Below are 234917 nucleotides of genomic sequence, written 5' to 3'. Positions count from 1 at the left end.
GGTGCATCGCTTTAAAATTCAAGATTCTAGATTGTTTATTTCAGTGCATGAGTATAGAAGAGAACGAACATTGTTACTCCAGATCCGATCAACGTAAAAAACACAATAACTATAAATATGAAAGAAATCCAATAAAACAAAATATATAAATATTGATTATAGTCACAGGAGATTGGTTTATATGCATAGAGTGATTGTATGTGCATAAAGTGATGCTTGGTGCAGGAGTATCTGTACATAATGTCAGGAAGTAATAAAGTGACTTGGAAAGAGGAACTCTTCTGGGTGGCAGCGGGGCGGATGAAACAGTGGGGCAGTGGCTATCAGTGTAGTTATGAGGTGTAGAGTGTAAACGTAAAATGGTAGCACATGGGGAGGAGGGTGAAAGGTGCTGAAGGGTCATAGAGAGGAGTGGCGGATACAGATATAGAGGTGGTGGGATGGGCTAATGGGTGGAGGTGTTGATCAGCCTGATGGCTTGGGAGATGTTTTTGAGTCTAGTGGTTCTGGCATGGGTGCGGCGTCACCTCTTCCCCGATGGGTGAGGGACAAACAGTCCACGAGCAGAGAGTGGGAACCTTCATGATATCATTGGCCTTTTTTTCTGGCACCTTTCTGTATGTACGTCCTTGATGGTGGGTAGACTGGTGCCGGTGATGCATTGGGCCGTTTTAATTACCCGTTGTAGAGCCCTTCCTGTTCGCAGTTGTTTGCATCAATAACTGCAATTGCACTGGTCAGTCTGACTAAAAATACATGCATCTGCATGATTACATTTTTTTCATCTGATGCGTGTAAAATTGGTGTTAGGACCTTACCTGATTAAGAGTAAAGGCAGCAGGCTGCCCTGGAGGTTCTGTTGGACAGATAAACAACAGGAAAGCAAAGGGTTAAGAAAATCCTTGGTTTAAATCCAAGGTCTTTTACAGTTTTGAGGTTGGGAAATGTTGTATGACTTGTGTGTAGCCATATAAACCCTGTAGTGCATAGCCTTGTGCACATCAGATTTCAAATTGAAAGCCTATTGGATGAGAGCATATGGCCAGGTTAATCTAACCTTCTTCTTTGAGCAAAGAGGGAGGAGCCTAATAGGACAGCAATCATGAGAAACTAATACGCAGGTTCGATCGTTAACATACTAACAGGCAGAAAATACAACTCGGGGTTGAAAGTCCTTATACGAAGGGAGAGTGTGGGGGTGGGTAGTGTGCTCGTAGGCAAAATGGTTGGTTGCAGGACAGACTCGGGGAATAGGAGGATCGATACTCTGTGATCAATTGTAATTTTTGTAATGTTCATCGGTATCGAGTGTCACATAAACTTCAAGTATTGTAGTTGTGTACCATCCAAACGTGTCACATGAGAGGCGGCAGTGCTATCGATGCATTTGAATGTAATAGAACAGTACGAAATCAGTGATAGTGAACGTACAAAATGAAAAGTTATTGAAGTTTATTCCTGTAACTATTTTTACCATGAATAAAGTTTATTTTGTTAAAAAAGTGTTACACAAGCCATTATTTTAATGAATATTCTTCGAAATATTCAAACACTTTGGAATGGAGATAGAACTTTTGCTTTGATGTGATACGATTCACGAGTAAACACATTAGCAATTAACATAATACTCCAGAAATCGCTTTGTTGTTGTGTTGAAGCCATTGAACCACCAGCTAATGCCTCGTTAAGTGGAGGATGAGTTTAACCTGGCACTCATGTTTAATCAAAACTGAGCCAAAGGAATGAGGGATTCCCCTGCTCAGTTGCAGGACTTGTGTCGTTGGTCGTGACATGGAGAGTGGACGCGGTCAACCATCCGGTTAACTCATAAAACAAAGTCCATAGACAGGTTATCCGATAGCAATCTACCAGCAATTGACTTCCCCTTTAACTGAGGTGCTAGGGGCTAGTTGCAGTGATTGGTATTAAGAATGAACCAGAAGCAATTATGGAAATACTACCATGAAATTGTAGGCTATGCAGTTTTATTCTCTCTGCCATTCAGTATAACGCCTGATCTTTTAGCAACCTCCATTTTCCCATTTGAATCTTCTGCTACCCTTTGCCTTCTATCATTCCCAGTGACTAAGCATCCAACTACCTCTGATAAAGAGAATTCAAAAGATTTACAGCTCATTGGGTATAGAAATTTCTCATTTTGTTCCTTACCTCCTTTTCCTCTGACCACAAGCCTCCAATTTTGTGCCATCCACTGAGAAACAACTACTTCATGTCCACCCTATTAGTTTCCACCCTGTCAATCATTCTCAGAATCATATACGTTTCAATTGGATTAGTTCCCCCCCAGTATTTGTGTGTCCACGTTGCTCAAGATTTCCAGTATGTTGAAGTGAGGTATTGAGAGGAGTTATCAGGATTAACAAGATAGATAGATAGATAGAGATAGATAGATAGATACTTTGAGGCTATTGCCTCAAGCTGTAGGATTCAGGAGCAGAATGATCGAAGGATCAGCCACTTAAAATGAAGATGAAGAGAATTAGTTTTATGCAGAGGATTACGAATCTTTATGATTCTTTGCCCTCCACAGGACTATGGACGCTCCATTGCTAAGTATGGTGGTGAACACCAGATTTTTTGACATTAAGAGAATCAAGGGGCTTTGAAATCAGATAGGAAGGTGGTATCAAGGTTACAATCACCTGTGGAAATGCACGCTGAGCCTATTTCTGCTTCTGTCTTTTACTTGTGAAAAATATCTTTTAAAGACAAATGAAAAACATTCTCAATCCATGTTGGGTCTTATAACTACAATTTCAATTTATATAATGCTTTTACTGAAGAGCTAACTGAACTATGCACTCTGTAAACAGCCTACAGTTTGACCAGTTAGTGATTCTCAGAAGCTTATAAGATGAAGCCCTTTACCAGAACTTATAGAAACTGATTTGAAGGCGCAGCACCATCCTGTCAGACTTGCCATTCTTCAAATGAAAGATTAAACTGAACATCTATTTGCCTGTTCCAGTGGGTGAGATATATGTTAAAAATCACACAATGCTTGAATAACGGTGGTCAAACTGTTAGTTGAGCTACTCGAGGGACCTTGCTTATGCCAAAATGGTTATTCCCTTTCCCCACAAAGAAACATTCTCTTTCAAAGTCTTTCAATATTATTTGATATGCGATGAAGGATCATTTTAATGCTATATGTTCTTTATATTTAGAGGCATTAAAACTGCACTTACATGGTTTTTTTATCGGTGAGATTGGATTGGCAAGCTCTCAGATAATCACTGTGACTTCGCAAAGCAGCCGTGGTTTTGACTTATATCAGAAATATCAGGCCAGCAATTAAGAAGGGACTGTCAGTCCTTATATTTCCCTTTCTTTTGCCTTCTCTCTACATATGGGATATGCACACTGGGTATACGTTTTAACGTTATGAGCAAACATTGGTGACATTAAAGCAAGAATAAGTCTGATCTGGAGTATTGGTGTAATGCCAGTGAGGGTGAATTACTTCAAAACTATAATCCGGAACTGTTGCAAAATCTGCACGATCTATTAACACATCAATTTCAAAATAACCCCTGAACATCCTTGGATTGTCAAGGCTGTTATTTGGGTAGATTATTATGTGGAACGTGTACCCACGCTGCTCTACAGGATAACTGGTAAAATAAACTAACTCTACAGCTCAAACCCTGACCGTTCAGCCCATCAGGTCAATGCTGGGTGCTGCTGCTGATGTTCCACAACAGCTCTCCTCTTCACAACCACACTTTATAAAACTGCATCTCGGGGAGGGACGAGAAAGTAATGTAATAAACAAATTATCCCCGGCTGAGAGGAAAATTCAATGCATTACTCTTCAAATTTGGGATGCGGAAGATTATCCTGCGCTGCAACACTAGTGCCCTTGCTTAAGTTACTTTTGTGTCTGACGTGGGTATGGTTGTTGTTTTAAAAGTTGTTTTCCAGTTAAAGGGATGTTTGTGAGGTGCAACGTGCCCGCAGGTCGCGGCCGAGACCGAACCGAGCCGCTCCCCCTCCACCTCCCCGACCCATCGGTGTGGGCGGGAGGCGGAGTCTCTCCAATTACAGGAGGAGGGGGCGGGACCAACGGATCACCCCACCGGCCGGCTTTCAAATACCCGGATGGGCGGGAGCCGGCTCCCATTTGGAGCACCAGCCATCAACATGAGCGGGTCGTGCGCTGTCCTGCTGCTGTTTCTTCTCCCTCTCGGCTCTTCCCTCCAGCTACCGGCTCTGTCAGGTGAGCGTTCTGGGAGGCTGGGCAAGCTCACGTATGGGTCCGGATGGCGGGGCTGAGGGGTGATGACCGAGCCTGGTGGCGTGGGGATGGGGTGATGACAGGGGTGAGCTCGGTACCACCGGCTAGGCTAAGGTGGGGGGAATCAGTCGGTGGGTGGAGGAGAGGGGTGGCTCGATGAGGAGCAGGGGGAAGCGACAGAGAGCCCGTGGATAAGTGAATAATCTCCTCGCATGACGAACCCCGCCACCCTGCCGGCGGCCGCCGCTGGACCCCCGTTACTGGGGTGGGATCAGGGGCTCTCGGCAATTCCCCATGAATGGAAAGCGAAGGGTATTCCTCCCCCAGCTCTGATTGGCCAGTGGGCGGGCTTTCAATATCGCCTGTTCGTTCGGCGGCCAATCAGACCGCCGGTTGCCGGGGCTGGCCCTTTGGAGAAGGAGCGGTGATCCGCGCGGCGAACTCTGGGAATTGTAGGCATGAGCGGTTCACTTAGATCCGACTCGGCGATGAGCTGAAGGTTAAATTTAAACTAAGTTTTAATTCCTTTCACTCGATGTCGAGTGGGCAGGATTCCTGTGTAAGGTGTCCAGATTTTATCCGACTGGAGGCGAACTCTGCTAAAGCATCCTCGGGGGTTTTGACAGGGTGGACTTGGGCGGATGCTTCTTCGTGTGGCAAAGAGTTAGTTACTCGAGATGGAGGGTTATTGGTTATCGCTAAATTTAAATCGCTAATTTATCGCTAAATTAGGTTAGCGGTGAGGGTTTTGACACGGTCACTTTTTGATCATAATTCAAAAGACTGTTTCTTGCTCTTCTAAGGTCAAAAGGTGGTCCTTTTGAGGCAGGAGTGTATAGTTCATTGATATGCAACGACTTGAAAGGTTGCAGTGTTGGCGGTATCACAGCTTATTAGAAGAACTTGCTGCTAAGTGATTTGCCCTTAGTTTGTATGTCCTTTCGCTATTCTTGCAGGGTGAGTTGTTGAAATCTTGCTGTGTTTAGGTTGAAGGGTGAGAAGTAGTTTTGCGGAGCCTTATTCATGAACTAAATTTAATGATCAGTAAACTTAGTGCTTTCCCACAGTAGTATTGTACTTGTGCGTACAACCTTGGCTAAATTCCACGTAGAGGTTTTTTATTAAACTAATAGGAACTCCTCGATCCTTGTGTGGTGATAGGTAGATGGCTTCTGAAGTTCCTGTGTTATTCCCTAGTTCTGGAAAAGGGGGAAACCAAATTTGGGGAAGTAAAGAATGTCTCATTGCATATAGAATGTAGACGAGAGGCTGGGGAGCTCTTAAGTTTCAAATTCCTTGGTTGAGTAGTGGGATAAAGTCTCATTTACTTTGCTCTGGATCTGCGGAAGTGCGAACAACAACTCATTTTTTGCTCGTGGAATTTAAAGGAAGTGATTCATTTTGCAGCTTTGAACCTGGGAGTGGAGGGTGGTAGTGAATAGTTGATCCAGCACAATGCTTTGCTAATACGGTCTGACTGGTTTCCCAGACAAAAAGGGGGTGACAATACATCTATGCTTCTTAAAGTGGACGAAGTGTGGGGAAATGGAAATAAATGTTGAGGGATGACAAATCGATTGGTAATCGCCTATTTTATATCGTCATTGCCCCCATCCTACCTGGCATTCAAAAAGAAGCATTAAACTTTGGAATAATTGTCTTTATTCGTAATGAGATTCAGACAAGAAAGTCCAGTACCCATTTTCCCCTCATAGCCTGTTCTCTTGCAGTTTCGCATTAAGTCAGTCCGACCCTCCCCTTGGGGTCACAGGGATAATTAACCTGGCAGCTAGCATGTTTTTGGGATGCAGGAGGACACACGGTCACAGGAAAACCGTGAACATCCAGTATCCGGGGTCGGATTTGAATGAAGTTGCGAGAACGGAAACCTGTGGCACCATTGTGTTTTCCGAGATTTGATTCCTCCGTCTCCATAGATTCCTGCCTTGTATTTGCCTTGGATTGTGGACCCGCCTTGGTTCCACGCATTACAATTGGAAGCGTTTGAATCTACTGAGCCACTCCTTTCTAAAAGCATATGAAAATAGCCTGTGCAAAGCGGCCTCTGATTGGCTGCCTCACATGGTACGATCAGGCTATCTTGTTGACTAAGTTACCGTCGATAGTTTCGGCTGCCTTTTGAGTATTGATGAGATGGCAACAAAAAAGCTTGTTATCCCCTGCGTATACAAACTGAGTAACAAGTCCTCTGAGAAATGAGTCTTAATAATTTAAGATTAAAATAATTCTCAGCAGGCAGGCTTTTAAAATCCTTGGCAACTGAATGTAATAATGATGAAGTTACAGGTATGTATCTGGTGCTGCAAATTAGACTTTTAGCGCAAGACTGCAGCGAGCATGCTAGGCATTGAATAAAAGTTCAGCTGTAAAGGAGTGAAAGCTCTGAGGCAGTGCTTACTTGTACTGAATTGGACTTGACTAGCTGTTTTTTTTAAAAGAGTTTGCAATTTTAACATTGGATTATTTTGAGGCAAAGTGCCAAGCTCTTTGTAGAATGACGAGTGTCTTTGCGCTAATTGCCTTTTTTCATAATGGGGAGTGGCTGAAGGTGGAGTTCGTCCTTTGTAGTCTTCAGAAAGCATTCTGTTCCGGGAGAGTGTAGCTACACACTTCAGTAGGTCTTCCGTAGAACTACAGAAAGACTTGCTGAAGGCTGCGGAATTCAATTTGGAAAGAGATTAAGGGTTTAGGGCTGGGTGTTTGGAGGTTAGTTTAAATATAGATGGAAGTGTATTGAATGTCTCGTTAGATCCTTTAATGTTAAAGGATTCACTCTGTAGATTTAGGCTGATAATTTTTAACAGCCGCTCTTTGATATCAAACTTTAAAATAATTAATTGGACCATTATTATAAGCTAGTGGCCAGTCTGTTGCTACATTAATTTCATATTTTCAAATGAATTGGGTGGCACAATTCCGTTTTGTTAAACTTCTTCAGATTAACAGTATTAAAGGAAATTCCCATGCTGACAAGCTGTTTCCAATCGAATACCCAAACACTTAGCGGAAGATCTTCTTGTAGCTAGAAACCTCTAGAATGCAGGAAAAAATGGGACAGAATGATTTAGAAAATCATTCAACTGACTGTGTCAAATATTTAGATGTAGCTCCAAGATTGCGTAAAAGGTTTATGGAAAGCGGAGGTTTTTTTTTGTGTGAATCACTCTTTAAGTGACTAATTTGTGAAAGTTTCATTCATAGTCCATGCTTGCAGTCTGTGTGCATAGTAAGGTGCGTCTTATCTCTGTTTGGTCTAATGGTGTACTTCATATTGTTGCCACATCTTCATGTTGTAAAACATAATCTCATGGACACACACCTTTAATTTTTCTGTAAATCTATTTTCTATCTCAGTATTTTAAATGTTTAAATTAAATATTTTAAATGATCTATGTTCCAACAAAACTGATTTTGTTTCATTTCAGTCTTAATTCCCTAGCTTGATGTGCACTGCAGACTAAAATCTTTCTGGGTAAATCCCTGATGTATGACTCCTAATTACTAAAGGATCTGTAGTGAGTGATCTATATTTATTTGTGTAAATTTGTATTGGCCGTTTCTTGACCCGACCCTCCACTGAGGGTCTGGTGTGTGGGTACTGGGCAGAAATTGACACAATTCTGAGTCGGTAGTAAAGTAAATAAAACTTGTAGGTGACTGTGGTCATTGTTGGGAATCTTCCTTTCTGTGGAAACTACCCATATGGAAAAGGAAGTCTTGTGTTGCTGTTGCTGTTTTTTAAACTTGATGCTTCCCACTTGCAGGAATAAAGGGAAAGCTAAAGGCTAGACAATGGGAGCCATCTTTCCTTTTGATTTTGATTATTACTTGTAGTACAGTAACTTTAAGCATCTTGTTAACGTGCCATAGGTAGTCACTTCCTGGAGTAGTGTGGGTGTGGCCAGGAAATGTGTAGAAGCCAACAAGCCAATAGTGTATAATGAGGCAGTCAGCCCACTTTTCAATAGCAAATGGGTGTTGTGAACCAGAGATGATTGTACTCATCTGGGTGAGTCACTGTCAGTAAAGTTTCTTTGTACTAGAGAACCCACAGTCAGAATTTCTGCTTAAAGTTTTCCTCAAGGGGAAAGACTGTTGATGAACTTTTGAATTAAATGGTGACATCCACACCACCCCAGATGCAGGGTGGAACTTTTAAGCTGATTTCATTAATCTTCCTGCACATGTAGCTCCAAGATTGCGTAAAAGGTTTATGGAAAGCGGAGGTTTTGACAGGTTGAAATACTGCTAAATAGGCTAAGAGGTGCTTGTTAATTGGTAACTTAGTCCTGGGAAAAAGTAGTTGGGGCTCAAATTTAATTAAGAAAAATGGGATGTATGAATACTGAATCTTCTGAATAGTTCATGTACTGTGGTGTTTGAGAATTTCCTTTGGTAGTTTAATTGCACAACCTAGTGGCAAGGTTGTACAGAAAGAAGCTCACCTTGAGTTTGTGATCAACCTCAAGGTGAGTTTGTGCTACTTGTGTGTTAAACTTATGACAATGCATGGATGGTGTTGTGATCAATCTGAATTTTTGGAGTTAGAAGAAATGTTGGTGCAGAATTAAAAATTCTATCCCTTGTGGCTGCAGTGTTCATTAAATTGTGACAGATATTTTATCTTAGTGCCATTTTTGTTTTCCTAGTATCCCTGTATCAACGTCTATTGATTATAGATAGATAGATACTTTATTCATCCCCATGGGGAAATTCCAACTTTTTTCCAATGTCCCATACACTTGTTGTAGCAAAACTAATTACATACAATACTTAACTCAGTAAAAAATATGATATGCATCTAAATCACTATCTCAAAAGCATTAATAATAGCTTTTAAAAAGTTCTTAAGTCCTGGCGGTAGAATTGTAAAGCCTAATGGCATTGGGGAGTATTGACCTCTTCATCCTGTCTGAGGAGCATTGCATCGATAGTAACCTGTCGCTGAAACTGCTTCTCTGTCTCTGGATGGTGCTATGTAGAGGATGTTCAGAGTTATCCATAATTGACCATAGCCTACTCAGCGCCCTTCGCTCAGCTACCGATGTTAAACTCTCCAGTACTTTGCCCACGACAGAGCCCGCCTTCCTTACCAGCTTATTAAGACGTGAGGCGTCCTTCTTCTTAATGCTTCCTCCCCAACACGCCACCACAAAGAAGAGGGCGCTCTCCACAACTGACCTATAGAACATCTTCAGCATCTCACCACAGACATTGAATGACGCCAACCTTCTTAGGAAGTACAGTCGACTCTGTGCCTTCCTGCACAAGGCATCTGTGTTGGCAGTCCAGTCTAGCTTCTCGTCTAACTGTACTCCCAGATACTTGTAGGTCTTAACCTGCTCCACACATTCTCCATTAATGATCACTGGCTCCATATGAGGACTAGATCTCCTAAAGTCCACCACCATCTCCTTGGTCTTGGTGATATTGAGATCAAGATATGATCTTGAGTGTACTTGATGACTGACATTCTTCAGTCCTCTACCCAAGAGAATTCCAAAGGTTCACAGTCTAGCTGAAGAGATTTCATTTGAGGCTTGATTATCCCTGTACTCATTATGGTTTAGATGCCCAGGTAGGAGAAGCAATCCCTGCATTTATCTGTTTTTTTTACAGAAGTTGTATGTGACAGGATCATTCCTTATTCATTTAGTCTGGGTATAAACCTGACCTTGCAACAAGCCCACGACAGCTGGAATGATCTGGTTACCCGCTTGTGAATTAAATGTCCTGCGGAGGACAGCATTGATGATTAACCCTAAAAGAATCAATGGGATAGCTTATAGGCATGTGAGAGAATCCGTTGCAGTGCTGGAGAGGAATGAGATGTGGAGCAACTGGCTTCTTTCTCTGACACAATTAGTATATTTTCTCCTAAATTTGGAACCTGTCCTCCGCTTGGTGGGAAGGTTGAGAACTAGTGGATTTAGTCGAAGAGCAGCTTCAGAAACACCAGGAACTCCTCACTGCATCAACAGACACCATTGCTGTGTAGGTAGTAGCCTCAGTGTCAGTTCCGGTCTTGGATCTCTGCACATTCTGCTTGTGATCAGTGCTGGTTTCATCCCACATCAATGTGAGCTTGTAGGTTAATTGGACTCTAAATGGTAGGTGAGTGATGGGAAGATGAGTGAAGAGGATGGTAGTCAGAGGAATGAGGTTAGTACAAACAGGTGTTAGACATGGACGTGGTGTGCTGATTCCATGTTGTGTATCTCTGGCAGTAATTGAACTCTTGACAAATCTGACCAACTAGTTCATGACCAAAGGGGCCTGAATCTCACTAACTTATTTTAATGGTAAGAGGCCAGGATCCATTAGTCGGATGTTTTCAGCCTGATTGTTACACTGTAGGTGTAAAGTTTGCTGCAGAGATTTCACTGATCGCTATCAGTTGGATACTCGAGCTGCTAACTGTTTACACAAGTAATTTTCCTTAAATTTCCCTCCTGCCTGATGGCTTTGAGAATTGAAAGGGCAACTTAAAGATGTACCTATTAGGACTAAATCATCTTAAGCACGCAGCTTCACAGAGCCATATACTGCTGAAAATTCCCCATGCAGTGTGTGTGCCCAGCTGCAGGGGGCAGTGATGGGAAGCAAAAAACTGCAAATGTAGAAGCTTTATGCATATTGCCCAGTTTGATACTGGTTCATTCAGATTGGTGACCGTATTCATTGAGCTCACTCAACAACCAGCAGTTCCATTGACCAGCACGTGCCCCTTGCTGCTATGTAGCTGGACAACATCAGGCTCAGTGCTATTGTATATCCGCTGAGAAACCTGAACCAGGACTAGCAGCCAGAGAATAGCTGCCCAGTAGACATTCTGGGAAATTGGGGTGCTGTGTGGAATGGAGTGTGTAGGCTAGAAGTTAATTTCCATTCCAACTCCATTTTTTAAAAAAAAAAAACAACTGCCTCTACTACAGCTGTGCCTTTGTGCAAGGAAACATGGACCCAGCAATGTAGGTAGAAATGTGACATAATGCAGGAAGTGGGAGAAGAATCTGTGGTATCTTGCATATAGAACTTCAGAGAACATCTGGGGGAAGAGGGTATTGGATCCAATCTGATTTTGCCAGAGTGTTTTCCTTTTGCTACTTATCCAGTTTCTTGAACTTTCTCATTGCAATAAAACCAAAAATAGGTAACCTTTGGTTTGTTTCAGGTACTGGATTTTGTGGTAGAAACGACTTCAAGTGCGGTGATGGGCATTGTATTCGGGCACGGTGGCTCTGTGATGGGCAGTCCGACTGTGAAGATGGTTCTGATGAGTCGCTGGAGACGTGTAGTACGTAGAAATTTATTTTTGTTCCTTTTAGTGGCAATTGTACTCTATAGGGTTATTTTCCAATATCCCTGCTAAATAGGCTAACCCAGGGTATTAATATGACAGGAAAAGCCTCATCTGGATGCAATGAAAGCTACTCGGGGGAAAACTGCAGGTGTATATAGAAAAATCCAGAGGAGATTAAAAAAAACTAGGATAGAGGGGAAAAAAGCTGGGCAAAGTGAAACAGTGGCTGTATAAAATGAAAGCAACTGTGCGCATGGGGGGGGAAAGCAATAGGCTGAAGGGAGAATCACAAGCTAGCCGCAGGGACGTCTGTCCAGAGTAAATAGAGGACGCGTGCTACAGCTCCCAAAGGTATAATGATCAGTAAGGATGTCAGAGGTTATGAGGAAAAGGCAGGAGAATGGAGTTGGGAGGTAGCATGGCCTAATTCTGCTCCTGTGCCTTATGGTGTTACTAATTCCTATGCTGTTTGCTCTGCATCTCAATGTAATCAGTCATGCCTGACTAATGGTCCCTTTTGGAGCATGGTGTGCTGAATCTTCTCAGTTTATTAAACAAGTTAAGCATTTTATGAATCTGAATTGTGATGGTGTAGGAATTATTGTGGAGGGGAGGAGTGGAAGGAATGGTTACTTGATGTGCTTTTGCAATCCATATTTAAATCCTACAAAGTGGATCTTTGGGGTGACTTGCTTAAATGGGTCAAATGCTTCAGTATGAATTAATTTAAAAGATGAAACAATTATGCAACATAAGGTTCTGCAGACTCTGGAAATGTTGAGCAACATACACAAAACAGTAGAGGAACTCAGCAAATTGATATTCATGCCATCAGATTGCAGGCTACCCGATTCTGTAGATCATTAACAACTTTCAAAGATATGGAAATACTTTCTGTTACAGAGAATAAAACCTGTGATGCTGTTGAATTCAGCTGTGGTGGCCGTGTTAACAAGTGTATCCCAGCATCCTGGCGCTGCGACTCTCAGTCTGATTGTGAGAATGGGTCCGACGAGGAGAATTGCCGTAAGTGATCTGAAGGATCTCTGCTCATTTGCAACCATTCACGAGCGTAAAGCGTGCCTTACAATTACTTGCCATCCTGTTCAACAGCTGCCCGTGTCTGCAAAGACAATGAGTTCCAGTGCCGCAATGGAAACTGCATCTCTACAAAGTTTACCTGTGACGAGGAGGATGACTGTGATGATGGTAGCGATGAGCTGGGATGCCCAGAACGGACCTGTTCACCAGAAATGTTCCACTGTGGTAACCACGTGTGCATCCCCTTGCTCTGGGCTTGCGATAATGAGCCCGATTGCCCCGATGAGTCAGATGAATCGCCACAGAATTGTGGGAAATCCACTGCAGCTTCACAGCCCAATCCCTGCTCCAGTCTTGAGTTCCACTGTGTTAACAGTGGGGAGTGCATCCATGTGAAGTGGCGCTGTGACGGCAACACGGACTGCAGGGATAAGTCCGATGAGGATGACTGTGGTGAGTGTTTACAGTGCTGTTCAGTGTTAACCTATGGCTAGAATGGTCTTTGAGTGCAGGGTTTCTTGCCTCAATGATGCATCTTATAAGAGCTCTTTATCCAAGAAAGGATAGGCAGGCACTGGAGGAGGTTCTGTGAATAAAAGGGTTAATATAAGGACAGTTTGGCTGTGGGATTGTACTTGATGGAGTTTAGAAGAATGAGGGGGAGATCTCATGGGAAGTGTTAGATAGTGGATGTGGAGAGGATGTTTCCAATAGTCAGAGGAGTCTAGGACCAGAGAGTACAATCTCAGAATAGATGTCCCTTTAGACCAGAGATGATGGATTTCTTTAGCCAGTGAGTAGTGAATCTGGGGAATTCATTGCCACAATTGCTATGGAGGCCAATTAATTGGGTATGGTTAAAGTGGATGTTGATAGATTAGTAATATTTTGGGGAAAATGGGAGGTGTAGTATTTTATAAATGTGCAAATGAAAGCTTGTGTATTTGCATACTGATCCCAGATATCTGTGGGGGGGGGGGGTGCTGCTATATTTGCCGGACAGAGGGATAGTAAAAAATCTCAGCAGTTGTTGAGCTAGGTGGCCTCGCTCTAAAATTATTGATGTTATAAGCATTGCCAAATTGTGATACTAACAGATCGTTTACAAATAAATCTAGTGTCTTCACTCGTATCTATTTTTCTTTAAGCTCTGACAACTTGCAAGCCTGATGAGTTTCAGTGTAATGATGGGGTTTGCATTCATGGAAGCCTACAGTGTAATAAGGAGGTTGACTGCCACGACCAGAGTGATGAATATGGCTGTGTAAATGGTATGTTATTTCCACTGGGTGTTGCTTCCTAAGTTTTTGAATGAAATATTTGTCTACAGATTCTATGTTTGTGTACGGTAGGCATAGAGGGGCATGCGTCAAATGCAGGAAATTGGGTGTGCACAGTGGATGATGGCATGGAGTTGTCAGGCTGAATGGTCTGTATCTGTCTGTATTATTTAGGCTTTATAACTACATTCAGTTGAACAGAGCTTTTTTCCCTCCTACCCAATATTAATATGGTAGTATCTACTTTCGAAGCAAAATGCTGCTGTGCTTTGAGATTTAATGGATCTGTTGCAAGGCTTGGAATCCCACATTATCTAGGCTGAATGTTTCAGGTCAACATGAAGATCCTGGTTTAGGATTTGGGCATCTCTAAATTGGGAGTTGGAGCAAAGCAACTTGGTACAGATCCAGTAGAGATTATTTTCCTTCCCTTTTTCTTCATTTACCCCCACCACCACCAATAGTGCGGGAGTCTAGGATCAGAGGGCACAGGCTCAGAATAGAAGGATGTCCCTTTAGAACAGATGAGGATTTTCCTTAGCCGGATGGTGGTGATCTGTGGGATTCGTTGCCATGAATGACTGGAAAGTAAGTCATTGGGTATATTTAAAGCAGTGGTTGATAGATACTTGATTAGTGAGCAGTGTCAAATCTTGCAGGAAGAAGGCAGGAAAATGGTGTTAAGAGATAATAAATCAGCCATATGGAGCAGACTAGATGGGCCAAATGTCCTGATTCTCCAATGTTTTATGATCATTTCCCCTTATCAATTTTGTCTCAGAAGATTTGTTCCCCTTAAGTTTGGTAGTCGCTGCCAGCTGTTGCTGAATATTAGCATGCTATTGAACAGACTTTATTAGCATTAAACTGCAGACTTGCAATAAAAATGAATACCCTGGACTTATACATTCCCTGCTTTAGTTTTAAGCCTCCCTACTAGCTGGCTGAATCTTCAAACATGGCTACTGCTGAAATTATCGAAATGTCATCCTATTTGTTCTATTCAAAATAAATGCCCAATTTTGTAACTTAGCTAATATTACTTCAATCTGTTTTACAACTGACCAATTTGAAAATGCAAAGTATTGATTCCTTTTTAAACAATCCTGTTTTCACAGTAACTAGGTGCGATGGCCCCCACAAATTTAAATGTAGGAGCGGAGAGTGTATCCTAATGGACAAAGTTTGTGACAAACAACGTGACTGCCGAGATTGGTCAGATGAGCCCCTGAAAGAGTGTGGTACGTCAGTTTAAATGTTAAGAACCTTTTCTGGGTTATGTTTAGAGAGGGGAAAAAAGAAATCTTTTTGACTGTGTCTAGCTGGGCCAATATTAATTGAACTGCAGTTTTTCTGCTACTGTCAACTTGTATTCACAGGATCCAGTTTTATTGGGGCTCACGGTGGTGAGAGGTGGTTTCTTAAATCAGTGTGTCTCCAAGACTTTTTGCACAGTACAGTATAAGGATGGATTAAAGAAGCCACTTCTCAACTGGGATGTATCTGAATAGGACAAAGATGATCTGTTAAATCAGAGTTAATGCTTTGGTTTCGCCATTCTGAACACTAGGTGAGAATGAATGTCTGAAAGAAAATGGCGGATGTTCACACATCTGTAAAGATCTGAAGATTGGCTTTGAGTGTCTCTGTCGACCTGGATTCAGGCTGGTTGATAATACAAAATGTGAAGGTATGGGTTGCCTCTTGCCCAGCTCCTAATATTTTTCTATTCTTTAGTACCAAAGTATTGTTCAAACGGAACAAATTATTTTGACATCTTGTGAAATTTCAGATATTGATGAGTGTGAGAACCCAGATACGTGCAGTCAGATTTGCATCAACTTGGATGGTGGATTCAAGTGCGAGTGTAATGAAGGCTATCATATGGATCCGGTAACCAGGCAGTGCAAGGCTATTGGTAAGACCCACAGAGAATCAGCTGTGTTTTCTGTTCCCTTTCATTTTGGGTTTCTTTGGCTTGAAACATCCCTCCATAGATGCTGCCTGACTTTGAGTTCTTCCAGCATTTTGTTGCTCTTTGCTTTGGATGCTTTGAAGTTAAATCTTTTTTCCCTAATGCACTGCTGGCTGGATTGGTTATGACTAACAGTGAGGTGTTGATTGGATACATGATGCAACACTTACTGCTATACTAGTGCTGAAGCTGCTTTCTTCCTAACTTCTGCCATGTTGCTTGTTGCCAAAACTCAGACCAGAAGCCTGACGGTCTACTTTTCAGGTCTATGGCGTTAAAATTCACTTAAGCTCACTCAGTCTGTATGTGTGCATTCATTAAGGTCACAACTTGGTATATTGCACTGGAGAGTGATGTGCTCTTGTTGATATGACTTGAGTTTTAATTTTAATCAATGTACTTGTAGGAACTAGCTAAATCTAAAGTCTCCCCATGTTGAATTTCGTTTTAGGGACTGTTGCTTACTTGTTCTTCGCTAGCCGGCACGAGGTTAGAAAACTGACTCTTGACAGGAGTGAATACACACAATTGATCCCCAGTCTGAAACATGTTGTAGCACTGGACATGGAGGTGGCTGCAAACAAAATCTACTGGGCTGATCTGGATCAGAAGAAAATCTTCAGGTGAGATTCTGAGGGGCTTGGGAAACCAGAGCATTATCACTTGTGGCATAGGGGTCAGTTATGATGGCAGTATGATCCTGATCAATAATTGGACTCTGGATGAGAGATTAGGTTTGCAATATGTTCAATTTCCTAAAATCCAGTTTGTTACAGTTGATGCCATTTTTTGTTGCATCTGGGGCATCGGAAATTTGAAGTTTCTTTCTGAGAGTGAATGGGCTTCCTCTGAGTACTCTAGTTTTCTTCCACAGTCCAAAGACCTACCTGTTAGTAGGTTAATTGGCCGTTGTAAATTGTCCTGTGATCTTGCTAGGGTAGTTTCTGGGCAGTGTGGCTTGTTGGGCCAGAAGGGCTTCCTATTGTAGATGCAGCCTTTTTGAGGCATCACCTTTAGAAGATCCTTAATGGTGGGGAGGCTAGTGCCCATGATGGGGCTGGCAGTTTATAAACCTCTACATCTTTTTCTGATTACATGCAGTGGCCCCTCCATACCAGATGATGTAGCTGGTCAGAATGTTCTCCACTGTACATCCACATTTTCTGGAGTACAGGATCTCCTAAAACTTCTAGTGAAATATAGCTACTAGTGTGCCCTCTTCATAATTGCATCAACATGTTGTGCCCAGGATGGATCTTCAGAGCTGTTGACACTCAAACCTCAAGCTGCTCTCCCTTCCACTGCTGATCCCTCTTCAAACATCTAATAATAGATATAGCCACAGATTTGTGCCTCATTTTGGTCTTCAGTCTCCAGACCTAGCACTAACCTCCAATAACTTTCTCCTCTTACTCCAGTGCTCGAATGGACAAAGCTGAGAACTCTTCTCATCATTCTACAGTGATTGCGACAGAGATTAAGGCACCAGATGGTCTGGCTGTAGACTGGATTCATCAGAACATCTATTGGACAGATAGCCTTGCAAGCACAGTCTCAGTCGCTAATACGGCTGGAACAAAGAGAAAAGTCCTCTTCAGAGAAGAAGTGTCAAAGCCCAGGGCCATTGTGGTGGATCCAGTTCAGGGGTACGTACAGCTTCAGAAGCTAAATTAAGAGTGAATTTTTATACAAACTGCTTATTGGTTAGAACTTCATTCTATCTTTAAATTTTCCAACTATGGCTAAACCATTGTTCCTAGAGAAAATCTGGAAACTGGTTACGTGATTATCTTTGAGGTGGAGGGGAAAACTAATGGGCAAATAAAGGGGGAGGGTGCTATCTTGATGGTTTTCCAAAAAAAAAGCTAAGGAAAATAGAAGCTTGCAAAAGTGCAGAGGTTGAAAATATAAGATGAAGATGGTGCCAGTAATACTCAGCAGATTGGGCAGCATTTGTGAAAACTGGAATAGAAAATATTTGTTGTTTTTCATCCTGCTTCCCAATTCTGACAATCTTCTGAAATATTGACTTGCTGCTTTCTGCACATACTGCTTAAAGGAGTATCTTCTGCATTTAGACATCTTGGGTTGATCATAGGGTCTGTTAAGGAATCGGTAACTTTTTCATTGATTTGCATTGTTATCCTAATTGATTCTTCACCTACTCTACAGCTTCCTATACTGGAGTGACTGGGGAAATCCTGCCAAGATTGAGAAAGGTGGTTTGAATGGCGTGGATCGCATGTTGTTAGTCAGCGAGGGAATTGAATGGCCAAATGGGATCACCCTGGGTGAGTGTTTATCTTAATTTACCATTTTTCTTTTAAACATGTGGAGAGGGTTCAGAGGAGGTTCACGAGAATGATCCCAGGAATGGCATCAAAAGTTACAGGGGAACGGGCTCAGTTCTGCACTGCAGTATCCCCTGAAACACTTACATTTTCTTCAAGAGCATTGCTTCAGGGTTTGCATGAGACTGTTCCAAATCAAGTACATTGGCACAGTGCATTACAATGTTATTTTTGTTCCAGATTTGGTGAATCAGCGACTATATTGGGTAGACTCCAAACTGCATACTTTGTCCAGTATTGGTGTTGCCGGAGAGAACAGGAAGACCTTAATCATCTCAGAAGACAAGCTGGCTCATCCCTTCTCTATCACACTGTTCGAGGTGAGCGGCTGAAGCATAGTACTCGAATGTAGATGAGATATTAATTCCAGAAAAATTAATGGATTGAGTATTCAGTCCAGATTAAAGAGAAAAGTGTACTTAATAAAAATGTTGCTCTTGGTTGTGGCTGATTTTTGCCCAGGGAAACTGCTGTAAATTGATCCAACACATTTCTTGTTGAAAAAAACATCAAGGAGTTATAAATTATATTGAAAAATATCAGAAATTCCCTTGGAGTCTTATTATACATTTCATTATAGATTTTCCCTTGAGCTGGTTGGCTTCACTAATGTTTTTTTTTATTAAAAGGATAAGGTGTTCTGGACTGATCTGGAACAAGATGCTATTTTCAGTGCCAACAGGCTTACTGGAGGTGACATTCTGACAGTCATTGAGAACATCGATGTTCCCCAAGATATTGTCCTCTATCACCATCTTCGGCAGCCCAAAGGTTAGTTATGAGTAAAGGGCGTTTTAATTTTTGAAACAAACCAGGACTGCAGTTCTTTGGATGCCCATAGTTCTCAACTGAAACTGATACTGGCTTAATGACCAAAGCCATCAAAAATCTTTAACCAAAGGTGGTTATAATGCCCTATTCCAGCACTGCTTTATCTTGTCTCCAGGTTACAAGGCAACTCCACCATTCCCATGTGTTTGAATTGTGGAGGCCATGTCATTTGGTATATTTAAAGTTGGAGGTTGATAAGTTCATAATTGGTGAGTGTCAAAGATTAAGGGGAGAAGGCAGAAGAATGGGGTTGAGAGGGATAACAAAATAGCTATGATAGAATGGCAGCAGAGATTCGGTGAGCCATACAGCCTAATTCTGCTCATCTGTCTTGTGTTTGGAGCTGGAATGTGTGGTGTCATTTGTGGGCTTCCCCAGCACACCCTCAGTTGCGTTGGTTGTTAATGCAAACGGTGCATTTCATTGCATCAACATGCATGTGACAGATCTTGAATCTTGTATGTTATCTGTCTATAGATGCATTTTTTACCCTCTTTTAGTTGTTGCATTTGAAGAAACTTTCAACAGTTCTGTCCCTAAGCTGTGGGAATGTTATCAGAACTTTTTTGACCAATCATTTGGTTATTTTCCCTATCTTGTGTGTGACTAATGTTCTTTTCTGCTTTAGTCTGTTACATTATAAAGATGACAAACAATTCTTTCATGTAATCACTATCTATCTTTCTGCCAGGTGTTAATTGGTGTGAGCAGAATGGCCAGGTAAATGGTGGATGTGAACATCTCTGCCTTCCAGCACCTCAGATCACTGCTCATTCTCCCAAATACACGTGTGTTTGTCCTGATGGCATGCAACTGGGGCCAGATATGAGGAGCTGTGTAAAAGGTTTTTGCTCTTTTACCTTTATTGGGTCTTTTGTAGTTTGATCAGAGACACTGATTTCAGTTTGTATTATAACTGCTTGCATTTGGAACACTTAAGTTTGCTTGAGTGGCAAAGGGGAGGGGAATGTTCCCAACATGGGAGAAGTGGAGAATGAAAATCAGTCTATTAGAGGGCTGACCAAACTTTTTGTGGGTAAAAGTCTACTGATGGCCAATATGAGGTGTGTAATTTTAAGGTGATGTAGGGATGTCAGAGTTGCCCTTTTAGAGTGGTGGTGCCATATACATCAGAGACATTTGGAAGATTCTTAGATAGGCACGGGATGATAGAAAATGGAGGGCTCTGTAGGAATGAAAGGTTAGATCTTAGTATGTTAAAGTTGCCTAAACATGAGCTTTAGGGCCTGATCTGTGTAATGAAGCAGAAGAGAATCCTAGCCATACTTTGGAAGGAAAGCCTGATTAGTGGAGTGGTAGATTGCATGTTAAAGGTGTAATTGAAAGTGTGATGTTACCCGAGGAATGAGTCATTTACAATATCAGTACGTTGTACCTTCACTTTAAACAGATCATCCCAATATGTACATTCTGACCATGACTTTTTTATTTAGCTGTCGCTACACCTACTGTCAAGTCGACTGTGGCCGAAACATGGAGTCATAGTAATAAGGCAGTCCAGACCACCAGCCCCACCACAATCAAGAATGTGATCCACAGCTCCAAAGCTCCTCGGCCTACAATGGCTCATGCTGCTCCCTCCTCACTTCCCACTCTGCACGAACTGCTCACCATCTCGCATAAAGGTGAACTCTTGACTACTTTGGAATCAATTTTGCCTTTTTATAAAGTTATCATTTCAGGCTACTTATCTTCCCCCCACTTGTCTCCAGCAGAGCAAAGCAGGGTTAAGGCTGCTGCGGCTGCCACAGATCACAAAGGAACCAACGCGTTGTGGATTGTTCTACCTCTGGGTAAGTTCAGTCCAGACAAGTTGAGGACATTTAAGTTTTAGCTTTAATGTTTTAAACAAGAGTTTGTGGAAATCCAAAGAAACACACAAAATGGTGGAGGAATTTAGCAGCTCAGGCTGTATCTGTGGAGAGGAACAAAGTCAACATATCAGGACTGGGTCTTGAAGGGTCTCAGCCCAAAATGTCAACTCTTTATTCCTCTGGTTGCTGACTACCTCCAGCACTTCGTGTGTTGCTCAAACATTTACTTGTAAATTCCAACTGATTGGCCTTGGATCTATAGTAGCTCTTGCCATTGTAATTTGATGCCTGTTTTTAAACACATTGAACATCAGGATTTTGAGTTAAGCGAATGAGGTGACTGGTGTTCCACCAGAAATCTCTGCAGACAGCTAGTATGTAACTTATCATCTGCCCTTTCAGTTGTGACCATGCACTAAAATGATCTTTCCCTCTTCATTTCCTCAGCAATCCTGGCACTGCTCAGTACTGCTGTATACTTCATATGGAAAAACTGGAAATTGAAGAACACTAACAGCATCAACTTTGATAATCCTGTCTACCAGAAGACCACTGAAGATGATGAAGTCCACATCAGCCGAAACCAGGTCGGCTACACATATCCCACGGTGAGAAACTAATATTTCCTTTGTAACCTGAAAAGGGTTGCAGTCTGTGTGATTAGGTTTTGAATTACCCTTTTGTTATTAATGCAAAACTAAAGAAAAGCCTTTGTTTTGCAGAGAGCAGTTGTAAGCTTGGAAGACTATGGTGCTTGATACAAAGAGCCTACTGCAAAGTGCCTCACTGGAGCAGTGCTGGTTATGGGCCTGGAATGTTCAGCCCATCTTGCACAGCACTCTTATTTCCTTACTGCTCCACCCAAACTCAGCCGAATCACTCCATAGATGTCCTTTTTATCCTTTGCAATCAATGTGCCATTTACTGTGGATATTTTAAATCGTGGTTTTCTAAACCTCGCCTCCCAGTTTCAGATATTACTTGACCTCCTGACTGCAAGAAACTTTCTTTTGGGACTCAACGAGATGCTTGTTGAAGGCAACAACTGTCTAATACAATCAAAGATTAAACCCTGATCAATGTTGGGTTAGTCTGAATGTACAGAAGGGATTTAAATATGAAGTATGTTACAGATACTGTACATAACAGTGCAAGATTTGCCATACCTTATTGTAAATAACATTTATGTACAGCAAAGTCTAGTGAGAGTGAGCTGAAATTATACTTCAACATTAATCTGGAGCTGGCCCATGGTTTGTGGAACTTGCTGTTTCAGTTTGCTGCTGCTAAAATGGCTATGGATTTTGTAATTAAATACAGTACAAATTGATTCAGACTTGAACATGTATCATAATGTGCTCCTTGAGTACATCCATACAATTCCCTCCCAAGTCTGTGTGCAATTCTACATTGACCAGAAATGAGTTGTGATTTTCCTAAACCAATGCACAACTCAAGTCCTTGTTCATCGGCAGCAATGGGACACAGCGAGTTCCCACCACAACTGCAGCCATCCCTCCCTTTTATAGTGTTGGTGCCAGCCCACAAGATTGAACCCAGCTTGCTCTTTTATTTGTAAATAGCTGTAAATTGTACAGATATTTTGCAGAAGGAAATGTTTAATAATTTGCAGTGTTGATGTATGTCTAATCTATTTATTTATTTGTCTTCTGGAGCCATTACTGTAAAGCCTCAGACTCCATGCAGCTCCAGCATTACAATATGGACCTGCAGCAATCGCAGCAGGACTAGGGGCACCGAATTCCATTTATGCATTGGGCTGGGTTACAATCAGTGCACAATTCCATTTGATCCTGATTTGAAATGTAAATGTTTACAATGGCTGCTTTCTGACAGCACATTTTGCTAAATGGGTTTGTCTTTCTACTTGTTAAATTTACACTTACAGAATGTATATTTATTTACAAAATAAAAATGTTTTTAAAAAAAATAGATTCTAAAGCAGAGCACATTCCACTGAACAGCTGCTGGGTGTCTTAATGCTGTCAGTATCTTGATCCTGTTGTGGGAGGAGCAATGATCAACTTGCAGCAAAATTGGATGTGTTTTCATTGGCATAGGATCGTGCATAAAGCTCTTGCTGTAACTGGCCAAGTCGTGATGTCCTGCCATGTACCAGTCAGTGTTGTGCTTCTGCTCTGAATGTGACTCACTACCTTACTCTTTACCAAACCTGGTAGAGTGGCTGGGTGCTTGTAACAACATCACAGTGACCACTTGTCAATAAGGTACCTCAATACCCACAGACTTGGGGCAAGTGTCTTGCCCTGGGTACTGATGTAGGTGTCAAGATGTCAAGTGGTTCAATAACTAATAAGGTGTACTGGTTAATCTTTTAAAGTAACATTGTCGATAATCTGTTTAATGCCTTGCTACCTCTGCTGCACTGGTGTTTCAGTAAATGTGAGTTTGTTTTGAGATTTAACCAACAAGCCATTTTTAAACGAGTTCATGGATATTCCAATCCTAAGCTGCTAGAGTCAATATTACTGCAGTCCATTCAATTTAAGTTTCTCCACCATAACATTTATCAGTGTGACTGAATCTAGCCTTGTGTCATACATCCCCTATGAATGTTCGGCTCTTGTCTGTCTAAACCACATGGATGTACATTTACTTTCTTCCATTGATTTTTCCAGCAATCAGCTAAATAAAATTTATTTCAAAGCCTGTGAATTTTGTAGTTGTGATTTGCTTTAGTTGTTAAATGTTTAAACTTATTTGAAAAGTATTAATCATCTTTTGAAGATTGAAACGTTTACATCTGCATTTCTGATGCTTACACTCGGTGGCTACTTTAGGTGTATAAGTGTACTAATAATCAGCCAACTCAATGATGATAGCTTGTAGAAATGGTCAAGTAGTTTTGTGATTCAGAGCAAACATCAGAATAAGGAAGAAATGTGATCTAAGTGACTTTGACTATGGAATGATTGTTGCTGCCATATAGGATGGTTTGAATACTGCTGTTTTCCTGGCACGAGAAACACAAAATAAATCCAGTGAGTTACAGTTCAGTGGGCAAAAACAGCTTGCTGAAGAAAAGTCAGATGAATGCCCAGACTGGTTTTAGCTGATGAGGTGACAGTAACAAAAAAAAAACAGGGAAAAGCATTCTGAACACACAACACAGACCACTGAAGTGGATGCCTGCAGGAGCTGAAGACCACACCAGGTACCTCTCCTGTATCTAATAAAGCGGCCACTGAGTATACTTCCATTTCCATATTTCCACTTGTTAATAGTGCTGTGTAGATTAGTATCTTCATGTTAGGCTATGGTTGCCCATGAGGTTACACTCCTGGACACAATATCCAGCTTAAGTGACCAGGTCTGCTTGCACCCAGTCCCCAGGTTATGATAGGGTTCCATTTCTGAGAACTGTTAACGATCTGGATGTTTTCACAAATCTGAAGTAAATAAGCATGTGGGAGTATTGCTAAACGGCTGTGACAGGAGAATAAGCCTTGTGAGTGTTCAGTTCTCCAGTGTCTGTTTGGCTCACCCTGCATAAATGCCCTGCACTCACCTGGCAGAAAAAGGCAGATCAGTCCTGCTGGTCTTGCAAGTGCCTGGTCATGTGTGAGCTGTCTTCAAGTTGTATTCATAACCTGGGGAGGGTCTGAACTTGATGTCAATGAGTGATCTATGTGATCCTTAAATTTGATATTCAGAGTAAACCAAGATCTAACATTATCCTGAAGGATTTTAACTAATGTTTTAAGTAGTTTTTAGATAGTGGCTCTGGATGCCTACCTAATTCAATAAAACTAAAAGGTCTTTGTAATATGAGAGCTTTTATTCTCAAGGTTATTTCCTGCTGGGTGTTTTACACCAGTCCTCAGTGATTAGCTGCAGACAATAGCTTTGCACGAGATGCACCAGTATATAAAAAATTAAATATTGAGTTTGTAGTTTTAATTCCATCTGTCCCTCACCTCCAACCCTCTGACTCAATACAGGAGCCCCTCAGGGCTGCATACTGAGTCCCCTCCTCTACTCCCTGTGTCTCATACCCATGACTATCGCTGCTCACAGCAAATTAAATTTGCTGACGGTACTACATCGGATTGGCCTTATCTCAAACAACAAGGTGGCATACAGAGAAGAAGTCTTCTCTCTGACACAGTGGTGTCAAGAAAAAGTCTCTCTCGATGTTGCAAAACCAAAGGAGTTGGCTGCAGTTTACAGGAGGAATGGAGACGGACATACACAACAGCTGTGTGGTGAAAAAGGCACAATAGTGCTTCTTACCTCAGACGGTTGAGGAAGTTTGGTATGGGCCCCCAAATCCAAGAACTTTCTACAGGGGCACAATTGAGAGCATCCTGACTGGCTGCATCACTGCCTGGTATGGGAACTCTACCTCCCCTAATCTCAGAGTGGTTTGGACAGCCCAGCACATCTGTAGTTGTGAGCTTTCCGTGATTCAAGACATTTACAAGGACAGGTGTGTAAAAAGGATCACTGGGGATCCAAGCCATCGGTACCGAGGCATAAAAGCCAGCACCAACAGGCTGTTTATTCCACCAGGCCATCAGACTGATGAACTCACACTCTATAATATTATAAATTACTATGATTGCAGATTGCACATTCAGATGAAGATGTAACGTAAAGATTTTTACTCCATGTATGTGAAGGGTGTAAGAAATAGTCAATTCAATTCAGAGAAGTGATATTTTGGAAAAATCTACACTGAGCATACTGTGCAGGATAACATGAATGCTAGTCATTTAAAACCTCATTTCTGCTAATTCCCATCACTCATTTTGATGACACTTTTCCAATGTGCTTTTTTTTTTGTTTTGCTTTTTTTTGTTCTGTAGTGTGGAAGGGTAGAGCCTTTCTAAGAAAGCTAGAATTTAAAAGCTCCGTTGAGTATACTTTTTCATTTAATGTGATCATCACCAATCTTGTGCTAGCTCTCTACAAAATCACCATATCCCTTGGTACACAATAAATATCCACAAGTCAATGTGATGAAGTGCCTGAAGCCTAAGATTTGCAGCAACTCACAGCACCTTTTGTGGAAACACAGAAACATAGAAAACCTACAGCACAATACAGGCCCTTCGGCCCACATTACTGTGCCAAACATGTACTTGCTTTAGAAATTACCTAGTGTTGCCCATATCCCTCTATTTTCCTAAGCTCCATGAACCTATCCAGGAGTCCCTGAAAAGACCCTATCATATCCGTCTGTATTCTGTCATAATATTTGACCTACCAAAATGAACACCTCACACTTAACTGGGTTGAACTCCATCTGTCACTTCTCAGCCCAGTTTTACATCCTATCAATGTCCCGCTGTAACCTCTGACAGGCCTCCACAACACCTCCAACCTTTGTGTCATTAGCAAATTTACTAACCCATCTCTCCACTTCCTCATCCAGGTCATTTATGAAAATCACAAAGAGTAGGGATACAAAGTACAAATCCCTGAGGCACACCACTGGTCACCGACCTCCATGCAGAATATGATCCATCTATCTTTGCTTTCTGTGTGCAAGTCAATTCTGGATCCTTTGGTCCCATCTTCAAAAAATTCAATCAGGCTTGTAAAACACAACCTGCCTTTGACAAAGCCATGCTGACTATTCCAAATCATATTATGCCTCTCCAAATGTTCATAAATCCTGCCTCTCAGAATCTTTTCCATCAACTTACCAACCACTGAAGTAAGACCCACTGGTCTATAATTTCCTGGGCTATCTCTATTCCCTTTCTTGAATAAGGGAACAACATCTGCAACCCTCCAATCCTCTGGACTCCGTTCTAAATGGCCTACCCCTTATTCTTAAACTGTACCTATGCAGTACTCCATGCAAGTATCCCCGAACATTTGCCACATTTCTTCCATACATTTCCCTGAGACATCTGTTCCCAATTTATGCCTCCAAGTTCTTGCCTGATAGCCGCATAATTCCCTTTACCCCAATTAAATGCTTTCTTAACTTGTCTGTTTCTATACCTCTCCAATGCTATGGTAAAGGAGATAGAATTGTGATCACTATCTCCAAAATGCTCTCCCACTGAGAGACCTGACACCTGACCAGGTTCATTTCCCAATACCAGATCAAGTACAGCCTCTCCTCTTGTAGGCTTATCTACATATTGTGTCAAGAAACCTTCCTGAACACACCTAACAAACTCCACCCCATCTAAACCCCTTGCTCTAGGGAGATGCTAATCAATATTTGGGAAATTAAAATCTCCCACCACAACAACCCTGTTATTATTACTCTTTTCCAGAATCTGTCTCCCTATCTGCTCCTCGATGTCCCTGTTACTATTGGATGGTCTATAAAAACAGCCAATAGAGTTATTGACCCCTTCCTGTTCCTAACTTCCACCCACAGAGACTCCGTAGACAATCCCTCCATGACTTCCTCCTTTTCTGCAGCCGCGACACTATCTCTGATCAACCTCTTTTGTCTCCCTCCTTACCTTTCTGAAACATCTAAAGCCTGGCACTCAAAGTAACCATTCCTGCTCCTGCACCATCCAAGTCTCTGTAATGGCCACACATCATAGCTCCAAGTACTTTAAGCTCATACCTTAAGCTCATCCGCTTTGTTCATAATATTCCTTGCATTAAAATAGGCACATCTTAGACCACTGGTTTGAGCGCGTCCCTTCTCTATCACCTGCCTATCCTCCCTCTCGCACTATCTCCAAGCTTTCTCTATTTGTGAGCCATTTGATCGCTCTGGGGCTGGAGTTTAGAAGAATGAGGATGAAGCCTACTGAAAGGTCTGAATAGAGCGGGCACGGATGGGTTGTTTTTTTATAGTGGTAGGGTATAGGACCCAAGGGTACAGCTTCAGAATAGAATGATGTCTCTTTACAACAGAGATGAGGAATTTCTTCAGGCAGAGGGTGGTGAATCTGTGAAATTCATTGCCACAGACGGTTGTGGAGGCCTAGTCATTGGGTATATTTAAGGCAGAGGTTGATTAGTTCTTGGTTACTAAGGGCATCAAATGTTACAAGGAGAAGGCAGGTGAATGGGGTTTAAAGGAAAAATAAATTACCCATGGTTAAATACTGAGCAAGCTCGATGGGCCTAATTCTTTTTTTTTTACAATAGGTGCAGAAGTAGACCATTCGGCCCTTTGAGCCTGCACCGCCATTTTGAGATCATGGCTGATCAATTCCTATCAATACCTGGTTCCTGCCTTGTCCCCATATCCCTTGAATCCCTTATCCATAAGATACCTATCTAGCTCCTTCTTGAAAGCATCCAGAGAATTGGCCTCCACTACCTTCCGAGGCAGTGCATTCCAGACCCCCACAACTCTGGGAGAAGAAGTTTTTCCTTAACTCTGTCCTAAATGACCTACCCCTTATTCTCAAACCATGCCCTCTGGTACTGGACTCTCCCAGCATCTGGAACATATTTCCTGCCTCTATCTTGTCCAATCCCTTAATGATCTTATATGTTTCAATCAGATCCCCTCTCAATCTCCTTAATTCCAGCGTGTACAAGCCCAGTCTCTCTAACCTCTCTGCGTAAGACAGTCCAGACATCCCAGGAATTAACCTCGTGAATCTACGCTGCACTTCCTCTACAGCCAGGATGTCCTTCCTTAACCCTGGAGACCAAAACTGTACACAATACTCCAGGTGTGGTCTCACCAGGGCTCTGTACAAATGCAAGAGGATTTCCTTGCTCTTGTACTCAATTCCCTTTGTAATAAAGGCCAACATTCCATTAGCCTTCTTCACTGCCTGCTGCACTTGCTCATTCACCTTCAGTGACTGATGAACAAGGACTCCGAGATCTCTTTGTATTACTCCCTTACTCAACTCTACACCATTCAGATAATAATCTGCCTTCCTGTTCTTACTTCCAAAGTGGATAACCTCACACTTATTCACATTAAACGCCATCTGCCAAGTATCTGCCCACTCACCCAGCCTATCCAAGTCACCCTGAATTCTCCTAACATCCTCATCACATGTCACACTGCCACCCAGCTTAGTATCATCAGCAAATTTGCTGATGTTATTTTCAATGCCTTCATCCAAATCGTTAACGTAAATTGTAAACAGCTGTGGTCCCAATACCGAGCCCTGTGGCACCCCACTAGTCACCACCTGCCATTCCGAGAAACACCCATTCACCGCTACCCTTTGCTTTCTATCTGCCAACCAGTTTTCTATCCATGTCAATGCCTTCCCCCCGATGCCCTGAGCTTTGATTTTACCCACCAATCTTCTATGTGGGACCTTATCAATTGCCTTCTGAAAATCAAGGTACACTACATCCACTGGATCTCCCCCGTCTAACTTCCTGGTTACATCCTCGAAAAACTCCAATAGATTAGTCAAGCATGATTTACCCTTGGTAAATCCATGCTGGCTCGGCCCAATCCTATCACTGCTATCTAGATATGCCACTATTTCATCCTTAATAATGGACTCTAGCATTTTTCCCACCACCGACGTCAGGCTGACAGGTCGATAGTTCTCTGTTTTCTCCCTCCCTCCTTTCTTAAAAAGTGGGATAACATTAGCCATTCTCCAATCCTCAGGAACTGATCCTGAATCTAAGGAACATTGGAAAATGATTACCAATGCATCCGCAATTTCCAGGGCCACCTCCTTTAGTACCCTAGGGTGCAGACCATCTGGACCTGGGGATTTGTCAGCCTTCAGTCCCATCAGTCTTCTCATCACCATTTCCTTCCGAATGTCAATCTGTTTCATTTCCTCTGTTACCCTATGTCCTTGGCCCATCCATACATCTGGGAGATTGCTTGTGTCTTCCTTAGTGAAAACAGATCTAAAGTACTCATTAAATTCTTCTGCCATTTCTCTGTTTCCCATAACAATTTCACCCAATTCATTCTTCAAGGGCCCAACATTGTTCTTAACTATCTTCTTTCTCTTCACATACCTAAAAAAGCTTTTGCTATCTTCCTTTATATTCCTGGCTAGCTTGCGTTCGTACCTCATTTTTTCTCCCCGTATTGTCTTTTTAATTAAGTTCTGTTGTTCCTTAAAAACTTCCCAATCATCTGTCCTCCCACTCACCTTAGCTCTGTCATATTTCCTTTTTTTTAATGCTATGCAGGCTCTGACTTCCTTTGTCAACCACTGAGGCCCCTTTCTCCCCTTTGAATCCTTCCTTCTCCGGGGGATGAACTGATTTTGCACCTTGTGCATTATTCCCAAGAATACCTGCCATTGCTGTTCCACTGTCTTTTCTGCTAGGCTATCCCTCCAGTCAACTTTGGCCAGCTCCTCTCTCATGGCTCCATAGTTTCCCCTGTTCATCTGCAACACTGACACCTCCGAGCTGCCCTTATCCTTCTCAAATTGCAGATAAAAGCTTATCATATTGTGATCACTACCTCCTAATGGCTCCTTTACTGCGAGATCGCTTATCAAATCCTGTTCATTACATAACATTAAATCCAGAATAGTCTTGCTCTTGGTCGGCTCTCGTACAAGCTGTTCCAAGAATGCATCCCTTAGGCACTCTATAAACTCCCTATCCTGGGGTCCAGTACCAACCTGATTCTCCCAGTTCACCTGCATGTTGAAATCCCCCATAACTACTGCGACTGGCCGAAGCCCAATTCTCTACCTATGTCTCAAAGAATATGGTCTAAACCAGCAACAAGTCAGTGGAGTGACGAACACTTTTAGCATGCTGATCTCCGTCAGTCTGCGCATTTGGTATAGATGTTGGGATGCTTAATTACATTTCTGTACAACATTGGAGAGGCAGAGTTTTGAATATTGTATTCTGTTTTGGTGGCCCTGCTGAGGAAAGGTACCGTTAAGCTAGAAAGTGCAGGGGAAATCACCAGGATTCAAGGGACTGACTGAGAGAGGTTGAGTAGGTGGGACATTTTTTATTTGGAGCGTAGGAGAATGAGGGGCGATCTTATAGAGTTGTATAAGATCATGAGGGTCATAGATAGGGTGAATATGGAGTTTTTTCCCCAATGCTGGAGAATCAGGAACAAGAGGATATTGGTTTAAGGTGAGAGGGGAGAAGTTTGATAGGAACTTGAGGGGTAACTCTTTCATTCAGAGGGTGGTCTTTATGTGGAATGACCTGCCACAGCAAGTGGTTGAGACAGGTACAATAACATTTAAGATTCACTTGCACAGGTACATGGACATGAAAAGATTAGAGGGATATGGGTTAAGCACAGGCAAACCAGACTAGCAAAGATGGGCATATTGATCAACAGGGATCAATAGGGAAGAAGGGCTGTGTGACTTGCTCCTAAATTGGGGTAAGGCTTATTTTAAGATAAATTAAACAAGAATTTGGGAAGATTGTATTGTGGAGGCTATTAGTAGATACAGGATTGTCTGACAAGTAAGGGGCTTTAAAAGTAACACTGGGAGAGTTCAGGGTCAACGTGCCCCTGTTGGAGTGGAGGGCAAGGCTGATTATAGAACTCTGATTCACAGGGGTATTGAGGCTCTGGTCAGGAAAAAGGAGGTATATGTCAGGAATAGCAGCAGGAATCAATGGGCCAAATAGCTGAATTCTGCTCCTATGTCTTTTAGAATCAGGCAAGCGTCCTGATGATTATAAGGAATAAAGGAAATCTGGAGGGCAAAAGGGACATGAGATATACAGTATATGGCAGATTAGATAAAGATTAAAGATTAGCTTTACTTCTCACATGTACATCGAAACATACAGTGAAAGGTGTTGTTTGCATCAAAGCCCAACAGTCCGAGGATTGTGCTGGAGGCAGTCAGCAAGTGCGCCATGCTTTCAGTACCAATATAGCATGTCCACAGGTTACTAACCCAAAGAAAACCATGCAGTCATGGGGTGAACAGATGACAGGAATTAACCCCCCCACTGTCACAATCACATGCTGTGTAAGCAGGGAAGAAGACACTTAGCAGGCTTGCCTTCATCGGACAGGGCATTGTTACGTACCCCGTAACTGGGTCACTTACCAGCAAAGATAGAGAGGTCCGTTGAAGTCTGATGGTACTATTTTAACGGTATTTATTGATAAAAATACACAAGAATAATATCAACGCAAACATACATATAATATACGTCGTCAATACTAAATCTAAAAGTGCGGGTATAATAATAATCAGTAAGAAATAGCTCTATCATTGTCTAGGGGGTAATGTATTGTCCGATGGAAATATAAGAGTCACTTTAGTTCATTCAAGCTGCAGCTTTTGGTTGGAGAGAGAGACGGAGGTTTAACTTGCCCATTCCTTTTATGATGTCAATCCTTCAAGAGTCGTTGGGGGGCTGATTTCCCCTTTGTGGTTAGCTAAAGCCGGGCTTCTGTGGTAAAGGCCCACCAATTCCGAGGCAAATGGAAAAGGACGCACGTGGGCTTTTCCACCGGCTTTCGCTATTACGCTGTTACAGGAGTTCTAGCATTTCTTCTGGTGCGTCTGAAGGGGCTGTTCCCCAGACCCTCTTTTATCCTGACTCACAGGGTCTCAGATATCAATCAGGTTGGGATGATGCAATCCCTCCACCAGCCCCCCTCGGTTCATTGCCTGGGGCTTCGATGAATCGTACAGTATTCAATACACAATTCCGTCTCCAAGAGACAATGACCTGTTTCATGGCTTTGTATCGCTGGGGCCAGGACATTTTAAACATCTCTCTCTCATTTCCTGGGTCTCCTGACCTGACTTAATAACGATCTTGCGATTCTCAAAAAGGCGTAACACCCCATTTCTTCAACGCGTTTTTTACCATCGGAAAAAAATGAAGTAATACAGAGTCTTACAGGATTTTAGAATCTAACACCATACAAAAGTTTTTTTTTACAGGGTAATACAGTTATACATTCAATTCAGTATCTAGATGGTTACTGATTACATTGTCACTTCCTTTAATATCTTAACATTTTGTACCTTACTAAAGTCTTGTAGCATCAGACTCCAATTTAATAACCACCTATTTGTAGGTCTTATTTTTCTTTAGCAAACAAAAACTAAAGAGTTGTGATCTTAGCTTACGGGTATACTACAAAAGTTCATGCAAATACTAATCTTTATGTTGCTTTCAAACTTAACAGGCAGGCTTCCATGGGGTTGTCTTTATTATTCACATGCTTTGTCGAAATCCCGTAAAACCGGCTTTTGCTATTTAAAAATGGCGTCCCCATTAACCCTCGCCTCTTTTCTGGTTAATTCCCACGTGGGGAGCTTGGGCACCCTGACGAAATAGGCTTTTGTCCGCTCCTTCCATAGGAGTTATTTTATCAACAAACTTAGACCATCTTCTGAATTTCCACCCAATTCTTTAATTTTACGCAAGTTGCTAGTTTTCTCTTCAGGACCCTTCAGGCTATTAGTTTTCAGTTCAAACTCTTTGTTCAAACAGCATTTCAAATTCTGCCTTTTCACACCACACTCTGGAATAACAATAGCGTGTGGGGCCCCGTTACCTTCCAACTCAACCTGTAAGTGATCCGCAGGCTTTGTGGTACCACGCCATTGTCTCTGCAGCCTGATTGCTGCTTTTGATATCAGTCCAGCCTTTAAATTTTCTTCATTCAATTTGGGAACTACATATTTTCCTTCTCCTTCAATAATAATATTCATCTCCCTACTTTTGATCTCCGCATTAACTTTTAACACACCTTCGAGCACATACACCTGGGAACTCTCACTTCCCACTATTACCAAGGTTAACCCTTTTTTCACTGAACCAAGTCTACCTGACCCACAAGGACTGCATTCCTTTTCAACTGAATCAAATACCTCAGACTTTCTCTGAGCTCCATTACTAGGTTCAGTACCATGTGCATCCACATCTTGGACACACTCAAACGGGTCATTTGCCTCTTCCAGGCTTTCAATACCCGTACCCGGTCCAAATTCTAAATTCCCCTGATTCTCCCAGCTACTCTCTGGGCAACTCCCTTCCGGAGTAAACTCAACCCTGCGGGCTGAAACAACCTCATCTGCCAACCCAGCAGACTTCTTCAAGGTAAGGGCACCCTTTTCATCTAGGACTACCCTCATTTCATTATCGGGAACACCTTTAGAATTTTCAACTTCTTCAAACAGTTCTGCCAAACCAGACAGATCATCCATGTCCAACTCTGGACCTTTTAACAGCTCTATCTGTTTCTCATCTTTATTTCGTGCCTCTGGAACTTTTCTCCTCGCTAAGGGCAGGTCTACCCCCCTCCCTTACTCTCTTTCACTTTCCTATTCTCCGTTTTCCCACCCTCCTGGTACAGGGTCGGTAAAAACGTCTCGGCCAAATCGATACTGGCCTGATATAAACTGCTCTCTGTCTCAGCTGCCTTTCTCGACATGCTGCGAGTGACCGCGCATGCGGGATAGATCTTGGAATCTAGGGGCGGAGCCTCAACACTCACCGGCTGTCTTGTCAGCGTCATTGCTGACCAAACCTTACCACCGGCTAAATCATTACCCAGAAGGACGTCCGCGTCAGTTCTCGGGAATTCTGATCACACCCCCATTTCAACTGGTCCAGAGACTAGCTCACAATTCATAATGACCCTATGTAAGGGCACCATTTCCGTCCCTTTTCCTATTCCTTTCACAGCTACTATTCCCGTCTTGCGACCAAAATCTAGTACCTTACTGCTGATCAATGATAGTATAGCCCCCGTGTCTCTCCAGATCCGTACTGGAACTGGTGTGTCTCCCTCCCTCACAGACACGGTTCCGTTTGACATACAAGTCTCAGAACCTTCTCGTACTCTGTCTACCCGGGGCTCTCTTGTCGATTTACTGATTACCATAGCACATCCGATAGGGACCGCTGCTTTCCCTCTTCCTGTCTCCTTCCTCGGAGCAAAGCACCTAGATGCAATATGTCCCCCCTTTCCACAATTAAAACAGGTCAAGCCCAGAAATCTCTGGCTGTCTGGCCTCTCCTTCCCAACCTTACCACTAGCTCCCGGCGGGACCTCCGCCTCAGCCGGCGGACTTTCTCTATCGTTCCCACGGTCTCTCTGGTAACTTTTATTCGAGGAAAACTTTGTCTTGTGGGTTAGGGCATATTCATCTGCGAACCTAGCAAAGTCTGAGATGGACTTATTCGGCTTCTCATTCAAATACATCTGGATATCCTCCGAAACACAACTTTTAAATTCCTCAATCAGAATTAACTCCCTGAGATGCCAAAAATCCTCTTCCACTATCTCTGCTGTGCACCAATGGTCCAAGAGCAAACCCTTCTCATAGGCAAACTCGGTATACGTCTGATTCCACCCTTTCTTTGAATTTTTGAACTTTTGTCTATACGCTTCAGGTACTAATTCGTAACTCCGGAGAATGGCTGCTTTCACTTTGTCATAACTCTCTGCCTCTTCCTCCTCCATGGACAACACTGCATAGGCTCGTTGTGCCTTCCCTTTTAACACACTTTGTAACAGCGCCACCCACTGATCTCTGGGCCACTTCTGATTCACTGCCACCTTCTCAAAAAGCAAGAAATAACTATCAACATCCGTCTCCTCAAACGGAGGTACTAACCTCAACTCCCGACTAACATTAAACCGCTCCTCTCGGTCTGACCCTGAATCTCTTCGCTCTTGCCTTAACTGCTCCATCTCCAAGGCATGTTTCCTCTGTTTCTCTGCCTCCTCATACTCTTTCTCCTTCTCAGCTGCTTTCAGCTGTTTTAACTGAATTTCATGCTCCCTTTGTTTCTCAGCCCTGTCCTGCTCCCTTTTCATCTCTAACGCCTTTAGCTGGAGCGCATGCTCCCTTTGTTTGTCGGCCCTTTCTTTCTCTCTTTCCTTCTCTTTCTCGGCTCTTTCTTTCTCCTTCTCAGCTGCTTCCAGCTGCTTTAACTTAATTGCATGTTCCAACCTTAATTTGTCCAACTCTAACTGAGCCGTCCCACTAGCTGGTAACTTTTCAGGGATATTTTCCAATACCTCAGCTGTAAACACATTCTTCTCAATATAATACTGAGTTATTGCCCTTCACACCTCCCGCTTTTTCATGGACAACCTCACCTCTGCGAGGTTTAGCCCTTTCGCCAGATTTATCAAGTCCGATTTTGTGGCCGCCTCTAGCGCCTCTAGAGTCGGGTTTTCTATAAATTCATCCACGTCCATCTTTGCTGGTTCCCCGTCTGGCTACCCGCGTAACCAGATCCAAGTTTGGACTTACAAGCCCGATTCACTGGCCTCCCAATTTGGTGTCAAATCTCGAGACGAGAACCCCAACTGTTACGTACCCCGTAACTGGGTCACTTACCAGCAAAGATAGAGAGGTCCGTTGAAGTCTGATGGTACTATTTTTAACGGTATTTATTGATAAAAATACACAAGAATAATATCAATGCAAACATACATATAATATACGTTGTCAATACTAAATCTAAAAGCGCGGGTATAATAATAATCAATAAGAAATAGCTCTATCATTGTCTAGGGGATAATGTATTGTCCGATGGAAATATAAGAGTCACTTTAGTTCATTCAAGCTGCAGCTTTTTGGTTGGAGAGAGAGACGGAGGTTTAACTTGCCCATTCCTTTTATGATGTCAATCCTTCGAGAGTCGTTGGGGGGCTGATTTCCCCTTTGTGGTTAGCTAAAGCCGGGCTTCCGTGGTAAAGGCCCACCAATTCCGAGGCAAATGGAAAAGGACGCACGTGGGCTTTTCCACCGGCTTTCGCTATTACGCTGTTACAGGAGTTCTAGCATTTCTTCTGGTGCGTCTGAAGGGGCTGTTCCCCAGACCCTCTTTTATCCTGACTCACAGGGTCTCAGATGTCAATCAGGTTGGGATGATGCAATCCCTCCACCAACCCCCCTTGGTTCATTGCTGGGGGGCTTCGATGAATCGTACAGTATTCAATACACAATTCCGTCTCCAAGAGACAATGACCTGTTTCGTGGCTTTGTATCGCTGGGGCCAGGACATTTTAAATGTCTCTCTCTCATTTCCTGGGTCTCCTGACCTGACTTAATAACGATCTTGCGATTCTCAAAAAGGGGGGGGGGGGGAGCACAGGCGTAACAGCATCGAGTCAGAGAATTGGGATGTCATGTAATGGTTGTAAAGGATTTTGGAGAGACTATATTTGGAATATTTTGTGCAGTTGTATAGGATGGGTGTAATTAAGACAATGAGACGTAGGAACTGAATTAGTCCAGTCAGCCCATTGAGTCTGCTCTGCAATTCCATCATGGCTGATTTATTATCCCTCTGAATCCTGTTCACCTGCCTTCTCCGTGTAACCTTTGATGCCCCTACTAATCAAGAACCTACCAATCTCTGATTTAAATATACCCAATGACTTGGCCTCTAATGAATTCCAGATTCATCATCCTCTGGCTAAAGGAATTCTTCCTCATCTCTATTCTAAAGAGATGTCAGATGTCCTATTCTGAGGCTGTACTCCTCCACTATTGGCTGCACGTCCACTCTGTCCCGGCTTTTCAATATTTTATACATTTTGATGAGATCTGCCCTCATTCTTCTAAACTCCAGAACATACAAGCCTAGAGCCATCAAATGCTCCTGTACATTAACCCTTCCATTCCCGGGATCATTCTCGTGTACTTCCTTTGGACCCTTCCCAATGCCACCACATCCTTTCTCAAATGAACAAGAGAGGGTGCAGAAAAGATTCGTAGCATGTTACTGAGACAAGAAGAATTGAGCTGTGAAGAGAGTCGGATAGGCTGGGAGTGTTTTCCCTGGAAAAAAGCTGAGGGATGGCCCTATAGATGGCCCTGATGCACCATCAATAACTCTCGGAGACGTGAGGCGAGAGATAGGCTGGAATTAGCTGGAAGAAAGCACTGTCAGCAGCAAGAGACCATCACACAACATCCTGGAGACTGAGGGAGGAGCAGTGCCTCCAATCGCCTTTATACAGGGGTCTGTGGGAGGAGCCACAGGTATATGTAGTTCACCACAGCAACACCATGAGGGGTATAAATAAGGTTGACAGTCACAGTCGTTATACCTAGATAGGGAGTATAAAACAACAGAGGGGTGTTTGCAATGAGCTGCTTAACAAAGCTCAAAGTCAATTTAACGAAGTATGGGCCATCATATACTACCATGAGATTCACTTGCTTGCAGATATTTACATGAAAATAAAAAATTACAATAGAATTCAAAAAAAAACTATAAAGATTTCCCCCAAACCATTGGGCTACCAACCTACTGCCCTCTGCTGTGCCTATTGTCTTGTTTATTATTTATTGTAATGCTTGCACTGTCCTGTGTACTTTATGCTGTCCTGGGTAGGTCTGTAGGCTAGTGTAGTGTTTGTGTTGGTTTACGTTGTTCAGTGTAGTTTTTGTATTGTTCATGTAGCACCATGGTCCTGAAAAACATCGTCTCGTTTTTACTGTGTACTATACCAGCAGTTATGGTCGAAATTACAATAAAAAGTGTCTTGACTTGACTTGACTTGAGATTCAAAAGATGCAAAATACATTTACTGTCAAAGTACATATGCAGTATACAACCCGAGATTGCCACGAAACAAAGAAAACCATGGAACCCGTTCAAAGAATAAATATCAAGCCCCCCGCACAGGCAAAAAAAATCACGCAAATGGTAACAATAAAAATAAACGAGAAACAGAATATAAAACACAAGATTGAAAGAGTCATTTCTGTGCAGTGTTTGTTATCTGCAGACTGTCCCAATTCAAAACCATACAAAATAGCAGCAAAAACAAGGAGTCAGAAACACATCATGGTGTGAACCAGAGTCCGATCCACAAATGGCGTCGCTTAAACCTTGCCCAGGACACCAGCACCATCTTCTGACAGTGTCAAGGGAGAAAGAGACACCATTTGGGGAGGAAGGCCCCTCACCTTTTTAACTTCTTTTGCTTGGCTGGATTCACCTAGCACCTGCCAGCTCGTGCTCCTCCCCCTCCCCCATGCTTTTATTCTGGCTTCCACACCCATCTTTTCCAGTCCTGATGAAGGGTTTCAACCTGAAATGTCGACTGTCCATTTCCCTTTGACATGCTGAGTTCCTCCAGCATTTTGTGTGTGTTGCTCTGCATTTCCGACATCCGCAGAATCTCTCGTGTTCATAATTAGAGCAACGTGAGTCTACCCTTCACTTAACTTTGGATTGTAATCCATGTTGTTCCAATCATCCAGCAAGCTCAAGATTTTAATACCAGGCCAGCAGATCTTCTGGACAATTGTAGGCTATAATCTATTTAGCATTTATAATTTGATTTTACTTTAGGTGCTGCAGAATATTATCATAACATTTAAGTGTGCACAGGAATCAAAGCTCTGGTGAGTTTCAAGGGAATGGAAATGACCCAGGATTTCTGGAGAGTCAGATAGCAGGTTATTGGAGATTCATTGCATTCTGGACACTTCCTTTCATTTGCTGATTCAAAATTAATGCCTGCCTTTTGGATGAGGTATTACCCCTCGGTCTTGACGTTTAGGAAAAAGGCAGTTTAACAACTAACACCAGAACTCTGGACGATAGTTACACGGACTCAAGCTCAAATCCCAGGCTGTCTGCTAGGGACTCTCAGTCAAGCAATTAAAACTGAAATTAAAGTCAGTTTCATTAATGGTGCCCATGAAACTAATGAATTATAAAAGCCTATCTAATTTGACACATGTTGTTGGATCCTGAAGTTTTGGTCTGGAATTTCAGAGAGAGGTATATAAAAAACTTCCTGCTTATGGCTGTTTTATTACAGTAAGTGTTACAAGGACAAAGAATGAAGGAGAAAAGGCGAGAACAAAGAAGATGTGGTCATCATCTACAAAAACTACCAAAAAACCCAACATTTTAATGATAACAATTAACCTATAAAATGACCACATTCAAGTGGTGCGACAGCTGCTACAGGAAAATTTAGATGCTTCTAGAAAAATACAGAAGCAGCTGTACTACAACTACTGGAAAATACACTGAACAATTATACGTATGTAGTTGATTATACAAAAATGCAAACGTTCATAGGAAAGTTAAACTATAAGAAAAATAACAATTCTGCACAATAATCCAACAATGTCCTTCCCAGCTTATGGCAGAGATCCCATTCTGTGAATTTTCCATAACCCAAACAAGTGCCAAGTCAGAAATGTGGTCACGTACCTAGTTCTCACATGGCAGGAGATACCCGCAGCCCTGCAGTAGCCAGCAAGTCCATCCTGTCAGGCAACTTGGGTGTTTTTAAGCTGTGGAGGATCTGTAACCTCTGGGAAGGAAGTAGAACATAGAATATAGAATAGAACAACGCAGTACAGGCCTTTCAGCCCACAGTGTTGTGCCAGCCACTTAACCTACTCTAAGATCAATTTAAACCTTACCTCCCACATAATCCTCCATCTTCTATTGTCCATAGCCTTTTGAAACGTTTCTTAAATGTCTCTAATGTATTTGCCTCTATCATCACTACCACCAGCAGGGTGTCCACGCACTCACCACTCTGTGTGTGAATAACTTAACATTGATATCCTCCTTTACTTTTCTCCAATCATCTTAAAACTATGTCCCTTGTCTTAGCCATTTCTTCCCTGGGAAAAATGTCTCTGGTTATCCACCTGATCTATGATTCTTTTAAACTTGTGCACTTCTACCAAGTCACTTCTCATCTCCTTCACTTCAGAGGGAAAGGTCGTGCAGCCTATCATGGTAAGACTTGCTCTCTGATACAGGTAGCATCCCGGTAAAATCCATCAGGATGGATAGCATCCTTCCATCAAAGCTGCCATCATACCTGGTCTGGTCCATATGTGACTCCAGGCACAATGATGTGGTTGACTCTTTATTCCTCACTAATCACCAAAATAAATTATTCTGACAATATCACATTGCTATCTGTGAAAGTTTAATATTAAGTTTCAGAAATATCGCATTGAATATACAGAGTCTTTCGTTGTAGAAAGGTAGAGAAAAGCTTTAGGATTGTAAGTTTTTTTATTGGAAATTGTCAGTCTCTCTCTGCTCAGAGCTCATCTCATTAACAATACGAAAGTTCAGAATAACCCTCACCTCAGACAAGCCAAAGAACACTTGCCAAGAATTTTGTTTGTAATGGCTACCCTCCAGATTTAGAACCAGAAAGTTTGAATCATTTTTCATTTAAGATTGTCACCTAAACAATCTAATTTTGGTGATCACGTTGCTGTACATTATAGGCATAAAACTGATATGTACTTATGCCCCACTGCATTTCTCTGGACAAATAGCAGATGTTCGGATTTACTCTGCCACCAGCTCATTGGCTTGGAGAATGTAAATACTAAAGAATAAAGGGTCTTTACAGCTCATGAACTCAGTATTATTTATCTTTTATTGTCTTCTTTTGCACGTTGGTCATTCATCAGCCTTTGTTTATGCAGAGTTGGTCAGATTTCTTTATTTTCCCGTGAATGTTTGCAAGAAAATGAATCACAAAGTAGTATGTGGTGACAGTCACTGAGTGGCCACGTTATTAGGCACCTCCTGTGCCAAGAAAGGAGATGAGGCAGTGAAACTATCAAGATGATAGTCATTCGTCAGAACTGATAGGTAGCATTTCATAAATAGGACTAGAATTTGAAATATCAAATATCTAATTACGAGCTGTAATGACTGTACAGGTTGAGCACCCTGAACTGAAATTCCAAAATCTGAAAACCACCGAAATCCCACATGTTTTTGAACGCTGACATGATGCCACATACAGAAAATTCCACAAGGCGCAGGGGAAGTTCCTGGGCAAACTGCAGGTCTCTGTGCACCACAGGCAGTTCTGAGAAGTGACCTCACATGTGCAATGAACAGAAGTTAATGAAAAATAGAAAACATAAAGTGAAAACAAAGATCTCAACATGTATTGAAGAAGTGGATTTGTCTGCATTGGAGTGAACGTATTTAGCTTAATGGTATGCTGGTCATGAAACTAGCAAAGATCATCACAATGAACTGAAAGTCGAAGGTAATTGTGAATATTCAGCAGGGTGGTTGCAGAAGTTTAAGAAGAGGCACGGCATTACATTTTTAAAGATTTGTGGTGATAAAGAGTCTGCTGATCACAATACAGCAGAGAAATTCGTTGGATTTTGTCGCTGATGAAAATCTAACATGCTGGATGGCTGCTTGAGTACGTATGTGATGAACAAAGGCTGCTTACTAGTAGCACATAGATTCAGAGTTGGGAATGATGGCGATGCCAAACAGCCACTGTACATCTGGGTGGCCAAGGTAGCAGTAGCAAACTTTCTGATAGTTCAATATATAAATTATCATTTCATACACAAAGTTATTAAATTATTATGTAAAATTACCTTCAGGTATAAGCTGTATAAGTAATGTAAATGAGTTTCATGTTCAGACTTGGGTTCCATCCCCAAGATACAATATCTCATTACATAGATGCAAATATTCCAAAATCCAAAACAATTCTAGCCCCAAGCATTTCAGATAAGGGGTGCTTAACCTCTCTGTTTTTCTATATACAAGACACTTAAAACCAATAGCAATATTTATCTCTCTGACTACAAGGCAATTAAAACTGTAGCAAACTATAATGGCAGCTTGTTCTTTTCTATAAAAATTAATAAACTACATTAAAAATATAATGGCAGTATGTATGTATGTAGGCACTAAAAACTCTAGTGAACTTTAATATTTTTTTATTTTGTTTTATTTATTTTATTTAAGGTACAACATGATAACAGGCCATTCTGAGTTTTTCAGGACCATGGTGCTACATGAACAATACAAAAACTACACTGAACAACGTAAACCAACACAAACTCTACACTAGACTACAGACCTACCCAGGACAGCATAAAGTACACAGAACACCTGAGTGATCAATTAACCTACTGACTGGTACATCTTTGAAATGTGTATCTTTCTGTATATAAGGTGATTTAAACTATAGTGAACTACTGCATAAAGGCAGTATGTTTTTGTGTATATAGGGTGCTTAAAGCTATCGTGAATTATAATGGTACTATCTATCGTTCTGTTCATAAGGCGATTCGAACTATAAGGACACTCAGCACAGAAACAACAGGTGTTCTGTTCCTCAGAGCCACAATAAACTCTGGCTGTACATTATTCAGTTTAGCAGACTTCCCCAAGTTGCACTATGTCCTTCCTCCTTCACAACCACAACCCTGAAGTTTTAACCAAAATGAAAACAAAAGTGAAAATCATGAAATGCAGTCAGGGCCATTTAAGATGCTGTTTATTGCATCACCAAGCAAGAAACAATACATTAAAAAGGCAAATTTCCACCTCAGTATAACATTTAGGTGACTGACAATCTTGTAGGAATTAGAAAAAAGGGATTGAAAAAAATAATAATGTTATTTGGCAGCTGTTAATAAATATCAAATAAACAGTTGAGAGGGTTGATGTGTCAGATTTCTTCAGCCCCCTGCAGAGGCAAAGGCATTGGTGAGGTTTCTTGGCTGTGATATCAACATGGTTGGACCAGAACAGGTTATCTGTGATGATCACACCTAGAAACTTGAAGCTCTCAACCCTCTCAAACCTCAACAGTGCCAAGTCTTTTCTCTTTGGAGCAAAGGAGGATGAGAAGTGACTTGACGGTACAAGATGGTAAGAGGCGTGGATTGAGTGAGCACCCAGAGACTTTCTCCCAGGGTGAAAATAGCCAATATGAGGGGGGCATCATTTTAGGTGATTGGAGGAAAGAATTGGGGAGATGTCAGGGGTAATATATTTTTACACAGAGAGGGTGGGTGTCAGGGGTGGTGGTAGAGGTAGATACATTAGGGACATTTCAGAGATTCTTAGGTAGGCACATGTATGATGGGAAAATGGAAGTCTACGTGGGAGAGAAGGGAGACTGACCTTGAGGTAGGTTAAAGGGTCAGCACAACATCATGGGCTGAATGGCCTTTACTATGCTGTACTCTTCTATGTCCTATGGCTTTATATACATCTCTATAAATTCCCACCTCAGTCAGCTACACTCCAAGGAATAAAGTCCTTGCCTGGCCAACCTCTCCCTATAATCCAATCCTTCAAGTCCTGGTAATATCCTTGAATTCCACCATTAAATCAGTTCGTGGCCTACCTGCCCCTTAGCTCCACATGTCCTGTATATCTTTACACAACAGAAACTGATCAATCTCACTCCTAATGATTTCCTTTGACCTTCCAGTGTTCCTAAATTTTCAGGAAGTTATGTTAATACCAGTTCGCATGATCAGATCTAATTATAAGATTATGCACTCAGTTGTACTGTGTAATTTCCAAAGTGCTAAAAAGATCACCACTCAGACTTCTAACTCAGAAGAGTTCACACCAAGGTTGCACAAGCCAGCCCCATAAATTAACCCTTCAATTTCTGGAGTCAACTGTAGTAGTGCAATCACTCAAATTCAGTATGATGTTCTCCGAAGGGGTGCAATCACTCAAATTCAGTATGATGTTCTCTGAAGGAGTTGTCTATTGGTGGGTCCTCAGGTGCCAATCCGGGATCCACACAGGGTTGCTCCCTTAATGGAGAATGCTTGCGTGTGACTTTGTTTACTGTGGGGAAGCTGATGCACAGGAAGCCACCACACGGTCTTTAACAGAGCGGGGATGGCATTGAGTACAAGATGACTGGGGACCCTTCACTTCTGCAGATGTTGCCCACCTTCACTGCTGTTGTGATGTGTCATCACCTTCTGCCGGCTCCACCAGTGAGCTCCTGGATGGATTGGACTTTCTTTGGAGCCTTCCCACCATGGGTGACCCTACCAGGACTAAGCTCCAGATGGCATTGCTCTCAAGATCTCGGGAACTCACAAGCCTTTCCACCACAACAAGGTGTCAATCCTCAGAGAAATCCTTCAACACTGACCATAACACTCAATTAGATTCATGTTTAAAGCAACAGTGCCTGAAACCAAGTCTGCTTCTATTCACCTTTCTGAATACTTTTTAGTTTCAGTATCAAAAGTTCTTGTGATTTGGTCATAAATTTATTGCCAACATTCACCCTTGACATTCAAGACCAATATACCATAAGCCATAGGAGCAGAATTAAGTCATTCCGCACATCGTCTGCTCCACCATTCGATCATAGCTGATTTATTATCCCTTTCAACCCCATTCTCCTGCCTTCTCCCGTTAAACTTCGACACCCTTTCTAATCAAGAACCTATCAATCTCTGTTTTAAATATACCCAGTGACCTGGCTTCCACAGCTGTCTGTGTCTTCACCATCTTGGAGTCCTGCATAATTAAACAGAAACTCAATTAGACCAGTCACATAAAAATTGTGGTTATAAAACCCTTGTAACTGTACTACCTCAGCCACTTGCTTTGGCAGCTTGTTCCAAATACCCACCATCCTTTGTGTGAGAAAATTCTCATCAGGTTACCTTTAAACCTTTGACCTCTACCTTGAGAAAAATACTGTGACCATCCACCTCATCTAGGCCCCTCATAATTTTATAAGCCTCTGTAAGGTCACCCCTGAGTCTCCTTTGCTTCAGTGAAAACAGTCCCGGCCTGTCCTAGATGAAAGTCCCACATAGAGTGGATGTGAAAGAGTCTAGGACCAGTGGGCACAGCCTCAGAATAGAATATCAGGATGTCCCTTTAGAACAGGGATGAGCAGGAATTTCTTTAGCCAGAGGCAGGTGAACCTGTGGATGCTAAGCCATTGGACATATTTAAAGTGGAGGTTGATAGGCTCTTGGTTAGTAAGGTCACTAAAGATTACAGGGTGAAAGCAGGAGAATGGAACTAAGAGCAGGAAAATTCAGCCTTGACTGACTTGACCAGCTGAATTGCCTAATTCTGCTCGTATGGCTATGGTCTTGTGGCCGTAGCCAGTCTCTCTGCCTAACTCAGGTCCCAGCAACAACCTACAAATCATTTTTTGCACCCTCACCCTCACTTCCTTTCTGTAGGATGATGACAAGATCTGCACACAATATTCCAGAAGCGTTCTCTCCAATGTCTTGTAGCATGGTACCCCAACTCTTGTACTCAATGTCCCAAGGCAAGCATATCTCTTCACTACTTTGTCTACCCACAAATGTACTTTCTGAGAGCTGAGTGCTTGCACCCTTAAATCTCTCTGTTCCCCAGGGCTCTGCCTTCCCTTTGTGAGTCCTACCTCAGTACTGGATCAATCTGTCAATCATGCTGGGAACAGCACCCCCCTCCTTACTCTGGCTCTAGCCAATCAAATCCTTTCTTCCCTCACTTCCTCCCGTCCTTTCCCTCTGGGAGTGCGGGAGGTGCCCAGCCTGTCCTGCTGCGTACGTCATCCCTCTCTACACTTTTCAACTCCTACATTCCTTCGTCTGTGTTCTTACTCTCTAACTGCTCCCCATTTCACTCATTGATCACTTTGTTTACAACTTATCGCCACAGCCACCCCAATTTTACCCTCTGCAGCCTCTTTTTCTGCCCCTGGTTCTGGTGGCAAGGTAGTGTAATGCTATTACAGCATTAGTACATGGATGTGGTCTGAGTGCAGGTGGATGGGACTAGACAGAAGATCAGACTGGTGCGGAATAGATGAGCCAACAGGTCTGTTTCTGTGCTGTAGTGCTCTATGATTGAGAAAGGTGCTTTGGTTCAAAGGGCAGCACGATAGCGTGGTGGTTAACTCAATCAATGCTTTACACCAGCCAGCTGGATAAGATCAGGTTTCGATTCCCACTGCTGTCTGTAAGGAGTTTACATGCTTTCCCCTGACTGCATGGGCTGCTCTAGTTTCCTCCCACATTTCAAGGGTGTATGGGGTCGGGGTTTGTGAGTTGATTGCACGCCATGTTGGCGCCGGAAGAGTGGTGACACCTGCAGGCTGCACAGCACAATCTTCGCTGAATTGATTTGACAGAAACAGCACATTTCATTGTACGTTTCGATGTACATGTGACAAATAATCTTTAGCTTGAAACATTAACTTGTTCACTTCACACAAATGTGGCTGGATCTGTTGCATACCTCGAGCATTTTCTGTTTTTATTTTATATTTCCAGCATCTGTAGGTTTTTATAAAGGCCTTCCAAACTCTACTGCATAGAGTGTTGATAGTACAGACGTCAAGCCCTCAGCGTGGAGGCAAAGGACAGAACGCAATGTTCAAAGTTCAGAATAAATGTTGTTATCATATACTGCTTTGAGATTCAATTTCTTGCTGAGATTTACTGGAAAATAAAGAAGTGAATAGAGTTTACAAAAACACTGTACATAAACAAAGACTTATAAACAAATAATGAGATCAGGAATTGTAAAGAGTCCTCGGAAGTGAGTCTGTCAGTCATAGAATCAGTTGAGTGATGTTATCCACGCCGTTTCAGTAGCCTGATGTTGTAGGATAGTAACTGCTTCTCAACCCTGTGGTGTGGGACCTAAGGCTTCTGTAGCTCCTGCCCAATGGCAGTAGTAAGATGGCCTGGATAGGAGTGGGGTCCTTGATGATGGATGCTGCCTTCTTGTAGCAGTGCTCCATGTGAATGTGTTCAATGGTTGGGAGGGCTTTGCCTGTGATGCACTGGGCCGTATCCTTCACTTTCTGTAGATTTTTCCATTCCTGGGCATTGGTGTTTCCATGCAACCAGATAGAACACTCCCCATTGTATATCTATAGAAGTTTGTCGATGTTATTGGTGACGTGACGAATCTATGCAAATTTCAAAGAAAGAATGCAAAGAAAGATCTCCTGACTGAACTTGTGGCATGATCAGATCTCCATGGTTATAGGGTTAGACTGGGCCTTCACTACCATGATTAACTTACTGTAATAAACTGGCATTGAAGTATTCTTAGCTGTAATATAGCCTTGACCAACTGACTATAATTACTCACCTATTTACTGTGCAAACAATACCTAACTATTAAATTACCCTGTATTTAAATAACTGGCTAATGTTACTGAAAGACACCCTGACACTGAATTTCCTGAGGTGTTATAACAGGGTGGAGCTCAAATTCATAAAGGCATCATTGATGTGGTATAGATCATAAGAAATAGAGTCAGCATCAGGCCATTCAGCCCATTGAGCCCACTCCACCATTCCATCATGGCTGTTATATTGTCCCTCTCAATCCTATTGTCCTGCCTTCTCCCGGTAAAACTTGATCCTCTGACCAATCAAGAACCCATCAACCTCCACAGCCGTCTGTGGCAATGAATTCACTACTCTCCGGCTGAAGAAATTCTTCCTCATCTCTTTCTGGGCCCTCTGATCCTAGAGTCACCCACTATCTGAAACATCCTCCCTCATCCAGCCTACTTAGGCCTTTCAATATTCAAGGGGTTTCATTGAGATCTACCACATTCTTCTAAACTCCATTGTGTACAGGCCCAGAGTAGTCAAATGCCTCTCAAATGTTAACCTGTTCATTCCCGGAATCATTCCTGTGCATCTCCTCTAGACCCTCTCTAATGCCAGCACAGCTTTTCTCAGATGAGGGCCCAAACCTATTCACAACACTCCAAGTGTGGTCTAACCAATGCCTTATTAAAATAGAAATAAGTCAAAGATACTGTGCAGCAAAGATGGCAGGAAGGACAGGCAGGTGAATAGACAGGAGAATCTGCTGTGCGATAGAAATATAGCAAAATCGGTAACAGATAAATGTACTGTACTTAAATGCATGCGACATTAGAAATAAAGTGGATGACCTTGTTGTGCAGCTACAGGTTAAAAGATATGACATTGTGGCCATCATCGAGTCATGGCTAAATGATGGATGTGATTGGGAGCCGAATGTTCAAGGATACATAGTGTATAGGAAAGATAGGAAGGTAGGTAAAGAGGGTGGCGTGGCCCTGATGGTAAGCAACGATATCAAATCACTAGAAAGAAGGGACATAGGATCAGAAGAGATGGAATCCTTATGGGTCGAGTTAAGAAATGGCAAGGGTGAAAGGACACTAATAGTAGTTGTATACAGGCCTCCAAACAGCAGCCGGGATGTGGATTACAAGTTACAGCTGGAAATAGGAAAAGCGTGTCAGAAGGAAAATGTCAAGATAATTATGGGGGATTTTAATATGAAAGTGGATTGGGAAAGGCAGGAAGATACTGGATCTCAGGAGAGGGAGTTTGTAGAATGCCTACAGGATGGCTTTTTGGAGCAGCTTGTCCATAAGCCCACCAGGGGATCAGCCGTTTTGGATTGGGTGCTGTGTGATGAACCTGAGGCAATTAGGGAGCAAGAACAAAGGAAATTACAGTGGTATGAGAAAGGAACTGGCCCAAGCTAGATGGAGGAACGGTAGAGCAGAATTGGATGAAATTCCTGCAAGAAATAAGGAAAGTGCAGGAAAATTATATTCCAAGGAAAAAGAAAATCATGAATGGAAAAATGGCACAAATGTGGCTAATGAGAGAAGTTAAGGCTAAAATAAAAGCAAAAGAAATGGCGTACAAGGAAGCAAAAAGGATGACTGTTAAAAACTTAGAGGGAAACTAAGAAAGTCACTAGGAAAGAAAAGATGAATTATGAAAGGAGGCTCTTCCAGTTACCTTCTCGAAGTGTTGGATTTGATCAGAAAGTTTTTCTTTTTTCTTGCTTTCACTCTCAGTTTGAGCTGCCCAGTTCTTTTTTCTCCTCTCTTTTGTTGTTTTTTTTTATTTTGTGGTTTTTTTTGTGTATATTATAATTTAAAAAGTTTCTTTATCTTTTTTCTTCTTTTTATGGATAAGAGGAAAATCAATTATCTTTTTCTTTATTACATACTATTAGATTAATACTACGTATGATCTTGATAATGTTTATTTTACCTTTCATATGAATTGTTATTGATATAGATCATATATGTCAAACTCAATGCCCGCGGGCCAAATCCGGCCCGCGGTGGAATTATCTTTGGCCCGCGAGATAATATCTAATTACTATTAAAGCTGGCCCCAGTAATCGAAGCGCCTATGGTGTATGATATGGCTAATGCTGAGTTTATTCAGGTACCAGGTTTTCAGGGTTTTTAGTGTTTATTCGGCAGTCTTGCTTGGCAGTCTTCTTCATAAGAAACGGAATTTGTAAAGTGAAACACTTTGTAGTTATAGCAGAGACTGAGACACATGAGAGCAGGCTGAAAAAACGGAGGCAACGAAAGCTGCGTTCGCACGCGTCCGACTGATCCGGCCCGCATGAAGCTGCATTTTGCTCAATCCGGCCCGTGACCTAAAATGAGTTTGACACCGCTGAAATAGGTATTTGAGATAATTCTCCTCTTGTTTATATATATATGTACTCTTTTATTTAACTAATAAAAAGATTGATAAAGAAAGAATTATGAAAGGAAGTTGGCAATTAACATAAAAAAGGAGACTTAGAGTTTTTAAAAAAATATGAAGAGTAAAAGTGTGACACGGGTAGATATAAGACCGATTGAAAATGATGCTGGAGAAACTATAATGGGTAACAAAGAAATGGCAGAGGAACTAAATCAGAATTCACAGTGGAAGACATTAGCAACATACCTGATAGCCAGAGGTCTCAGGGAATAGAATTAGGTACAGTCAAGATTACTAGAGAGAAAATGCTTGGGAAGCTAAATGGACTAAGGATAGATAAGTCTCCCAGACCGGATGAAGTGCACCCACGGGTTCTGAAGGAGGTGGCTTTGGAGATTGTGGAGGCATTGGAAATGATCTTCCAGGAATCAATAGACTCTGGCACGGTTCCGGAGGACTGGAAGGTCGCAAATGTAGTTCTGCTGTTTAAGAAAGGAGGGAGGTAGCAAAAAGAAAATTACAGACCTATTAGTCTGACATCGGTAATTGGAAAGTTATTGGAGTCGATCCTCAAGGACGAGGTTATGAAATACCTCGAGGTGCATGACAAGATAGGCCCAAGCCAGCATGTTTTCATGAAGGGAAGATTCTGCCTCGCCAATCTATTGGAATTTTTTGAGGTAATCTCAAATAAGATTGACAAGGGAGAGGCTGTGGACGTGTATTTGGATTTTCAAAAGGCCTTCGATAAAGTACCTCATAAGAGGCTGCTTAATAAGATGAGCGCCCATGGAATTACAGGAAAGATATTGGAATGGGTGGAGCATTGGCTGATAGGCAGAAAGCAAAGGGTGGGAATAAAGGGATCCTATTCTGGTTTATTGCTGATTACTAGTGGTGTTCCGCAGGGGTCGGTGTTGGGGCCGCTTCTTTTTACACAGTATATCGATGATTTAGATTATGAATTACATGGTTTTGTGGCTAAGTTTGTGGATGACACCAAGATAGGTGGAGGAGCAGGAAGTGTTGAAGAAACAGAAAGGTTGCAGAGAGACTTGGTCAGTTTAGGAGAGTGGGCAAAGAAATGGCAGATGAGATACAATGTTGAGAAATGTTGCACATTTTGGAAGAAGAAATAATCGGGCAGATTATTATTTAGATGGGGAGAAAATTCAAAAATCGGAAGTGCAAAGGGACTTGGTGGTCCTCATGCAGGATACCCTAAAGGTTAGCCACCAGGTTGGATCGGCAGTAAGGAAAGCGAATGCTATGTTGGCATTCATTTCAAGAGGAATAGTGTATAAGAGTAAGGAGGTGTTGGTGAGGCTCTATGGGGCACTGGTGAGACCCCATTTGGAATACTGTGTGCAGTTTTGGGCCCCCTCTCTTAGAAAGGATGTACTGATGTTGGAGAGAGTTCAGAGAAGATTTACGAGGATGATTCCTGGAATGCAGGGACTAACATATGAGGAGCGTTTGATGGCTCTTGGACTGTATTCATTAGAGTTTAGAAGAATGAGAGGGGATTTCATAGAAACATTTCGAATGTTGAAAGGGTTGGACAGAGTAGATGTGGAAAGGCTGTTTCTCTTGGTGGGTGAGTCCAGGAAAAGAGGCCACAGTCTTAGAATTAGAAGGTATCCATTTAAAACAGAGACAAGGAGAAGTTCTTTTAGCCAGAGTGTTGTGGATTTATGGAATTTGTTGCCACATACAGCAGTGGAGGTCTAATCATTGAGGGTGTTTAAGGAGGAGATTGATAGGTATCTAATTAGTCAGGGTATCAAGGAATATGGGGAAAAAGCCGGAAATTGGAACTAGATGGGAGAATGGTTTAGCTCATGGTGGAGTGGCGGAGCAGACTTGATGGGCTGAATGGCCTACTTCTGTTCCTTTGTCTTGTGATCTTATAAAGTCTCAGTATTAGATCCCTGCTCTTATATTCTAGTCCTCTCAAAATGAATGCTAACACTGTATTTGCCTTCCTTACCACTGACTCAACCTGCAAATTAACCTTTAGGGAATCCTGCATATGAACGCCCGAGTCCCTTAGCATCTCTGAATTTTGAATTGTCTTCCCGTTTATAAAACAATCTACTCCTTCTACCAAAGTACATGGCCATACACTTCCCTACACTGTATTCCATCTGCCACTTCTTTGCTCATTCTCTCAATCTGTTTCAGTCCTTCCGCAGACTCCCTGCTTCCTCAACACTACCTGCCCCTGCATCTATCTTTGTATTGTCCACAAACTTGGCCACAAAACCATCAATTTTGTAACCAGGTTATTGACATATAACGTGAAAACAATGACCCTTGCGGAACACCACTAGTCACTGGCAGCCAACAGAATAGGCCCCTTTATTCCAACGCTTGGCTTCCAGCCAGTCAGTCAATCTTCTATCCATGCTGGTGTCTTTCCTCTAATCTTGTTAAGCAGCCTCACGTGCAGCACCTTGACAAAGGCATTCTGAAAATCCAAGTAAACAACATCCACCAACTCTCCATTTATCCTGGCTGTTGTTTCCTCAGAGAATTTCGATACATTTGTCAGGTTAACTTCCCCTTAAGGAAACCATGCTGACTTTGCCATATTTTATCATGAGCTGCCAAGTACCCCAAAACATCATCCTTAATAATGGACTCCAACATCTTCTCAATCACTGAAGTCAGGCATATACTGTAATTACTCCCTCTCTTCTTAAAGAGTGGAGTGATCTTTGTAAGATCTGAGTCTTCTGGAAACATTCCATAATCTAGTGATTCTAGAAAGATCATAACTAATGTCTTTACAATCTCTTCAGCAACCTCTTTCAGAACCCTGGGGTGTAGTCCACCTGGTCCAGGTGACTTATCTACCTGCAGACCTTTCAGCTTCCCAAGCACTTTCTCCTTAGTAATAGCAACTACACTCACCTGTCCTATTACTAGACTCTTCAACAGTGAAAACCAATGTAAAATACTTATGATGTTCATCCACCATTTCTTTGTCCCTCATTATTACCTCTCCTGCATAATTTTCCAGTGGTGCGATATCCACTCTCACATCTCTTTTACTCTTTATATATCTGAAAAAAACTTTTGGTATCCTCTTTTATATTAATGGCTGGATTACCTTCATATTTCAACTTTCCTTTCCTTATGGCTCTTTTTAGTCGCCTTCTGCTGGTTTTTAAAAGCTCCCAATCCTCCAACTTCCCACTATTTTTATGCTATATTACCTGCTCTCTATTTTCCCTTTATGCTGTCTTTGACTTCCCTTGTCAGCCATGGTTGCCTCATCCTCCCTTTAAAATATTTCTTCATCTTTGGCATGTATCTATCCTGCCCCTTCCAAATTGCCCCCAGAAACTCCAGCCATTGCTGTTCTGCCATTATCCCCGATAATATTTGTTTGATTTCGTAATTTTAAAACATTGAATTAATTTGATGGAGACATGAAAGTCTTGTTCAATCAACTTTGGCTAGTTCCTCTCCCATGCTTCTGTAGTTCCCTATATTGTATTCCACTGTAATACTGATATATCTGACTTTAGGTTTTCCCTCTCAAATTGTAGGGTGTGTTATAGCATATTATGATCATTGACTCCCAAAGATTCCTTTACCTTAAGCTCCCTAATCAAATCTGGTTCATTACACAACACCCACTCCAGAATTGCCTTTCCTTAAGAAGGCTTAACCACAACCTGCTCAAAAAGCCATCTTGTAGGCATTCTACAAATTCCCTCTCTTGGGATCCAGCATCAACCTGACTTCCCAAACTACCTGAATATTGAAATCCCCCATCACTATCGCAACATTGCCCTTTCTATATGCCTTTTCAACCTCCCATTTCAATTTGTATCCCACACCCCAACTATTGTTCGGAGGGCTGTATATATCTCCCATCTGGTTCTTTAAACCTTGTAGTTTCTTAACTCTACCCACAAAGAGTTTACATCTTCTGACCCTATGTCACCTTTCTCTTAGGATTTAATTTCATTTTATTTTACCAACAGAGCTACCTAATTTCCACTACCTACCTGCCTGCCCTTTAGTATCATGGCATGATGAGCTTCCATCTATGATCCTCTTTCAGACATGACTCAGTGATGCTCATAACTTGGTACCTGCCAGTCCCTACAGCACTACAGGATCATCTATCTTATTCCGTGTACTGCGTGTGTTCAAATATAACACCTTCAGTCCTGTATTCGTCATCCTTTTCAATTTTGCACCTGTTACACTTCAACTCATCCCATAGATTTCAATTTTGCCCTATCACTTGCCTGCTCTTCCTCACAGTCTCACTACACAATGCATCAGCTTGTATACCAACTTCCCCATTCTCAGCCCCATCTCTCTGGTTCCCCTGCCAAACTAGATTTAACCCTTTCCAACGGTTTTAGCAAACTTCCCTGCAAGGATATTGGTTCCCTTCAGTTTCAGGTATAACCTATCCTTTTTGTACAGGTCACACCTTCCCCAGGAGAGATCCCAATGATCCAGAAATCTGAAACCTTGCCCCCTGCATTAACTGCTCAGTCATGCATACATCTGCCAAATTGTCTTATCCTTACCCTCACTGGCATGTGGCACAGGCAGAAATCCAGAGATGACTCCCCTGGATGTCCTGCTTTTCAGCTTTATACCTAAATTATTACAGTCTCTCTTCAGGACCATCTCCCTTTCCCAACCTATGTCTTTGATACCAATATACACCACAACTTTTGGCTGCTCACCAGCTCCCTTTAGAATGCTATAGACCCAATCTGAGACATCGCTGACCATGGCATCTGCAAGACAAAATACCATCTGTGTTTTCTTTCATGTCCACAGAATCTCCTGTCTGTTTCTCTGACTATGGAATCCCCTATCACTACTGTATTCCTCTTCTCCCCTTTCCCTTCTGAACCTGCAAGCCTGACCCAGTACTGAGACCTGGTTAGGGCAGCTTCCCTTGGCAGCCACCCCCCAGCAGTATCCAAAGTGATATACTTATTATTGAAGGGAAAAGCCACAGGGGTGCTCTGCATTGGCTGCCTAATATTCCCTTTCCCTTTCCTGTCTGTTATCTGTTCAGGGGAATGGTCCGGGGAAGCAGCTACAGCAAAGAGTGAGTGTCTACAAACTCCTGCACTTCCTCCTTTGTGGTAGCAACGAGAAGAGGGCAAATCCTGGATAGAGGGGTCCTTAATCTTGGATGCTACCTTATAGAACACAGTCACACTTTGCCACCGTGAATGTGTCAGCCACAGTCACACTGAGCCACCCTCTCTCTGTGTGTTATTGACAGTCGCACAGTGTCACTCTCAGTGACCACTCTCTGGAAATAGAAATTTCTCTGCACCTCTGTTTTAAATGTATGTCTCTCTATCCTGAGGCTGTACCCTCTTGTCCTAGACTCCCCCACCATTGGGAACATCCTTTCCACATCTACTCTATCTAGGCCTTTCAACATTTGGAAAGTTTCAATGAGATTCCACCCCCCCCCCCCATTCTTCTAAATTCCAGCGAGTACAGACCCAGAGCTATCAAACGTTACTCGTAATATAACCCTTTCATTTATGGAATCATCCTTGTGAACCTCGTATGGACCTTTTCCAATATTTTTTCTTAGATCAGGAGCCCCAAAACTGTTCACAATACTCAAGGTGAGACCTCACCAGTGCCTTATAAAGCCTCAGCAATGCATCCCTGCTCTTGTATTCTGGACCTTTTGAAATGAATGCTAACATTGCATTTGCCTTCTTCACTACCCAATACCTACAAGTTAACCTTCAGATTGTTCTGCACACACACTCCTAAGTCTCCTTGCATCTCAGATTTTTGGATTTTCTCCCCATTTAGAAAATAGTCCACACATTTATTTCTACCACCGAAGTGTATGACCATGCATTTTCCAACACTAGATTTCATTTGCTACTTTCTTACCCATTCTCCTAATCTGTCTAAGTCCTTTGCAGCCTACCTGTTTCCTCAACTCTATCTGCCCTTCCACCAATCTTCATATCATCTGCAAATCTGGCAAAAAAAAAATCTATTCCACCATCTAAATCATTTATATATAGCATAAAAAGAAGAGGTCCCAACACTGACCCCGTGGAACACCACTAGTCACTGGCAGCCAACCAGACAAGGATCCTTTTATTCACATTTGCTGCCCCTTACCAATCAGCCAATGCTCTAACCATGCAAGTAACCTTCCTGTAGTACCATGGGCACTTAACTTTGTAAGCGGCCTCATGTGTGGCACCTTGCCAAAGCCTTCTGAAAATCCAAATATACAACATCCACTGCATCTCTTTTATTTACTCTACTTGTAATCTCCTCACAGAATTCCAATAGGATCACCAGGTATGATTTTCCCTGAAGGAAACCATGCTGACTTTGTCCTATCTTGTCCTGTGTCACCAAGTGTTCCAAAACCTCATCCTTAACAATTGACTCCAACATCCTCCCAACCACTGAGGTCAGGCTAACTGGTCTATAATTTCCTGTCTGCTGCCTTCTTCCTTTCTTAAAGAGTGGAGTGACATTTGCAATTTTCCTGTTCTCTGGCACCATGCCAGAGTCCAATGATTTTTGAAAGATCATTACTAATGCCGCCACAATCTCTAATGTTACCTCCCCCTAAGGATATAGCTCATCTGGCCCAGATGATTTATGTACCCTTGGGTCTTTCAGCTTTTTGAGCACCTTCTCCCTTGTAATAGTAACTGCACCCACTTCTCTTCCCTCACACCCTTCAACATCTGGCACACTGTTAGTGTCTTCCACAGTGAAGACTGATACAAAGTACTCACTTAGCTCACCTACCAACTCCTTGTCCCCCATTATTATTCCTCCTGCCTCATTTTCTAGCAGTTCTATATGCACTCTCAACTCTTTTATTTTTTACTTACTTGAAAAAGCTTTTACTATCCACTTTGGTATCATTTGCTAGCTTGCTTTCATATTTCATCTTTTCCCTCTTAATGATTCTTTTAGTTGCTCTCTGTATGTTTTTAAAAACTTCTTAATCCTCTATCCTCCTGCTAATTTTTTGTTTGTTGTATGCCCTCTCTTTTGCTTTTACATTAGCTTTGGCTTTCCTTTCAGCCATGGCTGTATTGTTTTGCCATTTGAGTATTTCTTCATTTTTGGAATACATTTGTCCTGCACCTTCCTCTTTGTTCCCAGAAATGCATGCTATTGCTGCTCTGCTGACATCCCTGCCAAAATCAGCTTCCAGTTTACTTTGGCCAACTCATCTCTCATACCACTGTAATTTCCTTTGCTCCACTGAAATACTGCTATATCAAACTTTACTTTCTCCCTATCAAATTTCAAGTTGAAGTCAATGATATTGTGATTACTGGCTCCTAAGGGCTCTTTTACCTTAAGCTCCCTAATTGCCCCGGTTCATTACATAACATCAAGTCCAAGAAAGGAACAACACACTGCTCTAAAAAGCCATCTCATAGCATTCAATGAACTCACTGTCTTCAGACCCATTTCCAACCTAATTTTCCCAATCATTGTGCATGTTAAAATCTCCCATGACTATCAAAGCATTGTCCTTTTGACACGTCTATTTCCCATTGTAATCTATGGTCCATATCCCAGCTACTGTTGGGAGGTCTGGATATAACTGCCATCAGGGTCCTTTTACCTTGTCCTCACCTATCACCCCACAAGCCTCCAGATCCAGCATATTATCCTCTGCAACTTCCGCAATCTTCAACAGGACCCCACCACTAAGGACATCTTTCCCTCTCTACCCCTCTCTGCTTTTCGCAGTGTTACGTACCCCGTAACTGGGTGTCTAACCAGCACAGAAAGAAGAATTTGTTGGAGTCTGGTGGTACTATATTTAAAGGTGTTTATTATTAAAAATAAGCAAAACCATATCAATAATGCAAATATACATATAAAACCAGTTAGCAGTAATAAACTTAAAAGTGTAGGAATAATAATAATAAGCAATAATAAACAAGCTCTATCGATGTCTAGGAGTAAATAAATTGTCATAGAAAAGTATAAAGTTCAGTTCAGTTCATGAGTGCTGATGTAGATGTTGGTTGTTGTATTGTAATCGTTGGAGAGAGAGAGAGAGAGAGAGAGAGTGAGATGTAACAGCTACAGTCAGGCAAACCTTCCTTTGCTTTCTTAATCCGTCGTATCGGTGTGGTCATTCAGTTATGACCTCTCCGTCCTTCTGCTAGACCGTTCTTCTGTGGTGGACTCGTCACTCTGGCATGAGTGGACACACACACAAGTCCCCACCGGCCCTGCTGTAACACTGTGAGCTTTACTGACCGATCTCCTGGTTCGGTCTCCGAAGCCCCCACCTTTCTGTGGGTTCCCAACACTCAGTCAGTGTCCACTGGCGTGTCTGGAGGGTGTCTCTCCAGACCTGTCTTTTATCCCTACCAACGGGGACTCAGCTATCCATCACTCCTGAATGACTGTGTCCATCAAATAAGGCCACTCCTTCAGTCCACTGAGGAATGTTTATGAGCAAACTATTGTCCTTGCAGCGAAACAGTACATAATTCAAAAAAGGAGTCACAATACGGTTAATCAGCAATTTCCCCCTCTCTCTTATCTGTCGCAAATGTTCTTGCTTGTTTTTTGTCTCTTTCTCATGGTCAGCATAGCAACAGTAATAGTTCGTGTTTCTCGGGGGGGGGGGGATGGTTAACTCTTCACCCCATTGTCCATCAGGTCTGTTCATCACCCATAACAGCAGGGATCGTTCCCTCCGTGACTGCCTGGTTCACATGTCCCTCCTCACAGATCTCCCACCTGGCACTTAACCCTTCAAGCGTAAGTGCTACACCTGTCCCCACACCTCATCTCCTACCACCATTCAGGGCCCCAAACAGTCCTTCCAGGTGAGGCAACACTTCACTTGTGAGTCTGTTGGGGTAATCTATTGCATCTGATGCTCCCGGTGTGGTCTCCTCTACATCGGCGAGACCCGACACAGATTGGGGGACCGCTTCGTCGAGCATCTCCGCTCCGTCCGCCACAACAGACAGAATCTCCCGGTTGCCACTCACTTCAACTCTGCTTCACATTCCCATTCGGATATGTCCATACATGGTCTCCTCTACTGCCATGATGAGGCCAAATTTCGGTTGGAGGAACAACATCTCATATACCGTCTGGGTAGTCTCCAGCCCCTTGGTATGAACATCGAATTCTCCAACTTCTGGTAATTCCCTCCCTCTCACTTCCCCCATCCCACCTTCACTCTGTCTCCTCTTCTAGCTGCCTATCACCTCTCATGACTCTGCCTTCTTCTATTACCCATAGTGCTTTCCCCTTAGATTCTTTCTTCACCTCTCCTGCCTATCCCCTCTCTGCTTCCCCTCCCCCACCCCTTGATCTTTCCTCTGATTGGTTTTCCACCCTCCCCCCACCTTCTTTATAGGACCCCTGCCCTCTCCTTCTTTAGTCCTGATGAAGGGTCTCAACCCGAAATGTTGACTGCTTCTTTCAACGGATGCTGCCCGACCTGCTGAGTTCATCCAGCTTTTTTGTACGTCCTTTTACCTTTGCAGTTTCTTAACTTAACCCACAAGGATTCAACATTTTCTGATTCTTTTTACTGGTTTGATGTCATTCTTTACCAGCAGAGCCATGCTACCCCGTCTGCCTACCTTCCTATCCCTCTGATACAACGTGTAACCTTGGACATTCAGCTCCCAATTACAAGCATCCTTCAGACATGATTCAGTGATGGCCACAACATCATACTTGATGATCTGTAATAGTGCAACAGGATCATCCAACTTATTTCTTGTACATCATGCATTGAGGTATAACACTTTGAATACTGTATTTGCTACCCTTTTGGATTCTGCATCCCTAATGCACTGATACTCATCTTGCTGGCTGCAATTTTGTCCTATCATCTGTTTGCTCTTCCTGACAATCTGACTGCACGCTATCTTTGCCTTTTTTACAATCCGTCCTGTCCTGAGTCCATTCACTCCAGTTCCCACCCCACTGCCAAATTAGTTTAAATCCTCCCCAACAGCTCTAATAAATATTTGAGGGGGAGCTTCCTCACTCAGAAGATGGTACAAGTGTCTAACGAGCTGCCAATGGAAGTAGTAGGTTAGAAGTTGGATAGGTTTGTGAATGGGAGGAGCATAGAGATCTATGGACCAAGGGTAGGTAGATGAGGCTAGGCAGAAGACCAGACTGACAAGGACAAGATTGGCCAAAGGGCATGTTTCTGTGCTGTGGAGCTCTTTCTCTCCATGACATTAAGAGACAGAAGATGTTGGAATCTGGAGCAACAGATAAGCTGTAGAGGAACTCAGCATGTCGAGCAGCATCTGTGGGGGAAAGGATTTATCATGGTCTCCTGATGCAGGGGTTTGACCTGAAACATATACATTCTCTTCTGCCCCCCCCCCCCCACCGACAGTACCAGCTCGACCTTGAGTTCCTCCAGCTGACTATGTGCTGTGCAGTTTTGGTCACCTGCCTACAGGAAAGATATCAATAAGATAGAAAGAGTACAGAGAAAGTTTACAAGGATGTTGCCAGGACTTGAGCACCTGAGTTATAGGCTAAAGTTGAATAGGTTAGGACTTTATTCCCTAGAGTGTAGGAGAATGAAGGGTAATTTGATAGGGATATACAAAATTATGAGGGGTATAGATAGAGTAAATGCAAGCAGGCTTTTTCCACTGAGGTTGTGTGAGATCAGAACTAGGGGCCCTGGATTAAGGGTGAAAGATTTAAGGGAAACTTCACTCGAGGGTGGTGTGAGTGTAGAACAAGCTGCCTGCGGAAGTGGTAGACGCAGATTTGATTTCAACAATTAGGAGAGGTTTGGATAAGTACTCAGGAAGGGTATAGAGGGCTATGGTCCAGGTGTGGATTAATGGGACTAGGCAGAACAACAGTTTGGTATGGAGAAGGACTAAAGGCCCTGTTTCTGTGCTGCAGTGCTCTATAACTTTTTGACTCTATGATTGTTGCCAATTTGTGCACACACTCTCAAAAGGTTTGCCACCCCTGATTGGACTGCACAGGTTTCCCCGGGTGCTCCAGTTTTCTCCTACATCCCAAAGACCTGCAGGCTGGTGGGTTAATTGGCTGCTGGATTGTTCTTTAGTTCCTCCCTTCTGATTCTCCCACCAGATATCCAGACCAGGGCAATTTTAAAGTCCCCCACCACCAGGTTCAAGAACAGCTACTTTCCTTCAAATATTAGGTTCTTGAACCAACCAGCACAAAATTAATCACTAGTTTCACTTGTCACCTCTTGTTACTACATCCCCCTTCACCCACCCACCCACTTTCCCCCTCACCTGGTCTCACCTATCACCTACCAGCTTGTACTTCTTCTCCCCAACCCCCACTTTCATATTCTGGATTCAGCACCCCCATCTCCATTTCTGAAGTGTCACAACCCGAAAAGCCAACTGTTTATTCCCCTTCTTAGATGCTGTCTGATGTGATTCCCCCCAGCACCTTGTGTGTTCTTCTCAAGAGTTCCAGCATCTGCAGTTCTTCTGTTTGTGACTATCACCACTTGGATCACTTTGAACTAAAATTAAGTTTTTTTTGTTCTAATTGTGTTCTATCTTGTAAAAAATGTACTTAATTTATGCTTTTTCTTGTGAATACTGCTTATATGATGCTAAGTTCTCGTGATGTTGCCATTAGTAAGTTTTTCATTGCACCTATGCACACATGAATTTGTGTACATGACAATAATAATAACTTTATTTATAGAGCATTTCCACACCGATGATATAGTTCAAAGTGCTTCACAATGGGATAAAAGTCAGACAGGAAAATAAGATTAAAAAACATGAAAATAGAAGACAAAAAGATGTTCGTTAAAGCATGGTCAAATAAATATGTTTTGAGATGGCATTTAAAAGTGTCAACTGAGTACGCATCGCTTATAGAATTAGATATTGAATTCCACAGTTTAGGAGTGTAGTTCAAAAAAGCTGATCTAAGTTCAAAAAAACATAAATTGAATAAGTATCAGAAAAAATTTATAAAAATTGCATTGGCAGTAGCCAAAAAAGTTATTGCAGTTACTTGGAAATCTGATTTATATTTAACTATGGATCGTTGGAATAATGAAATATATAGCTGTATTCCACTTGAAAAAATTACATACAATCTAAGAAATGAATATGATATATTTTTGAAAATTTGGCTCCCACACCTACAAAAGATAGGATTAAATACATAGGTCCTTTGAAGATAAAATTATAAAGTAATTGGGGAAAGTAAAAATAAATATTAAAATTATTTTGAACTCCATGGAGCATGTGGGGATCCTCCGATATCCAGGCAATCTTTCTCTTCTTTCTTTTTTTCTTTCTTCAGATGAGGGTTGGGGGGGAGGGTTAAGGGGAAGGGGGAGGGTTAATATTATTTTTCTCTTTCTTACTATTTTATCATTACATTTATTCTTTGTAATTTTCTAAAAATTTAATAAATAAATAAATAGATAGATAGATAGATAAATAAATAAATAAAAACACAAAAAAAGCTGATCTGCCAACTATCTTTTGAGGGAAATTGTTTAAATTTAAGGCACTGGCTGAAAAGAGCTGAGAGTTTGAGCTCGATTATAAAACAAAATGATCCAGTGATGTACTTAGTTTCCAGAGAGCTTGAAAAACAAGTAAGAGAACTTTAAAATTAATTCTAAAAGTCACAGGAAGCCAATGCAGAGTAGGTAGTATGGGAGTGATATGTTCTCTCTTCTTGGTTTTGGTTAGGAGTCTAGCAGCTGCATTTTGCATTTGTTGAAGTTTGTCAATAGTTTGCTCTGGAACGCCAGTAAAAAGTGCATTGCAGTAATGTAGTCTATTCAATAGAAAGGCAAGAATTCGGTTTTTAGCATCACTATGAGACAGAAATGGATGTATCTTTGCAATATTTCTTAAGTTTAGAAATGCTGCTCTGGTCACTTTAAGTTGGATTTAAAATTCAAATATGAATCAAGGATAACACCCAAGCAAGTTACTTCTGATTTTACACGAGGAACCAAATTCCCAGGTTTATCAAAAAGTTTATTGCTTTTGGCCTTGGGACCAATCAAAAGAATTTCAGTTTTATCTTCATTCAGTTTTAGGAAATTATTTATTGCTCATTTATTTGTTTATAGCAGTGTGGTGAACTACATATACCTGTCTGGACATGCCCCCTCCCCCCCCTGCTGACTGCTCCTGTGGCTCCTCCCACAGATCCCGGTATAAAGGCAATTGGAGGCACAGACCCTTCCTCAGTCTCCAGGATGTTGTGTGATGGTCACTTGCTGCTTGTGCTTTCTTCCAGCCAATAAAAGCCTACCTTAACCCATGTCTCAGAGTTATTGATGGTGCATCAATTTTATTGGCTGGAAGTTTTAAAACATGGAAAGCATTTTACGTCCGGAAAAATTGGACATTGATCCTCAAGACTCAGAAGCAGCTCTTGCCTTTGAACTCTGGCTTGCATGCTTCCAATCATACTTGGAACAGATTCCCGTGACTGAGCCCGCTATTATGCACAGAATCCTCCTTTCGAGGGTCAGCCCGAAAGTTTACTCCCTCATCAGGAACCTGCCGACCTACCAAGGGGCACTGGATGCCCTCAAAAGACAGTACCTGCGGCTGGTGAACACCGTCTACGCAAGACATCGCTTAGTGACACGGCGGCAGCAGATCGGCGAGTTGAGCGGGGAGTTTGTCCGAGCCCTACAGACACTCGTGTGGGCCTGCGACTGCAGGGGACTGACGGCGGAACAGCATGCGGAGCTCCTGGTACGAGACGCCTTCGTTACAGGGATCAGGTCAGTGTACGTGCACCAGTGGCTGCTGGAAAACGCCGATCTTACCTTATGCTCGGCGATCGAGCTGGCCGACATGCTGGAGGCTGCTCTGCACAATGCTGATGCTGTCCAGCCACGTGATTCCCCGCCGGTTCTGTGGACGCTGCAGACCCCACCACCCGCGAGCGAATCGACCTCGGCTGCTGCTACTCGTGAGTCCATGAACTCCCCGAAACCGACCATAGCTGCTGTCAGTCACAAGTCCACACAGTGTTACTTCTGCAGACTCAAAAAGCACCCCCAAAAATGCTGCCCGGCCCAAGAAGCGACCTGCTCCAGCTGCGGAAAGAAGGGCCATTTCGCCAAGGTCTGTAAGTCTGAACCACGAGCAGGGTCGAGCAGCGCCGCGTACGAGGCATCTTGGTCGCTGCCATCTTGCCTGCTCGCCTTGTGCGGGGCATGGGGCGGCCATCTTGGTTGCCACCATCTTGCCTGCCTGCTTCGTGCGAGACATGGGGGCGGCCATCTTTGTCGGCGCCACCTCGCCCTGCCTCCGACCCATGGGTGCTTACCGGGCACCAAGACGGCGATTCAACTCTGGCCTCCGTAACCCTCAACCAAAGCGCCCCACATCAGCTTGCAAGGTCAATGATGGACATCCTGGTGGAGGGGCACAGGACTAGCTGCCTGTTTGACACGGGCAGCACTGAGAGTTTTATTCACCTGGACACGGTGCAATGTTGCGGACTCGTGACATGGCCGGTAAGCCAGAGGGTCACCATGGCTTCTGGGTCGCATTCCACAGACATCCGGGGGGGTTGTGTAGCGACATTGGTGGTGCAGGGCACAGAATATCGAGACTTTGCGCTACTGGTCATGCCTCAACTGTGCGCGCCTGTGCTATTGGGGCTGGACTTCCAGAGCCACCTAAAACGTGTGACTATGGCATATGATGGGCCCCTCCCACCACTCACTGTCAGGAATCCTCAGTTTTGTGGGACTTCGTCATGTACCCCGCTACTGACCACACACACACACTGACCAACACATCCCACCCAGCACCATGCCGACAGCTGCGCTACTGACACCACTTGCAGCCTCTCCACCCTCAAGATCCCTCCCCCACCGCTGTTCGCCAACCTGACCCCCGACTGTAAACCTGTGGCAACTAAAAGCAGGAGGTATAGCGCGGGGGACAGGGCCTTCATTAAGTCGGAGGTGCAGCGGCTGCTCAGGGAGGGGATCATTGAGCCAAGCACAAGTCCTTGGAGGGCCCAGGTGGTTGTTGTTCGGACCGGGCAGAAAAATAGGATGGTCATGGACTATAGCCAGACCATCAATAGGCTCATGCAGCTTGACGCGTACCCCCTACCCCGCATCGCGGATATGGTCAATCAGATAGCTCAGTACAAGGTGTACTCGACCATAGACCCGAAATCCGCTTACCATCAGCTCCCCATCCGCCCGGAGGACCGCCCCTACACCGCCTTTGAGGCGGGCGGCAGGCTCTATCACTTCCTGCGTGTCCCCTTCGGTGTCACAAATGGTGTCTCTGTTTTCCAGAGGGAAATGGACCGGATGGTGGACCAATGCCAACTGAAGGCCACATTTCCCTATCTGGATAACATCACCATCTGTGGTCACAACTGGCCGGATCACAACACCAACCTCCAACAATTTTTCCAAGTGGCCAAAGCCCTGCACCTTACTTATAACAGGGACAAGTGTGTGTTCAGAACCACCCGACACGCTATCCTTGGGTATGTCGTGGAAAACGGGGTCATTGGCCCTGATCCTGACCGTATGCGCCCCCTGTTAGAACTCCCTCTTCCCACCACCCTCAGAGCCCTCAGACGGTGCCTGGGCTTCTTTTCCTATTACGCCCAATGGGTCCCTCATTACGCAGACAAGGCCCGCCCCCTGGTCAAGTCTATCACATTTCCCCTCTCTGCCGAGGCCTGTGCGGCCTTCAGCCGCATTAAAGGGGACATTGCCAAAGCAACGATGCATGTGGTGGACGAGACCATTCCCTTCCAAGTACAGAGTGACGCCTCCGATTTTGCGCTTGCTGCTACCCTCAATCAGACAGGCAGGCCAGTAGCATTCTTTTCTTGTACCCTTCAAGGCCCTGAGATTTGGCACTCCACAGTGGAGAAAGAAGCCCAGGCCATAGTGGAAGCTATTAGGCACTGGAGGCACTATCTCGCCGGCAAAAGGTTCACCTTGTTGGCCGACCAGCGCTCAGTTACGTTCATGTTCAGCAACCAACAGCGGGGCAAAATCAAAAATGATAAAATTCTGCGGTGGAGAATAGAACTCTCCACCTACAACTATGATATCCTGTACCGGCCTGGAAGGCTCAATGAGCCCCCTGATGCCCTATTCCGGGGAGCGTGTGCCAATGCGCAGCTCGACCAACTATATGCCCTTCATGCAGATCTTTGCCACCCGGGGGTCACCGGATTTTACCATTTCGTTAAAGCCCGGAACCTGCCGTATTCCCTTGAGGACATCAGGACGATGACCAGGGACTGCCAAGTCTGAGCTGAGTGCAAACCGCACTTCTACCGTCCTGAAAAGGCGCAACTTATCAAGGCCACCCGCCCCTTTGAGCGACTGAGTGTTGACTTTAAGGGCCCCCTTCCCTCCACCGACCGCAATGTCTACTTTCTCAACATTATCGACGAGTACTCGTGGTTCCCCTTTGCCATCCCCTGCCCCAATACCACTGCTACGTCTGTCATAAAAGCCAGCTCTTCACTCTGTTCAGATATCCCTGCTATATCCACAGTGATAGAGGGTCCTCGTTTATGAGTGACGAGCTGCACCAGTACCTACTGGCTAGGGGCATTGCCACTAGTAGGACCACGTGCTATAATCCCCGGGGAAATGGACAGGTGGAGAGGGAGAATGCCACAGTGTGGAAGGCCACACTTTTAGCCCTTAAGTCAAAGGGATTGCCGGTCTCTCGATGGTAGGAGGTCCTCCCCAATGCACTCCACTCTATCCGCTCCCTGTTATGTACGTCCACCGATGCCACCCCTCATGAGCACCTCTTTTCTTTTCCCAGGAAGTCTGCCACTGGGACCACCCTACCGGCTTGGCTGACGTCCCCAGGGCCAGTGCTGCTCCAGAAACATGCGAGGAGCAATAAATACTCCCTGCTGGTCGAGAGGGTTCACCTACTATATGTGAACCCCCAGTATGCCTATGTGGTCTTACCTGATGGGAGGGAGGACACGGTCTCCGTCCGCGACCTGGCGCCCGCAGGAGCAGCAGATCCCTACCCCGAACACTCCATGGTAACTATGAACACTGTACCCGAGGTGACACCGCGCACACCAAGCCCTACACTGACCCCTCACGACACTCATATACCGGGAGTTTCGTACGCGTATATTCCAGGCGCCTCGCACACGCATGAGGGATCACTGACGCCTAGTGGGCTGACACCTCCAGTCAGGCCGGAACCAGCACAACCACCGTCTCCGGTGCAATCACCACCAGCACCTGTGCAATCACAGCCGGTGCTACGTAGATCACAGTGACAGATTCGACCACCTGATAGACTTAACCTGTAAATATACTTGTAAGAAACTTCGCCCCATGGGGACTCTCTTTTAAAACAAAGGGGGGGTGAATGTGGTGAACTACATATACCTGTCTGGACACGCCCCCCGCTGACTGCTCCTGTGGCTCCTCCCACAGACCCCGGTATAAAGGCGATTGGAGACACAGCCCCGGCCTCAGTTTCCAGGATGTTGTGTGGTGGTCGCTTGCTGCTTGTGCTTTCTTCCAGCCAACAAAAGCCTACCTTAACCCATGTCTCAGAGTTATTGATGGTGCATCAAGCGGTCATACCAGAAGTCAGAGAAGATAGGGTGTTATCAACAGGTTCAACCCCCGAGATAGACGATTATGTGTCATCTGCATAACTGTGGAGATCAATTTTATGCTCTCTAATGATGTCTCCTGAAGAGAGCATGTATAAGGAGAAGAGTAAGGGACTCAGACAGCTTCCCTGAGCAAAAAGTACATTGTATCTCTCGGAAAATAATTGGTCTCCAATACAGACAAAAAAAATTCTCTTATATGAATGAAACCAATTCAACTACCAGGGAGGCCAGCACTGTTCTCAAGGCGATCCAGGATAGTTTTGTGATCAGTTGTGCCAAAGGTAGCACTTAGATCTACAAGGATTAGAATGGAGACTCTGTTGAAAACCAGTACTGAGCCTTAGGTCACTGACAGTTTTGGTAAGGGCTGTCTCTGTGCTGTAGTTTGCTCTAAAACCTGACTGAAAATTTTAGAGAATATTGTTCTCATTCAGAAAGTTGTTGAGTTGGCTGGGAACAAAATTCTCACGAATTTTGCCCAGGAAGGAAGATTTGATATGGGCCTATAGTTATCTAGGTCTATCAAGGTCTGGCTTTTTAAATAAGGGTTTCACAGTCATCTGGAAAAAACTCCAGTTTCATGAGATGTGTTAATTATTTTCCTAAAAGAACTGAAAACACTATTAAAATAATCCTTAAAAAGTGTGGTAGGGACAGGGTCTAGTCAGCAAGTAAATGGTTTACACTTTGTTACAATCTGAAAGGGTTCTGAATCAGAAATACTTGTAAATTTTGACATAGTTGCTGTCTTTTTACGAGGTTTGCTATAGAGATTACCAGTGTCTGTAGCAATATTCTCCCAAATGGGAGTAATTTTGTTGATTAAAAAAATTGCAAATTCTTCACTGAGGACATTGTAGATTGGGGCAGGGTCCAACGGTCAGTTTATATTTTAGAACAATATTCTTGAATCACTGCTAATCTTGAATCTCTGTAATAACCCTGGGAAAACGGATTCCTGTTCCGACATGTCAGTCCATGGCTGTCCTCGGGGTGGTGAGCAACACCTCCTATTCCATCTGGGTAGCCTCCAACCTGATGGCATGAATATTGATTTCTCCTACTGGTATTGTTTTTTCCTTCCCTATCCCCTCTTCTTCTATTTCCCACTCTGGCCTTTCACCTCTTCGTACTGTTACGAATGTGCCACAACTCTGAGGGGCTGAAGGGTACAAAGTCGCCCCCTCCTTTTTGAGAATCGCAAGATCGTTATTAATTCGGGTCTGGGACCCAGGAAATGAGAGAGAATCCACAAGCTTTTGGAATGTGTCCTGGCCTCAGCAAAAACAAAACCCCTGATAACGGCCATTGTCTCTTGGAGACGGAATTGTGTATTGAGTACTGTACTATTCATTGAAGCCCTCAGGGAATGACCAGAGTGGGCTGGTTGAGGGATTGCATCATCCCAACCTGATTGACATCTGAGACCCCGTGAGTAAGGATAAAAGAGGGTCTGGGGAGCAACCCCTTTAGACGCACCAGGAGAAACGCTAGAGATCCCGTGACAACGTTTAATAGCGACAGCCGGTGGGGGGCCCACGTGTGTCCTCCCTTGCCAGGGTAGCGGGCTCATCACGGAAGAATGGCTTAGCTAAAGGAGAGGCCACAAGTGAACAGCCACACCAACGAGACTCTGACGGATCGAAATCATAAAAAAGGAAAGCCGGCAAGCTTTTCCAAATCTCTCTCTCTCTCTCTTCAACAAAAGGCTGCAGCCTGCATGAACTGAGTGACTTTTATATTTCCATCGGACAATACATTATCCCCTAGACAACGATAGAGCTATTCCTTATTGATTATTATTATACCCGCACTTTTAGATTTAGTATTGATGACGTATATTATCTGTAGGTTTGCATTGATATTATTTTTGTGTATTTTTACTAATAAATACTGTTAAAAATAGTACCATCAGACTTCAACGGACCTCTCTATCTTTGCTGGTAAGTGACCCAGTTATGGGGTTCGTAACAGTACCTGCCCATCACATCACCAGGGTCCCCTCCTCCTTCCCTTTCTCCAATGGTCCACTCTCCTCTCCTTTCAGGTTTCCTCTTCCCCAGCCCTTTACCCTTCCTACCCACCTGGCTTCACCTCTGAACTTCCAGCTAGCCTCCTTCCCCTCTCCTGATGGTTTTACTCTGGCATCTTTTCTCTTCCTTTTCAGTCCTGATAAAGGGTCTCATCCCGAAATGTCGACTGTTCGTTTCCATAGATGCTGCCTGACCTGCTGAATTCCTTCAGCATTTTGTGTGTGTTAACAGAGTCCAGTTTTTTCTTGAAAATATATAATGGTGGACCTCTGCTCCAGTTTTCCTCCATTTTTCCTCATGATCTCGAGTTCGTGGATAGAATTGTTTAACCATGGTGATGTTTCACTAAGTGATTTTTTTTAACCCTAAACGTTTAACCCATTGTGCTTAACATATTTGTCAAGTTTTTGTTCAAAGAATCAAACATTTACCAAGCAGTTGCATTGCAGCAACAAGAAACTTTTTTTAAAACTATAATTTCTTTTGTGCTCTTGGTTCCAGGCAGGAGGGAAAAGTACACAAAAAATGATCAAAGATAGAGGTATCAGACATAGGGATATTAATAATACTTAACCTTCTTGCCATTACTAAATCAAATGTATTTCCAAGTCGATGGATGGGCTGAGAGACATGATGTTCAATATAAAAGATGATAAGAATTCTGAGAGGAACCAAGCATTGGACTTAGGATGGTGGTAAATGATAACAGAGGTCAGGATCTGTACCAAAAATTTTAAACATATGTATCTCAACACTTGAAAAATTGTTGACAAGCAGTTGTTTGCTCAACTTTGACTATGACAGCTGACTTTACTGTTTAATCCTCAATTATGGTTTAGAAATGCAACTGAGTGTGAAGAAAAAAGATGGACAAATTGGAGAGAGGAATGGGATCTTCAAAGACCTCCTCTGTGCTGTAAATTCTTCGTTGAACCTCACCCACTGAGTGTAAACACTCAGCTGTTGTGTGTACAACTGTTCACACTTTGCCGCTGAATATCAGGCGCAGGCAGTTCAGAATACGTAACACAACTCTCTGGGATCATGTTCCCTCTGCTGGTCAATTATTAGAATTCAGAGATACACTCTGAGAGTATGTTCATGTTCTTCTGCTGCAGTAGTCTATCCACTTCAAGGTTCGATGTATTGTGTGTTCAGGGATGTTCTCCTGCACATCACTATTCTAATACATTGTTATTTGAATTACTGTCTCCTTCCTGTTAGCTTAAACTAGTTGAGCTATTCTCTTTTGACCTCTCTCATTAACAAGGTATTTTTGCCCACGTAACTGACACTCATTGGATGATTTTTTTTGTTTCTGCACCATTCTCTATAACTCTAGAGACTGTTGTGTGTGTGAAAATCCAGGGAAATCAGCAGTTTCTGAGATACTCAAACCACTTGGATGCTATCACCTCCTACAAAGTGACTCCGAGCAACATAGCGACAACAAGGCTGTGCTCCCAGATGAGCTCAATGCTTTTAATGCTCGCTTTGATCATCAAAAAAGGGGGCACCTTCACTAATTCTGACAGCCCCCGATGAACTTGTGATTTCAGTTTCTGAGGCCCTCATGACAGCATCCTTCGGGAGGGTGAATCACGGAAAGAATCAGGCCCAGATGAGTTCCTGGCGAAGTACTAAAGACTTTTGCTGATCGACAGGCTGGAGTGTTCACCAAAATCTTTAACCTCTTGCTTTAGTAGTTTGAGGTGTCCACCTGCTTCAACCAGGCTTCAGATATATCAGAGCCTAAGAAGAACATGGCAACCTGTCTCAATGACAATTTTCGAGTAGCACCTACGTCCACAGTGATGAATGAAGTGCTTTGAGAGGCTGGTGATAAAGCATATTAACTCCTGCCTGAGAAGCGACTTGGATCCACCCTAACATGCTAACTGACAACAGGTCCACAGCAGATGCCATTTAATTGGCTCTTCACTCAATCCTGGAGCATCTGGACAGCAAAGATGCTCTTCATTGACTGATGATGATGGCATTCTTCATCTCGAAGGACAATGGACAGTGACAGTGGAATGACGTCTCTGGGACACAAGCCTGGGTGGATGGTATGGAGGTCCTGGCTGCCCAGTTGTCAAGATCCCCGTCTCCACCTTGCTGGTGTAGTCAGGACAGCAAGGAAATATATTTGGCACCATTTTGGCTGAAGGAGCTGCTGGAACGACGTTCAGTGATGTCCAGCCACCTGACGGGCTCTACTTGGATTTTCTGTCTGGATTTACACCCATAGCCTTTGTCTTTCCAGAGGCTGGCAACAGGGCAGTAGGGGTTTTACAGCAACAGGAGTGTACAGCCACAGTATTAAACAGGGAAGAGTGGATTGCAGACACAGGGTTATACAGGGGAATGGATTGTGCAGACACAGGGTTATACAGGAGAGGAGTGTGCAGACACAGGGTTATACAGGGGAATGGATTGTGCAGACACTGGGTTATACAGGAGAGGAGTGTGCAGACACAGGGTTATACAGGAGAGGAGTGTGTAGGCACAAGGTTATACAGAGGAGGAGTGTGCAGACACTAGGTTATACAGGAGAGGAGTGTGTAGGCACAAGGTTATACAGAGGAGGAGTGTGCAGACACAGGGTTATACAGGGGAGGAGTGTGCAGACACAGGGCTATATAGGAGAGGAGTGTGCAGACACAGGGTTATACAGGGGAGGAGTGTGCTGACACAGGGTTATACAGAGGAGGAGTGTGCAGACACAGGGCTATATAGGAGAGGAGTGTGCAGACACAGGGTTATACAGGAGAGGAGTGTGCAGACACAGGGTTATACAGGAGAGGAGTGTGCAGACACGGGGTTATACAGGGGAGGAGTGTGCTGACACAGGGTTATACAGAGGAGGAGTGTGCAGACACAGGGCTATATAGGAGAGGAGTGTGCAGACACAGGGTTATACAGGGGAGGAGTGTGCAGACACTGGGTTATATAGGAGAGGAGTGTGCTGACACAGGGTTATATAGGAGGGGAGTGTGCAGACACTGGGTTATACAGGGGAGGAGTGTGCAGACACTGGGTTATACAGGTGAGGAGTGTGCAGACACTCGGTTATACAGGAGAGGAGTGTGTAGACACAGGGTTATACAGGAGAGGAGTGTGCAGACACAGGGTTAAACAGGAGAGGAGTGTGTAGACACTAAGTTATACAGGAGAGGAGTGTGCAGACACAGGGTTATACAGGAGAGGAGTGTGTAGACACAGGGTTATACAGGAGAGGAGTGTGCAGACACAGGGTTATACAGGAGAGGAGTGTGCTGACACAGGGTTATACAGGAGAGGAGTGTGCAGACACAGGGTTATACAGGAGAGGATTGTGCTGACACTGGGTTATACAGGAGAGGAGTGTGCAGACACTCGGTTATACAGGAGAGGAGTGTGCAGACACAGGCTTATACAGGAGAGGAGTGTGCAGACACAGGGTTATACAGGGGAGGAGTGTGTAGACACTGGGTTATACAGGTGAGGAGTGTGCAGACACTCGGTTATACAGGAGAGGAGTGTGTAGACACTGGGTTATATAGGAGAGGAGTGTGCTGACACAGGGTTATATAGGAGAGGAGTGTGCAGACACTGGGTTATACAGGGGAGGATTGTGCAGACACTGGGTTATACAGGTGAGGAGTGTGCAGACACTCGGTTATACAGGAGAGGAGTGTGTAGACACAGGGTTATACAGGAGAGGAGTGTGCAGACACAGGGCTATATAGGAGAGGAGTGTGCAGACACAGGGTTATACAGGGGAGGAGTGTGCTGACACAGGGTTATACAGAGGAGGAGTGTGCAGACACTGGGTTATACAGGGGAGGAGTGTGTAGACACAGGGTTATACAGGGGAGGAGTGTGTAGACACAGGGTTATACAGGGGAGGAGTGTAGACACAGGGTTATACAGGGGAGCAGTGTGCAGACACTGGGTTATACAGGAGAGGAGTGTGCAGACACTGGGTTATATAGGAGAGGAGTGTGTAGACACGGGGTTATACAGGAGAGGAGTGTGCAGACACAGGGTTATACAGGAGAGGAGTGTGCAGACACTGGGTTATACAGGAGAGGAGTGTGCAGACACAGGGTTATACAGGAGAGGAGTGTGTAGACACAGGGTTATACAGGAGAGGAGTGTGCTGACACAGGGTTATACAGGAGAGGAGTGTGCAGACACTGGGTTATACAGGAGAGGAGTGTGTAGACACGGGGTTATACAGGAGAGGAGTGTGCAGACACGGGGTTATACAGGAGAGGAGTGTGTAGACACAGGGTTATACAGGAGAGGAGTGTGCAGACACTGGGTTATACAGGAGAGGAGTGTGCAGACACTGGGTTATATAGGAGAGGAGTGTGTAGACACGGGGTTATACAGGAGAGGAGTGTGCAGACACAGGGTTATACAGGAGAGGAGTGTGCAGACACTGGGTTATACAGGAGAGGAGTGTGTAGACACGGGGTTATACAGGAGAGGAGTGTGCAGACACAGGGTTATACAGGAGAGGAGTGTGCAGACACAGGGTTATACAGGAGAGGAGTGTGCTGACACAGGGTTATACAGGAGAGGAGTGTGCAGACACTAGGTTATACAGGAGAAGAGTGTGCAGACACTGGGTTATAGAGGAGAGGAGTGTGTAGACACGGGGTTATACAGGAGAGGAGTGTGCAGACACGGGGTTATACAGGAGAGGAGTGTGTAGAATCAGGGTTATACAGGAGAGGAGTGTGCAGACACAGGGTTATACAGGAGGTGTGTGCTGACACAGGGTTATACAGGAGAGGAGTGTGCAGACACTGGGTTATACAGGAGAGGAGTGTGCAGACACTGGGTTATATAGGAGAGGAGTGTGTAGACACGGGGTTATACAGGAGAGTAGTGTGCAGACACAGGGTTATACAGGAGAGGAGTGTGCTGACACAGGGTTATACAGGAGAGGAGTGTGCAGACACTGGGTTATAGAGGAGAGGAGTGTGTAGACACGGGGTTATACAGGAGAGGAGTGTGCAGACACGGGGTTATACAGGAGAGGAGTGTGTAGAATCAGGGTTATACAGGAGAGGAGTGTGCAGACACAGGGTTATACAGGAGGTGTGTGCTGACACAGGGTTATACAGGAGAGGAGTGTGCAGACACTGGGTTATACAGGAGAGGAGTGTGCAGACACTGGGTTATATAGGAGAGGAGTGTGTAGACACGGGGTTATACAGGAGAGTAGTGTGCAGACACAGGGTTATACAGGAGAGGAGTGTGCAGACACTGGGTTGTACAGGAGAGGAGTGTGCAGACACTGGGTTATACAGGAGAGGATTGTGCAGACACTGGGTTATACAGGGGAGAAGTGTGTAGACACAGGGTTATACAGGAGAGGAGTGTGCAGACACTGGGTTATACAGGAGAGGAGTGTGCAGACACTGGGTTATATAGGAGAGGAGTGTGTAGACACGGGGTTATACAGGAGAGGTGTGTGTAGACACAGGGTTATACAGGAGAGGATTGTGCAGACACTGGGTTATATAGGAGAGGAGTGTGCAGACACAGGGTTATACAGGAGAGGAGTGTGCAGACACAGGGTTATACAGGGGAGGAGTGTGCAGACACAGGCTTATACAGGAGAGGAGTGTGCAGACACAGGGTTATACAGGAGAGGAGTGTGCAGACACTGGGTTATACAGGAGAGGAGTGTGCAGACACAGGGTTATACAGGGAAGAGTGGATTGTGTGGACACAGAGTAATTCTGGAAACTGCTTGTTTCATACTGGCTGTCTGTATGTGTCCAAACAAAACAACGTTTCACTGAATCTACCAGTACCATTAAAGACTCACAGATCACAGCCACCTCCTCTCCCATCCTCCCCACATCCATCTGTGAAAGCCGTGTCTTCCTGTGCCCTCGTGAACTGCTGTTAAACAGAATAAAACACGAGTCAGGGTAATTTCTTTTTGGTGTATTGCAATATGTGGATTACAAATCTCGATAGATATTTCTGTAAAAAGGATAATACAAAGACATTGGAAAAGTTGGGTTTGTCTTGATGTTTTTCAGAAGACACCAAAATCAGCAACTGATTACGAGTAGAAGATAAAACCAAGCAGTGGCCAAGGTGAATGGACCTGTAAATACCAGCAGAGTAATATACACACAAGAAAATCCACTACATTTGGTTTATATATCGGGGAATGTTCTTGGGTGATGGAGAGGGTGTACAACTGTGTATGGTACATCTCCTGGCACTAGGCCCATCCATATCTGGACTGTCCGTTTCTCCAAGCCTCTTTAAAACCAAAAATAATTAAATTAAGTTCCTCTTGCAATTTATAAATATTGGGTTGAATGGGGCTGTGGGCTGTGTGCCATTTCGAAACTCATCTTAAGCAAAATAGAAGTGGAATTTGATACCTATGTGTCCATCTCCTTCGCTCCTAATGTGGACAAGCCACATCGTATGTAGACTTCTGCTGGTGTGGTCTTTTTCTTACCCCAGACCCCTAACAAACTGGGGAGAAGTTTGACACTGTGAAGTTACCTGATTTCCTTCCTCACCTGAAGGTCCTTCCAGTCTCCCAGAAGCCTAGCTTTGGTTTCCCTGGTCTCTACTGACAGCAGAAGAAATTTAATGAGCATTTTGACCTTTAGACTCTCCCCTTCACTTATCTCATGGCTCCCAGTAATGGTCAGTGCCCAAGCCTCAGAATGGAGATAGGGCAAAAGATTTATCTCTGGTTTCTAATCTCCCTCTGTACCCCGAGGTCTGAAGCGTGGGCTTGAGATGGGGGCGGGGAGTGGAGGGTGAAGCATAGCCCCCGTGAAAAAGCCTTGCAGTCAGTTTTAGCACAGCTATACTAGTATCTGCCTGGGAAAAATATTAAAGAATATGATAAGAGTCTACATTAGTCAGCCTCTCTATCTTGATGTTAAACCCACAGGACTAGATTTTTTGTTTCTCTTCAACAGCCAGTGAACAGAAATTGGCTGACTGCTCTATCTTAACATGGTGGTATAGTGCTTTATAGCAACAGCCACCCGGGTTCAATTTCCACCACTGTCTGTAAGGAACTTTTTCTCCCCATGACCGTGTGGGTTGTTTCCCACATTCCAGAGACAAATGGTTTGGGTTAGGGTTAGTGCGTTGTGGATTTGCTATATTGTCACCGGAAGCATGGCAGCACTCGTGGGCTACCCCCAGCACGTCCCTGGACTGTGTTGGTCACTGCCCATGGGACAAATAAGAGCCATCAGGAACTGACTGACTGACTACTGGGCTGAGGACGGTCTCTCTCTTTCTCTTCTCTCTCTCTTTCTCTATCTCCCTCCGTCTTGATCTCTGGAAGGTTGTACATTGACCTCCTGAGAATGCCAGAATGGTGGACAGGCCAACTGAGAAGGAAGGAGGCAAGAAGGGGCGAGAGGAGGCAGGAGGAAGAGAGGAGAGGGAGCAGTGGAAGCCACTGATTGTAAGAATCAACTGGTTAGACTGAAGCCTTGATGGGCCAAATGTCCTTTACATGCTCTGTACACTTCCATTATACGGAAAGCTGATGGGCGGACGGCGAGATTGTCATGCAAGTTTGCAGCAGCAGCTGTATAATCTGGAAAGTACGAAGGTCGAGCTTTCCTTTCCCATGGCCCCCTTCGTTGCAGCCTCACGCCCCGCTCAGTAGTGCAGTCCCCCCACGGGCTGATAGATACAGGCTGCTGTACTGCCACTTCGGTCGAATACGCCTGCAGGCTTGTCCGGGGTGAGTGGCCTCCCCAGTGTGGAGACGGAGCCCTTGAGCAATTCCTGCTGGATCTCCAGTGGGAGTGGGGGTGGGGGGTTGTGGCAGGAGCTCAGGTTGGGAAATTGTGGTGGTGATACACAGACCTACAGCTGGGCTTCAGTTGTAGAAGGGTGAGGCAAGTTCTGTGTGGGAGCCGGTGCACCCTGTAAAAGGACAAAGACATTTATTACCTCCACAGTACTCACTCACTTAGAATTAGACAAGGCCAGTTAGAACGGAAAGACACAGACAAAATTATCTTCTCTAAACAGTTGATACTTGGTTTATTATTGTCACACAGAGGCATAAAATCAGACCGGTGCAGACTAGAAGGGCCAAATGGCCTTCTTCTGTTCTGTAGTGCTCTGTGATTCTATGAATGAGGACATGCTTTGGTTCAATAGCACAGCAAGGTTAACTTGCTCAGGGTCATCACCACCAGCCTCACTTCGCTCTAGTCAGTGTTTGGTTCCGACTCCTTCTTCCACCTCAGGAGACTGGAGTTGGCAAGTCTGTGCAAAGTTAACCGTTACACAGCGTTTGTATGCACAGAGACAGATCAAACAGCCCAGCAGATCCAAGCTGGAGATTACTTCCTACGTAATACCACCATGTGTGTTACTTCCTTTGATAAGTGCTTGTAGAGTTTTGCTTCAAAATACCCCGACTATTCTATTGGAAGTTCCATATACTCACTGCTTTCAAGATAGAAAAAATCCCCCAAGTTACTTAGAGAACTTTTTATTTCTATTTTGCAGATCTGAAATCTCCCTCAAATTTCATATCTTCTCTGTACAGAGGTCTTCAGAATTTACTTTTGAGTTTTCAGAATTTTTAAATCACTTCTCAGCTTTCCGATTTTCAGAGGGAAGAATTGTTGGCTCAACTTCACAAGCTTCCAGAAAATATTTGATAAAACATTTCTGGTGCATTTACACTCTCAACATGGAGACCTGAGCTGTGTGTAAAAAGCCAAGTGTTAACCAAGAAGGTAAGTAGATCAAAGAAACGGCAGTGACTACCAGCAAAATGAGAGAGCAGAGAGGAGAGAGAGCGAGAGAGGGGGGCGTGGGAAGGGGGAGAGGAAAGAAGGGGAGGAATGGGATGACGGGGGAATATGGGGAGAGAGGGGGTATAACGTGGTGAGATGGGGAGGGATGGGGCAAAAGGGCAGAGCTGGGAAAGGGAGAAGTGGGGGGAAGGGAGTGTTGGAGAGAGGGTGAGACAGAAAGCAGGGGAGAGGGAGAGAGAGGGGTGGAGAAGGAGGAGGGAGGAGAAAGGGGAGAATGAGAGAGGGGAGGGAAAAGAGAAGAGAGAGGGGAGAGAGGGGGAAGCGAAGGGGGAGAGAGAGGGGAAAGAGGGGGAGAGAGAGATATGGGGAGAGGGGGAGGGGGAGGGAAGGTACTGAGGGAGGGTTTGGGAGAGGGGTTGGGAGATATTATTGAGGGATTAAAAATTCCTTCATTGGGAGGGTGTCTGGATCAAGAGAGAACAGATTTAAATTAAAATGGGAGAAGTTTAGAGGGAATCTGAGGGAAATTTTTTTCCACACACAGACAGGATAGAGTTTAAAACATGCTGCTAAAAGATGGTGAGGAAGGTACTTTCACGGCATTTAAGAAGCATCGAGACCAGTACTGAAATCACCAAGGTTACAGATCAAATGTGGGCAGATGAGTATGTAATGAATAAATGAAACTGAATTTGACATGGAATAAACTTGAAGTGGAATCACTAGGCAATCTAGAAACCAGAAGGTATATCAGGCTCCCACAAAGAGCACCACAATGAAGATTGTATAATCTATCTTCTGTGAAGGATGAATGTTGGCCAAGTTAGCTTGGCATCTACTAAATTACGCTATGGAGTTTGTTATGTCCATCTGAAAGCCAAAAAGGACTTGTACCAGTTCTGACGGAAAGGGAAAAATACTAGATTTTACAGTGTGATGGATGATAGACAGAGAGCGTGGGATAAAGCGATATGGTAAGGGAGAGGCAGATACAGAGACAGCGAGAGACAAGAGTGAGATAGAAAAGCACATTATGAAACAGATGGAAAAACAAATTACTGGTTGGGAACAGGTACAAAATGCTGAGTTTATGGGGGAGGAAATGAACAAAAATTGGATTTTTAAGTGTGGTGACGTAAACGGATGTGGTTTGGCACCCACTTAAGAAGCTGTCCTGACAGAGTGAGTGACAGCTTTCACAGTGAATCGCTCAAGTTGAGGAGCTGCATATGGACTTAGGAACTTAACAAACAAAAATAGACAGAGTAGGCGATTGTTTCCTGCTTGTTTCACTGCCTTGGTAATTGGTGGTTGCTGGTTTGGGCACAGACGATGAAATACTCACGGGGGAGGAGCTGGAAGCCTTTGAGCAGTTCAGGTGATCGTAGAGTAGGGAGGAAATGTCTTTCTGTCCGGTTTCAACCGCAATGGAGAGAGCTGTACTGCCATCCTGCGGGTGACCAAAAATTCAGAACACTCACCAAAAACAGTCAGACCCATGTCCCAGATACATACCACCTGAAAACACACCAACTGTATGTCCACTGGAGTTGTACCATCTATATACCCAGTGTGCACGCTATCTCTACACCTATTTTGTATGTATTGTATGCAGTGCCTAAAGTTGTACCACGTACTTACCACCCGAATTCCCACTGTAGTTGGACTGTGTACTCACCTCATTCCTCACATTGGAGTAGCCCCTCTCTCTTACTCACAGTGGGGAGTAGCCCCCCACCATTCCTCATGTTGGAGAAGACACCCCCTCATTCCTCAGGTGGGAGTATCCCCTCTTCCTCATTCACAGTGGGGAGTAGCCCCCCACCATTCCTCATGTTGGAGAAGACACCCCCTCATTCCTCAGGTGGGAGTATCCCCTCTTCCTCATTCACAGTGGGTAGTAGCCCCCCCACCATTCCTCATGTCGTGGAGTAATCCCTTCCCACTCACTCACATTGTCCGCCAGAGTCACGTTGCAGCCTGGTGTCGCCAGCAGGAACCGGACGATCTCAGCATGGCCGTGCTCACAGGCACACATCAGCGCCGTCGACCCATCGTCATCTTGAACATTGACGTCTGACCCGCATGCCAGCAGGGCCTTGACCATCTCTGTCCGCCCATGGCTCACTGCTAGCATCAGCGCTGTCTGACCCGCCTGTCGAATGAAAACCGACACCGTTAAGCCCTTCAGTGCCAAGGGCACACTGCAGTCTGCAGGTTTCTGAATTGTTTCTCATTGTGCAAACTTGATATACAGTACTCAGGCACCCTGCGACCACTTTATCACGTACTCCAGTAAACCGGCTAATTAATGCAAATATTTAAACAGCTAATAATGTGGTAGCAACTCAGTGCATAAAAGCATGTAGACCTGGTCACGAGGTTCAGTTGTTGTTCAGACCAAACAACAGAACAGGGAAGAAATGTGATCTAAGTAACTTTGAGTGGAATAATTGTTGGTGCCAAATGGGATGGTTTGACTATCTCAGGAAGTGTCAGAATCCCAAAGACCACCAATCTCCTGGGATTTTTACGCACAACTGTCTCTACAGTTTACAGAGAATGGCGTGAAAAACAATAAAACATCAAGTGAGCAGCAGTTCTGTGGTCAAAAATGCCTTGTTAATGAGAGAGGTCTCATTAACACGGAGAGGAATAAACAGTCAATGTTTTGGCCGAGACCCAAAACAGGATGGTGCATTACACCAGTGGCGTGCAGTAGATCATCTCAGAACGCACATGTCAAACCTTACTAAAGCAGCAGAAAACAATGAGAATTCTTCCCCATTCTGATGTTTGGTCTGAAGAATGAGGGTGGGGGGGGGGGCAGGGTGCGACCTCATTGGAATCAAATGAATAGTGAAAGGCCTATACAGAGTGAACGAGCAGAGGATCTCTCACAGGATCATCTTGCTCACATAGTGAGATTGGCACTAAAGGTGGCAAGGGTCAGTGGAACAATGTCTTGCTGGCTTCTGAATCCATGAAATCAGGCTGGGTGGAGGTGCACGCCTGGACATTGGAGAGGGATCAGGTGGTGGCAGAGTCTGACCTTGAACTCACCTGGCTGGCTTTAGCGTTGACATTGCCGAGGCGGAAGAGCTGCATCACAGTCTGCATGTCACTCTCGGACTGAAGTGCGGCCAGTGAAGCCAGCATAATGGGAGTATAGCCAGCCTTGTTCTGTTTGTCCAGATTGCAGGTGCCTGGGACAGAAAAGAGTGAACACAGCATAAACACACAATTTCTCCAACAGACTCCGAGTAAAGCAGAGATTATGAGGAGTTTCTTTAGCCACAGGGTGGTGAATCTATGGAATTCATTACCACAAACGGCTGTGGAGGACAAGTCAATGGGTATATTTAAAGTGGAGGTTGATAGGTTCTTGATTAGTAAGAGTATCAAAGGTTACAGGGAGAAGGCAGGAAAATAGGGTTGAGACACTGTAAGGCAGGACATTTGAAATATATAATGTAGAAAATATACCAGTCAATTTACGTAAAGTTCATTTCCATTAGAAATTCAGCTGAAAGGTTATTTGTTGCCCTCTCCACAGGCATTGCCTGACCTGTTAAACTTTCCCAGGCTTTTTTTTTGTTTTTATTTATGATCTCAGTATGATTTTATAATATTGATCGAGGACTGAACACATGCCAGGACCCTGCACATTCCCTGCAAGGCCAGAGCAACTCTTCACATTCATCTGGGTAGCCTCAAACCTGACGGCATAAACATCGATTTCTATAACTTCCAGCAATTTCTCCCCACCCTTCTGTATTTTTCATTACCCATTTTGTCTCCCCTCTTACCTTCTCTTCTTCTCCTCATTACCTCCCTCTGGTGCCCCTCCTCCTTCCCTTTCTTTCATGGTCTATTCTCCTCTCCTATTAGATTCCTTCTCCTTCAGCCCATTACCTCTTCCACCTGTTACCACCCAGCTTCTCACTTCATCTCCCCTCGCACACATCTTCCACTTCATGTGGCTTCACCTATCATCTGCTAGACTGTACTCATTCCCCTACCCCACCTTCTTATTCAGGCTTCTACCCCTTCCTTTAGAACCCTGATGAAGGGTCTTGCTGAGAAACACGAACTGCTTATGCCCCTTCATTGGTGCTGCCTGGCCTGCTGAGTTCCTCCAACATTTTATAATGGCACTGGACAACCAGGCAGAGTAGTCAGATGTCAGACTTAATCTAAGGGACACCTCCCCACACTGCAGTACTCTCTCAGAACCACACTGTAGTACTCTCTCAGAACCACACTGCAGTACTCTCTCAGAACCACACTGTAGTACTCGTTCAGAACCACACTGTAGTACTCGTTCAGAACCACAGTGTAGTATTCTTTCAGAACCATACTGCAGTACTCTCTGAGAACCACACTGCAGTACTCTTTCAGAACCACACTGTAGTACTCGTTCAGAACCACACTGTAGTACTCGTTCAGAACTACACTGCAGTACTCTTTCAGAACCACACTGTAGTACTAGTTCAGAACCACACTGTAGTACTAGTTCAGAACCACACTTTAGTACTCTTTCAGAACTACACTGCAGTACTCTTTCAGAACCACACTGTAGTACTTTCAGAACCACACTGTAGTACTCGTTCAGAACCACACTGCAGTACTCTCTCAGAACCACACTGCAGTACTCACTCAGAACCACACTGCAGTACTCTTTCAGAACCACACTGTAGTACTCGTTCAGAACCACACTGCATTACTCTTTCAGAACCACACTGTAGTACACGTTCAGAACCACACTGTAGTACTCGTTCAGAACCACACTGTAGTACTCGTTCAGAACCACACTGCAGTACTCTTTCAGAACCACACTGTAGTACTCGTTTAGAACCACAATGCAGTACTCTTTCAGAACCACACTGTAGTACTCGTTCAGAAACACACTGTAGTACTCGTTCAGAAACACATTGTAGTACTACTTTAGAACCACACTGTAGTACTCTTTCAGAACCACGCTGTAGTACTAGTTCAGAACCAGACTGTAGTACTCGTTCAGAACCACACTGTAGTACTCTCTCAGAACCACACTGCAGTACTCTCTCAGAACCACACTGCAGTACTCTCTCAGAAACACACTGCACTACTCTCTCAGAACCACATTGCAGTACTCGTTCAGAACCACACTGTAGTACTCTTTCAGAAACACACTGTAGTACTCTTTCAGAACCACACTGTAGTACTCGTTCAGAACCACACTGTAGTACTCATTCAGAACCACACTGTAGTACTCTTTCAGAACCACAATGTAGTACTCATTCAGAACCACACTGTAGCACTTTTTCAGAAACACACTGTAGTACTCTTTCAGAACCACACTGCAGTACTCCTTCAGGACCACACTGCAGTACTCTTTCAGAAACACACTGTAGTACTCTTTCAGAACTACACTGCAGTACTCTTTCAGAACCACACTGTAGTACTCTTTCAGAATCACACTGTAGTACTCTTTCAGAACCACACTGTAGTACTCTCTCAGAACCACACTGCAGTACTCTCTCAGAACCACACTGTAGTACTCGTTCAGAACCACACTGTAGTACTCGTTCAGAACCACAGTGTAGTATTCTTTCAGAACCATACTGCAGTACTCTCTCAGAACCACACTGCAGTACTCTTTCAGAACCACACTGTAGTACTCTTTCAGAACCACACTGTAGTACTCGTTCAGAACCACACTGTAGTACTCGTTCAGAACCACACTGCACTACTCTTTCAGAACCACACTGTAGTACTCATTCAGAACCACACTGTAGTACTCGTTCAGAACCACACTGTAGTACTCTTTCAGAACCACACTGTAATACTCTCTCAGAACCACACTGCAGTACTCTCTCAGAACCACACTGTAGTACTCGTTCAGAACCACACTGTAGTACTCGTTCAGAACCACAGTGTAGTATTCTTTCAGAACCATACTGCAGTACTCGTTCAGAACCACACTGTAGTACTCTTTCAGAACCACACTGTAGTACTCGTTCAGAACCACACTGCAGTACTCTTTCAGAACCACACTGTAGTACTCTCTCAGAACCACACTGTAGTACTCGTTCAGAACCACACTGCAGTACTCTTTCAGAACCACACTGCAGTACTCTCTCAGAACCACATTGCAGTACTCTTTCAGAACCACATTGCAGTACTCTTTCAGAACCACACTGTAGTACTCGTTCAGAACCACACTGCAGTACTCGTTCAGAACCACACTGCAGTACTCTTTCAGAATCACACTGTAGTACTCTTTCAGAACCACACTGTAGTACTCTCTCAGAACCACACTGTAGTATTCGTTCAGAACCACACTGTAGTACTCTCTCAGAACCACACTGCAGTACTATCTCAGAACCACACTGCAGTACTCTCTCAGAACCACACTGCAGTACTCTCTCAGAATCACACTGTAGTACTCTTTCAGAACCACACTGTAGTACTCTCTCAGAACCACACTGCAGTACTCTTTCAGAACCACACTGTAGTACTCTTTCAGAACCACACTGTAGTACTCGTTCAGAAACACACTGTAGTACTCGTTCAGAAACACATTGTAGTACTAGTTTAGAACCACACTGTAGTTCTCTTTCAGAAACACACTGTAGTACTAGTTCAGAAACACACTGTAGTACTCGTTCAGAACCACACTGTAGTACTCTCTCAGAACCACACTGCAGTACTCGTTCAGAACCACACTGCAGTACTCGTTCAGAACCGCACTGCAGTACTCTTTCAGAACCGCACTGCAGTACTCTCTCAGACCTACACTGCAGTACTCTCTCAGAACCACACTGTAGAACTCTTTCAGAATCACACTGGAGTACTCTTTCAGAATCACACTGCAGTACTCGTTCAGAACCGCACTGCAGTACTCTCTCAGAACCGCACTGCAGTACTCTCTCAGAACCGCACTGCAGTACTCTTTCAGAACCGCACTGCAGTACTCTCTCAGAACCGCACTGCAGTACTCTCTCAGAACAGCACTGCAGTACTCTCTCAGACCTACACTGCAGTACTCTCTCAGAACCACACTGTAGTACTCTTTCAGAACCACACTGCAGTACTCTCTCAGAACCACACTGCAGTACTCTCTCAGAACCACACTGCAGTACTCTTTCAGAATCACACTGTAGTACTCTTTCAGAACCACACTGTAGTACTCTTTCAGAACCACACTGCAGTACTCTCTCAGAACCACACTGTAGTACTCATTCAGAAACACACTGTAGTACTAGTTCAGAACCACACTGTAGTACTCGTTCAGAACTACACTGTAGTACTCTCTCAGAACCACACTGCAGTACTCGTTCAGAACCACACTGCAGTACTCGTTCAGAACCGCACTGCAGTACTCGTTCAGAACCGCACTGCAGTACTCGTTCAGAACCGCACTGCAGTACTCTCTCAGAACCGCACTGCAGTACTCTCTCAGAACCGCACTGCAGTACTCTTTCAGAACCGCACTGCAGTACTCTCTCAGAACCGCACTGCAGTACTCTCTCAGAACAGCACTGCAGTACTCTCTCAGACCTACACTGCAGTACTCTCTCAGAACCACACTGCAGTACTCTCTCAGAACCACACTGCAGTACTCTCTCAGAATCAGACTGCAGTACTCTTTCAGAACCACACTGTAGTACTCTTTCAGAACCACACTGCAGTACTCTCTCAGAACCACACTGCAGTACTCTTTCAGAAACACACGTTAGTACTCTTTCAGAACCACACTGTAGTACTCGTTCAGAACCACACTGCAGTACTCTTTCAGAACCACACTGTAGTACTCGTTCAGAACCACACTGTAGTACTCTTTCAGAACCACACTGTCGTACTCGTTCAGAACCACACTGTAGTACTCTTTCAGAACCAGACTGTAGTACTCTTTCAGAACTACACTGTAGTACTCGTTCAAAATCACACTGTAGTACTCTTTCAGAACCACACTGCAGTACTCGTTCAGAACCACACTGTAGTACTCTTTCAGAACCACACTGTAGTACTCTCTCAGAACCACACTGCAGTACTCTCTCAGAACCACACTGTAGTACTGGTTCAGAACCACACTGTAGTACTCGTTCAGAACCACAGTGTAGTATTCTTTCAGAACCATACTGCAGTACTCTCTCAGAACCACACTGCAGTACTCTTTCAGAACCACACTGTAGTACTCTTTCAGAACCACACTGTAGTACTCGTTCAGAACCACACTGTAGTACTCATTCAGAACCACACTGCACTACTCTTTCAGAACCACACTGTAGTACTCATTCAGAACCACACTGTAGTACTCGTTCAGAACCACACTGTAGTACTCTTTCAGAACCACACTGTAGTACTCTCTCAGAACCACACTGCAGTACTCTCTCAGAACCACACTGTAGTACTCGTTCAGAACCACACTGTAGTACTCGTTCAGAACCACAGTGTAGTATTCTTTCAGAACCATACTGCAGTACTCGTTCAGAACCACACTGTAGTACTCTTTCAGAACCACACTGTAGTACTCGTTCAGAACCACACTGCAGTACTCTTTCAGAACCACACTGTAGTACTCTCTCAGAACCACACTGTAGTACTCGTTCAGAACCACACTGCAGTACTCTTTCAGAACCACACTGCAGTACTCTCTCAGAACCACATTGCAGTACTCTTTCAGAACCACATTGCAGTACTCTTTCAGAACCACACTGTAGTACTCGTTCAGAACCACACTGCAGTACTCGTTCAGAACCACACTGCAGTACTCTTTCAGAATCACACTGTAGTACTCTTTCAGAACCACACTGTAGTACTCTCTCAGAACCACACTGTAGTATTCGTTCAGAACCACACTGTAGTACTCTCTCAGAACCACACTGCAGTACTCTCTCAGAACCGCACTGCAGTATTCTCTCAGAACCGCACTGCAGTATTCGTTCAGAACCGCACTGCAGTACTCTCTCAGAACCGCACTGCAGTACTCTCTCAGAACCGCACTGCAGTACTCTCTCAGAACCACACTGCAGTACTCTCTCAGAACCACACTGCAGTACTCGTTCAGAACCACACTGCAGTACTATCTCAGAACCACACTGCAGTACTCTCTCAGAACCACACTGCAGTACTCTCTCAGAATCACACTGTAGTACTCTTTCAGAACCACACTGTAGTACTCTCTCAGAACCACACTGCAGTACTCTTTCAGAACCACACTGTAGTACTCTTTCAGAACCACACTGTAGTACTCGTTCAGAAACACACTGTAGTACTCGTTCAGAAACACATTGTATTACTAGTTTAGAACCACACTGTAGTTCTCTTTCAGAAACACACTGTAGTACTAGTTCAGAAACACACTGTAGTACTCGTTCAGAACCACACTGTAGTACTCTCTCAGAACCACACTGCAGTACTCGTTCAGAACCACACTGCAGTACTCGTTCAGAACCGCACTGCAGTACTCTTTCAGAACCGCACTGCAGTACTCTCTCAGACCTACACTGCAGTACTCTCTCAGAACCACACTGCAGTACTCTCTCAGAATCACACTGTAGTACTCTTTCAGAACCACACTGTAGTACTCTCTCAGAACCACACTGCAGTACTCTTTCAGAACCACACTGTAGTACTCTTTCAGAACCACACTGTAGTACTCGTTCAGAAACACACTGTAGTACTCGTTCAGAAACACATTGTAGTACTAGTTTAGAACCACACTGTAGTTCTCTTTCAGAAACACACTGTAGTACTAGTTCAGAAACACACTGTAGTACTCGTTCAGAACCACACTGTAGTACTCTCTCAGAACCACACTGCAGTACTCGTTCAGAACCACACTGCAGTACTCGTTCAGAACCGCACTGCAGTACTCTTTCAGAACCGCACTGCAGTACTCTCTCAGACCTACACTGCAGTACTCTCTCAGAACCACACTGTAGAACTCTTTCAGAATCACACTGGAGTACTCTTTCAGAATCACACTGCAGTACTCGTTCAGAACCGCACTGCAGTACTCTCTCAGAACCGCACTGCAGTACTCTCTCAGAACCGCACTGCAGTACTCTTTCAGAACCGCACTGCAGTACTCTCTCAGAACCGCACTGCAGTACTCTCTCAGAACAGCACTGCAGTACTCTCTCAGACCTACACTGCAGTACTCTCTCAGAACCACACTGCAGTACTCTCTCAGAACCACACTGCAGTACTCTCTCAGAATCAGACTGCAGTACTCTTTCAGAACCACACTGTAGTACTCTTTCAGAACCACACTGCAGTACTCTCTCAGAACCACACTGCAGTACTCTCTCAGAACCACACTGCAGTACTCTTTCAGAATCACACTGTAGTACTCTTTCAGAACCACACTGTAGTACTCTTTCAGAACCACACTGCAGTACTCTCTCAGAACCACACTGTAGTACTCATTCAGAAACACACTGTAGTACTAGTTCAGAACCACACTGTAGTACTCGTTCAGAACTACACTGTAGTACTCTCTCAGAACCACACTGCAGTACTCGTTCAGAACCACACTGCAGTACTCGTTCAGAACCGCACTGCAGTACTCGTTCAGAACCGCACTGCAGTACTCGTTCAGAACCGCACTGCAGTACTCTCCCAAAACCGCACTGCAGTACTCTCTCAGAACCGCACTGCAGTATTCTCTCAGAACCGCACTGCAGTACTCGTTCAGAACCGCACTGCAGTACTCTCTCAGAACCGCACTGCAGTACTCTCTCAGAACCGCACTGCAGTACTCTTTCAGAACCGCACTGCAGTACTCTTTCAGAACCGCACTGTAGTACTCTTTCAGAATCACACTGCAGTACTCTCTCAGAACCACACTGCAGTACTCTCTCAGAAACACACTGTAGAACCCGTTCAGAACCACACTGTAGTACCCGTTCAGAACCACACTGTAGTCCTCGTTCAGAACCACACTGTAGTCCTCTCTCAGAAGCACACTGTAGTCCTCTCTCAGAACCACTCTGCAGTACTCTCTCAAAACCACACTGTAGTACTCTCTCAAAACCACACTGCAGCACTCGTTCAGGACCACACTGCAGTACTCGTTCAGGACCGCACTGCAGTACTCTCTCAGAACCGCAATGCAGTACTCTTTCAGAGTCACACTGCAGTACTCTCTCAGAACCACACTGCAGTACTCTCTCAGAAACACACTGTAGTACCCGTTCAGAACCACACTGTAGTACCCGTTCAGAACCACACTGTAGTCCTCGTTCAGAACCACACTGTAGTCCTCTCTCAGAACCACACTGTAGTCCTCTCTCAGAACCACACTGCAGTACTCTCTCAAAACCACACTGTAGTACTCTCTCAAAACCACACTGCAGCACTCGTTCAGGACCACACTGCAGTACTCGTTCAGGACCGCACTGCAGTACTCTCTCAGAACCGCACTGCAGTACTCTTTCAGAACCACACTGCAGTACTCTTTCAGAACCACACTGCAGTACTCTTTCAGAACCACTCTGTAGTACTCGTTTAGAACCACAATGCAGTACTCTTTCAGAACCACACTGTAGTACTCGTTCAGAACCGCAGTGCAGTACTCTCTCAGACTTACACTGCAGTACTCTTTCAGAATCACACTGTAGTACTCTTTCAGAACCACACTGTAGTACTCTCTCAGAACCACACTGTAGTATTCGTTCAGAACCACACTGTAGTACTCTCTCAGAACCACACTGCAGTACTCTCTCAGAACCACACTGCAGTACTCTCTCAGAACCGCACTGCAGTATTCTCTCAGAACCGCACTGCAGTATTCGTTCAGAACCGCACTGCAGTACTCTCTCAGAACCGCACTGCAGTACTCTCTCAGAACCGCACTGCAGTACTCTCTCAGAACCACACTGCAGTACTCTCTCAGAACCACACTGCAGTACTCGTTCAGAACCACACTGCAGTACTATCTCAGAACCACACTGCAGTACTCTCTCAGAACCACACTGCAGTACTCTCTCAGAATCACACTGTAGTACTCTTTCAGAACCACACTGTAGTACTCTCTCAGAACCACACTGCAGTACTCTTTCAGAACCACACTGTAGTACTCTTTCAGAACCACACTGTAGTACTCGTTCAGAAACACACTGTAGTACTCGTTCAGAAACACATTGTATTACTAGTTTAGAACCACACTGTAGTTCTCTTTCAGAAACACACTGTAGTACTAGTTCAGAAACACACTGTAGTACTCGTTCAGAACCACACTGTAGTACTCTCTCAGAACCACACTGCAGTACTCGTTCAGAACCACACTGCAGTACTCGTTCAGAACCGCACTGCAGTACTCTTTCAGAACCGCACTGCAGTACTCTCTCAGACCTACACTGCAGTACTCTCTCAGAACCACACTGCAGTACTCTCTCAGAATCACACTGTAGTACTCTTTCAGAACCACACTGTAGTACTCTCTCAGAACCACACTGCAGTACTCTTTCAGAACCACACTGTAGTACTCTTTCAGAACCACACTGTAGTACTCGTTCAGAAACACACTGTAGTACTCGTTCAGAAACACATTGTAGTACTAGTTTAGAACCACACTGTAGTTCTCTTTCAGAAACACACTGTAGTACTAGTTCAGAAACACACTGTAGTACTCGTTCAGAACCACACTGTAGTACTCTCTCAGAACCACACTGCAGTACTCGTTCAGAACCACACTGCAGTACTCGTTCAGAACCGCACTGCAGTACTCTTTCAGAACCGCACTGCAGTACTCTCTCAGACCTACACTGCAGTACTCTCTCAGAACCACACTGTAGAACTCTTTCAGAATCACACTGGAGTACTCTTTCAGAATCACACTGCAGTACTCGTTCAGAACCGCACTGCAGTACTCTCTCAGAACCGCACTGCAGTACTCTCTCAGAACCGCACTGCAGTACTCTTTCAGAACCGCACTGCAGTACTCTCTCAGAACCGCACTGCAGTACTCTCTCAGAACAGCACTGCAGTACTCTCTCAGACCTACACTGCAGTACTCTCTCAGAACCACACTGCAGTACTCTCTCAGAACCACACTGCAGTACTCTCTCAGAATCAGACTGCAGTACTCTTTCAGAACCACACTGTAGTACTCTTTCAGAACCACACTGCAGTACTCTCTCAGAACCACACTGCAGTACTCTCTCAGAACCACACTGCAGTACTCTTTCAGAATCACACTGTAGTACTCTTTCAGAACCACACTGTAGTACTCTTTCAGAACCACACTGCAGTACTCTCTCAGAACCACACTGTAGTACTCATTCAGAAACACACTGTAGTACTAGTTCAGAACCACACTGTAGTACTCGTTCAGAACTACACTGTAGTACTCTCTCAGAACCACACTGCAGTACTCGTTCAGAACCACACTGCAGTACTCGTTCAGAACCGCACTGCAGTACTCGTTCAGAACCGCACTGCAGTACTCGTTCAGAACCGCACTGCAGTACTCTCCCAAAACCGCACTGCAGTACTCTCTCAGAACCGCACTGCAGTATTCTCTCAGAACCGCACTGCAGTACTCGTTCAGAACCGCACTGCAGTACTCTCTCAGAACCGCACTGCAGTACTCTCTCAGAACCGCACTGCAGTACTCTTTCAGAACCGCACTGCAGTACTCTTTCAGAACCGCACTGTAGTACTCTTTCAGAATCACACTGCAGTACTCTCTCAGAACCACACTGCAGTACTCTCTCAGAAACACACTGTAGAACCCGTTCAGAACCACACTGTAGTACCCGTTCAGAACCACACTGTAGTCCTCGTTCAGAACCACACTGTAGTCCTCTCTCAGAAGCACACTGTAGTCCTCTCTCAGAACCACTCTGCAGTACTCTCTCAAAACCACACTGTAGTACTCTCTCAAAACCACACTGCAGCACTCGTTCAGGACCACACTGCAGTACTCGTTCAGGACCGCACTGCAGTACTCTCTCAGAACCGCAATGCAGTACTCTTTCAGAGTCACACTGCAGTACTCTCTCAGAACCACACTGCAGTACTCTCTCAGAAACACACTGTAGTACCCGTTCAGAACCACACTGTAGTACCCGTTCAGAACCACACTGTAGTCCTCGTTCAGAACCACACTGTAGTCCTCTCTCAGAACCACACTGTAGTCCTCTCTCAGAACCACACTGCAGTACTCTCTCAAAACCACACTGTAGTACTCTCTCAAAACCACACTGCAGCACTCGTTCAGGACCACACTGCAGTACTCGTTCAGGACCGCACTGCAGTACTCTCTCAGAACCGCACTGCAGTACTCTTTCAGAACCACACTGCAGTACTCTTTCAGAACCACACTGCAGTACTCTTTCAGAACCACTCTGTAGTACTCGTTTAGAACCACAATGCAGTACTCTTTCAGAACCACACTGTAGTACTCGTTCAGAACCGCAGTGCAGTACTCTCTCAGACTTACACTGCAGTACTCTCTCAAAACCACACTGCAGTACTCTTTCAGAACCACACTGTAGTACTCTTTCAGAATCACACTGTAGTACTCGTTCAGAACCACACTGCAGTACTCGTTCAGAACCACACTGTAGTACTCTCTCACAGCCACACTGCAGTACTCTCTCACAGCCACACTGCAGTACTCTCTCAGAACCACACTGTAGTACTCTTTCAGAACCACACTGCAGTACTCTTTCAGAACCACACTGTAGTACTAGTTCAGAACTACACACTGCAGTACTAGTTCAGAACCACACTGTAGTACTCGTTCAGAACCACACTGTAGTCCTCTCTCAGAACCATACTGCAGTACTCTCTCAGAACCACACTGCAGTACACTCTCAAAACAACACTGTAGTACTCGTTCAGAACCACACTGCAGTACTCTCTCAGAACCACACTGCAGTACTCTCTCAGAACCACACTGCAGTACTCGTTCAGAACCACACTGCAGTACTCTTTCAGAACCACACTGTACTACTCTCTCAGAACCACATTGCAGTACTCTTTCAGAACCACACTGCAGTACTCTTTCAGAAACACACGTTAGTAATCTTTCAGAACCACACTGTAGTACTCGTTCAAAATCACACTGTAGTACTCTTTCAGAACCACACTGCAGTACTCGTTCAGAACCACACTGTAGTACTCTTTCAGAACCACACTGTAGTACTCGTTCAGAACCACACTGTAGTACTCATTCAGAACCACACTGCACTACTCTTTCAGAACCACACTGTAGTACTCATTCAGAACCACACTGTAGTACTCGTTCAGAACCACACTGTAGTACTCTTTCAGAACCACACTGTAGTACTCTCTCAGAACCACACTGCAGTACTCTCTCAGAACCACACTGTAGTACTCGTTCAGAACCACACTGTAGTACTCGTTCAGAACCACAGTGTAGTATTCTTTCAGAACCATACTGCAGTACTCGTTCAGAACCACACTGTAGTACTCTTTCAGAACCACACTGTAGTACTCGTTCAGAACCACACTGCAGTACTCTTTCAGAACCACACTGTAGTACTCTCTCAGAACCACACTGTAGTACTCGTTCAGAACCACACTGCAGTACTCTTTCAGAACCACACTGCAGTACTCTCTCAGAACCACATTGCAGTACTCTTTCAGAACCACATTGCAGTACTCTTTCAGAACCACACTGTAGTACTCGTTCAGAACCACACTGCAGTACTCGTTCAGAACCACACTGCAGTACTCTTTCAGAATCACACTGTAGTACTCTTTCAGAACCACACTGTAGTACTCTCTCAGAACCACACTGTAGTATTCGTTCAGAACCACACTGTAGTACTCTCTCAGAACCACACTGCAGTACTCTCTCAGAACCACACTGCAGTACTCTCTCAGAATCACACTGTAGTACTCTTTCAGAACCACACTGTAGTACTCTCTCAGAACCACACTGCAGTACTCTTTCAGAACCACACTGTAGTAATCTTTCAGAACCACACTGTAGTACTCGTTCAGAAACACACTGTAGTACTCGTTCAGAAACACATTGTAGTACTAGTTTAGAACCACACTGTAGTTCTCTTTCAGAAACACACTGTAGTACTAGTTCAGAAACACACTGTAGTACTCGTTCAGAACCACACTGTAGTACTCTCTCAGAACAACACTGCAGTACTCGTTCAGAACCACACTGCAGTACTCGTTCAGAACCGCACTGCAGTACTCTTTCAGAACCGCACTGCAGTACTCTCTCAGACCTACACTGCAGTACTCTCTCAGAACCACACTGTAGTACTCTTTCAGAATCACACTGGAGTACTCTTTCAGAATCACACTGCAGTACTCGTTCAGAACCGCACTGCAGTACTCTCTCAGAACCGCACTGCAGTACTCTCTCAGAACCGCACTGCAGTACTCTCTCAGAACCGCACTGCAGTACTCTCTCAGAACCGCACTGCAGTACTCTCTCAGAACCGCACTGCAGTACTCTCTCAGACCTACACTGCAGTACTCTCTCAGAACCACACTGCAGTACTCTCTCAGAACCACACTGCAGTACTCTCTCAGAATCACACTGCAGTACTCTTTCAGAACCACACTGTAGTACTCTTTCAGAACCACACTGCAGTACTCTCTCAGAACCACACTGCAGTACTCTCTCAGAACCACGCTGCAGTACTCTTTCAGAATCACACTGTAGTACTCTTTCAGAACCACACTGTAGTACTCTTTCAGAACCACACTGCAGTACTCTCTCAGAACCACACTGTAGTACTCATTCAGAAACACACTGTAGTACTAGTTCAGAACCACACTGTAGTACTCGTTCAGAACTACACTGTAGTACTCTCTCAGAACCACACTGTAGTACTCATTCAGAAACACACTGTAGTACTAGTTCAGAACCACACTGTAGTACTCGTTCAGAACTACACTGTAGTACTCTCTCAGAACCACACTGCAGTACTCGTTCAGAACCACACTGCAGTACTCGTTCAGAACCGCACTGCAGTACTCGTTCAGAACCGCACTGCAGTACTCTCTCAGAACCACACTGCAGTACTCTCTCAGAATCACACTGCAGTACTCTTTCAGAACCACACTGTAGTACTCTTTCAGAACCACACTGCAGTACTCTCTCAGAACCACACTGCAGTACTCTCTCAGAACCACGCTGCAGTACTCTTTCAGAATCACACTGTAGTACTCTTTCAGAACCACACTGTAGTACTCTTTCAGAACCACACTGCAGTACTCTCTCAGAACCACACTGTAGTACTCATTCAGAAACACACTGTAGTACTAGTTCAGAACCACACTGTAGTACTCGTTCAGAACTACACTGTAGTACTCTCTCAGAACCACACTGTAGTACTCATTCAGAAACACACTGTAGTACTAGTTCAGAACCACACTGTAGTACTCGTTCAGAACTACACTGTAGTACTCTCTCAGAACCACACTGCAGTACTCGTTCAGAACCACACTGCAGTACTCGTTCAGAACAGCACTGCAGTACTCGTTCAGAACCGCACTGCAGTACTCGTTCAGAACCGCACTGCAGTACTCTCCCAGAACCGCACTGCAGTACTCTTTCAGAACCACACTGCAGTACTCTTTCAAAACCACACTGTAGTCCTCTCTCAGACCTACACTGCAGTACTCTCTCAAAACCACACTGCAGTAATCTTTCAGAACCACACTGTAGTACTCGTTCAGACCTACACTGCAGTACTCTTTCAGAACCACACTGTAGTACTCTTTCAGAATCACACTGTAGTACTCGTTCAGAACCACACTGCAGTACTCGTTCAGAACCACACTGTAGTACTCTCTCACAGCCACACTGCAGTACTCTCTCACAGCCACACTGCAGTACTCTCTCAGAACCACACTGTAGTACTCTTTCAGAACCACACTGCAGTACTCTTTCAGAACCACACTGTAGTACTAGTTCAGAACTACACACTGCAGTACTAGTTCAGAACCACACTGTAGTACTCGTTCAGAACCACACTGTAGTCCTCTCTCAGAACCATACTGCAGTACTCTCTCAGAACCACACTGCAGTACACTCTCAAAACAACACTGTAGTACTCGTTCAGAACCACACTGCAGTACTCTCTCAGAACCACACTGCAGTACTCTCTCAGAACCACACTGCAGTACTCGTTCAGAACCACACTGCAGTACTCTTTCAGAATCACACTGCACTACTCTCTCAGAACCACATTGCAGTACTCTTTCAGAACCACACTGCAGTACTCTTTCAGAAACACACGTTAGTACTCTTTCAGAACCACACTGTAGTACTCGTTCAGAACCACACTGCAGTACTCTTTCAGAACCACACTGTAGTACTCGTTCAGAACCACACTGTAGTACTCTTTCAGAACCACACTGTCGTACTCGTTCAGAACCACACTGTAGTACTCTTTCAGAACCACACTGTAGTACTCTTTCAGAACTACACTGTAGTACTCGTTCAAAATCACACTGTAGTACTCTTTCAGAACCACACTGCAGTACTCGTTCAGAACCACACTGTAGTACTCTTTCAGAACCACACTGTAGTACTCTCTCAGAACCACACTGCAGTACTCTCTCAGAACCACACTGTAGTACTCGTTCAGAACCACACTGTAGTACTCGTTCAGAACCACAGTGTAGTATTCTTTCAGAACCATACTGCAGTACTCTCTCAGAACCACACTGCAGTACTCTTTCAGAACCACACTGTAGTACTCTTTCAGAACCACACTGTAGTACTCGTTCAGAACCACACTGTAGTACTCATTCAGAACCACACTGCACTACTCTTTCAGAACCACACTGTAGTACTCATTCAGAACCACACTGTAGTACTCGTTCAGAACCACACTGTAGTACTCTTTCAGAACCACACTGTAGTACTCTCTCAGAACCACACTGCAGTACTCTCTCAGAACCACACTGTAGTACTCGTTCAGAACCACACTGTAGTACTCGTTCAGAACCACAGTGTAGTATTCTTTCAGAACCATACTGCAGTACTCGTTCAGAACCACACTGTAGTACTCTTTCAGAACCACACTGTAGTACTCGTTCAGAACCACACTGCAGTACTCTTTCAGAACCACACTGTAGTACTCTCTCAGAACCACACTGTAGTACTCGTTCAGAACCACACTGCAGTACTCTTTCAGAACCACACTGCAGTACTCTCTCAGAACCACATTGCAGTACTCTTTCAGAACCACATTGCAGTACTCTTTCAGAACCACACTGTAGTACTCGTTCAGAACCACACTGCAGTACTCGTTCAGAACCACACTGCAGTACTCTTTCAGAATCACACTGTAGTACTCTTTCAGAACCACACTGTAGTACTCTCTCAGAACCACACTGTAGTATTCGTTCAGAACCACACTGTAGTACTCTCTCAGAACCACACTGCAGTACTCTCTCAGAACCACACTGCAGTACTCTCTCAGAATCACACTGTAGTACTCTTTCAGAACCACACTGTAGTACTCTCTCAGAACCACACTGCAGTACTCTTTCAGAACCACACTGTAGTACTCTTTCAGAACCACACTGTAGTACTCGTTCAGAAACACACTGTAGTACTCATTCAGAAACACATTGTAGTACTAGTTTAGAACCACACTGTAGTTCTCTTTCAGAAACACACTGTAGTACTAGTTCAGAAACACACTGTAGTACTCGTTCAGAACCACACTGTAGTACTCTCTCAGAACCACACTGCAGTACTCGTTCAGAACCACACTGCAGTACTCGTTCAGAACCGCACTGCAGTACTCTTTCAGAACCGCACTGCAGTACTCTCTCAGACCTACACTGCAGTACTCTCTCAGAACCACACTGTAGTACTCTTTCAGAATCACACTGGAGTACTCTTTCAGAATCACACTGCAGTACTCGTTCAGAACCGCACTGCAGTACTCTCTCAGAACCGCACTGCAGTACTCTCTCAGAACCGCACTGCAGTACTCTCTCAGAACCGCACTGCAGTACTCTCTCAGACCTACACTGCAGTACTCTCTCAGAACCACACTGCAGTACTCTCTCAGAATCACACTGCAGTACTCTTTCAGAACCACACTGTAGTACTCTTTCAGAACCACACTGCAGTACTCTCTCAGAACCACACTGCAGTACTCTCTCAGAACCACACTGCAGTACTCTTTCAGAATCACACTGTAGTACTCTTTCAGAACCACACTGTAGTACTCTTTCAGAACCACACTGCAGTACTCTCTCAGAACCACACTGTAGTACTCATTCAGAAACACACTGTAGTACTAGTTCAGAACCACACTGTAGTACTCGTTCAGAACTACACTGTAGTACACTCTCAGAACCACACTGTAGTACTCATTCAGAAACACACTGTAGTACTAGTTCAGAACCACACTGTAGTACTCGTTCAGAACTACACTGTAGTACTCTCTCAGAACCACACTGCAGTACTCGTTCAGAACCACACTGCAGTACTCGTTCAGAACCGCACTGCAGTACTCGTTCAGAACCGCACTGCAGTACTCTCCCAGAACCGCACTGAAGTACTCTCTCAGAACCGCACTGCAGTATTCTCTCAGAACCGCACTGCAGTACTCGTTCAGAACCGCACTGCAGTACTCTCTCAGAACCGCACTGCAGTACTCTCTCAGAACCGCACTGCAGTACTCTCTCAGAACCGCACTGCAGTACTCTTTCAGAACCGCACTGTAGTACTCTTTCAGAATCACACTGCAGTACTCTCTCAGAACCACACTGCAGTACTCTCTCAGAAACACACTGTAGTACCCGTTCAGAACCACACTGTAGTACCCGTTCAGAACCACACTGTAGTCCTCGTTCAGAACCACACTGTAGTCCTCTCTCAGAACCACACTGTAGTCCTCTCTCAGAACCACACTGCAGTACTCTCTCAAAACCACACTGTAGTACTCTCTCAAAACCACACTGCAGCACTCGTTCAGGACCACACTACAGTACTCGTTCAGGACCGCACTGCAGTACTCTCTCAGAACCGCACTGCAGTACTCTTTCAGAACCACACTGCAGTACTCTTTCAGAACCACACTGCAGTACTCTTTCAGAACCACACTGTAGTCCTCTCTCAGACCTACACTGCAGTACTCTCTCAAAACCACACTGCAGTAATCTTTCAGAACCACACTGTAGTACTCGTTCAGACCTACACTGCAGTACTCTTTCAGAACCACACTGTAGTACTCTTTCAGAATCACACTGTAGTACTCGTTCAGAACCACACTGCAGTACTCGTTCAGAACCACACTGTAGTACTCTCTCACAGCCACACTGCAGTACTCTCTCACAGCCACACTGCAGTACTCTCTCAGAACCACACTGTAGTACTCTTTCAGAACCACACTGCAGTACTCTTTCAGAACCACACTGTAGTACTAGTTCAGAACTACACACTGCAGTACTAGTTCAGAACCACACTGTAGTACTCGTTCAGAACCACACTGTAGTCCTCTCTCAGAACCATACTGCAGTACTCTCTCAGAACCACACTGCAGTACACTCTCAAAACAACACTGTAGTCCTCGTTCAGAACCACACTGCAGTACTCTCTCAGAACCACACTGCAGTACTCTCTCAGAACCACACTGCAGTACTCGTTCAGAACCACACTGCAGTACTCTTTCAGAACCACACTGCACTACTCTCTCAGAACCACATTGCAGTACTCTTTCAGAACCACACTGCAGTACTCTTTCAGAAACACACGTTAGTACTCTTTCAGAACCACTCTGTAGTACTCGTTCAGAACCACACTGCAGTACTCTTTCAGAACCACACTGTAGTACTCGTTCAGAACCACACTGCAGTACTCTCTCAGAACCGCACTGTAGTACTCTCTCAGAACCGCACTGTAGTACTCGTTCAGAACCGCACTGTAGTACTCGTTCAGAACCGCACTGCAGTACTCGTTCAGAACCGCACTGCAGTACTCTCCCAGAACCGCACTGCAGTACTCTCTCAGAACCGCACTGCAGTATTCTCTCAGAACCGCACTGCAGTACTCGTTCAGAACCGCACTGCAGTACTCTCTCAGAACCGCACTGCAGTACTCTCTCAGAACCGCACTGCAGTACTCTCTCAGAACCGCACTGCAGTACTCTTTCAGAACCGCACTGCAGTACTCTCTCAGAACCACACTGTAGTACTCTTTCAGAGTCCCACTGCAGTACTCTCTCAGAACCACACTGCAGTACTCTCTCAGAAACACACTGTAGTACCCGTTCAGAACCACACTGTAGTACCCGTTCAGAACCACACTGTAGTCCTCGTTCAGAACCACACTGTAGTCCTCTCTCAGAACCACACTGTAGTCCTCTCTCAGAACCACACTGCAGTACTCTCTCAAAACCACACTGTAGTACTCTCTCAAAACCACACTGCAGCACTCGTTCAGGACCACACTGCAGTACTCGTTCAGGACCGCACTGCAGTACTCTCTCAGAACCACACTGCAGTACTCTTTCAGAACCACACTGCAGTACTCTTTCAGAACCACTCTGTAGTACTCGTTTAGAACCACAATGCAGTACTCTTTCAGAACCACACTGTAGTACTCGTTCAGAACCGCACTGCAGTACTCTCTCAGACCTACACTGCAGTACTCTCTCAAAACCACACTGCAGTACTCTTTCAGAACCACACTGTAGTACTCGTTCAGACCTACACTGCAGTACTCTTTCAGAACCACACTGTAGTACTCTTTCAGAATCACACTGTAGTACTCGTTCAGAACCACACTGCAGTACTCGTTCAGAACCACACTGTAGTACTCTCTCACAGCCACACTGCAGTACTCTCTCACAGCCACACTGCAGTACTCTCTCAGAACCACACTGTAGTACTCTTTCAGAACCACACTGCAGTACTCTTTCAGAACCACACTGTAGTACTAGTTCAGAACTACACACTGCAGTACTAGTTCAGAACCACACTGTAGTACTCGTTCAGAACCACACTGTAGTCCTCTCTCAGAACCATACTGCAGTACTCTCTCAGAACCACACTGCAGTACACTCTCAAAACAACACTGTAGTACTCGTTCAGAACCACACTGCAGTACTCTCTCAGAACCACACTGCAGTACTCTCTCAGAACCACACTGCAGTACTCGTTCAGAACCACACTGCAGTACTCTTTCAGAACCACACTGCACTACTCTCTCAGAACCACACTGCAGTACTCTTTCAGAACCACACTGCAGTACTCTTTCAGAAACACACGTTAGTACTCTTTCAGAACCACACTGTAGTACTCGTTCAGAACCACACTGCAGTACTCTTTCAGAACCACACTGTAGTACTCGTTCAGAACCACACTGTAGTACTCTTTCAGAACCACACTGTCGTACTCGTTCAGAACCACACTGTAGTACTCTTTCAGAACCACACTGTAGTACTCTTTCAGAACCACACTGCACTACTCTCTCAGAACCACATTGCAGTACTCTTTCAGAACCACACTGCAGTACTCTTTCAGAAACACACGTTAGTACTCTTTCAGAACCACACTGTAGTACTCGTTCAGAACCACACTGCAGTACTCTTTCAGAACCACACTGTAGTACTCGTTCAGAACCACACTGTAGTACTCTTTCAGAACCACACTGTCGTACTCGTTCAGAACCACACTGTAGTACTCTTTCAGAACCACACTGTAGTACTCTTTCAGAACTACACTGTAGTACTCGTTCAAAATCACACTGTAGTACTCTTTCAGAACCACACTGCAGTACTCGTTCAGAACCACACTGTAGTACTCTTTCAGAACCACACTGTAGTACTCTTTCAGAACCACACTGCAGTACTCGTTCAGAACCACACTGTAGTACTCATTCAGAACCACACTGTAGTACTCGTTCAGAACCACACTGTAGTACTCATTCAGAACCACACTGTAGTACTAGGCTAGACATTGTGTATATCTCCCAAGTGGTACCTTGATCCTACTTAGCATAGTTGGAACTAACAATTTGAAATTGAAACACAACTGGTGGTTAACACGTAATCTTTGTCTCAACTTCAGAGATCCTGACCTGCTTGTGTGGACTTTGCATGTTCTACCTGTTACTGTGTGGGCTTCCTCCGACCGCTCCAGTTTCCTTCCACAATCCGAAGATGAGTTGTTTGGTAAGGCAGCAGGCCACTGTAAATTACCCCACTGCTGGAACCCATTGGGAGTGATGAGAAGGTGGGGAGAATAAAGTGGGTTTTGTTTGTGATGTTATGCATGGGCTCAGTGTGCCAAAGGGCCTCATTCATGCTGTATGACTCTATATCTCTGCAACTTAATACATCTCTATAGTGTGGCAGTTAGCATAATGTTATTACAGCGCCAGCAACCAACGATCAAAGTTCAATTCCTGCTGCTGTCAGTAAGGAGTTTGTATGTTCTCCCCGTGATCGCGTGGGTTTCCTCCCACATTCCAAAGACATATGTGTTAGGATTAGTGAGTTGTGGGCATGCTACATTGGCGCCAGGAGTGAGGCGACACTAGCGGGCTGCTCCCCACACAATCCTCCCTTGTTTGACTTGATGCAAATGATGCATTTCACTGTAAATACATGTAATAAATAAAGCTAATCTTTATCATTAACTCCCCTTTGATTTATTCCCACGAGCTTACACTATCCTCATCCTTGAATTCCGATCCCTCCATTGTCTCCTTCCCTACCTCACAGTAGTGTAGTGGTTAGTGATACTTGCTACCTGTCCCCACCACATTGGCTGTTAAAGTAAATGATGCATTTCACTGTATGATTTGATGAACATGTGACAAGTAAAAGTATCTTTCATCATGCATCCATTATTTTTATTCAAGTTGTAAGGCTCCCATTCACCTATTCCTCTCTCCTAATGGAGAATCACGGTGAACAAGCAAGGCTGCAATGTGCTCCAGAACTTGCTGTGCCACTAGGCAAGCTGTCCCAGTACCGTTACAACACCAGCATCTACCCAGCAATGTGGACAAGTACAGAAGAAACAGGTCAAGTCCAACCCAGCCTACTCTCAATCATCAGCAAAGTAATGGAAGAGGTCATCAACAGTGCGATCACGCAGCACTTACTCGGCAATAACCTGCTTACGGATGCCCAGTTTGGGTTCCGTCAAGGTCACTCAGCTCCTGACCTCATCAGCTCCTTGGTCCAAACATGGACCAAAAAGCTAAAACCAGAGTTGAGGTGAGAGTGACAGCCCTCAACATCAAGGCAGCATTTGACTGAGTATGGCATCAAGATATCCTAGCTAAGATGGAGACAATGGGAGTTAGGGGGAAAACTCTCCGCTGGTTGGAATCATAACTGATACAGAGGAACAACACACACAAAATGCTGGTGGAACACAGCAGGCCAGGCAGCATCTATAAGGAGAAGCACTGTCGACGTTTCGGGCCGAGACCCTTCGTCAGGACAGAGGAAGATGGCTATGGTGGCTGGAGGTCAGTCACTACAGGAGTTCCTCAGGGAAGTGTCCTCAGACCAACCATCTTCAGCTGCTTCATCAATGACCTTCCTTCCATCATAAGGTCAAAAGTGGGGACGTTTGCAGGTGACTGCACAATGTTCTGCACCATTCGTGACTCCTCAGATAGTGATGCAGTTCATACCCAAATGCAGCAGGATCTAGACAATATCCAGGCTTGTGGCAAGTAATGCAAGTGTGAGCCAATGACCATCTCCATCAAGAGAGGCTCTAACCATCGTCCTCTGACATTCAGTGGCATCACCGTCACTGAATCCCCTACTATTAGCATCCAGGGGGTTACCATTGACAGAAAACTGAACTAGTCTAGCCATATAAACACCAGAGCAGGTCAAAGGTGAGGAATCCTATGGCATGTAACTCACGTCCTGACTCCCCAAAGCCTGTCGACCATCTGGAAGGCTGAGGTCAGGAGTGTAATGGAATAGTCGCCACTCGCCTGGAATAGTGCATCTCCATCAACACTCAACAAGCTTGACACCATCCAGTACGAGGCAGCCCACTTGTACCCCTTCCACAAGCATTCAATCCGTCCACCATCATCGAACAGTTGCAGCAGTGTGTACTATCTACAAGACGCACTGCAAGAACACATCAAAGTTCCTAAGGCACCACCTTCCAGACAACGACCACAATTGTCTAGAAGGATGAGAACAGCAGATACCTGGGAGTGCCACCACTTGGAAATCCCCCTCCAGGTCACACACCATCCTGACTTGGAAACATCACCATTCCTTTATTGTTGCTGGGTCAAAATCATGGCATTCCCTCCCTAAGAGCACTGTTGGTGTACCTACACTTCAGGGACTGCAGCAGTTCACGAAGGCAGCTCATCATCACCTTCTCAAGGGCAACTAGGGATAGGTAATAAATGCTGGCTTAGCTGGCGACGCTCACATCCCTTAAATGAATAAATTAAAAAAACTACAGAGAGTTGAGGCGTACCTGTATCCAGCAACAACTTAACGATCGGGAAGTTGGAATGAGACACGGTGTAGTGAAGGGCTGTATTCCCATTCCCGTCCGCCATGTTCACTATCAGTTCCAGCAAGTTTGGAGACATCGCCTTAAACACAGCCAGGTATCGGCGCACCAACTCAGGATCTGCTGTCTTTGGGCTGGACACCAGGAGCCACTCCTGCTGAACTGTGAGGTAGCTCATCCTCTGCGGGTCAGGTAGGCAATAGTTTATCAGAGACAGATTACATTGTCATTGCAAGTCAGCTAATCTGCACAGAGCTTGCCCGGCTGTACCCTACACAGCACCCAAACTACTGTCCACTTCTTGCAACACCGTGGACTTGCCTCTGACTGGAGGGATGGCAGATGCTGGAAACTGAAGTGACACATGAGATGCTGGAGGAACTCAGAGGGTCAGGCTATGGACTCACTTTCAAAGACTCTACAACTCATGTGCTCAGTATTATTTATTTGCAAATGCACAGTTTGTCTTTTTTTGTACATGGGTTGTTTGTCAGCCTTTGTGTGCAGTTTTTCATTGATTCTATTGGATTTTATTGTTCTGCTGTGAATGCCTGCAAAAAATGAATGTCAGGTTAATATATGGTGACATGTACTATATGTATTTTGTTAATAAATTTACTTTGAACTTGGAACATTGAGCATCTGTGTACAACATGATAAGAGGCATAGATCAAAGTGACAGAAAACTTTCCCAGGGCAGAAATGGCTAATATGAGGGGGTATAATTTTAAGATGATTGGAGGAAAGTATAGCGGGGGGGGGGGGGGGGAGGAAGGGAAATGTCAAAGGTAAGTTTTTTTCCACAATTACCTCTGACTAGTGGGTGTATGGAACACCCTGCAAGGGGTGGTAGAAGAGGCAGATATATTAGGGACATTTAAGAAAAGTGTCAAAAGACACATGAATGATAGGAAAATGGTGGGCTATGTTGAGGGAAGGGTTAGATTGATTTAACATTATAATGTCACACAACATTGTGGGCCACAGAGCCTGTAGTGTGCTGTAGTGTTATGTTCTATGTTATATGAAAATGCTTCTGTGCAGATGAAAGGTCTTGGTCCAAAATATTGTTGGTCCATTTTCCTCCACAGATTCTTCTTGACCTGCTGAGTTCTTCCAGCATCTCGTATATTAGCTCTGGTAGTGTCTTCTTCTTTGAACTAAGCTCTTGTTTTTGTACTTTTTTTTTCTTTTCACTGTCTTTATATTCTGTGTGTGGTCTGTACCTATGTGCCTATTATGCTGTTGTAAGTACATTTTTCATTGTAATGGTACCTCACTGTAGGGGATGACTTGAAAATAAGCCTCAGGACAATTAGCAGAGTCTCTCTAGCCTACACACTTTCATGTAACACACCCTTCTACCTTGCCTGGTTTCCCAACAAACCCTTAGCCAATCTGCTTGAACACCTCCAGCCAAGCTGCCCAGATACCTCATAGAGCAGCAGCATGGAGGCTCACTGACCATAAGATATAGGAACAAAATTAGGCCACGCAGCCCATCGAGCCTGCTTCACCAGTCAATCATGGCTGATTTATTATCCCTCTCAACCCCATTCTCCTGCCTTCTCCCCATAACCTTTGACGCCTTTACTAATCAAGAACCTATCAACCTCTGCTTTAAGTGTACCCAGTGACTTGGCCTCCCACAAACATCTATGACAATGAATTCTACAGATTCACCACCCTCTGGCTGAAGAAATTTCTCCTCATTTCTGTTACAAAGGAATGTCCTGGACTACTCTGGTATTGGAAACATCCTCTCCACATCTTCTCTATCTAGCCCTTTCAATATTCAATGAGATTCCCATCATGCTCCTAATTCCAGTGAGTACAGGCCCAGGGTCATCAAACTGGCCTCATACATTAAACCTTTCATTCCTGGAATCCTTCTTGTGAACTTCCTCTGGACCCTCTCCAACACTAGTACATCATTTCTCAGAGAAGGGGCCCAAAACTGCTCACAATACTCCAAGTATGGTCTGACCAATGCCTCATAAAGGCTCAGTATTACTGTACAGTAATACTCACTTTTACACTCACAAAATGAATGTCAACATTGCATTTCCCTTTTCTTTTGTCACTGCCTCAATCTGCATGTTATCCTTTAGGGAATCCTCCACAAGGACTCCCAATCCCTAGAGAATCCCTACGGCATCTGATGACCCTGTAATCTCAGTCTCAGAGTTGACATCAGAATATCATTCACAAGGGTCTCAGAGGTTGACATCAGAACATCGTTGTAAGGTGTCAGGCCCTGATGGTGTATCTGCCTGGGCACTGAAAACCTGTGCCAACCAATTGGTGGGAGTGCTCAAGGACAACTTCAATCTCTCACTGTTGCAGTCGGAGGTTCCCACCTGCTTCAAAAGGACAATAATCATGCCAGTGCCCAAGAAGAACAGGGAGAGCGACCTCAACAATTATTGCACAGTGTCACTCATATCTACTGGGATGGAGAACTTTGAGAGGTTGGCCATGGCGAGATCAACTTCTGAGACCTGGACCCACTGTAATTTGCTGATCGCCACAATAGGACTACAATGGATGCTCTCCACTCAGCCTTAGATCACCTGGACCATGGCAATTTCTATGTCAGGCTGTTGTTTATTGACTACAGCTCAGTGTTCAATGCAATTATAACCCCAGTTCTAATTAACAAAATGCTGGAGGTACTCAGCAGGCCAGGCAGCATCTATGGAAAAGAGTAAACAGTCAAAGTTTCAGGCTGAAACCCTTCCTGGTCTGCTGAGCTCCTCCAGCATTTTGAGTTTGTTGCCTGGATTTCCAGCACCTGCAGACTTTCTCATGTTTCTCAGTTTGGATCAACAAGGTCCAAAACCTGGGCCTCTGGACCTCCCTCTGCAACTGGATCCTTAGCCTCCTCACCAGAGACCACAGTCAGTGCAGATCGGAAGTAGCATCTCCCCCTTGCTGACAATCAACACTGGCACGCCTCAAGGATATGTGCTAAGCCCACTGCTCTACTCTCTCTATAAACATGATTGTGCAGCTAGGCACAGCTCAAATGCCATCTATAAACTTGCCGGTGACACAACTGTTGCTGGCAGAATTTCAGATGGTGAGGAGAAAGCCTCTCCAGGAGTGAGATAGATTAGCTGGTTGAGTAATGACATAACAACAACCTTCATTCATTGTCAGTAAGACCAAGGAATTGACTGTGGACTTCAGGAAGGGGGTGTTGAGGTGGCACACATCAGTGGAAGGGTAATCAGTTTCAAGTTCTTGGGTGCCAACATCTCTGAAGATCTATCCTGACCCAACATATAGACACAATAACAAAGAAGGAACAGCGGCTATATTTCTTTCGGAGTTGGAGGAGACTTGGTATGACACTAAAGATGCTCTCACATTTCTACAGGTGTACTGTGGAGTGAACTCTAGCTGGTTGCATCACCTTTTGTACCTCTGATTTCTGAATCCCCCACCCCACCCCCACAAACTGCTCTCCACAGATCCACTCATTACGTCTATTATAATCATTCTACACTTTTAAATCTAAATCCTCTGCCTCTAACAATGACTAATAATGGCCTTTACAGATTTGGCATGTTAAGATGGACTCTTGACCTCAGAATCTAGCTTGCCATGATCTTGCACCTTATTGTCTAACGGCACTGCACTTCCTCAGCAGTTGTTTCATTTTGTTCCACTCCCCGTTATTGTTTTACCTTGTTCTACCTCAATGCACCATGTGATGATCTAATCTGTATTAACAGTATTCAAAACAGGCTTTCCACCATTTCTTGGCACATGACAATAATAAACCAGTTCAAATTCTAACTAACGTGCTCAGACATTCTTGAGCCAACACACAGCTAACTACAGTATATCTCCCATAAACTCACTCAAACACAGCCTCATTTTGCCTGCTTATCATTTACCATAACCTGCTCTTTTACTGAAATCATCCTTTGCACTCACTATCACCCCTCCCTCTCCCAACCATATTCACGTTTAATGAGCACCTGAAAGCAGCTAAGAATGTCAAAAGGGATTTTAAATGTTCTTTGTTCACGAGCGACAAACCTGAACTCACCCAGACAAAAGTGAACAAGGCTGGGACTTGGAGAAGGTGCACAGATTTCTGGAAATGTTACCAGGGCTGAGCAAGCTCAGCCACATCGAAAGGCTAGAGAGGTAGGGACTGTTGGAGGCAGGGAAAGTTAGGGAGGATTCAGTCCAGGGAATTACAAATCAAAGCAGGAAATGAGAACAGGGCAACAAGAATTATTTTTACAGAGAGAGGAGAAACAATCAGGATGCCAAAACTGAAAGGGGCTGATGGATTAAGTGTAGAATTGTTATTTTTCTTGTAGTATAACTTTCCTCTGCTGGCTTGTATACAATCACCTACAGATATGAAATTGTTCAGTGAATTTTCCAGCAAATACAATATAGCTACTTCAGTATTTTTCTAGAATTTTAGTTTTCTGTAGCAGGTGTCACACCACTTGAATCTGGCAATTTTCTAGGGTAATTGTTATCTTCTCCTGGAAGGTAGGTGACAGGAAGGAGAATGGCCAGGCTGGCAGGCACCGTGTTGATACTACATCCTACATGCAGATTGGGATGGTGATGGTCAAATCATAGACTTGATGGGTCAAATAGCCTACTTCTGCACCGAACTTTTCTTTAATGTCATGATGATAACCAGCTGCCTTTCACACCACTTTGGTTCCAATAAAATAATCAGATCCTTGGGGTTTGCAGAGGAGGCAAACTGGCAATTCTCTCTGCTGGTGTCACCCTAGCAATGGGGGAGGATCAACAAAGAGTGAGCAAGCATACCACGTCCTTGTTTGTGAAGCCATCTGGGTCGTTCAGGTGTTTCTGCAGAGTCACGCAGGCTGACACCAGGCCCTCAGTCAGCTCAAACCTGAAAGGAAGACACAGGCAAGTGAGCGAGAGGTTTGGAGTCTGTCCCATCACATCTCGAAACACAGCAGGTGTGGTGTGACAAGTTGATCACATTCCCTTGGAGATTTTTGCCCAAGCTTCCATTTGGCATGATTCTTGTTTTGGTCCTTTTGAATTTAAATAAAAATATTTGGGATATGGGGTGGCATGGTAGCATAACACTGCTACAGCGCCTGTGAGCAGGGTTCAATTCCCACTGCTGTCTGTAAGGAGTTTCTACATTCTCCCCATGACAACGTGGGCTTCCCCTGGGTACTCCGGTTCCGTCTCAGATTCCAGGGCACATGGGTTAGTACAGGGGTGGGCAAACTTTTTGACTTGTGGGCCACAAAGGGTTCTAAAATTTGACAGGGGGGCCAGACCAGGAGCAGATGGACGGAGTGTTTTGGTAATACACCTCATAAGAGAAAATAAAATATCATGGGATATGTAGAAAACATGTGCTTTAATTTCAATTGAAAATGAACAAATGCATTTCAACAAAATATCTGTCTTTGAAGTCCCATGGTATTTAGCTATTTATTGAAATGACTTTTAAAACACTGAAAATTAAATGAATAAAATACAGCTTTTTTTAATAGTAACAGTTATTATTTTAAAGCACTGAAAATTCTGTTATCCTTCAAGATATTATCATCATCACTCTCCTCCTGACTGTCTTTATTTCAAAAATGGTAGGAGATGCAGGTCTACTTGTCCTGCTCCTTTTTATTCAATTGTCCCCTGTGCCAAAACTCAACAACGACCAGCACAAGGACAGAACAGTGACAGCGCGCCAGTATGCGGAGCGCGTTATTTGATCTGGAGCGCATTTTTTATTTTGAGAACGTACGTGCACCTGCGCACTACTCATGTCCATCACTTAACAGAAATGACATGTAACATGTAAGGCTTATTGAAAAAAATATTTTCAAATGTATTTTTTTACATAACACAACGAAGAAACTTATTTTTAATTTCAGTGGGAACAGTGTTGTTGGTCTCCCTTTTTAGCCAGCGCATCAAAGTCTGGATTTAGTTTTGTTGTGGCGATTCTCAGGATGGATCTGAGGTGTTAACAAGGTTTATTAATATAATTTCATCAAGTTCTGCGGGCCGGATTAAAAAGCTTAACGGGCCGCATATGCCTGGGTTAGTAGGTCAGTTGGTCACATGGGTGATGTGGTCTCATGGGCTGGAGGGGTGTGTTACAGTGCTGTATCCTTAAATAAAGACAAATTAAAAAAATTAAAAATTCTATAACGCTACAACCAAACACAGAGCCAATATCAGTAGTTAACACAAAGTAAATTTAAACTTCTCTAACCATGTTGGATCAATTGTGAGAGGGTGGCAAATGCACATGCAGCCAATTGATTGGTTTTCCTACACATGGTGAGCTCTCTGCTCTTGCGTGGGCTTTTGAGTTTGCATGTTTCTGTCACTCCTGCACTGCAAGTTGTCTATTGTGTACCAGGGCTAACATAACTTAGTATAAACACTTAATCCCGTAACGCCATTCTCTCTCCTGCTCCGCACATACATAACAGTTCCCAACCTTATCTAGGGTGACATTTATCCTCTGCAGTACTCAATGGTCCTGGAATACCTCCATGGTATTTGTGGTCACCATGTGCTCCTTCTTCACAGTTACCTGGGCAGGGATATCCCCCCGGAATGTAGCCAGGCAGTCAGCCTGGGCGGAGCCCTTTGCTGCCAGCCTCCAGGACCCAAGGAGAGCCATCTTTGCCACCCTCAGGAGCAGGGTTACTTGGACACGATCCTCCTTCCTTGCCCACCTTCGTACAAGGTGGCCAGTTATGAAGAGGGTGGAGCTAAAATGTAAGCAGTCCCTGCAGATGTGCGAATAGGACTACAGCCTCGTACACACCAGGTACACGTCTCTCCCAGCCTGAAGGAACGAGAAAGGACTGGAACTAAACATGCCATGGGAGTGTTTGACGGAGAAGCTCTACCCTGTCCCGATCTGCACTGGGACGGTGAAGGAATTGCTTTATTCTATATCTAACTTGTCTTTTCCCTAATGTTTGTTTGGAATTCTGTGAATTTTTTTTGTTTTACAGTAAATTTATTAAAAAAGATTTTAAAAATTGTCCCGCTCTGAAAGATGTACTCCAGAATCCAGACACTGTGCTCTACTCTCTACATAACCTGTGCTGGCTCGACCCTGGAGTACTTCACTCTCCCTCAATCATCAGTTAATGACCCTGCCTCATCGATCCATCAGTCTCTATTGCTGTGCATGCAGAGATTGCAAGGATTTCCCCTCAGTGTTCTAGTTTCCTCTCACATCCTAAAAGGAATGTGGGTCGGCAGGTTAACTGGATGCTGTAGATTACCTCTAGTGTGTGGTTGGTTGGTAGGAGAGTCAGAGTGGGGAAATTGATGGGTACATGGGTTACAGGGAAAGAACTGGAGGAATGCGATTGTTGGGCTAGTTTTGAGAATCAGCATAAAAATGATGGACCAACTGGCCTCCTTTTCTATCACACGAGAGTAAAATCCTGTGCTGTACTTGGCCTGATAATGACTAATGTGGAAGTCAGAGGAAGGGTAATACCGCATCTGAGCCTTGGGAGGACTGTCCTGAGACAGTTTGCTGGTCCTGACTGCCTCATTTTCACCATGGGTGTCAAGTTCTTATACACATCTACCCTTCATTAAGAAGGCCTTAAAGCTTTCTGCTTCTTTCTCAACGAAAGACCCAACTAGTCCCCCTCCACCAACACCCTCCCCTGTCTGGCAGAGCTAGTCTTCACCCTCAGCAATTTGTCTTTTGGCTCCTCCCACTTCCTTCAAACCCCAGGGGTAGCCATGGGCCCCAGCTATGCCTGCCTTTTTGTTGGCTACGTAGAACAGTAGTTCTATATGGCCATGTTCCAAGCCTTCCCTGGTAGTGCTCCCCAACTCTAGCTGCACTATATTGATGACTGCATCGATGCTTCTTCATGTTCCCATGTTGACCATGTCAATTTCATCACTTTGCCTCCAACTTCCACCCTACCCTTAAATTCATTTCCATTGTCTCCACCACATCCATTCCTAGGATGATGCTTTTCTGTCCTTCTTCCAAGGACAGGTTTTCCCTTCTTCCACCATTGATACTGTCCTTACTCGCATCTCCTCCATTTCCTAGACATCCGCACTCACCCTATCTTCCTGCTCCCGTAACAGGGATAGATTTCCTCTTGTCCTCACCTATCACCCCATGAGTCTTCATATCAACACATCATTCTCCGCAACTTCTGTCACCTTCAATGGGATCCTACCACCAAACACATCTTTACCCCCCCCCTCCACTCTCCGCTTTCTGCAGGGATTGCTCCCTCCATGATTCCCTTGCCTATTCATCCCTCCCCACTGATCTCCCTCCTGGTACATATCCCTGCAAGCAACAGGAATGCCACAAATGCCTATTCACCTCCTCTCTTACCTCAGTTCAGGGCCCTAAACAGTCCTCTCAGATGAGGCAACACTTCATCTGCAAATCTCTTGTGGTCATCTATGTATCCGATGCTCTAAGTGCTGCCTCCACTACATTGGTGAAACCTGACATAGATTGGGGAACCGCTTTGTCGAGCACCTCCACTGCATCTGCTAAAAAGCAGAATGTCCCGGCGGTCTATCGTTTTTATTTCTATTGTTGCTCCCGTTCCGACATGTCGGTCCATGGCCTCCTCTTGTGCCATGTTGAGGCCACACTCAAGGTGAAGGAGCAACACTTCATACTCCATCCAGGTAGTTTCAAACTTGATGGCACGAACATCGATTTCTCCTTCCGGTAATCCTTCCCCCCTCTCCCTTACCTCTTCTTCCAATCCACACTCTGGTCACTGCCTTTTTCTCCTCACCTGCCTATCACCTCCCCTGGTGCCCCTCCTTCTTCCCTTTCTGCCATGGTCCACTCTCCTCTCCTATCAGATACTTTCTTCTCCAGCCCTTTACCTTTCCCACACATCTGGCTTCATCCACCTCCTTCTAGCTAGCCCTCCTTCCCTTTCCCCCACATTTTTGTTCTGGAGTTTTCCCACTTCCTCTCCAGTCCTGAAGTGCCTTGGCCCAAACCAACTGTTTACTCATTTCCAAAGCCTGACCTGCTGAGTTCCTCCAGCATCCTATGTGTGTTGCTCTGGATTTCTAGCATCTGCAGAATCTATTGTTTATGTTTAAAAAAGATAGTTTTACATTTTACTTAGAGATAAGCACAGTAACAGGACCTTCCAGCCCAATAAGCTTATGCAGCCCAATTGCACCCGTGTGACCAGTTAACTTGCTGGCCTGTATGTCTTTGGAATGTGGGAGGAAAATGGGACATCCAGAGAAAGCTCATGTGGTCATGGGGAGAACATACAAACTCCCTACAGGCAGGAGTGGGAATCGAACCTGGGTCACTGGCACTGTAAAAGCATTGCTGCTCCTTTTAACATTTTAGAAGGTAAGACTTTATCTTCTAGAAAGACAGGACAAAGTGACAATGAGAGTTTATTTACATACGTGCGGTTGTCTCCTTCTTGCTCATGGCTCACTGTTTCATGGTGAACGACGGTCTCTGGCTGGCTTTTCACTGCTTTGATTTCTGCCTCTGCTTCTCCCTCCATCCTCTGCACCACCTCCTTCACATGCTCTTTCTTCCTTATGTTCTGCACCTGCTTCTCTTCCTCAGATCTCGGTGGTGTCTGCGTGGCAGTCCGCGTACTCTCAGCCTCCACTGTGGGTTCCATTGGGGTCTCCAATCTCTTGGCCACCCCTACAGGCTCAGCTCGAGTCCGTACACCCTGGGTTTCCTGCAAGGGATGTGCTGGAACAGTCTTGCTCTCTGCCTTCTCCTTCTGTTCTCCTGGAAGCCTCTCACTGGCCTCATGATAATCGCTCTCCGTGCTCTCACCGTCTGACTCATTCGATAAACTCTCAGAGCTGGATTCATCAGAAGATGTGGACTCGTAACTACAGGAAAGAAACTAACACTCAGAAGCATCTTCGCAACTGCTGGGGTCGGGGAATCTAGAACTAGAGGGCATGGGATTAAGCTCAGAGGGGAGAAATTTAAGAGGAGCCCAAGAGGCAACATTTTTACCAGGGTGTTCAGAATGAGATGCCAGAATAAGTGGTTAAGGCAGGGGCATTAACAACATTTAAAAGGTGCAACAAAGAATCTGCTGACAGCACACTGCCAAAACACTGAGCAGCATCTAAGGGAGGAAAGGGATTTTCAATGTTTTCGTTTGAAAGCCATCTGAAAGACACTTGGATGTGTACAAGGATAGGAAAGGTTTTGAGAGACACCCAATTCAGAATCAGGTTTATCATTGTCAACATGGACCGTGAAATTTGTTGTTTTGTGGCAGCAGTACAATGTAAGATAGAAACATTACTACAAGTGGTCTTGTTCCAAAACATTAACTGTCCATTTCCCTCCATTGATGCCTTCTGACCCACTGGTTCCAAGGCAGTACAGTTGGCCCTCCTTATCCGCGGATTCCGCATGCGCGAATTCAACCAATCGCGAAAACCCGGAAGTGCTCTTCCAGCACTTGTTGTTCGAGCATGTACAGACTTTTTTTTCTTGTTTTTTTTTCTAAACAATGCAGTATAACAACCATTTTACATAGCATTTACATTGTATTAGGTATTATAAGTAATCTAGAGATGATTTAAAGTATACGGGAGGATGTGCGTGGGTTATCATGCATCAGGATCGAAAAAAATCGTAAGTTCTCTTACTAAGTAAGTCGGAACAGGTACATCCAGTATTATTTAGCATCTGTTAGTCGAACATTTGTCTGAGTATATAGTATACATTGTACCTTTCTATGCATATAGAACAATTAAGAATGTATGTTTCAGTGCCGGGCTTGGGAACGGAATTTTCCAAGTTTGATCCAGTGACAGACCACTTCTGAGCACGCTCTCCATCCGTGGCAGGTTTTTGTGGAGGATCAAAACCCAATAATTAAACCACTGCGTTGCTTAGTAATAATTGTAGCTTTCATCGGGACAGAGCCTTTCTCACATTATCCTTTAAAATTGTTCTGATCGTTGACCGACGTAGCCTAACGCTTTTCCAATGACCGATGGCGTTACACCTCTTTCCGATCACTTTATTATTTCCACTTTATTTTCAATCGTGATCGTGATTATTTTCAGAGTTCTGGCACCGGGTCCTGATGTCCACCGCACTGACACAGGTTAAATAACGTCTGGGGTTCTGCTGGGTCCTAAGGTCCAATGCATTGAGACAGGTTGAATAAGGTTGAATAAGGGACTTGAGCATCTGCAAATTTTGGTATCTGCGAGGGGTCCCGGAACCAATCCACCGCGGATAAGGAAGGCCGACTGTATAAGTATAAGGTGGTTGGAGGGAAGTATGAAGGGGATAATAGAGATTTTTTTTCTAACACAGAGAGTGTTGGATGTATGGAATGCCCTGCTAGGGTTGGTTGTAGAGGCAGATACTTTAGATACGTTTAAGAAACTCTTAGATAGGCACATAGATGATAGAAAAATGGAGGGCTATGCAGGAGGGAAGAGTTAGAAAGTTCTTAGGTTAAAAGGTTGACAGAACATCCAATGTAAAGGGCTGAAGGGCTGGTACAGTGCTGTAATGTTCTATATTCTAACTATCCCTATCTTCTGATTCATGGGTGACTAGAGACACATAAGACTGCAGATGGACCTACAAAAATTGGTGAGGGTCAATGGGGACATGCCAAATTTCCTTAGCCTTCAGTGCACTATGAAGGATCTGGCCCCAGAACACTGACAGCCCACCTCCCTCCTCAGATGCCTCCTGACCTGTCGAGTTCCTCTAGCATTTTAGTTATTTTCCCACGGGTGAATGAGGATAAAACGGACTCCTGTTTAAGACGTTGCCCAACTCAGTGAGAGGTGAATGAGGATAAAACGGACTCCTGTTTAAGACATTGCCCAACTCAGTGAGAGGTGAATGAGGATAAAACGGACTCCTGTTTAAGACGTTGCCCAACTCAGTGAGAGAAAAGACATCTGGAGTAGGAACCTTGACCAGTGCCATGGAATGCAGAGTCAGACCATCAGCCTTGGATACTCACCCCCCATTAACACCGATAAACTGGAGGCTCTTCTTTGTGGGAGGGCTGTCAGAACTTACTCCGTTTTCCTTCTTCTTCATAATGGACTTTAGTTGTGCTCCCTCTGGGGAAACTGGGGAAGAGAAAAGGAGATGGATTCATCTTGGACACCAGTGCATTGTGATGGCCACAGAACATATGGAACAAATCAGTACAGAGAAAGTGCCCATTTCTGCCACCCTGTCTCCATCAACACTTTGTAAGGGCTGAATGGTTAGACCTTGTTGCATTAGGGTCTAAATTATTACTTGTTCTTGTATTTTAACTTAATTTATGCTTGCTTATATGTTTGTATAATCACCTGTTTGTTGTAGAATCATAGAGCACTACAGCACCAGCCCTTCAGCCAATCTAGTCCATTTAAACTTATTCTGCCCAATCCCATCAAACTGCACCCATAACATAGGCCTACTAATCCCTTCCATCTATGTACTTATCCAAACCTCTCTTAAATGTTGTAGCCAAACCCACATTCACCACTCCCACTGACAACTCATTCCACACTCACATAGCCCAAGTGAAGTTGTCACCCTGAAGTTCCCCTTAAATATTTCACCTTTCACTCTTAACCTATGACTTCTAGTCTAGTCTCACCCAACCTCAGTGGAAAAAGCTTGTTTGCATTTATAAATCCCTATTTATACCCCTCATAATTTTATAAACCTCGATCAAGTCTCTGCTCATTCTCCTACGCTTCATGGAAAATAAGTCCAAACCTCTTCAACCTTTCCCTAAAACTCAGGTCCTTAAGTCCTGGCCACATCCTTGTTAATTTTCTCTGCACTCTTTCAAGCTTATTGATATTTTTTCCCATAGGGAGCTGACCAGTACTGCCCACAATACCCCAAATTAGGCCTCAGCACTGTCTTATACAACTTCAGCATAACATCCCAACTCCTGCACTCAGTACTCTGATTTATGAATGTGCCTGAAGCTCTCATTTTCAACCTATCTACCCATGACAAGGCTTTCAAGAAATTATTTATTTTTCCTCTCAATGTTTTCAGTAATTTGTAGTGTAGCTGGTTTGGGACTTCTGTGGTTTCTTTGTCTGTGAACCCACGTTATGACAGCGTAAATCAAGACTGTCCTAGTTGTCCCGCAGACCGTTCTTATCTGAGAAGGTTCTCTTATGTGTCCGGCTTGAACCATGTTTCAGTGTAGGCATGTTTTTTGCTAGAGTGAGTTGGTTACAGTTAGAGTTGGTTACCTGCTGCTGCGTTATGCTTTACTGCCATTTCTTTGTTATGAATGTCTAATAAAACAGATGCGGCAAGATTTGCTCCTCATTCTTCACTTCCAGTGAACATTCTGTTCATTATCATCTCCAAATCCAACAAACTTCTCTACAGACCTTTTCCATAATCCTGAATATTTCCTTCTTTTCAAGTACTTATTCAGTTCTCTCACAATAGCTAAAACTGCATTCATCTTATTTTCAGTCATATCATAAATGCTGGAAATAAAAACAGAAATTGTGGGAAAATTCAGATCTGGCAGCATCTGTAGAAAGTTAATATCTCATCAAGAGTCCTTTATCATATTTATTTATAATTTTCATATTCCGCTGCTTCAGGAAAGTGGACAAAATAATCTATGATCCCCATGAACACACAAAATGCTGGAGGAACTCAGCAAAGGCCCTATATCTAAGAAAGGATGCACTGACATTGGAGAGGGACCAGAAGAAATTTACGAGAATGATCCTGGAAATGAAAAGGTTAACATACAAGGAGTGTTTGATGGCTCTGGGCCTGTATTCACTGAGTTTGGAAGAATGAGAGGTGACTTATTGAAATCTATCGATTATTTAAAGCCTAGTTAGAGTAGATATGGAGAAGATGTTTCCAACAGTGGGAGAATACAGGACCAGAGGGCACAGCCTCAGAATAGAAAAATATCCCTTTAGAACAGAGATGTGGAGGAATTTCTTGAGCAAAAGGATGGTAAATTTGTGGAATTCATTGGCACAGACGGCTGTGGAGACCAAGTCATCGGGTACATTTACTGCATAAGCAGTGGAGCACCCTTTTGAACAGGCTCATTCAGTTCTGCTGTCACAAGGATTGTTACAGAAAATCTTTCCTACCAAATGCAATAAACATATACAACAGTTCATCTCTGTGTGACAGGAGAACACACCATTGTACAATAGACACTGTTATGATACGGCAACGATGAATATAGAATTGAGACCAGTTTTTTTATAAACAAATGAAACATTTATTAAACACTGCTCAATAAAAAAAAACCAAAAGTAAACAAACAATTAACTTAACTGGAAGTTAACTGCTATACGAAGACTCGAACAGTTCTTAAAGTGATAAATGCGAACACAGTTCTTAAAAGTGGTAAATGAGAAAGTCCAAATGATTTACACAGTCAATTAGGAGAGACTTTCCTGAAGTAACGAATTCCTCAACGACGTAACGTTACTGCTGATCCCAGCCGAAAGATGCCTTGCCCGAAGGATTTATGACGAAGGAAATAAAAACGGCTTAAAGGAACTGGCCTTCCTTGGTGAATAACGTTGCGTCCAACCCTTTCTGCTCTTACAGCAGGTATTATCTTGGATACAGGTTACTATCTCTTTGAACAAGGATTCAATAAGGTCGATCCTGTATTATCGCCGATGACACCAACTCTTCTTGATCCTTCGAGTCTCCGTACTTCAATAAATTCTTTGCTCTCCAACTGGACTAAACTGGCAGCATTGTGGTGAAACTGCCCGCAATAACCTTTGAGACTTAAGATAGAAAGTAAAACTCCACTTTAAAACAAACCTGCGTCATGAAACAAATACGCAGCATAATGGAGTAATTGACGAATTAAACTACGAACTGACCTCTGTCACAGCAAGGCTTCCCCATTTTATACCTGTTGAAACAGGCTATCACATGACCTCTCACTGGCAGGAAAATTACATCATGTGACCTCACAATGGCGGGAAATTACATCACTCCACCATCACAAGACTATTACATCATGCTCACCAGATACTCAATTACATCATGGTCATAAGACACTCACAAGATAACCACGGGGTATGTAACAACACTGTTTTATTCTTTCGTACATTATTATTGCACAGTATTGCACACTGGTAAATTATTGTGTATATTATTATTCTGTACATTATTATTAGTTATTATTATTATATTTATAGTATTATTTATAATTATTGCTAAGTGTGTTTTTAAATGTTGCTGCTGTAACAAAATAATTTCCCTCTTAGGATCAATAAAAGTACTTATTATAATTATTAATGAGGAGGTTGATAGGTTCTTGATTAGTAGGAGTGTTAACGATTATGGGGAGAAGCTAAGAGAATGGGGTTGAGAGGGATAATAAATCAGCCGATGTGGAGTGGTGCAGCAGACGTGTTGGACCAAATGGCCTAATTCTCCTCCTCTGTCTTCTTGTCTTAAGGCTGCTGCCCTCGAAGCAATGGGAGGAATTTTGCAACTGTAGTTGGTTGGCCATGTGGCAAGTGAGCCACTCAAGGAACTATCAGCTGCTGTGTTTTTCCTCTAATCAGCTGCACCCTACACATGCTGCTCGCCTCCCACTACGTGTTGTCAGTAACGTCAAGGACAATGGGAGTGAAGGGTTACCTGGTCGTGTTGAATCGTCTGCCGACGGGTTGGTGTCTCCCTGTCTCACCACAGCCGCTGGGGGCAAGTGGTGGGCTTTCATCGTCCCTGGAGAACCCAGCGCTTGTGGTGTTTCCACTGCACTGCAGACATCAGCGATAGGAAGAGCCTGAGGTGCCTCGGTGACCCAAGGGGGTTGAACAGAAGGGACGATCCTGTTCGTTTCACGAGAGGCTTGAAAGAGAAATGTTATAAAATGAGACCATTGCCTCATTGGCTTACAGAACCACACAGACAGCTATTTGTTCCTTGGGGCAGCATGGTAGTGTAGAGGTTCATGCAGCACTATTTCAACATCAGCTGTAAGGCTGGAGGTTCAATTCCAGCCGCTGTCTGTAAGGAGTTTGTATGTTCCCTTTCTGACCAGTTTTTTTACACATTCCAGAACTATACGGTTAGGATTAATGAGTGGTGAGCATTTTACATTGGTGCCGAAGCACTGCACAAGCACTTGGACTAATGCAAACAACATTCCAATGTGTGTTTCAATGTACATGTGACACGTAAAGCTAATGGGTGTGCAATCTATTGATCGCCTCCCCTTGTCAGGTGAAATGCGGGCATGTTTGATTAGTGAATCTGAGGCAGCTTAATGAACAGTCTTCTTGAGGAACTCAGTGGGTCTGTGTGGAGAGAGCCTGGAAACACACACTCAACATTTCAGTAACAGTTTTTCCCCCTCTAGTCCATGAACACTACCTCACTATTTTGCTCTCTTTTTGCACTATTACTTTTTCATAAATTTTTTAACAGTCATAGCACAGAAGCAGACTCTTCAGCCCATCTAGCCCATGCCAAATCATTTAAACTGTCCACTCCCATTGACCTGCACCAGGACCACAGCCCTCCATACCCCTACCATTCACGAACCTATCCAAACTTCTCTTAAACATTGAAATCGAGCTTGCATGCACCACTTGCTCTGGCAGCTCGTTCCACTCTCAGGACCCTTAAATAAATTAGTTTCCTCTCATGTTCCTCTTAATCATTTAATCCTTAATCTATGTTGAAGTCCCACTCAATCTCAGTGGAAAAGGCCTGCTTGCATTTACCCTATCTATAACCCTCATAATTTTGTATACCTCTATCAAATTGCCCCTCAATCTTCTACGTTCCAAGGAATAAAATCCTAATCTACTCAATTTTTCCTTATAACTCAGATCCTCCAGACTCAGCAACACCTTTTCTTATTGTAACTTACAGTAATTTTTTAATGTATTGAACAGCACTGCTACCACAAAACAATAAATTTCATGACATATTAATAAACCTGATCCTGATAATACAGATCGAAACCCTGAATCAGGACTGGACTCTACTGATGTGGGGTTTTGACACAAAGTATCTACAATGCCTTTCCCACTATAGATGCTGCTCGTTCTGCTGAGTTCCTCCAGCATTTTGTGTGTTGTTCCAGATTCCAGCATCTGCAGTCTCTTCTGTCTCTCTCTAGCCACTACTGTCCCTCTCCTAGGGTAGGATTGAGATAGTCATGTATTTGGGGGTAGACCACACTTGGAATATTGAGTACTGTGTAGGCCTCTGTTAGTCTCGATAGACCATGGATTTGCACCTTGGAAAGTTTCCAGGGCACAAGCCTGGGCAAGGTTTTTTTATGGAAGACCCGCAGTTGCCTAAGCTGCAAGTCTCCCCTCTCCATGCCACCAATGTTGTCCAAGGGAAGGGCATTAGATTGAGTACTATTCTGAACGACTTATTATTGGAAGGATCTGGTGCAGAGGAGATTAACCAGGATGCTGCCCTAGATTGGAGAGCATGTCTTATGAGGACAATTTGAGCAAGCGAGGGCTTTTCTCTTTGGAGTGAAGGACAATGAGAAGTGACTTGATAGAGTATACAGGATAAGAGGCATCAATCAAGTAGATAGCCAGAGACCTATTTCCCAGGGCAGAAATGCCTAATAAGATGATTGGAGGAAAGTATAGGTGGGAATATCAGAAGCAAATCTTTTTATAATGAGATTGGTGGTGCTAGGGGTCATGACAGAGGCAGATACATTAGGGGCATTTAAGAATCTCTTAGATTGGCACATTGATGATAGAAAAATGGAGGTTTATGTAGGATGGAAGGGTTAGATAGATCTTAAGTAGGGTAAAAGTTCGGCACAACATCTTGGGCTGACGGGCCTGTACTGCTCTCCAGCTGTAACACTTTGTTCTGCATTCTGTCATTGTTTTCCGTTGTAATGTACTGTGTATGAAATGATCTGTACGGAAAGCAGGTTTTCACTGCATCACTAAACCAACCAAACCAAATGGAGGTGTGTGGCCCACGTGTAGGCAGAAGAAATTGAGATTAACTTGGCATGGTGTTCAGCACGGACATTGTGTGTCGAGTGGCCTGCTGTCGTTCTGTACTGTTACCCGTGCTGTTGCTGCCCTGGAAGTGTGTGACGGGACTGTGTAGAGGCAGCTTTTACTCTGTGGTTAACCCAAACTCTGGGAATTCATCAAATTTTTGGCCTAGTTTTGAGTTACGAGCAGCTTGCTGTTGTCTGTCTGTGGGCCAGTGGATGTAAGCGAGTTTTCCCACGTCATTTTTTACATGGGATTTCTCAACAGGAACTTTCACCTAGTAGTTTAGGCAGGAGTCAGTGCAGTTATAGATCCAAAACTCACAGTCTGAAGCCCCATCTATAATGGGAAAGGCTTATACTTGATTCCAGATGAGTATGTGCTCCAGTCCAAACACATCATTCCACAATAAAACCACTTCCCCTTCAGTTTCATCTCACAGAATTCCTGTCCCAATCAGTTTAAATTCCCTGGCCAGCTACACATCCACTACACAGCTGTTGATGTCCAAGTGATCCCATGTTCTTACACTGCCAAGGTGACTCTGGATTCAGACGTCCGGAATTTAAATGCCTTGGGGGATTGGTGGGCGGGGGAAGGGCCTGAGCAAGGTGTGTAAGACAGAGGCAGAGGCGGGGGAGAGGTGGTGGAGTGAGGGGGTATTGTAGGGTGGTGGGAGAATGGGGAAGTGGGATACTGAGAAGAGGGGAGTGGAATTTGACAAGAACAAGATGTGGGTATATGACCCAGGGGAAGTGGAGTTTGGGGCCTGACTGATTGGGTCGGCGGAGGGTGGGGTGTAAAGGAATATGGAGAAGCTGATGGATCCAAGTAGAGAAGACAAGAGGGATCCTGGGGAGGAAGGAGGTCAGAACAACCAGGGAGTTACTGTTCTGAGGTGTTAGAAATGGGCAGGGTGAGAGAGAGAGGGAGAGAGGGAGAGAGGGGGGAGAGAGAAAAGAGAGAGAGAGAGAGAGAGAGAGGGAGGGAGAGAGAGAGAGAGAGCGCGTGTGTGTGTGTGAGAGTGTGTGTGTATGAGAGTGTGTGTGTGTGAGTGTGTGTGTGTGTGAGAGAGTGTATGTGTGTGAGAGTGTGTGTGTATGAGAGTGTGTGTGTGTGTGAGAGTGTATGTATGTGAGTGTGTGTATGAGAGTGTGTGTGTGTGAGTGTGTGTGTGTGTGTGTGAGAGAGTGTGTGTGTATGAGAGAGTGTGTGTGTGAGAGTGTGTGTGTGTGTGTAAATGTGAGTGGAAGAGATATACAGAAAGCGTGTTGTGTTGAAAGATAGAGAGGGTGTGTGAGTGTTTGTGAGTGGGTGTGTGTATGTATGAATGATTGAGAGTGAGTAGTATATGTATGTGTGTGCACGAGTGTGTGAGCAAATTTATAATTGTGTGTGTGTGTGAGAATGATTGTAGGTGAGTATTGTGACTCTGTGCATGGGTGTGTGCCAGTGAGTGAATATTTGAGCAACTGTAGAAATGAATGAGTTTCCCTGAGATGGAGGGGTGGGGGGGGGGGTGGTTGGAAAGGGGAAGGAGAGAGAGGGAGAATGCGAGTGTGCGCATGAGTGTGAGTACAAGAGTGAGTGTGAGAAAATGTGAGTGGGTGAGTGTGGGAGTGAGTGAGTGAGTGAGAGATACAATAAGGTCATTTAAGAGACTCTAGGTGGATGAAAGTGAAATGGAGGGAATTTTGAATGCTAGGGGGCATAGTTTTAAGGTGAGGGGGGCAAGTATTTATAAAAAGCAGAATGGTAGGTGTTGGAACATTCTGCCAGGAGTGGACAGGTTAAAAAGGCATTCCAGAGGCTCCTAAATAGACACTTGAATATGCAGGGATGAAGGGGTACGGATCATACGCAGTACAAGGGATTCGTTTAATTTGGCATGGTGCTCAGCACAGACATTGTGGGCTGAAGGGCCTGTTCCTGGGCTGCAGCATTCTGTGCTCTAGGAGAAAACTGGATCAGTGGCGTCGGTCTTGCATCGATGAGCTGAATCTGCCAAAGGGATTTTGATGGGGACGGCTGCTTTAGGCCATAAAATGTAAAGGCAGAATTAGGCCTTCAGCCCATCTAGTCTGTTCAGCCATTCAGTTATGGCTGATTATTATATTAAGAAATAACTGCAGATCATCACATTGCATACAGTCAGTCTGCACTGCGCTTTCCTTGTAGTGAATACACTTTATTCTACAGTGTGTCTTATTACTGTTTTAGCTTGCTCGATCTCTAGGTACTCTGTAAAGATCTGACCTGTATGAAGTGAAACTTCTTGGTACAGGCGATAATAATAAACTCATTCCAATATTACCTTTCATACTGTGGTCAATGGGTATGATCAGCTCAGGGATGTTCTCAACTTGTGCAAAGTGCTAAGTGGGAGGAGGAAGGAAGAGGGTGGGAAAGAGGGAGAACAAAAGGGAGGGAGGAAGAGAAAGAGGGAGGGAGAGATGGGAGAGAAGGAGAGATGGGAGAGAGGGATAGAGGGAAAGGGAGGGATAGAGGGAGGGAGAGATAGGGAGGGGGAAAACGAAGGGAAAGAAGAATGAGGGAGGGAAGAGAAAATGGAGGGAGGGAGGAAGGGAGGGAGGGAAGAAGGGAAGAAAGGAAGGAGGGAGGGAGAGAGGGAACGAGGTGACGGGTGGACTCTCAGAGCTTCCATGCAGTACCTTGGGTGAGTTGCTCCACGGCCTCTCGCAGCTCTGCCCCACTCGGCCCCGTTCTTGTCTGTTTCACTGCCTTGGCCTTGGTTATCACCGAGTTCACCTCCTCGCAGGTGGACGCCAGTGTCGTCACGATGGTACAGGTCACCAGCTTGGCTGGCGCCTCCTTGAAGGGACCGCTGGTGCTCGTCTTCCCCTCCTCTGCTGCCCTGCTGCCCGGGGCCACATCTGGCTCACGCTCCTGAGCCGAGTCCCCACCCACCCGTAAGTGAGCCGGGCTCCCAGCCTGCACGCCCACCGACCGGCGCTCTCTGCCGGCGCACGGCGGACCGCCTCCCCTTCCCCTGCCAGCGGCCTCTTTGGAGGCTGGAGCTCCCAAACTCGCCGCCCCTGCCCCGAGGTCTGCCTGCTGCCCCTTGTCGGCCACCTCCTTGCGCTGCCTCTGGGCGGTCTCCAACTCCCGACCGGCCTCCCTCAGCCGCTTCTCCAGCGCAGACACCTTCCTGGTCAGGAGCTCAGCCACGTGCCGCTGGTGCTCGGCGTCTTGCTGCAGCCAAGTGGGGGTGATGCCCAGCTCCTTCTCCCTCACCCAGGTGCCCACGCTCCTGACGCCGTATGCTGTCCCCTGGGTCAGTCCCCTCAGCGTTGGGGAGAGCGGAGCCTCCACTTTACCTTCCTCGGGCGTGTCTATGTGCAGCTCTCCTCGGGACCGGAGCACACCAGAGCTGTAGCCCAGGAACTTCTGGCTCTTAAGTTGGACACTCAGCTGCCTCTTCTCTTCCTGGAGCACTGAGATCTTCACCTGGAGCACGGGCACCATCTTCACCTGCTCCTCCAACTCCTTCAGCCGCCGCAGGGCTGCCGCCATCTGCTCGCGGATGTTGTGCAGGTGGGCTGCGTTGGGGGTGGACGGAGTGGCCACGCCCGACCCCAGCGGGGTGAACCGGCCATCCAGGGTGCCGTCCTGCCAGGGGAACCGGGAGTATGGCTGGCCCGCGCCTGCCAGGGAGCTGGTGGAGCCTGCCACGCTGCTGTGCAGGCTGCCCAGGCTGGTGTAGCGCGGCCTCCGGCCCTCCTCCCCGCGGTCCTCCTCCAAACGCCTCCTGGTCTCCAGCAGGGTCTTCTCCACCCGGGTGTTGTGCCCGCCCGGCGGCGGGGGCCTGTTGTAGCCGTAGGAGTTGCGGCCGCAGTAGGAGTAGGAGGAATACCGGCTGTCGCCGCTGGCGTTGGAGCACAGTGACTCGGTGGAGGTCCACCACGAACCAGTGTAGCTGCAGCCCCGCGGCCTCCGGTGGATATGGACCTTCTTGATGGTGTTGCCCTTCTCGATGTCGTCCACGTACTTCACGAAGTCCAGGTCCAGGTGGAATCCGTAGGGGGTTTCCACCGAGTACGGCGGGTTCTCGTCCTTGCCCTTGGGCTCGGAGCCAGCGCTGAGGTCCATGTTACCTGGAAGATACAGCAAGAATTAGGTGGGTTACGATCTACCACAGGTACACCACCACTGAAAGGAGAGACCCTGTTTTCTCAGCATCTGAGGGTGGGATGGAGGAACCTTCCCTGATGCACTTCTGATTCTGCACTCTACGAGATTCGGCACGTCACCGAATTTCTACAGGTGTACAGCAGAGAGTAATCTATCTGCTGCACCACAGCCCGGTATCGAGGCTCCAATGCAAGAAGCTACAAAGGGTTGTAGACTCACCTAGCTTCACCTCGGGTACAACCCTCTCTATCACTGAGGGCACCTTCCAGAGACGGTGCCTCAAGAAGACCTTCACTGAGGACTCTCACTGTCTGAGACACTACTACTGCCAGGGAGGGGGTACAGGAGCCTGAAGACCCACACTGAACATCTTAGCAACACCTTCTTCCCCTCAGTCATCGGATTTATGAACGACGATGAACCCATGAACAACTGATACATGGTGTTATTTACTTCTTTGACATGCCACTGTAATGGCATCTGCAGGAAATACACTGAGCACCAGAACACTTTGAGGAGAGAATTACGTAGGACAGAGAGTAGGAACCATTTTATTTAGAGATACAGCGTAGAACAGGCCTGCCCAGTCCAACAACCACACCACCCAGGAACCCTCAGACTTAACACTAAGCACAGGTAAGAGGAGCACCTTGAGCAAAGCCACACCGTTCACAGACTCCTTACCGACAATACCAGAATTGAACTTTGAACTCCGGAACACCCTGAGCTGTATTTTCCCATGCTGGGGCTGTTTAAGAGGATATAGTAGGTATAAGGTGAAGGGTAGGTGATTTAGCGAGGATCTTAGGGGAAGCTTTTCCAGGGTTGCTAGAGTCTGTAATGTGTTACTCTCACAGTGCGAGGGAGGTACACGAATAGCCAAGGAATATAAGGCTACAGACTTAATGTAGATAAATGTTATTAGTACATTGGACAGAATGAATGCAGTGGGCTGAATTGCCTGTTTCTGTGCTGTATGCCACATTTCATTTCTGTCTGTAAAACTGGGTTACTGTGAGTGGCTGAATGGTTGGGGGCAAGCTAAGCAGCATTTTAAATTAGTTTGTTAACTTGGCATCAAGGATACAGAGTGTCTTGTTCTATTGTTAGTTCCTGGGAACACTTCATAACAAAATGTTCTTAAGTATATATTCAGAGATCATTCCCACACATCATTAAAACAGAGAAACAGAAGGAGCCAGGGAAAAGAAAGGGTCGGTCCCTTTTATTCACAGAACGTAGTTCCATGTCAGAAAATCCACGCACTCAGATAAGATAGATCTTAGTTTTTTTTAATACTCTGTGGTTTTCGCCTGATCTTTTTTGGGTTTTTTGTGTGCGGGGGAGGGGCGATTTGGCAGTCGATGTGCCTGTTACATTTTCATTCGTTCTTTTGAGCGGGGAGGGAGGGATTTGGGGGTTGATGTGCCTGCTCCGTTTGTTTGTTTTTTTTGAGCGGGGAGGCGGGGTTTGAGGGTTGATAATTGTGTTGCCGTTCTTTTCTTTCTTGGTTTCGTGGCTATCAGGAGAAGAAGAATTTCAGAGTTGTGTACTTCGATAATAAATGAACCTTTGAAACATACAGTGAAATGTGTTGCTTTGTGCCAACATTCAACACAGTCCAAGATATGTTAGGGGCAGCCCATAAGTGTCGCTATGATTCCGGTGCAAGAATCCTGTATCGAAATTGCAGGAGATTTCAACCAGTCCAGCTTGAAGTCGTCTCTGAACTACTACCAACATCTCACCTGTGAAACCAGAAGAGTCAACACTCTTGACCACTGTTATATTGTACAGCAACATAGTTGTGGGAAAGGTACATAATTCACAACCACCTACATTGAATAGGGGTTTCGCTTTAAGAGGCTGGCCTGATGTGATGACATTATTACATAAAGATTTTGAGCGCGCTTTGGTGTATAAGTTATGGAGTTCAATAAAATGTGTTATGGGTTTAATTAAACAGAAAGTGCCTCACTTTGTTTTATTTGCAAAACCCTACATCCGGGATCCCGATGCTCTAAGATGATTCCAGAGTTATTGAATATGTTGGCCAATGCAGTCACTTTGGAACTGACAGAGATTTGGAAGCAAAATGCAGTCGCTTGGTTTGTATAAAATGAATAATGTATAATCTCTGCTGGCAACACCAAATTCTACTATATGGTAGCATCGCTCAGCAATTCCACAGCCATGAAAGTGATGAGTCTTCCTGAACACCTGCCTAAACACAATAAATCGCTGAAAACTCACCTTTTACAGACCCTTGGTCTATCGGAGTCAGAGTGCACCAAACAGTTGTCTCCTTACCCAGTCTCGGCAATGATAAGCTGCCGGAGCTAATGGACCACATGCTGTCTCTCCTGGGAAATCACCATCCTCATTTCACTTTTAAGGAACTTGATACAGGAAATGCCTGATCGAGCTAACACAGCCCTCGCTAATGTACCTGTGAAGGATTATAGGGAGCTTGCTAAAGTGGCTGATAGTCTACACTCAGCTAAGCATCATTCCTCCTCCTTTCCCTACCTCAATAAGCCCGATCAGCAAGGCCCCCACCTGTGGCTGCAAAACCGACAACACCAGGTCTTTTCCACGCTCACTTTGGTACAAACGCTAAGACGTGACAAATAACTTGCAGCTTCGACAGTGCCAGTGCATCGGGACATCAGAGGCCTGTGAACACCGTGGGTCCCAGCTGCCAGGGTCATCTACTCTTCCTTATGGACACCCTTTCAGGGCAACGCTTCCTGTGTGACACGGGTGCTCAAGTAAGTGTGCTACCACCATTGCCTATTGATGAGAAGGCAAAGAGCGACAAAACCTCACTGGAGGACACCAACGGCAACAGGATCCAGACTTACGGGACAAGACGGGTGATGCTCTGCTTCAGTGGGCGACATTACACATGGGTCTTCGTCCTGGCTAAAGTGGCCAGACCTCTGCTCGGTGCAGATTTCCTGTGTGTCCAAGAATTATTAGTTGATCCTAAGGACTGCTTACTGGCTTGTGGATGTCAAGGACTTTGGGTCGTTACCCTGCTCCTCCAGTAAGTTCCCCACAGCGACTCCGTCAAGCACATGGACCATGCATGACAGTTTACTTGATTGCTGGGCGAATTCCCAGACCTCACCAAGCCCACATTCTCCACTACCGTCACAAGACATGGGGTCGAGCTTCACATTCCCACACTGGCTTGCCTGTTCATGCCCACATAACCCAGAAAAGCTGGCAACCGTGAAGGTTGAGTTTGCGAACATTGGAAGACTTGGCACTGTATGCCAGTTGAATAGCTCCTGAGCTTCACCCTCCATATGGTCCTAAGTCCGATAGCAGCTGTCTCGCATGTGATGGTTACCTACACCTTAATGAAGCCACCCCCAATCATTACCCGGTCCCATACATCCAAGACTTTTCAGCTCGTACAGTCAGAAAGTAAACTTTTTCCAAAGTTGATCTTGTTAGGGTCCACCTGTGTGCTCGAAGGACATTCGCAAAATGGCTGTGATAACCCTGTTTGGCCACTTTGACTTTTTGCGTATGCCGTTTAGGCTGAAAAATGCAGCAAAGACTTTCCAATGGCTGATGGACTCTGCGTTAAGAGACTCAGATTTTCTTTTTGTTTACCCGGATGACATATTTGTCACCAGTGCATCCAAATCTGAACACGTATCTCACCTCCACACAGTTTTCGAGAGTTTAAGCCGACATGGGTTGATTATCAACCCTGCTAAATGTTAGTTTGGGTTGCCACCCATAGGCTTTCTCGGTCATCGCATCTCCGTAGAAGGTGTGAAACCCCTCCCATCAAAAGTAGCCACTATTGTGGATTTCCCACCACTCTGCACCACCAAAAAGCTACAGGAGTTTTTAGGCATGGTGAATTTCTATCACCACTTCATTGCCCGAGCCGTTGTAGTTATGCTTCCCCTGTATAGTGCGCTTAAAGACAAAACCTCTAATCACATGCTTGACTGGTCAGCGGACATGACCAGGGCATTTGATGATACCAGACAAGCTCTTTCTGATGTGACCCTACTGGCACACCCGCTCCCCCTGTGGTTGGCTGACTTTAATTTTTGAAAATGATAGGGAAACACCAGACAGGATTGTGTGAGGAATGTTAGGAAGAGGAGTCAGTAGAACATGTAATTCTGAGTTGCAGGAAGTATGGGATACAGAGAGAGATGATGAGAATTAATCTAAGGGAATTTGGGCTGCAGGAATTCACATTAAAAGGGTAACTGGGCATTGGTGAGAGAGCACAGGTCAGGGTACTTTTAGCTTTTTTAAGGGATTCAGGGTTTTTTTATAGGATATGATGGATAAGCAGGAAGAGGGTACTAGGGTGGCCAAAGAAGGAAGGATATAGTGTAGATTAGGGTATGTGTGTGTGAATAGGTGAAGGATTTAGAATGTAAGTCTATCGTCTGATCCACACCCCGGAGCAGAAGGTGGCGGTAATGCACCATTAAGCTGGGTGCCAACTGCCATAAAACAAGAAGGAAGAAAGGAAGGAAGGATTAATTTCGGGGAAGCTGTGGTATCTCTCCTGTGAGATGTCCAAACTGGTTGCCCTCGCCCCACAGTGCCCACAACTGGAGACGGACTGTTTTTGACTCCATACGTGGCCTCACATGAAGGCCTCACAGAAACTGGTTACACTGAAGCTTGTTTGGCACAGCCTCGGAAAGGATGTGCAGAATTGGAATGTAACCTGTGTGGAATGTCAGTGGGCAAAAATTAACTGTCATGTTCAGGCTCTATTGGCACATTTTCAGGTTACTGAGCGATGGTTTGACCGTGTCAATGTGGACCTTGTTGGTCCTCTTCCCTCCTTCTGTATTTTCACACACCTTCTTACAGTCACAGTGGACTGTACCACCAGGTGGCCAGAGGTCGTCCCTCTAACATCAACGATGGCCGTTGATGTGGCTCGGGCATTCATCAGCACCTGGGTTGTTCAGTTTGGCACCCCAAATGATATTCCCCCTGACTGTGCTCCCGAGTTCATATCAGACCTCTGGGCTGCAATGGCCCAGAAACTCAGTGTTAGGTTACATCACACCACAGCATATCATACACAGTCCAGTGGACTTTGTGAGCAGTTTCACTGCCTCTTAAATGCTGCTCTGAGGGTTTCCATGACAGATGAGTGTTGGCATGATCATCTCCCGTGTCTCTTGCTCCTTGGACCTGCAGCCGTCTGTGGCAGAGTCGGCAGAAGAGCAGCTGTTATGAGTGCTAGGTGATTTCATTCCTGACACCATGATCACCTGGTCGGCCTCTCAAAAGTGTTCCACCCTCCTCAGTACATTCAATTCCTTTGTACCTATTCCTTCCTCCCATCATGGCCTAGAGAATTCTTGGGTTCCTGTTGACCTACATTCCACCTTGTTTGATTTTGTCTGCCATACTGCACACCAACATTCCCTTAAGCCCCCTTACAATGGCCCGTTCCACATTTTGGAAAAGGGAGAAAAGACTTATTATAGATAAAAAGGGTAAACCTGAATGTCTTTCAGTAGATCGCCTTAAACAGGCCCACTGAGATTTGAAATCTCCGCTGCCACGCCCCTGCCGTCACAACAATGACCACGAGTGTGTCAACACACCTGTGGATGAGCCAGAGGCACCTGCTGTCCCTCCACCCATGGAACACAGGACCTGAGCCGAGTAGCTTGTTTGAGTTCCAGACAGACTCAGGCTCACAGTGCTAGTTTTAGTGAATTCTGGGAGTGGGGGGGGGGGGGGCCTGTGTAGGGTGATGTAATTAGGGGAAACGTACATAGTTCACAACCACCAACACTGTCGGGGTTTCACTTTAAGAGGCCACTCTGACGTGATGGCATTATTACGTAAAGATTTTGAGTGCACTTTGGTGCTTAGGTTTTGGGGTTCCATAAAATGTGTTACAGGTTTCATTAAATATAAAATGCCTTACTTCATTTTATTTGCGAAACCCTACAATACCGCCATCAAGAATGCTTACTGAGGCATCTCACGCCCACACTTTGGAAAGTCTGATCAGCTGGCTGTACTTCTACTTCTGGTATGTGGGCAGAGACTGAAGACTGCAGCCCCAGTGGTGGACCAAGGCGGTATGGTGAAGGGAGGCAGACGAGTGGTTATAGGCCTGCTTTGAGTCAGTGGACTGGACAATATTTAGGGATTTATCTTTGAGTCCGAATGAATATAGCTTCATCAAGACCTGTGTGCTTTTGAGAACATACCAGACATACCCAAACCAAATGCCATAGATGAACCAGTAGTCTGCTGACAGCTAGATCTGTAGCATTCAGAACCATACAGAAAAATCCAGGTATTACCTATAGAAGGCCATTTCAAGGGCAAAGAAGCAATTTTGACTGAAGTTAGAGACGGAATCAGATGCATGTTGGCTCTGGCTGGGTTTGCAGGCCATTACTTCCTACAGAGCAAAACCCAACACCATGATGGCTGTCATGCTTCACTCCCAGTTGAGCTCAACACCTTTTATGCTGCTTTGAAAGGAAGAATAAAAGTGCACCTATGCCAGTCCCTTGTGATCTCTGTCTCAGAGGCTAATGTCAGAACTTCTTTCATGAGGGTAAACCCTTGCGAGGTGTCTGGTGGGGCTTTGAAAACCTGTGCCAACCAACTGGCAGGAGTGTTCAAGGACCTCTTCAAACTCTCACTGTTACAGCCAGAGGTTCCCACCTGCTTGAAAATGGTGACAACCATACCAGCGCCCAAGAGGAGCAGGGTGAGCTGCCTCAGCAACTATCGCCCAGTGTCACTCATATCTACTGTGATGAAAATACCTTGAGATGCTGGTCATGAATAAAATCAACTCCTACCTAAGTGAAGACCTGGACCTGCTGCAATTTGCTTATTGCCAGTAAGTCTACAGCAGATGCAATCTCCCTAGCTCTTCACTCTTCACTTAAAGATGACAATTTAATTGGTAAAAAAATTTGCAGCATACTGCTGTGCTGTTTAGAGGGACTTGGGAGTGATTGTGCATGAATCACAGAAGGTTGGTTTGCAGGTGCAGCGGGCTATCAAGAAGACAAATGGAATGTTGGCCTTCATTGCTAGAGGGATTGAAGTTAAGAGTAGGGAGGTCATGCTGCAACTGTACAGGGTACTGGTGAGGCTGTCCTGCAGTACTGGGTGCAGTTCTGGTCTCCTTACTTGAAGAAGGATATACTGGCTTTGGAGGCAGTGCAGAGGAGGTTCACCAGGTTGATTTCAGAGATGAGGGGGTTAGAATATGAGGAGAGATTGAGTCATCAGGAATTGTACTCACTGGAATTCGGAAGAATGAGAGGAGATCTTATAGAAATATATAAAATTATGAAAGGGATAGATAAGATAGAGGCAGGAAAGTTGTTTCCACTCGTTGGTGAGACTAGAACTAAGGGATATAGCCTCAAGATTCAGGGGAGTAGATTTATAATAGAGATGAGGAGGAACTGCTTTTCCCAGAGAGTAGTGAATCTGTAGAATTCTCTGCCCAATAAAGCAGTGGAAGCTACATCAGTAAATATATTTAAGACAAGTTTGGATAGATTTTTGCATAGTAGGGGAATTAAGGGTTATGGGGAAAAGGCAAGTTAGTGAAGATGAGTTCACAGCCAGATCAGCCATGATCTTATTGAATAGTGGAGCAGGCTTGACAAGCCAGATGGCCTACTCCTTATGTACACTCGGCCTTAGATCACCTGGACAATAGTAAAACCTACACGAGGCTGCTATTTATTGATGACATCTTAGCGTTCAACATAATCATACCCTCAGTCCTCATCAACAAGATCCAAAAGCTGGGCCTCTGTACCTCTCTCTGCACTGGATCCTTGATTTCCTCAATGGAAGACGACAGTTAGTCTGGATCAGAAATAATATCTCTTCCTCACTATAATCAACACTGGTGCACCTCAGGATGCACGCTTAGTCCGTTGGTCTACTCTCTCTACGCCCATGAATATACGGCTAGGCACAACTCAAATGCCATCTATAAATTTGCCAACAACATAACTATTGTTGGTAGAATTTCAGATGGTAATGAGGAGGTGTACAGGAGCGAGGTAGAATCAGCTGGTTAAATGGTGTTGCAACAGCAAACTTGCTCTCAAGTACATACTGGTCTTCCTGTACACTAGGATCAGATGTTGAAAAGGTGAGCAGATTCAAGTTCCCGAGTGTCAACATCTCTGAAGATCTATCCTGGGCTCAATATATTGATGCAATTATGACAAACGCATGACAGAGCTGCATTTCATTAGGATTTGGTACGTCATCAATGACTCTAGCAAATTTCTACAGATGTACCATGGAGAGCATTCTAATTGGCTGCATCACCGTCTGGTATGGAAGGGCCACTGCACAGGATTGGAAAAAGCTGAATGAAGTTGTAAACTCTGCCGGCCCCATCATGGCACCAGCCTCCCCAGAATCAAAGGTACCTTAAAAGGCGATGCCTCAAAAAGGCAGCATCCATCATTAAGGCAGGGCATGCCCTCTTCTCATTGCTACCATCTAGGAGCAGGTACAGGAGCCCTTAGTGTTTCAGGAACAGCTTCTTCCCCTCTGCCATCAGATTTCTGAATGGACAATGAACCCCTAAACACTGCTTTGGTATTTTTTCCTCTCCTTTTGCACTATTTATTTAGTGTAATATTTTTAAATATTCACTTCTCAATGTAATTTATAGTTTTTATTATTATGTATTGCAATGTACTGCTGCCGCAAAACAACAAATTGCATGACTATGCCGAGATATTAAATCTGATTCTGACATTCCAAAGTGAATCAGTTAATACTTATCCTGGTTGAACTCCATCTGCCACTTCTCAGCCCAGCCTTGCTTACCGTCACTATCCCACCTTCTACACTATCCACAGTTGGGGTGGAATTTGTTATATGCATCAAGGAAGGGTTTTCAAAGCAGTATGTAGAATGTCCTACTAGAGAGGGAGCTGTACTTGACCTTGTTTTGGGGAAAGAGCATGGGCAGGCAGTGGAAGTATCTGAGGAGAACCCCAGTGTGAATAGTGAACACTGCTCGGTAAACTTTAAGGTAGTTGTGAAGAAGGGTAAGGTTGGACCTCGGGTTAAACTGGGGCAGGGCTGACTTCAATAGTATAAGGCAGGACCTGGTGAGTGAGAGCAGTCTTTAGAAAGAAAATCAACATCTGCTAAGTTGGTATATAGGACAGTACCTCCTGTATGTATTTTGATAATAAAATTACTTTAGACTTTGGACTTTGAATGTTTGCTTTTCCAAGGGTATAGCAGTGATATAGTAGAGGTCATAAGTTTAAGTTGAGTGGGAAAGATTTAAAGGAGACCTGAGAGGTAATATTTTTCCACACAGAAGGGGCTGGGTATATGGAATGAGCTGCAAGTGGTAGAAGTAGGATCTATCAAAGTTCTTAACATGGTACACAGAGAGGCCAAATGCAGGAGATGAAATTAGCATAGACAAGACATCTTGGTCAGCATGGATGAATTGGGCCGAAGGGTCTGTTTCCATGCTGTGTGATTCTATATAACATCAAGGCCAATAGTTCAAGAAGTTATACTGAGCTGGCGAAGTGTCACCCTCAGGCTGAACTCTCCTTGTTTACGGAGCTTTGCAGAGGGTCGCTGGTGAGATTAGACGTACCAGGGAAGTTAGTTTTCATCTGAAGTACTTCTGCCATCTTCACTTCCGGTCTTCTGTCAGTCCCTCCACACTCAGCAAATCACACGGCGATTCTGTGGACAAGTACAGCAAATGAGAGAGGTACAGTGACAGGAGAGTTTGAATCAGCTCTACCATCACTGACATGTCATAAAATTTGTTGTTTTGCTGAAGAATACAGTGCAATACATTAAAATACCACTATAAGTTACATAAAGAAATATTAAAAAAAGTCATGCATAAAGAGGACAAAAAGTGAAGTAGTGTGCATGGATATCACAGGGTTGCCAGATGCTGCAAGGATTCACACAAGTATAGTTTTAATCTTCCTTTCACAGCATGCATAAAAGACCTTCAGCTCATTGGGGAGTGAAGAATCACAACTATTTAAGTTGTTAGATTTCACTTTGTCAATACTACCATCCCATCAAAACTAATCACTAAGCTCCAAGACTTGGGTCTTGATACTTCCCTGTGCGATTGGATCCTCAATTTCCTCAGTTGTAGACTCCAGTCAATAGAGACTGGCAACAACATCTCCTCCATAATCTCCATCGGCACAGGTGCACCACAAGGCTGTGTGCTTAGCCCCTACTCTACTAGCTTTACACTTATGACTGTGTGGCTAAGCACAGCTCCAATGCCATATTTAAGTTTGTTGGTGACACCACTGTCACTGGCTGAATCAAAGGTGACAAATCAGCATATCGGAGGGAGATTGGAAACCTGATTGAATAGTATCATAACAATAACTTCTCACTGAAAGTCAGTAAAAGCTGATTATTGACTACAGGAGAAAGAAGCTGGATATCTATGAGCCAGTCTTCATTAGGGGATCAGAGGTAGAGAGGGTCAGTAACTTTAAATTCCTTGGTGTTATGATACCAGAGGATCTGTCTGGGAGAAGCATGTAACAGCCATTACATAACAGTGTCTCTACTTCCTTGGAAGTTTGTAGAGATTCAGCGTTATCTAAAACTTTGATAAAATTTGATGGATGCACCATGGACAGTATCCTGACTGATTGCCTCATAACTAGTATGGAAACACCAATGGCCAGAACAGAAAAGTCTACAGTAAATGGAGGATACAGCCCAGTTCGACAGGAGAAGGGGCAAAAGCTGGCTATCAATGCAAACTGACAACTCCTGTAACACTGCTGGTGCCAAACTGTATCAGTCTCTGCCATTCCTTTGGATTCATTAGATGCGTGGAGAAGGGGAGCTTGCTACATGGGCAACAGCTTGCTTTCCATATTGTACTGCCCTGGCTTGCGTGCATATCTAGAAAAGATAGTTCGCAACATCCATGGTCAATCCTGACCAAGAGGCCCCAACATCATCTACTGTATTTCTCTGCTCTACTGTAAATGTCTGCAAGGAAATGAATGTCGGTGACATATAATGTAGTTTGATAATAAATTTATTTTAACTTTGAAGCTATGGTTTGTGAATTCTGCTTTGCTGCCTTAGTGACAGAGAGTTGTGCAGCATAGACAAAGGCCCTTTGGCCCATATGTGTCCATGCTGACTAAGGTCTATATTCAATCTAATTCCATTTCCCAGCACTTGGCCCATATCCTTCCAAAATCCTGTCTTCCATGTACCTACTCACCTACTTAAACGTATCTAATGTTCCTGCTTCATCAACTTTATCTGGCAGCTAGTTCCATATATCGTCCCTCAGATTCTTATACACACAAGAGATTTTGCAGATGCTGGAAATCCAGTGTAACACACACACAATGCTGGAGGAGCTCAGCAGGTCAGACAGCATCAATGGAGAATAATAGAGTTGATGTTTTGGGCCAAGATCCTTCATCATGAGTCCTTTGCTTTGCATTCTGTTGCTTTCAGTTGTACTACATCATTAGATGTAATGAAATTATCTCTATGGATGGCATGAAAAACAAAGTTTTTCACTGTACCTTGGTACTATGACAATAATAAAATGTTGATCAATTTGCTGCGATCACTGTTGTCTCACAGTGATCAAGATATGCGAAAAGAAAAAGATTGGTCAAGACAAATGTAGGTAGATATGTGAAAAGAAAAAGATTGGTCAAGACAAATGTAGGTCCCTTACAGTCAGAAACAGGTGAATTGATCATAGGGAACAAGGACATGGCAGACCAATTGAATAACTACTTTGGTTCTGTCTTCACTAAGGAGGACATAAATAATCTTCTGGAAATAGTAGGGGACCGAGGGTCTAGTGAGATGGAGGAACTGAGGGAAATACATGTTAGTAGGGAAGTGATGTTAGGTAAATTGAAGGGATTAAAGGCAGATAAATCCCCAGGGCTAGATGGTCTGCATCCCAGAGTGCTTAAGGAAGTAGCCCAAGAAATAGTGGATGTATTAGTGATAATTTTTCAAAACTCCTTAGATTCTGGATTAGTTCCTGAGGATTGGAGGGTGGCTAATGTAACCTCACTTTTTAAAAAAGGAGGGAGAGAAAAACCGGGGAATTATAGACCTGTTAGTCTGACATCCGTGGTGGGGAAAATGCTGGAGTCGGTTATCAAAGATGTGATAACAGCACATTTGGAAAGAGGTGAAATCATCAGACAAAGTCAGCATGGATTTGTGAAAGGAAAATCATGTCTGACGAATCTTATAGAATTTTTTGAAGATGTAACTAGGAGAGTGGATAAGGGAGAGCCAGTGGATGTGGTACATTTAGATTTTCAAAAGGCTTTTGACAAGGTCCCACATAGGAGATTAGTGTGCAAACTTAAAGCACACGGTATTGGGGGTATGGTATTGATGTGGATAGAGAATTGGTTGGCAGACAGGAAGCAAAGAGTGGGAGTAAACGGGACCTTTTCAGAATGGCAGGCAGTGACTAGTGGGGTACCGCAAGGCTCAGTGCTGGGACCCCAGTTGTTTACAATATATATTAATGATTTAGACGAGGGAACTAAATGCAGCATCTCCAAGTTTGCGGATGACACGAAGCTGGGCGGCGGTGTTAGCTGTGAGGAGGATGCTAAGAGGATGCAGGGTGACTTGGATAGGTTAGGTGAGTGGGCAAATTCATGGCAGATGCAATTTAATGTGGATAAATGTGAGGTTATCCACTTTGGTTGCAAGAACAGGAAAACAGATTATTATCTGAACGGTGGCCGATTAGGAAAAGGACAGATGCAACGAGACCTGGGTGTCATTGTACACCAGTCACTGAAGGTGGGCATGCAGGTACAGCAGGCGGTGAAAAAGGCAAATGGTATGTTGGCATTCATAGCAAAAGGATTTGAGTACAGGAGCAGGGAGGTTCTAGTACAGTTGTACAAGGCCTTGGTGAGACCGCACCTAGAATATTGTGTGCAGTTTTGGTCCCCTAATCTGAGGAAAGACATTCTTGCCATAGAGGGAATACAGAGAAAGTTCACCAGATTGATTCCTGGGATGGCAGGACTTTCATATGAAGAAAGACTGGATCGACTAGGCTTATACTCACTGGAATTTAGAAGATTGAGGGGGGATCTTATTGAAACGTATAAAATTCTAAAGGGATTGGACAGGCTAGATGCAGGAAGATTGTTCCCAATGTTGGGGAAGTCCAGAACGAGGGGGTCACAGTTTAAGGATAAAGGGGAAGCCTTTTAAGACCGAGATGAGGAAAAACTTCTTCATACAGAGAGTGGTGAATCTGTGGAATTCTCTGCCACAGGAAACAGTTGAGGCCGGTTCATTGGCTATATTTAAGAGGAAGTTAGATATGGCTCTTGTGGCTAAAGGGATCAGGGGGTATGGAGAGAAAGCAGGTACAGGGTTCTGAGTTGGATGATCAGCCATGATCATACTGAATGGCAGTGCAGGCTCGAAGGGCCGAATGGCCTACTCCTGCACCTATTTTCTGTTTCTACCAGCTGTAGTTCCAGTTGTTTCCAGCAGAGGGTGCATTTATACAGCTTCAGGATTTTACATGCGGTTAGATTGCTGGATCAATGCTTTATTAGGAAGCCAGTTGAATTCTTGGCTCAACAAAAAACTGACTGGAAGAACTCAATGGAACAAGCAGCATCTGTGGGAGGAAAGGAACTGTCAATATTTCAGGTAAAAACACCAGGCCCTGATGCAGTTTTGACCCAAAACATCAACAATTATTTTCCTTCCACAGAAGCTGCTTTACCCTCTTGAGTTCCTCCAGCTGAATTTTTGTTGCTCCAGATTCCAACATCTGCAGTCCCCTGTGTCTGAATTCTTGGCTCCTTCCCTGTCAGTTAATTCTTTCAGATACCTTGGGGAAACAAGATCATGAGAGGTGGGCATCACTAATGCTTATTGAGCATTTTGAATTATCCCTGAACTATGCCATTCCAGGGGGTAATTAAGGGGCACACACCTTGATGGATTTCGGGTCTATAGACGAAGTAAAGGGCAGACTGCCTTCCTGAAGTTTGTTAACCAATGATAAAGATTTACAATCTGGCAGTTTCACAGTTACTTGAAAAAAAGCATCTTATTCTTATGTGGGATCATGAATAGAGAAGCTGTTTGCACACTATGTCAGTGGGTGAATCATGGCAACACTTGCAAATAACCATTACTATTGCCTTTTAGAGCAGTTTTAGAGAGGGTACAGGAAAGATTTACAAGGATGCTGCCTGGGTCTTTTGAGGAAAGGTTGAGCGAGTTAGGACTTTTCTCTTTGGCGAGAAGGCAGATGAAAGATGATTTGATAATCTGCACAAGATGATAAGAGGTATGGATGGACTGGTCAGCCAGTGACCGTTTCCCACGTCAGGGGCAGGACATACAAACTCTGGGAACTAAACCCCAACCACTGGTGCTGTAAATCGTAATGCCACCCCTTTTATAGAAGAAGATTATATTGTAGTGGTAGTTATAAGAAAATTTAAGTATCTATGCTAGTTAAGTTTGGGGAATTGATTCAGGTTCAGTTCATTTACCACATGCACATTGAAACAGTGAAAATTGGTAAATAAATCTGAATTACTTTGCTCCTTTGCACAAATAATAGTAAGGGAAAATATTGCTGGGGTCTTAACCAAGGCTAATGAGGCAGAGGTGAAAGGAGAGGATGGCCTGGGGGAGAAGAGAAGTAGGAGGTTGGAGGAGGGGCCTGAAGTGGAGGAAAGGGATGAGGAGGGGTGACAGTGAAAGGGAAAAACATTAGTGAGAGGTGCAAGGAATGAGTTTCAGCAGTCAGAGAGGGAAAATGACCAACATCTATAGATGCATGGTGGAGGGTATCCTGACTGGTTGCATCACAGTCTGGCATGGAAACACCAATGCTCAGGAATGGAAAAGTCTGCAGAAAGTGGTGGATACAGCCCAGTGCATCATGGACAAAGCCCTCCCCATCACCGAGCACATTTACGTGGAGTGCTGACATAAGAAAGCAGCATCCATCAACAAAAACGCTCGGCAGCTCAGGTCCATGTCCTCTTCTTGCTACTATTATTGGACAAGCATTACAGAAAGTTCGAGAAATCGTTGTTCATGCCATCAGGTTTGATGCACCATCAATAACTCACGCCGAGACTTAGGAAGTGAGATATCGGCTTTTATTGACTGAAGAACAACACTACATCCTGGGGAAAATGAGGGAGAGCAGCAGGCCACAGTCGCCTTTATACAGGGGTCTGTGGGAGGAGCCACAGGGGTAGTCAGCAGGGTCTTGGGAGGAGCCACAGGAGCAGTCAGACAGGTATATCTAGTTCACCACAAGGTTGGAGGCTGATCTGATGGAATATAGGATGTTGCCCCTCCAACCTGAGTGTGGGCTCATAATGACAGTGGAAGAGGCCATGGATAGACATGTGAGAATGGGAAAGGGAAGTGGAATTAAAATAGGTGGCCACTGGGAGATCCCACGTTTTCTGGCGGACAAAGTGCTTGGCGAAGAGGCCTCCCAATGTACATTGGATCTCACTGATATACAGGTCACATCGGGAGCACTGGATATAGTAGATTACCCCAACAAACTCACAGGTGAAGTGTTGCCTCACCTGGAAGGACTGTTTGGGGCCCTGAATGGTGGTGAAGGCGGAGGTGCAGGGGCAGGTGTAGCACTTGTTCTGCTTGCAAGGGTAAGTGCCAGGAGGGAGATCAGTGGGGAGGAATGAATGGACAAGATCCCACACCAGCTGGTTCAGGAACAATTATTACCCTACAAACATCAGGCTCCTGGACGGGTGTGGATAGCTTCACTCACCACCACTCTGAACTGATTCTACAACCTCCAGACTCACTTTCAAAGCTTCTATGTACTCATGTTCCCAGTATTATTTACTTTTTTATTTTTATTTTTATTTGCACTGTTTGCTTTCTGTTGCACATTGGTTGTCAGTCTTAGGTTGATTTGATAAATTTGATTCTTTATAAATAAATGTCTTTACTTTCCTGTATATGCTATTTCAAAATAGTATGTGGTAAGATACAATACACGTACTCTCATATTAAATTTACTTTGAACTTTGTCTTTGTGCAGTGTAAAGTTCTTTTTCCATTCCCCATTCTGGTTAGCACCTCATCCTTTCTCTTTTCATCACCTGCTCATCTGGGTCCCCTCCTCCTTCCCTTCCCGCCCCCCCCCCCCCAAGGTCCACTCTCCTCTCTTATCAGATTCCTTCTTCTAAGGTCTTTTGCCCCTTCCACCTATCACCTCCCAGCTTCTCACTCCATCCCACATCCCCCGCACTTGGTTTCACCTATCCCCTTCCGGTTTGTACTCCCCCCCCACCCACTTTCTCATTCTGGCTTCTTCCCACTTCTTTTCTTGTCCTGATGATGGATCTTGGTTTGAAACGTCAACTGTTTATTCTTCTCCATAGATGCTGTCTGACCTGCTGAGTTCCTCCAGTGTGTGTTGCCCGGAATAAATCTCCCTCTACTTTGATTTGTCACTCACTCAGATTCAGATTTAGATTTATCTAACACGCGTACATCGAAATGTACAATGAAATGTGTCGGTTGCGTTAAGGATGTGCTGGAGACAGGTCTTGGGTTAGCTACTAAGTGAAGTTCCCACAACTTTTCTCAATAAAAACTCCCAGGGCAAGTTTGGCACAGGTTTAATATAGAGTAAAGTTCTCTCTGTGCAAGAATTGACAATTGTAAGCCCGAGTAAATCTGTTTGTTAATCCCACAAGATCAATATCATGGATTTTTTCCCCTCACTGCCGATTATAATTAGCTCCATTTTCTCAGTTGTGAGAGGAGATTTCAGGTCATGCAGCACTTCTCATGCAGTCCAAGGAGGATCAAATTCAAAGTAAATTTATTATCAAAGTATCTACATGCCACCCTGAGATTGATTTTCTTGCAGGTATTCACATGAAAGTAAAGAAATACAATAGAATTTATGAAAACTATACATAAACAGACTGGCAAGCTTCCAGCATGCAAAATAAGACAAATTGTGCGAATAAATAAATAATGCTGAGAACACGAGTTGTTGCGTTCTTGAGGGTGAGTCCACTGGTTTTAGAATCAGTTGAGTTGAGATGAGTGAAGTTATCCACACCAGTTCAGGAGCCTGATTTTTGAAGGGTAATTACTGTTCCTGAACCTGGCACTGTGAAGCCTAAGGCTCCTGCACCCCCTGCCCGATGGTAATGGCGAGAAGAGAATGTGTGGATGGTGAGGGGCCTTGATGATGGATGCTGCTTTCCTGTAAATCTGCTCAATGGTAGGGAGGTGCGTGTTGTGAAGCTGTGTCTCATTCTACGCTTTGTGACAGATGCCTCCTCAAATTACTCTCAGCCCTGAGCTCTATCATCTCTTTCATTAAACGCTGTCAGTGTGAGTGTGATAACCTGCTGTTTGTAATTTTCTCATTCCTCTCACGAGCTTAGTCAAAAACCCATCACACCACCCTCCACACTCCCGAAAGTCTGTGCTGTCGTGCTTCAGATTTTCTGGGTGGCAGAGGAATGTAACAGTTAAAATAACACTATCACAATAGCTTAGGAGGGTTAATGGCGCCTAAAAGTGACTCCTTTGCTTGCATCTTCAGAAACAGCTCTACTTCCATCTTTAATATCTTTATTTTTCCCATTCAGGGTTCTTTTGAAAACTCTGACCTGAAGTTACATGTTGACTACAGTTCTTTGCAGGAATGGGACTCACTCTCGGGGTTTCACAGCTGACCATTGTTGTTCGGCACGCCAAAGGTTCGGCCATAGAGTCCGGCTCAGATTCGGAAGACTGGGATCTCAGGACTCTGGAGCCGGGCGGATCGAAGGTCGGTGTCATGACAGGAGACTCGTGTGTCGTTGGGGGAGTCAGAATATCTGCAGTTGTGTGCCGAGATTTTTGGGCACAGAGCTCATAAAAAGCGACGTGGCAGACTTTTAACATCATAAACCAGCGAGTTGTTTGTTATGTCTCTCCGCTCGCTGGGAAAATGGCGAGACACCTCTTTCTCCCTTATTAGGGAGAGAGAGAACCTGTGGTATGTCAAATACCAGGTGAAACGCGAAGTCTTTGGTGTAACTGGAAGTCTGTGCTTTGCTCCCACTTGAGTGCTCAGTGGCGGATGCCAATGCTTTTTTTTGCCAGTGGGGGGAGGGGGGATTTTTGCTTGCTGCCGCTTATGCGCGGGAAGGAGGGGAACTGGGGAGGGACTTTGGGGTTCTAACATTTAAGTGTCATTCATTCTTTGGGGGACTCCTCTGTTTTCGTGGATGCTTGCGAAGAAAAAGCATTTCAGGATGTATATTGTATACATTTCTCTGACATTAAATTGGACCTTTAAACCTTTGAACAATGCCAGCTGTAAGATCTGGGTTCAATCCCCACTGCTGTAAGTAAGGAGTTTGTACTTTCCTCCCCTTGGTGCCCCAGTTTCCTTCCACATTGTAAAGACGTATAGGTTAGGGTAAGTAAATTGTGGGCATGGTATGTTGGTGTCAGAAGCATAGTGACGCTTGTGGGCTGCCTCCAGCACAATTTTCTGACTGTGTCAGTCCTTAATGCAAACGACGGCAGTTCAGTGTATGCTTCGATGTGCATGTGACAAATAAAGCTCATCTTTTCTTTAAACCAATACCAATGCTCGATGTGCCAGTGTTTGACGTCAGAATAGATTGATCTCTGACACTGTCAACCAGCCTGCAGAAGCCAGGATGAGAAGGCCTACCCGTAGAGGTCTGGGCAAGGACAGCTGGGGTCTCCAGGAGAATGTACTGTCCACCAGTACCCCAGCTGGCTCTGTAAAGTGTTACGCTAACCACCAAGCTCATGTTGGTATATCTTACAATGTATTACAGTGCAGTGAAAAGCCTGCCTTGCATATTGTTCATACAGATCAAATCACTACACAGTGTATTGAGGTAGAACGAGGTAGAGCATTAACAATGCAGAATAGGGTGTCACAGCTGCAGAGAAAGTGCAGTGCAGGTAAACGATAAAGATCGTAACAAGGATGATCATAATAGGATTGCAGATCAGGTGAGTGCTCGGCCCCAGACACAGAGGTGGTGGGGGTTACATCACAGCAGAGCTCCCAGCCTCATTCCTTTTCTGATCTGGTTGGAACTTTCTGATAAATTGTCAGGCCATCACCGTACGCTGCTGGGGAAGTGGGGAGGGGGAGGTGGTGCTGAAACAGGCCATTGGGTTCACATACTGCTGTAAAACACACAAAGGATCTGCAGGGACTCAACAGGTCAGAAAGCATCTACAGAGGTGAATAGCCATCAGATTTCGGAACCGTCCATTAAGAGATTAAAAGATTTATTTGTCATGTGCACATTGAAACATGCAGGGAAATGTATATTTTGTGTCTATGACCAACACGCTCCGTGGACGTGTTGGGGAAAGTCCGCAAGTGCCGACGTGCTTCTGGCAACAAACCCTGACCTGAGCTGGACACCTTTGGAGTGTGGGAGAAACAGGAGCACGCACTGCTCATGGGGAGAAGGTACAAACTCCTTACGGTCAGTGGCAGTTATTGAACACTGATTGAAGATCTCTGTAAAGCCATTTGCTAACTGCAACGCTGCGGCGTCCTACAACAGCAGGCTACAACTTGGGAAAAGAAGAAAGATTGCCCAGTGTGGTACAAGGGAAGAAATACAACGGAGTGCAGAATAAAGTGCTATAGTTACAGGGAAAATGCAAAGCAGGTAGACAATAAGATACAAAATCAATTGTGAGGTCAAAAACCCATCATATTGTGCTAGAGGACCATTGAATAGTCTATAACTGTGGGGCGGAAGCTGTCCTTGAGCCTGCTGTGACACGCTTTCAAGCTTTTGTACCTTCTGCCCGATGGCAGGAGGGAGAAGGGGAAATGCCCAGAATAGGTGAGGTCTTCGATTATGTTGGCTGCTTTACTGAGATCGCAGGAAGAGTCTCCTTGGAGCAAACAGGATGCCTGCCAGAGGAACTCAGCAGGTTGGGCAGCATCTGTGGAGGGAAATGGACAGTCGATGCTTCGGGCTGACCCTTCCTCTGGACTCTAATTGCATCATTTTGTGGAGTTTCTGTGAACTGTTTCAGAAAAGCATTCACATAGCTTGTTAAATGGAAACAGCGAAGTGGGGAGGAAATGGCGTCACAGAGGAATGTAACAATTGTCTTCAGATCAGAGGAGAACGGCTTTACTACTGACTAAACAACAGAACATTCAGAATACTCCCCGGCCCTGGGGATTCAGCTTTCCATTGATTTTCTGATTATATTTGTCTCAGCAGAATTCCTAGACTGAGAAGGACAAGAGGAACAGAAGCCTGAAGTCCCACACAACAGCAGGAGAACACAAACGTGCACTCACAGGCCACTTTATTAGGTACAGGAGGTGTCTAATAAAGTGGCCATTGAGTGGTGTTGGATATATTGGTTTATTATTGGCACATGTACCCAGACAGAGTGAAAAGCTTGCCTTGCCTACTGTTCATACAGATCAAATCACTACACAGTGCATTGAGACAGGACAAGGTAAAGCAATAACAGAATGCAGAATAAAGTGCAAAAGGCTTCAGAGAAAGTGTAGAGCAGGTAGACCATAAGGTGCAAGGTCATAAGGAGATGGATTGTGAGGCCAAAGGTCCAAGAGTTTTAATAGTGGGACAGAATTTGTCCTTTAGGTTAGAGGATTAAGGAAACTAATTCCAATTTTCTCACAAGATGTTTGGGGAATAGTTTCCTCATAATCAACACCTTGTTTCACCAGAGAGACAAGCCCAGAGTTTCACAGTGACATTCAAGCTCCACACGAGTACTCGTTGGATTGTGTTATTATGGTGAGTGAGAAACTGTAACAACTTCCTCAACGGCACCATTTCAGGTGCTAATGACTGTTAGAGAAACCACCCCTTCATCTTCTCTGTTGCCATTACCCAGGCCCTAAAACAATGGCAGCAAGAGAAACGCAGCTACAAGAACGTAAGGACTGCACGTCTCAAGAACTCTGCAGAGACAGCTCTTCCCGATCAGCTCAATAACTACCAGACAAGCAGGAGTTGGACAAAACTGGGTTTTTTTACCTGGAGCTGCAGAGACCAATGGGAGGCCTAACAGAGGTTTATAAGGTTATGAGAGGCATCAGTAGAATAGGCAACCACTATTTTACTCTCAGGGTTGAAATGTCTAACATGACACTTTTGGAGTATTGTGAGAAGTTTTTATCTAAGGATGTGCTAGCATTGGAGAGAGTCCAGAGGAGGCTCACAAGTATGATCCTGGGAATTAAAGGATTAAATATGAGGGATGTTTTGGAGAATCATGGTGGGTGTGGGGGTGATTCTCATTGAAATCTATTGAATATTGAATATAGAGTGGATGTGGAGAGGATGTTTCCAATAGTGGGGTGAACCTAGGACCAGGGAGCACAGGGCGACCAGAGCTGAACATGACACTCCAAGTACTGTCTAACCAGAGCTTCAGAGAGCCACATGTATACCTCTCGGCTCCTGAACTCAGTCCGCTGACTAATGAAGGCCAACACAACATATGCCTTCTTAACCAAACTTGCACAAGAACTTTTAGGGATCTATGCAAATGAACCCCAAGTTCCCTCTGTTCCTCCATACTGCTGAGAATCCTGCCATTAACTTTCTGCTCTGCCTTCAAATTCGACCTTTGAAAGGGAATCACTTCACACTTCTCCAGGCTGAACTCCATCTGCAACACACACACACACACACACACACACACACACACACACACACACACACACACACACACACACACACACACACACACACACACACACACACACACACAAAATGCTGGAGGAACTCGGCAGGTCAAGCAGCATCTACGGAGGGATTAGTACAGGATTAGTGTATGTGGGTGGAAGTTTCTATCCAGTACGTAAGGGGTTACACCTACAGGAATGGATGGATGTGACTGGGATCTTTCCAGAGGCTGGGAGGTGACCAAAAATGACATTTAGTACTGGTAGGGGAGACGATGGAAAAATTTCCACTTGTGTAGGAACACAGAGTCAAGCATCACCACATCCAGATGGTGTTCCTACATGAACCAGAGCCCAGCACAGCCAAATTAGGATTGACACACATAGACACACACAGAGAGACAAACATACATGCAGACACGCACACACAGATAAGCATACATGCAGACATGCACACAGAAAAATGTACAAAGAGCAGGACACATAACCAAACCCATTCTCACCTCCACCCCTGCAAGCTTCGGACTAAGTGATATTGTCAGCGGCTCCCCAGACAGTCTCTCGTAGCCCTGGATGCATAGCCGTCCTCCCCCCACACTGGGTCACACTCAGTTACTGCAAATGAGCCTGACATTCTGCATCATGTGACAATGTTTACAGGTTTGGCTTTAATTCTCTAGGCAAAGACTGCACATTGCTGACTTTGTTTCACTCTGGTCTCATTAACCCCTTGACTGCCTGCCTTGTTCTTTTTCTTCCCCTTTCTTCAGCCCGTGAATCTTTTCTGCTCTCTTTTGCAGTTTAACAACACCTTTCCTATATAAAACAATAAGAGGACAGGTCTGTTTCCCAGGGTAGCCGAGTCTAAAGCTATGATCAAGGTTAGAGGGAGGAAGTTTAACATGCATCAGAGAAATGAGCTGCCAGAGGAGGTGGAGGAGGCAGGAAGAACATTCAAAGGTCAAAATAAATCTATTATCAGAGTACTTACAATATATGTCACCCTGATTCATTTTCTTTTGGGCATTCACAGTAAATACAAAAAAACACACTGGAATCAAATGGAAAACTGCACACAAGCTGGCCAAACAACCAACATGCAAAAGACAACAAACTAAAAATGCAAAAAGAAACAAAGAAAAATAATAACAATAAATAAATAAAAAACATTGAGAACATGCAATGAAGAGTCCAGGAAAGTGAGTAACCTGGACAGACATTTGAATGATCAGGGCATAGAGGCACATGGAGTTTATGGAGGGAAGTGGGATTAGTATAGACGGGTGTGATGGTTGGCACAGGCATGATGGGCCAAAGGGCCTGATTCCGTGCTGTACAGCTGTATAATTATAACTGCGGCCATATCAATGTGATCAACACTGAATACAATAAGTAACCTCATTAGCGTCTTGTACAACTGGCACACTGCAGTGAAAACTGAATGAAGGTTCCTTAGCAGATGAATAGAGGAACAGAAGATGTGATCAGGAGAGAGACTCCAACTCTTCCACTGCTAGATTGACAACTGATTTGATTCTACTTCCTGCACTCGTTCTGAGGTCAATTTCATCAACTTTGCCTCCAGCTGCCTCCATGCCTTTGAATTTACTACCTCTGAAAGTTCTCTCCCTGTTTTTGTTCTCTCAGAGACAGAGTATTCACTGATACCTTTTACAACAACGCACTGAATCTTACAGTTATCTTGACTATACCTCTTTCTACCCTGTCACTTGTAAAGATGCTATTCACTTCTCTTAGATCCCCCATATCCACTGAATCTGTTCTCAGGATGACACTTTCCATTCTGGAACATCTGAGATGTCCTCTCCTTTCAAAGAATAGGGTTAAGCTAAGTCTCTTTGATGTATGCCCACTCTGAAGAGGTGATCATATAACCATATAACAATTACAGCACGGAAACAGGCCATCTCGGCCCATGCCGAACGCTTACTCTCAACTAGTCCCACTGACCTGCACTCAGCCCATAACCCTCCATTCCTTTCCTGTCCATATACCTATCCAATTTTACTTTAAATGACAATATCAAACCTGCCTCTACCCTTCTACTGGAAACTCGTTCCACACAGCTACCATTCTCTGAGTAAAGAAGTTCCCCCTCGTGTTACCCCTAAACTTTTGCCTCCTAACTCTCAACTCATGTCCTCTTGTTTGAATCTCCCTTACTCTCAATGGAAAAAGCCTATCCACGTCAACTCTATCTATCCCTCTCATAATTTTAAATACCTCTATCAAGTCCCCTTTCAACCTTCTACACTCCAAAGAATAAAGACCTAACTTGTTCAACCTTTCTTTGTAACTTAGGTGCTGAAACCCAGGTAACATTTTAGTAAATCTTCTCTGTACTCTCTCTTCAGGGAACTATGCACCATTATTCCTAGATCACTCTGTTCTACTACATTCTTCAATGCCCTACCATTTACCACGTATGTCCTATTTTGATTATTCCTACCAAAATGTAGCACCTCACACTTATCAGCATTAAACTCCACCTGCCATCTTTCAGCCCACTCTTCTAACTGGCCTAAATCTCTCTGCAAGCTTTGAAAACCTACTACATTATCCACAACGACCAGGAGGTTGATAAGTTCTTGATTAGTACAGGTGTCAAAGATCACAGGGAGAAGGCAGAAGAATGGGGTTGAGAGGATTAATAATTGAATGGTGCAGACTCAATGGACCGAATGGCCTAATTCTGTTCCTATGTCTTATGGTTTTATGGCCTTCCATGGTGTTTACCTCCTTTCCATAGGTTAGTTGAGATAAGTGGTTGTCCCTGTGGAGTTCCTGGTCAGAGGGGCTTCAGACAAGTCCATGAGAGAACCTGAGAAACAGAGAGGTCTGCTATAAAGCAGAGGTGACGTCACTGGCATGGCATATGTGTAGTGTAAACAACAGCTATATTTGGGCCAAATGGCTAATGTCTGTAGTGTACACTCCATGTAATTCCATCTTTGTAAATTCAGGATTAAATTCAACAGCCAGACTGGGAAAAGAGCTGAGCAGTTGCCGAAGCAAACAAACAAGAAATGCTGTGGAAAAATCAGTCAGTCTTTCCAGCGTTAAACCCTGCACATGTTTCTCATTTAATCCAGTGAAACAAAATGACTCATGACCAAGCAGCAATTTGTGCAGGCAGGAGGATGTGAGGAAATATCTCCCTCAGGGAGGCCTCTCGCTGCCCACTGTAACTGGGCGAAAGTCGCAAAACCCAAAACAGAGCAGAGAAGGGACCCCAACAGGAGCTTTTAAGGACAGCACTGACGCTGTCTCTAATTTCACTGGGGGTGAGGTGGGAGGAGGAGGGGGAGGGGCGGAGGGTTCTGGAGACTTGGGACCCACACCACGAGGTTCAGGAACACCTACAACCATCAGGTGCCTGGACCTGTGTGGATGACTTCACTAGCCTCTTTAATAAACTGACTACACACCCTATAGACTCACTTTTAGGGTCTCTGCCTTTGTTATGTATGATTTTTCATGGATTCTTTTGTCTATTTTTATTTTCCTGTGGGTGCCTGCAAGAAAATGAATCTCAAGGTTATGAAGTCCTGTCCTCTCTGCTTCCTGGTCTCCTCCACACTAGCCATTCTAGACACTGCCATGTTACACTCTATGATGAGTACTCCAGCATAAAACCTCTGGCTTCCAAGAGGCCCTGACCTCTGAGTAAAGTACAACAAAGTGTGGCCGGAGGGTGCTTCCAAAAACAAGGCAATGCTAAAATTGGCACAAACAAAGTAAGCAGAACCTTCAGAAGCCGCATATTGGTCTCGAAACAAGGAAGCTGGGAGACACACTGACCTCAGACAAACTGTGTGGCACGTACACACCCTCGGGAATAGAAACCCTTGCAGATGAAAATCCTCAGATACACAGACAATCAGCAGTAAAAAATGCACAAGTGCAGAGCTGTGGAAAAGTCTCACACACAGTCCCACACATACACAAATACAGTCTCACACAACATCTCACTCATATACAAATACAGTCTCACACATACACAAATAGTCTCACACACAGTCCCACACATACACAAATACAGTCTCACACACCATCTCACTCATATACAAATGCAGTCTCACACATACACAAGTACAGTCTCACACATACACAAGTACAGTCTCACACACAGTCCCACTCATTTACAAATACAGTCTCACACATTGTCCCACACATACAAATAGACTCACACATATAATCCCAAATACAGTTTCATACACAGTCTCGTACATATACAAATACAGTTTCATACATAGTCCCACACATACAGTCACAAATACCGTCTCATTCACAGTCTCACATATACATGGTCACACAGTCTCAGACATAGTCCCACACATAAATGTTCACAAATACCATCTCATACACAATCTCGTATGTATACAGTCACAAATACAATTTCATACATATAGTGACAAATAGAATCTGATACCCAGTCTTAAATATTTACAGTCACAAGTACAGTCTCATACATATACAGTTACAAATACCATCTCGTATCAAAATAAACCAACCCTCAGAAATCCAAAGAAACAAAATTCCTTTAAAATGGAGCTGTCAAGAAATACAGGCTTGACCACATCCTCGAAAATGAAAGCATCAGAAGCATAGAACCTCAGAAAAACACCAAGCCACAGTTTTGTTAGAACCTCCACAGGTTTTCACACCACTGTCCCATCCATAGCAGCCCTGTGAGCCTCAGTGCTTATATAAACTCCGTTTCCTGAACTGCTGAAACACCAGAGGGGGAGTGAATGCTGCACGGGGTTGAATTCAATTAATCAATCAAATAAAAAAAGCTGTAGTGATAATTACCTCGTCGTTTCTGCAAAAGCTTTTTCCTTCCCTGGTTGATAGATCGCCCCAGACAATCTCAGATTATGTCTGCACGTCTTCGAACTCTGACTCACTGCTTCGGAGAGCTTGAGTCACTTTGTCTTTAACCAAATGAGAGTGTACAGCATTCTAAACAAAAGTGGGGAAATCACTTGTAACAGAGTTTAAAATTAGAAGAAGGCACAGGGCACTTTGCTGTGTTCAGGTCACTGAATAATGGGGTTAAGCTCAAACCACTCACTGTTTCCTAAAGATGTCCTTTCCTGTTCATTTCCACTTGCTTGTTCCTTGAGGAATTTACAAACAAGATCTGATGCCTAGTCTCAGGATCAGAATCCAGAGCTTTGGACACTCAACTTTGCCTTCTGATTTCCACACAGTACATCCTTGTGAATGTGGCCATCTTTCCCCAGAAGGCCAGAGATCCGAATGGACGGATGTTGAGTCAGCAGGCTCTGAGATAAAGACCAGTGATCCCTGTGGTCAGTGACTGAGATGGACAAGTGCAGGTGACTGCTGCTTCTGTGCACGTGACCTCCCTGCCATCAGGGTGGGTTGATGCCCAGTTCAGCCATTGGCGTTGATGAGTCCCCTGGTTGGCAAGTGTCAGGATTGGAGTTCCGTGTGGTTGAAGCCCAAAGGTCGAAGATCAAAGTCAGCGAAAGACGACGAATCCTGAAGGTAACGTGTCTGGAAGTTGAAGGTCTGATGTCTGTATATCTACGAGTTCAGACCAGGGACAAACCCCAGGCTGGACGGTCCTGGGATCAGAAGCCCCCATGAGCCCAAATGGGTGGAAGGAAGAAAAGCTTGTTTTGCTGTTGTTGTTTTATTGCTGCAGTTGTGTTGCTGTTTCTTGTGTTGTTCAGCTGGACATTGTGGCCATGCTATGTTTACCCAGGAATGTGCGGTGACATTTGCGGGCTGTCCCCACCACATCCTTAGATTGTGTTGCTTGTTAAAGCCAATGATGTACTTCACTGTATGCTTTGATATACATGTGATAAATAAATGAATTTGAATCTTTTCAATGTCTTCTCTACTTGAAGACTGCTGCAATGTTGGGCATCTTTGCCTCAGGGAACGTTGTTGGATTGGAGACATTTTTCCTTCTGCAAGATGCCAAAAATGCATCATAAGCATCAAAATGTTGAGCGTTCTTCCTTCACAGCAACTCGCAGTCCATGTTTTACTGCTCTACGGCTAGGAATGTACATTTTAAACTCCAGATTCTTGGGGGGGGGGGGGAGTCCGTTATTCTTCCCTTGTGAACCTTTAAAAAATGCTAACTCCAACTCTTGGAAGCGCAGTCCCCCAGAGAAACACTTCTAAATCCAGACCCTGAGAAATGCAGTGTTTAACCTCAGAGACCCACCCAGCTCTGGAACATGAGAATAGAGGGTGCATTCCCTCACCGAGGGTATCTCCAAGTAAATCTGTAATGACCATCATTGAGATTTAGTCCAGCAAGTAATCCCATTAGTGTCATAAATGATCCTCTTACAATGTCTACACTTTCTTGAAGCCTTGGTAATGAAAATAAAGAGGTGAATGCAGTTTCAATCTTAACATTTAAGAAAAATTTGGATAGATACATGGATGGGAAGGGAATAGAGGGCTAAGGTCCAACTGCAGATCAAAAGGACAAGGCAGATCATAGTCTAGCCCAGACTGGAGGGGCTGAAGGGCCTGTTTCTATTTTGTAGTGTTCTATGCAATATTATAGTTCAAATTCTAAAACAATGTTAAATCAGTAATTTTGTTCCACTGCTCCATGTTTCCTAAAAAACTTCAGTGATATAAATTCTTACAGCCTTCTTGAGATTCAGATTTATCACACGTACATTGAAACATAGAGTGAAATGCTCCATTTATGTAATCAACCCACACAACCCAGGGATGTGCTGGGGACAGCCGCAAGTGTTGCCACACACTTGGTGCCAACACGGTATTACCACAATGCTTGGCAGAGCAAAATCATAGAGGAATTTATCTATGTAAATCTGTCATTCTATAGTAGATGCAATTTAAAAAAGGGTCAGCCCATCGAGCCCACCTTTAAAATCTACATTCTTGATATGTTGCTGTAAAGCAGTAAAACATGGGTTGCATGCATCAAGCATGAAAGAAGGCTCAATACTTTGATGCCTATTGTGTACTTGTGGGCATCTTGCAGAATAAAAAATGTCTCCAATCTAATAATGTATGTACAAATAGACACTCTGCCTGAATGTCCTACCACCCCCATCCACCTCACTCCCCAACTCACAGACACTCTCATCCTTCACTGGTCACTTGTCATCTTTTATTACTGCTGTTTCGCACATTTAAATAACTGCCTGTTTATTATAATAGTACCAGCAACATTATACTATCTCACATAAAGATGCACCTAGCTTTTATGACAACCAGTCAATCTTTACGCATGTCACTCAGGGATGTGCTAATTTTATTTTGTGACTATAAGTGCTGGACCGTAACTACATGTTCTGCATTTTGCACCTTGGCTCTAGAGGAACAATGCTTCGTTTAGCTGTATACATGTGAATGGATGAATGTTAATACATTTGAACTTCAATCTGCACCGTTAAGCAACCAACTACACTGACCCCATTTTATTCTCCCCACATTACTATTAACTCCCTCTAGATTCTGCCCCTCACCTATACACAAGGGGTAATTTAGTGGCCAGTCATTCTACCAGTCCAAGCATGTTTCGGATGTGGGGGCTTTCGTGGTCACAGGGATAACAAGGAAATTCCACATGGACAGCAGCCGGGGTCAGGATTCAACCTGGGTCAGATCTGAACCCGAGTCACTGGCGTCGTGAAGCACAGACCCACAAAGCTGCTTATCAAATGATGCTAGTAGAATGATCCCATCAGTTGCACACCCCATTAGCTCTGGAATCATTGTCACGATGGAGAGGCTTGAGAGTTCCGAGATCCGAAGAGACTTGAAGTCTAGCCACTTGGCACTTAGCTTCAGGTAGGGTCACCCATGATGGAAAGAGTCAAAGGGGAGGTTCCCAAAAAAGCGATCCAACCAAGACCTAAACAGTAGAGCTGGCAGAAGATGATGACACATCTCAATGGCAGTGAAGCTGGAGGAAAGCTTCAGCAGTGAAGGGTCCCAGTCATCTTGGATTCCATTCCACTAGACTCTGACCCCAATTTGTCAAGGACGTGTGGTGGCTGCTCATGTTAAACAAAGTCATACACTTTGGTGTTCTCCATTAAGGGAATCCATCCTAACAACCTGGATTAAGTCCCATGGTGATCACCAAGTGGTGAATGGGGCAGGATCGTGATCCTGAATCAGCCTCTACAGCCACCTGAAGACCCACCAATAGGAGAACATCATACTCAACTCAAGTGATATCACTACTACTATTAGTCCTGGAAATAATTCTCTCTTAATGCCCATCCAATACCCTCTCTAATAATAATAATAATACTTTATTGATCCCAGGTGGGAAATTCCTTTGTTTCAGCAGCAACATTTAAAAACACACTTAGTAGTGTGCAGACTTAACTAATAATAATGCACAAAATAATAATACTCAATAATAATGTACCAAATAATAAAACAGTGTCTATTGTACTATGATGTGTGTTCTCCTGTCACACAGAGATGCCTGTTGTATATGCTTATTGCATTTGGTAGGAAAGATTTCTGTAACGATCCTTGTGACAGCGGAGCTGAATGAGTCTGTTTGAAAGGGGTGCTTCGCTGTTTATTCAGTGGGTCATGGAGAGGATGTGCCAGATTGTCCGTAATGGTTAACAGTTTGTTTAGTGACCTCCTCTCCACCACTAACTCAAAAGAGTCCGGGTTGTAGCCAAGGACGGATCCAGCCTTTTTGATGAGTTTATTTAGTCTTTTTACATCAGCAGCACCGATGCTGCTCCCCCGAAATAAAGCCACAAGGAAGACTGCACTCGCTACAACAGACTGGTAAAAGATCTCCAACATCCTGCTGCACACATTGGGATCTCAGCTTCCTTAGAAAATAGAGTCTGCTCATCCCCTTCTTGATGTTGGTTTTCCAGTCAAGTCTATTGTCGAGGTGAACACCCAAGTATTTGTACTCCTCTGCCACCACAACCTCTTCTGGCAGAACATATACGGGACTCATCGAAAAACCTCTGATGGACTTTTTCCATCATTCTTAAATTTAGAAATAAGTTTTGTATTAGTATAGCACCTTTCCTCTCTTCCTAAAGCACTATGTACCTCATCAAAGATCAGCTTTATTCACCATATGCATGTATGCATATGTATTAGGAATTTACTGTGGTGTGTTGGTGTGACATGCAACAACTATAAAAATAAAGTATTATATAAAATAAAGTTAGAGGTTCAAGATACAAAGTATTCTTGAAATACGGTCATTGTTCACCATTCATTTCATCTCAGCCTCAGCTCACACTTCCTGTGGACAACTGACCGCCAGGTTCAGGAACAGTTATTATCCCTCAACCATCCAGCTCTTGAACCAAAGGGGACAATTTCACTCACCCCATCACTGAACTGTTCCCACAACCTATGGACTCACTTTCAAGGACACTTCATGCCATGTTCTCGATATTTCTTTATTATTATTGTTTCATTCCTTTTGTATTTGCACAGTTTGTTGTCCTTTACACACTGGTTGAACACATAGGTTGGTGCAGTCCTTCATTGATTCTATTATGGTTATTATTGTAATATGGATTTATTGAGTATGCCTGCAAGAAAATGAATCTCAGTATTGTATATGGTGACATATATGTACTTTGATAATAAATTTACTTTGAACTTATATCTGCATCCTGATCTTTAAACCATTGGCTGATGGGAAAGCAGTCCCTCGATTCACTCTAGTTACGCCAGTCAAGATTTATCTCTCTGTCAAATCTTCTCTTACCCTGAGGACTTCTACCATTTGGTTTGAATAGTACTGCAGATGGGGGGGAGGAGGACCACTAAGCTGGACAGGGAGGTTAGAAAGCTTCTGTGGAGACCTTGAATACTAAAGTGGCCAAGAGACACCCACAGTCCTGGGGCTTGTTCCAAGACTCTTCACAGAGCAGAGGATTTGCATGAATAAGATTATTGGAAAGCGGTTATCACAGTACTGCTTGTGATTTTGTCCAGTCAGTCTTGGTGGTAATGATATTAAACCAGTTCTAATGGATTACTTTTGCAGTGAAGTATTCTGGATGCCCGGAGGTTGGGAAGGCATTGTGGAAGTCCCTGTTCCTTCTTTGTATGACAGGAAGGATCTTGTGGATTGCAAACGGAACTGAACAGGGAAGGATGGAGTGTCTTAGCCTGAAACATTGACTGTTTATTTCCCTCCGCAGATGCTGCCCGACCTGCTGATTTCTTCCAATGTTCTGTGTGTTGCTGAGGAAGGAATTTACAACAGTAACAGACTGACATAGTGTAACTTCTGGTTCCATGAATTCCAGTGGCCTGAGCTTTAGTAATGAGGGAGAAATAGACTATAGGACCATAAGATATAGGAGCAGAATTAGGCCATTTGGTCCACTGAGTCTGCTCTGCCATTCAAACACAGCTGATTTCTTTTCCTGATTCTCTTCTCTTTATAACTCGTACCAATCAAGAACCTTTCAATTTCTACTTTACATATACAGTAACCCTTGACTTGGCCCTCACAGTGGTCAGGGGCAATGAGTTTCAGAGACTCCCCACCCTTCTGACTGAAGAAATTCCTCCTTATCTCAGTCCTTGCTACGAAAATTATTTTAAATTTTATCTGTGTTCTTTTCTGATTCAGCTCAGGGTATTCACGTATGCATTTGCCAACAAAGGGAGGCACTGTGCACGTGTTAAACCACAAGAAAACACTTTATTAGAACTAGCACAAATGCAATACGGAAAGAAAAACAAATGTCTACAGTAGTAGCTGTACAGAAATCAAAACAACACTTATCGTGCATGGTAGCATAGTGGCTAGCACAACTCCTTACAGTCCCAGCGACCCAGATTCAATTCCCGCTGTTGCCTGTAAGGTATTTATGCGTTCTCCCTGTGATTGCACGGGTTTCCTCTGGGTGCTCCAGTTTCCTCCCGAAGTACAAAGACGTACTGGTTAGTAGGTTGATTGGTCTTTGTAAATTATCCCACGATAAGGCTGGGAATAAATTAGGGGACTGCTGAACAGTGCGGCTTGAAGGGTCAGAAGATTCTGTGTTGTATCTCAAGAAATAAATAAATAGATGAGCTGATCTGCAGAACATCAATAGACTTTCATGCAGCCTCTCCTCTCGCTCTCTAACTCTGACTTGACATACTTGTCCCCATCTTCTCCAACTCTAGGCACTACCACTGGCCATGACCTAGCCTGAGACACAACTCTCTCCCCTGCACCAAGAAGGTGTCCTGTTTTATAGCCTTCAAGACCCCCTACACTAGCTATTTTCCATCGATTGGTGGTACCAGTTGCCCAACTTTATCTCTTACAACCTCCAGCCCAGACAAATAAGCTTTTCACCATTTTTCATTTGCTGCAGACTTATAATTCCTTGACCTTCCCAAAACATTGCTGTAGGATGGTATTCTCGTACTTTCTCAAAACAATCCCAAGTGAACATCATTTTGTCGTACAGGCTTCCATTTTATTTCAGCATCTACCAAGGAGGAATTACATTTAACTCTTTCCTTACAGTCCTCAGGGACAGTACCCTCAGATCCTGGACTCTGCTACTGAAAGGAATATCCTCCCCTTGTCTATTCAGACCTTTCAGTATTCTGTAGGTTTCAATGAGATTCCTTCTCAATTCTTCTGATCTCTATCAAGCACAGACCTAGAGACATGAAGCGTCCCTCATACATTAAGCTTTTCATCCCCAAAATCATTCTTATGAACGTCCTCTGGACCCTCTCCAATGCCAGCTTATTTTTTCTTATCAGAAGGTGCAAAATGACTCATGATTTTCCAGTGCGGTCTGACCAATGCCTTATAAAGCCTCAGCATTACATCCTTCTTTTATATATGTAATCTGGTCCTCAAGAAATGAATGCTAGCATTGCATTTGCCTCCCTTTCTATCAACTCAACCTGCAAATTAACCTTAAATCAGTGCTGAACTAGGACTCCCAAGTCCCTTTACTTGCTTGTTTATTTATTTAGAATGTAAAAATTCCTTACAAACAGGCAGGAATTGAACCCGAGTCACTGGTGCTGTAACAGCGTTACTGATTTCTGAATTCACGCCCGATTTAGAATGACTGTGGTGTTTCCTCTGGGATTTACTATAGCAGTAATGCGCGGCGCTGCTCTGACTCACTGGCATTGCATCTAGTGGGAGTGGATGTAGCGCAGGGGGTTTTGAACTTATTATAGGAAATGACCAGGACATTTGCAAGCCAGTGCCCAGTTCTGAACCTGCTTTTGAAGCACCGTTTATTATTGACTGAATAGAATTCATTTGACACTTTCCTCTGTACAGAATGTACAGTGAGGCCCATGAGTGTAATCAGATGAACAGCCAGGAGAACAGGGCGGAAAGGAGGGGTCTGGTACTCAAGGATCGATTTCCTGTTTCACATCCCCTGAGACACCGTCAACACTGTGGCTTAAAAACAAATTTTCCAAAAATGTTATTTTTAAAACCAAATCCCGTGCTTTCACGAGAAGCTCTTGGATCAAGAGCCAAGAACAGAGCACGTCTCGCTTGTAGGGGAACACTGCTACGAAAGGGCACATTTCTGCAAGTCTAATCTCATGATCTTTCCTCCCCAACTGCCCCACCCCCATGAAGCATTTTTTCCTTCTCCATTTAACAAGCAAAATGCACACAAAATTTGCTGCATTGCCTGGATTTTTCTCCTGAGTTTGTTGTTCTTTCACTCCTGGAGGATCCATGCCTTGGTCAATACAGAGCTCTGGCTCAGAAAGGGTGAGCAGTTGCAAGTTCCTGGGTGTCAACATCTCTGAAGATCTATGCTGGGCCCAACATATTAATGCAGTTACAAAGATATAGCCAGTTGCTATATCTCATTAGGAGTTTGAGGAGGTTTGGTATGCCACCAAAGACTTCAGCAAATTTCTACAGATGTATTGTGGAGAGCATTTTAACTGGTTGCATCACCACCTGGTATGGAGGGGGCTATGACATAGAAAAAGCTGCAGACAGTTGTAAACTCAGCCGGCTCCATCATGGGCACTAGCCTCCCCAGTAGCGAGGCCACCCTTCGAAGACGATGCCTCAAGAAGGTGACTTCCATCATCATCCAGTATACGCCCTCTTCTCATTGCTACCGTCAAGGAGCCTGAAGACACATACTCAACGTTTGAGGAACGGCTTCTCCCCATGAACATTACCTCATTATGTTTTTGCTCTCTTTTTGCACAACTTACTTAATTTAACTTTATATATATATTTCTTATTGTAATTTATAGTTTAAAAATTATGTATTGCAATGTACTGCAGCTATAACAAATATCACGACCTGTGCTAGTGATTCTGAATTCCCCTGCTGTGCAAAAGTCTATCAAATATATTTAATGTTAGCATCTACTGCTTCCCTGGGCTGAAAATTACACAGATTTATTACTGTGAAAAACAGTTTCTCTTCATCTCATTCTTCTGAATTCCAGTGGGGGGAAGGGGGAACTCATCAAAACCTACTGAATATTGAAAGGCCAAGATAGAGTGGACATGGAGAAGATGTTTCTAACAATGGGGGAGTCTAGAACTAGAGCAGAGCCTCTGAATTCAATTTAGAACAGAGATGAGGAGGCACTTCTTTAGTCAGAGGGTGGTGAATCTGTGGAATACAATGTATGGGCCAAGTCACTGGGTCTATTTAAAGCAGAGATTGATAGGTTCTTGATTAGTAAGAATGCCAAAGGTTACAGGAGGAAAGCAGGAGAATGGGGTTGAGAGGGATAATAAATCAGCTATGATTGAATGGCAGAGCAGACTCAATGGGCTAACTAGCCCAATTCTGCTCTGTCTAATGGTCTAAGAGACCTTTCAGCCCAATCTGCTGACCAAACTAGCAGAGCTAGTGCCAATTGCCCGCATTTGACACGTATCCCTCTAAACATTTCCTATCGCCATACTTGTCATGTGTAACTACACTATGCTTGAACAAGGGAGACTACAATGGGATGAATGAGGAGTTGGCTAATGTGGATTGGGAGCATAGGCTATTTGGCAGGACAGTTGAGGAACAGTGGAATACTTTCAAAGAGATTTTTCACAGTGCTCAACAAAAGTATATTCCAGTCAAAAGTAAGGACAGTAAGTGTGGGGAGAGCCAGCCTTGGATAACTAAGGAAATAAAAGATAGTATCACATTAAAAGCTCATGTGTACAAAGTCGCAAAGGGTAGTGCGAGACTGGAGGATTGGAAAACTTTAAAAAGCAACAGAGAACAACTAAACAAGAATTAAGAAAGGGAAGATAGAGTATGAAAGTAAATTAGCACAAAATATAAAAACAGATAGCAAAAGTTTTTATAAATATATAAAGCGGAAGAGGGTGGCTAAAGTCAACGTAGGTTCCTTGAAAGATGAGAAGGTGAAATTGATATTGGGTGATAAGGAAATGACTGAGGCATTGAACGACTATTTTGTGTCGGTCTTCACAGTGGAGGACACATCTAATATGCCAAAGAAGGATGTTATGGATGAAATGGGAGGTGAGGACCTCCATAAAATCACTGTCACTAAAGAGATAGTGATGTGCAAACTAGAGGGCCTGAAGATTGATAAGGCCCCTGGACCTGATGGGATGCAACCAGGGTCCTGAAGGAAATGGCGGAGGTTAAAGTAGACGCGTTGGTAATCATTTATCAAAACTCTCTAGACTCTGGGGAGGTCCCGGTGGATTGGAAGACAGGAAATGTCACACCACTTTTTAATAAAGGATGTAGGCAAAAGATGGGCAACTAAAGGCCAGTTAGCTTAATGTCTGTAGTCGGGAAAATGCTTGAAGGTGTCATTAAGGAAGAAGTAGCAAAACATTTAGAAAGGAGTGGTTCCATTAGACAGACACAGCATGGATTCAGAAAGGACAGGTCCTGTTTGACAAACTTACTGGAGTTCTTTGAGGATGTAATAAGTGCAGTGGATAGAGGGGTACAGGTGGATGTCGTATACTTGGATTTCCAGAAGGCGTTTGATAAGGTGCCGCACAACAGACTTATAAATAAGATACGGATGCATGGAGTCGGAGGGAGTGTCTTGGCATGGATAGTGGATTGGTTAACCAATAGAAGGCAGAGAGTTGGTATAAATGGGTGTTAGTGGTGAGTGGGGTGCCTCAGGGGTCGGTGCTGGGCCCGCAGCTGTTTACCATTTACATTGATGATTTGGAAGAGGGGACTGAGTGTAGCGTAGCAAAATTTGCTGATGACACTAAACTGAGTGGAAAAGCAAATTGTGCAGAGGATGTGGAGAGTCTGCAGAGGGATATAGATAGGTTAAGTGAGTGGGCCAAGGTATGGCAGATGGAATACAATGTTGATAAATGTGAGATCATCCACTTTGGAAGGAATAATAGAAGAGCAGATTATTATTTAAATAGTGAAAGATTGCAGGATGCTGTTGTGCAGAGGGACTTGGGAGTGCTTGTTCATGAATCACAAGAAGTTGGCTTGCAGGTACAACGGGTTATTAAGAAGGCAATCGGAATGTTGGCCTTCACTGCTAGAAGGACTGAATTCAAGTGCAGGGAGGTCATGCTGCAACTATACAGGGTACTGATGAGGCCACACCTGGAGTACTGTGTGCAGTTCTGGACTCCATACTTGAGGAAGGATATACTGGCTTTGGAGGAAGTGCAGAGGAGGTTCACCAGGTTGATTCCAGGGATGGAGGGGTTAACCTATGAGGAGGGATTGAGTTGCCTGGGACTATACTCTTTGGAGTTCAGAAGAATGAGAGGGGATCTTATAGAAACTTACCAAATTTTGAAAGGGATAGTTAAGATAGAAGTAGGAAAGTTGTTTCCATTGGTAGGTGAGACTAGAACTAGGGGACATTGCCTCAAGATTCAAGGGAGAAGATTTAGGATGGAGATGAGGAAAAACTGTTTTTCCCAGAGAGTGGTGAATCTGTGGAATTCTCTGCCCAGGGAAGCAGTTGAGGCTTCTTCACTAAATATATTTAAGAAACAGTTGGATAGGTTTTTACATAGTAAGGGAATTAAGGGTTATGGGGAAAAGAACATTTCCTATGTTCAACTACTATCCTGAACTTGTCGCTTATTTGCTTTTTACCAGTTCTCTTGAAATAACATTTACCTTTGGACATTCAGTGTTGGTCACTCTACAGCTAACTTTCCATAATGGCAAATAGATTGTAGCTCCTTACTGCTACTGATGCCATAAGTTTACCATGAAACTACAGTATGTAAAATTAGTCATGTAGTCATTTACAGATTGGACATCATGAATCACAGATCTTGTGATAAATATATGGAAGAAAAACCCCTGGAAGCTTTCTTACATCATCACTTCAGCCAGAGCTCTCTCACTGCAACATCACAGCACATCACAGGGAGAGTGGGGAGTTAGTATAAGAGAGGGAGTGGGAAGGATAGTCTTTCCCCTTCTCTCAACTTACCTCCTTTCCTCTCTCTTCATTTTCTTCGTCTCTCACTGTTTCCTTTTCCATTCCACTCTTTCCTTCTCTCCTCATTCTGCTCTCCCCTTACGTCCTCCCTCTTTCCCTCTCAAAATCAAAGTAAACTTGCTATCAAAGCACATACATGTTACCGTATACCATCTTGAGATTCAATTTACTGCAGGCATTTACAGGAAAATAAAATAAAGAAACAATAGAACTTATGAAAAACTATACAAAAGCAAAGATGGACAAACAACTATAAACAGAAGACATTTTTCAGATGGTCGAAATCCAGAGCAACACACACAAAATTCTGGAGGAACTCAGCAGATCAGGCAGCTTCTATGAATGAACAGTTAACATTTTGGGCTGAGCCCTTTTATGAGGATAAACAACCATTATGCAGAAGAAGACAAACTGCAAATAAAAAGAATTATACTGGTAACAAAGAGACTTGAAAGCAAATCTGTAAATTGTGGAATCAGTTCAGACTCCTCTCCACCTCTCCCTCCTCTGTCTCTTTCCCACCTTCTCTATCTATTCTTCCTTTCCTTCCCCTATCTCACTCCTTATCTCCAGAATGGTATCTGTGTCATGGAAAATTCTCGGTAATGCAAACATAGCTTGGTCTCGTAAAGGTTTCAGCAAATACTGACAGACGATCCTTATCTCGGTTGAAATTGCCTGATTCACATAATTTGATGGATCTATTATGACTGGTGGTTAGAACCTCGTCACTGTTCCACTCAGCTGGGTAATCACTCCGCACTCCCAGGATCCAAAGACCCTGGTCAACCAATATCAATCTCTCACCTGCACTGATGTAATCAACCTGGGACATCCAGGAAAACAAACCAATTAGAAGTAATCCTTTGTAAAAACCCAGTCGCTTAAGAACTGAGCCCTGACACAGACAGTCAGTCTCAAAGGGTTGGAAAATGAACCCTTCAGACAGCTGGTCTGGAATCACCAGAAAATATTGTTCATCCTTAGCAAAGATAAATAAAAGACACTTTAAAATTACATTTAAAGCCCAAATATAAGGTAACACACACAAAATGTTGGAGGAACTCAGCAGGTCAGGCAGTCTCTATGGAGACGAATAAACAGTTTGGCAAATAGTACCACAGCATTAAGGCCAGGACCAACAGCCTCCGGGATAGCTTCTTGCACCAGGCCATCAGATTTATCAATACACATTGATCTGATTGCATATCACTCTATACATTGTATCTGACTGTACATACATGTATACAAAACAATTCTGCATACAACCTTAGTGTCTGGGCAATATCCTCCCACATTTCCATTCCTGATCGCTTGCGCATTGCAACAGAGTCAAAACATAAAGATTTTTACTCCCTCATGTTGTGAGATGAATGTAAGAAATAAAATTAATTCTAATTCTAATTCTACTGTTGCCTTCCTGTCAGCTTGAACCAGTCTGGCCATTCTCCTCTGCCCTCTCTCATTAACAAGGTGTTTTTGCCCACAATCAGTTCACTGCTTGTTATGTTTTATAACTCCAAAAGAAAAACAAGGAGGAGCTGTGGATAACTCATGTCTAACTTCGCTTTTACTCTAAGTAAGGTGCGCATATGACATGGTGCTGTAGTGACATATGTCATTCCAATACTTACACATATAGCCCGTATTGAATTATATAATCAAACAAAGATTGCTTCATCACAAAATATTCACAAAATTCCTCAAATATTACTAAAATATCAAATACAGTACACTCCTCACTGCTTAGCTATAAACTCCAACTCAATAATGTCTCTCAATGTATATATGTGTATATTATATAGATATGTATGTCTGCATGTGTAATGTGCAGGTGTGTATACATACATACATATACACACACATACATACATATATATATACACACATACACACAAACATACACACACATTTACAGTGCTGTGCAAACATCATAGGCACCCAAGATTTTTAAAATGGATGTTTATTTTTGTCCTCTCTATTTGTGTGTCAGTAGAAAAGAGCAAATTTAGGTTTCTAAACATTTATTTTCAAAAAATAGAATGTTAGTGTTTTTTGTATTTCATTGAAGAAAGTAATTAAGTTATAGACCACTTTTCAAATAGAAACTTGATTATTTTATAGGCATATAACGCAGTGCATGATTAAACAAAGATAACAAACAGGTGCTAATGAACAATGATATAATGAATTAAATGAACTAAACTGATTAATTGAAACAGTAATGGGTGTAGAAGGAGTCAAACTGGGCAAAGGACAACCAAACTAAAAGGGGAGGGTGTGACAGATGTGACAGTTTAACCTTCCAATCGTCAATTCTGACACCTTGGCAAGAGTGACCATAGCAACAAGATACCTGAATCAGCAAGGTCTCACCTAAGTAAAAATGTTGCAGCAGACAGGAGTTTCAAGATGTGCTGTCCAAGCTCTTCTGAAGAGCACAAAGCCTAATCAGAAAATCACAATCTGTGTGATTGGTGATAATATCTCCTTCTCACCGATTATCAGCACTGGTGCACATCAGGGGAGTGTGCTTAGCCCACTGCTCTACTCTCTCTATACCCATGACTGTGTGGCTAGGCATAGCTCAAATACCATCTATAAATTTGCTGATGATGAAACTCTTGTTGGTAGAATCTCAGGTGGTGATGAGAGGGCGTACAGGAGTGAGATATGCCAACTAGTGGAGTGGTGCCACAGCAACAACCTGGCACTCAACTTCATTAAGACGAAAGAGCTGATTGTGGATTTCCAGAAGGGTAAGATAAAGGAACCCATACCAATTCTCATAGAGGTATCAGAAGTGGAGAGAGTGAGCAGCTTCAAGTTCCTGGGTGTCAGGATCTCTGAGGACCTAACCTGGTCCTAACATATTGATGCAGTTATAAAGAAGGCAAGACAGCGACTATACTTTATTAGGAGTTTGAAGAGATTTGGTGTGTCAACAAAAACACTCAAACTTTTATAGATGCACTGTGGAGAGCATTCTGACAGGCTGCATCACTGTCTGGTATGGGGGTACTACTGCACAGGACTGAAGAAAGCTGCAGAGGGTTGTAAATCTAGTCAACTCCATCTTGGGTACTAGCCTACAAAATACCCAGGACATCTTCAAGGAGCAGTGTCTCAAAAAGGCAGCGTCCTGTATTAAGGACATCCAGTACCCAGGGCATGCTCTTTTCTCACTGTTACCATTGGGTAGGAGGTACAGAAGCCTGAAGGCACACACTCAGCAATCAGGAACAGCTTCTTCCCCTCTGACATCCGATTCCTAAATGGACATTGAACCCTTGGACACTACCTCACTTTTTTATATATATGATTTCTGTTTTTGCACGATTTTTAATCTATTCAATATACAAATACTGTAAATGATTTATTGATTGACTGATTTATTTATCTCTTCTATATTATGTATTGCATTTGTTAACTTAGCTACTGCTAAGTTAACAAATTTCACGGACATGCCGCTGATAATAAACCTGATTGTGAGAAATGGACAAGATCGAAGACCAATAACACAATAGTCAGCCATGGAATCTGAGTGCAGCAGACGAAAGAAACAGCAAACAGATGTCCCTTCTAAATAAGCAGTCATCTAGCACTGCTATCAGCTCTGAACTCATAGAAACCACTGGAACTCAAGGTTTGGAGAAGTCTTGTCAGAAGTGGTTTTCATGGAGAAGTTGCTGCCAAAAAGCCATTCCTCCGTCATGGAAACAAAGCCAACAGACTCAACTACACACTAAAATATAAGGACCGGGGCGCTGAACAATAGTAGCATGTGCTCTGGTCTGATGAGTCAAAATTTGAAATTTTTGGCTCAAACAGGAGTTTGTCTGGAGAAGAACTGGAGAGTGCTACATAGATGAGTATTTCCAGCCAAAAGTAAAGCACAGTGAAGGTTCCCTGCAGGGTTGGGGTTGTATTTTTGAAAATGGAGTTGGTGATCTGGTCAGAATTAATGGAATCCTCAGTGCTGAGAAGTACAAGCAGATTCTCATCCATCATGCAGTACCATCAGGGAGGCAGCTGATCAGTCCCAACTTCATTCTGCAGCAGAACAACGACCCCAAACACACGGCCAAGGTCATAAAGAACCATCTTCAATAAAAAGAAGAACAAGGAGTTCTGTAACAAATAGTATGGCCTCCACTGAACCCTGATCTCAACATCATCGAGGCTGTCTGGGATTGCCTGGAGAAACAGATGCAAGTGACACAGTCAAGTCTGCAGAAGAACTGCAGCATCTTCTCCAAGATGCTTGGAACAACCTACCAGTCGATTTTCTTATAATACTGCACGACAGCAAACCCAAGAGATTTTATTCAGTTTTAAAGTTAAAGGGTAGTCACAAGAAATATTGATTTGATTTAGTTTTCTTACTGTTTACTGCTCTTTACAGTAATTGTTTTGATACTTGGAAACATTTCATTTCGTTATATTGCCTGACAGAATTTTTTTTACATGTGCCTAAGGCATTTGAACAGTATTATATCTTTTCTCTAGTTTCCCTTTGGATAATCTCCGCTGTAATGGGGAGATGTTTGATTTGCATTAGGGAGAATTTGTCAAGAGGAGTGTCCCCTTTTGTAAGTTTTTCAGGTAATTCCTTTTCCAAGGGTAAGTGGGACAATCCATCAGCTTTTCCATAATCAGCTGTCCTCTTGAATTTGATATTGTAACAGTGTTCTCCAAGAAACAGAGCCCATCTCTGCATTTGTGCTGGTGCTGTTAGTGGAACGCCCTTCTGTGGATTGATAATACACACTAGTGGTTGATGATCAGTAGTGAGAGTAAACTCTCTTCTATACAAGTGCCGGTCGAAAAGTTTTACACCCCAAACCAGACTCAAGACCTGTCTGTCAATCTGTGCGTAACTTTTGTCTGCAGCAGTAAAGGAACATGATGCAAAGGTGTACATTTCCATCACTCATAATGTGACATGATTGCATCTATACTGTATGGCAAGGCATCAGAGGCTAGCTTCATTGGACAATGTGGATCATAATGTGTGAGTACAGTGTCTGACATCACCATTTCCTTTACCTATTTGAAAGCCACCCCACTCCGTTTTGTCCATTACCATTTCTTCCTAATCTGTAGTAATGGGTTCAATGGGTGGGGCACAGTAGCCCGGTTTGGCAGGAACCTGTTATAGTAATTGACAATTCCTAAAAAGGGCCACAACTGTTACACATCCTTTGGCCTCGGGGCATCCACCACTACTTGAATTTCTTCAGCACACTTGTGTAAATACGTGCATTAATGGTGTGACCACAGTAAGTGATGCTTGGGTTAAAGAATTCACATTTGTTGTGTCATGCTCTGAGCCCATAATCATTTTAACACTGCCTTGAGATTTTGGAGATGTTCCTCGTCATCCTTCCTGGTAATAATGATCTCATCCAGTTAACACCAAGTGCCTGGACAGCCTTGCAACATCTAGTCCACAGCTTTCTGCCAGAGTGCAGATGCACATGTTACTCCCAAGATAAGCCTTTTACAGTGATAAAGCCCCTTGTGAGTGTTTATGGTTTGAAACACTTATTTCATCTCCATCTGTAGGTAGGCCTCAGCTAAGACCACTTTTCTGAAGTGTTTCCCTCCAGAAAGGTTTGCAAAGATATCATCTATCCTGGGCAGAGAGTATTGATCTGCTTTCGGTACTGGTTGATGGTGACTTTAAATTCATCAAAAATCCTACAGACCCATTCCTATTGGCTACTGGGACCACTGGCTTTGCCCATGGGCTCCATTCAACCTTGGAACGGATTATTTCAGCCTCCATGCCATCTAGCTCTTTGGCCACTTTATCACTGATGGTGTAAGGAACTGGATGGGCTTTGTAAAGCTTGGGGTGGCATTTTTATATAACAGCATTTTACCCATGATATACTTGAGATTTCCAGTGCCATCCTTGAACACTGCTATGGCATCATCTAGTACCTTTCCTTATTTGTATACACTTGACTCTGTTGCAGGATATGTGGTGGATGGATCTCCAATCGAGTTGATAGTTGTTTCAGCCACCATTGCCCCCACAATGCTGGTCCTGTTGTTTTTACCACTTACCAGCACAGTGTGGTTTGTTGGTTGCTGTATTTCACAGTTACAAATCTCATTTTCAGAGCAGTTATCTTCTCTGTAGTACAAGTTCTTAGTCGCATTTTTGGTGTCATTCCCTTCTGGTGTAAGCCAAATTGCTTGCCTATTGTTAGTTTTCACATTGTAATTCTCAAGCCTACTCAGTCCAGAGTCACTCTCATCCTTATCAGATTTTTTATCAGCAGCATGCAGATTACTGCTCTTTTTGGAACTGCAAGCTGACTTTTTATCTTTATCTCTTCCCTGTGCGGTCCATTTTTTGTCTGCATGACACGCTCTTTGTACGTGTCCTACTTTGTTGCATTTTTTGCAAGTTTCGCCTTTAAACCTGCATTGGTCTGGTGTATGAGAACCTCTGCCACTATGATAACACAATTTGTTTGGCAGGCTGTTTTCTGTTTAGACACTGCAATTTTGTTGATGTTCACTTTCATTCTTGAATGCAACTCAGTTGCATCTGTCTACTGTTTCCACTGACACAGCTATTTCAACTGTTCTTTTAAATGTAAGTTGTGCTTCAATTAGGAGTCATTTTTGAATGTTTTCTTGTAAGATTCCACAAACTAAATGATCTCTCAGAGCATCATTAAACCCATCATTGAACTGAGAATCCTGAGACAACTTCTTCAATTCAACCATGTATGCTGAAATGGGCAGAATATTCCTTACGATTCTGCTTATGAAACCTAAAGCATTGAGTAATCAACAATGGTTTCAATTCTAAATGTTTCTGCATTACTTTCACGATATCAGCAAAGCTCACTTTGTTCGGTTTGGTAGGAGTAGGCAAATATCTAAGTAAACTATATGCTTGTCCACCTATTATACTCAACAAAACTGGTACTTTCTTCTTATTGTCTGTTCCATTTACTATAAAATACTGCTCAATTCATTCAATATACAATATCCAGTTATCTCTTCTGTAATAGAGTGTGTCTACCTTTCCAATGTAACCACCCATTTCCGATTTTTCTTATGATTTCTATTTACGACTCACTATTTATAAACCTGTGAATTTTGTTCATTTTCTGCCATTTTAGAATTAAAAAAATTGACCATTTCTGTCCCTTCCCAACGAAGCACATGCTGCACTGCTTTTTTTCCCAACATGAATGTATCACTGTGCTTTATTTTAACACAAACATCTCAGTGCACTTCAACAGGTAGATAGTCATCTCGAGTTCATTTAAAAATTCCTCATAGCTACTGTTATGTTGTGTAATTCAGAAAGAATTGAAAGAAAAACAAGGGAGAGCTGGGGATTACTTAAGTCTAACTTAATTTTTACTTCAAACGAGGCACGTATGTACGATGTGGTCGTGTAATGATGTATGGTTTTCATGTACTTTGACACTGCTCACTGGATGTTTTCTGTTTCTTGTACCATTCTCTGTAAACTCTAGAGACTACTGTGCATGAAAATCCTAGGAGATCAATAGTTTTTGAGGTACCACCTCGACTGGCACCAACAATCATTCCACAGTCAATGTCACTTAGATCACATTTCTTTCCCATTCTGATGTTTGGGCTGAACAACAACTGAACCTCTTGACCATGTCTGCATGCTTTTATGCACTGAGGTGCTGCCACATGATTGGCTGATTAAATATTTACATTAATGAGCAGGTGTACAGGTGTACATAATAAAGTGGCCACCGAATGTTTACTTCAATGTACATTTGATAAATAAATGAATCTGAATACGGGGGGGGGGGGATGTTGGAGGTAGCTTTTTTTTTTAAACAGGGTGGAATGCACATGATGTATGTCCATCGCGTGGTTTCATCTTCAAAGATAGTACCATAGGGGACTTAAGTTAGAGCAAGGCCATTCAACCCCTCTAGGTTTTTCCACCATTCATAGTAGCATACTGTGGCACAATGCTATTAAAGCGCCAGTGACCCAGGTTCAATTCCCACCACAGTATTAAGCAGTATGTATATTCTCCCCGTGACTGCATGGGTTTCTTCTGCATGTTCCAGTTACCTCCCACATTTTAAAGATGTACCAATTAGTAGGTTACTTGGTCACTTGTGTGTAACCAGGCTCAAAGGTCTATCACACACACAAAATGCTGGTGGAACACAGCAGGCTGCATCTATAGGAAGAAGTACAGTTGACGTTTCGGGCCGAGACTCTTCGTCAGGACTAACACAGGTCTGTTATTGTGTTGTATATTTACATAAAATAAAAAAACAGATAACAGCCAAAGTTTTACCTTATTGCTATTATGTTTACCCACATCCCTTGATTATCTTTATATCTAAAAATCTAATCATCTCTGTTTTAAATATGGCACACTCTCATCTTGCAGTGGTCACTTGGCATCTTTTATTGCCGCTGTTTCACATATTCATAACACTGCTTGTTTTATTATAATAGTCTCAGTACATTATTCTGTCTCACATAAACACACACCTCACACTTTCAAATCTCTTACTATCTTTTCTTTCAGTTAGTCCTGACGAAGGGTCTCAGCCCGAAATGTCGACTGTGCTTCTTCCTATAGATGCTGCCTGGCCTGCTGTGTTCCACCAGCATCTTGTGCGTGTTCTTTGCACTTTATGTCAACCTGTCAGTCTTCAGGCCGTGCCACTCAGGGACTTGTGCTAATATTGTTTTGTGACTGTATGTGCTGAACCATAACCACATGTACTGTGTTTTGCATCATGGCCCTGGAGGGACAATGTTTCATTTAGCTGTATACATGTGTATGGAAATAATGACAATAAGCTTGAACTTGAACTTGAGATATCCTCAGTGACAGCAGACACCGACCATTCGCTGCCCTCGGATAAGAGACTTCTCCTTGTCCCACTTCAAATGGTCAACCACTTATTTTGATTGTGCTGGTTCTATGCGAATCAGCCAGGACTGGATAGAGTGGACGTGGAGAGGATGTTTCCATCTGAAGGAGAGTCTAGGATATGAAGGCACAGCCTCAGAAATAAAGGAAATCCCATTAAAACTAAGATGAGGAGGAATTTCTCATCTGCTATACAAGATTATAAAGCAAGCAGGCTTTTTCCATTGAGGTTGATTGAAACTAGAACTAGAGGTCATAAGGGTGAAAGGTGAAATATTTAAGGGGAAATTTCTTCACTCAGAGGGTGGTGCGAGTATGGAATGAGCTGCTGGTGGAAGTGGTGGATGAGGGCTCAATTTCAACATTTAAATAAGTTTAAAGTACAGGGATGGGAGAGCAGTGGAGGGCTATGGTCCAGGTTCATGTCTAGGCAGAATAACAATACAGCACAGACTAGATGGGCCAAAGGGTCTGTTTCTGTGCTATAGTCGTCTATGATTCCATGACTCTATAATGGGCCAATGGCCTAATTCTGCTCCTCTGCAGTATGGTCTCAAGTACATTTCAATAAGGCACTGAACTTTAGAGAATAAAATCCCTGTTTGCAGTTTATCCTTATTGGACAATTTGGTGAACCTTTGCTATGCTTCCTAAGTCACAAAGGAACATTGATGCATCCAATAAAGGCTGCTTTGTTGGTTACAATTGTTTCTTCTCTAGCACCAGAGAACTAACGCCTACAGATTATAAAAATGAATGAGGATCTTCTATTTTGAGTTCTATTATGAATCACAGATGGTAAGGCTCAGGGGAGGCCTGAGTTTGGCCTCTGGTGACAAATTGCTCTGAACTCTCCACTATTATTCACCCATTTACTTCCTCTTTTTCACATCGCATGCTGGGAGTATAGGCCATTGGGCAACGAGCAGAGAGTTCAGCATACATCTGATCAGAGTTAATTTGGAGATGAACACAGTCACGTCCAGCAGCAGATGATAAAGTTGTGTATCTTAGAATGAAGAGGGAGACACAAGAGACTGCAGATGCTGGAAATCAAGAGGAACGCTCCAAATGCGGGAGAAACTCAGCAGGTCAGGCAGCATCTATGGAGGGAGAGGGAGAGCTGACTTCTTGGTTTGACACCCTTTGCAGCCCTGATGAATTCTCTGCCCAGGGAAGCAGTGGAGGCTACCTCATTAAATATAAGTATTTCAGACACAATTCAATTTTTTTTCAAAGCAGGGGAATTTAGGGGAAAAGGCAGGTAGGTGGAACTGAGTTCACGGCCAAATCAGCCATGATCTTACTGAATGGCAGAGCAGGCTCGAAAGGAAAGATGGCCTACCCCTGCTCCTATTAGTTATGTTCTTATGTTTTGACCTGAAACATCAACTGGTCATTTCCCTCCATAGATACTGCCCGAGCACCCCCTCACACACAATAGAATTTCTCTCACTCTCTCTCTCTACCCATTGTTATGACCTCAGCCCCCTCCTTTGGGAGAATCGCAAGAGAGAGAGAGCCTTACGGTCTGGGTCATCAATGAAAAAGCAGGAAGTGCGAGGGGTCATAAATCAGTATTACATTGAAAAGGAGGTGTTTGCAGCTGAGGATTTGGAAAATATCCCCGAAAAGAGATTAGCGAGTGGGACAGAGTTGGAGAAAGTAAGGTTGGACCATGATCTTAAAGTAAAGCAGCTAGAAGCAGCTGCAAAGGAAAAGGCTGAGGAACGAGCTGCAAAGGAAAAGGCTGAGGAATGAGCTGAAAAGGAAAAGGCTGAGGAACGAGCTGAAAAGGAAAAGGGAGCAGGTGTTCAAACTAAAGGAATTAGAGATGAAACGGGGTCATGAGCTCCAGCTAAAGCAGCTAGAAGCAGAAGCAGAAGAGAAAGAGAAACAAAGGAGCCATGAATTGGAGCTGGACAGGCGAAAGCAAGAGTGAAGAGCTCAAGGGCAAGAGAGAGAGGAGGGGTTTGATGTTAGTCGGGAGTTGAGGTTGGTCCCCCCGTTCGAGGAGACGGATGTTGATAGTTATTTCTTGCTTTTTGAAAAGGTGGCAGTGAATCAGAAGTGGCCCAGAGAGCAGTGGGTGGCGTTGTTACAAAGTGTGTTACGAGGGAAAGCACAGCGGGCATATGCCGCGTTGACCCCAGAAGGGGAAGGGAATTATGATCAAGTAAAGGAGGCCATTCTCCGAGGTTACGAGTTAGTACCTGAGGCGTATAGACAAAGGTTCCGAAATTTAAGGAAAGGGTGGAATCAAACGTATACCGAGCTAGCCCACGAGAAGGGTGTGCTCTTGGATCGTTGGTGCACCGCGGAAAAGGTGGCCGAGAATTATGGGCGTCTCAGGGAGTTATTTTTGATTGAAGAATTTAAAGGTTGTGTTCCGGAAGAGATCCAAATGTATTTAAATGAGAGGACGAATCAGTCCATCTCAGAGATGGCTAGGTTCGCAGATGAATATGCCCTAACCCACAAGACAAAGTTTTCCTTGCCAAAAAGTTACCAGAGAGACCGTGGGAACGGTAGAGAAAGTCCGCCGGCTGAGGCGGAGATCCCGCTGGGAGCTAGAGGTAAAATTGAGGAGGAGAGGCAAGACGGCAGGAGAGGTCCTGGCATGACCTGTTTTAATTGTGGAAAGGTGGGTCATATTGCATCTAAATGCTTTGCTCCAAGAAAGGAGCCAGAGAGAGGGAAAGCAGCGATCCCTATCGGGTGTGCAGTGGTAATCAGAAAATCGACAAGAGGGTCCCAGGGGAGCAGAGAGCGCGAGGGGTCGGAGATTTATATGTCACACGGAACCGTGTCAGTGAGGAAGGGGGACCCGCCAATTCCCGTACGGATTTGGAGAGACACGGGGGGCGGAGCTATCATTAATTAGCCGTAACGTATTACAATTCGGACCTCCGACGGGTGAGGTAGCCCTGAGAGGAATAGGAAAAGGGTCAGAAAGGGTGTCTTTGCGTAGGGTCATTTTGGATTGTGAGCTGGTGTGTGGGTCAGTTGAAATGGGGGTGCCATCAGAATACCCGAGAACTGATGTGGATGTCCTCCTTGGGAACGATTTAGCAGGAGGAAAAGTTTGGTCGGCCATGACTATGACCCACCAACTGGTGCGTGTTGAGGCCCCGCCCATAGAGTCCCCGAGCTATCCCGCATGCGCGGACACTCGCAGCCTGTCGAGAACGGCAGCTGAGAAAGCGAGCAGTTTAAAATTGGCTCAGACGTTTTTACCGACCCTGTGCCACGAGGGTTTCGAGGGTGGTAGAACGAGGAACAGTAACGTAAAAGGGGGTAAGGGAGAGAAGGTAGATCCTCCCTTAGCGAAGAGAAAGGTCCTAGAGGTAGGAAATAAAGATGAGAAACAGATAAAGCTGTTAAAATGTCCAGGGTTGGACATGGATGATCTGTCTGGTTTGGCAGGACTGTTTGAAGAAGTTGAAAATTCTAAAAGTGTTCCCGATAATGAAATGAGGGCAGTCCTAGATGAAAAGGATGCCATTACCTTGAAGAAGTCTGCTGGGTTGGCAGATGGGGTTGAGTTTACTCCGGAAGTGAGTTGCCCAGAGAGTAACTGGGAGGATCAGGGGAATTTAGAATTTGAAAAGGGTACGGGTATTGAAAGCCTGGAAGAGGCCAATGCCCCATTTGAGTGTGTCCAAGATGGGGATGCACGTAGTCCTGAACCTAGTCACGGAGCTCAGAAAAAGTCTGAGGTATTTGACTCAGCTGGACGAGACGGTCGTCCTTTTAGAGCAGATAGACTTGGTTCGGGAAAGAAAGGGTTAACCTTGGGGAGTGCGAGTTCCCAGAGGGTTGTGCTGAGAGGAGTGATCAGAGTTAATGTGGAGTTTACGAATGGGGAGATAACTGTTGTTGTGGAGGAGAACGGTAAATCTGTAGTTCCCAACTCAAATGAAAAAAGGTTAAAGTCTAGATTGATGCCTGCGCATCGAGTACAGGCTGATTTGGAATGTAAAGGTGCCTCACACGCTATTGTTATTCAAGAAAGCGCTGCGAGGAAGCCGAAATTTAAATGCGGCCGGAGGAAAAGGTTCGCACTGAAACACATCAGCCTGTATGGTCTTGGAAAAAGGGTTAACTACCTGGGTGGAAATTCCCCTGATGGACTAGGTTGGGGACGGGGAGTTAAGAGAATAACTCTTGTGGGAAGGAAAGGCGGGAGAGTACCTCGCCAAATTACTCACGTTCCCCACGGGGGGGACTCACCAGGAAAAGGCGATGGGTAATAGAAATGCCATTTTTAAACAGCAACGCCGGTTGTACGGATTCGCGCCAAAGCCTGTGAAAAATAAAGACAACCCCTTTGGAGATCTGCCGGTGAAATACCACGACCGAAACGATTAGTATTTGTATAAACTTTTGTAGATGCACCTAAGCTAAGATCACACCTCCTTAGTTATGTTGCTGAAGGAAATAAATAAATAAGGTGGTTATTGAGCTGAAGTTTGATGCTACCAGACTTTAGTACAGCACGTGAGGTTAAGATATTAAAGAAAGGGGCACTGTACTTGTTACCTGTTTAGATACTGACTTGAATGTATCACGGTAGTACTCTGTGAAGAGAAAAGCTTGTGTAGTATGTAGATTCAAAAAAAAAAGTCCTGTACAACTCTGTACCAACCTGTTTTTAACCGCTGGTAAAAAACCTGCTATGGGGGGAGGTGTTATGACCTCAGCCCCCTCCTTTGGGAGAATCGCAAGAGAGAGAGAGCCTTACGGTCTGGAATGTGGATTGGCCGCTCAGCAAGACAAAGCCTTGGACACAGCCATTGTCTTGGGAGGCACCTTTTGTGGAATAAGGACGTGGGCTACGTGCAGACCTTCAGGGCCATGTGAGATAGGGAATGGGGGAAAGATCGCCTCACCCCCCCCACCCCCCCCGATTGACATCTACAACCCTGCCAGTCCAGATAAAAAGGTGGGCTGCCGAGGCGGGGCCTCAGACGCACCAAGGAGACACACGAAGAAGACATGATAGTGCTTCCCGTCAGAGCGGGACGCCATTCTGAAGGAAGCCACGTGCGTTAGACTCCGGATCGGGAGTCTGTGGATGGAATCACGGACAATCGCTTTTAACTAACAACCGGGAAGCCTGCTCTTCTGATTCCACAGCGGTGCTCCGTAGGGACCCGGGCAGGTGAAGCTGTTTAATGACATCTCTCTCTCTCTCTCTCGTTCTAACAAAAGTGCACCAACGCGACACCACAACCGACGGCGGCTGGTGGAACTGCAGTGACCGCAAAAAGACTTTTAAATATCCAGTAAACAATATATATCTACATTACCCCTAGACAACTGTAGAGCTTATTTCTGATTGATTATTACTATACCTGTGCTTTAGATTGAGTTGTGACGACGTATATGATCTGAATGTTTTGTATTAACCATACGTTTGTGCCCCTTTATAAATAAAAACATTTGAAAATAGTAGCATCAGGCTTCGGTGGATCCATCTATCTTTGCTGGAAAACTACCCAGTTACTGGGGAACGTAACACCATCCAGAACTCCTGTCCTTCTGACCATGCTTTCTTCTATTCGGCAGGAGATACATGAGTATTAGGTTCCACACCACCAAGTTCAGGAACAGTTAATACCCTTCCACTGTCAGGCTCCTGAACCAGCATGGATAATTTAATTCACCTCAACTCTGAACTGATTCCACAACCTATAAGCTCACTTTCAAGGACTCAACAACTCATGTTCTCAGTCATTTATTTATGTTTGTATTTATTCATCTATCTGTTTATTTATGTTTGCACAGTTTGTCTTCTCTTTCACATTGGTTGTTTGTCTGCACTTTTCTTCCCCCTTCCTTTCCAATCCTGATGAAGGGTCTCAACCCGAAACATTGATTGTTTATTCCTCTCCATTGACGATGCCTGACCTGCTGAGTTCCTCTGGCATTTTGTGTGTGTTGTTCACAGTTTCCAGCATCTGCAGAATCTCATGTGTTTCTGCTTTCAACGTTAGGCTGTAATTATAACGGGAAATCTTCCTTCCCGTGGTAAAACCAAAGGCTGTACCCCCGTAGCTTAATTAAAAGTGTGGCATAGACACCCTGCTGGGGAGGGTGAGCTGCAAACTTCAGCGATGAAAATAACCAAAATACACTTCCTTAATAGACAGTTGATTTTGCAGAACAGGGAACTCCAAGAACTCAGGTGAATATATAAATGCTGCTAGTGGGCACATTGCAGGATGCAGGAGTACATGCTGAAGCTCAGTGCAGCCACTACAAGGGCTTTATGAGGAAGGACCACAATCTCGTGCAGGGGTGGCAAACCCTTCTGAGAGCATATCCAAATTTGCAATAATCTAACAAATTCTCTTGTGTGTCATGATAATTTTGAACAGAGATTATCATTGATTAATGAATTAGTAACAATAATTATGGACTTATAAGGAAAAAGGATGAGCTTTGTTGATTATTTATATGTATTCATTGTTTTACTATTAATAAAAGTATAACAGAGACAGATTGAAATAAATGAAGCATTTTAGAGAACCCGTTCAAAAATTATTAATATTAATCTTTTGAAATAACACAATTTCTAGATAGTGTTGTTATTGTAACCATTTACTGATATGTATACCAGGTAGCGAGGATTTCAAAATGTGTTCCCACAACCATCGAGCTGGCGACAAGCCAACGTGAAATGGTTCCTGTGAAAATATCTCACTGCTTTCGGGTTGTAAAAAAAACATTCACTGATTCACTTGGCTGTGAAGGCAATCATGATGTACGTATCTTTTTATTATGGGTGAGATTTAAAGAATCGAGGGGTGGCACTGCCTGCTGTGTGCCATCAAAATGTTTGCATGTGCCATAGGTTTTCCACCATGGACCAAAGGGAAGGAGTTGGGAACCAGAGGGAGGTGATGGGTAGGTCCTGAGGGCAGGGGAGAAGGGGTGAGAGGGCCTCAAGAATGGGGTAAGACAAAGAAAGTGGGTGAAAGGAGGAAACACAGAGGAGTGGTTACCAATGTTATTGAAATTATTGTCCATGCCGCCAAACTGGAGACTGCGCAAGCCACTCTCTTTCCATTTCAGAGGTTGAGGATAGCCTTTGACTGCAGGGTCTATCTTTGGGCATGGTCCTGTTTTGCCAATTGAGGTATCCTCCTGAAATAACTGCCTAACATTGCAGATCACCTGGTGGGACACACCAAAGATACCTGGGGAGAAATGAGGAGATGCTTGGGGTTGGAGGCCTGCCTGTTTGTGTGAATGGGAGGTTGGGAAAGAGGCTTGTCTTTCCATTGCTTTATTCTGTTCTGCTGTTATAATTGTTGCTTATGGGTGTGCTATGTTGGCGTTGGAATGTGTGGTGACACTTGTGGGCTGCTCCCAGCACATCATTAAGTATGGTGGTGTTAACATAATGGATGCATCTCTCTGTAAAATATTTCCATGTAGATGTGATAATAAACCTGAATCTGAAATCCTAATTGGAAATCTGATTATTCATGAGTAATGTCTCTGGTTAGCTGCATTTTGCACAAACAATTTTCAGCATTTCTCACAAATTTCCTGTTAAAAACACTGGCACATTAACCCTTGATTCTTACCAAACTTAATAGATTGTGTCAGTCCGGGGTCCAAGGGAACATCGGTGTCTGTGAGGGTTATCACGCTGGGAGTGTTGTGTGGCAGTTCCGTTGCAGACCAACCCGGAGTCAGCTCAGTGACTCTGAAGACCCTACAGAAGCGGACAAAGATATTGTATTTATAGTGTTTTTTTCCCAATCTCAAAGTTCCCTGACAATAAGGCTGGTGTGGTCACTGCTCCTAGGTAGAGCACAGTCAAATCGCAAACAGAAATAGGGTGGTGGGTGGACTGTTCCAGTGGCGTGAAGGACACGGAGGACAATTCCTCTGATCAATGTTCTGCAGCTGAGGTAGTGGGGGCAGACATGGACATGAGTTCATTGCTGGAAGATCATTGTTCACTGTCACTGTTGTCATCTCAATATTTTCCTGGCAGAAGGTTCTGTGCTCATGTCTGCTCAAGCAACATCTGAATCCATGCCCCTTGGATGACGAGGCTGACCTGCAAGGTCATTCCAAATAGTCTCGTCCCTCCATATATAATTATACCACAAAACATAAGAGTAGAATTAGGCTATTCAGCACAGAGTCTGCTCCACGGTTCAATCATGGCTGATTTATTTTCCATCTCAATCCTATTCTCCTGCCTTCACCCCATAACTTTTGATGCCCTTACTAATTAAGAGCCTATCAACCTCTGTTTAAATATACCCAATGATTTGGACTCCATAACCATCTGTGGTAATGAACTCCACTGATTCAAAACCCTCATTTCTGTTCTAAAGGGACATCCTTGTACTCCAAGGCTTTGCCCTCTGGTCCTAGACTTCCCCGCTATTAGAAATACCCTCTCTGCATCCACTCTATCTAGGCTTTTTCAATATTTAGTATATTTCAATTCTTCTTCATTCTCTCCTAAACTCCAGTGAGTACAGGCCCAGAGCCATTAAATGCTTCTCATACGTTAACCCTTTCATCCACAGGATAATTCTCATAAACCTCTCCTTGACCCTAGCCAATGCCAGCACATCCCTTCTTACGGGCCTAAATTCCAGTCACAGCTCATGGAAAGCACAGATTGTTGTACTTGTGAACATGACCTCTGTGTGGTATCAACCAGCAACCCCATGGGCCATGGGAGGATCAGTTAACTCAACAATCACACACTACCAAAGTACAAACTGCATACAGAATCCCAGGAAAACTTTGGCATTTGGAGAAGTTCCAACAGATAACTTAAGTTGCAGAATAAATTCTTCTTTTTAAAAAAAAGCTGTGTCATTTGAAAGCAACATCCATCATCAAGAACTTCCATCATCCAGGCCATGTTCTTTTCCATTGGGTAGGAGGTACAAGAGCCTTAGGTCCTACACCACCAGGTTCAGAAACAGTAATTACACTACAATCATCAGACTCCTGAACTGACATGGATAACTTCATTCACCTCAACACTGAACTGATTCTACAACCTGTAGACTCACTTTCAAGGACTCTACAATTCAGCATTATTTATTTACATGGGACAAATGTGTGGGACAACAAAGATTTTGCTTCCTGAATACTTTTGGGTGCATCTTATGGTTTTTGGGCTGCTGGTCATAAAACTTCCCATGTCATTTCTCTAGCATGCAGAGTTTTGTTTGGAATCACCGATACAGGCTTTTCCCGCAATCTGAAGGTAGAGCATTCCTATGAACCCATTTGTAATCCGAAATGTCGTAAAGCGAAGAAGCAATTACCATTAATTTATATGGGGAAAATTTTTGAGCATTCCCAGACCCAAAAAAAACTTACCAAATCAAAGCAAATAACACATAAAACCTAAAATAACACTAACATATAGTAAAAGCAGGAATGATATGATAAATTTACACCCTATATAAAGTAGAAATATTGTAGGTACGGTGTAGTTTCACTTATCAAACTCGGGAAGGCAGCGAACCAAAATCGATTTGGAGAAAAAAATCGGCACGTACACGCATGCGCAAACAACTGCCCGCACGAAGCTTCACGGTCATTGTAGTCTTTCTCCGGGCAAACACACGTATAAAGCGGGCGTCTTTTTTTCGTAAAAGCGAAAATCCTCTTTGGTTAGCGAAAACAGGTACTAATGTAAGTCTTTCGTAACAGTGAGTTGTCGTAAATTGAACGTTCAAAAAGCGGGGGCCACCTGCATTTGTTATTTCATTTCATAATTCAAGTCAGCTGGTGGCATAGTGGCATCAGTGCTGGACTTCGGGGTGAGAGGTCCCAAGTTCAAATCCAGCCGGCTCCCATTAAGAGCTGGTGATCTCTTAAAATAAACTCACCCAGCAGAAGGCAATGGCAAACCACTGCTGTAATTTGCCTAGTACGCGATTTCCCAATACATCAGAGCAGCGTGGAAGGAAATCATCTGCTACCTGGAAATAATTCTGGATGTGACCTACCTTAATTCAAGTCAGAATAACTGATGCCAAGATAAAGGAAGATATTTTTGTTGGTCGACAAATCAAACAGGTCATCAATGACAGGCAATTCGAAGAACTTCTAGTGGGACTGGAGAAAATTGCATGGAAGGCATTCAAGGATGTTGTTGAATATTTTCTTGGCAACTACAGAGTACCAAACTATGTGCAGCTGGTTCATCACATGCTTCAAGCATACTAAACCATGAAGTGCAACATGTCACTAAAGATTCATTTTCTGCATTCCCATTTAGACTTCTTCCCTGCAAATCTTGGCACTGTCAGTGATGAGCATGGTGAAAGGTTTCACCAGGATATGGCGGTCATGGAGAAACGATATCAGGGCAATTGGAATCCATCAATGCTGGCCAATTATTGTTAGACACTCAGGCGAGAAGCCTCAGAAACTGATTACAAATGAAAATCATCAACAAAATATTCTTAGCTTAGTCGAATTATTGCAAAACGTCAGCACCATTATGTAATTAAATGCATTATATTCAATAACAGTTAATTTGTTGTTTCTCCAAATTGCTACATAATACAAGTAGACTGAAATTACATTTGTGTTCAGCTCCAAGCCATCTATTATAAACAAAAAAAATCTGAGAACGCAACCCTTCTGAAAAATAATGTTGTCCTGTGTTATTACTTGTTCAATTTGTCTTCTTTTGCATGCTGGTTATTTGTCAGTCTTTGTTATTTACAGTTTTTCTAAATTCTACTGTATTTCTTTATTTTCCTGTAAATACCTGCAAGAAAACGAATCTCTAGGTTGTACATGGTGATGTATACACTACATACTTTGATAATAAATCTACTCCAAACTTTGACTGCTCCTTGAATAGCTGACATTGTCTTTTGGAAATTAGAAATAAGATACTCCAAAGGAGAATCAGTGCTCACAGAAGTTCTACGTGGCTGTTTATTTGCAGAGAGTGGGCAGTGAATATACACACAGATGTGAGGTTCTCCGCAGTCATAAAGCCTGATAGTGCCTCCCATGCAGAGCTTCCATTAAAGGCCACTGGGTCAAACACAGGAGGCACAAACTCTTGGAAAGCAATGCGTGTAGTGTAGTGGTTAGTGCAATTGCATTGCATTGTCAACGATCACCAATCAGGGTTCGATTCCCTCCACCGCCTGTGAGGAGTTTGAATGTTCCCTCTGTGACCACACGGGTTTCCTCTGGGTCCTCTAGTTTCCTCCCACAATCCAAAGACATATGGGTCAGGGTAACTTAAATTGAGGCAGACCTAAACTGTTCCATGACCACAAGCCCATCCATACCTCCAGTGACAATTCTTGCTCAGCCAGTCGTTTTGAAGGCTATCGGCTCGAAACATAAATTGTCCATTTCCTCACCATAGATCATGCCCAACCTGCTCAGTTCCTCCTGTGCTTTCTGTTGCTTCTGAGTCGGCATTAGTAATTTCCCATCTGGCTCATTAGCATGGATTCCAAACCCACTCTAGTTCCAGTCTTGACTCCTCCAAAAGTTGGCAGCTCTGAACTACATTCCAGGCAGGGGCCCCACACCCTGTTATGGGAGGGCTCCTTTGATCTCATCTCCTAGCAAAAAGTTGAATCAGAGCTCCTATAAGTTTGTTCTGGTGAACACCTGTCCTACTGAATCCTGGAGCCAATACTCAGAGGTCAGTGAAGTTCAGAGGGCAAAGCCAAAGGATGAAGTCAAAAAACACAGCGAGTCCAGAGGTCAAAGCCAGTGAGTCCAGAGGTGAAGACCCAAAGGTCGAAGATCCTGTGTTAGCTTTTCAGGAGATTGAAGGTCTGTGAGTCTGGGGATAAGGATTGGTGGCCTGAAGGCAGCCTGTCCTGGGCCTGCAGTTGGAGGCGCACGTGTATGTGAAAGTGATAGTGGGTGGGAAAGGGGCTTGGTTTACTGTTGTTGTTACTGTTTGTGTTGTTCTGTTGAACATTATGGACATGCTACGTTGGCGCCAGAATGCATTGTGACACATGTGGGCTACCCCTCATCACATCCCCAGACTGTGTTGGTTGTTGACGCAAAAGAACACATTTCAATGTATGTTTTGAAGTTTCGATGTGCATGCAGCAAGTAAAGCTCGCCTTTGAGCTTTTTACAGTTTGGCTATGCCTTTCCCATTACAAAGTCAAAGAGCAAAGAGATCCTGTATACAGAAGTCATGGAGTGCACTCAGGAGAGGGAAGATGGCAGAAACACAGCTTGATTACCTATTGGTTGCTTTCCTGTTGTTGAAGATAGGATACACAAAACCTAAGCACTCATAATAATCCACAAATGGAGGATTGGAAAAGGAAAAACTCTGTGATCATACAGCGGTAATTGATATGGCCCTTGTAGCTGCAGGAACTTCACACTGACCCGGACTTAGGCCAGCAATTAACACATCGGGTAAAGTGGCTATAGACTTGAAAGCTGGTGGGGAGTTTCCATTGCAATGCTTCCAGAGGTGGGAGCTGGATCCCATCTCTCCTCTCCACACCCCCCAAACCCCTGCCACCACTTCTAGGTTTGCTGTGACCTAGAAGAGTCCCTCTTGCCAACTGTCACTTTGTCATTTCAAGTTTGAAAATTGTTTATTGTTATTTATTTATTTTTATTTAGAGATACAGCATGAAACAAATGGGCCCTTGGCCCTTCGAGCTGTGTTGCCCTGCAATACTCTGATTTAATCCTACCTAATCACAGGACAATTTTATAATGACCAATGAATCTACCAACTGGTATGCCTTTGGACTGTGGGAGGAAACCAGAGCACCCGGAGAAAACCCACAGGGTAATGGGGAGAACGGACAAAGTCCTTACAGGCAGCAACAGGAATTGAACCCGGGTCACTTGTACTGAAAAGCATAACTCTCCGGAGCCACCCCTCTTCAGTACAAGAGAGAAGAAGAACAAATTTATTGTTACTCAAGATTTAATGCAACATAAAAACACAATAAGCATGAAGAACATAATAAAAGAACAAAAAATTGACAATAAATTTAAAAATGTAAGCAATCCTATAAAACACAATGTACAAGGAACTGTTAAATACATAGACTGATTGTATATACATAAAGTGACACTAGTTGATGTCTACGTAGTGGTGATGGGGATTGGTCAGATGGGTTAATGGGTGGAGGCTGATCAGCCCGATGGCTTGAGGGAAGTAACGGTTTTTAGTCTGGTAGTCCTGGAATGGATGCTGTGCAGTCACTTCCCTGATGGGAGTGGGACAAGTAGTCCATGAGCAGGGTGGCTGGGTGGGATCCTTCATAATATTGTCGGCCTTTTTCTGGGACTTCTCTGGATATATACACTGAGTGACCACTTCATTAGGTGCACCTTTACACCTGCTCATTATTGCAAGTATCTAATCAGTCAATCATGTAGCAGCAACTCAGTGCATAAAAGCATGCAGACACGGTCATGAGGTTCAGTTGTTGTTCAGACTAAACATCAGAATGGGGAAGAAATATGATCTAAGTGACTTTGACAGTGGAATGATTGTTGGTGCCAGACAGGGTGGTGTGAACGTCTCAGAGAAGGGAGATCTCCTGGGATTTTCACACACGCAGCAATCTTTAGAGTTTACAGAGAATGGTGCAAAAACAAAAACATCCAGTAAGTGGTAGTTCTGTGGGTGAAAACACCTTGTTGAGGAGAATGGCCAGACTGGTTCAAGCTGACAGTTATTGGACAGTAACTCAAATAACCATGCGTAACAACAATGATGTGCAGAAGGGCATCTCTGAATGCACCACACATCAAACCTTGAAGTGGATGGGTTGAAGCAGCAGAAACCACACCTGGATCCACTCTTGTACTTGATAGAGTGGTCACTGAGTGTACGTCCTTGATGGTGGGTAGGCTGGTGCTGGTGATGCGGTGGTGGTCCCTGTCAGAGTCACCTCACATTTAGATATCCAGTCAAGATGGCATCAGCGGACAACGCTACCTCAGGCGACATCCTTCAGATAGTCCATGGAACTATTTCTTTCACTTCTTTTACGTCTTCTTTTTATTTTAAATGTGTTTCTGGTACAGTGTGAGCCTGTGACCTAGAGTTTGAAGATTGATTGGGCAGTCCAGTGCTTTGCTGTCTCCAAGAAGACTCCAGCAGGCGAACGACCTCCAGACCTAGCAACTTAAAGATGGGGGCATGAGCCACAATCAACACAATCGCAAATTAAAGCGTGAGGAAGATTGAAAGATCGAGGCAAATACGGAAGGTGAGCGAGGGTTCAGCACCATCTACCAGCCTCTCACTCGCTGCTCCTGAGGGAAGGCCCATGATTTTGAAGGAAGGCTCTCTCTCACTTGGTGCTGTTGGAGAATAGTACTGAAGTTCTGGGTCTGTGATTTATGGATTAGACTGTAATTCAATTGGACTCTTTCAATTTTAACTTCTATTTTCTGTGTTTTTGTTGCTTCTTTCTTGTTGCCATTTGCACGATTTGTTTTTTTGTGTATTGGGGTGGGGTTGATGTTCATGTTGCCAGCTTCCATGGCTTTCTTTATTTTGTGGCTGTCTGGAGAAAACAAATCTCAGAGTTGTATACTGCATACGTACTTTGATAATAATAAATATTCTCTGAATGTTGAGATAGTCCTGCACCTAGCGTCATTTTTTGTACATACTACCAGTCCATGTACATAAACTAATCTCATGTATACATGGCCACATGCAACAATGACTTATGATTTATAGGATTGCTTTTTTATTTATACCTACTGTGGTTTTTATATGACTATTGTGTTTTTTATGCTGCATCAGGTCCGAAGTACTGGAGAATGGCAATAAACAATCTAGAATCTTGGACGGGGCTGAGCGTGAAAGCTATCTTGGGGCCCTCCTCTCTTACTTTCTGTCACCATCTCTTCTCTCTTTGCTTCTTTGAAGAAATTCCAGACATTTTTTCCTGCAAAGTGTTGAGACTTCACACTGTGCAAAAGAATCCCGGACTTGCACCCGTCAGACCCTTGAAGCACCATCCAGTTACTGTGTGGGAGTCCAGCTGCAAAACTATGTTTAAATGTGACCTCTACCCTCGAAGAACAGCGGCTTTATTACACACAGATGTCAAATGTAAATGAAGTTCCTGGCTTGTTGACTGTGCACTAGCACTGCTACCGAGTTTATTACATACAAGGCTTCCTCTACGCCCGCCCCCCAGTAAACAAGAGTGAGAAAATCAGAATCATTAAAGTCACAGTTATACAGCCATCCAACCCAACTGGTCCACGCTGACCAGGATGACAGCCCAAGCTAGAGCCATTTGCCTCTGTATTACCCATAACCTTCTGAACCTTTCCTATCCATGTACCTGTCTGTCCAACTCTCTTACAAAAGTTGTTATTGTACCTGTCTCAATCACTTCCTCTGGCAGATCATTTCATATACAGATCATCATCTGTGTAAAAAAAAAGTTGCCTGTCTGGTTCCTATTAAATCTTTCCCCTCTCAATTTAAATCATAAATAGCATGTTCTTAATTCCCCAACCCTGGGAAAAACACTGCGTACTCTCACCCTATCTATGTCTCTCATAACTCATACACATAGAGACATTACCTCCCAGTCTCCTACACGCCAATGGATAAAGTCCTAGCCTATCCAGTTTTTTTTCTCTCTCACACACACAGACACACCACACACACACACAAACAGACACATGCATGTACACGTGTGCACACATATACACACATCATCGACTGAACTGTCCTCGGGGAAAGAATTTTACTTTATAAAGTAATACAATCAGGATGAATGACTGAACTGTTTCAAGATGACAGAAGGTACTTCATGGTGTAGATATATTAATTATATATGAGAGCGAGACAGAGAGAGACAGAGACAGAGAGAGAGAGAGAGACAAAGAGAGAGAGAGAGACACACACAGAGACAGAGAGAGACAAAGAGAGAGAGAGACAGAGACGGAGAGACAGAGACAGAGAGACAGAGACAGAGAGAGAGACAGAGAGAGAGGGAGAACATTTTCTCGCATGAGACACCAAAATAGGGCATGATAAATGGGAGGCATTAATAAATCCAGAGCAGAAGAAACTGAAGAATGGTAGGAATGTGGTGCCATCCAGCTTGGCTCAAAGTGAATAATGTGAGATAAACACATCAGGATAAAGTGAAGATTATAAGAGATGTCAAGGTGAGGAGAGGGGCCGGTGTAGAGCACCTGTACCAACACCAACCAACTTTGAACCTCTATGCTGTACATATCATATAATCCTGCTTGCAAACTTCCTCTAACCTAAAATTTGAATTTAAGAATCAATCACTCTGATAATTCATGGATTTGGATCTCAAAGCGCTGAAGCCATTAATTCCTAAAACTCTGGAATAAAGCAACTTAATTTGGTGCTGTCAACCCAGCCCTGGTGTTCATGAACATGAAAGAAACTACAATTATATTGACCTGATGACCAAATTATTTATTATTAGCTGCTTCACCCAATCCCCTCAAAGCAAAAGTAATGCTGTGAACCTTTCGTTATTTGGGTTGAGTGTCCACCACTATGGGAACAGGCAGGGAGTCACACACAGCAGATTCCAGCTTCAAACATCTTGCCAACACTGCACCAGCAACAAAAAGGTCTTTATACAGCAAAAAGCTAACAGCTGGAACAAATAAGCTCAGGGACCAGGGCAGACATGTGAATGGCACTTGTGGAAAATGAAGGCAGGCAGCAGTCTGTGTGACTGAGGAAAAGGGACAGGAGAGTTCAGCACACGGACAGTTCACCATCACACGAGGAGCGAAACTTCCACATGCCTGATTATTTCAGTTCTGGGGTCTTTTCATTGCTTCTCTCCTCCCCCCTCCCAATCGGGGCTATTTGATAGGAAAATCCTGCAATGTGAGCATCATAATAACTTGTTTCTTCCAGCTCCTCGTCACTGAACTGAGCGGAGTCACTGGTGTAACTGGAACAGAATCTGTTTGTGCACTGACTCGACAGTCCTCTGAAAGAATGGAATTCAAAATGCAAGGGAATTTTGAGAGCAGTAATGCAAACACACAGAGAGACATGTAAACACAGATGCAGTTATATACGCATATATACACACAAAGTACATTGACCACATCCCTTACTGTGATACTCTCCGACACACCCCACACCACTCACAGTGACGCTCTCCGACACACCCCACTCCCCTCACTGTGACTCTGTGATACTCCCCACACCCCTCACTGTGACACTCTCCAACGCATCTCACACCCCTCACTGTAACACTCTCCACACCCCACTCCCCTCACTGTGACGCTCTACGACACACCCCACACCCCCCACTGTGACACTCTCCGACACACCCCACACCCCTCACTGTGACACTCTCCAATGCACCTCACACCCCTCACTGTGACACTCTCCAATGCACCTCACACCCCTCAATGTGACGTTCTCCGACACTCCCCACTCCCCTCGCTGTGACACTCTCCGACACACCACACACTGTGACATTCTCCGACACACCCCACTCCCCTCACTGTGTCGATCTCCGACACACCCCACACCCCTCACTGTGACGCTCTACGACACACCCCACACCCCTCACTGTGACACTCTCCGACACTCCCCACACCCCTCACTGTGACGCTCTCCGACACACCCCACACCCCTCACAGTGACGCTCTCCGATACTCCCCACACCCCTCACTGTGACACTCTCCAATGCACCTCACACCCCTCACTGTGACGTTTTCCAACACTCCCCACTCCCCTCGCTGTGACACTCTCCGACACACCACACACTGTGACACTCTCCGACACACCCCACTCCCCTCACTGTGTCGCTCTCCGACACATCCCACACCCATCACTGTGACACTCTCCGACACTCCCCACTCCCCTCACTGTGACACTCTCCGACACATCCCACACCCCTCACTGTGACACTCTCCGACACACCCCACACCCCTCACTGTGACACTCTCCGACACTCCCCACTCCCCTCACTGTGACACTCTCGGACACACCCCACACACCTCACTGTGACACTCTCCGACACTCCCCACACCCCTCACTGTAACACTCTCCGACACACCCCACACACCTCACTGTGACACTCTCCAATGCACCTCACACCCCTCACTGTGACGTTCTCCGACACACCCCACTCCCCTCACTGTGTCGCTCTCCGACACACCCCACACCCCTCACTGTGACACTCTCCGACACACCCCACACCCCTCACTGTAACACTCTCCGACACACCCCACTCCCCTCACTGTGACACTGTCCGACACTCCCCACTCCCCTCACTGTGACACTCTCCGACACAACCCACACCCCTCGCTGTGACACTCTCCGACACACCCCACACCCCTCACTGTGACACTCCCCGACACACCCCACACCCCTCACTGTGACGCTCTCCGACACTCCCCACTCCCCTCACTGTGACGCTCTCCGACACACCCCACACCCCTCACTGTGACACTCTCCGACACACCCCACACCCCTCACTGTGACACTCTCCGACACGCCCCACACCCCTCACTGTGACGCTCTCCGACACGCCCCACTCCCCTCACTGTGACGCTCTCCGACACTCCCCACACCCCTCACTGTAACACTGTCCGACACTCCCCACACCTCTCACTGCAACACTGTCCGACACTCCCCACTCCCCTCACTGTGACACTCTCCGACACTCCCCACACCCCTCATTGTGACACTCTCCGACACACCCCACACCCCTCACTGTGACACTGTCCGACACTCCCCACTCCCCTCACTGTGACTCTGTGATACTCCCCACACCCCTCACTGTGACACTCTCCAATGCATCTCACACCCCTCACTGTGACGTTCTCCGACACTCCCCACTCCCCTCACTGTGACACTCTCCGACACACCCCACACCCCTCACTGTGACACTCTCCAACACTTCCCACACCCCTCGCTGTGACACTGTCCGACACTCCCCACACCCCTCATTGTGACACTCTCCGACACACCCCACACCCCTCACTGTGACACTGTCCGACACTCCCCACTCCCCTCACTGTGACTCTGTGATACTCCCCACACCCCTCACTGTGACACTCTCCAACGCATCTCACACCCCTCACTGTGACGTTCTCCGACACTCCCCACTCCCCTCACTGTGACATTCTCCGACACACCCCACACCCCTCACTGTGACACTCTCCAACACTCCCCACACCCCTCAATGTGACACTCTCCGACACACCCCACACCCCTCACTGTGACACTCTCCAACACTCCCCACACCCCTCACTGTGACACTCTCCGACACACCCCACACCCCTCACTGTGACGCTCTCCGACACTCCCCACACCCCTCACTGTGACGCTCTCCGACACACCCCACTCCCCTCACTGTGACGCTCTCCGACACACCCCACACTCCTCACTGTGACACTCTCCGACACACCCCACACCCCTCACTGTGACACTCTCCAATGCACCTCACACCCCTCACTGTGACGTTCTCCAACACTCCCCACTCCCCTCGCTGTGACACTCTCCGACACACCACACACTGTGACACTCTCCGACACACCCCACTCCCCTCACTGTGTCGATCTCCGACACACCCCACACCCCTCACTGTGACGCTCTCCGACACACCCCACACCCCTCACTGTGACACTCTCCGACACTCCCCACACCCCTCACTGGGACGCTCTCCAACACACCCCACACCCCTCACTGTGACGCTCTCCGACACTCCCCACTCCCCTCACTGTGTCGCTCTCCGACACACCCCACACCCATCACTGTGACACTCCCCACTCCCCTCACTGTGACACTCTCCGACACATCCCACACCGCACACTGTGACCCTCTCCGACACACCCCACACCCCTCACTGTGACACTCTCCGACACTCCCCACACCCCTCACTGTAACACTCTCCGACACACCCCACACCCCTCACTGTGACACTCTCCAATGCACCTCACACCCCTCACTGTGACGTTCTCCGACACACCCCACTCCCCTCACTGTGTCGCTCTCCGACACACCCCACACCCCTCACTGTGACACTCTCCGACACACCCCACACCCCTCACTGTGACACTCTCCGACACACCCCACTCCCCTCACTGTGACACTCTCCGACACACCCCACACCCCTCACTGTGACACTCTCCGACACACCCCACACCCCTCGCTGTGACACTCTCCGACACACCCCACACCCCTCACTGTAACACTGTCCGACACTCCCCACTCCCCTCACTGTGACACTCTCCGACACTCCCCACACCCCTCACTGTGACACTCTCCGACACACCCCACACCCCTCACTGTGACACTCTCCAATGCACCTCACACCCCTCACTGTGACGTTCTCCGACACACCCCACTCCCCTCACTGTGTCGCTCTCCGACACACCCCACACCCCTCACTGTGACACTCTCCGACACACCCCACACCCCTCACAGTAACACTGTCCGACACTCCCCACACCTCTCACTGTAACACTGTCCGACACTCCCCACTCCCCTCACTGTGACACTCTCCGACACACCCCACACCCCTCACTGTGACGCTCTCCGACACACCCCACACCCCTCACTGTGACGCTCTCCAACACTCCCCACACCCCTCACTGTGACACTCTCCGACACACCCCACTCCCCTCACTGTGACACTGTCCGACACTCCCCACTCCCCTCACTGTGCCACTCTCCGACACACCCCACTCCCCTCACTGTGACACTGCCCGACACTCCCCACTCCCCTCACTGTGACCCTCTCCGACACTCCCCACACCCCTCACTGTGACACTCTCCGACACACCCCACACCCCTCACTGTGACACTCTCCGACACTCCCCACACCCCTCACTGTGACACTGTCCGACACTCCCCACTCCCCTCACTGTGACTCTGTGATACTCCCCACACCCCTCACTGTGACACTCTCCAACGCATCTCACACCCCTCACTGTGACGTTCTCCGACACTCCCCACTCCCCTCACTGTGACATTCTCCGACACACCCCACACCCCTCACTGTGACACTCTCCAACACTCCCCACACCCCTCAATGTGACACTCTCCGACACACCCCACACCCCTCACTGTGACACTCTCCAACACTCCCCACACCCCTCACTGTGACACTCTCCGACACACCCCACACCCCTCACTGTGACGCTCTCCGACACTCCCCACACCCCTCACTGTGACGCTCTCCGACACACCCCACTCCCCTCACTGTGACGCTCTCCGACACACCCCACACCCCTCACTGTGACACTCTCCGACACACCCCACACCCCTCACTGTGACACTCTCCAATGCACCTCACACCCCTCACTGTGACGTTCTCCAACACTCCCCACTCCCCTCGCTGTGACACTCTCCGACACACCACACACTGTGACACTCTCCGACACACCCCACTCCCCTCACTGTGTCGATCTCCGACACACCCCACACCCCTCACTGTGACGCTCTCCGACACACCCCACACCCCTCACTGTGACACTCTCCGACACTCCCCACACCCCTCACTGGGACGCTCTCCAACACACCCCACACCCCTCACTGTGACGCTCTCCGACACTCCCCACTCCCCTCACTGTGTCGCTCTCCAACACACCCCACACCCATCACTGTGACACTCCCCACTCCCCTCACTGTGACACTCTCCGACACATCCCACACCGCACACTGTGACCCTCTCCGACACACCCCACACCCCTCACTGTGACACTCTCCGACACTCCCCACACCCCTCACTGTAACACTCTCCGACACACCCCACACCCCTCACTGTGACACTCTCCAATGCACCTCACACCCCTCACTGTGACGTTCTCCGACACACCCCACTCCCCTCACTGTGTCGCTCTCCGACACACCCCACACCCCTCACTGTGACACTCTCCGACACATCCCACACCCCTCACTGTGACACTCTCCGACACACCCCACTCCCCTCACTGTGACACTCTCCGACACACCCCACACCCCTCACTGTGACACTCTCCGACACACCCCACACCCCTCGCTGTGACACTCTCCGACACACCCCACACCCCTCACTGTAACACTGTCCGACACTCCCCACACCTCTCACTGTAACACTGTCCGACACTCCCCACTCCCCTCACTGTGACACTCTCCGACACTCCCCACACCCCTCACTGTGACACTCTCCGACACACCCCACACCCCTCACTGTGACACTCTCCGACACACCCCACTCCCCTCACTGTGACACTCTCCAATGCACCTCACACCCCTCACTGTGACGTTCTCCGACACACCCCACTCCCCTCACTGTGTCGCTCTCCGACACACCCCACACCCCTCACTGTGACACTCTCCGACACACCCCACACCCCTCACAGTAACACTGTCCGACACTCCCCACACCTCTCACTGTAACACTGTACGACACTCCCCACTCCCCTCACTGTGACACTCTCCGACACACCCCACACCCCTCACTGTGACGCTCTCCAACACTCCCCACACCCCTCACTGTGACACTCTCCGACACACCCCACTCCCCTCACTGTGACACTGTCCGACACTCCCCACTCCCCTCACTGTGACACTCTCCGACACACACCACTCCCCTCACTGTGACACTGCCCGACACTCCCCACTCCCCTCACTGTGACACTCTCTGACACTCCCCACACCCCTCACTGTGACACTCTCCGACACACCCCACACCCCTCACTGTGACACTCTCCGACACTCCCCACACCCCTCACTGTGACACTCTCCGACACACCCCACACCCCTCACTGTGACACTCTCCGACACACCCCACACCCCTCACTGTGACGCTCTCCGACACTCCCCACACCCCTCACTGTGACGCTCTCCAACACTCCCCACTCCCCTCACTGTGACGCTCTCTGACACACCCCACACCCCTCACTGTGACGCTCTCCGACACTCCCCACTCCCCTCACTGTAACACTCTCTGACACTCCCCGCTCCCCTCACTGTGACACTCTCCGACACACCCCACACCCCTCACTGTAACACTGTCCGACACTCCCCACACCTCTCACTGTAACACCGTCCGACACTCCCCACTCCCCTCACTGTGACACCCTCCGACACTCCCCGCACCCCTCACTGTGAAACTCTCCGACACACCCACACCCCTCACTGTGACACTGTCTGACACTCCCCACACCCCTCACTGTGACACTCTCCGACACAGCCCACTCCCCTCACTGTGACACTCTCCGACACACCCCACTCCCCTCACTGTGACACTGCCCGACACTCCCCACTCCCCTCACTGTGACACTCTCCGACACTCCCCTCTCCCCTCACTGTGACACTCTCCGACACTCCCCACACCCCTCACTGTGACACTCTCCGACACAGCCCACTCCCCTCACTGTGACACTCTCCGACACACCCCACTCCCCTCACTGTGACACTGCCCGACACTCCCCACTCCCCTCACTGTGACACTCTCCGACACTCCCCACACCCCTCACTGTTACACTCTCCGACACACCCCACACCCCTCACTGTGACACTCTCCGACACACCCCACTCCCCTCGCTGTGACACTCTCCGACACTCCCCACACCCCTCACTGTGACACTCTCCGACACACCCCACTCCCCTCGCTGTGACACTCTCCGACACTCCCCACACCGCTCACTGTGACGCTCTCCGACACACCCCACACCCCTCACTGTGACACTCTCCGACACTCCCCACACCCCTCACTGTGACGCTCTCCGACACACCCCACACCCCTCACTGTGACACTCTCCGACACAGCCCACTCCCCTCACTGTGACACTCTCCGACACTCCCCACACCCTTCACTGTGACACTCTCTGACACTCCCCACTCCCCTCACTGTGACACTCTCCGACACTCCCCACACCCCTCACTGTGACATTCTCCGACACACCCCACACCCCTCACTGTGACACTCTCCGACACAGCCCACTCCCCTCGCTGTGACACTCTCCGACACACCCCACACCCCTCACTGTGACACTCTGACACTCCCCACACACCTCACTGTGACTCTGTGATACTCCCCACACCCCTCACTGTGACATCCTCTGGCATACACCAATAGTTGTCTAATACTCAACATACCCAATGCCTTGCCCTCACTGTAACACTCTTATGAATTGTTATGTAATACTTGACATACCCGATGCTGATTTCTGCTGACATGTTATGCTGTTGTTCATGAAATGTATTTACTACAGATCCCTTACACACCTATAGCAAGAGAGAAATTATTCTTCTTCTTAAACAGGCTCAAATCTATTTATACACTTTGCATTAAAGAGAGCTTGATTCCAAAGGAAAAATGTAAGGAAAGCCCATAAATAACCTGCTTGGAGGAAGTTTGAAGTTGAAGGGACACATGGGCCAAATGCCTCTTCTTCCTTTTCACTCTGTACATGTTATTGTTGGATAGCAGTCTGTCCTTCAGTACAGCCCTCCAGACTCAACTGTTCACATTACAATCACAACTCACAATAACAATTTCCTTATTAAAGACCAACACATTTCTAGTGTTCCTGCACAGACTCGAGCACTTCCTCCAAAAGCACTCTACGCGTCTCTACTTTCTTAGAAGTTTGCAGAGTCGGCATGTCACTTAAAACTTTGACAAGGTTGAGAATATCTGTTTGCGTCATATCCTGCCCAGGGATGGGAAAGGCTACAAAAAGTGGGGGATACCGTCCAGTCCCGTCCATCACAGGAGAAAACATCCCCATTATTGAGCACGATTGAGTGGAGTGCTGCCACAGGAAAGCAGCACCCATATCAAGGACCCCTACCATCCAGGCCATACCCCCTTCTCGCTGCTGCCATTGGGCAGGAGGTATTTCTTTACTTTCCTGCAAACGCCTGAAAGAAAATGAATCTCAAGATAGCATATAGTGACATATGTAATAATTTGACTTTGAAACGGTTTGGAGGGAGACAGCAGCAGGAAGTTTGATTAGCTTGCCACAACATCATGGGGCTGCTAGGGGACCTCTAGAGACCTTATAGAAGTTAGAAGTTTGTAAGATTATGAGAGTTATAAATAGAGTGTCAATATCTTTATCCCATGGTTGAACTGTCTAATACCAGACAGCATGCAATTCAGATGTGAGGGGGTTGCAAATGAAATGTGTGGGCAAGTTGGTTTTGAACACAGAGTGGTGTGTGTGGAACTTCCAGGGTTGGTAGTGGAGGCAGATACAACAGCAGCGTTTCAGAGACTCTTAGACAGGCACACGAATACACAGGGAATGGAGGAATATGGACATTGTGTAGGCAAAAGGGATTAGCTTAGTTGGATGTTAAATAACTGGTTAATTAGTTTGGCACAAGATCATGGGCATGTTCCTGTGCTGTTCTACGTGAGTAGAAGTGAGATTACACAAGATGCGAGAAGTCAGCTTTCATCATACTCTCTGCCCATGCTTTTCTAAGCTTGATGTAATGGAGGGCAACCCCTCCTTTTGATGTGGGACTTAAAATGAAGCATCACCCAAGACGCCCACAGCCTCTAATCATCGCTTCCTACAGTTCTGATAATTACCAGTTTCTCAAACGTGCAAGTGCAAGTCATTTCTGCCTGTAGAGCTTCCTCCTCACCGCCAGCTTCAGAATATCCAATGTTACGTTTACGACAAAATAATCAGCACTCAGGCTGGTTAAGCCGCAGCCTGAGCTCTGTGTACAGTGTTGGTCACCACATTAAATATGTGATTACACAGGAGAGGATGGTGAAGAGATTTACAGCGATGTTGCCAGGACTGGAAAACTGCAGCAATGGACAGAGCTGGGTAAGCTATGTGTGGCCACACTCACAGGCTGCCCCCAGCACATCCTTAGGATTTTACTTTTTTAAATTTATTTAGAGATACTGCACTCTAACAGGCCTTTCAGGCCCTGGGAGCCTGTGCCGTCCAAATGCACCCATGTGACCCATATGTCTTTGGAATGTGGGAGGAAACCAGAGGAAACCAGTGAGATCATACAAGCTCTTTAGAGCAGTGGTGGGAATTGAACCTGGTTGTGTTAGTTGTTGACACAAGCAGCCCATTTCACTGTGTTTCTATGTACATCTGATAGATAAATGAATCTGAATCAGATCTACATCTGAAGCCGTCACTCTTTCTTTCCATTGGGACAGAGGAGGACAGAGAGACTTGATTGAGGTTTATAGAGTTACGAGGGGCCTAGATAGAGTAAATAAGCTGGGCCTAATCTCTTTAGCAGAGTGGTCAAAGACAAGTGAGCAGAAATTTAATTTAATTAGGAGAAGGAATAGCGAGATATGAGGAAAAACCTTTTATTACTCAGAGACAGGTGGGCATCTGGAACCCACTGCCTGAAAGGGTGAGAGAAAATCTTTTAAGCACAAGAAAATCTGCAGTTGCTGGAAATCCAGAGTACTCCTGATGAAGGGTCTTGGATGAACTGTCAACAGTTTAACTCCTCCGTAGATGCTGCCAGACCTGCTGAGTTTCTTCAGCATTTTGTGTGCATAACTTTTAAACCAGACTTGAGGAGGTTTGCCCCGTAGCCCTGAAAGGTGAGATTATGTTGCACAACTGTTTATGAATTCAGGCAAAATCAATAGGCCAGATGACCTCCCCCTGTGCTTTATAAATGTTCAATGATTCTACAGTGCCTAAAAAAGTATTCCCCCCCCCCAACACCCTCAGATGTTTTATTGTTTTACAACATTGAATCACAGTGGATTTAATTTGCCTGTTTTTGACACCGATTAACCGAAAAAGACTCTTCTGTGTCAAAGTGAAAACAAATTTCTACTAACTGGTCTAAATGTATTACAAATATTAAACACTAAATAATTGACCACATAATTACTCACCCCCTTCAAGTCAGTATTTAGCAGATGCATCTTTGGCAGCAATTACAGCCATGAGTCTGTGTGGATAGGTCTCTATCAGCTTTGAACATCTGGACACTGAATTTTTTCCTCATTCTTCTTTACAAAACTGCTCAAGCTCTGTCAGATTGCAAGTGATCATGAACGAATGGCCCTTTTCAGGTCCAGCCACAAATTCTCAATTGGATTGTGGTCTGGACTCCGACTTGGTCACTCCAGGACATTAACTTTGTTGTTTTACAGCCATTCCTGTGTAGCTTTGGCTTTATGCTTGGGGTCATTGTCTTGCTACAAAACAAATCTTCTTCCAAGTGACAGTTCTCTTGCAGACTGCATCAGGTTTTCCTCCAGGATTTCCCTGTGTTTTCCTGCGTTCATTTTAGCCTCTACCATCACAAGCCTTCCAGGGTCTGCTGCAGTCCAGCACCCCCACAGCATGATGCAGCCACCACCATGCCTCACGGTACGGACGGTGTGTTTTTGATGATCTGTGGTGTTTGACTTAAGCCAAACAGTGCATTTAGTCTGACAGCCAAGAAGTTCAATTTTAGTTTCATCAGACCATAGAAACTTCTTCCAGCTGACTTCAGAGTCTCTCAAGTGCCTTCTGGCAAACTCTAGCTGAGATTTCATGTGAATTTTTTTCAACAGTGACTTTCTCTTTGCCACTCTCCCATAAAGCTGTGACTGGTGATACAGTTGTTGTATGTGCAGTCTCTCCCACTTCAGCCAATGAAGCTTGTAACTCCTCCACAGTTGTCATAGGTCTTTTAGTGGCCTCCCTCACTAGTCCCTTTCTTGCATGGTCACTCAGGTCTTGATCTTGGCAGATTTACAGCTGTGCCATATTCTTTCCATTTCTTGAAGATTGACTTAACTGTACTCCAAGAGATATTCAGTGTTTTCAGATTTTGTCTACATGGTGTATTTTTGCCAGGATACTGACTCGCCAGCAGTTGGACCTTCGAGATACAAGTGTATTTTTACCATAATCAATTGAAACATCTTGATTGCACACAGGTCCTCAAAATCAGATATCTATTTAACTAATTATGTGACTTCTAAAACCAATTAGCTGCACCAGTGATGATTAAAAGGGGGTGAATACTTATGCAATCAGTTACTGTGTTTTATATTTGAAATTTATTTAGATCACTTTGTAGAGTTCTGTTTTCACTTTAACACGAAAGAGTCTTTTTCTGTTGATCAGTGTCAAAAAAAGTTGAACTAAATCCACTGTGATTCAACGTTGTAAAACAATAAAACGTGAAGACTTCCAGGGATGGGAGGGTGGTGAATATAGGCACTGTATTTACAATTGATCTCTCCGCGCCTCAGAAAGACACAAGGGGGAACAGGAGCATCAACTATGAAACTCCACTGCGTGTTAAATAAATAATGAATACTTATACAAATAGAATATAAGACACAGAACATTACAGCACAGTACAAGTTGTGCTGACCTGCTCTGATGTCTGCACTTCCACTGACAACAGCACGGTGGTGTAGTGGCTACCATGACTGAGGAAACTACGTCAGTGCTGGAAGCATGGCATGCTTGCAGGCTGCCCCTAGCAAATCCTCGGACTGTGTTGGTCATTGACACCAACAGCACATTTCACTGTATGTATTGATGTACTTGTGACAAGTAAAACTAATCTAATCTAAACCAACTTCTTAAATGTAAACATCCTGCTCCCACTTGGATTAGATACTTTTGGAATCTATTCAGAGTTTCATGGACCTCACTGGAGATAGCTACAGGTGTCTGGATCACAGATCAGTGGTGGGATGGATTTAAATACTCCAGATAACTCCAGATTCTCAGTGGTACTCAGAAGGCCCTGGATGGCAGAACATGTTCAAGAAGCTAAATAACCTTTGCCTGTTACTGTGGTTACGTAACAACGACACCGGCTCAAAATCAACACATTGTCTGTGATTAAATGACCTGTAGAAATTGAAGTATCAATTGCTGACAAGAAGACTTTGAGTACACACACTCAGTGTAGAGGCTCCACAAGTACACCTGCACACATCACACACACACACTCACTCACATACATGTATGCACTCACACGCTCTCATGCACACACACCACCACATGCTGATGAAACAATGTTTAGATCAAAGCTTGAAGAAAGTGATTAAATCAGTGATGGGATAGACTTTAATAATCAGAGTAGTTTCAATTTTTCCAAAGGTGCTCAAAAGATGTAGAACTCAGAAAATTTGTTTCTAGGATGGGTCAGCAATTCATTCACTCTATGTAATCATCTGGGTAACACACACGTGCACACAAACACATATAGTCCCAAAGATGCACAACACTATACAGACACATCTGCACACACACAATCCCAAAAACATACATATACTCACACATATCTGCACACACTTGCAAAAACATACATGTGCATACACTCCCAAAAACACATACATAAGTGCTAACACCCTTAAAACACACACACACACACACACACACACACACACACACACACACACACACACACACACACACACACACACACACACACACACACACACACACACACACACACACACACCACATATTCCCAAAAACATTTACATGTATGCAAACACCTAAAAATACACACACACAACACTCATCCTGCACCACAGAGAGGAAACAGCATTGACACACTCTGGTTAATGTCACGAACTTAAACTTTAACCATTCCTCCCCCACCCCACCCCTTTCAGCGACTGAATGTGACCTAAGACACATCTGTCAATGGTAGGGAATAGACAGGAGTTTGCTGACAGTAAAGGGTGTTACAGAAGGACTGAGTCTGGAAGCGGTTTCAAATGTATCAAGAGTTGTAAGCACAGTCATAAGAACAAGAGAAATAACAGACTAGAAAGCGTCATAGCACAGGCATCACTGTGAACGTTTGTCTAGTCTCAGTGGAAAGATGACTTGGGAGATCTCCTGGCTAGCAGTGAATAAATTGGCCAAATCCCAATCTTTGTGCACATACCTGGAACGCGCAATCATGGGGCATGGAGTCCGAAAGGGTCAGAGCTGAGATGGTTCCGCAGGGGATTTGGGAACGAGGCCTGATGGTCACTCGCTGAGCGTCACGCCGCTGTGATCATTCACCGGGGTTCCTCCAACACGACAGGTGACAGCGATGCTGCAGGCAGGGAGTAGGGAAGGCAGCAAAGAGCGGGGCGACCGATGAAGGAATGTGTGTAGAAAGCTCTCTGCTCTCTCTCGAGCTGGGAGGGTTTAAATTCCCTGGCAACAACACCAGTGTGAGATGCCAGACTGCAGTAACCCTTCCGTTGACACGGCTCTGCCAGGGATCATTACCACCATTCAGTGTGCACAGTGCGAGGTACAGTGACAAACTTTGTAATACAGATCATTTCATCACATCACTGCACTGAGGCTGTCCAAAGAAAAACAATCATAGGATACAGAATAACCCGTAACAGGTACTGAGAAAATCCAGTGCAGGCAGACAATATAGAGCCAGGCCATAAAAAAGCAGATGGTCAGGGTGAGTCTAGGTTCCATTTCTCACACCGTATGAAGAAGTGTTAAGTCAGCTGGGGCTTTTCTCCTTGGAGCAAAGGGAAATGAGAGGAGAGTGGACAGTATAAGGTTATGAGAGGCATGGATAGAGTGAACAGACAGTGTCTTTTTTCCAGGATGATTATGGCTAATAATAGATTAATTTCAGTGCAGGAAATTTTGGGGGGATGTCAGAGGTAGGTTTTTTTTAAAAAAGAGTAATAAGTGCCTGGAATACACTGCTGGAGGCAATGGTAGAAGCAGATATGTTAGGGACAATTAAGAGACTCTTAGATTGTAGGAAGGAAGTGGAAGCTTTAAAAAGTCTACAGTGGAGATTTACCAGCTAGATAGATGAAAGAATGGAGGATTATGTGGGAGGGAAGGATTCGATTGATCGTGGAATAGGTTTATGTTAGCACATCGTGGGCTGAAGGGCCTGTACTGTAACAGCAGGGAAAGAAGCTGTCCTGATGTCTGGTGGTGCTGACTTTGTTCCTTTCTCCATGGATCCTGCCTGTCCAGCTGATCACAAAATCTCCATTCCTTTCAGACACAGAAATTCAGACATCTCAGTCCGTATTTCAAAGAGTTCATTGAACCTTATCATCAAGACAACAGACTACACAGTCAGCGGCAGACCACCCATTTAGAATCCCTCTGCATACTGACAGATGAGCAGCTATTTGCAGGAACACTTCTGGGCTGTATTGAGACGAAAAACTCTCAGACACTAAAAATGAACACCAGACTCACTAAAATAAAGCTAGAAGCTGGAGCTGATTGTGATCTTGCAGGGATTAATTCCCTGTGCTCCACATATCTCAACACACAAGAAACACTGAGTCATTGCTGGCATTCACTTCAACTGCTGACTACCAACTAAACCAGATGACGGACAACATCATATGTGTGAGAGAAACGGCATGAAGCTCAGTCAAACTCCCTCTGATAAACCACACCCATTACCATGACACAGATATACTCCACACCCCTCACTGTAACACTAACACAACCCCACACCCCTCACTGTAACACTAACACACCCACAGCCCTCACTGTGACACTAACACAACCCCACACCCCTCACTGTGACACTAACACATCCACACCCTTCACTGTGACACTAACACAACCCCACACCCCTCACTGTGACACTAACACATCCACACCCCTCACTGTGACACTAACACACCCACACCCCTCACTGTGACACTAACACAACCCCACACCCCTCACTGTGACACTAACACATCCACACCCCTCACTGTGACACTAACACAACCCCATACCTCTCACTGTGACACTAACATACCCCACACCTCTCACTGTGACACTAACACACCCACACCTCACACTGTAACACTGACACGCACATCTCTCAGTGTAACACTGACATACCCCACACACCTCACTGTAACACTGACACACCCCACACCCCTCACTGTGACACTGCAAAGCTCCTCTCTGTCTCTAGTACTGACTGTAACAGCATATACCCTTCAATGTGAAACAACCCACACATTTTACTGTGTAACACCCAACACGCTTAAACGTAAAACCTCACACACTCCACTCCGGCACAATCTGAGCTCTCCACACCATGAAGCAACCAACACCCTTCACTAGGACACTCCAAAATACCTTACACCTGTCTGTACTACTGTATAAAGCAGCCTATACCCTTGACTGGGACACTTGCTGACAGAATTCACATCCCATGTTGTGTGGTTATCAGAGAGTGTAACAGTCTCCTCCCTAACACACCACCCTCTGTAACATGTGATGATTCAATACTCATTGTAATGTTATACCATTGCTGTAATACTTGCTGACAGTCTCTGAAACAATCCCCATTAGATGCCAGATGTTGTGCAGAATGGGGAAACAGCTAGAAGCTCGCAGAGCCCACACAGTTTGGGCGCATGACTGTATGGCACACAGCAATAGTGGCAGATACCAGGCCCAAGGAGACAGCAAAACTCAAAGAGATTTGAGTGGGGAACCAGGTGAAGGAGGACAGCAGAGGCAGTGCCCGGAATCTTGTGCAGCTCTGTAGTTGCTAGCACATTCCTCACTACTCCTGAAAGCTTGTGCTTAAAGCTGGTATCAGATGCTGAAGGGAGTGCTGTGCAGTCAGAGGCAAGACTTTCAAAGGAAAAATTTTATATTCAGGCTGATATCCTCCACCCCCAGGGATTACTCAGAATCTCGAATCTTTGGTCCTGAAAACAGTATCACAGGTAGATCGGACGGTGAAGAAGGCATTTGGCACACTGGCCTCCAGTTGTCAAGGCAGTGAATTTCAGAGTTGGGAAGTTATGTTGCAGACTACACTTAAGGTTTTTCATACAGCTTGAGACCATAAGATAATAAGACATAGGAGCAGAATTGGGGGGCATTTTGGCCCATCGAGTCTGCTCTGCCATTCCATCATGACTCAACTGTATTCTCCTGGCTTCTTCCCATAACCTTTGACGCCTTTACTAATCAAGAACCTATCAGCCTAAGCTTTAAATATACCCAGTGAGTTGGCCTCCACAGTCAGCTGTGACAATGTATTCCAGGTTCACCACCATCTGGTTAAAGAAGTTCCTCTTCATCTGTTCTAAAGGGACATCCTTTTATTTTGGGGCTGAGCCCTCTGATCCAAGAAATATTCCACACTGTTGGAAAGATCCTCTCCACTTTCACCCTATCTAGGCCATTCAATACTTAGTAGTTTTCAGTAAGATTCCCCTCACTCTTCTAAACTCCAGCGTACAGGCCAAGCGCTAACAAATGCTCATATGTTAACCGTTTCATTTGCATGACCATTCTCATAAACATCCTCTGGATTCTCTCCAATGCCCTTTTTAGTTATGGGTCCTAAAACTGCTCACAATACTCCAAATGCAGCCTGAACAATGAGCTACAAAGTCCAACAGTACCCCTTTGTGTTATATTCTAGATCGCTTGAAATGAATGTTATCCTTGCATTTGCCTTCCTTACTACAATTCAAGTCAAGACAGGATATCATCTCCATTTTCAGCACTGTGGAACAGAGTGATCTTGGGGTTCACATCCATAAATCCCTCAAAGTTGATGTACAGTTTGATAGGTTGGTTAATTAAGCGGTTAGTGTGTTAGCCTTCATTTGTCAGGGGAATGAGTTCAAGAGCCACGAGATACTGTTGCAGCTCTATAAAATACTTCAATCATCAGGCTCCTGAACCAGCATGAAAAAATTCTCTCACGCCAACTCTGAGAACTATTGACTCATTCTCAAGGACTCCGTAACTCATGCTCTTAACATTTGTTTATTTGCAAAGTTTGTCTTCTTTTGCACATTGGCCAAAGTCAGTCTTTGTGTGTGGTTTTTCATTGGTTGAACTGTATTTCTCCGTTCTACTGTGAACGCCTGCAAGAAAATATATCTCCAGGCAGCATATGGTGACACATATGTAAATTACTTCCACTTCAACACTACTTAGACCACAACTGGATTACTGTGTTCATTTCCCATTGCTTCATTATAGGAAAGATGTGGAAGCCTTAGAGAGGCTGTAGAGGATCCATGTAAACAAAGGTTCCTTTTTCTCTATCTCTGTCTGCCTAGGCACATACCTGGTCACCAAACTGTTTCCTCTGTTCCCTACACTGGCCCCAAGTTTCTTTTAAGAATTACTGGTGAGCAAAGCTTTCATGCCCTAAGATGGGTGATGTGATCCAATTCCCTGTGGATTTAGTGAGATACTCTGGGAAAATGTGTTCATTGTATTGTTTAAACCATCCCTGGGTTACACAGTGTCTCGGCCTGAAACACTGACTCTTTATTCCTTTCCACATACGCTGCCTGACCTGCTGAGTTCCTCCTGCATTTTGTGTGTTACTCTGGGTTACAGACACGTCTTATGGACACCCCTACATAGGAACAAGTTCCTATGGTATCATTAAATTCAAAAGTCCATTGTACATACACAAGTTCATTCCAAGTGACCAAACTTGTTTTATTAGATTGATTGATTATTCATCACATGTACCAAGATACAGTGGAAAGCTTTGCTTTGTAAGCCATCCATACAGACCACTTCATTACAACATCACATCAAGGTAACATAAGGAAAGAACAATAACAAAATGTAGAATATTTCTCCATTTTTAGCAATTGTTATTTTTTTTAAATCAGCCTGTGTTTTTGATGCCATTTTACAGTATTGTGGGTAATATACTGAGTGTTAGCCAAAGGGTTCCAAAGTGTAGCACATTACCGTAGCAGTTTTACAGCATCAGGGTTCAGTTCCAGCTGCTGTTGATAAGGAGTATGGACGTTCTCTCCAAGAATGCATGGCTTTCCTCCAGGTGTTCCGGTTTCCTCCCACAGTCCAAAGGAGAAGGTTTGGGTTTAGTTAGTTGCGGACTTGCTATGTTGACCAAGGAAACATACCAACACTTATGGGCTGCCTCCAGCACATCCTCTGACTGTGTGGGGTTACTGACACAAAACAGTGAATTTCACTGTATGTTTCTATGTACATATGGAAAATAAATCTAATCTATATCTTTTTTTAAAAACTTATGGAACTTGTTCATTTCCAAAATTTCACTACATATGTCAGTGATAACAAACCTGATTCTGATTCTGACTTGGAGCCTGCCTGTACTAAAGGACAACTGTGCCATAGCCCATTTCTTCTGAACTGTTGCAAACCCTGGCTTGGCTTGCCTGGGGGGCTGGCAGGAGTTGGCAGAGGGTGGGATGGAGAGCAGCAGACAGGATCACATCACCATCTGGTATGGAGGGGCCACGGCACAAGATGAAAAGAGCTGCAGAAGTTTGAACATTCAAGCAGCTCAATCATGGGCACCAGCCCCCCAGCATCAAGGACATCTTTAAAACATGGCAACCATCATTAAGATTCCCCCCACCCCCCCATCACCCATACCTTCTTCTCATTGCTACCACCAGGGAGGAAGTACTGAAGCCTGAAGGCACACTCTCAATGTTTAAGGAACAGCTTCTTCCCCTCCATCATCAGATTTCTGAACGGACGATGAACCAACCCATGAATACTACCTTGCTATTTTTGACTCTCTTTACACTATTTATTTAATTGATATAGTGGATTTTGGTTAATTGGGATGCATCAGGACCAATACATTTCAGCCCAATTAAGTGGCTGCCAAAGTTTCATGGAAATAGTTAAATAAATATAAAAAGACAAACTACCGTTTAACTAACAAATTAAGTATTTAAATGAAATACAGAATAAATTAGACTACCAAAGCAACTACAGTACTGTAAAACTGTCTACTATTTCCTAATAGTTATCAATGGAGGAATTCATTGTGTTCGCTGATGTGTTCTTTTGATTGACAGTAAATGAACAAAATCAACACAGATCAGTGCAAATTAGCAACAAATACACAGGCACGTAGTGCTGACTGTGGACTGCCTTCAACTAGTGCTTTGAACGACTGCATCCTCAAAACTTCATTTTAATTATAACATTCAATTTGATCGTTGATACCTTCAAACTCTTCATAATTCCTAACTTGTTGAAGTAGTGAAATTGTTTTATTTTCACTCCCAGACATTCCTGGCATTTCCAAGCCTGAATGGTGGAATTTGCAGTGAGTAAAACTGTTCTGAATTGTCTTACTGCTTCTTACTTGCCAACTGTCAGTGACAAAAATCACTGCTCTTTGAACACAAACACACGAGTGATGTTATTTAAAAATGTTCACTCTAAGCACGGTGTAGTACCTACGGCCAGAAGGCGTGCGCGCAACTGACACTAGTTAGCAATTGTTCAGCAACAGTCTCCTGTCCCAAATAAATGAAGGGAACCATGGCTGCTTTCTCAATTTGTGTTTGTTCTTTTAAGAGTTGTCCCAAATAAGCAGCTGCCCCAATAAACTAATGCCCAATTAACTGGAATCCACTATATATGCATACATATTTCTTATTGTAATTTCTAGGTTTTTATCTCCTTCATTGTACTTCTGCCGCAGAACATCAAATTTCACAACATACGTCAATGTTATTAAACCTGATTCTGATCCTGCACAAGCAAATGTAATGACAATACGTCCCTACTCACACGTATGGTACTAATTAAACCAGCTTTTCAAGGCATATGCAGCATGCGTGGGCTGCTCCTCAGAGACGCCCATTGTGTACACTGCATACCACAAGCCTACAGGGACACTGGGGAAGACAGTGGCACACTAACACAAGCTGAGGAGTGTGTCCTCTGCTACAAAATCTCTCCCACTTGCAGAATGCAATCTGCAATTTACAAGCGAGGAAAAGGGCATTTTAACTAGTTTCATGAAAAGCTAAGTGTGGATTGAGAGCAATCACAGAAGGTCCCAGCAATGCAGTCAGCATCAACATCATTATGAGCCGTGTCATCGTCAACATGAACCCCTCAATACAGTCACCGTAAACAACTCAGTGGGAATTCTCACTCCAAGTGTTGTGTTCCTGGGAAGGTCTCCTCCATTGAAGGAGAAATCCACACAATAATTTTGGTAGACTAAACATGGTAATTTAGATCCAGCCAATGGGTACAGACAGGAGGAATGTCGCCTGCAGGGTTAGACCAGAGAAACTTGATTGCTCCCCTTTGAGTAAAAGGATTGAGAAGAAGCTGCAGAAGAGATGACAGGTTTAGAGAGGCTAATTAGGTATTTTCATTCAAGATTCAAATTTATTTATTACATGTACCTCGAAAGATACAGTGAAATGTGTCATTTGCATTAACAGCCAACACACCTAAGGGTGTGCTGCAGGCAGCCCGCAAGTGTCACCACACATTAGCGAATGGTTCAAAGATGAAGACAGCAGGTTGATCACATTGGCTAGAAATTTAGGGAGATGCAGGGGAGTTTTTTTTTGTCCAAAGAAAATCACAGAATGTTTTCAGTAGAGCAGGAGGCTGTTTGGCTCATCGAGTTTGTACTGGGTCAATGCAAGAACAATCCATCAAGTCCCACACTCCTGGCAACTCACCAGAGAGGCAGGCATTGTTTTTATCTCCTTTCAAGTACTTATCCAGTTCCTTAGTGAATGCCACAGATGAATCTGTCTACACACTCCCTTTAGCATGCAGCAGAGTCAAAGCATTTTGGTTCCTTTGCCAGTCATCTTCATTCCCTGTTCTTCAGCTTTGTAATTTCCCAACGCTAACATTTCACTCTATCTACTCTGTATATATCAAAAAACCTACTCCAAGACCAATCTAATCCTGCCCTCCCACCTAGCCCTCCATTTTTCTACCGTACACGTGCCTTTCTAAATGTTCCTAATGTATGTCTGGTGGCTGGTGGTGCAGTGACATCAGCGCCATACCTCAGAACAGAGGTTCCAGAGTTTGAATCCAGTCGGGGATTCAATTCAATCCAATCCAGTTCCTGAGTACTCTTTACATCCGTGCCGGGTTGAGTGTTGAGCTCGTAACTCGACTTCGTAAAATAAAGAAAAATACTGCGAAATGCCTGTGTGAGGAGTGGTGTGCCACACAGTCTTTCGTTCTGCGCCTTGTAAAGCTTGAAAATGCCAATGCTGGCCTCTCAGGCCTGAGTTAATGTCATCATCATCTAATGTATCTCCCTCTACCACCATTCCTGGCAACACGCTCTACACAACTACCACTATGTAAAAAACCTACCTCAGGCACCCCCCCCCCCCCCCACATACTTTTCTCCAATCACCTTAAAGTTATGCCCCCTCATGTTCTGCCCTGGGTAAAAGTCTCTGGCTGCCCCTCTTATCAACTTGTCCACCGTTATCGTTACCTACTGTTCTCCTTCACTCCAAACAGAAAAGCCCTAGTTCACTCAATCTTTCTTCCTAAGACCTGCTCTAAGGCAGTGTCCTGATAATTCCCTTCTGCACCCTTCTAAAGTACAGTGAAAATCGTCTGTTTTGCATTTCGTCAATCAGTGTGTTGAGGTAGCACAAGTGAGCAGCAATAACAGAGTGCAGGTACAGAAAAAGTCCAGGGCAGGTAGGCAATAAGGTGTAATACCACAGAAGGGCAAATTGTGAGGTCAAAAGTTCATCTTTTTGCACTAGGGGGCAGTCAATAGTCTGATTACAGCAAGATAGAAGCTGTTCTTGACTCTGGAGGTATGTGCTTTCAGGCTTTTGTATCTTCTGCCTGAAGGGAGAGGGGAGAAGAGAAAATGTCCAGGGTGGGAGGTGTCTTTGATTATGATGGCTGGTTTATTGAGGCAGTGGGAAGTCCAGACAGAGCCCATGCTTAATGATCGAGTATCCAAACTGCTCTGGGATAGAGAATTTCAACGATTTCTCCTCATCCAAGTCCTAAATGACCACACATTGACCCAGAGCACAGCCCTCGAGCATTTTGTTGTCTGGACAACAGAGATTAGCAAGGCTGCACATTCTCACTATACAAAAAACTGGACTTACTCCATCCACAGCAAGATCTCTCTCCTCCCCTACATAGGCCCCAGATTCTGGCTCAGGAAAGAATACTTGAGTTTATGCAGCACTATGTCCGCATTGCTAAAAGTACTTCACAGCATGAATGCCCTTTGTTTGGGAGATTGTATTATGAACTGAAATACAACACAATGCTGAAAGCAGCAATGTGATCAAGCACTAGATAGCCAACACCATCCAGCCTTCTCACACAGAGAAGCTAGCAGAGGAAGGGCGCTCAAAGAGGGGACCTCCCCTTCCACTGCAGCCCTTTCTCTGCCTATCAGTTACTATTGCCACCCTTCCCTCTTCCACCTGGATCCAACTATTATCCACCAGCTCGTGATCCACCCTTTCCCCTCACCTCTTTATACTGACTGTCCTCCCCTCTACCCATCAGTCCATATGAAGGATCTCGACCCAGAACATCAACTATCTATTGTAGGACAAAGAACGACAGTCAGCATCCCAGGTGATGAAACTATGAATAAAGGACTTCCCCAGCCACTCAGCCAGCATTTTCTTATGATCTTTGCCGTATTCGTGAGCATGTGAATGACTAGAAGATGTAATCAGCCAGAATTAACAAAAATTAAAAAACAATTGCAGATATGAGAAATCTAAAATAAAGACATTCTATTTGGCCCATGATCTTAATGTCAATTTATACTAAATGCCCTCTGCCTATGCATGTATCCAGCATACCTCTCAATTCACTTCATTTCATGCATCTATTTCAAAGCCTTTTAAACTCCACCAAATTGCCTGTTTCCACAACTACCCCCGGTCACCCATTCCAAGCATTGATCACTCTCGGGTATAAAGAACTTGCCCTTCATTTTGCATTTAAACTCCTCCCCCCCCACCCCACAACCTTAAAAAGATGTCCTCTGGTGTTTGACATTTTTAACCTGAGGAAAAGATTATGTCCATCTATCTATGCCTCGCATAATTTTAAAAAACATCTGTCATGTCTCTTCTCAGCCTCTGACACTCTATTATGATGTTGGTGATCTGTAAACACAAACATAAGAGACTCTGCAGATGCTGGAAATCCAGAGACAGACACACACACACACACACACACACACACACACACACACACACACACACACACACACACACACACACACACACACACACACACACACACACACACACACACACACACACACACCACCCCCCCCCCCCCCCCCTCCACAGGTCAGGCAGCTTCCATGAGGGAATAAACAGTTGACATTTCAGAATGGGGCCCTTCATCAGGACTGGGAAGGAAAGGGGCAGAAGCCAGCATAAGAAGGAGGCGAAGGGGAGGAATACAAACTAGCAGGTGAGAAGTGAGTCCAGGTGAGGGGGAAGGTGGGATGAAGAAAGAAGAGGTAAAAGGCTGCAGCAGAAGGAATCTGATAGGAGAGGGCAGTGCACCATGGAGGGAAGGGAAGGGGGAAATGGCACCAGGAGATGGTGGGCAGGTGATGAGATAAGAGGGGGTGAAAGCATAACCCTTAGAACACAAGACACAGGAGCAGAATTAGGCCATTCTGCCCATTGAATGCTCCATCATTCCATCATGGCTGATTTATTATCCCTCTCAATCCCATTCTCCTGCCTTCTCTCCATAACCTTCTACGCTGACTAATCAAGAACCTGTCAACGTCCGCTTTAAATATACTCAATGACTTGACCTCCACAGCCGTCTGTGGCAATGGATTCCACAGATTCACCGCCCTCTGGCTAAAGAAATTCCTCCTCATCTCTGTTCTAAATGAACTTCCCTCTATTCTGAGGATGTTCCCTCTGGTCCTAGACTCTCCCACTATAGAAAACATCCTCTCTAGATCCATTCCATCTAGGCCTTTCAATATTCAATAGGATTCACTAAGATTTCCCCCTCCATTATTATAAACTCTAGCAAGTATAGGCCCAGAACTATCAAATGCTCTTCATACATTAATCATTTCAATCAAAATGGGGAATGAAAAAAAGAGAGAAGGAGGAGGGGGGAAATTATCAGAAGTTAGAAAAATTGAAGTTCATGCTATCAGGTTGGAGGCTAACCAGATAGAATACGAGGTGTTGCTCCTTTAGCCTGAGTTTGGCCTCATCATGGCAGTAGAGGAGACCATAGACAGATATGTCAGAATAGGCATGAGAAGTCATCTTAGCCTGAAACATTGGCTGTTTATTTCCCTCCATAGATGCTGTCTCACTTTGTGTATTGCAAGCTCAAGTAGTCACCTGGGATTATGATGTAGCAATGATCAAAAAAGGAGGAATTGGCCCTCCAAAAATAGATGTGAAAAAGTTGAGATGAATGCCATGGATAGATTCAAATTCAGATTTGTTTATTTATCATGAGTATATTGAAACATACAGGTGAAATGTGTTGTTTGTGTTAACAATCTGTACTGGAGGCAGCCTGCATGCTCTGGCATGGACCTCAGCAGAAGCCAGGCTAGGAATCAGGGAGCATGGAAATAGATGGAGATGAAGTGGTGTTTAGGTTGGGGTAGTGTTGAGCAAGAAAACAAACCAGCAGCATGCTGAATTGCCTGTTTCTACGCTGTAAGCTCTGTGTTAGCTCATCTGGAAATCAGAAAGTAGTACTGTTTCTGTCTGAGCTACGAGCCAGAAAGCTGTAGGTTCAGGACAGAGCCTTGTCACAGTGAGTCTGGTAATGAACCCTATGACATGTTCACTGGGGCAGGGTCACTGACCCCAGAAGGTAGCAAGGCACGTAGGTGAGTGAGTTAAAAAAGCACACGTGCTATCTTATTGGCCAAGACATAGAATATACAAGCAAAGAGAGGTCACGTTAGAATTGTATAAAATGCTGAAGAGGCCATAGTTTGAATAACATTCAGTTCTGGTTACCACTATCTTAAACCGATTTGTGCTGGATGGCCACTGAGGGGATTTACGAAGATCTCGCTGAGATTGGGAACGCTTGTTCATGAGGAAAGGCTTGGGCTATTCCCTTTAAAACAAAAGGAAGCCAAGAGAAAGTTTAGTGGAGGTGTATGAAGTCAGAGAGGCCCAGCTAAGGGGACAGGAAGGACCTGTTTCCCTTAGTAGAAAGGTCAATCACCAGGGGCAGAGAATTAAGTTAATTAGCTGAAGGATTAGAGGAGAGTTGAGGAACTTTTTCAAGCCTGAAAGTATTGAGGTTCAGGAACTCCTGCAGAAGCCTTCACAACTTTTAAAAAGAACCAGGGGGAGTATTTATGTTTTGTAAACTTACAACCCCAGGGGCAAGAGCCAGGAACTGGGGATAATTTGAATAATTCTTTGGTCTGGTATGAACATCACTCTTGCTGTCCATTTAAAAGGGGGGAAATTGCCTGTAGTGGAAATCAAAATACAATCATAAAATGCTGAGAATGTGTGTGATTCATTAAAGAATAAACATTTAAGGCAGTTATTAAAACAAAGCTGCTGGAAGGACTCGCTGGGTCTGGAACAATGGATTCAGAACTGACCTACCCACAGAGACAGAGCATAGGGGTGGGAAGGCTGTCATTCTGACTGGAGGTCTGTGACAATGAGAAGAAGAGTAAGGAAGCCATGCCTCAGCTATGTAAAATGTTCGTCAGACCAGGCTTGGATCATTTCATCCAGTTCCGATCACCCCATTTTAGGGAGGATATGGAAATTGTAGGGAGTCATCATCACTGCTCTACTTAATTTTGTAAAGTGTTACTTTACATATATTCAATCAGTACAAGCTAATCTTATGTATGTACGGCCACACTTAAACAATCACTGCACATTATGTTTTATAGGATTGTTTTTATATTTGTGTTTTTTTGTGGTGCATCGGATCTGGAGTAACAATCATTTCATTCTCCTTTACATGTGTACTGAAATAAACAACCTTCAATTGATCAGATCTACCATTATTGATCAAGGCATTGTACCATGAAAATGATCATGAAGGGACTAGGCTCAGCCAGCAAAGCATTGTCTAAACCAACTTTACTTAAACCATCAGGTTACAGATGGATGTGAAGTCGAATCTTGCCAGACTTGTAAAAATGAAAGAAACACATTTGGCCATCTTGTATCCAAACATAGAGTCCATTGCAAGACATTTCCAAAATCGGGCAGAAATTTGGGTAGAAGTTACCCTTTACAGGAAACATATTCAGTTTTGAATCAGTAATCTGGAAAGAGTATAGAGAAGATTCTCAGGAACAGGCAATATGAGAGGTTAGATGGGCTACGACTGATTTCCCTGGAGTGAGGAGGCCGAGGGGTGACTTTATAAAGCCTTATAAAATCAGGAGCATAGATAAAGTTCAAAGTAAATTTATTATCAAAGACAATACATGTGATCATATGCAACCCTAACATTCATTTTCTTGTGGGCAACACAGTAAACACAAGAAACCCGAGAGAATCAGTGAAAGCCCGCACCCAACAGGACAAACAACCAATGTGCTAAAGACAACACACTGTGCAAATACAAAGGTAAAAAGAAAAAAATCACAAAAAATAAATAAATGAGCAGCAAGTATAGAGAACATGAGATGAAGAGTCCATAGGTAGAGAGGACAGTTCAGTAATGGGCCAAGTGAAGTTGACTGAAATTATTCTCACTGGAGAATAATTATTCTCAAGAGCCTGATGGTTGAGGGATAACAACTGTTCCTGCACCTGGTGGTGTGAGTCCTGAGGCTCCTGAACCTTCTTCCTGATGGCAGCAGTGAGAAGAGAGCATGCCCCAGGTAGTGGGGGTTCCTGATGATGCATGCTGCTTTCCTGCGACAGTACTCCATATAGACGTGTTCAATAGTGGGGAGGGGTCATGCTAACATCTAAGGAAGTAGAGGCACTGCCGTGTTTTCTTCATAACTGCACTTACAGTATGTGTAAGTGTAGGTAGCATGTAATGCATTGCTTTAAAGCACCAGTTCTAAGATCAAAGTTTGATTATCTGTAAGGAGTTTGTACTTTCTCCCCGTAACCATGTGAGTTTCCTCCCACATGCCAAAGACATACAGATAATTGTTAGTAAGTTGTGTGTTGGCACCAGAAACATGGTGACACTTGCCCAGCACAATCCTTGCTGATTTGATTTGATGCAAATTACAAATTTTACTGTACATTTCAATGTACATGTGATAAATCAAGCTAATCTTCTTTTAACAGGTGGATGGCCATAGTCTTTTTTCCAGGGTGGGGGGAGTCTAAAATCAGAGGGCATAGCTGTAAGGTGAGAGTGGGAAGATTTAAAGGGAGATCTGATGGACAGGTTTTACTCACACACAGAGTGGTGCGTATATGGAAAGAGTTGCCAGAGGAAGTGGTAGAGGTGGGACAATTACAACATTTTAAAGGTGTTTGGACAGGTTATGGATAGAAAAGTCAAAGCAAATATAATATCAATGTACGTACATCTCACCATATACAGTACGAACTTGAGATTCATTTTCTTGAAGGCATTTTCAGGAAAAGACAAAACACAATAAATTTATGCAAAACTACACAGAAACAAAGTGACAAACATCCAACGTGCAAGAGACAAATTGTACAAATAAATAAATAATACTGAGAATATGAATTGTAGAATCCTTGAAAGTGAGTCTATTGGTTATGGAATCAGTTCAGTGTTGTAGTGAGTGAAGTTATCTACACTGATTTAGGAGCCTGATGGGTGCAGGGTAATATTAGTTCCTGAACCTGGTGCTGTGGGACCTAAGGCTCCTGTACCTCCTGCCTGATGGCATTAGCAAGAAAAGGATTAGAATATATGGGTCAAATGTAGGGCAATGGGACTATCTCAGACAGATACCTGGACTAGCATGGATGAGTTGGGCTGAAGGGCTGTATGAGCATTCAGTGAGAGTCTGTGGAGAAAGGAGGAGTCAAAAAAACAATGAAGGGGCAAGAATATCACTGTAACAAAATAAGTATGTTGTCTGCTTTTAATTTTTAAACTATCTGTATCACAACAATCTAAATCCTCAGAGAGCATCAGGGTGGAGGGCTCGTTGATACTTGAGACTTTACAGAAATGTTCAAACGTCTGGGATGGGTTAATAGAGCGTGCAACAAAGCTTACTTTGTTAGAACACAAACAGAGCCCACGGCTCATTCTTCAAATACAGTACTTTTTAAAAAATCCATATTTCAGAGGTTGTTCAGAAAGGCAATGAGGCAGAGAAGCTGGGGTGGTGTGGCAAAGAGGCAAAAAGTGGGGGAGGTTAGGGTGAAAGGGAGTTGAGGTAGGGCAGAGCTGAGTGACAGAGAGGGATAGGTGTGGACATCAGGCTGAGGGAGGAGATCTGAGGAGAGGGTTAGACAGGGTATGAAGGATAGGGATGTGGGGAAAGAGATGGAGAATGAGTCAGAGAAGATAGAAAAGAGGATAGAATTGAGGGACGGAGAGAGGTAGGGCTAGGATACTGGAGCAGAGGGAAGAGGTCTGAGATGTTGGGTAGGTGGGGGTTAGACAGAAACAAAAGAATAAGGGTGGGAGAGGGGGGGAGAGAGACAAGGAAGAGAAACACAAAAACAAACTGTGCCTTTCCAAAACAAAATAAAAAGCAGAGGGTGGCAAGTGCTTGGAATGAACTGCCAGAGGAAGTGGTTGAAAAAAATACAATAGTACTGTTAGTATCATTTAAGAAGCACTTGGACAGGTATATGAGGTGGGAGGGCAGTGCTTAGAGGGATATAGACCAAATGCAGGAAGTTGGGACTAACTGGCTGGTCACTGGTCAGCCTGGACTGGTTCAGACTGATTGGTTGGGCACTGTGGTCAGCCTGGACTGGTTGGGCCTAAGGGCTCTTTTGCTTCTTGACTCTTAATATTTATCTATCTCCTTCTCTGATGATCCAGACTCAACCACCCTTGGGAACAGACAGTTCTCTGAAAGAAGATATCTTCACACCTCCGTTTTAAGTGACCAGCCTCTTTATTTTCTATCGATGTCCCCTTGTTCATGACTGTCATCTCAACAGAATACATCTCAACAGTCACACTGTCCAGTCATCCCAGGATACAGGTTCACCCACTATTCTTCCAGACTCCTTGGAATACAGGTCCTTGGATAACATGTCAACTACCACAATGGAATGAACAATAGCGTTGAAGATCAGCTCCTGACAAACAGAAGTGGTTGGAGTTTTAGCTCATTTCTCACTGTCCAAGAACACATTCTCCACAGTCAATAAAGTTATCAATGCCTCTACTTTCTGAGAAGGCCGAAGGGAGCCGGACTATGCACGTCAATAATCACGGCCTCTTACCGATGTGCAGTAGAGAACATCCTAACAGGCTGCATCACGGTGTGGTATGGAAACTGCACTGCAGCAGACAGGAGAGCTCTATGACAGGTGGATAAAACTGCCCAACGTATCACCAGCACCAGCCTAACTGCCACCAAGGACTCATATGGAGAAAAGTGCCATAAATGGGCAGAAATATCATAAAGCCACCCACCTTGCTCCTGGACTGTTTGTCCCACTCCCATCAGGGAAGAGGCTATGCAGCATCCATGCCAGGACCACCAGACTCAAACGCAGTCACTTCTCCCAAACCATCAGACTAATCAACACCTCCATGTTAACCCACCCCACCACCACTTTATTGTTTCCTGTCAGTCACACTCCTGCACCTGGTGTCACATACAATACAATCAGTCTATAGAAGCTAATCTCATGTATTCATATTTATTGCATTTTTTATTGTGTCCTTTATACCTATTGTGATTTTTATGCTGCATCAGATCTGGAGTAACAATCATTTTCTTCTCCTTTATTCTTGTGTACTGAAGAATGACAATAAACAATCTTGAATTTTCTTTCCCTATACTCAAAGGTGTGGAACAGCAGGTTAAAGATCTGGTGATGGTAATGTTTGATTGGTGTTCTTTGGAATGGAAGGGAGTGGATTGTGGTGAAAGGGAGCAAACCTAGGACAGGGTGTTGGCTAGTTAATGATATGTATGTCGGGGAAATGTGTTTTTTATGCTGTGAAGCCCTTTATCTGCCATCTTCAAAAATGTCCTTTTGAGATGGTAAAGTAACTAGGTTTCCCAACAAGGAAGAAGTATCTCCCAGACAGGGAATGAGCACTCTGTTGTCAATTCCCACAGACTGCAATCTGTTTAACACACCATCTTCAGTCCTGCTGAGAAGCAGAACAGCTAATCTTAAGGAAAGATTAGCTTTATTGTCACATGTTAATCAAAACATACAGTAAAATGTGTTGTTTGTGTCAAATCAAATCAGTGTTGATTGTGCTGGGCAGCCTGCAAGTGTCACCATGTTTCTGGGTCACAGCTCACCAACCCTAACCAGTATGTCTTTGGAATGTGGAAGGAATGTGGAGCACCTGGAGGAAACTCATGTGGTCAAGGGAAGAATGTACAAACACCTTACAGACAGAAGAGGGAATCAAACCCTGGTTGGTGATCACTGGCACTGTAATAATGTCACACTAACAACTATGTTACCGTGCCACCCACATTTGATATGGCCTTTGTTAAAATAAATTCACTTCAGTTAAATCAAAACATCACAAGTGCAAATTTCAGCTCTCGTCATTGACCACACAGGGGTGTGGTGCAAGAATGTGCTTGGCGTTAGGACTAGAATTGTATTGAGACACAAGGGATCGTTACAAACATCGAACTCTTGCTCTGACTTTCACACTTCTCATCCTCTGTTGAAGAAGTTCTAGACCAGATAATGACTTTGCCCACATATTTTCAGTAGTCTAGATCTAGATTTGATTCTACAAATGTTTATACAGTTGTAAATGTTGTACAATGGAGAACGATACTGAGACATGTGCTGTAGAACATTTAACGCCTTGATCGACCACAGTGGATATGGCTGCTCACATCCTGATTAAGTCACTGCAATGTCCAGGGCATCAAGTAATTCATCTCACAGGAGTGGACAGAAAAGGGACAGAAGTGGATGACTCAATTTGTCATCACAGGAAATAACTCAGGATAAGTTAAGATCAGGAAAGATATGACTTATAACATTTCCCACTTATATAAATTCATAAGTCTACCTTATATAAGTCTGAAGTCCTGCATTGTGGACATTAAAAAAATCAAAATAAACTTTGTTCATAATTTAAAAATCACAGAAATAAACTGAGCAGTGGCTTTTTATTCTTACATGCACAGTTAATGTGTTATGTAGTGTCTTATTACAGTTCTTAACACTAAGAGCAGGGCAGGCACGCATGAGGCCCCCAGGGGTGGTACGCTACTACAATAATTGAGAGGCTTCCACACCCAACCCTTCTCCTCCCTCCCAAATAATGAAAAACCCTATACTGTGGTCCTTCCCCACTGAACCCCCTGTAGTGGATTCACCAAACATCAGTGTGGCCCTCAGCACAAACTAATGTGAAGAATGCAAATTGTAGAGTCCCTCAAAGTGAGCCTGTAGATCACAGAATCAGTTCAGTGTTGAGGTGAGTGAAGTTATCCATGCTTGTTCAGGAGTCTGATGGTTGAAGGGTAATAACTGTTCCTGAACTCATTAGGGGAATGGAGGTGAGAGGGGCAGAAACTTTAAATTCTTTGGCGATACCATACTGGAGGATCTGTGTCCTGAGGTCAGTACATAAATCCCATCACAAAGAAGGCAGGACAGTGCCTCTACTTTCTTAGTAATTTGCATAGATTCAGCTTGTCATCTAGAATTTTGATAAACTAAATAGATGCACAGTGGAGAGCATCTTGACTGGCTACATCGCGGCCTGGTATGGAAACACCAATGGCCAAGAATGGAAAAGTCCACACAGTCTATCATAGGCAAAGCCCTCCCCTCCACTGAGCACATTTGTAAGGAGCATTGCCACAAGAAAGCAGTATCCACTAACCCCCCACCAACCAGGCCATGCTCTCTTCTCGCTACTACCATCAGGCAGGAGGTACAGCAGCCTTAGGTCTGAAACCATGAGCACCAGGAATAATTATTGCCCTTCAGCCAGGGCAGTTAGGGAGGCCCAAGTCTGAATTAAAGGGTTGGCATAATATTTTACAAGCAAACACCTGACTCCCAGCTTGTCACTGCTCCCAGGGTGAGCTGTCAGAAGCACACGTTTATAATTAATGAGACAAATTGACATAGATGCAGTATTCCCAGATGCCCCACTATGAAGCTCACAACCTGGACTTACAGATGTCCCCAGAGTTGCTTGGCAAGTTCCCAGGAGCAGTGCTGATTTACAAGGTCTCCCAGGTGACAGATTTGAGTCTAACCCTGGCAGTATTAACATATAAATAGCATAGCCTCTCAACAGACCATGTAACAACACCCAGAGAAACATATTTTCCACTTTCTCTATTTCAGGCCACACAAGCTACATTACTTAGCTCATTACGATGAAGGCCAAGCTTGATTCACTTCTCAGACGTCATCCACCCCCCATCTCTCCCAGCCCATCAGTTTTCCTACTTCAGACCCTATATCTCAAAGACTGACTGTTGTGATAGATGGATGTAAATTGAGTTTACTTAGCATTCGTTGCGTCTTTTGAGACTAGATCTAGAGGTCAAGGGTTAAGATAGAAAGGTAAATTTTTAAAGTGGAACCTAAGGTGGAACTTGTTCACTCAGAGGGCGGAGAGAGTGTGGAACGAGCTGTCAGCAGAAGTGATGGATGCTGGTTCGATTTCAACATTTGAGAGAGATTTGATTGGAATGTGGATGTGGGGGGTATGGAGGGCTATGATCCAAGTGTAGATCAATGGGAATGAGCAAAATAGCTTGGCACAGACTAGATGGGCTGAGTAGCCTGTTTATGTGCTGAATGATGCTATGACTTCATGAGGCATAAACAATGAGCAATGAGCAATGAATGGTGGAAGCTAAAGTGACCAATGGAGGGAGGGAAGCAGAGACCCAGGAGTAGCCAATGGAACATACTGTGCAAAGATGCAGAAGGGACCATGAGAGAATGCTATTCAGTCAGGTATGCTTGATACATAGATGCCAGAGGAGGGATTTTTTCTCATTGATAAACGACCAGTGAGGACAAATAAACAAAGTGAAGAAAGTATAGGGACTTGGGAGCTTCAATGTGGACAGCAGTAAACAGTAGTCTGGATCTGAGCTGCATCAATCCAAATCGAAGCCTGAAGGTTGATTGGAAGTTCAGAAGTCCAGGCCTGATGGCCAGACCCCAAGTTTGCAAATCTCTGCAAGTCCGCTGGTGAAGTTGGGTCCCATTTGTCTGTAAATTGACGAGTCCGATGGAGGCTGGAGGCCAAAGAAGATGGCCTGTCCTGGAATTAGAGGACTGTGTATGTGGAAGGGAGGGAGGAACAGGACTTGTTTTACACTGCTGCTCTTCCATTTGGGATGTTTTGTTTTGTTGTGTTCTGTGTTGTTTGCAGAACATGGTGGGCGTACTCTGGTGGTGCTGGTAACACTTGTGGGCTGCCCCCAGCACATCCTCAGGTATGTTGGTTGTTAATGCAAATGACGTTTCACTGTATGTTTCAATTTATGTGTAATAAATAAACCTGAATCTGCTTTATAGGCACACTGAACTTGTTCTGAAGCCAAACTACAAATAGTTCCTATGAACTGGTGTGGATGCCAACTGGACCCATACATACAAAACCATGGCTGCCAAAAATACATTTGGTGTGTTCTCTTCTACATTATACTTAACAAATATTGCCAGATTATTGTCTGTCTGTTACCATAAAAGGCAATCACGCCCCAACTCTTTCTTGATTTGGTTCAGCGAAGCTGTACCTGTTATTTTCCCTGTGAAACCAAGAAAATTCCAGTCCAGAGCAAGATGCGAGTTTCTCATCTGTGCAGGCAGCGGGAATCCTAAAACTGTACATCTTTGGACATTTTCAAGCAAAATACTCTCCAAATTTGTCACACTGTTGGCATGAGATTACTCATCTCAGACCACACCCATGATTGACAGGCTGACTGTGTTCCAGCAGAAAAGGTAATGCAGCTGAGAAGTGCATGAGGGTGGGTTATATCTGACAGTCGGGGGGGGGGGGGTCTGTAATGGAGAACTTGTAAAGAGGATGTAAAATCACTGAACATCTGTCAGTCTGTACACTGTCAGGTTTCTCTCTGCCTCATTTCCTTTCTCATCCCGTCGTTTCTCTCTCTCTCTCTCTCTCTCTCTCTGCTTGTTTCCAGACTCTTGGCACCAAGTCTCCTCTGCGTTTTTTTCAGCGACGCAGAGAAAATAATGAAAATCAGCCCCAGATGAAACACAAATTGAGGAAGGAGGAGGGGGCCACAGCAATAATTACAGTAATGGCGAACATCTGCCAGATCCAAAACAACAGCAGCCAGCACCAGTCCTCGCTTGGGGAACAGACAGCTTCAACTGGGAAAGAAAACTCAACGGAAATCACTGCAAAACATTAAAGTCCAAGATTGCTGTTCAGGAATCCCAATAAAAGTTTTAAAACAACTTGCAGTCTATTTAAAAATAGTTACAAGTTTTTATGCAGCTTTGAACAAGTATGAGAGAGTATATTTCATTAGTTGGTTTGAAAAGGATGTTGTTAAAAAAAGGATAGGGTTTTGTACTCTTAATAGCCTCACTCCACTTGTATGTCACTAGGGAATATGTCAATTGATGTAACTCTGACTCAAGTTCAGTGATTTCCTTCACAGATTCCAAAAAATAATCCTGGGTAAATTCCAAAGACTGTTCCCAAGGCAGATCAATGGCCACTCCTTAACGGGGATGAGCTAGGGTTCTTCAACCCAGATCCTGATTCTTGTCAAACCCCTAATGCATTCTACAGAATTTGGAACAGAACTACGTTAAATCTGGATCAAATCTTCAGAACCTGATCAAAGCAGGGGATCTTTCAAGTCCAACAAACATTTACAATCTGAGCTGGATTTGGATCAAACATGGGTCCAATCTTATTTACCATTTTTTTTCTGAATGTGGAGTTAGTCATTCACTCATTGCAGATTACAAGAGATATTTTCATGGAGGCAACACCACTGAAAGAATGGAAAGTTTCAATTAGATAAAACTCCATACGAGTTAAGTGGCTGGCTGTCAAAGTGATGGACCTCAGCACTATGTTCCATATCAGAGTCAGCTTTATTATCATTGACATAGAGCAAAACGCCCTTCAGTCCATGATATTGTGCTGACCTTTTAACCTACTCTAAGATCAGTCTAACCCTTCTCTCCTATATATTCCTCCATCTTTCTATCATACATGTCAAAAATCTAAGAGTTTCAAATACAATTTGTACATATTCCTCCACCACCTGTCAAGGTGTTCCACACACCCACCACTCTCTGTGTAAAAGAACTTGCATCTGACTTTCTCCCTACACTTCCCTCCAGTCACCTTAAAATTATGCCCCTTGTAGTAGCCATTGAAGAAAGTCTCTGGCTGTCCACTCTACCTACGCCACATCATCTTGTACAGCTCTATCAAGACACCTCCCACCCTATGTTGTGAAATGTGCTGTTTTTCAGCAGCAGTACAGTGCAATACATAAAAAATAAAAAGGACTCTACAATTCATTTTCTCAGTATTATTTATTTTTATTATTTGCATTATTCGTCTTCTTTTGCGCATTGGTTGTTTATCTTCGTTTATGTTTTTCATAGATTAAAAAATATTCAATAGATAATTGCATATCTTTATTTTCCTGTAAATGTCTGCAAAATATACATCTCAAGATGGTACATAGTGACATCTATGTACTCTGATAGTAAATTTAGTATGAACTTGAGTTTAAACTAATACAGGTTTCCACACAACAGAGCAACGAAACCCTTTCCCATTATCAAGAATCCTCACCAGTCAGGCCATGCTCTATTCACAATGCTGCCATCAGGAAGGAGGTACAGGAGCCTCAGGATTCACACCAGCAGGTTCAGGAACAGTTATTACCCCTCACCTATCAGACTCTTGTACCAAAGGGGATAACTTCACTTGCCCCCTCACTGACTGTTCCTACAACCAATGGTCTCATGTTCACTGACTCTACATCTCATGCTCTCATTGCTTATTTATTAACATTATTATTTTGATTTTGTTTCCTTTTGTATTTGCACAGTTAGTTGTCTTTTGCACATTGGTTGTTTGTCCATCTTGTGTGCAGTTTTTCATTTATTCCACAGTTTCTTTGTATTTACTGAGAATACTCACTAGAAAATTAATCGCAGGGTAGCATGTGGTAATGCATTTCTACTTTGATAATAAATTTACTTTGAACTTTGAATAAAGGTAATCAAGGTATTGATCAACATAACTGAGAAGCTAGGCAGTGAAGAGGAGAGTGGATTTTTTGAGTTCTATGTTTCAAATAGATTCCCTGCTCTGAAATTCTGCATCAGGGTCAAGATGAGATTAAAAAAATGGGGAAGGTCAGAAATTAAGACAAATCTTGGGCAAAAATTTTGAATGGGAACAATCAGTGTGAGTGTAATTCTTACAAAATTTCAATAATTTTTCTTTCAAAAAAATATACACTTAGGGCCACTTTATTAGTAACCTCCTGTACCTAATAAAGTGACTGTGGAATGTACATTCATCCTCTTCTGCTGCTGCAGCCTGTCTACGTAAAGGTTTGACGTGTGGTGCAGTTCAGAGACGCTCTTCTGCACGCCACTGCTGTAATGTCTGGTTATTTGAGTTTCTGTTGCCTTCCTGTCAGCTTGAACTAGTTTGGCTATTCTCCTCTGACCTCTCTCATTAAGGCAATGGATTTTTTAAAAAAAGTTTTCACACCATTCCCTGCAAACTCTAGAGATTGTTGTATGTGAAAATCCCAGGAGATCAGCAGCTTCTGAGATACTCAAACCACCCTGTCTGGCACCAATAGCTATTGCATGTCAAAGTCACTTAGATCACATTTCTGCCCTATTCTGATGTTTGGTTTGAGCCACAACGGAACCTCCTGACCATGTCTGCATGCTTTTATGCAATGAGTTGCTGCCACATGATTGGCTGAATAGATATTTGGATTAATGAGGTGGACAGGTGGACCTAACAAAGTGGCCACTGAGTGTACATTTGGTACAAGAAATAGAAAAAGAATGCACGGCTTTCTTTATATTTATAGCGTCATCAGTCCATGCATTCATAGTGTTATCACGTATATACATTTGTAGTGAGAATACATTCTGTGTACAAGGCACCACTGCTACTCATGTGGTCTCACTGAACAATACAAACGTCAGGTTTTTGAAGACACGGGACTGCAGATGCTGGAATCCGGAACAACACACAAAGTGCTGGAGGAGTTCAGCCGCAGCATCTGTAGAGGGAAATGGACAGTCGACATTTCCGGTTGGGGCCTAGATGAAGTGTCTCGACCCACTGAGCTCCTCCAACAGTTTCAGCTTCAAATGCTTCAGAGGCTTTTTACACAGGGTTCAGGCCTCAATGCCTGGCATGCAAACACCAATGCCCAGGAATATGGAAATAGCTAAAAAAAAAAATTGGTGCGTACAACCATGCTCATCTCAGATAACACCCTCCCCATCACTGAGCACATTTACAGGGAATGCTGCCACAAGAAAGCAGGAGATACAGGAGCCTTAGTCCCACATCACCAGGTTAAGGAACAGTTATTACTCTTCAAGCATCAGGCTCCTGAACCAGCGTGGATAACTTCACTCAAGTCAACTCTGAATTGATTCCACAATCAACAGACTCATTTTCAAGAACTCTACAACTAATGCTTTCAGTATTATTTTTTTATTTGCACAATTTGTCTTCATTTGCACATTGGATGTGATTTTTCCTGTACATTTTTTTCATAAAATTCCATTTCTTTATTCCAGTAAATGCCTGCAAGAAAATGAATCTCAATGTAGTATATGGTAATACATATATACTTTAGTGATAAATTACTTTGAACTTCAATGTGTAATGGTGACAGAACCTTAGATTATAGTCCTTAGACCCTCAACAATCTTTATCGATACACCATAGAGAGAATCCTATCTGGATACATCATGGCTTGGAACAGCAACTGCTCTGCCCAGTATCACAAGAAACTGCAGAAAGTTGTGGACACAGCCCACCTCATCATGTAAACCAGTCTCCTCTTCATGGAGTCAGTCTATACTTCTCACTGCCTTGGGTAAAGCAGCCAGTATAATCAAAAACCCCACCCAACATTCTCTCTTCTCCCCTCTCCCATTGGGCAGAAGATACAAAAGCTTGAAAACACATTTTGCAGGCTCAGACAGATTCTATCTCACTGTTATAAGACTATTAAATGATTTCCTAGTTCAACATTCAAGTTCAAATTAAATTTATTATCAAAGTACATATATGTTACCATATACAACCCTGAGATTTATTTCCTTGCGGGCATACTCAGTAAATCCAAGAAACACAATAAAATCAATGAAAGACCACACCCAACAGGATGGACAAACAACCTATATACCAAAAACAACAATCTGTGAAAATACAAGAGAGAAATAATAATAATCAATAAATATTGAGAACATGAGCTGAAGAGTCCTTGAAAGTGAGTGTCTAACATTAAGATCTAGCAGCATTTAGCATCTAGCAGTCTCAGAATACATCTAACATATGAGAAGTGTTTGATGGCTCTGTGCCTAAACTCACTGGAATTTATCAAAATGAGGGGGATCTCATTGGATCCTACCAAATACTAAAAGGCTTGGATAGAGTAACATGCAGAGGACATTTCCAGTCGTAGGAGAATTTAGGTTCAGAGAGCACAGCCTCAGAATAGAAGAACGTCCATTTAAAACAGAGGTGAAAAGGAACTTCTTTAGCCAGAGGGTGGTGAATCCGTGGAGCTTATTCCACAGCCAGCTGTGAAAGCCAGGTCTTTTGGTACATTTAAAGCAGAGGTTGAAAGTTTCTTGATTGGCAAGGGCGAAGGTTAAGGGGAGAAGGCAGGAGAATAGGGTTGAGAAGGAAAATAAATCAGCCATGATCAAATAGCAGAGCAGGCTCGATGGGCTGAATGGCCTAATTATACTCCTGTGTCTTATTATTTCATGTATTCTTAGGAACAGCCCATGAATCAGAGAATCTTGTTCCATAGATGCTAAGGTTGAACCTCAACAAAAGATGCACCCTTTGCCAGACTTTCTTTGCAAATATGTGGTCCACAAAGAGGTGGGCGATGGCCTCATCTAGACTGCAGCTGTCTTGAAAGCAGCAACAACGTTGAAGCTGTGTTAGTAGGATTTGTAGTTACACAAAGGAGCATAACACTGCCTCCTCCCCGCAACCTTTGACGCCCTGACTAATCAAGAAATTATCAGCCTCTGCTTTAATATACCCAATGACTCTGCCTACACAGCTGTCTGTGGCAATGAATTCCACAGATTCACCACCATTTGGCTAATGAATTTCCTTCTTGTCTCTATTCTAAAGGGACAGTCTTGTACTTTGAGGCTGTGCCTGCTGGTCCTAGTCTCCCCCACAATTTGAAACATTCTGTCCACATCGACGCTTATAGACCTTTCGATAGTCAATAGATTTCAGTGAGATTCTCCCTCATTCTCCTAAAGTTTGTGGCCAGATCACAGCGTTCACACTGCATTCAGCTCCAGTCACCAAGGAAGTATGCCAGCACTTGGAAGCCTTGAGGTTTATGGACTTTATAACCTCCTTTTGTGCTTTTGGAGGGAAGTGATGTTGAGTCAGTTTGGATATTGAATTGTCAACAAGACCTCAGTAAACAGTCTAGGAAAGGTAGAGGTTAGCACAGTCTGTAAGAACGGGGTTCAATCCCCACCACTGCCTGTAGGAGTGAGCATGTCCTCCCCGACTGCGTGGGTTTACTCCAGGTGCCCTGGTTTCCTCCCACGTTCCACAGAAGTACGGACTAGGATTGGATTGAAGGCACTGGGCGCACAAATACCTCTTATCATTTTATACACCAGGGATTACATCCTGGATCTAGTGGAACTGGGTGCCTGATAAGCCACTAGACAGCTTATTGCTCCCCTAAATTAACTGTTGAGCGCAAATAAATAAACCAATAAGCTTTAATTGAAATAAACTCATTCTGCTTCTCTGCCATCAGCAATTGGAATCCTACCATGACAGCGAGATTTAATGGCTGTCTTTGTAAAGGCACTCGAGTGGTCTTTAAGGAGAGTGTAATTAGAACCTGAGTGCCTGCACTTTGTCCCGATAACAAAACTTTCTCAAAATCAGTCTTTTGTGACTCCGTCAGTGCTGTTGCTCGTCTAGCTACATGGCTTTAACCCTAGGAACTGTTAACCCATCGCAGATGGATTGGAGACAGACAAAAAATAAACCGGGATCACATAAACAGGAACATCGGAGAAAACACTGGAATTTTAAAATTTTGAGAATGGAAAATTGTTCAAACCAACCCAAGCTGGTTTTTTTCCCCCCAAAAATTGCTTTCTTCCTGCCCGCGGTGGGTTCTGGTTGTAGCAGTTCGGGGGTCTCGCAGTTGGCGACTCCTTCCTTTCACATTACCGTTGCATTCGGGTAGCCTGACTGACCCTCGGCTCCAATGACTTCCGAGAAATTCTGCTGGGAATTTCGAACACATTCCCGGGCTGACAGACTCGATGAAGAGCGCTATTTGCATTAACTCGCCGCGCGTCAGAGGATTTTTTTTTGCTAAGCTTTCCCCGCATCATTTCAGACCCTTTGAAACTTTTTTTCAATCGCGATATTAAGACAGCAAAATATGCATTTTATATAACGACCAATTTTGCACTCCGCGAAGAGCTGTTTAAACAGATCTATCGGCCAACTTAGACAAAAGATAACAGTTCAAATGGTTGGGGATCTGGGTGCTGTTAGTAACAAGATGATGGTTTGCAACTTTCTTACTTTTTAAGGCAACACATCAAAATCACTACCGCACAATATTAACAACAAATATCAAAGTTGTTGCAAAGAAATTATAAAAATGAAAATATATCAAACTGTTTCAAAATAAACGGTACTTTAAAACCTCCATGACTTACATTAAAAGTTGACTTCTCGGCTGTAGCAGTCAATTCCTCCTCCAGCTCCAAGTGAGTTGCGGGATTCTTATTCTGAGCAGCCAATGGTGAGATCGCTAAGGGACTCTCTCCAAATTGCCACATCTGGAACAAACGTCCGACGAATCAGCAGAAACCGGGGTGGGCTGCGTACAATTCTAATGCAACGTTCCAGAATCCTGCCTTTTAAATACATCTTCCTGTCCAAAAAAAATATTGACTAAAGTAAGCAAGTTCACGTTGGGGTATAAACGCAAGAGATTCTGCAGATGCTGGAAATCTTGAGCAGCACACCCAAAATGCTGGAGAAACTCAGCAGGTCAGTCTGCATCTGTGAAGAAGAATAACAATCAATGTGTCCTGATGAAGGGCCGAGGCCAGAAACGTCTAATGTTTATTCCCCTCCATAGATGCTGTTTGACCTGCTGAGCTCCTCCAGCGTTTTATGTGTGCTGCTCACTTCAGGGTACGCCAGGCAGCATGGAAACACACTGCTCAGCCAAGGCCATCTGTCCATATTTACCATTTTTTGCATTTATTCTTATTTAGAGTTTCAGGGTGGGAACAAGCCCTTTTGGCACAATGAGCCCACATGGGTGTAGAGTCACGCCCATGTGTCCAATTAACCTACTAGCTTGGTTGAGTGAACTCGACCTTCTTTCCTTGGAGCAACAGAGGATGAGAGGTGACCTGATAAGATGATGAGAGGCATTGATTGTGTGGATAGTCAGAGGCTTTTTCCCAGGGCTGAAATGGCTAGCACAAGAAGGCACAGTTTTAAGGTGCTTAGAAGGAGGTACAGAGGAGATGTCTGGGGTTATTTTTTTTTTTACACAGAGAGTGGTGAGTGCGTGGAATGGGCTGCTGGTGACAGTGGTGGAGGTGGATACAATAGGGTCTTTTATGAGGCTCCTGGACAGGGACATGGAGCTCAGAAAAATAGAGGGCTATGGGTAACCCTAGGTAATTTCTCAGGTAAGGACATGTTCAGCACAGCTTTGTGGACCGAAGGGCTTGTAATATGCTGTAGATATTCTGTTTCTAACTGGTCCATCTTTGGGATGTGGGAGGAAACTGAAGCAGTGGTCGTGGAGAGAATGTCCTTACAGAGAGTGGCAGGAATTGAATACAAGCTGTAATGACGTTATGCTAACCACTGTACTACCATGCTACCCTTTATTCTCATCAAGTCCACTCAGATTCCATCACTCGCCTAGACACCTGGGACAATTTACTATGGCCAATGAACCTGCCAGTTAGCATATTTTTGGGGTGAAGGAATCCTACCTGGCTATAGGTTGAAGATGCACACTCCATACAGTCAACACCAGAGGTCAGGGATGAACTTGGGTCACTAACACTGCGAGGCAGGGGCTCTACCAGCTGGATCTCTGTGCCGTCTGTTCAAGTCCAGAAATCCGGGCCCAAAGGTCAAACTCATGATTAACATGTCCTGGGGTGGATACCCAGAATCTGGCAAAGTCCGAGGGCAAAACTGAAGGTTGAAGTCCAGAGCTCAGAGAGTCTGGACATGGGAAATCTGAAAGTGGAAGATCGAAGCCAACAAATCCGGAGGTAGAGGTTCGAATGTCGAGCCTGTGACTGGAGGCCCCAGAGGAGTGAAAAAGATCAGCTGGTTGAGTGGTATCACAACAATGACCTTGCACTCAACATCAGAAAAACCAAGGAATTCATAGTGGACTTCAGGAAGGGGAAGTCGAGAGAACACACACCAATCAAAGGAGCAGCAGTGAAAAGGGTGAGCAGCTGCAGGTTCCTGGGTGTCAACATCTCTGAAGGTCTAACCTGGTCCCAACATATGAGGGCTGATTGATAAGTTCATGGCCTACGGTAGAAGGAGTCAATTTTAGAAAACCTAGCACATTTATTTTTCAACAATTAGTCCCCTCCTACATTTACACACTTAGTCCAGCGGTCGTGGAGCTTGGATCTTGGACCTCCAGAAAGTGTCCACAGCAGAGGTGATTGATAACTTTCTGCATTATCACTCAAAGAGTTGACCTGCATGTGCATGTAACGAGAGCTGTATAACTCATCTCCTTCTACCTCAGGCCACAAACATATCAACCACCCATCTGTGGACACTTTCTGGAGGTCCGCAGTGGTCGTGGAGATCCATATGCTCCACGACCACTGGACTAAGTGTGTAAATGTTGAAAAATGAGTGTGCTAGGTTTTCTAACATTGACTCCTTCTACCTTAGGACACAAACATATCAATCACCCCTCGTATTGATGCAATTATGAAGAAGGCATGCTAGTGGCTAAATTTCATTAGGAGTCCGAGGAGATTTGGTACGTCACCATTGGCTCTAGCAAATTTCTACAGATGTAACATGAGGAACGTTCTAATTGGTTGCATCACCATCTGGTATGGGAGGGGGTACTGCACAGAAGCAGAAAAAGCTGCAGCAGATTGCAATCTCAGTTAGCTCCATTGCTAGCCTCCCCACAATCAAGGACATCTTCAATAGACAATGCTTCAAGATGGCATCCATCATTAAGGATCTCACTATTCAGGCCATGCTTTCTTCTTATTCCATCAGGGAGGAGGTACAAGAACCTGAAGACAAATACTCAATGTTTTAGTAATAGCTTCTTCTCCTCTGCCATCAGATCTCTGAATGGTCCTTGAACCCCAGGACCTGTTCAAAGAAAAACATCACACGCAAAAAAAACCAAATCATGAAAATGGCAAAAAAAAAGAGCAAAAACCACAGGATATAAAACACAAAATAACCCGGGCATATTCAATTCAG

At 44.4% G+C, this 234917-nt stretch overlaps 2 protein-coding genes across 10 annotated transcripts; one reads left to right on the top strand and one right to left on the bottom strand.

Moving 5' to 3' along the window:
• The first annotated feature begins 4108 nt into the window (after positions 1–4108).
• Positions 4109–23588, top strand: ldlra (low density lipoprotein receptor a). Of its 2 annotated transcripts, none has more exons than XM_073069044.1 (18): positions 4109–4240; positions 11454–11576; positions 12486–12608; positions 12696–13076; positions 13772–13894; positions 15022–15144; positions 15474–15593; positions 15696–15821; positions 16330–16501; positions 17297–17524; positions 18051–18169; positions 18410–18549; positions 18859–19000; positions 19752–19904; positions 20515–20706; positions 20797–20874; positions 21343–21503; positions 21618–23588. In XM_073069044.1, the coding sequence occupies exons 1-18, from the start codon at positions 4123–4125 to the stop codon at positions 21651–21653; spliced, it is 2658 nt and encodes an 885-aa protein (XP_072925145.1). In that variant the 5' UTR covers positions 4109–4122; the 3' UTR covers positions 21654–23588. The 2 variants fall into 2 exon arrangements, with proteins under 2 accessions (XP_072925145.1, XP_072925144.1); XM_073069043.1 differs by having other exon boundaries at positions 20794–20874.
• A 52094-nt stretch (positions 23589–75682) lies between these two features.
• Positions 75683–232288, bottom strand: kank2 (KN motif and ankyrin repeat domains 2). Of its 8 annotated transcripts, none has more exons than XM_073069035.1 (12): positions 232121–232288; positions 181913–182043; positions 125685–127127; positions 120659–120871; positions 117006–117117; positions 114433–114882; positions 109810–109897; positions 104959–105178; positions 81586–81728; positions 80477–80677; positions 79868–79972; positions 75683–77674 (listed from the first exon to the last, which is right to left on the bottom strand). In XM_073069035.1, coding segments are annotated over exons 1-12 (3168 nt in total). In that variant the 5' UTR covers positions 232123–232288; the 3' UTR covers positions 75683–77614. The 8 variants fall into 8 exon arrangements, with proteins under 8 accessions (XP_072925136.1, XP_072925139.1, XP_072925135.1 ...); XM_073069038.1 differs by lacking the exon at positions 181913–182043 and adding an exon at positions 136814–136905 and having other exon boundaries at positions 232121–232286; XM_073069034.1 differs by lacking the exon at positions 232121–232288 and adding an exon at positions 204199–204420.
• Positions 232289–234917: the final 2629 nt, after the last annotated feature.

This window comes from Hemitrygon akajei, chromosome 16, assembly GCF_048418815.1.
Source record: "Hemitrygon akajei chromosome 16, sHemAka1.3, whole genome shotgun sequence".
Lineage (NCBI taxonomy): Eukaryota > Metazoa > Chordata > Chondrichthyes > Myliobatiformes > Dasyatidae > Hemitrygon > Hemitrygon akajei.
This window is presented reverse-complemented; position numbering and strand designations above follow the sequence as displayed.

Bases quoted from the DNA above. Each gene is read 5' to 3' on its own strand.
- kank2 (XM_073069034.1), bottom strand. The intron at 80,678-81,585 runs GTGAGTTCAAGG...TTCATTCGACAG, and splicing joins TCAACGCTAAAGCCAGCCAG to GCGGGTCAGACAGCGCTGAT. The intron at 79,973-80,476 runs GTGAGTGAGTGG...GGTCACCCGCAG, and splicing joins ACGTGACTCTGGCGGACAAT to GATGGCAGTACAGCTCTCTC.
- ldlra (XM_073069043.1), top strand. From the start codon at position 4,123: ATGGGCGGGAGCCGGCTCCCATTTGGAGCACCAGCCATCAACATGAGC. The intron at 15,822-16,329 runs GTAAGACCCACA...ATTTCGTTTTAG, and splicing joins CAGGCAGTGCAAGGCTATTG to GGACTGTTGCTTACTTGTTC. The intron at 19,905-20,514 runs GTTTTTGCTCTT...TTTTTTATTTAG, and splicing joins TATGAGGAGCTGTGTAAAAG to CTGTCGCTACACCTACTGTC.